This window comes from Castor canadensis, chromosome 18, assembly GCF_047511655.1.
Source record: "Castor canadensis chromosome 18, mCasCan1.hap1v2, whole genome shotgun sequence".
Classification (NCBI taxonomy): Eukaryota; Metazoa; Chordata; class Mammalia; order Rodentia; family Castoridae; genus Castor; species Castor canadensis.
This window is the reverse complement of record NC_133403.1, coordinates 3,797,122-4,007,902: the sequence shown is the minus strand read 5'-3', so window position 1 is coordinate 4,007,902 and position 210,781 is coordinate 3,797,122. Positions and strand designations below refer to the sequence as shown.

The following is a 210,781-nucleotide window of genomic DNA, read 5'->3' as shown; positions in this document are numbered from 1 at the left end:
GCTTCTAACTGTCTCACTAGGGCAGACCCTAGACACTAGAATTTCTCTTCCCTGTGGTAGGTCATAGAAGCTAATCTCCCCTGCTTTTGTTTTTATTTGGGGTTTTTTTGCTTTTGCTTTTGTATTTTGTTTGTTTTAGGTTTTGGTTGGTTTTTTTTTGGAAGGGGGAGGTTGTTGGTTTTTTATTTGTAGTACTGGAGATGAGCCCAAGGCTTTGTATCTTGCATATGCTAGGCAAGTGTTCTACCACTGAGCTATGGTAGAACCCTACCATAGCTGAACTCAGCCGTCTCCTTGCCTTTCCCACCTTTCTGCCTTGGAGTTGACTATAAAGAAATTCTCCAGTCAGGTGCTGTTGCCTATAATTCCACCTGTTTGGGAGGATTGCAGTTAGAGGTAGCCTGGGCAAAAACTTAAGACCCCATCTCAACAAAACAAGTCTGTTGTGATCTCTTCTATAATCTCAGTTATTCAGAAGGCATAGGAGGATTGCTGACTGAGCCTGGCCTGGGGCAAAAAGCATGACTCGATCTGAAAAATAACCTAAAAGCAAATAAAGGGTTGGGGTGTGGCTAAAGTGATAAGTGGTTGTGGCTAGAGTCTATCTAGCAAGTGTGAGGCCCTGTATTCAAACTCTAGTACCACTAAATAAATTAATTTCTCTTACTACCTGTGTCATAATAAATGATAACTCCATTTAAGAAGGTCCTGCCCTGTATTTGTAGGAAAGAATGTCGAAGAATCTGAATAGGACTTCTGGGCTTCCCCACTTGTGTTAGCATTATTTTATATCCTGATGAGCCGATCTCTTTGGACACATTTGACCCATGGCAGTGAAGTCTCCATAAAAACCCAAAAGGAGGGGCTGGGGGTGTAACTTGGTGCTAGAGCAAGTATTGAGTGTGCACGAGGCCCTGGGTTCGATCCCTAGCACCCGCACACACACACACACACAACCACCAAAAGCACAGGTTTGGAGAGTATCTGCGTGGCCAAGTAGGTAGAGGCTCGCAGAAATTGTTCCAGGAGGCTGGTGTACCCCGACTCCCCAGGGACAGAAGCTCCACACCTCACCCCGTGTCTGTTCATCTAGTTTATTTGTATCATTTTAAATCTCCTTTCTGATAAATCATAAACGTAAGGATATTTTCCTGTGTTCTATGAGGTGGTCTAAAATCAAACCTGGAGAGGGAAGGTCATAGGAGCCCCAGTTTGTTCTTTTGAGATGGATGGGGTCTCACTATTGTCTGGGCTGGCTCCAAACCCCTGGGGTCACGTGGTCCTCCTGCCTTAGCGTCCTGCGTAGCTGGGACTACAGATGCGCACCACCATGCCCAGCTGGGACCTCCAATTTGGAGCCAGACAATCAGAAGTTCCACTTACAGATATGTTTGAAGTGGGGGGCAGACTTAGGGCCTGAGCCCTCCAGCCTGAAGGGTCCGATGCCACCTCCAGGTAAATAGTGTTAGAACTGAATTAGAGGACACTCAGCTGGTGTCTGCTGCAACAGAATTGATTGCTTGGTGGTGAGAAAAAAACTAGACACAGAGTCTGGTGTCAGAAGTGATCTTTGCTAGCCGTGCGCCAGTGGCTCACATCTGTGATCCCGGCTACTCAAGAAGGCAGAGATCAGGAGAATCGTGGTTCGAAGCCAGCTCAGGCAAGTAGTTTGCAAGATCCTATCTTGAAAAACCCTTCACAAAAATAGGGCTGGTGGAGTGGCTCAAGGTGAAGGCCCTGAGTTCAAACCCCAGTACCACACACACACACACACAAATGATCTTTGCTGTGAGCTTAGAGTAGGAAAAACTGAGTGTGAGTTTGTTCTTTCTATGCAGGTATACACTCGATACTCACATTGCCCCCATATTCTTTGAAAGGCACAGGAGTTACGAAGTAAGCCAGCAAACATTGGACGACTTGGGTGTAACAGAGCAGCCTGGAATTCAAATTGCACCTTCCAGAGTGGCCATTTCATTTGCTGGTTCTGTGAACTTCAGACAGGCATGCAAACTTGCCTCATCTTTAAAATGAAAGGCTTGGGCTGTGGCTCAAGTGGTGGTGCATTTGCCTATGAAGGGCAAGGTTCAATCCCCAATACTGCCAAAAAAGACAAAGGGACGGGAAGCAAGGGAACAGGAGAGGAAGGGAAGGGAAAGGAGCTTCAGCCAGGCATGGTGACTCATTGATTCATAAACTCAGCACTTGGGAGGCTGAGGTAGGAAGATCACAAATTTGAGACCAGCCTGGGCTACGTAATGAGCTCAAGGCCAGTCTGGGCTAGATAGTAAAACCTTATCTCAAAAAATAAATAAAAGGAAAAGCTTGGGCAAGAGGGAACCACCTTCCCCCAGTCAAACTCCACACAGGAGTCAGAAGATTTTTTTTTTCCCCTTGCAGTGCCAGAGATCCAACCCAGAAGAACCCCCAGAATATTTTTTTAATTGAACTTTTAAAAATCTTGATATAATTGCAAACTCATATACAGTTGTAAGAAATAGTACAAGGAATTCTTGATTTACCCCAGTGGTAACATCCTGCAAAACTACACAGCATCACAACCTCAGTATTGATACTGTAAGAGAAGGTACTGTATCAAGTACAGTTCTACCTCCAGGATCTGCAAGGGTTCCTCAAGTAGTCCTTTTGCAGCTTCTCTCACCCCTGCCCTTGGTCAATAATTTTGTCACTGAAAGAATGTTACACAGTTGGAATCATGTGTTATGTAACCTTTGGGGACTGGCTCTTTTGCTCAGCTTAATTCTCTAGAAATTCTTCCAGCTTGTACATTGCCTCATTTGTTATTGAAAATAGGTTACTGTTGGGTGCCGTGGCTCATGTCTGTAATCCTTGCGTCTTGGGAGGCTGATAGGCTGGTAGGTTCTCTAGACCTCCATCTCCAAGAATATCCATAGCAAAATGGACTGGGGGCGTGGCTCAAACAGTAGAGTGCCTAGCGAGCACAAAACCCTGAGTTCAAACCCAAGTTCTGCCAAAATTAAAACCACAAACTGGGCTGAGGGATGTGGTTCAAGTGGTAAGCACCTGTCTAGCACGCTGAAGGCCTGAGACCAGCCCCCAGCACTGCCAAAACGATAGTAATAATCACAAGAATTAATCGGGCCTAGATCTGTAAATAAATTAATTCATAGACATAAAGACAATCCTTATTTACCAACTGTTGTAAAGTATACTTTTTTAATAATTTTTTTTACAAAGGAAGGAACCCATCCACTAAGGAAAAAGTGCCTCGGGCCGGCAAAAGCCATAACACAGCTTTGTCACCACCGCCCACACACTGCAAAAATGCTTTGGAAATTTTGAATTGTGTCACCATTGAGCTCAAGCTTTTTCTTAAATCCTAGGCCAATGCTGTCCCCTAGTGGCAACAGAACAATCTCAGAAGAAATTAAAGCCCATTAATGATTCTGTATGGTTTCACAAGGTAAGTGAAGTCCAGACACACAGGTAAGCCACTGAGGATCAGAATAGTTAAGACATTGAGGGGAGAGTTACTTTCAAGCCCTGGGCTGGGAACGCAGGCTGGTATAGATTGGGTCTGAAAAGCCTCCCAAAGGCTGTGTGTTAAAGGTTTGGTCTCCAGCCCGTGGTGCTTGTGTTAAAAATAAAGTCAGTGGTGGCCCATTTTCAGGGCAAGGCATTTAACCCTAATGGGGAGGGGAGAAACTGATAAGAGAACTTAAACTGGGAGGGGTAAATCATGATAGGGAATGGGTAAAAACTGTGTACGTGTCAGAAAGCACCCATCACAGAGAGACCCTCCCGCCACAAGCAAGGTGGATACCGCTTCTAAAATTTGACAATCCCAAGAGAGACATATTTTAAAATAACCCAATATGAGGCTATAGCCAATTAGGTACATAGCCAATTAGGCTATGTACGAGGACTGTGCAGTACATAAATCCCATAGTACTCAGCCAATGAGGAATGGGGGAGAGATCTGCACACTAGCAATAAAATGCCTGTTGTAACTGCTCTCAGTGTGCCTGGCTTACTAGATACCTGATCTTGCAAGACCCCATTAAAGACTCTGCCATTTTCCATGTGTCTGTGAATCCATTTTTGAGTTTGGACAGGTGAGCGCATTTCTCACACTTGGAAAGTGGTGGAGCCTTCATGAGGTAGGAGCTAGAGGAAGAAAGTTAGGTCATTGGGGACCGTGACCTTGTTGAGATTATTTGGGATCTCATCCCTCTTTCTTTTCTTGTTTCCTGGCTGCCATGAGGTGAACAGGCTTCTACCACACACTCCTGCCTTGTCCCAGGCCCCAGAGCAACCAGCAAACCTACCATGGAGTGAAATCTCCAAAACTGTAAGCTTAAAGCTTTCTTGCTTGTAAGTTGATCATCTCAGGTATTTTGTCACAGCGATGCAAAGCTAACTAATGCACAGGGAATCCTGTTTATCTGGATTTCCCATCCTTAAGATTGGACGCTCGCATGTTTTGTTTTGGTTTGGTGGTTTGGTTTGGTTTTTGGTGGGACTGGGTTTTGAACTCAGGGTTTCATACTTGCAAATCAGGCACTCCACTGCTTCAGCCACACTCCAGTCCATTTTGCTCTGTGCCTTTTGAACTATTTGCCTGGGCTGGTCTCCAACCTCAAACCTCTCAATCTTAGCCTCCCTAGCAGCGAGGATTACAGGCGTGAGCCACTGATGCCCAGCTCAGGAAGCATGTTTTAAGGTTTGGGACTATCTTTCTAAAACCATTCACATACTCATTTCTTCTTTTTTTTTTACCCCCTATGCTCAAAAAAATAAGGCTGTCTCCCTCCCGACCACATGTTGGCAATGAGCACAGCTGACAATGTTTGAGAGGTTATCACTGGCAAGGCCCAGACTTGGTCCTTGTTGTCCAGCAGTCCTCTGGGAGCTGCCTGTGGGGGGATTTCACTTCAGCTGACACACACCTGCTTCTGACAATAAAGCATTCTATCAGCAGCTCCTCTGCTCCTGTGGGGTGAAGACAGCTTTTCCTGGCCAGTGAAGATCCTGGAATTGGTGTGTACATGCAGAATAGTATTCAGCCATGAAAAAGAACAAAATAGGGCAGGGGGTACAGCTCAGTGGTACAGCATGTGCTTAGCAAGCACAAGACCTTGGGTTTGGTCCATAGTATCCCTCCCTCACCAAAAAAAAAAAAAAAAAAAAAAGAGAGAGATTCTGTCTTTCAGAAAAACATGAATAGAACTGAAAGTCATTATGTTAAGTGAAATAAGCCAGGCCTAGGAAGACAAAGTACTGATCATCTCCTTTGTGGAATATAAAACAGTTGATTTCATAGAAGTCGAGAGCAGAATGGAGGCTGGGACAAGCAGAGGGGAGGGAAGGGGGAGAGGGGATCAATGGGAACTGAGTTATAGATAGGAGCCAGAAGTTCTGGTATGCTATTGCTTAGTAGAGTGACATTTCAAAAAGCTAGAAGAAAGGCATTTGAATGTTCTCATCATAAATAATACCAGATGCGGAGTACACACCTAAAATCCCAGCATTTAGGAGGCTGAGGCAGGAGGATCGAGAGTTCAAGGCTAGTCTGGGCTACACAATGAGACCCTGTCTAAAAAATAAATAAGTAAATGACAAATGTTGGGAGGATATAAATATATTTAACCTGATTGAAACATGTTATATGTGTGTGTACATATATGTGTGTGTGAAAATCCACATCATGTTGATTTTCCTTATGACTGCAAGCTCTGTCAACATGGCCTTCCACTGGCCTGTGAGGGACACCGAGTGTGAGACAAGTAACTTTCTTGAGTTAGGTTACCTAGATGCTGAAGGTGATTTTTTTTCCTTTCTCCTTTCATCATTTTTACATTTACTTACATGTGTATACATTGTTGGTGCCACCTGTCCCCCGTCCTCCCACTCCCCCCTTTCCAGGCAGAACCTGTTCCGCCCTCTTGTTCTCCAATTTTGCTGAAGAGAAAACATAAGAGGTAATAAGAAAGACATGGAATTTTTGCTAGCTTGAGATGAAGACAGCTATACAGAGAGATTCCTAGCGTTGCTTCCATGCACTTGCGAATTGCAACTCACATTGGTTCATCTCTACCAGACCTCCTCACTACTTCCCAGTCACCTTCCCATAGTGACCTCTGTCATTTTAAGGTTACTATATTAGCTCCTCTAGAGAGGGCACATCAAACATTTTCAAGTTTTGGGTTTCCTTCCCTTTTCCTATTCCTCCCATGCACGTTCTCCCTTAGTGTGTGACCCATGTCCAATAATATTACTGCATTTGTTTTGGGTTTATAATCCACATATGAGGGAGAACATGTGATTTTTGGTCTTCTGAGCCTGGCTAACCTCACTCAGAATGATGTTCTCCAGTTCCATCCATTTACTTGAGAATGATAACATTTCGTTCTTCATGGCTGCATAAAATTCCATTGTGTATAGATACCACATTTTCTTAATCCATTCGTCAGTGGTGGGGCATCTTGGCTGTTTCCATAACTTGGCTATTGTGAATAGTGCCGCAATAAACATGGGTGTGCAGGTGCCTCTGGAGTCACCTGTGTCGAATTCCTTTGGGTATATCCCCCGGAGTGGTATTGCTGGATCATATGGCAGGTCTATGTTTAGGCTTTTAAGAAGCCTCCATATTGTTTTCCAGAGTGGTTGCACTAGTTTACATTCCCACCAGCAGTGGACTAAGGTTCCTTTTTCCCCACAGCCTCGCCAATACATGTTGTTAGTGATGTTTTTGTGATGGCTGTTCTAACGGGTGATGTGGAATCTTAGTGTGGTTTTGATTTGCATTTCCTTTATGGCCAGGGATGGTGAACGTTTTGTCATGTGTTTTTTGGCTGTCTGGATTGCTGATGAAGCTGATTTGTTACCACAGCAGAACTTGCTTAACCTGACTGATCCACCTTCACGAACTGAGCCCTCCCCCATGAAGCTCTTCTTATCACATATGACTCATCCATGACACAAAGCCACCAAGCTGTTTTATGGTACCCTACCTTTGCACCTGCTGTTCCTTTAATCCTAGAAAGCTGGTCCCCATACACTCCGTCCTCCTGCTCCATCCCAGCCATGGTAGCTCATCTTTCAAAACCCAGTTCAGGTAGAATTGCCTCCAGGAAGTGTTCCTGCCCTTCCCAACACTCCTTTATTCTTATTAGCATATGTTAATTGTGGAAAATGCACACACACACATATATAATATTTTTTATTATATTCAACCCTATTACCCTCTCTTGTCCTCCAGCCCCCTCCTCCTGATCCCCTTCGTCATCCAAATATAAAATATTTTTATATTTTATTTTTAATTTTCATTAGCATAAATTAATTGCATAAGGGTTTTCATTGTGATATTTACAATACATATACAATATACTTTGATAATATTTTTAAAAATATTACAGTGGCTCTCACCTGTAATCCTAGTTGCTTGGGAGGCTGAGATAGGGAGGACTGAGATTTTGAGGCCAGCCCAGGCAAATAGCTTGAGAAAATCTCCCAGATAACCAGAGCAAAATGAACTGCAGGCGTGGCTCGAGTGGTAGAGCACCTGCTTTGCAAGTGTGAAGCTCTCAGTTCAAATCCCAGTCAAAACAAATCTACAGGGGTACAATTCTGAAGAGAAATTTTCCTCAGGGCAGGGGCAGATTAACTTAGAAGGTACATGGGAACTTTCTGGAAATAGCTGAATATTTACATTTATCCAAATTTTTTACATGATCAATTTTAAGTTCTGTGCATTCTTTAGTGAGTAAGTTATACATCAATAAAAAGAAAAAATCTGGGAAAAATGAAAAAACTACTGATTCAAAGCTTGGCGAGGAAATTTGTTTCATGCACATGTCTTCAGTTTTTCTCCAACTTGTATACATTTTGAAAAGTTTTTTACCTTTTTTTTTTGTTTTTTTCAGTGCTAGGGATGTTTATTGTATGTCTTGAGACTTTTTTTTTGTTGGACAGTACTGGGGTTTGAACTCAGGACCTCACACTTGCTAGGCAGGAGTTCTACCACTTGTCGTCCTGCCTCTGTCCTTTTCGCTTTAGTTATTTTTCAAATACGGTCTCCTGTTTTTTTTGTCTAGGTGACCTTTTCAGCTGAGCTATGACTGTCCCACCTGTATCTCCTGTATAACTGGGATGACAGAAGCCCACCACCACATTTATACTGATGCCCCCCCACTACTATAATTGTCATTTTTGGTCTAGTGTGCATGCACCTTTAAGACTTGCAGCTATAAAATTCTGAGAAATTAAGGAAACATGGGCCTGACAGGGAATCTTGTTTCATAAAATTATGAAGTCACAAAAACATCTAGAGTTGGAGCATGACTCAAGTGGCAGGATGCCTGCCTTGGCCTGAGTTCAAATCCCATTACCACACAAAAAACATTCTGGGTTGCATCCTGTTAGACATAAAAGCACAGCGAGATAGACAAAGCAATGGCTCAATGCCAGCACAGGTTTATTCAGGAGAAGAAACCTATGGAGGGTGTCTCCAGCACATGCTAGAGTCCACTGACACTTACTGACTTGGGGTTTTAAAGGAGAGAAAAGACCTGGTAAGGGGTGGGGGAATTTTTTCATTGTGACTTGCCCATTGTCCATTGCTAGGGGTAGTCAAGGAACCAAGTCTTGTATTCTGGTATCTGTGCTGAGAAATAAGACGTTGCCTCTGGGGGGAGGGGGAACCTTCTCTATTAGAGCCAAACAACTCTAGGGTCAATCAGGGTTTAAGATGGCATAAGTGATGTCAAACACATCCTCTTAATGCAGAGGAGGGAGAGGGACTACAGAAAAAACAGAGGGAAGGAGAGAAATAGGGTGAAAAAGTACTACCATGCTAGGAACAAATGACCCTAGGGAGCTGCATATAGGAAAAGGAAACTAGGAGGGCAGACAGGTTCACAGGCCTCACCTCCACCTCCTGGCTCATAAAGAAGGTTCTACAGGTTCTTTTAAAGTTGTGTTGCAGACCTAAACACAGGGCGTGACCCATCAGCAGATATACCTACAATCAGTTCATCCTAGCATCTGCAACTTTCAAATTCTTTTTAAATTTAAATGTAGCTTTAAGTTGATATCTAAAAAACATAAAAATCATTTATGGGTTACTAAGTGGTAACATCCCTTTTTTTTGTGGGATTGGGATTTGAACTCATGGCTTTGCATTTGCAAAGCAGCCACTCTTAACACTTGAGACACACCTCTAGTCCATTTTGTTCTGGTTATTTTGGAGATGGGGATCTCTCAAACTATTTGCCCAGGCTGGCCTCGACCCTCAATCCTCACAATTTTAGCCTCCCACGTAGCCAGAAAAGAAGTAAGCAAGTCTGTGTTCTGACAATGTAGCAGGGGAGGGGACGGCATAGCAGGGAGATAAAACTTAAAGAACCCGAACGTGAAGAAGGTCACGTAGCACTGGGGGTGAAGGAGCCAACAGAGTTATAGACAACCATATGTGGGTTAAACCTTGCTTTTTGCTTCTGTAAACACCTGCAAGGGAATATAAGGTGAGACCCCTTTGTTCTCAGGGCTCAGCCTTTGGATGTGAATCTGCTGCGCTACTGGCGGCATGCTAATAAATACTGCTTCCTGAAAAGCTTGGTATCCCATTTCCCTGCTTAGAACATCCCGTGTCACCAAGTAGCGAGAATTACAGGTGTGGTTACCAGTGCCTGGCCCATAGTTCTTTCTTAATCCCTTCCCCTCAACCCCCAGTGCTTTTTTTTTTTTTTTTTTTTTTGTGGTACTGGGGTTTGAACTCAGGGTCTCACACTTGCTAGGCAGGTACTCTATCATTTAAGCCACTCCTCCAGCCCCACAAATGCTTTTTGTTGTTGTTGTTGTTGTTATTTAGTTTTTAGTCATAATCATAAACTTAACTCTGCAATCCAGAGTTAAGGGGAAAGAGGAACTAAGGAACCCAAAGAACTGCAGTGATAGCACAAAGATGATAGGCTATTGTGAGCAGGTTGGGTACAGGATGCTCTCCTGGGCTGCAGAAGGTGTTAGGATAAATGAAGTCAAATGTATTAGCGTTTTCCACAGTTGGCATTGGTGAACTTTATGCTGGTCTTGCTGTCCCTGGACCCAAGCCCTCCATGTTTTCCACGATGTTCATGCCCTCTGTCACTTTTCCAAAGACCACGTGCTTACCATCTAACCACTTAGTCTTCCCAATAGATGAAAACCTGGGACCCACTTGTGTTGGATCTGGTGTTTGCCATGGACGAGTTGCTATGGCATCTTGCTTTAGGATGAAGTTCTCATCAACAAACTTCTCCCTGTAAGATGGACTTGCCACCAGTGCCATGATGGCGTGTGAATTCACCACCCTGGCACATGAATCCTGGAATGATTCTGTGAAAGCAGGAACCCTTATAACCAAATCCTTTCTCTCCAGTGCTCAGAGCACCAAAGTTTTCTGCTTTCTTTCGAACTTTGTCTGTAAACAGGTCCAAGGAGATGTGACCCAAGGGTTCGCCACCAACAGTGATGTTAAAGAACATAGTGAGGTTGACCCTGGTTGGCATCAGGTAGCTACAGGGGACAGCAGCGTCTGCAAAGTGGCCCACAAATGTTTTCTGAAGTAAAGACGACACTATTAACCTAGTGATCAAAGAAGAAATCACATCATACCTAAGTATTTTGAACTGAGTGATATTGAAAATATAGCAGCTCAAAATATATGATCCGACTAAATATATGTTTAGAAATAAACTTATAGTCTTAAATACTAATATATTAATATATTAGAAAATAAGGTTGAAATACAAATGATCCAAGTATTTGAAGAATATAGAAGAGAACAGTATATTGAAACCCAAAGAAAGGAGGAAGAAATAATACAGCTAACCAGGCATTAATGGATTATGCAACAAATGTGCACACAAGAGAAAAGTTAAAAATGTATCCTTTAGTCTACCATCACACCACCCAAATCGTAGATCTTGGACCTGGGAAGCCAAGCGGGGTCTGGTCTGGTTAGTATTTGGATGGAAGATCGCCTGAGAATACCGGGTGCTGTAAGCTTAAAATAAATAAATTAATTAATTAAAAAAAGGTATCCTTTTAAAAACAAATTAGGGCTGGAGGCCTGGCTAAAGTGGTGGAGCTCTTACTTAGCAAGCACAAAGTTCTGATTTCAAACCCCATTGCTGTCAAAAAAAAAAAAAAAAATTCAATGAATAAACGTCTAGAAAGGCTGACCAAAGGGGGAAAGACTTCACAAATTCACCAATGTCAAGAAAGAGTAAGAGGGACTGGGAGTGTAGGTCGATAGGTAGAGAGAGCCTTGGATAGCATGCGCTAGGCCCTGGGTTTGATCCCCAGGATGGCCTCTGAGCACGTGCCCTTCATGTGCCCTCGAGCAAGTAGCTTAACCTCCCTTAGCCTCAGGTGCCTCATCTTAAAAATGGGGATATAACTGCAAGGTCTGTAAGCGAGCGCTTAGTAAAAAGTGGCGGGTACTCATTGAAAACTCGTTTTCCCTTTAAAACGGAGAGAGTGGGAGCAAGCATCTAGTTGGATGACCAGTTGCATTTCCAGCTGGTCTTAGGTCCCTTAAGACATCATGACTGCACACACGCAAAGTGCTCCAGCAGAACCTGGCTGAGACGTGGATGCTGTCAGTTTCCCGACGTATAAATGAGCGAGTTTCTAGTATCTCGAGTGACTCATTTTCCGGGCACAGGAGAAGAGGCACGCCAGAGAGAAGCAGGAGGACTAGCAGCAAACGTCTAGTCCCGGGTTTAGCACATCCGGTGTCCGGTTTTCCAAGGTGCGGTGCTGCGGGGGGGGGGGCGTAGCCACAGGGCGGGGTTTGTTTCTGCTCCCTCCCACCCCCAGCCATTCGCGTTCCTTATTGGTCCGGTGAGCTCGAGGCTCGTGACGTCACACGCGTCCGGCGTGTGAAAGGGGGCGTAGCCCGGTGGGAGAAGACAAGATGGCGGCGTCCGTGGGTCAACCGTGTCTGCGGTTACTGCGCGGAGTCGCCCCGTGGCGAAGCAGGTACAATAACGCGGCGAGGTTGCTTTTGAGCCGGGTCCGGCCTGGACCACACGGGCTTCAGGACAAAGGTGTCACTTCTCTATCACGAGCTTGTCCTGAGGAGGGCTCGAGAGGAGGCGGAGCCACCTTCACCTTGAGTTCGGGAGCAGGTGTTACTTGCAGCCGTGTAGGGCTGTCTAGATTTAGTTAGGGTGTGGCCTAAACGCTCTCGCTTTGTCCTTTCTAGCTAGGTGGTGGTACAGAAGGGACAACACGGATGGAATAGGGTGCCTGCCGGTCCCTAAGAGTCGAGGCGGAGCCAAGCGCCTTCCCCACCCCCCACCCCAGGTGTTTTCGTTTCTGGCAAGGGCGGTGTGATGTGGGCAGAGCACTGGGCTGGGAATCGACTTTCTCTTCGGGTTCTTGGTCTTTGAAGCGAGAGGGTTAGATTTGGTGATCTCAAAATAGTCTAGTATGGGTTAGGGTCTTGATTGTCCTGGTGATCCATAGCTCCTGGGTTTTTAGAGATAGAAGAAATCAAAGATCTTCTAAACGTCCCTCTTCGACTTGGCGAGATTGATGTCCTGAGAGGGAGGGGTTTGCTTAAGTTCACCCAGCCAGATAGTAGCAGAGTCAGGACTCGATCCAGGTACCTGTTTCTCGCGCTCGCAAGGACCTTTCCCTCAGAAGTGCCAACGGAGAGAGCACTTATTGCACTCTCCCTGGGAGCCTCTGAAGTCTCAGGAAATAGATTAAAATGTTGGTAGCTGTGATTTAGAGTCGGTTACAAGGTGTCATTTCAGTGAGCTCAGTTTTGAGAGACGTACCATACTTTTGTATTTTGGGCAGGCTTCAGTTAATCAGTGTGGACCACAGGTGGCGCTGTGACAGGAGGTGACTTGTCATTGTAGTTTGCGAGTAAATGGATTTTGAATTTGGACTGAGGGAACAGGAACCATCCCCCAGGCTTGCTGTGAAAGCTCCTGTCTCCCATCCTAACTGTTGAGAGGTGATGTGGTAACTTAGGATTTGGAGAGGAAGTTCATGTTTTCAGAGCTGTGTTTATTTATTTTTAAACCAGGTGTGCTTTTATGAGCCAGCCACAAATTCATTTAAAGCATGTCCTGAATTGAGCTGACTTGAGCAGTGGCTTATGTCTATAATCCCAGCATTCAGAAGGAAGAGGCAGGATAATTGAGAGGTGGAGACTATTGTGGGCTACCTAGTGAGTTCAAGGCCAGCCTGGGTTACATAGCAAGACCCTATCTCTAAATGAATAAAGGTTGCCATGAATTGGGAAATCTAAAAAATGACACTACTAATTTATTTTTAAATCATGGGAAGGAGGATGTGCTTCACTTACCATCATTGAAAAAGAGAAAGGAAAAAAGAGCCATACTTTAGTACTCGTGTAGGAAGAAAAGACTGACTTTAGGTGCAGTGAGTGGGAGGGATGAAGATTTGCTACAATGAGAACAATCTTTAATTTCCAAAGGTATTAAATGTCAAGATAGAAATTATATTGACACACAGAAAATCAAAAGGATAACATTTCCATGTGTTTCACGTGAAGCAGTATTTGTGAGACATGGAGGTCTCATCTTGCAGAGAAGTGTTTTTTTCAGTACTGGAGTTTGGACTCAAGACCTCACACTTGTTAGGAAGATGTTGTACCACTTGAGCCATTCCGTCAGCCCTTTTTAGCAGGCTTTTTTTTTTTTGATAGGCTCTCATGAGCTGTTTGCCCAGGCTGGCTTTGAACCTTGATCTTCCTTATCTCTGACTCCTGAGTAGCTAGGATTACAAGCATGAGCCACCCAGCACCTCGCTGCAGAGAATTTTTTTACTATGAGTGGGAGATATATGATAGAATAGGAAAGCAACATCTTGGATGATAGATACCATGTTTCCCAAACTCATTTGATAAAAGAAAAGGCTGAAATGTTTATTACAAATGAAGATTTCCAGCTGGACACCAGTGACTCACGTCTGTTATCCTAGTAGTTGGGAGACTGAGATTGGAAGGATCATGGCTTGAGGCCAGCCCGTGCAAATAGTTCAAGAGAAGAACCCCATCTCCAAATAATCAAAGCAAAATGGACTGGAGGTGTGGCTCAAGAGACAGAGTGCCTGCTTTGCAAGCATGAAGTCCTGAGTTCAATCTCCAGTCCCACCCTCCAAAAAAAAAAGGGAAGATTTCCAGTTATGCCCTCATGTTACGGCCAGTTTCAGGTTCAGTAGGTGCAGGGTGGGGCCTTGGCAACTGTAGTTTTTGCAAGTAACCAGGTAATTCTTCAGGTCAGGCAAGTCTGGACAGTAGTAACTAGGAGCAGTTGATTATGCAAGGCTTCTATTCAGAAATATTTATGTCATCTCTACCATTGTAAACAACAGTTCCAAGGACCATAGGACAGGGGAGGAAGGGCAAGGAAATGAAGAATTAAAAGATGTATTTGAAATAGGCCTTATGTTCAAGGAACTTTACGATTTAGTAGAAGAGAGGAGCACTACTAAATGTTCTAATACACAGTAGAATATGAGATAAAACCTTCAAGAGGTCTGCCTGTGCAGTTTTAGGACTCACAGCTTTTAAAAGCAGGACAGACGTAAGGACTAAAGGTAAAATGTTACCACTGAAGTGATGTAAAAACATTTTACAGCCATGACACTGTGGAGACAACCAGTCGGGGTGGACAGTGGTCATAGAAAACTATGGGGTTGGGGACATGGCTCGAGCAGTTGAGTGCTGTTGGCAATAATGGTGCCGATAAGTTTCGGTTCTTACTGCACCCTTAAGTTTCTGTTTCTCAGGGGCACGGTCCTGCCTTAAGTCTAGCTTGAGTTCCCCTTCTGCCCCAACCTCCAATCAGCATGAACCATAAGATCCTAACCAATCAGATCATGCCGAGTCTCACTGAGGGGTGTTTAAGCCCTTGCCCCCCCCCCCCCTCGGCTCTCTCCCTCTCCCACCCAGCAATAAAAAATCTCTTGGCCAGATCACTCCTCTCTGTGTGGTCACTTTGGGGCCTACAAGTGCCCTGAGTTCAAACCCCAGTGCTGCCAACAAAGAAAGTTACAGCCATCCCAGTGTGTGCCAGCTGAATAGCAACTTTATTACTTTTAATAATAAGAAAAAAGTAGGTGCCAAGCCCTGGGTGAAGGATTTTTATTTATTTAGCCTGTTTTTAAATTTATTTTAAAAGCCCAAATTTAGAGGTATGGCTCAAGTAATAGAGCCTAGCCAGTGTTAAGCCCTGAGTTCAAATTCCAGTACCATCATCACACACACACACTATATATATACATATAGTGTGTGTGTGTATACATATATGTACACACACACATAAAATAAATTTAAAAGGTCAAAAGAAATTACAAAAACAAGTAATTGCTGGATGCAATTGCTGGCCCACACTTGTAATCCTAGCTACTCAGGAGGCAGAAGTTAATTGGATTGAGCTTCAAAGCCAGCCCGGGCAAATAGTTTTCGAGATCCTATCTTGAAAAACCCTTCACAAAAACAGGGGTGGTGGAGTGGCTCAAGGTGTAGGCCCTGAGTTTAAGCCCCAGTACTGCAAGAATAAATAAATGTTAAAATTCCCATGCAGCTATTACTCAGCGCAGCTGATGCAGAGAAGCTCTCAGACATCACCATTTGTGTTTAAATCGATGTGTGACCTGATCTGCTGAGTGTTTTCTTTAACTCCTCCTCTCCCCCCACCATAGTGGGGATTAAACCGATGGGTTTGTATTCTACCACTGAGCTACATCACCAGCTTTTCTCTGTCCTTAATTTTGCAGAAATACATTATGCCTGTCAACAAGCAAATGGTGCCCAAAAAAGCAGTAAAAGTAATGTGCTTAAGTGGCAAAGACAATTTTAAGCTTGTTGAAAGGCAGCTCGTTGGGCGATATTGTGCTGAACTTGGCATCCTGAGTATTCATAGTTTCTCCTCCACAGCCCTCTCCTTGGAAATGCATACCCACAGATACCAAGGTTACTGTGTTACAAAAGAATGTCAGCCCTACAAAGCATTAAAAAACAGTACATAGAAATTCCAAATACCTGTAACTCAGATTTCCCAGTCATCAGCCATATTGTCTTACTGCTTTCTCCCTCTTTCCCTATATGTATGTGTGTTTATTTATTTTTTTTGAGACTCTTGAGAGCACCTTGCAGATTTGATGATCTTTAAATATTTCAGCCTTTTTCCTAGGATATTGTCTTACATAACCATAGTGCAATTGTCAAACCAAGAAGTTAACATTGATACAGTACTGTTATCGCATCTACAAACTACATTCAAATGTTGCCAGTTGATCCACTCATTTTTTTTAATTTTAAGAAAAATATGTAATGGTTCATTTTTACTTGATTGTAGCCTCTGTCGCTGTGAAGACCCTACCATGAGCCATTTCCTGCAGTCCTTACAGAAATTGCCTCTTCGAGCCTTTAACACAGGTAAGGAGCAATGGAAGGTGGTACTGGCTCTCTCTGTCTGTTTGCTCAACAGCTAATTGGGACAAACAGAATTTTTTTTGTTTTTGTTGAGACCAGAGTTTGAACTCAGGGCTTAGAGCTTACAAAGCAGGCGCTCTACCACTTGAGACACACTTCCCATCTGGTTTTGGTCTGCTTATTTTGAAGAAGGGTTCTCAAGAACTATTTGCTTAGGCTGGCCTCCAGCCACAATCCTCCCAATCTCAGCCTCCCGAGTAGCTAGGATTATAAGGCATGAGCCACCAGCTGCTGGCCAACATAGGGTGGTTGTTAGAATTAAATAAAATAGTCTGTATGAAGTATGTAGAGTGCCTGACACATAGTCATGGCTGAAACCTTGGCTACTATTACTTTGTGATTTTTTTTTTGGCTACATAGTACCCTTTTGTATCACTCGTTGTTGGACTTTTTTTTTTTTTTTTTCGTTGTTGGACTTTTAAATTGTTTTTAGTCTATTCAACCACAGACAGTCCTAAAGTAACCTCCCTTTGTGCAACTTCAGGATAAATTTCTAGAGGCAGAAGTGCTGAGTCAAAAGTGTATTTTATATTTGGAAATTTAGGCCAGCTTGCTCTTCAGGTCTCACTCCTGACAATAGGAAGCTTGGTGTGGCACTCCACACCCCATAAACACTGTGGACTATAAACTCTGGTCTGGTAGGAAGGTATTTGAACCCCTATAAAATTTCATATTGTCTTTATTATCTAAATATCCTTTTGATTTTATCATACACAAAGCTGTTTTTACCTGCCTATTAAGATTTTTTTGAGAATAAAATGCAATGGTTAATGAGAACAACAGAAAGTTTGTTAGTTAATAGGAGCGCATCTGGATGTTGCTGATTTAATTAGGAGTTGCGTGCTGGGGCGTGTAGGAGTAATGTTACGAGCAGAGGGAGAGCCTCAGAAATTAAGCTGTTGTCTTGGATCTGTAGAAAAACAGGCACAGTGCTTTTATGAAAGGCTAAATGCCAAGGATTAAGGGTCTGGAGTAGGGCCATCTCTACTTACAACCTACTCTGAAGGGACAGCAGAAAGACCTATAAATGAGGAAAAGACCACGTAGTAGAAAGCATTCAGTAGAGTGACCTGTCAGTCTGGCTGGTTCAGTGTGGAGGGTACAGCAGTTCTCTCATCACACAGTTCAGGAGATAAAAAGGCACTTCTTGCTTTCTGGCAAGTCTTTTTTTGTGATGCTGGGGACTGAACCCAAAGCCTCCTGCATGCTGGGAAAGCATTCCCTGAGCCACATCCCCATCCCAGTCAGACTTTCTTGGTCAGAGGTACAGCATCTGGTCGTTAAGTTAGTAAAAGTTCAGTAGGCTTGATTAGACAACTGAAACGATTAAGGCATCCGTACATGCTGCTCATTTGAAAAAGAAACCACCAACCTGAAAGGGGATCTGGGAGCAAGACTCCTGCCATATGGAAGTTAAAGGATCAAAGAGTGTGCTTTTTGATGTTACATAGGCTGGACTGAAGGTGTGGCTTAAGCAGCAGAGCACCCGCTTTGCAAGTGCAAAGCCCTGAGTTCAAACCCCAGTCCCACCCAAAGCAAACAAAAAAGATATGCAGTTTTACATAGACTGTTGATGAGTCACCTCTTGAGGATTTTTTCAATCGTGAATATTTAAGGTGTACAACACTCTGTTTTGAAATTCTTATGTTGATATACCCAGTGATTTTTACAGTTAAGCAAATTAATATACCCATCATCTCATATATTCCTTTCTTCCTTCCTTCCTTCTTTTTTGGTGGTAAGAGTACCTAAAATCTACTCTGTTTTGGCAAATAACCCTTGTGCAGTCCAGTATTATTAACTATAGTTCTCATGTTGTGCAGCTGGAGCTCTTGAGTTTGATCTAGTTAACTGCAACTAGACTGCAGTTGTAACTTTCTAACTGCAACTTCCTGTCCTTTGAAGCATATCTTTGTACTCCTCCCTTCAACTGCCTTCTGCCCTTTTTTTTCAGTGCTGAGGTTTGACCTAAGGGCCTACACCTTGACCCACTCCATCCAGTCCTTTTTTTTTTGTGATGGATTTTTTTTTTTGAGACAGGGTCTCCCAGGGCTGGCTTCAAACCACAATCCTTCTGATCCCTGCCTCTTGAGTAGCTGGGATTACAGGCGTCAGTCACTGGTGCCCAGCTGCTTTTTTATCTTTTAGTTATTTTATTGTTTGTGATGTTAGGGACCAAACCCAGAGCCTTGTGCCTGCTAGGCAAACATTTTCCCACCGAGCTACACCCCCTGCTCCCCAGCTTCCTAGCTTCCTTTCTAGATTGCATGTATGGAATCTCACTCACCTACACGAGTGAGATCATGTAGTATTTTCTATGTCTCACTTAAGTCACTTACCATAATGTTCTCTAGATTTGTCTGTCTTGTCACAAATAGCAGATTTTCCTTCTTGTTTTAAGACTGAATAATATTCATTGCGTATATGTGAGATTTATACAAAGCTCTATTGAGATATAGTTCACAAACTATGAAATTCACCCTCTTAAGTGTACAATTCAGCAGCTCTCAGTATCTTCACAGTTACGCAAACATCTCCACTTCCCACATCCCCATAACAACACTTTACACATTAAGTTCCCATGCCTCACGCCTTCCTATCTCCAGACCCTGACAACCATTAATCTCCTCTGCCTCTGCAGATTTGCCTGTTCTGCACACTGCATATAAAAAGAATCAATAATATTGCAGCCTTTTATGGCTGGCCTCTTTCACATAATGTTTTTAAGGTTCATACTGTAGCATGTGTCAAGACTTTCATTCCTTTTTATTTGTACATGTTGTGTTTTTGCTTTTTTTTCTTTTGTGGGCCTGTGGTTTGAACTCAGGGCCTCACACTTGCAAAGCAGGCACCTGCTTACAAAGTAGGTGCTCTGCCACTTGAGCCACACCTTTATTTCTAAATAGTATTCCATTATATCATATACTACATTTTATTTACCTATTTTCTGTTTTGGAGACAAGGTCTTGCTGTGTAGTCTAAGCTGGCCATGAACTCAAGATTCTCTTGCCTGAGGCTCCCAAGTGCTTGGATTATAGGTGTATCTACTGTGCTCAGCTTATTTTTGAGATAATTTGGCTAACTTTTGTCTGGACTGGCCTCGAACTTCAAGCCTCTCCTACCTCTGCCTTTTGAGTAACTGAAATTACAGGCCTGAGCCACCATGCCTGTCTATGATTATTTTTGTTTTGATGCTCTCCTGTGGATGCTGTGTTTATTTGACTCTTTCTTATTCTTGTCTCCCAAGCTCAAAAAATTTCCTGCTTTTTTTGTTACAGATGCCAGAAAACTTCACACTGCCCCTGCCCGAGCCTTGTTCCTGCTGCGTCCCCTGCCCATTCTGTTGGTGTCAGGTGGCGGGTACATAGGGTATCGACAGTATGAGAAGTACAGGGAGCGAGAGCTGGAGAAGCTGGGACTGGAGATTCCACCCAAACTTGCTGGTCACTGGGAGGTAGGAATAGGGTGGAAGCTCCTCAGGCTCTTATCCTGCACAGCTGTCTGTTGCTGTTTAAATTGCTCAAAGTTGAAATGTCTGAACAAGTCAATTTGCCTTCTTGGAGCTCATGTCTACAGTGGGTTTTGGCCAGATACAGGAGTCATACGTTTGGCATCATGTCAAACTTCTTCTCTGTCCCAGACCTGGTCTTGATCTCCCTGAAGGCTCTTGAGTAGAAATCCTCAGAGCTCACACTTTACATTGGTGTCAACATTTGGTTGTCGTGCTGTTCTTGCCCATTTGGTTTGAGAGGGTGAAACTGTTGGTTTTTGTGATGTGGATTAGTTCCCACCAGGAACCAGACTGCAATAATCAAATTTATTTATCATCCCTGCTCAGAATAATGCTCCCCATTGATTATACTCCCAAGATAGGGACAGGATACACTGTTGCTGAGCCATGTGTCATCTGTAATGAAGTATCTTACTCATCTGCAGTTGATAAATGTTGAAATGTAACATAAAGGTGCAAGTTTTAAAATTACCTTCTCAACCAGTCCTTGGTGGCTTACACTTACAATCTTGGCTACTTGGGAGGCTGAAATTGAGAGGAACCTGGTTCAGTGCCAGCCTAGACAATAGTTCAAGAGACCCTCCCCCCAATCTCCAAAATAACCAGAGCAAAGTGGAGAGGAGGCATGGCTCAAGCTAGAGCGTCTGCTTTGCAAGTGTGGAGCCCTGAGTTCAAACCCCAGTCCCATCAAAAAAAAACTGCCTTCTCCATCCACAGTTTAACAAATGAAGAATTTGAAATAGAAAAGCAGCAGTGCTGGAGCCCAACAGCCGAGGCAAAAGAGGGTGCATATCAAGGCTTTCTTGTCTAATGAAATAATGCACTGGATTTTCTCATGACCTGTCTGAGAGGACCGACAGTAACAGGGTGTCAGGTCCTGGTGGCAAGTCCCAACCAGGCCCCTTCATAGCTATGTGAATTGGAATGTCACTGTTTACTGGTCCTTGGCATTGATTCTTTTTTATTTCATTTTTTTTTAAAGACAGGGTCTCTACCCCAGGCTGACCTAGAACTCGAGGTCCTTCTGTTCTGCCTCCACCTTGCAAATTCTGAGATTACAGGCATGTACCACCACATCCAGCAAATTTCATTTGATTTCTAAGAGTCCTGTGAAACTGTAACTCAGTCAACTGGCCATACAGATTTGGATGTGGCAACAACCCTAAGAGATAGCTCTCTATACTTCACTCTATTCTTACAGTCTTTTCTTTTCTTTTTTCTTTTTTTTTTTTTTTTGCAGTACTGGGGCTTGAACTCAGGGCCTTCATCTTGAGCCACTCCACCAGCCCTATTTTTGTGATAGGTTTGTTTGAGATAGGGTCTCTCAAACTGTTTGCCTGTACTGGCTTCAAATCATGATCCTCTTGATCTCTTCCTCCTGAGTAGCTGGGATTATAGACATGAGCCATGGTGCCCGGCTTCCCATGGTCTTTATAATAATCTACCTTTGACAGATAAAAAGAAAAACATGACAAAACAAAGTTTTCTGTAGTACATCACAAAATCCTTTTGTGAAGACAGACTGCGAGTCACACTTTCAAAAGGTGCTGTGCTGTCTCCCATGACCTTGGTGGTAAGGACATCACCTCTCTGTTAAGCTAGTGAAGTCCTGAACGTGGGTAGCATGGGGTTCTAATTATCTGAGCCCTGAAGTGTAGACCCAAGCTGGTGTTGTGCTCACTCATCCTGTGGTGAACTTGTGTGCATTTAGGAATTGGCATTTGTTTCAGAGGCATACAAGAAAATCTAAATTTGGAAGAAATCCGCTTCTTCTAAAGTCAAAAAGGACCAATGCCAGTGGCTTTAGGCAGCTACCATTTGTGTAATTGGGATTGCTGCAATGTCTACTTTGATATGGAAACATGCTTACTCCTAAAGAGGATGGGGTGAGTGACTCGTAAGGTCCAAGGCCTGGACGTGACAGAGCACTGAAGTGGTGTAGCCTGTGCAGTATGAGGGCTCAGTGCACCCATCACTAGGGAACTGGACCCAAACTAAACGCTGTTCCTTTGGTTGAGAAAAATCATCACAGGACCATTTCTGGATTTTCAAGTAAGACTGTAGTGTTTCATTTCATAGAGGAAAAGGTCTGGACTCAGGGTTGACAGTGTAGGATTTTGTGAGAGGCAGCAGGTTGAAAAGGAGAGTCCGAATTGGCATTTGGGGGCTGGGTACTAGTCTTCCCTTCTAGCTCTTCCTCCCTGCCCCACTGTCCTTGCAAGTGGAAAACAAGATATCATCCAAATCTGACTGACCGTCAGTTATTGTACAGCTTTAAAAATGATAAATTCTTTGGTCTCACCTCTGAGATTCAGAGTTTGGGTAGGTCTCCCAAAATGTGTTTCAAAACACCCCTAGGTGATTGTGACAACAAGCCAGAGTTAGGAACCATATGGGTATGGTTGGGTTCCTTTAGGGCCCCATTTTAAGTGGCAGTGGCAATTTCTGGTGGTGGATTTGCTGGAGTATAATCCCTAACTTCCTTGAGACCAGGTGTGCCATCACTAGAGCTGCAGCCAGTGGCAGAGCTGATGGGGTGGCATGATAGCATTTTACCACAAATAGTGGTTTGGGTTTCTAGGAGATGGACATGAGTGGAAGTTCAGTGTAGCTGTCCCAATACAGAAAACATTCCTATTAATGCAGTCAGTGTACCAGCAGGAAAACTTTGTTCCCTGTCATTATCTTGTAAATTCCTCTCGTCCCAGAAAAACATTGGCTTATCTGTCTGTATAAGACATCCTTGTTTGTTTTTGTTCTTTTGAGGCAGGGTCTCAAATGTAGCCCAAGCTGACCTGGAACTGGAGATCCTCCTACCTTAGCCTCCTGAGTGCAGGGGTGTGCACCACTGGCCCTGGCTTCTTCTTATCTCTTAAGTGGAGATGTTTTACTCACTTCATAATTTGGATACTTTTAGAGACATTTAAAAAATTTTTTTGAGACAGGGTCTTGCTATGTAACTCAGGCTGGCTTGGAACTCTCCATTTTCCTGCCTCAGCTGCCTGAGTGCTAGGATTACAGGCATGTGCCAGTACGCCTGGCTCTTGTATCAGACATCTTAAGAGTATGCTTATACACCTTACATTTGAATAATACCTAACAGGTTTTCTGAACCTTTTCAGTCTATTACTTTGTTAAGATTTTACGACAGCTCACTGAGGTGAGCAGGACAGATGATGTAATCATGTTATGAGCACAAGACCTGGTGACAGCAAATCCCATACTCTTTCAACAGTACCATGTTGCTAGTCAAAGATGTTCTTAGTAAAGAGGTTTGACAGTGAAAGCGAGAAATGGAGGGAAGCTATCTATACACCAGCACTTGCTGTGTTATTGGTGTTCCTCCTTGAGGGCTCTCTGAATTGTGAGGTGAGTTTGAGTGTGCTGATGTGAAAAGTTGTCTGTGATAATGCAGATAGGCGTTCACACTAGGCCATCCAACCCCTCCTGCTCCCCCCTCAGTGATCTCGAAGTTTATACTTGGGTCTGTAAGTAGGATTTCTTTTCTTTTCCTCTCTGCCTGCCTGCCTCCCTCCCAGGGAATGATTGCTTATAGAAGCATCTGCTCCTTTGTTCTGCAATTATAAGACACCGGGTTGCTTCTTGGCCCCATGGCTTTTGTATTGAAAAGACATGTATATTTAGAATTACCCAGCCGGATTCCTTGAGATGATTCTGGTTTTGTCAGCAACATCCAAAGCATCACGATCAGGAGGCAGTGGAACAGATGCCTTCTCTCCATGAGACTGATCAGGATATTAACCTCAGTCAGCCCAGTTGGTGTCACCAAGCTTCTTCACAGCCTGTTTGATCTGGTACTCGTTGGTCTTGACATCCACAGTGAACACAAGTGTGTTGTTGTCTTCTGACTTCTTCATGGCTGACTCTGTGATGATGGCATAGTGGTCAAGTGTGTCCCCCTGAACTCTCTTCCAAGAGTATTTGGGCTGCATGAAAGTGGGAGATGTGCAGATCTTTTTTTTTTTTTTTGTGGCTGTGGACACCTTTCAGCATGCCTTTGCTTTGGCTTTGGCTTTGGGAGGGGCAGGAGCTTCTTTGCTTTTGGCACCATCTAGGTGAAAAGCTTGCCCTATATTTTGAACTTAGGTAGGCCAAGGTTGAATTATGCATGCTGCAGGCGTCCAGGAAGTCGTTTGTAATGTGACCTTGATTTGGTGCTAGTAGAATCTCTTTCCTCATGGACAAGAGGCAAGAAGATGCAGGAGGAAGGGGAAACACAGAGGTTTGTGACCAGAAGACACATTATAACATGAGCTGGGTGCCAGTGACACTGGTGACCCATACTTCATGGAGAGCAGAGCGAAAGGAGAAAGACCTGGAGTCGACCCTCCCTCAATTCACTTCTGTTTTGTTTCATTAGGGTATATTCATTATACAGGGGGATTCATTGTGACAGTTCCAAATAGGCTTATATTGTACATTGGTTAGATCACCCCAACCCTCTCTCCCCTTGGCCCCCTCCTTGCCCCACTTAAAGCCATTGCAAGAGATTTCATTGTTCTATTTCATACAAGTATATTAAGTCCATCAACCCTATTCCCTCACCTTCATCTCATCCATTCCCCCTCCCCCTCCCCCACTGTGCCTCTTTTACAGAACTGTCTTTCATTATTAATTCCTAAGTCGATGTTCACAGGAGTTTCTCAGTGTGTCCCCACTGTGGTATAGTTCACTTTGGTCCATACAACCCTTCCATTGCTCTTCCTTACCGATTTACCTGCCACCCCCCATTTTTCACCACCTTTCAATACACGCACATTCTTGTATCCTCCACCTTCACAGATACATTACCATATTGTTGATGCTCTATCATTCTCTTTTCTTTTCTCTCCTTCTCTGAGTTCCATAGTGGAGTTCCACTCTTACTTGTTTTGTTTTTAAGTGTTGGGGATTAAATCCAGAATCTTATGCATGCTAGACAAGTGCTCTACCATTTTAGCTACATTCCCAGTCCTCTAACCACACTTCTGTTGCCCACCTTCAGTCTTCATGACCTCTGTTCCATGTGTGTGTGTCTGTCTGTCTGTCCATTTGTCTTTCTGTCTCTTCTCATTACTGTCTGTTTACACTTGCTATCTCTTCTGACTAATGGCATTCCCTCTTCTCCTTCATGGAAGCCATTCCATATTTTGGCGAAATATACCTACCAGAGTCTCAGGGATATTCTTTCTCTTTGCAGATGCCCTTCCTCCCACCCCCACTGCATTGAGAAAGTACACTGTCTTAGGTCAGGCTGCCATAACACAATGCCACAGACTGGGTGTCTTAAACAACAGAGATTTATTTTCTTACACTCTGGAGGCTGGCGCTCTAAGCTCAGGGTGCTTAGCTTTTAGATAGCTTCCTTCTGCCTGTGTCCTCACATGGCTGAGAAAGAAGGGCAAACTTTGTGGTGTGTCTCTTCTTATAAAGGCAGAATCCCCTCATAAAGACCCCCCATGACTTCTTCTAACCTTAATTATGTCCCAAAGGCCCCAGCTTTAGGTGACAGGGCGGTGGCATTCAGCACTTTTACAGTGTTTTGCAGCCATCACCACTGCTCCCTTCTAGAACGTCTCATTCCAGTCGGAAATTCTACCCATTCTCCCCTGGCCCTTGGTAACTATTGTTCTTTCAGTCACTGTGTTCCTGTTGTCAGCGCCTCATGTAAATCGCTCAGTGTTCTTTGCTGTCTGGCTTCTTTCACTTAGCATAATGTTTTCAGGATTCATCTGTGTTCCACTCTGGACAAGTTCATGTCTGAATTTCATTCCTTTTTATAGCTGAACAATATTCTGTGGTGTGTACATGGCACGTTTTTCGTCCATTCATCTGTTGTGGCTGTTGATTGAGTTGGCCACTGTGAGTACGCTGCTGTAGACATGGCAGTGGTGTATGTGGATCTGCTTAAGCCCTGCTTTCTAGTCTCTTTTATACCTAGGAGTGGAATTAGCATATGATAATTCTGTGTTTGCATTTTTAAGGAACTGCTAAACTTCCACAGCAGCTGGACCATTTTACATTCCTACCAGCAGTGCACAAGGTTCTGATTTTTCTATTCTCAGCATTTGTTGGATAGCAGTCATCCTAATTGGTGTGAAATGGCATCCAGTTGTGGTTTTGTTTGCATTTCCCTTCTGATTAATGACATGGGACACCTTTTGCATACTTCTCTTGGCTATTTGTATACAACAGCCGCCCTCAACCAGTTTCACTACTGAAGTTCTACTCATGGTCTGTCCGAAATTGTTAAATGGAAAATTCCAGAAATAATTCTTTTTGAAATAATTCATTACAGTGTATTGTTATAGTTGTCCTGTTTTATCATTAGTTATTGTTGGCAGTCTCTCACCATTGCTCATTTATAAATTAAACTTTGTTTGGTATGTGTATATAGGAAAAAGCATGCATAGAGGCTGACACTCTCAATGGGGCCTTGGAATGCTCCCTGTGAGTAAGGAAGGGCTGTTGCATCTTTGCAGAAATGTCTGTTCAATCCTTTGCCTATCTTTTAACTCTTTGTTGTTGTTGAGTTAGTAGTTCTTTATCTGTTCTAAATATTAATTGCTTTTGCAAGTATTTTCTCCTGTTCTGTGGGTTGTCTTCTCGCAGTCTGGATAATGGCCTTGGATGCATGAACATTTTAAATTTTGTTGGAGCCTAGTTTATTTTTTCCTTTGCTGTCTGAGCATTGGGTCTCCTATTCTTGAAGTCCTTGCCAGATCCAGTGTTGTGAAGATTTCTGTTTTCTTCTAAGAGTTTTATACTTTAGATCTTTGATTTATTTTAAGTTAATTTTTGAATATGGTGTAAGAAAAGAATCCATCTTCATTCTTTTTTTTTCAGTATTGGGATTTAAACTCAGAGCCTACGCTTTGGGCCACTCCCCCAGCCCTTTCTTGTGAAGGTTTTTTCGAGATAGGGTCTCTCGAACTATTTGCCTGGGTTGGCTTTGAATCACAACCCTCCGGATCTCTGCCTCCTGAGTTGCTAGGATTACAGAAGTGAGACACCAGTGCTCACCTCCAACTTCCTTCTTTTGCATGTGGATATCCAGTTTTCCTAGTACCATTTGTTTTAAGATTATCCTTTCCCCATTGAGTAGTCTTGGCACCCTTTTGGAAATTAACCTTGCTTTCTTTTAAATGATAAAGATGATGTGACACTTTGACAAAATGTTGGAAAACAGGGAGGGCGGTTGTGATTCCCACCCCTTCTCACCATGTGACTGTTTCATCACAAGCTTTATTTCCATGCATTCACTTCCTGGCTTTGTAATTTTAATTGGATACAGCTGTTTCATACCTTGTCCTTTTTACCTCACACATGATTTTGCAATATTGCTTGGAAGTACTTTAAGTAGCTCTTAACACCACAGTGGACTCTGATGTCCTACTGGTGAGTTTTGCCTCTGTAAGTAATACTGCTGAGCTCTTCTTTTCACGAGTCCTTTTCCTCATGGTAGATGCCTAGGTGTAGAATTGCTGTCTGAAAAGGTATGGACACCTTTATGGTTCGTGATATGTATTTGGCTTATAAAATAATTATTCCCAATAATTATTGGCCTTGTTGTACACTACATGAACCATACCAGATATTTGCAAATCACAGGTTCAGGGATGTCACGATCCCTCTCTTGAACTCACTCATTGCCTTACCAAATCTTTTGAGAGCCAGTCCCTGTTGAGATGCTGGGATCCACTTGTGAACAGAAGCAGGACTTATCTTAGATGAGAGACAGTTGGACACACAGACATGTCAAGTGCTTGAGATGCCTTGAGGAAAACTTGAGCAGGTAAAGGGCACAGGTGCCCTCTTGGGGTGAAGCCGTGCTGTTGTTTTACTGAAACAGTCAGGACAGGAACTTCTCATTCTGTGCATGTGAGCAGAGGCTGGAGGAGTACAAGGGTGACCTAGAGGGCACCTGAAGGACGAGTGGTTTGGACTAAGGCTTGAGATGGACAGGGTATGGCTGCCACTGTTGGGGAAGGACAAAGAGCCTGCATGGCTGGAGGTGCCAAAGGAAGAACTGGAGGAGCTGATCGTGTGGGGCCTGGCCTGGAAATGAGGGCTGAGGTCTGGTTCTGATGGGGTCACTCTGGCTGCTGGGTCCAGGGGACCACGAGGGCTCTGACAGTTTCCCAGCTTGAGGCGACAATGGCAGCATGGATCAGGAGGGAACCTCTGGAGATGGGGAGAAGGACCCAACTCTGGGTGTGTTTTGAGGACTAGCTGACAGATTGCATGGATCAATTGGATGGGGAGGGGTACAGGTGGAAAATGATCTGCTGGGGCTTGAGCAGGTGGAGTGCATCGTTACCGAGAGCTGTGGAGGAAAGGGAGAACATTAACACTGTGGTAACTTAATACAATTTTTATTTTGCTCTTCTTTAAATGCAGACTTTATGTAACATAAACATTTTTCACATGTTCTCTGTTTATATTGTCTCATTTATGAAGTGTTTGTGGAATTTTTTCCTTGTATATTGTAAATTGTGCAAATTTATTTTGTATATTGTAATTATACAATTGTATATTTTATCCTTTTGTTGGTGGTACTGGGACTTGAACTCAGGGCTTCACACTTGTTAAGGCCGGTGCTCTACTGCTTGAGCCACTCCTCCAGCCCAGTTTTATCCTTATGCGGTTTTGCATAATCACAGATAATCATTTTGAGCTTTGTTCTAATAAACAGCTTCAAGCCATAATTTGTAGTTTTTGGAGTGTTGAACAACTTTAAATTGGATAAAATTTGTGCCCACACAAATTTTGGCTTACAATTTTAGGGGCTCAAATCACTCAGGACCATGTGTAGATCCCAGGTTAGGTGAAACTTAAAACAGATGTTTTTCAGGTTCAAGACAAGCTCTTAAAATTTGAAGGGCAATCATGATTTGTACCCATGTTTCAAGTTTTTATTTTGCAGAATCATGGGCAAGGAAAAGTAGCTTGAAACACGCTCTCAGAAGCTGCTCCCTGAACAGCTTGCTAGTCAGTCCTCTGTCACTGGTAGGTACCTGAGTTACTCAGCTTACTTTGGCTCCTGGTTTCAGATGTTCCAGTCCGTGATCAGCTGGACCCACTGCTTTAATGAGGTTTTTGTTTTGTTTTTGACAGTAATAAGGTTTGAGTTCAGACCCTTGTGCTTACTAGGCAGATGCTCTGCCACTTGGGCCATACCTCCCTCTGGACCCCTTGCTTTTAGGAAGCCTGTAGGTCTCCCTTGGTGCTCATTTTGCATCTTTTGGAGAATTTCCCATTCACGGTCCTTGTAGCCAAGAAATATTTCTCCACTGTCAGTGTTCTTCCTGTCCCTATGGCATTTGGCAACTTCTTTCCCCACTTCTTGCATCCTGATAGTCCAATGGAGGTGAGTTTTCCAAAGGCAGGAGCTTGGCAGCAGGGCTTACCATCCAGACTCTCCAGCAAGGGCTGCTGCTGTTACTAGCATGCAAAAGTTTCTTTGAACCTCCCCAATTCCTTGAACCTGAGCTGCACCTTAGAGGCTGCCAAACACTTGGCTGGCAGCTCCAGAGCAAAGGGTAGCACATCCAGAACACATCTTCATGGGTAGCATAGAGCAGCCCCCCTGAACTGCCAGTTTGGAGGAGAGAGGGGTCAAGCCCCTGAGGCAGCCTATGCTGACCCCGTCTCTAGCTCTAAAGGTAGGAGGTCCTCTTGGCTGGACTGGGGCTGAGAACCTTGTTTCTGGAAGAGCGTGAATTCCTCCTGTGACGTTCAGTCTACAAGTTTAATTTACAAATACTGTGAGTCAGAAGTTTGAGTCAGCTGGTTACTGGTGGCTCACGCCTATAATCCTAGCTACTCAGGAGGCAGAGATCAGGAGGATTGTGGTTTAAGGCCAGCCCAGGCAAATAGTTTGTGTGACCCTATCTTGAATATACCCACACAAAAAAGGGCTGGCAGAGTGGCTCAAGTGGTAAAGCACCTGCCTAGCAAATGTGAGGTCCTGGGTTCAAACCCCAGTACCACTCAAGAAAAGTTTGAGTCAGAACTTATTATAACTTGTAGGGAATAAAGACTTCATCTTCACTGGATTCAAGATGGCAAGTGTTAGAAGAGTAGATTGCAAACTTTAGGTCTCCTTACACTGAGGCATAATCAGCACGGGGAAAGGACGTGCTTTCACAGTATTGATGCCTTTTAGTAGCTCTCACCGTTTCTTCTTTGCTCTGTAAAATGAAGGGCAAAGGAGTTCTCAGGGCCTTGTCATCCACTGGACCATGGGCATTGCACGACAAAGTAGCAAAGCTTTGAGCCTGAATGTAAGTGCTTGAATGAGGGAGCCTCTCAGGCTACTGATGCTGGAGGAGCCTGTCACTCCCGTCACAAGTCCATAAAGATAAAGTGCAGAGGAAGTTCTCATTCAGAGTGGCCCCAGCCCGGGGTTATATTAAGACTTGACCATTAATAGTTTAGAGTACTTTGCAGCACCCCTGTAGTCCCAGCTACTCAAAAGGCTAAGGCAGGAGAATCACCTGAGTCCAGCCTGGGAAACACAGCAAGGCCTTGGGTCAAAAACAAAAGGAAAACAACAAAAGAGCAGTTTGGCATCTGTGAGAATAAATATATAATATGTGATCCCTTAAACAGGGAACACTTGTGATACTTCTGTAACATCTGTAACCCTCAAGTGTGTTGGGAGAGCTTGCAGCTGTGCAGTGTGGTAACCCCTGGGGTTTCCTATTGATATCCAGCTAATCTGAGCACCCCACAGGATGAAATCTGGTGTCAAAATCCTCCCACCACCCACCCTCCCAGTCTCTAGTGTCTGGGAGGAGGTCTTTCTTCCTCGACCACTGGTTCAGAGCACAGAAGTACGGTGATGGGAAGCTGGCCATCCAGAGCACCAGGTCGGGCTTTGGAGAAGCAGCCAGAGGAAGTGCTCATGGGTCCCTTTTCCTCCCCCAAGCTCCACCAGCCCTTAGAGGTGACTCCATGGGAATGGGAGGGATTTCATTTGCAAAGCCAGCCTTGGTTGGCAACTGTCAGCCACAAAGGTCTCTCCCATGAGCCCCAGCACTCAGCCAGATCCCAGCATGTGGGGACTTAGTAGTCCTGGGCCCTTCCGTGGCAGCAGCTGCTGGAGTGCTGTGGGCACACTTCCCATAGCAGGATTCAGTATATAGGATGTGACCTTCGGTTTTCCTCCTGATACAGTTTAGACATTTTCCTGTGGTTTAAAATGAAATCTTGGGTTGGGGGGGCCTGGTTCAAGTGGTAGTCTGCCTGCCTAGCAAGCACATGGCCCTGAGTTCAATCCCCAGTGCTACCAAAAACCAACAACAAAAACAAAAATAAAAATATAAAGTGAAATCTTTTAGGCTTGTGAACTTTTCTGTAGACAGGGTCTCACTCTGTAGCCCAGGCTGTTTTGAACTTGTTATCTTTCTGTCTCAGCCTCCCAAGGACTGGGATTGCAGGTGTATACCACCATACCTGGCTAAAACTGAGCACTTTTGCAATAGGGAAGTTGAGAAAATAAGTTACCTGTAGGCCCTGCCTTGATCAAACAGCTGTTAATGTTTTGTAATATATGCTTTATCTTTATGTGAAATATTTTATCTTTTTCTAAACCTTTTGAAAGCACATTGCAGACCTTATAAAACCTCATCCCTGAATACTTTAACACAGATCTGAGTATAAAAACAAGGCAGGGGCTGGTGGAGTGGCTCAAGTGGCAGAGTGACTGCCTAGCAAGCATGAGGCCCTGACTTCAAACCCCAGTACCGCCAAAAAAAAAACCCAACAAGGCAGTAAGTTTGGTTGACTGTTCTTGACCACATCGTAGTTGCTTGTGTCGAGGGGCAGGGAAGCAGCCATGCAGAGTAAAAGAACTCCCAGGCGTAGCTGGGCTGGCCGTTCCTTTGTTAGTACTGCTTCCTTATTACTAGCTTCAGTTTAGAATTAAAAAAAAAAATGGAAGAAGAAAGAAAAGTGTGGTGCAAGGTTCCAGTTCATGGAAAGGAACAAGGACAGATCACTGTCCGCTCTTGCACCAACCAGCTTGAGTGTTGAACCAGGACCCTGGGAAGCACCATATCCTCCTTCCTGCCCCCACCTGGAGCCCGTCGGCACCTTCTATACATCCTTAAACTTGGTATGAATATGGTAGCTTCATTATTCTCATCCGTAAGCAGGGCTGCTATTAATTCCCTCACGTGCTTGTTAAATGGGAATGACGTGGTGTAAGTGCCTGGTCCTGTGCAAGCAGAGGGTAGAGATTTAGTAAGTACTGTTTTACTTTGTGCCTAATAGGTGTTGAGAAAACAAACACTGATGTTTAAATGGCAAATGGTCAAGTGCAGGGAAGCAGAGTCTGCCTGCTTAGGTGCCTCTGAGTTCCTGGAGCAATTTTCTTACGCTGATGGCACTGTCCAGTAGGGGACAGCTCTGTCCTCAGAGACTCAGGGGCTCCAGGGCAAGAAGGAATCACAGAGGGCCCTCTTTTCTGCATCTGTGAGGGACTGTGGCTCAGAGATGAGCAGTCGTTCTCAGGTGGCTCAGGCTGTGCTGCGACATGGCTAGACCCCCAAGCCCCCGCTCCAGTCTGCCTCTGCCCCTGCCTCCCCAGCCCGGTTACAGCTCTGTGCCTGCACCATTCAGGAACCGCCACCTATGACTTTGAGCCTCCAGTGTGTGGAAGGGCGGAGGACTGTGCCTGAAGACAGGGGACTTGAAAACATTGCCGGAATCCAGGGGTGGACACTTTCTGCTGCGTTGGCTCCACCCAAAGGCCTTTCTTCATTACCCTGCTTTAGGCTGCCTCTCCTCGGTGCCTGGACAAGGTCCTGGAGTTGCTACTGGAGGGCTCTGCATGGGCCAGGGCCTTCCTAGAAGTTGTGCAGTCCATTGAGGCTGCCAAGAAACATTCTCAAACAGGAGAGGGAAATCCAGCAGGGTTGGGAGACTATGGTGTGTGGAGAAAGTGTCTGAGGGCATTTCATGCTTGTCTGGGCTCCCTTCCTGGACATTTGGGAGGCTGGTGGACCTGCCTGTGGCTCCTTGTGCTACCCTGAGACAGCAGCCGTCTCCAGTGTTCCTCCAGGGCCTCTACCAACCTCCAGGTAGTGAGAATTAGCTGCCAGCACCTGCCACCCCACCTCATCCCTTAGCTACCTTCCCTCACCCCACATAGGGCATGAGTCCAGCGCAGTTAGTGCATGAAACTTACCCAGTGTGGGCCCAGCAGAGAGCACCTGTGGTCTACTGAGGAAACCCAGCCTCCATCTGCAGGTGCTGGCAGCCAAGTGGACCTGGGTCCTGCCATCTCCCAGTGACACTAGGTGACAGTTCCACTCAGGAGTCCCAGGTAGATGGCAGGAGTGGAAATTAAGGACTAAGGCTTTTCCTACCTCCTTGGAGGTTTGTGCGTTTTCTAAACACCATAGAGGTTTAGAGTGGTTGAAAAGGAACCCTGGTGGGCACCATGCAGCCCAGGTGGCCGTTGTCCAGGCTAGTGTGTGCGCATTAACAGAGATCACTCAGCCAGTGAAAGGCAGTGTGCGCCGAACCGGGAGGCTCCTTATGTACTCGGGACCCCAAACACCTGGTCCACGAGTCCTGGAGGCTTTGGGAAGTCTTCTGGGATCTTTCCAAGTCTAGAGTTTGGTGTGCCAGGATTCCATGTTGGCATCTTTCTGGGCTTAATTCCTTTTTTTTTTTTTTTTGTATGTGTGGTACTGGTACTGGGGTTTGAACTCTGGGCCTCATGCTTGCTAGGCACTCCACCACTTGAGCCACTCCACCAGCTTGCTTAATTCCTTTCTGTCCCATCTCATGGAGGGGTTTGCCTGGAGCTCTGAGGTGACATGTCTGAAGTCTCACTGGGGCTCAGAGAAATCTGGGATCAACTGGTGGTGTCTGCTGTGGCCTCAGGCCAGGAGAGTGTGAGGAGCAGCCTGTGCATAAGGGGTCCCAGCCCTACCAGAAGTTGAGGCCCCTTTGGTCTGGGGCTGTACCTTGAACCTTGCCCCCCCCATTCCCACGGGTGCATTGTAGGGTGCAGAGTATCTTGGAAGTCCCTGAGGGTGGCCCCCTGCATCTCTTCCCCTCCCGCAGCCATGTGAGCTGTCTGCACTGTGTCTGTGTGTCCAGGCTGCTTTGGCCCCACCCTTTGTGTCTCTCTAGAGCCCCGTTCACGAGGGTAGTTGGTTTAGAAGTGGTTTAGAAGTTGTACCCTAGTATCAGTAGGTCAGTGTGAAGAGCCTAGCCTTCTGACCACTTAACCTCCTGCTGGCTGCGCACCCATGCTCTCACCCCCAGCAGTGCTAGCTGCTTCCGCCACCCACCTTGGCTGAGTGCTGTGGGCCTGGGGTGGTCTGCTGACCCCACAGGCTGGAACCCTCCCATCCTGTCAGGTAGGACATGTCGCACAGACTCTTCAGCCCAGCAGAGAGCAAGGCTGCCAGTGGGTGGGCTGCCTCCCTTCTTGGGTCTGGGCGTTTGTGCTGGGGGGGGGGGGAGTGCCAGCAGCCATTGTCTTCATGACTGGGAAGAAGTAAGGACTTCGCCTCTGCCAGGTTTCCAGGGTGAGAAAGGGTTGCTCTCTAAAGCTTAGTCCACTTGGAAGCCAGTCCTCCATGAGGTCAGCAGCACATGGGGCCCCTACCGGGTGGCTTGGGGTGGCCGTGAGGGAGGCAGCCGGCCAGGAGCTAAGGGATAGGTCTTCCAGTCCCTGGAGGCATCCTGGGGCAGTTGGCCCCACCTAGCTCTAGGTGTGGGAGCAGCTCTGTGACCAGGACCTGAGACTGGGCCACTCCTCTTAAAGGGGCCCTCGGGACTCCCTGGCCTGGCTGCAGCTCAGAGGGAGCGGCCCCTTTAACGTGGCTGGTGTTGCTCCTCCTGCCCCCACCGCCGGCGGCCCCAGTGGCTGGAACCCGAGCCCCGCCCTCCCTGAGGCCTCCCAGCTTGAGCAGAAGACATTGGAGGCCACAACCCTAGTGGCACCCACCTGCTGGTGAGTGAGCCCACAGGAGCCACAGGTGATCTGCAGCAGCCAGCGGCTTCTCAGAGGGCTGCCTGTTCTCCTGGAAAGCAAGGCAAGTCAGAGGACTGCTTTCTATAGGGTGGGAGTGCCCTTCTAGCACTTTCGGGCTGTGGGTTGGCTCTTTGGCTGCTGGAAACATGGAACCCTGGGACCCTGAGGAACACTCCCCGCCCCCCCGCGGGCCTGAGGAGCCCATCTGAACTGGCTTGACGGAGTTGTGGCCTTCTCCTTTCCCCAGACAGTCACGGGCCGGTGCCTGAGCTCACTTCCTCCACGTCCTGTAGCATCTCTGCTCTGGGGTGGGCGGTGGCAGTGGCTGGCGGGAAGTGAGGAAGTGCAGTGCGTATTTCCTCTGTGCTGCAGGCCAGAGGGGAAGCACCCCAGGCAGCAGGTAACACAGCCTCGTTGCTGTGGGACACAGGCACCAGAGTTTGTCCAAAGTTTCCTTTTCTTTGGGACACTGAGGAATACCTGGTCTATGTCTTTGTCCCTCCTCCCCTTCTCTGAGCTCCCTGGGCCACTGACTGGGATGACCACTGGCCCTTATCTTTCTCCCTGTTCCCTTGTCCATCACTTCTCAGATGACTCACCCATTTTCCCCGGGGAGAGTCCATTTTCCTGTCCCCTGCTAGCCCTGCAGCGTGGGGCATGAGGGTTTGGTCACCCCACTGGACAGGTGGCCCTGCCTCAGGTGAGTGGGAAGGAAGCACCGCAGTCCTGTGAGTGGTGAAGTGAGCCACAGTGGGCGGTGGGCTGGTGATCTGGGCAGAGCCAATTCTCGGGGTTTCTCGTTGGACCCCCACACACAGTGCCAGGCCCTGTGTGGCCAGGGAGTGCTTGTTGGGGAGGTGGCCTGGCAGGCCTGTCCCCCTCACTGCCTGCCCTTCCATATCCTTAAGCTCAGACTGGAATGCACAGGTCCAAGCTTACCAGGCAAGCAGCTGGAAGCGCTGCAGCCCACGCCCTCCACCTGCCCTACCCAATTCACAGTGCACACCGCATGCCCACCTCTACCCCATGCCCACCTGACACTCCCACACCTGCCCACGCCCACAGTGACTGCTGACTGGCCACTTCTGTTCATGAGCTACAGTTGGAATGTTCCATTCCATGGGGGGCAGTGTGGGGCAGATGAGGACCTGTGTGCGAGCCCCAGAAAAGCATGCCCTAATGGAGCTGCCCCCATGTGGTCCATCAGCCCTTGCTTCCAGTGCCCTTCAGAGCTGCTGCCTGAACTTCTGTTTTCCCTTCTCTGCCCTCTCAGTGTATGGGCTGCTTGTAGGAAAAGGAGTGGGGTCTCTGAGGTGGAAGTGAGGGTTTCTGAGCAGGGCTTTGGTTGCAGCTATGCTCTGAGCCTCAAGGGAAGTGAGCAGGAGAAATCTCCCTTCCAATTTCCCAGGTGAAGAAACTTGAGGTCCAGAGAGCACCTGTGACTTGTCCAGCTCTCAGGGTGGGGGTGGGCAGCCAAGTTACCCAGACCAGATTGTCACCCACCACAAAGCCCTCTGAGTTCTCATGTTCCAGGTGACTGACCCTTAGGCCACATAATAGCTTTAAAGTCCTGCTGGTCACAGTCCAGAACTCACCTACACTTCATGTGCTTGCCTCTTAGAAGGGGGAGGTGTTAGCACCTCGGGCCTTGGTGCCTCAGTGGAGGCAGGGGTGGGAGGCAGCTCTGGAATGGGGAGGCTGGAAGCACTGCTGGCCAAGAAGTCACTCTGCCTTGGGAGGTGAGACAATAGTGACTTCCAGGGTTCTCTTCCCTCCATCCTGCAGTTCTGGGCTGGTTCCTGGGGCACAGATAAGTTTGTTCTGCTCCCTGAGCACCTTTTGGTACCAAACTATGCTGTTTGCTGGGGAAGTCTGACACCCTTGTCTCGTGTCCCATTTTAGGAGAGAACAGTGATCAAAGACAATGACCTCCTGCCATCCCTGCTCTCACTGCTGGCAAGCACATGTTGAGTGCCCCCACAGGGCAGTATGTAGCGTAGCGTCTCTGCAGGGAGGAGCAGCCGGGTCTGGGTAGGCCTGTCTGGCTGTGGCAAGGAGGCCTGATGGGGCCCTCAAGGTGTTGTGGGAGGATGAAATGGATTGTTCCCGCAGGTTTGGGCCAAGCTGGGTTTGTGGGCTGACACCTTTTTGACATGTTCCAGGCTGCTGTAGTTAGTGTCCCACTAGGTAGGACAGTACGAAAAACTTGGCAGGAGGCCGGGACGCTTGCATTCCCCCCACCCCCATCCCACAAGGCCATGCTTGCCTCCCTAGGAGTCTTGGGGGTGAGCCAGCAATGAACTCCTCGCCTGCGCTTGACAGAGCAGAGAAAGAGCCCTGTAGAGCTCGATAACAGCTTGCCACTGCCCATCGTCCCCCTGGGCCTGTTCCCCTGGCCATTGCAGAGGGTGGGTGTGAGCGCTGCGTGGAATGATCGGAGTCTAGATGGATGGAAGTGTTAGTGGGAGGCTCGCATGAGCCTGAGGCAGAAGCCGCAGCCATGGAGCCCTGGGCCTGGCCCAGGCAGGGCTCCCTGTCTGCTGATCTCCTGGTGCTGAGGGAGGAGGTTCTCACACATCTGTTGCTGGGTGAGGCTCAGTGGGTGGGTTTGCTCCCACTGGGCCCACTCCACAGTGAGCTGTCCCTGCCACTCAGAAGAGGGTCCTGGGGACACAAGCTTGCTGGAAGGGTCTCGAGTGAGCCAAGCCTCACCATTTCCTCGGTCAGGGAAAAGTCTGTGCTTACTCAGGTCCAGGCCTTGGTTGCCTTGTCCTGGCTCTCAGAGGCCACTAGTGTACCTGAGAGTCAATGGCTCTTGCAGCAGGTGCTGAGGTGGGTTTTCATCTCCATAACTGAGGTGGGTTTGCACACATTCATCCTTATATGGAGAGTGATATCTGACTTGGGGCTTCTTGCTCTGTGTGTTGACCATACCCTGTGGTCCTTGCCTGGATCTGTTCTCTGCCTTAGGCAGCAGCTCTCGGGTGCTGCCCCCTTCTAAGGGCTGTGGTTGAGACTGGAGGCCAAGTGGAGCAGGCTCCCTCAGCCCAGGTCAGGCCGCCTCCTCCCAGGGACCTTGAAGGCCTTGACTGCTCTGCTTTCCCTGGGTTGAGATGGCAACAGTGTGGAATGTTTGCTCTTCTCTCCCTGTTGTCTGTGCAATGGGAAGGCTTTGTCAGGGTGAGAGGGTGAGCGAGCAGGTGAGCCAGGCAGGGCCTGCAGATAGCCTGAGTGGGGCCAAGCCAAAGTACCTTTCTTTTTTTTTTTTTTTTTTTTTGCCATAATGAGGTTTGAACTCAGGGCATTAGGCTTGCTAGATAGTCACTCTACCCTTTGACCCATATCCTCAGGCGCCAAAGTGCCTTTCTGAAGGAAAGATGGACAGAACAGGGTGGAATGGTTTGGGCTTCAGTCCTGGCCACATCCCAGCTGCAGGCACACAGCTTTTGAAGAGGCCTGGAGGGGTCAGAGCCAGGTACTGGGGACCCCAGGACCAGGGGGAAGAAGGAGGGAGCTGTAGACTTGACACCCTGGTTCATGCTGCTGGGCCTCACTTGCCTGACTGCCCACCCCTCTCATTCCTCAAATGCTACTTTGTAACCTGAATTGAAAATGGGTCAGGGCCCTGTGAGGGAGGGGCCCCGGCCTGGAGCACAAGGCTCAGATTCCCACCTCGTGCTCTTGGAACCCAGTGGTGCCTGGAAGCCCCAGCAGGGTCTGGACCCATCCCTAACACGGCTGGCTGGGGTGCACACCCCAGGACCTCCCCCACCTGCTGCATGCCCAGCCGGGCGAAAGGGAGTGGGTGATCCAGACAGGTACTCAAGCCAGGGGGACAGAGCAAGCCAAGTGCAGGGGCTTCTGCCCGACTTCAAGCCTGATTGGTGACCTGAGCAAGAGAACTGAGCAGGTGTGACGAGTACCTGTCTGTCTGCAATAGCCCTGACCCTCTAACCCGTGTCCTGTGAGCGGAGGCTGGAAGCGCCAGCAGCGCCCCTGGAGCAGTGACGGCGCAGGAGATCCTCTGGCGCTGGCGCGGGGGAAGGGGAGGAAGGAGAAAAAACAAAGGCAAGCAAGCGTGCAGAGCCTTGCGCCGCCCTCCCTGTGCCTGCCCACGATGTGTCAGTCAGAGGCACGGCGAGGACCAGAGCTGCAAGCAGCAGCGAAATGGTGAGATGCTGCCCGCTGCGTCCTAACCCTAACCCTGCTGTGCCCCGCCACAACCTCAGGAAGGTCAGAGTTCATGTCTGGTGGCCCTCCAGTGGAGGTGGCAGCCAGAGGACACGGGGTGAGCCCCCGCGGCTGGAGGGCCACCGGGCGGGGGGGGGGGGGACCTGAGTAGGAGAGCCCGCTTCAGGTACCTGCGGATCCCAGTGGGAAGGGGGGAGGCCGCCCTTGGCCTCCGCCCTACGGCCTTGGTCCTCAGGATGGGCAACTAGGTACCCTCCCCCTACTCCTGCCCCTGGCACCTGGGAGAGGGGCTTCCCTGCCGCTCCTCCGATTGGTCTCTGCTCTTCTGCAGTGAGCAGGGCGGGGAATCCTGCAGGACAGCAGTGATTTGTCTTTGCTTCCCCCTGCCACCTCCCCGGGCCTTTTAAAGACAGAATGGCAGGGTGAGAGGGAAGGAAGCACGCAGTGGGGAGGCAGCCGCCTGGAGCTGAGAGTGCTGCTACCTGTCACTAAGGGGTCGTGGGCTGCCGCTGGCCCCTCTCGCCTCTGGTCGGGTGCCCTTTGTTCCTTGGTTTGCTCGGCACCTGGGAGACTGAGGACTCACTTCTCTTGAGAGCACACAGCCCCATGTGGTCATTCTGCGGATGAGGAAACTTGGCCTGGGGACAGTCTCAGTAGGTGCAGTGTGGCCTTCTGAGGCTGCGTGGATGTCTGGGCATGTGACAGGGACTTCATTGTGGTCAGGAGCCCACAGTGCTGTAGATTCGTGAAGCTGCTGGAGCGGGGAGGGGCCTGAGAGCTGGGGGAGGTTCTCCCCACACCCGCGGATGGGTTTTGGGGGGCCTGGCCTGCTGTAGAGGACGGACTGTGCAGGTGGCAGAGCTGCAGCATTACAGGTGCGTGCACGCATGTGTGGACACGCACATGTACGCAGTTCCTTCTCCATGGATTCTGTGTCGTCCAGTCCTTTACTTGAGTAGATAAGGCAGCAAGAGGCATGACAGTGAAAGACTCAGCAGGGTTCCCTAGCCGACCAGGTCATAGTGCTGATGACTCAGTCTCCCTGATGCCTGGGCAGGCAGAGCTGTCCCTGGCCCCCACCCTCTCTGATTGTGGGAAGCTGGGGGTGCAAGACAGGCCCTCCAGCCCACTTGTCCCATTCTTCACCCTCACTGGGGCCACTGCCATGCTCAGAAGCCACTCCCTCTGAGAGGTGCCTAGAAATGGGCCTGACCCTCCTCCGTCCTGCTGCCCCATTCCCAGACCCCCTCAGCCTCAGCAGGTGGGCGAGACTGGGAAGCGTCTGTCAGGCAGCCTAGCCTCTGACTTAGAACCAGTGTGGGGAGGGAGCACGGCAGTGCTGTGGACTTCTGCGCTGCCCTGGAGAGGCAGCTTGCTGAGGGTGGGACAGGAATGGCAGTGGCCAAGAGAGGGTGCTCCTGGGTCCTTTGGAGACCCGGGTACTGACCTTGGCCTTGCGGACATGTGTCCTGCAGGTTGCACTTCCCCCAGCTGGCCCTACGGCGGAGGCTGGGCCAGCTGAGCTGCATGTCCAGGCCAGCACTGAAACTGCGCTCCTGGCCCCTGACCTTTCTCTACTACCTCTTGCCCTTCGGCGCCCTCAGGCCACTCAGCCGGGTGGGATGGAGGCCTGTGAGCAGGGTAAGTGCTTGAAGGCTGGGCAGCCCGGGTGCTATGGGCTGTCAGAGGTGGTGGCTGCACCTGCCGGTGGCTCAATATGGGAAGGTCATTGGTTGGGCAGGCCAGGGCATTGGCTGAGAAGAGAAGGCCAGGTTAGTTGGTGGTGGTGTGGGCTGCAGAAAAGTGACTGTGCACTGCCTCACTAGGGCCACTGGGGGCTCTGGTTGTGGAAAGAAGTGAGCAGTCAGAAAATGGTGTCTCTCTTTGACTTTCTGTGTTCAGAAGAGAGCTTAGAGGCAATTTTAAGAACTCAGATAAATTCCTGGACGGCAGAGGGTAGTTGGAAGACAAAGACCAGTCTGAGGACACGCTTGTGGACCTGGGGGCTGTCCAGATGGCTGTCCAGGCAGGACCTGGCTAGTGAGTCCCTCTCTGGACGGTTCTCTTGCTCTCAGCTTTTAGCAGGCCAGCTGCAGGGAGGAAGCCGAGCGGGCACCGCGAGCACAAGGGCACTAAGATGCCAGGTCCAGCCTGTGCCTGAGCACTTGGCAGCCCTGGGCCACTCCAGTGGCTGGGCCTCAGCCAGAAACAGAGCCACTCACTCAGTACCTTGAAGAGGTGTTACAAGCTGTGAAGTGACACAGCAACACAAGTCAGAGGCGCTTCCTAGCAGGGCAGTGGCACCTGCTATTTAAGGGCTGTTGACCTTGGGTACTCCAGGCTGGAGGGACAGCAGGGGCTCCATAGGACAGCCAGCTCTGAGGACAGCCTCGGGTGCAGGCACATTCACGGGTCAGCTGAGGCACAGAAGGCTTCTGAACACAAGGCCTGAGTGGGGCAGGTGCAGCCCAGCAGGCCGGGCTCTGAATGCTGCTAGACCCGCCAGGGCCTAAGATGCCCTAAGAGGAAGCGGCTCCCTGTGTGGAAGTGCTTCCTGTTCAGACGACAGGGCACTTCCGTGCTTTCTCGAGCGGTCTGGGATGTGGACGGCATACCCACACCTGCCGCAGTCTCGGGCTCACACTAGGTCCATTTCTGCCCCCACCTCCCGTTTTCAACAAGTGAGGCCGTGGCTGCTTACTCCCTTGGGCCAGGGCAGTTTTCTTTGCTTTTTGCCTGAAATGGTAAACCTGAGCTGTGCGCATCCAGGCCTGAGAGCGTATTTGGGAAGTGCAGTCTGCTTCCTCGTGAGACACAGCCACATCACAAAACCAGCCTGGGCCAGCGAGGCCTCCCTGGGGTCAGGGTCCCTCCTGTGGTGGGGTGGGCTGACGGCCGTGCTTGGGCTCTAGCAGCTGGGGCAGCGGGGCCAACTCAGTCCTGTGCCTTGCAGGTGGCACTGTATAAGTCGGTGCCGACGCGTTTGCTGTCACGGGCCTGGGGCCGTCTCAACCAGGTGGAGCTGCCGCACTGGCTGCGCAGGCCTGTCTACAGCCTGTACATCTGGACTTTCGGGGTGAACATGAAGGAGGCCGCGGTGGAGGACCTGCACCACTACCGGAACCTCAGCGAGTTCTTCCGGCGCAAGCTGAAGCCACAGGCCCGGCCCGTCTGCGGCCTGCACAGCGTGGTGAGGCCCGCCGCCCTTAGCGCGTTCCTTCTTCAGGAAACGGTTCCTGTTGGGTGTCGGGAGTCAGCCCCTGGCCCCTGTGGACAGTTCTCCCGGCGGTGCCCCATCTGCTCCAACAGCGACCCCAGGGGCGGGGCTCTGGCTGCTTGGTGATGGGGGCACCGCCCCTCCCTGGCAGCAAGCCCTCCTGTTCCCTCAGATCAGCCCATCAGATGGGAAGATCCTCAACTTTGGGCAGGTGAAGAACTGTGAGGTGGAGCAGGTAAAGGGGGTCACCTACTCCCTGGAGTCCTTCCTGGGCCCTCGAACCAACGCAGAGGACCTGCCCTTCCCCCCAGGTGGGTCACTGCCTCACCCTGGGTGGGCAGGGGAGATGCCAGAGGCTGAGGAAGAGGGCGTGGGGCAGGTGGCAGCGTCAGGCCTTGCCCAGAGCTGTGTCCAGGCTGCCTGTAGGGCACTCAGGCTGAGTGGCTCCTGGAGCTTGTGTGAGCCTGGCCGTCTTCTCTGCTCCACCCCACAGCCTCCTCTTGTGAGTCCTTCAGAAACCAGCTGGTCACCCGGGAAGGGAATGAGCTCTACCACTGTGTCATCTACCTGGCCCCTGGGGACTACCACTGCTTCCACTCCCCCACAGACTGGACCGTCTCCCGCCGGCGCCACTTCCCCGGTAGGCCCAGGCCTGTCCTGTGCTGGGAGTTACCTCCTTCGTGTTGTGACTGAGCCCCAAGCTGGGATCCCCAAGGCCAGGAGTTGACCGCCTTGGACTGGTTGAGGGTAGGGCGGGGGAGCTCGAAAACCTGTTCTGCACCTGGAATGGAACTGGGCTGTGAGTCCCTCTGGGTCATGGGCTGTCCTGGAGTGGACAGACCAGGTCTCAGGCAGGGAGTAGCACGTTTCTTGTCCCCACAGGCTCCCTGATGTCAGTGAACCCTGGCATGGCCCGCTGGATCAAAGAACTCTTCTGCCACAACGAGCGAGTGGTCCTGACAGGGGACTGGAAACATGGCTTCTTCTCACTGACGGCTGTGGGGGCCACCAACGTGGGCTCCATTCGGATCTACTTTGACCAGGTGAGCAGAGCCCACCCTGTCGGAGCCCTCAAGTCGGACTCTTGGGTCCACCGCCCTCTCTGCTATGCAGCCAGCCATTGGGCCTGTGCCCAGCAGCCGTCCTGAGGGACGCCCCTGCCTGCTTGGCCCCTCCCCCTCCCGCCTGCTTTGCTGCCACTCAGCTCTGCAGGTGGCTGGGACGGATGAGGGGATTAGCCTTCCAGCCTGGCACTTGCCTTCTGCCAGGAGTCATAGTTAAAGGTGAGTGAGGAGGGGACAGGAATTGAATCTGGGGCCAGCTGTGCTGGCTGGCTTTTTGAGTGTCAGTCTGTGACAGCTGCCAGTGCTGGGCCTTGCACCATTCACGCTGGGAAGACAGTGGGGACTGAGTTCCCCACGTCCCTCCTGGGCCCAGGTCACACAGGAATTGGGACTGTTGCTGTGATCTCAGAGAAGCTGCCCCCACCCCTACACTGTCCCTGCGTTGGACTGGGTGGTGCTGGGGGACGGGCAACACTGCAAACCCAGGTGGGGGTGAAACTGCAGTCCTCTTGATGTGTGCCTCCCCCCCCCCCCCAGGACCTGCATACGAACAGCCCGAGGTACAGCAAGGGCTCCTACAACGACTTCAGCTTTGTGACACTTGCCAACAAAGAGGGTGTCCCCATGCGCAAGGGCGAGCACCTGGGCGAGTTCAACCTGGGCTCCACCATCGTGCTCATCTTCGAGGCACCCCAGGACTTCAAGTTCAGGCTGAAGCCGGGGCAGAAGATCCGCTTCGGGGAGGCACTGGGCTCCCTCTAGGCCTCCGGGCTGCGGCCGAAGTCTCCATGCAGGAGGCAGGATCGCGGGGGCTAGAGGAGCCCGGGGCTGCCCGGGGGAGGCCGTGACCGCTCCCGCCTGCAGCGGTGCAGATGGGCGTTCTGGCTCCATCTCACCCTTTGAGAAAGAGCCCAGGGACAGGCAGGGTGGCCTCAGAATCGCTTTTGGATATTTTTATAAACTGGAGACCCCCCAAGCCCTGTAGATTGGTCTGGTATTCTTTGAAGGTGGCAAGTGCTGATGCGACATGACGCGACACGGCCTCTGGCCACCCCGTTGCTGGACCATTCGCTGTCGCCCTTTCTAATTTTTCTGGCCTCGCGCCCCTGCCTCCCCGCACGACACACAGGGTGAGGTGTCTCTTGGCACGGACTGTAGAGCAGGCCACACAACCATGACAGCCACTTTCTGTTCCCAAATTCACCTCCCCGTCGGTTGGAAAAGCGAAAACTTAACATTTGTGGCTGAACGTATGGCCCTGGGCTTCGCTAGCGTCTTCTGGGGATGGTGACTAATGACAGGGACCACTGCAGGGCCTGAAGAGTGGCCTTCCAGAGCTGGCAGTCCTCATGGCAGGCGAGAGCACTAGCTGACCCACGTGCTGAGGGCGAGTGAAGCGGGAGGCCGGCCCAGGGGAAGTAGGGGCGCAGGACCAGGTTTCATGCTGTGAATTTCTCCTGCGGGAGAAGTCATTGAACTTCCTCAACTGTATCAGTAGCACAGTATTTCGTATGAAAAGTGGGAGACTGCAGAACTATAATTCGTTTACTTGCAAGACATTTTGAAATAAAAAATACAACTCATGGTAGTTTTGTGTTCTGATCTCGGCGGCGGCCCGAAGGCTGCCTGTCCGCCTTGGCGCCCCGGTCAGCACAGAGCCGCCGCAGGGCCTGGACGCGGGTGATGCAGGCCCGAACGGGCTGGCGCTGGGCCTGGAGGTCCTGTGCGAGCCGCTGGATCTGCAGTTCCACCTGGGGTAGGGGAGGGGCAGGCCAAGTGAGAGGAAGCGGGTGGGGGTGGGGAGGCTTGATCCCTGGGTCTGGCCTGGGCCTCACCTCGTCCAGTTCTTTCTGCACCTGCTGCTCGGCATCCTGGTCCTCAGGCCTGGGCTCCTCCTGGCTCAGCTCCAGCCATCTACGCAGGCTGCTGGCTTGTCGCTGGCAGGACCTGGAGATGATGGGGACACCTGCTGCCTGCCAGGTTGGGCTCTTGGCAGAGCCTCAGGGAGCCCTAGCCACTCTGGCTTGGAGAAGCATATAAGCCAGTTGGATGCAGGGTCGGGGTGGAGAGAACGGACTGGAAGGGCCTCCTGGAGCTGCCCCGGCTTGGTAGCTCCACAGTGTTCCTCTCCCTGCCGCCCCCACCCTCCCCGGCACACAGCAACTCAGGTGGCCCTGGGGGAAAAGCCTCCAGACAAGCCTCTTCCCCTGCGCAGAGCTGCCAATCGGGACAGCTGTCCCTCCATCATCTCTGGGGCTGCTGTGTTGGTGATGCTCCCCAGGTGAGGCTAACATGGGCCTCCTAAGCAGGAGTGAGGGCTGCTGTGACCACACAGGGCGGAAGTGGAAGCGGAACCTCCTGCGCACAGGTCCCAGGCCCCCGCCAGGCCTCACCACAGGTTGTACTTGGTGCTCTGGTAGCGCTGTAACTGCTGCTGAATCCCCTCCAGCTCAGCCTCAAGCTCCGCTTGTCCTGGGGCAGCAGAATGAACTGGAATGTCACCATCTTCTCCCTGAGGGTGCAGGAGCCACCACACCACACTGCAAGCCCAGCTACTCACCTGCAGCTGCAGAGCCATGCTCAGGCCTGGTGCCCGTGAAGTCTCCAGGGAGGAGCAGATGGGGGTCAGAACCACCGGCTAGGGATGGGGGCGCCCGGAGCTTCGGCCCAGTGGCTGTGGGCTGCGCTGACACCTGCAAGGAGTGGGCGTGCCAGCCCCAGCAGCGGAGGGCTTTCTGAACCCGCCCTGGCCAGCTGGCGGAGGACGGTCACAGGGGAAAGCCCCACCAGCAGCCTTTCCCCCACTGTGCTCTGTGCTCTGAGTCAGTCACAGGCAACTCCTGTCCCGCCCACACCTGCAGGCCCTCTTCCTGTCTGTCCCCTTCTCTTCTGGGGCAGTGGACTTGCCCCTTCTGTCACTGCCCATGGCAGGGAGCAACGCCCTGCCACTAGACTCCAGCCACAGCACAGGGCCCAGCTCCTTCTCGACCACCCCCTCCCCGCCCACCCCTGCCTTGGGTGGCCTGGCCAGTGCCAATGCTGCTCCACTACTGAGCGCCTGGCCAGCTCTGCCTAGGCTCCTCTACACTAGCCTCCTCTGCTCTTCTAGGTGACCTCAGTGGGTCCCAGTGCCTTGACCTTCCCAATCTGGACCTCCAGCCCTGACTTCCAGGAAGGCCGGACTCTGCTGCGCTCTCAAACCCGCGTGTCAGAAGGAAGCAGCGCTTCCCAAGAGCAGACTGCACCCTGGATTCTTTCAAAGGAGTCATTCCTCCCCCGGTTACTCGGGCCAGAAACCCAAGGCCACTCTGGGGTCCGTCCTTCCCTCCCGTCTCCACACCCACCACGCCAAGTCCTGCCCTGTGTGCCTCCGAGAGAAGCCGTCTTGCCACAGTGAGTTTAGCCTGGACCACGTGGCTTGGCTGCCCAGCCGCCCAGCACCCTGGAGCCCACGTACGAGCAGACACAGTGGTGCCCCTGCCCTAGCCCCTCACCAACTTTCACACGGCCAGCCAACCCACGGGATCTGCGCCACTCCGTGGGTCTGTACACGTGGTGTCCTGCCGAGGAAAGAAGCTTCTCGAGGACGGGCCTCGGCAAGCTGTTCGCAGCCGAGCCCTGGGTCCTGCGAGCGAACGCACCTGCCATGTCCTCCCAGGCCAGGGTGCGGCAGACACAGTGTGGACAGTCATGGTGACAGTGCAAGGGCACGAGGACGAGCACTGAAAGCCAATGCAAAGCAGCAGAGCGGCGACAGGCGGTGTGGAGGACTCACCCTGGCCAGGCCTCCTGCCCCACGGGCCGTGAAGGAGGAGGGGGGCAGCAGCAGCTCCGGGCCAGGGGCGCTCGGGGCCCCAGACAGGAGGGGCCTCGGCAGGGAAGGGCCTGCTGGCCGGATGCCTCGGCCCCATTCCTGACACTTCTCCAGCCTGAGCGAGGGAAGGCAGGGGGCTGGTCAGGCCGTGCACCTTTTCTCCGTGTTTCTCTGGACTGAAGAACAGGGAAGAAGGGGGCCACCGAAACCCCCGGGACCACCGAAACCCCCGGGGCCACCGAAACCCCCGGGGCCACCAAAACAGGTCCACAAGCACACAACTCACCCCTGTCCTGGGAGGGGGCTATACCCCGGGGACCTCTGGCTCTGCGTGGACTCCAGCAGGAAGTGAGGGCGTCGTGGCTGCTTCCTTGCTGAGCGGGCAGCATTGCTGAGAAGAAACGGGGGCTGCAGGGGGCCCAAGACCTGTGCAGCGTCCCTCCCTTCAGATCTGACAGGGAGACGGCAGGCAAGGCTGTGGCCCAAGGTCAGCAAGCGTGTGGGCTTGGGCTGCAGACGCAGGAACCTGCGTGACACCTTCCTACTTCCCTTTCTCCCCACTGCTCAGAGGCCCATTTCCTCAGGAAAAGGGCTTTGGAAACCCTACTCCATTTCCCTGTGCCCTGGGAGGTCCTGGATCCTGCTGGAGAAGGGGGTCTGGGGCAGCTCAGCAGTGACAAGGCAGTGGCCGTCCAGTCCCGCCCCTCCCAGCGCTCAGCCTCCTCCCTCCTGAGGTGGTCCCGGCTTTTTTGCCCAGGTGGCTTTTTGCCCAGGTGGGGTGAGGACGAAGAGGGGGCAGCACAGGCCACTCACAGCTCCAGGAGGTAGGGCTCCCCGGCCGGCAGCACCAGGCTCCCCGGGGCTCCCTGAGGACGAGCTCGCCGCCTCTTGGTCTCCAGGGTGGCATCCCCAGCCCCAGCAGCATCGTGGTTGGGAAGGGGCCCCTCAAAGGTCACTCTCCTGGTAGGGGTGATGGGTGCTGGGGGCCGAGACTCCCTGCCCTGGCCCAGCGCCTTCTGCTTCCAGTGCTCAGCGCAGCGGCGGACTACATGGTGAAGACTGTGCACCGCCTGTAACACAGCTTCTCGTCAGCTCACGCCCTGCCCGCCCATGTCCCACAAGAAGGGACCCCGGCCCCGGCCTACCTGCATCTGCTGCTGGGCCTGCAGCTGCTGCCGGAAGGCCTTCAAGCTGGCCGCAAAGCGCAGGAGCCGCGTGGCGCCCTCCTGCAGGAGCTGCCGGTGGTAGAACTGCACAGCCCACTCCAGCCTCGCCTTCTTCCTCCTCCTCTCAAGCACGAAGCCCAGCCATGCCGTCCACGCCTCCAGGAAGGGTGGCAGGTGAGGCCTCACCTCTGCCATGACCCCCACGCCCTGGGGCAGGGGCTTCCCTCCCCGCACACAGGAGCGGCCAGATGAGGCACACTTACCCTTGCCTGTAGCGAGAACGCCCAGAACCACAGGGCCCGTGCTGTGCTCTGCTGCTCCTGCCTCCTGGCCGCCAGCTGTGGGCCAGAAAGAACAAGTCGGGAGCCCACCATGGCCACAGGTGCCCGGCTCATCACGCCCTAGCCAGGCTCCCCACCTCCCTCTGCTAGGAAGGACTGGGTGGCCCTGGTGGTGAGGTGCTCAGGGCACCCCTGGTCTGTGAATCAAAGGATGGGGAAGGGAACGAGTGGGGGTGGGAGAGCACAGGGAGCTGGGAGGGACCCGAGGACTTGTGGCTTCAGCTATCCAGAGGCCTGACCCCTCTGGCTTTTTATCAAGGCCTCACGGTTCACATTCATTTCTGGAATGTGACTGTCTAACATGACACTCGTTCTTGAAGAGACCAGGCTTCTCTGATGGTACATGCAAGGAAGATGATTTTGCCAAGAAATGACTGGAAGGTCACAGGGAGGCAGCCATGGGCCAGGGGTGACACCGAAGACTGAGCTAAAAGTGCGGCTCACGTCACCCACAGCCCGGGCCTCTGAGCCAGCGGGGTGGGGTGGGGAAGCGGGAAAGGTGGTGTGTCGGCTCCCACCTGTTGTCTCCACTGGCAGAAGCAGGTCCGGGTGAGTCTCTGCGCCAGGAGTTGGGTGCCCTGCCTCTGCAGGAGCTGGGGAGAGAGCAGGTGCACAGTCAGGGCCCATGCCTGCCCTGCCTCCCAGCCCAGGCAACGGACACATGGTGAACGAGGCTCCAGGCCCAAGTGAATGTCCTCCTGTCTCCAGGAGCTGTTCTGGGTAACACCAAAAACTCCTGCACAGGTGATAGGGGAAGGGGGTAATTCGCGGCTCTGCAGGTCCCCAGGTTTCTCTCCAGAGCCATCCTCCCCTGGGGGACCCAATTCGATGGTTGGCTACCCCAGACTTCACTAACATCCAGAGGCTCCTGCAGCAGGACCCCAAACCACCAGTACCCATGCAGCTGCCTTGAGTTCTGTGTGGAGATGCCTCCCCAAGAAGTGGTCTCCCGGCCCAGACACCCTGCCATGAGGAGGGAGCTTGGAGAGCTGCCACCTCTTGCCTCACCCTTTTCCTGACGCAGCCCAGATGGTGTGTCTTCCACCGCGTCACACCCTCCAGCAGCAGCCGCCGGCGGCGACACTGGGCTGCCCGCTCCAGCTGGGCCCTCTGCTGGGCGACCCTCTGGCTGCAATCCCGCCAGTGCCGAAACCAGGTCCGGAGACGACCTGAGGCAGGTACAAGCCAGGGTTTGCCTTTCTGTGGGAGCTGCAAAAGCAACTATGTCACAGAAGGCTCACAGAGTAGAGAAGGTTCTGTAGGGGAGTCGGGGTGTCTGTTCTGTGAGTAAAACCCCACACGTGGACCATGACCACTCTGCAGGGACAGGAAGCAGGCCTGCTAGGGCTTCCACTTGCTGCTATGTCCCCAAGGGCCCTCGCAGAGTCGCAGGCCTTGCCACAACTACCCCAGGAGTGACACAACCGTAGAGCCACAGAAGGTGCTACCAGGCATGTGGAAGGAAACCCTTGGTCTGGACTCAAAGCGTGAACAGAAGACAGCCTCTTCCTACCAAGGAGGAAGTCGAGGCTCGGTCAGGGAGGGCAAGTCAGCTAAGGCATGATTCACACTTCCCCTCTGCGGGGCGCTGAGCTGCTGGGACACGGGTCCCCGCTGGCCTCCCACGTCTGTGCATCGTACACGGACTGTATTTCCAAGGATGAGAAATGGAAGGGCCTTCCCGAGGCCAGCGGAGCAAGGCTCTGGTGTCTGCACACCCCAGGGCCCAGGCATGCAAGGAGGCAGGGCCCTGACCCACCAGTGCTGACCCAGAGGGCCCTTCGCTCACATCAACCCCTCCCCATGCTCGGAGCCCCTCGGTCTCAGGCTGTGCTGTGCATTTTCATGCGAGCCGCGTGGGACTCGGCGGGGAACAGGACGTTATGCTCTGCCTGTGTGTCCCCTTCCCTGCCACTCACGTCCTTCCCAGCACCTGAGAACTCAGTGTGTTTGGCAGGAGGGTCGGCGCAGAAACAATGGGTTAAGATGATGTCGTTCTAGAGCAGGGTGAGGTCTGGTGTCCATGTGGGAAGAGGCCCAGAGACACAGGCAGCGGGCAGCCCGTGAGGATGGAGGCTGAGGTGGGGGCCGTGCGTGTGCACGAGGACGGCAAGCAGCCAGAAGCTGCAAGAGGCAGGCAGGCTTCCCGCCAGCGCCGGGAGAGTGCGCTTGTTTGAAGCCTCCCAGTCACGGGAGCCAGGGAACTGACACACAGGAGGAGACAGGCACCGTGAGGAGCGCAGAGAACCCCGGGCACTCAACACTGCTTGCTTCCAGGGCTCCCACTTACCCCTATCCAGAACCTTCCGGGCTTCCCTGAGGGCACCCGCTTCCCGCTGTCGGCAATGTATCTGCACCAACGCCACCTCCCGCCACCGGACCAGGACCTACAGGCAAGTGAGGAACAGAAGTGATCATTTCACGTCCTGATGCCCAGTGACACTCTGGGTGATTCCTCATGAGGTGGGGCTGCGTGCTTGACGTCTGGCTCTCACACACAACACCCCAGAACGTGCCTGCCATCCACAGGCCTGGGATGGAGCCTCAGGTACTGGGACTTTTCTGTCAGGGGGACTTAACTGTCACGCTGTGCTGTAGAGAAGTTACTGTTTGTAAACACTGTACGTGTGCTCTCATCAGAGATACACCGGAAGCACAGTAACAAAACACTCTAAGGAACTAAGGCAGCCGGGAAGCCTGGTGCCACCCCACAGTCACAAACTCCAAGGGCTCCTTCTTCCCCACTCTCCCCCCTCCCAGGGCAGGGGCCACACAGGTGGCCCCGAGGTTCCGGAGAACAGGCTGGCCTTCGCCCCTCCGTGGAAGCTCTGTGCTGTCAGGACTGGCCGCCGGCATTCCAGCAGATGACTCGTGCCACAGGGCTCCAGGCAGTCTGTTCTCTTCTAAACACCTGGTGTCCAGGGACCATCCTGGCCACTCCATTCCTGCTTGAATCCCTTCCCACACCGATGTCCTGCCACACTCCCCATGCCCAGAACACGGGACCAACCCTGTCCCTACCCCCACCCCAGTCAAGGGGTCAGTTCCCATTGAAGACCAAGGTCCACGCATTCTCAGGTGCTCTTCTTTTTTTTTCCTCCATGGCCACAACCCTGACTTCTGTGGTTCCTCCCAGTGGAAAGTTCCGTGTGTAAAACATTGGGCTGACAAGAACTAATTTCCTTACTATGGGCCACATTTTTATCTTAAACGGACCCTGTTCCTAATTCAGCGAAAACACAAACACCAGTAGACACAGGTGTGTGTGTACGTGATGGTGGACAGTCACCCATGTTTTGGGCTCCTTGTTCTAGTCTCTGGTACCAGCTCCCACTCCACACCCTGGCTGGAACATGGTCCCCAAAGCCCCTGGGTGACCAGCTTGCCTCCCTGCCCCTCACCTTGGAGCACAGAGTTCTTCTGTAGTGGACACTTGCTTCAGAGCACTTTCTGGCCTCATCCACACGGGCCACAGTGTTCTGTCTCCAGCGACGTAACACCCACCTGTTGATGCAAGGGCCCGGTAAGTATGGAGGGTGACAGGAAGCTTCTGCCCATCACACCTCACTCTTCCCCTGCTGAGTGGGCACTGAGTGCCTGAGAGCATCTGTTTCACTGACACCCAAGTCCATGGTCGTGTCTACCTACATCCAACAAATGGTCAGCACCGGGAGAGTACTGGGAACCTGGCAGCGTGCAGGACTGAGGACCACAGCCTCAGGCGTTTACCTGACACGGGGGACAGAGTCAGAACTGCTACCCAGCGACAATACTGATTCAGCATGATAAGAGAATTGCAGAACCACGTGCAGTGGCTCAAGCCTGTCATCTCAGCTACTTGGGAGGATCATGGTTTGAAGCCAGCCTGGGCAAATAGTTCAAGAGATTCCTGTCTCTGAAATAACCAGAGCAAACTGGACTGAAGGTGTGAGAAGCCCTGAGTTCGAACCCCAGTCCCACTAAATGAGAAGCACAGAGATAGGGAAGCCAGAGGGAGGAGAGCTCAACCCCAGCAGTGTCTGGTCCCTTCTCTTATTCTGCCATCTGGAGGCCTGGATGGCAGTTTGTGACCCCCGAGGAGGGATGCAGGGGTTCAAGATGCACAAGGTGCATGGCCCATAGGCTGCCTAGAACAGCAAGGGCTGAACACACAGGGGAAGGGAAAGAAAGGGAAGGAGGAAGGCCTGCTGGGAAGCAGCAAGTTCAGAACTAGGCCTTGAAGGACTGCAGGGTGGGCCGAGAGGGATCTTTGAAGGTGAGAGATGCAGACAGTCCTACAGGGCTGGGAGGGGACTTCCTGGGAAATGGCAGGAGAGGAGATGAAACGGGGCCTGGAGAGTCTGAATCCTGCAGGCATGAAGCAGGGGGAAGAGCATAGGGGAGCAGGGCAAATGGGATGCCCACAGGTATCTGGCTGAGAGATGCTTTCCAAGGGCACCCTGCACATCGCTCAAGTTCAAGCTGTGCTAAGATGAACCGGTGAATTTAGGGCGAGCTGTGGGGAAGCCAGCACCACAGCACATGAGGTGTGGCATGCAGCCCCACGCTCTGCTAGGTCCAGGCAGGACCCCACAACACCTAGCTCTGGCTGTTGCTTCTCCTTCAGCCTGGGCCTCACCAGACCCTCGGGAGACTCACCGCAGCAGCTGCCTGTTGTGCTGGCTCTCCCTGGCTGCCACCTCCTGCAGCACACTCCGCACCCTGCTCTGGTATGCCTGTGGGGGACAGGAGCACTAGAGGCAGTCCCCGGCCCCCACTTCTCCCACTGCAGGCAGGCCTCAGGTGTGTTTACATCCCCAGAGCATCCACAAGAGCAGGGAGAGGCTGAGACCCTTATCCCAAGGCTAGTAGCCCCTGGGCCTTCCTGGGCCCTCACCTAACATGTCAACCTCTGTGCTTCCTGTAAGGCTGTGACTCCCTGTGGCTGTGAGACCCCCTGTATGGACACCTGTTGTTACAGGCTTGTGGAATTGCTTTGGGGAGGGACAGGACAGAAAACAGTTTGCAGAAGCCTCCCCACCCCTAAAGCAAGGAGGTCTGGAGACGGGGGCACCCACCAGCCACTTCCGCAGCGCCCTGCGCAGCGCGATCCTCTGGCCACGCAGGTCCGCTTGCATCAGCTGCTGTTGCTCAGCAGCCCGCAGGGCCAGGCACTGCGAACACAGGAGAGAGCGGCCACCCAGGGCTGAGGGACCAGGGGAAGGGGCGATTCCAGCCGTGCCTCAGTTTACACTGTGTGAGCTCACATGTGCTACATAACCTTCCTAAGCCTTGGTTTTCTCATCTGTAACTAGCACTTCTGGGGGTTTTGTGAGGATCACATAAGCAAGTGCCTGACTTACAGGAACTGTTTGGTGTCAGCTGAACATTTTGTGCCCTTGGTAGGGTACATGGTTAGATCGGGAATTTTAGATTCAGTAGGTTCAAATAAGAACAGCCTGCTACTAAAAGAACAAGGAGTCCCTAGCCAATTATCTCCCGGCAGTGAGCTAATACTTCCTTGTCTGCTGCCCACCCTCCTCCCTGGCTCCGAGGCACTGCACTGCCGAGGAGCCCATCTGTCTGCTCTGAGTCACACAGACACACTGCTCTACCCAGCCAAAAGCCATTCTCGAGTGGCACCCTCACCAAAGCCTTACCTCCCTCCACCTGCTCCAGGCCCAACGCAGGAGCCGCACTGAGTGGAAGCACACAGCCCGTGCCCTGCCTGTCCTCCTGCAGAGAGACGGGAGTGGCTCAGCGCAGAGCCCAGACAGCACGGGCTCCTGACAAGCTCCACTTCGCTGTCCCTGGCCTGTAGCTGGTGGCGAAGTTTCTATGGGAGTCAAGACCCTCTCTGAAGAGCTACCAAAGGACTTGGGTTCTCTCAACAGAAAAGGGCACACAGATTCAAAACTTTGCATGTAAGTTCACAGGGATTCAAGCAGCAGCAATGCTCACGCGAGCACAGGCCTGCCGAAGCCCACTGAGGAGGAGGCTAGAGTGGCCAGGGCTGGATCGGTAGGCTCTCGGGACCCACAGTGGATACAGACAGCCCTGAAGTGGGAAGATCTCTGCAGTGGACACACAGGCTGCCGGCCCTGCTCCCTGTAGCCATGTGGCTGGTAAACTGTAATGACCTGCCCGCTGGCCAGGTGGTCAGTCATCCCCAAGGTCACTTCAAATGGGCCAGGATGGACAGAACTTCCCTGATTCACAGAGCACTTTGTCCCAGCTGATATCCTGAGGGCCCGCCCTGGTTTCCACTTCAGGTTGAATTTCTGAAACTGACACGCAATCAAGGTTGACTCAACCCTTTACACGGGACGCGGGGTTGACATTGCTTCCGTGGTCAAAGTGGCAGAATGTGACTTACTCTGTCCTAAGCCCTCGGGCGCTCTCCCTCCAGACCCAGAAGGCCTTCCTAAGCTGCCCCTGCTGGTGGTGGGCACAGGCCACCGCTTGCCACTCCTGCTCCTGGCGACGTGCTGCTGCCTGCTGGTGCCACATGGACCAGGACCTCTGCAGAAGGTGCCGCTCTGCCTGAAGGATGGCCTGAGGCAGGGCAGGAGGGAGAACAGAACGGGTTAAGGAGAGGGCCGTGTGGAAGCCAGGGAACAATGTAAAGACCACAGCAAAAGAAACAGACATTCAGGAAGGGCCTTGGTCCCGAAGCTGCTGGTAAACTGCACTGACAAGGACATGACATCCAGACCCTGCTCCTGAGTGAGAGGCAGGTGACCTGCAGTGCAGGCAAAGGCTCAAAACAGGACCTCCCCCTGTAGGTGCCTCCTCAGGTCAGCCATATACCATTCTCTCTGCCAGGCGGTTTTCTCGATGCTGAAACATCTTCTGCCACCAGATAGCAAAGACCTGCTTTTCTACTGTCCCCCTGGAAGCCAGAAAAAATGGATCAGAGAGAAACACTAAATTAAAACCAAAAAGTCCAACAGAACTATAAGCTGCAAAGAACTGGATTTTTCCTTAATGAGCGCTGATGAAGAAGGCAGGAAAGGAAAGAAAGGGAAGAGTCACAGATGAAAGCCAAAAAAAACCCCAACCCAACACTTTCCCAATTATCTCAGCACCAGCTCCGCCTTTGCAGGCAGTAAGGAGGACTCGGGGCCGAGGCCCTGGCTCTTCATCCACGCCACACTCGATTCCCAACACCAACGCTGAGAGCCTTGCCAGTGCTGTGCATACGGACAGGCTGCTCTAACCAACTCATGGGGGGAAATGGGCAGGACCCCTGACCCAAGCCACACTCTCAAAACCCCAGGTGAATCGGACACACGGGTGGGAACCATTGCTTTGTCACCTCTACCAAAGCCTACCTTGGCTTACCATTAACTATGGTAAACTGTTGCACCAGGACAACTGACTCAGTGCCTCATGAGTTCCACACTGGCAGGACCACAAGGGTCAAGGCTGGGTGCTGAGGAGAGATTAATCCCCTGGCATTTAACATGGGAAGGATGTCACTCAAAACGAGGAGCTCCACCTCCAGCCATGACGACACCTGTGGTCCTGGACTTGCCCTCCAGTCATGAACTACAAAGCTAGATACATGAAGTCACAGGTTTTAGGCATCAGACAGTAGAAATGCAAACTGTGATGCTCAAAAGTTGAGAGACCCGTGCAGTAAGCTCCCAGACACCCACGCATTGTGCCCACTGTGCTTTTTAGACCGTGGGGGGAAGGAAGCCATGCTCTGACTGGCTCACTGAACAGGAGGTCAATGTTGGCTCCAAGACCGCTAAAGAGGTTGGAATTTGGGGACAGGGTAGTGAGACAGAGGAAGCTGAGCAGAGGGGAATACCCAGAAGTTCACTGAGGTTGCCCCTGGACTTGAGAGGGCTGCACGTGCAACCTGGGGGTCTAGTAAAGAGTGGGCCTGCAGGAGGCAGAGATCGGAGGAGTTGTGGTTTGAAGCCAGTGAGACTTCATCTCAATTAGTAATCTGGGTGTGGTGACATGTGTCTATGATCCCAACTATGTGGGAGGTATAAACAGGGAGGATCAAAGTCTGAGGCTGGCCCCAGGCAAAAACTCAAGACCCTACCTGAAAAATAACTAAAGCAAAAACAGTAACAACAACAAAAACAGGCTTGGGGGCGTGGTTATGCCTAACAAGTGCGAGGGCCTGAGTTCAAACGCCAGTACCAATAAAACAAAATGATAAAAGGGGGTTGAGTACAGTAGAGCATAACTATAATCCCAACTATTTGAGAGGACAGTGGTTTGGGGCTGGCCCAAGCAAAAGCTGGCAAGACCCTATCTCAAACAAAAGCTGGGTGTAATGTGCACCTGTAAACCCAGCTATTCAGGAAGCAGAGATCAGGAGGATTGCAGTTCAAAGCCAGCCTTGGCAAGTAGTTTGTGAGACCCTATCTCGAAAAAACCTATCACAAAAAAGGGCTGGTGGCTGGTGGAGTGACTAAAGGTGTAGCCCTGAGTTCAAGCCCAGTACGCCAAAAAACACCAACTCTTTATAATACAAGCCAGTCTATGCAAAACTCAGAGCTGACGTGCTCAATGGTGACGCAGTCGATGCTTTTTGCTTCCCCAGAAGATGGGGAAGGACAGCTGTGTGACCTCTCACCACTTCTACTTAAAGAGCACTGGAGTTCCCAGCAGTACAGTAAGAACAGCAGGGGAAAAGCAAACAGACTGGAGAGGGAAAAGCTGTCTTTATTTGCATAAAACATGCATTTATATATAGAACATGTTTGTAACAGTGGAACCACGCTATGGAACTTGGCAGCAGGGAAAGGGAGTGACAGTCAACAATACAGCAAAACATGGCACCTGTGCGGGTAGGTGACACAGGACATGTAATGAAAACTGAATAGGGTGTGGGAAGGAAGTAAAGAATATTCACAGCTCGGATACATGGGAAACCCCAGTGAACACTGACTGTGGAATTAAAAATGGAGGTCAGGATGGTAAAATAGGTCCTGGGGGTTGGGAGGGGGAGGGAGGATGGAGGGGTAAAGGAGGGTGAATGTGGACGATGCACTTTATATACTTACACGAACTAGCAGAGGGAGGTGATGAGGGAGAACTTAACCCATGGACAATGTGAGAACATTCAAAATGTCACAGCGAATCCCCCGTTACAACTGGTGTATGCGAGCAAAAATGCTTTGGGATGAAAAAAAAAAAAAAGATTGTTTTACGCAAATTTTTTTTGTCTTTTTTTTTTTTTTTTTTGGTGGTATTGGGATTTGAACTTAGGGCCTCATACATACTAGGCAAGTGCTCTACCATTTGAGCCCTTTTTTGTGTTGGGTATTTTAAGACAAGGTCTTGTGTTTTGCCCATGCTAGCCACGAACCTTGATCTTCCTGATCTCTGCCCTCCAAGCAGCTAGCATTTCAGTGAGAGCCATCACTGCCGGCCTGTGTCACACAATGTTTAGAAAAGAAAGAAACTACTAAAACTAGTAATTTAGAGAGGTCGTGGAATACAAAGCATCGATTGTATTTCTATATACTAGGAACAAACAATTCGAAAAAATTTTTAAATAACTCCATTTTTTGTGTTGTTTTGTGTTTTTTGTTTTTTTTTTTTGTGGTACTGGGTTCAAACTCAGGCCCTCATGCTTGCTAGGCAGGTGTATCACCACTTGAGCCACTCCGCCAGCCCCCAAATAATTCCATCTAAAGTAGCATCAAAAACTGTAAAGATGTTTAGAAATAAACTTTAAAACTACATATAAAAACACTATCCAAAATTACAAATACTGCTGAGAAAAATGAACGAAAACTTAAATAAAAGGAAGAAATGTACCAGATTCGGTAAAACCCCAAAGAAAATCCCAGGAGAACTTTTTGAAGGAACTGGCAAACTGATTCAAAAATTCACAGGGGAGTGCACACAGGACAAACAGACAATCTTGAACAAGAATAAGGTTAAAGAACTTACTGTGATTTCAACACTTACAATGAAGATAAGCAATCAGGACAGAGGGGTAGTAAAGATAGACAGACAGATAAAAGCTCAGAGACAGAAGCGGACTTACGTGGCCATCTGATTTTCAAAAAACTGCCAATTCCGTGGCGAGAGAAATACAGACGTACCTTGACTACAGTGCTGCTCACTCGGGCATAATTTGTGAGAGTGCATCAAATTGTTTAACAACATGCAAATTTTATGTCAGCTTTTTGTCTGTCAGTATAGTTTACTGAAAGTTAATAAATGATCACTTTCGCCATAATTCATGAGATTTCACCAGAAGTTCTGCCTGTATTTCTAAGACATTTAGCAAACACCTGAGAGTACAGGATAGCAGCTATTCCTTGGAACTTTAACTTACTTAACACCAACCAATGCTGCATGAATATTTTCTTACAGAGACAGTCACGAATCCAGCCGGTTCTGGGGGCAGGATCATCAATATCTTGTGCTGGGTGCTTTGACTGTATTTGACATGTACTATGTCACCTAGCTCTCAGGACAACCTATGACAGGACTCTTCAAGTCATCTCCACTTTACACTAGAGAAGACTGAGGCTCAGAGACGCTGACTGGCCCAGCAGCTGGCAGGTGGAGAAACAAAGTCTGAACACAGGCCTTGACTAGCTTCCAAGCCAGACTCAAGCCCTCTGCTCCCCAACGAACCAGGATGGTGGGAACCTGTGAGACTAAGTCTCCTAGAAAGATCCAACCAGCAAAACAGGACAACGTCTAGGTTAGCCTCCACCATCTTTCTAGCCTGCCAGCCACTGGGTCTCCAATTCCCCCTTCTAGCCTTTTATCTCCAGTGATAGCTCTAGAACACCCAAGTCTGCTCCCCGCAGGTTTCTCTTGTATATAAAGGAAACAGAGGTCTGTGTGTGTTTTAAGTACTGAAGCCATTTCTGGAATGGATCTTCTATCAGATCACATACAGGAAGCGGGAAAAGACAAAGCCGCTGTGTCTACAGGAGGTGGTGGAGGCAGCCTGTGTTCCCTGAGACCACCCACTGGAAACACCTCCTTGGGCTTTGTGCTCAGGAGTCCTGGATTTCCAGGTGACCCTCTCCAACCAGCACTTAGACTCCTCCAAACTTAAGAGAGCTGCACCTTCTCCAACACATGCCCTTCCTCTGGTCCTCTGCCACGAGTTGATACACGCTGCACACAGGGCCATCTCCAAAACTGTCACTTTACTGCTTCTGTGTGCCTGCCCACACATTGGCCCCTCATCTGTCTACTGGACCCGTCCACTCCTCAGGCTGGCCATCCACATCTTATGACTCTGACCCTTCACCCCCAATCCTTGGTTTCCCCCAAACACTTCCAGGCTCCAGCCACTCTCAGCACCAGACTGAGCTCTAGAGGAACTTGATGCCTGACGTAATTGTGGATGCGTGGATTATTCCTCAATGGTCTCTTGTGTACGGTTTGTCTCCTTACAAGAAGTTAAACTCCTGCAAAGTCAGCAGAAAGATCTTCCTCATCACTGAGTAGAAAGTCTGGACTTTGGAATAGAGATTTGAATTTAAACTCTGGCTCTGACATACACTGACTGTTACCACGATGGTCACTTATCATTTTGCCCGTTTCCTCAGGACTGCTGCAATAAGGAAATTATTAATGGAGATAATGATGTCACAGCACACAGCGACCAGCACAGCAGTTGATGCACAGTTAGCAGTTAACAATTTCCTCAGTGCGTTCCACCAACGTGTACCGAGGACCTGCTTTGAGCAAGTGTGGCCCTGTAGGAGCTAAAACAATGTCACTCTGCTCCATGACCTTTTTAATTCTGTTGATGACTATAACTTCAGGACTTCAAAAGGCCAGGTCTTGCAGAACAAGAACTAAGCGTTTCAAGGAGGTCACACTCCAGAATTCCTGCCAAGGTACCACATGGCCCCACCAGTGCTCTGATCCAGAAAGCTAGCGGGCGGTGTCAGTGGAGCTCTTAGCAGCATGAAATGAGGGCAGAGACATAAAACAGGCAATTGTGAAAGTGCTTTAAGAACGAGGAAAAATGTGCCCAGAGGAAATACTATCTCTTTTCCCACTAGATAAGATCAACAAGCCCAAATTATTGAAAACCCTGGGAGAATCAGGGACGGGGGGGCTTGGGACTGAGAAGCAAAGCCAATGGGCTGTGTAAAAGGTTGGCAGAGGTGGACCAGAGATGTCGGCCCCTGTACAGACGGGAGCTACGTAGCATACCTGTGAAAACGCACTGCTTGTGCACTAAGGACATGTTCCTGCTGGTGCTGTCGCCAGAGTCGGCTCCATGTGTGGAAGGCAGCGGACAGGGCTCTCTGCTGGAAGTGGCTATCTGCTGTGGCCTGCAGTAGCTAAAGTAAAATAATGAATGGCCTTTTCTGCAATGCTTTTTTTCTTTCAGAGTCACACTCTTGAGGGAGAACTGTTTCTTACCCAATAAAATTAGAGATAAAATCCAAAAATATTGTATTTGATCTTTGCTAATGTTAAGTGAAAAATGAAATTTGGCAAGTGATAATTATTCACTTCTTTAATGACATGTGGCTTCAGGACCTCTTCCTGTAAGAATATACACACGTATGTGTATGCTTGTCTAAATTTCTTCCCTATCGCTCAGAGACATTCACACCCACTGCCTGTTTTATTGTCTGACTGTCGGCAGCCCAGTGAGATGTATGGGTTTTTGAATCCAAAAAACCTTGTCCTATGCATTAGAAATACACAGATCTTTCCTATCCTATGGTATTTCCTGATTTTGTTTTGGTGGCTATGTTACATAGATTCTATAACTCTGTTGTCATTATGAACGGCTCTCGGAGCCCTGATGTATCAGGAGGAAGACAGACACTGACTTAGGAACGCCTCAAGAACCACTGCTTCCAGGGAGGGAAGTGCACGGGCACGTGGGGCGGAAGCTGTAAACACACACTGCCAGCCATCCTCCCGCACTGAGAAGCAGCATATGTCCCCTCCTTTCTAATCTGGGTGGGACACTGCTTTGACCAAGAGAGCATGGTAAAAGTGACACTAGGTGACTGCTGAGGCTACACGAAAGGCTATACAACTCCTGCCTTGTTCAATAGAACACTCACTTTCCAAGTCCTGATGTCAACTACCCTGAGGCTCCCATGCTATGAAGAAGCCATGACTCACGGCAAGGCCACACACAGGCTCACTGGCTAATACTTCCAGGTCAGCCCAGTCTTTGATTCATTCCACTTCAGGAACCAGAAACTTCTAGAGGATTCTAACCCCTGCGTTACAATCTTCCCAGCTGAGGGCCCTGTTCTCGTGGAGCAGAGACCAGCCTCCCCACTGTGGGGTCTCAATGTGAGCAACAGAAACCTTAAGTGGTGGTTTTATGCTGCTGAGTTTGGGGTAATTCTTTACATAGCAATGGAACACTGGAACAGGACACGTGTACAACGATGGGATGCATACACTTCCCCTAGAGGAAAGAGAGTACCAGATTTACTCACCAAATGTCCTCTTCAGAGGCAAGCTCATGAGTGCTTTTGTTTTTTCTTCTTTATGTCTTTCTACACTTCCAAAGTTTTCTAGAATGCCTACATATTGCATTGCTTTTGATTGTTTTCTTATGGTCATTTTTCAAATATAAAAAGTTTAATGAATGCCCATGAACCTGTCCTCCAACTGCAACAATTAGCAAACATTTTGCAATTCTGTACACATTCTTTTTAAAAAGAAAGAAATTCCAAGGCCAGGTGCAGTGCTCAAGACTGTAATCCTAGCCATATAGAAGACAGAAATCAGGAGGACTGTGGTTCAAGACCAGCTGGGGCAAAAAGTTCCCAAGACCCCATTTCAATCAGTAAAAAATAGTGTGGTGGCATGCACTTATTATCCCAGCCATGCAGTCAGTGTAAATAAGAGGATCATGGTCCAGCCCACATGCCATAAATAAATGCAAGACCCTGCACAAAAAGAAAAAAGGGCTGGATGAGTGGCTCAAGTGGTACAGCATCTGCCTAGCAACTGTGGGGCCCTGAGTTCAAACCCCAGTACCATTAAAAAAAAAAGAACCCCAGACATAGATTTGTTTTGCTCTGTAGTGCTGTGATGGAATCCAGGATCTCGCAAGTGCTCTACCAAGAGCTACATCCCCAGCCCTTAGAAACCCACAATAAATTATATTTTTTATGTTTTCCTAAAATAGAACTGATGTGCTCCTGGGATAACTACACCTAGAGTTTACATTCAAATTGCTGGATCAAGGTTTTCAAAAAGTAACAACCTGCTCCACCTTTGAAAGCAGGCCATGCAAAAGAGAGATTGCTGACCCTGGACTTTCCACCTATGCTGGTCTTGGGCTGCAGAGAATCTAGATTCTCTTTTCCTAGGAAGGAAATAAGAGACCCTCTGGGCTTGGCACAGTGGCTCATGCCTGTAATCCTGGCTACTTGGGAGGCTGATATTTGGAAGATCATAGTTCAAAGCCAATCTGAGCAAGTAGTTCACAAGACGCCATCTCCAAAATAACCAGAGCAAAATGGACTGGAGGTGTGGCTCAAAGGGTAGAGTGCCTGCTTAGCAAGCACCTGAGTTCAAACCCTAGTACAGCCCAAAAGATTTTTTTTTTTTAATTAAAAAAAGAGACCATCTCCTTTCCACCTGCAATAAACACAACTTTTCTACCCTGGCACTCAGACTTTTTCTAAAAGGTCTCTCAAAATCCTGTTGAACTTGCACTGAATGACCTCAAGGGACCAAATAGCAATGTCCTTTCAGAAAAAGTCACATAATCAAAGGGATGTCACAGAATGCAGACTACAGCGTTTTCAAGTATTGAATGTAGAAACAACACAAAACCATCTGTGCCTTGGGTTGATACTATCCAAACTCCCAGGCCCAGATGCTTCTTTGGGAACTTTGTGATGTGTTAATGGTAGTTTGTTTTCTCATTTGTGCCTTCATCTGTCCACGTGGATCAGCACGAACCCTATGCCGAGCACTGTGCTGGCTCAGAAGAGGCAGGCTGTACCTGCAAGGACCTCAAAGGCCAGCAGACAACCGTATGGGGGTGCTGGGCAAGAGGGAGGAAGCAGCGCCTCCGTTCTGCAGGTACAGTGAGGAGCAGGAGCACACACAGAACACTCAGGAGTGACCGGGAGCCCACCTGCCAGAGTGCAACTGTGAGCCACAGGGGTAGCAGGTCAGAGGGTGCAGAAAAAGAATGACCAGCTCCTGGAGGAATCCTTTGCTAAAAATCTGCATTTTATCACAAAACTGGGGAGCCAGCCAAAATCTAAATTCACATGTGAGACTCTCAACAGCAGATGGCAGGGAATGGGGATGGGGAAGGCAGCTCAAAAGTAACTGAAGTGTTTGGTTGGTTTCTTCCTCTGGTTCACTGCCAGGGATGGCTGAAGAGCAGCACTTTCCTTGCATACATCATCAATTAAATAAACATTACCGACCAGACTGAACCCAGACTCAGAATCCTCAGTTCAGCACCCCAGACAGCTCCTCCTAGTCATCAGAACTGGCCTGAGAGCACACTCATCTGCCCCTCGGAGGGGACTCACAAGGCTTGTGAGAGCAGGAATTCTGCTCAGTGACCACAGTTCCTTCAGCAGAATTCAATCTATACTACCTTGCCATCCTGACCCCACCTCCTCTGCCTCCCGGGGCACCTGTGTCTCACAGTTTAGCACTGGGCTACAGCACCTCTGGACACATCTCCCAATGATCTCACTGGGTGCTGGGCTGGTGAGGTCGTGTAGAAAGTGAACGGGAACTGAGAGCAGCACAGACACTCTGGCACCCATGGTGTCTGTTGGCATGGGCCTTCCCAAAGTCAACAGATGCAAGATTGGTGCTATCTGCTGTGATGCACTCTGTACCTGCTTGTGTCGCCTCTTCTGAGTGTACTGCAACCACAATCTGACACACTTGCGTAGCAATGTCACCCTGGAATAAAACACATACCACAGTGCTGCCGTCTGCACCTTCAGGTTCCAGGTTTTTTAAATTTTGCTTTGTTTTAAGGAAGGCGAATCTGGTACTTCTTTGAGAGTCAAAAGCAGCCCGTGGGCTTACTGGTTTCATTCTAGAAAGAGAAATGGATTCTGATACCTAACATAAACCTTATGAACCCCTGGTTTTGGACTGTGGCTTGCTTTAAAATGTTACTTTCTTATTTTTATTTATTATCTATTTATTATTTATATTGTGCTGGAATAAAAGCCAGGACTTTGCACATGCTAAGAGCCTGCACTACTGCAGAGCTAATCCCCAGCCCCTGGCAAATTTCTTATTGAAATTTCTAGAACTTAGGAAATATGTATGAAATTCTCCAGATACCTGAAATTTTTGTTATTCATTTTATTTGTATTTATTTATTTAGGCAGTACTGGGGTTTGAACTCAGGGCCTCAGGCTTTCTAGGCAGGTGCTCTACCACCTAAGCCACCCCCCATCACCTGTGGTCCTAACTTTCTGGTTTTATGGGCAAACTCTGGAGCTTATTTCAAGCTACCTAGGCTGTGACAAGCTCCCTTTCATGAGAGATGAGAGCGAGAACGATACAGTTGGTTTTGTAAACCAGGATAGAATCATGACATACCTTGGCAATTCTCAATCGAGTCAGTTGAATACTGGGATTCTCACTGATTCACTATAAAATGTTCTAAGGCCGGGGATGTAGCTAAGTGGTAGAGCACCTGCCTAGCATGTGTGACGCCCTGGGTTTGATCTCTAGCACAAAAATAAATAAATAGTAAAAGCCTCCAAGTGGGAACTATAACTATGCAGGTTAAACTGGTTACACGGTGAGGACAGAAGAGAAAGCAGAGGAAGAGAAGACCATTTCTGGCAGCAAGAAATTTAATATTGGCTATCTCTGATGAGTTACATTAAAGAAGTTACAGGAAGGGGATCAGGAAACATTTATTTTCATTTTGTATTTCCTCCTGTACATTCTGAATTTTCCTCACAGATTTGTAGTACTTATTTTTTAATAAATAAAATTTATGACTTTTTAAGGCAGGGTCTCACTATATAGCCCAGGCTATCTTTGAACCTTTGATCCTCCTTCCTCAGCTTCCCTAGTGCTGGGATTACAGGCATGCACCACCACAGCTGGCCCCCCAAATTTATTTTAATCGAATGACTGGCTCTAAAAGCTTGAGGATAAGCCAGGCGCTGGTGGCCCACACCTGTAATCCTCGGTACATGAGAGGTTTAGGTCAGGACTGTGGTTTGAAGCCAGCTTGGGTAAAAAGCTCAGGAGACTCCATTTCAGCCAACAGCTGAGCATGGTGGCATGTGCAGATGATCACAATTCCAGTCCAGCCCAGGCAAAAAAGTTTGTGAGACCCTATCTTATACAAAAGAGGTGGGCATAGTGGCATGCACCTGTTATCCCAGCCATGGAAAGAAGTATAAAATAGGATCCTGGTCAGGGCCAGCCTGGGCAAAAAGTGAGACCCCCCCCCACCACCCGCCATCTCCAAAATAATCACAGCAAAAAGGGCTGGAGGTTTCACTCAAGCAATAGAACACTTGCTTAGCAAGTGCAAACCACTGAGTTCAAACCCCACCCCACCCCCCAAAAAAATCCAACTAGGGCCACTCCCTGCTCCCTTCCAGACTGGATAACACTTGCAACGCACAATTTCCGAGACATGAGCGTCATGAGGCCTGAAGAACTGAGGCAGTGTCAACCAGCTACCTACTTTACACCATGTTGGCCTCCCACCCAGTCCTCATTAGACCTCCCAACTGATCAGCCAAAAGCAAATGCAGGAACCACTGGTTTATAGGTGGCCTCTGCCCTTACAGGGCCTTTCTGAATCTGTGGCACTAGTAGAGAGTAACTGCTCTCCTGGAAGACCCGAGTCAGCATCACAAGGGGTATCCAGAGAGGCTGAGGCTAGAGTCCTACCTGTAGTGGACCCAGGCTGCATGCAGCAAAGGAAGCTTCTCTCGCTCTTCCCTCTGCTCGATCCGGTAATGCCAGAGGCTCCAGAACCTGCGCAGCAGCTGAAGCAAGAGAGGAAGAACGTGGAAGTGACCAAAATGGAAAGTAAAATGACCACTCTTCCTCTCAACCTGTTAGCTAATTAATCCTTACTCCAACAGACTGTGAGCTCTCCTAAGCACATATCACCTCAGACTGGAGCACATGAGGGCTTGCAAAATAATTATGGCTAACTTATGGAGCTATGTTCTGGGCCAATGTAAAAAGCAAAGAGATTGTTCTTATAGTTTCTGTAACTCTAAATGAAGAAACTATTCCTAATCTGGGCCTCAGGTGAAGACAAAGCCATTTTAGAAGTTAAAAATGATCTTATCACTGTTACCACCCACAAAGTCATTTTGCCAAAATATTTAATTCCAATCTCTAATCAAGCCCTTGAACCTAATGTCTACTTTATCGGAAATAGATAAAGGAAAGCTAAAAGGCATAAAAGGAAACAATAAGATAAACTGAGAATAAGGAACACTGTACAAAAAAGCCAGTGTGATTTTTAAGAAAAAGCATAATCATGCTAAGTGAAATCAGCCAGTCATGAGAGGACAAACCCTGGATGTTCTGCTTCTGAGGTCTCTAGAGTAGTTGATGCATAGACAAACTCGAATGGTGGCTGCCAGTGACTGGGAGAAGGGTGCTGGGGAGCGAGTGTTTAATGGGCGTAGGTGCAGTTTTGCCAGCTGAAAACATTTCTGGAGATGGATAGGGTATGGCCACATGAAAGTGACTGTGCTCAATGCCACTTCACAATGGCTAAAATGACAGATTGGTGCTGTGTGTGCTTTGCCACAATTTAAAAAGTAAGTAGCTGCTCGCTTCGGCAGCACATATACTAAAATTGGAACGATACAGAGAAGACTAGCGCGGCCCCTGCGCAAAGAATGACACGCAAATTGGTGAAGCGTTCCATATTAAAAAAAGAAAGTAAGTAATTAACGTACGTGAAAGAGAAACAGGGTGGGGAAGAAGCTGATTTACTTCAAAAGTTTTAAGAGACACAGTTACCCGCCAGGTGTGGGGGCACGCATCTGTGATCTCAGCACTCAGGAGGCTGAGGAAGAAGGATTACAAGTTCGAGGCCAGCCTGAGCTACTTCGAGAGATTCTGTCTCAAATAATAATAAAAAAGGAGGGATGTTATAACCAAATGGAGCGAACGATACTTAATTCAATCCTGGTTTTGAAAAACAGCTAACAGACATTTTGGGACAACTGTGGCAATGTGAATATGGACTGGACGTTGGATAATGTAAAGAAATTGCTGTTAATTTTGTTAAGAGACAGTAACGACATGGTGGCTATGTAACAGACCATCCTCATTTTGGGGTGATGCACACTGAAATGTTTAGGTGCAGTGTCATGTTGTTTATAATTTACTTTGATGCAATTTGGGGAAAAATAACTGAGGCAGAGGTTGGGCTTCAGGATTCCAAAGTTGGAGGATCACATGTAAGGCTGGTCCAGGCAAAAGTGGAGACCCTACCTGAAAAACAACTCAAGCAGAAAGGGTTGGGGGCATGGTTCAAGTGGTAGAGTGCTTGCCTAGCAAGCTTGAGGCCCTGAGTTCAAATCCCACTAACACACACACATACAAGTCCCTGAAATAAATAGTAATACATGTTGAGGTTAAAGAATATATAGATGTTTGTCACACTACTCTATTTTTCTATATGTTTGAACATTTTCACAACATAACAACACTACCACTGCAACCTATCCCCCTCCTATACCCAGAAACAAAATCTATGAAGAGAGACAGTTGTTGCTCTCAGATAAAGAAAAGAGACTTGTAACAGAAACACAAGCACAGCCTCCTGTAGTGAAGACCTAAGATGTGTTTGCATTACCATATTCCCTACAGCAGGGTTAAAATTTATGGTCTCTGACTCTGAGCCAACTATTAATTTTCTCAGCAAATGGATAAAAATGGGGATTGCACAAAGCTAAAATAAGAGTTTCTCTATTAGCAAATACATATTCCTTCTTTTTTTTTTTTTAGTGGTACTGGGGTTTGAACTCCGGGTCTCATACTTGGTAGGTAGGTGCTCTACCACTTGAGCCACTCCACCAGCCCTAATAGCAGGTACAGATTCCCAAAGTAAAGCCATTAAAGTTTTGGAGTCTTAAAATTTAAATCTCTGAGCACAAAGGTTACAAAGAGAGAATGACTATTAGAAGACAGCCCTCACCGTGGTGTCATGCTGCAGGTGAGCCAGATTCTTTCTGATCCGCTGGAAGTGGGCTCGGGTCACATTGTCTTTTAGGGCTCTAAAGCAAAAATGCTATGCAAAGAAAAGATACAGTAATTACAAAGAAGCAAAATCTGTAAACTTGGGTTGGGGGCATGGCTCAAGTGACTTGTACAGCATCTGCCTGGCAAGCGGGGACTCTGAGTGTGGACAACAGAAGGCAGTGCCTGCAGGCACTTGGGAAGGTCAAAAGTTCAGTGAGGGCCACTCAGGGCCACTCTGTTCCCTTAGAGATTTTCTTTGCTCTGAAAATAAATTGGGGAGCCTAATACAAGTCAGCCCGCACAGCAAGCCCTTAATACTGATTGAGCAACTTCCTACTATCCACCGATACCACACAACAAACGCTCTCACCTGTGACAAGGAGGCTCCCTATGATCCAGACAAACCAACTTTTTTTTTTGGGCAGTACTGGGGTTTGAATTCAGGGCCTCATGCTTGCTAGCTAGGCGCTCTACCACTTGAACCATGCTCCTATGACTCAGATAAAAAAGAGTTGTACAAAGACCAAACAGCCTTTGTCTCTCAAAAAATATATAGACAGACAGACAGACAGAGATAGAGATGTAGAGATGGGAGGGCCCTGGGGTGCATCTGGTAGAGCACTTGCCTCACATGCACAAGGCCCTGCATTCGATCCCAAGCAACACACACACACACACACACACACACACCAGACTTTTTGCCTACGGTGGTGTTTTTTGTCTGTTGTTTTTTACCATGCAAGGGCAGTGCATAAATTAATATAAATGCAGCTTTGCTAGAGTGGACTAGAAGGAACCCTTGGGCAAGTAGGGGGCTTGGGATCGGGGCAGGACAGTCAGGCCTGGCTCCAGCTCCATCACAAATGCCTCACATCTGACTTACGCAAAGCCTGTTTGCCCCACTGCCCTAAAGTGAAGGGAAGAGAATAGGTTAGGGAGTTTTCATATTGTGTTGTATGGAGTCCCAGAGGCTTCTAAGAGTCTTTGGTGATCACCTCATGTGGTGACGGTAGAACAGGAACCAACTGTCCTGACCTTGCTTCAAGCTCAACACCCTGACCTGATCAATGATACAGATTAGGTTTCTGCCACTCAAAAGGGCCCCATCCTGTACAAAACCCCAGGATCTGACTACCTCTCTGGCTCCTTCATGGCTTCAAATCCCTCTGACCCCACATCATTACCTTCACTGATTCAAAATGCAAACAGGGACACAGACAACTAATGGAGGCTTTGTGACTGAAGCTAAGCCAGGACTGGCAGCACTCAGAAGCCAAGGTGATAGAGGTCAGGGTCCCCAAGTGGAGCCGAGCTAGGACACGGAGCTCTTACCAGCAGGCTGAGTCGGTGGTGCTCTTCCGCTGCCTGGCACTGGGCAGCTTCCTCTGCACACAGCAGCACAACTTCAGGAGTTAAGGCCTCCAGTTGCAACCAGGCTCCCTCCCCCGTGCAGCGCATTTGTTCCCCATGACCCACCCGAAGGGTTGTGACTGTTAGGGTAACAGGCCTGCCAAGTGGGCGATGTCCACCTCTGTCTCCTGGTGATGCAGGGAAGTAAAGGGGAGCCATGGGAGTTATCAAACAGCTGGCCTTGCCTCCTTCTTCACAGACGCTCATTAGATAAAGACAAAAAGTACCTGAGATAAGTTGCCACCAATTTTGGTAAGCATTTCAAATCACTGTATCACAAGCACAATTTGCTCCTTCTCCACATTCTGTTCTGGGATCACCATCCAGTCAGATGCTGGTACTAAAACCCTCAAAATTATTTTTACTCTATTCCCTCCCGCATCCCCACGTACTCAGCCACTAAGCCATCTGCTCTCCTCCTGAACCTCTGTTCTCTCCATCCCCTGCAGTTCACCTGAACTCAAGAATGGTACTCATGACTCCCCAACAGCAAGTCTCACTGGGCAAACCACTCTCCTCTGCTCTAACCTAGCACTTCCTTTCTAAAGCATGGATCTGGCCTGGCAGAGTGGCTCAAGTGGTAGAGCGCCTGCCTAGCAAGCACAAGGCCCTGAGTTCAAATCCCAGTACCACACACACGCATGCATGCACACACACATATACACCCACACATACATACACATATGTAACAGTCTACCTGAACTGCTCTCTTCATGTAAACCCCAGAAGCTCCCCAGTGCCAGCCTTCAGGAAAACAGTAAGTTCCTGAGTGCTGCACACAAGGGCTCTCTGGGCTGGTCCCCAGTCTGCATCAATCCTCCCACCAGTAACTCACCACTTGAATGTTTTTCCTCACTTGTGAACCTATGAATGTCATCCCTTCCACGTGAAATGCCCTCAGCCTCCCTGCTGGAAGAACTCGCCATCCTAAGATTTACATTCTGCTCAAGCATTACTTCCTTGCCTCAATCTCCAGTGGCTCTGATAAATTTTTTTTAACTCCCCTTTGGTGGTACTGAGGTTTGAACTCAGGGCCTCATGCTTGCTAGGCAGGCGTTCTCTCACTTGAGTCACTCCACCAGCTGCTTTGGAACTGCTTTGTTTTCTGGGGTTTTTTTTTTTGGCAGTACTGGGATTTGATCTCAGGGTCTCATGCTTGCTAGGCAGGCGCTCTTACCATTTGAGCCACTCCACCAGCCCTTTTTTATGATGGTTTTTTTCCAGATAGGGTCTTGTGAACTATTTGCCTGAGATGGCTTGGAACAGCGATCCTCCTGATCTCTGCCTCCTGAATAGCTGGGATTATAGGAATGAGCCACCAGAGTCTGGCAAAATTGGATATTTTTGAGATAGGGTCTTGCTTTATGACCAGGGCAGCCTGAACTGAGATCCTCCTATTTACACTTCCCATGTAGCTGGGGAGGACAGGCATGCACCACTGTGCCCAGCTGTTTTTTGAGATGGGGGTCTCATGAACTTTTTGCCTTGGCTGGCCTCAAACCAAGATCCTCCCTATCTCCACTTCCTGAGTAGCCAGTGTGGCTGGCCTTTTTTTTGTTTTTGGTGGTACTGAAGTTTGAACTTAGGGCCTCACAAGCACTCTACCATTTGGGCCCCCCTCACACACACTTTTTTTTTTTTTTGAGACAAGATAGCCTCAAACTCAAAATCCTCCTGCCTCAGCCTCTGAGTGCTGGGATTACAGACCTATGCCACCACAGCTAGCTTTGATACAAATCTTTATGACAGCACCTATTAAACCACAGTCAAAACCTGCTTTCATGTCTACTTTCCCACCTGACAACGAATACTGTGAGTCTTTGTGTTTCCCCACATACAGGAACTTAAGCAGGAGTTTAAGATGAATTGAGACTGTGCTGAACAAATGAATGCATGGATGAACATGAGAGGCAATCCAAACCCTCACACTGGGCACAGATGAGGGCAATGATTAAAAGCGTGGGCACAGGAACAAAGGCCTACGTTCTGCCCGTGCCGTGCCATGATTCGGGCCAATGAACCTGTTTCCTCACCCATGATGGACACAGGGTCGCCTGTTTCACAGGACTACAAAAAGGATGGGGCATAATGTGCACAGAGAGAAAGCTCAGTAGATGGAAGCTATGATTATAGTGATGGTGTCACTGAGGGACAGACACTTGTCACTATTTCCATCATCTAGTGAGTACAGAAAAGCAATTAAACAATAATAGAAATGGGGCAGAAAGGGGTTTGTACGGGGAGGTGCAGACGGGGACGCTAGCAACCTTCTATTTTTTTAAGTTGGGTGGTAGGCACACAGGTGTTTATTTTACTGTTTTTCATTAAACTCTATGTTGTAAGTACTACTTGTATGCACATTCTAAATTAAACAACAAAAACAAAAAATGAAGTCAACAAAGCAAGGCTGTCTTGAATTGCTTGGATTGCTCTGGCTGAGGGGTGGACAGGCCCGGGTGGCTGACAAGGATACAGTGTTTCCAGTGTGTCAAGGCCCTGCGCAGCACCATCTTCCTGGCCAGCTCCTCCACCAGAGCCTGCTGGGCAGCCAAGCTCTGCCTCCGCTCCCAGGCCCACTGCCAGTCACAGAAGTGTATCTGGAGCACGGTGACACGGTGGAATCGCGCCGCCATCTCTGCAACAGAGAAACTGCTTAGGTGCTGCCCCCCCAACACACACCCACCAAGGGGAGATGAGCTGGAAGCCTCTGTAAGATGAGCTGGACCTCATTAATAAGGCTTGAAGTATAGCTCACTGATAGAGCATGTGCCTAGCATATTCAAGGCCCTGGGTTTGATTCTCAGCCCAAAAAAAAAAAAAAAAAAGTTTGACACTAGAGATCATTAGGAATCCCTGAGCCACCAATCTGCCTTCTCTCCAAGAGAAGGAAAAAGGCCTGTGACTTTAGGGAGGAGGGTACAATAAAATCAGTTCTATCCAAGGGCCAGGCTTCTGGTCACCAACTGATGCATTCAGAGAGGACCCTCTTTTACTCCTGCCTCTACAGAGCTGCCTCCTGGACAAGACTTGGGGACTGAGACAATGACACGTAATCTTGGTCGCCACACTGGCAAGGCTCTCTTGAGTGTCTGGCTGATCCCAGCTGACAGCTGCATCTCCTTTCAACCCTACTCAGCTGATGGCCTGGTGAGCTGAAGCCAGGAACTAGCAGGCAGCCAGGCCTGGAATTCAAATGCTACAGCTGAAGGTGGGTGCTAGTCTGTGGTTCATCACGCCAGACAGCCACTACCTGCTCACTGTAACTGTTCTCAGACAGACGCAGTAAAAGTCTCAGAAGAGACAGCGGTGGCAGCATAGGAGAGTTCTACAGAGAGAAAGCCAACGATCTAACCCAGGGACAGCACAGTGCTTGACTCACTTCTGTGAAAGCTCAAGTACAGTGCACTGATGATCACGCTCCTATGTGCTATTACTTCTGATTTAGGAAGCTAAATCATAAAAATAGCATCCCAAAAAACCTGACATCATGAATCTCATCTATTTGCATAACTGAGGCCAGTAAGAAACAATCCAAGTATCTATCAATACGAGAATGGCTAAGTCAATTCAGGGAAGTCATCCTATAAGACAAAATAAAAAAATAGCTAGGCACTGGTGGCTCACACCTATAATCCTAGCTACTCAGGAGGCAGAGGTCAGGAGGATCACGGTTCAAAGCCAGCCTTGGGCAAATTCGAGACCCTATTTCAAAAAACCCCATCACAAAAAAGGGCTGGTGGAATGGCTCAAGTGGTAAGAGCGCCTGCCTAGCAAGCATGAGGCTCCGAGTTCAAACCCCAGTACTGCCAAATAGAAAATATAAAATAATTAAAAAATAACATTTATGGGTTGGACGATGGGGCTCAAGAAGTACAGTGCCTGTCTTGCAAGCATGAAGCTCTTAAGTTCAAATCCCAATCCTGCCAAAACAATAAAAAAAACTACCATCCAAGAGTTGCTCCTAAAGAAAAAAAAACATTAGGAAAAAGTAACATTTATGATGCATGAAGACACAGAACAGTGTTTAAAAAAAGCGCAACACAGAACTGTAGTTGTCACATTAATTACAATATGGACAGCCCTACTTGAAATAAAATATGTGCATTAATCACCATAATTAAACCTACATTTGAATAAAGTACATGCATAGAAGTAAAGGCCAGGAGGAGGTAAGTGTGAATCAAGAATGAAGTGTTTTTCTCCTCAATCTCCTTTCTCCAAAGTTTATAGCATGACATGGCTGCATTTCTTCCTCACGCAGTACCACTGGCAGCAGGGAGGACAGAAGTTGGACCCAGCCTGTCTCCTACTCACCGTTCTGCTGAGTCTTCGCTCTGCGGGCATGCAGGTATTCAAGCCAAGCCTTCAGGGACCTATGTTTTTGCCACTGCTGATGGTGTCGCACGGCAGAGACCACCTTCTCCCTCTCCCTCTGCCTGTGCAAGAGCTGTTCCTGCCACCGTGACCAAGCCTAAAAACCAGAGGAAAAGTCAGTGATCAATGGAGAGGCAGAAAGAGAGGGGAAATACAGCTGAGGGAGGAAATGAAGCAGAATCACACTGGAAAGAATAAAATCAGAAACAAGGCAGTGGTGATCCCCTGCAAGACATCAGCTATGGGAACCTGTGGTTGCAAGAAGTGTATTCTGTGTCCAGAAAGTAATTGTTTCATGGGTTTTTTATTATTATTTTAAGAAGGAAGCCGGAGCTGGGCACCAGTGGCTCATACCTGTAATCCCAGCTTCTCAGGAGGATGGTGGTTTGAAGTCAGCCCAAGCAAATAGTTTGCAAGACCCTACCTTGAAAAAACTTTTCACAAAAAAAGGCTGGAAGAGTGCCTCAGGATAAAGGCCCTGGTTCAAACCCCAGTACCACTCCCCTCCCCCCAAAAAAAGGAATAGTTAAATCAGTGCTCAGACAAGAAGCAGGGACAGGCTGAGGGTGATATCATTCATTCCAATTTGGGGTGTGTGAGGGTCTGTCTTGTTTTTTGAGGTGGAAGCCCAGGGAAGGGCATGTACTCAAGCTGAGGGTCTATAAGAGGCTCCCCTGAGACTATCCACAAATGTGCACCCCTGAGAAAGTCTCTGTGTATGTAGTATGCTAACACACGCCTGAGAGTAAAGATGATTCAGACATCATGTCCTCTTTTCTTACACCTGTAACACCTCCTCTTTCCTTCCTCTCAGTTGATCACCCTTGTGCCTATTTCACCAATAAACACAATAAAGAGAATTTCCTCCATGATGATGCTCCAGGATTACCCTTGCCTGCTCAAGAGGCTCTGTCTTCTCTACTGCTTGGGACAAACCATCCACACTGGCAGCAAAGGTCACCCCCACTATGGCTATATTCATCCTTACCCAATGTCTCAAGTTTATCCCTGGAAAGCCCTTCCCCCAACCTCTTCTGCATCCTCAGTTTCACACTGGTTTTTAAAATCAACAGACAGGGCACAGAGGTCAGAGGTCAGTGGCTGAGTGTTTGCCTAGCATGTACCAGGTCCTGGGTTTGACCCCAGTACCACAAAAAAAAAAAAAAAAAATCAGACAAATATGCTGCTTTTCTCCCATTCTACAAAAACATCTCCCAAAAACTGACAACCAAAAGTAATAGGTGACCTTTGATTGGATGCTGGACCTCGTTTCTTGGCTTTAAATGTCACTTCCTGAGCTGGTGGAGTGGCTCAGGCAGTAAGAACACTTGCCTAGCAAGTATGAGGTCCTGAGTTCAAACCCCAGTGCCGCCAAAAAAAATAAATATCTCTTCCCTGCAAGGACTCCCAAGTGTACACCTACCTTCCTCTTAACACTCCAGACATACATCTCACTGCCTCTTTGATATCTACAAAAATGGCAATATCCAGTTTTAATATGAGCTATTTGATACATATATCAATATTAATTGCACCGAATATGATAATAGTACTGTATTTATATGGAAGAACGTCTGTATTTGTAGAATACGGTAAACTTTATGTCTAGGATTTTCAAGAAAAAACAGAAATATATTCACACTTAAAGGCAGATGTACCACATGTCTGTAATGCCAGCACGTGGGAGGCTGAGGTAGGAAGATCTGAGTTTGAGGCCAGTCTAGGCTACATACTAAGATCCTATCTCAAATAAACAAATAAAAATAAAAAATGTATCATTTTAAGCAAAGTTAGGCTCAGAAGGCCAAAAATCACATATTCTCCCCCATTTGCGGATTATAGACCTAAAACAAATGCAGTAATATTATTGGGCATGGGTCACACGCTAAGGGAAACTGCACACGGGAGGAATAGGGACAGGGAAGGAAACCTAAAACTTGAATGTGGTTGATGTGCTCACTGTAGAGGAGTGAATATAGTAATATTAACCTAGCAGAGGCCACTATGGGAAGGTGACCAGGAAATACTGAAGAGGTCAGGTACAGATGAACCAATGTGGGTTGCAATACACGTGTGCATGGAAGCAACGCTAGGAATCTCTCTGTGTACCTATCTTTATCTCAAGCTAGCAAAAACACTGTCTTTCTTATTACCTCTTATGTCTTCAACAAAATCAGAGAACAAGAGGGCAGAACAGGTTCTGCCCAGAAGGAGGATTGGGGGAAGGTGCCCCAAACAATGTAATATACATGTGAGTAAATGTAAAAATGATAAAATAAAATAAAAATATGATAATTATATATTTGTTTATTTATACTGATGAAGGAGAAACATACGTGTCAAAATGTTACCCATGGATTACACCAGGTGACGTACAGATAGTATCCATCTTTCTGAGATTTGGCATTTGCCCAAAATAAAAAGTTGGGGGCAAAAACTTGTCAAAAATACTTTCTGAAAGGCAGAACTGATTCTCACACAAAGCTATACTCCACTCCCAAGGGCACCGGCCACCAGCAGCTCTCGAGCTCTCCTTCCATTCCGAGCTCCTGAGCGCTATCCATCTGGTAACTTCTTTCCTACTCCCGTCAGCTCCTGGGAGCTGTGCTTATCAAGTGGACCAGTGATCTCCACATCACAAAATCCGAAGGTCAAGTGTGCCCTGCCTTTTCTTGACCTGCCGGGAGCGTCTGACAATGCAGATCCTTCTCCTTCTCCTGGCTTCCAGGAGACCTACAGGCCCCCTTGCTCCAGCTGCTGACTCTCACCCACTCCCTTTATTCTTTTACCCAAGTGTGCGCTTCCTGTCTTCCCCTCAATACTGCAGACACACGTCTCACTGCCCCCCTGTGCTGGACACTCAAAGGGCCCATCAGGATGAGCACAGAGTGCAGAACAGAGCTCCTCCCAATCCTCCACAAGTCTGCTCCTCCCTCAGTCTTCCAGGTTTCTGTAAATGGCAACCCCATTGTTCCAGCTCCTTTGACCCAAAGCTGGTAGTCATCCTGGACTTTTTTCTCTGAAACCACATCTTAGCTACCCATTAGAAAATCCCATCTACTAGTTACTTTCAAAATATATCCAGAAACTAATCACCATTTTGCTATCATCCTAATCCAAAATTTCACCTGGAATTTTGTAACAGCTGTGTGTGCGTGTGCGTGTGTGCCTGTGTGTGTGTGTGCGTGTGTGTGCGTGTGCCTGTGTGTGCGCGATGCTGTAATTGAATCCAGGGCCTCATGTTCTGCACAAGCACTATACCAATAACTACATCCCAGCCTTTCTCCCTGCCTTTTAAAAAAATTATCATTATTCATTTATTCACATGTGCATACACTGTTGGGTCATTTCTCCCCCTACCCCGCTCCCATACTCTCCCTCTCACCCCACCTCAATTCCAGGCAGAACCTGTTCTGCCCTTATCTTTAATTTTGTTGATCTCCCTGCCTTTTATCTTTGGCCTTCTCTGTCTATTCCTAACACAGCAGCCAGTGTGGTCCTTTTTAGTTTAGTCTGCTTTGGTTGTCATGTCACTTAAATCTCTCCTTTTTATATGACAATTTCCTTCCTTGGCCTTTTTCAAGTCATTAATCTTTTAAAGAAACCAACTTAGCTACCCTATGAAAGTTACACTGGACTTGACTATCTCCTCAAGGTGTCTTTATCTTGTTCCTCTGACACCTGGATTTCCCATAAACTGAGGGTTTACTTGGTTAGCTGGCAAGAACTGAGTGCAGCTGTGCACCTCGTGAGACCATGTCATGAGGTGTGGTGTTTGGCTGCCCAGACTGTTTGTTGGTGATTAGTTACTCTGAGGGTCCCTAATGTTTCCCATCATGCTTTGATTGCTGCCTAGAGCCATGTCCTCACCAGGGATGGCAAAGTAGCAATTTTATAATTCCACTATTCCTGTTGCATTTATTTATCTAGTCAGTACTAGGATTTGAACTCAGGACCTTCTGCTTGCTAGGCAGATGCATTACCTCTTTAGCCAAGCCACCAGCTCCTGCTTCTAGTTTGTAAACTTTTTTTTTTTTTTTTTGGTGGTTACAGGCATTTGAACTCAGGGTCTCACACTTGCCAGGCAGGTGCTGCTCTAATACTTTAATCACAATCCCACCCCCCAGCTGTATTTATTAACTGGAATTCTTCTATAAAGAAGCCTTCTTAGCTAGGCACGGATGGCTCACACTATAATCTTAGCTACTTGGGAGACCAAGATCAGGAGGGCAATGAGGATTGTGGCTCAAGGCCAATCCAGGCAAATAGTTCACAAGACCCCATCTCCAAAATAACCAGAGCAAAACGGACTGGAGGAGTGGCTCAAACAGTAGAGCGCTTGCTTTCCAAGTGTGAAGCCCTGAGTTCAAATCCCATTCCCACTAAAAAAAAAAAAAGCCACCTTCTTTTTTAATTATCTGCTTTCTTAAAGGTATAGTCTGTACCAGAGGTGGGATATATGCATAATTTTGTTGCCCTCACTAATTTTCAAAGAACTGAGTTAATGCCCTAATGCCCCAAAATAATGATCACTGAGTTCCTTGTTCATTTTTGTTTATTTACTGTTTTTTTGAGAAAGGATCTTACTATGTGGTCCCAGCTGACCTTGAACCCATCATCCCTCAGTGCTGAGATTGTGGTCATATACAACACACTGGCTTTTTTTTTCTTTTGAGGTACTGGAGTTTGAACTCAGGGCCTACACCTTGAGCCACTCCATCAGCTCTGTTTTTCTATGTTGGGTATTTTTCAGATAGTGTCTCACAAGCCTCTGGCTGGCTTCAAACAGTGATTTTCCTGATCTCAAATTTTTAGATATTTGATTTTTCAATCCATTGTAGGCTTTTTTTTTTTTTTTTTTTTTAGCTCAGTACTGGGGATTGAACTCAGGGTCTCTTGCTTGCTAGGCAAGTGCTTTACCACTTGAGCCACACCCCCAGCCCTTTTGTTTTTATTTTGTTTTTTAGATAGAGTCTCCCTAACTTTGCCTGAGCTGGCCTTGAACTTGCAATCCTCCTGCCTCTGCCTCTCAGAGTACCTGGGATTATAGACCTGCACCACCATCATCAACATTTTTGATGCCCCCAAGTTTTCTATCTTAGCCATGAGTGTCCTTCAAAGTGGCTCCTGAGTCCTTCTATACAACCCCACTAGCTTTTGTGAGTTTCCTCACTACGTCCTAGACTTAGTCTGACTATTTCCTGCCCCTGGTTCCTTCCAGTGTGAAATGTTACAGACCAACACTTGGGTACTAAGAACATGATAAGCTCTACCATTGCTACCATTTTTTAGATTTTCAGTAAAAAGATTTAGAAATACTGTTTTTTGGTGGGACTGGGGTTTGAACTCAGGGCTTCACACTTGCAAAACAGGCTCTCTGCCACCCTAGCCACACCTCCAGTCCATTCTGCTCTGGTTATTTTGAAGATGGGGTCTCTCTCTCTTTTTTTTTTTTTGGCTTTGTTTCTTTAAAAATGACATTTGTATTAAAAGTCTTAATTTGAAGAGACAATGATTAAATGAGTGGAATTAAAAATTACAATTTGTTAGAATTTTCTTGGTACATCACAACAGCAAAACTTTGCTCTTTGCTTCTGGAGGAACACCATGTAACAGATAATCGAAATATTTTTTTAAAATAATATGAAAAGGGAGCTAAATACCTGAAGGTGGAACAAAATGAAGCAAAAAAAAAAAAACCATTGCAAGACATGGACATTGCATTTTAAAGGCTGAAAATAATAAAGAATTTCATTAAACAGCAGGCCCTATTGTCCTGACTCTTTCAGGAAGAAAACTGGGAAGTGGTTCAGTTGGGGGAACAGCAGATTCTGATTTGGTGGGAAGTTCACAGGTTGGCACCGGCTGGAACAGCTGAGTTTTGAAGGCACTCTGCAGACACAGGGGTACTGGGGGCCCTGAATCACATTTGCGAAGTCTTTGTACTGTATTTTTAAAAGCTAGTCAGTAAAATGTTACTGCTAACCAAAAAAAAAAAAAAAAGCTAAACTTAAAAAACACACACAACAGTACACACAACAATGTGCAGGTCTGTAACATTTTTTCACAGCTGATTAAGAGAAAAGTACTACCATTCTCCCCCAGACTCCCCTTTGATAGAGTAGGTAAACAAAATAGATTTTTTTTTCCACAAATATCAACAGACACTTCCTGGCAACCCACACTGTACTGGCATCAGTGTTAACAGTCCCAGTTCAGATGTGCAATACTTCAGATTGGATATACTGGAACAAGAATCCAACTTTGCATAGACATCCTCGAATCGCAATCAGTCACGCACGGGGTTGCCCTTCTAAGCTGGCAGAAAAGGAACCCGATCTTAATTTCCAGCTACTCCTGGAAAACAAGGGAAAAAACAAAAGTTTCTTCCCCTCCTCCTGCTCCTTCATATGGTTTTCCCGACCTTCCTTCCATGTATTTAAAACTTCGAACTAGAAAATGAGTGAGTGAGAGTGAGACTGAGAGAGAGAGAGAACATCCAACCTTCTTCCTCTCCACTTCTCCCCTTCCCCATCATTTTTTCCAGGCTTGAAACTTTTGATCGCCGGTGTCAAGCTGCCAATACAGCGCCTTCACGGCTACTTGCATGGGAAAATATGCGTCGACCGAAATCAACGAGAAACGTACATGCTGCAAAGACCCACATTTCCACCAGGGTTTCGGATGGTCAGGACGGGACAGCCCCTCGGACACAGGGTGAAGGCAGGGGATCCTGGCCACGGAAGCCAACCGGGTTCCCGGGCACCCCGGCCAATGCACAGTCGTCTCCAATCTCCAAACAAGAAAAGAAATCACATGAAGACGGTTGGGTGCGTTTGGCTTTTGTGCGCAGGATCACACAGACCGAGCCGCGGCCCTCGTCGCCGTTGGGCTGCGCCGCGTAGTTCATCTGCCGCACCATCTCGGCAAACAGCTCATCCACCGAGGCTTTGTTTTTGGCCGAGGGCTCCATGAAGGGGCAGCTCCACTCCTCGGCTAGAGCCTTGCCCTCGCCTTACGACACCTCGTGCTCGCCCTCCAGGTCCACCTTGTTGCCCACCAGGATCATGGGGACGCGCTTGTACCGCTTCACGCGGATGATCTGATCCCGCATGGGCTTGATGTCCTGGAAGCTCTGCTGGTTGACCAGGCTGTAGACGAGGATGGAAGATGGGGTCTCTTGAACTATTTGCCCACGCTAACCTCAAACTTTAATCCTCCTGATCTCAGGCTTCCAAGAAGCTGGGATTACAGGCTGAGACACCGGCACCCAGCTAGAAATACTTTGGTTTTTTTTTTTTTTTTTTTTGTGATATTAGGGCTTGAGGTCAGGGCTTCACGCATACTGGGCAGGCACTTAAGCCACTCCACCAGCCCTTTCTTGTGTTGGGTATTTTTGAGATAGGGTCTTGAGAACTATCTGCCTGGGCTGGCTCCAGACATTTACATTTCCAACTGTAGAGTACAGTTGTTATTTAATTTTCTTGACTTTGTATTTGTAATCTTTTCTTTTATACCGAAAATCCTGACTCCTAACAGCAGTGTCATAATTATTTGCCTTATCTTACGATGTAACAATGATAGTGTTAACATAGTTCCAAACCTGCCAGTAACAGTAAGACCAATGGAGTGCACTTTGTGTGTCCTGAGAACACTTTCCACTAGGATTTCTGAGGTCCTGTGTTTGATCCCCAGTACCACAAAAAAAAAAGAACATTCAAAATACATATTTTAAAGTTCCATGAAGCAATTCTTTTTTGTGTAGTCATTACCAGAAACCTGATATGTTGTTTCAGCTTGCTTTAAAATTCCATGGTTTGCTTTATTTTTTTGGTTCTTGAGGGTAGGGGAATTGAACCCAGGGCCTCCCACATGCTAGGCAAGTGCTCTACCACTTGAGCAATGCTCCCAGCCCTTTTGTTTTGTATTTTGTTTTTATGATAGGGTAACCATGATTGCCTGGGCTGGCCTCAAACTCTCGAACCTCCTGCCTCCACTTTCCAAGTAGCTAGGATTATAGGCATGCACAACCACACCAAGCTAAAATTCTATGAATTGCCTTTTGATTTGTTTTTGGTTTTTTAATTATGTAAAATATTTACATAGCTCCAAAATTAAAACCATGCAATAAAATTAACTCACAGAAGTACACTGTTTCTGCAGTTCTCTCCCTCCTCATGTAAGTTTCTGCTTTATTTTTCCATTATTTCATTTTAGAAATATAAGCAAAAACACACAAACATATTCACAAGTTTATGTCCCTTCCTTATCCCAAAGGCACCAAATTATGAGGCAGAGGGACCCTGCTAAAAGGTACATGCAATCACGTCACTTCCTCTGCTCACAGCCAGCAGCTCCCACCTCTCCTGGAACAAAAAAAAAAGCCAAAGCTTTATGGGGTGCAGCTTGCAAGCCCATCCGGTCTGGCTCCGTGAGCTCATGGCTGTCCTTCCTACTTTCCTCTCATACTTGTCAATATTCATGGATGGGATGGCCTTTTATTGTAAACATGACAATTCTCCCAACCTCATGTCAAAAGTCAGTATCTGCAATAAAAATCCTAATAGGTTTTGCTGTGGAGCTTGACCCTAAAATAAGAGGAAAGAATAATAATCAAGACAATATTTTAAAAAGAACAAGAATAAAGAAGACCCTCTCCCATATGTAGACTCTTTAAGAGCTATGTAGATATAGCTGGGCGTGGTAGCTCATACCTATAATCCCAGTTACTCAGAACATGGAGATCAGAACAATCCAGGTCAAGACAAGCCTGGGCCAAAAGTTAGCAAAACCTCATCTCAATCATAAGCTGAGCATGCAGGTGTGATATATACAGGACTGCAGTCCAGGCCAGTACTGGGCAAAAACACAAGATGCTAGCTATTTGAAAAATAACTAAAGCAGAGCGAGGCTCTAGTGGCTCAGCCTGTAATCCTTGCCACTCAAGGAGGCAGAGATCAGGAGGATCGAAGTTCAAGGTAACCAGGGCAAATACGTGAAACCCTATCTCAGAAATACCCAACACAAAAAAGGGCTGGCAGAGTGGCTCAAGTGGTAGATCGTCTGCCTAGCAAACATGAGCCGTGAGTTCAAATTCCAGTACCACCCCAAATAAATAAATAAATAAATAAACTAAAGCAGAAAGGGCTGGGGGTGTGGCTCAGTTGGCACAGCATCTGCCTAGTGAGTTCAAACCCTAGCAACACAGAAAGAATACTAATAAACAGCTGGCACCTGTTGAGCACTTCCATACTCCAGGGACTGCTCACAGCAATTACATGTATCATCACACTAACTACTTGACAATTTCATGAGGCAGCTACTGCTGCCATCTGTATCAACATAATGAGGAACAGGCAGCAACCCATTCACAGGCACAGAGCTAGCAGGTGACAGACGTTGAGATGCCTCCTGGGGAAGAGCCTGTGCTCGCTCTTACCTGCTTCACTAAATGGTAACTAAAATGGTGAGATGCTGGCTTAGAGACAATTAAAGCAAGGGAATAGAGAGTCTAGAAACAGATGCATGAGTAGATGTGAGACTGTCTATCATGGGGGCATCATTAATCATTGTCAAAAAATGACAGAGCCAAGCACTGGTGGCTTATGCCTGTAACCCTAGCTACTCAGGAGGATTGTAGTTCGAAGCTAGCCCAAGCGAATAGTTTGCAAAAACCTATCTCAAAAAACCCATCACAAAAAAGGGCTGGTTATGCAGATGGGAAACGATCAGCTTTCCTGCTTCGCACAATTAAACCCAAGATGTATTAAAGGCCAAACCACAAGGTAAAGGAATAAATGAGGCCACACTGGAATTAATGAAAATAGTACCATTCACACAGACCGCAAGCTACAGCAAAGCATTAGGAAGCAGAACCAACAACTGTGTCTACTAATCAGAAGGAAAAGAGCAAACACCCAAAAGAAGAGCAGGGGTAAGGGAAGTAAACGTGATCACAAGCAGAAACCCAACAGCAAATGAACTCATGGAAAGGAGCAGGGCCTCACCATGATCCATGAAAGAGCAAACATGAGTTGCCATTAGGCATCAAGTTGGTAAAAATGAGCAGCTGTGCCACTGCAATGGCTGATGAGCCTGAAAGAGTTCAAACTCAAACATTAGCACTTGAATTGGGACAGCCTGGGAGAGCAGCTGGGTAAAAACCAGACTGGACAAACATTTGCACACCGAGGAGGACAGGTTTCATAGTGTTCTCTGCAGCACTGTTTGTAACTGCACAGGCACAGACACAGAGGAACCGACAGTCCATCTGGAGTTGAGCAGATAAGCTGTGCCTTATTCACACGAAGGGCATAACATACAATTAACAGATCTCTGTAAGGGCTGGGGTGTCGCTCACTCGCCTAATATGCAGGAGGCTCTGGGTTTGATCTCCAGCACAGCAACAAAAAAAGGAGAGATCTCTGTGTACCCACACGGACAAATGTCCAAAACAGCACTGCATTTAAAAAAAAAAAAAGGCAACCTAAGAATAAAAAGAAGCAACCTACATAGTAAATATTAGGACATCATTCATAAATATTTTAGCTATGCAAATAAATAACATTTACTCTTTATGAATATGTATGCACACCTTTTTCCAAGAAAACAAAATAAAGGCAAGTGATCATATCAGGATTAAAAGAACGTCTGTCTCTGAGAAGGGAGGCAGCAGATGAGAGGGCAGTGCATTGACAAAGCCCTCTCTTTAAAACTTGTAGAGCAAGTATAGAACGAGATAACACCTTTTAAATCTGGATGGGGATACTTGCATGTGTGTCACTGTTCTTATAAATGTTTTGCTGTATGTTTCTACATTTGAAACATCTGAATGCAATTTTTGTAAGGCTCACCTATCTCATGAGGTCTACCCTGGCCCACGCTTCATAGCGATACTGTGAGGATTAAGAGAAATGACTTAAGTGTAAATACTTGGTAAGCCATGTGGTACTTATCAGACAGACACAAAGCATTATAACTTAATATTCACACAACAAAGCCCAGTCGCCAAGCCTCATCTGGTTTGGGGTCAGTATAAATAATATCTTGATGACTTTTTTTTTTTGGTAGAACTGGAATTTGAACTCAGGGCTTCAGTGCTTGCAAAGCAGCAGCTCTAATGATAATGACTCACATTTTTGACTGGATCTGAGTCTGAGTGGCTCTGGCTGTTTTCATAAGTGAAATCCATCCTCAAAGCCTGAAAACCTCTATAACCAAAAACAATCTGTTGTTGCAAACCTTGAAGCCAACTGCAAAAAAAGGAACTCTGCAAATGCTCTGAGCAATAATAACGTCAGTGGAGTTTACAGCCTCTCAAAGTGGCTGTGTGAAGGGAGGAACACGTGCACATCCCATGACAGAACGTCTCGTTATGCTCCTGTTGACATCGACCCACATCAGTTCCACCTGCCTTCAGAGTTACAAGTCTACAGTAAGGACCACACAGCATGGTGGTTAAGAGAAAGGCTCTGCAGTGCTCAGGCTACATGGGTTAAATCCTGACCATTGCTGGTTTAAGTTATTTAACTTTCCTAGTTTTCTCAACAGAGAAAAAGAAACAGAGCCAGGTGTGGGGCCACAGGTGTGTAATCCCAGCACTCAGGAAGCTGAGGTAGGAGGATCACAAGTTCCAGGGCAAGCTCGGCTACATAATGAGAACCTATCTCAAAAAATAACCAGAATTATGAAAAGCCAATGAGATAATGTGCGTAAAGCTGTTAGACCACAGCCTAGTGTAAGAAGGACCACAATTTTTCTCCTGTTGCCAGGCTGGGAGTACAGCTCGGCAGCGAAGCACTTCCCTAACCTGTGTGGGGGCCGGAGTGTGATCCTCAGCATCAGAAAAAGAACAGAAAGAAAAAAATACTGCTGCTGCTGCTGCTGCTGCTGTTATTCTCAGCAGATACTGTTTGCCTTTGTAGCCTAAAAGCAGCCATAGAGGCTACATAAACAAATGGGTGTGGAGTGTCCTAACAAACAAAAACAGAAACCAGGCCAAATTTGGGCCACAGTTTACTGACCTCTAATTTAGATGATTGCACATGCAATTTTTGGGATACTGGGTTAAACCTAGGTCCTCTAACCCCGAGCTACAACTCTAGCCCCTGTATGTGCTATCTACATGGGGTCTGCATATATTGGGATAGACTACATAATATGTTGTCAAATTAAAAAGATACTCAGTCCTAACTTAGTAATAAGTGTGTTCTATTTTCAACAATTTGGCAGCACTATTGAGAACCCCACAGACACACACACACACACACACACACACACACACACACACACAAAATGACAGAAATTCAGAGAGATGTCAAAGGCTGTAAAAAGTTTTAGCACACTTTTAGTACCAGTTTTAATACTGGCTTTAGGCCTTTATCACTGACCAAAAGCTAGTGGCTTCCCTAAAAGAGACCTGTAAGAGAAATGAAGCTGTAAGAAAATGGCAGGGATTTCTTTTGAGTCTTAGTTTCTTTTCTGCACCCATTGTTTTCTATTTTGCTATAGAAAAACAGGTAATGAGGAAACAGAATACACTGCTGCTTCTTTGACCAGTTTGTAAGGAAGTGACAAATCTTTCAGCTCCATAGTTACCAGAAGCTGCCTCTGCGGCATGGGCATCACATCACATGGAGTGCAAGCCTCTGCCTACTCTAACAAGAGCACTTGGCCTTCCAAGTGCTCAGCCCTCCATACTGCTTCTGCTCCCACCCCTCCTCAGCGCTGGGGCTGCCCTCCCAACAAAAACCAGGACAAGATGGCTTCCCACCAACAACACAGGACGCACCTGCAGCTGAAGGATCAGGGTCCTGTGCTTTACGGCTATAGCCTCGAGTGCGCGGCTCACGCGGACCTCGCCTAGTTGCTGCCTCCACTTGCCCCACCACACCCTGAAAAAGCAAATCAAAGATGGTGCTCATCAGACAAAAAAAAAAAAAGCTGTGCCGGAAGGAGAAGGGGAGGACGGTGAGGGCTCCTCAGCTGACAGCCTGGTCCCTCACAGTGTTACCTCTAGAATGCTATCTGCTGGATTCACCGCTGAAGAGAAAACCTATAACCAAGAGCCAGTCTTCCTGCTGCCAGCGAAGCTCTGGAAGCTGAGGATTCCCAGTGTCAGACCCAGACTTCAGCTGGCACAGTGGCTCACCACTGCCTACCAAGTGTGAGGCCCCAAGTTCAAACCCCAGTACTGCCAAAAAAAAAAAAAAAAAAAAATCCAACCTTAGGCACCATAGACATGCTCTGGCCCACACAGCTTATTTTTCTAAAACTATGAGTCTTGCCCACATTTAAACATCAGGAGATTTCACAGAACAATCTGCCCAAAAATCAAAAAGTGGCTTTTGGATTTCCAGTCTTGTTGGAACCCTTCCCTTCCTACTGGTTCCAGCCAGGTTTTCATTTCAGTCTTGGTTTCTTTTCTACTTTTTTTGTTTTCTTTTGGTGGTGGTACTGAGGTTCAAACTCAGGACCTCATGCTCGATAGGTAGGTATTCTACCACTTGAGTCATGCCTCCAACCCTTTTTTGATTTTAGTTATTTTTTAGGCAGGGTCTCACGTTTTTGCTTGGGGCCAGCCTTACACTACAATCCTCCTACCTATGCCTCTCACATAGCTGGAACCACAGATATGCACCACCACAACAAGCTTGTTGCTTGAGATGGGGTCTTGTTCACTTTTTTCCCCACGTTGGCGTCAAACCACAATCCTCTTGATCCTCGCCTCCCAAGAAGCCAGGATACACAGATGAGAAAAGGGGAGCTGGGAGAGGAGAGAAGACCCAGAAACACACGCTGGGGCAGGGGTTCAAACCCAAGTCCCTGCAGCCACAAAGCTGCCCAGGCTTTACTCTGTGCCTCGCTCCTGAGCGTTTAGCACAGTGCCATTCAGGATCCGGAGAGCCCCAGAGATGAAGAACAGGGGATCCAGCCCCATTACAAAGCGGCTCACTGTTACACTTTATGTTTTATTTTTCTTGGTGGTACTGGGGAGTGAACTCAGGGCTCCAGCTTGCTAGACAAGCTTTCTACCACTTTGAGCCACACCTCTAGCCATTTCTTTTTTCTTTTAGTTTTCTTTAGATAGGCTCTCACGCTCTGCCTGTCCTCAGATGGTGACCCTCAGACCCCAGCCTCCCTAGTAGCCAAGATTATAGGGCATGGGCCACGATGCCTGGCCACATGTCTGCTTTGAAAGTAAACTGACTTTGTCCCTCTGATGTGCCTACGATGCTGGTCAGATGCAGTGCAGAGTAGCAGTTAAGAGAAAGGGGTGGCGAGCCCTAGTTTTGACAATTACAGCTCACATGAGCTCAGACAAGTTACTCAACATTTTCTGAGCCTTACTGTATATCTCATATAATAGTGTGCTTATAATTTACGACAAAGGTTAAATGACACACTTCACATTAAACAATTAACACACAGACCTTAACATGAGGTTGAGAACACAGCAAGCACTCAATTGGTAGCAAACAAGTGATCAGTAAATGCTGTGTGTGACACACTGTTTTCAGGTGGGTTGAAGAGGCTGAGGTGAGCGGACGGTCTGGTCTGTGGGGCTCTCAGCACTCACCATAGCATGCTCCGCTGCCTCAACTCCTGAGCAGTCATCTGCATCTCGAGTTTGGTCCTCCGAACCACCACGTGGATCAACCAGGATTTCCAGGCCCATCGCATCTTTCGCTTTGCATCTAAAGATGACAAACAGATGGGTTGGTTTTTTTTTAAGGGGTGGAGAGAGATGCATTACTCTGGGTTAAGATAAAACTCCGGGAGGCTCTCGGTACTCATTCCACTTTTAAACACCTAAATCCTTCCAGTCTTCAAGTGCCCCCTGCTGAAAGCATTGTGAAGGGTTGCAAAACTTATCAGGATTCAAGTATACACATGAAGACTATGTAAGTGAGGACATTTAAAAAGCACTTAGAAGGAAAATCAATGTGTTGGACTTTTCAGAGATACTTCATAGTAAAATCCTTTATTTTTGGCCAGGCATGGTGGTTCATGCCTGTATTCTCAGCTACTCAGGAGGTGGAGTTAGGAGGATCATGCTTTGAGGCCATCCTGGGCAGAGTTAACACAAGACCCTATCTGAAAAAGTAAAAGCAAAAAGGACTTGGGGTGTGGCTTAAGTGGTAGAGCATTGGCCTAGAAGCACAGGTCCTGAATGCAATCACCAGCACTGTAAGAAATAAAATCCCTTATTTTTAAGGGATCTGCGCTACAGTATTTTCAGAAATGATGGTGAACGAATAGGCAGCAGAAAAACAAGTGAGGACAGGGATGTGATGAGATGGGTGGGGTTGAAGTCGGCTGAAAATGGTGATGGATGCAGGAAAGTTCATACTTCTCTCATTCGGTTTTGTAGATATTTACATTTTCCCATAATATGAAGTTAAGTAAGGAGAAATCATGCATAAGCTCAATGTTTGAAATAATAATTGAGAAGTATAACAAACAAGATAAAAAGAAAGACTGAGTTGGGAGGGTGGCTCACACCTATAATCCTAGCTACTCGGGAAGTTGAAGTGAGGGGATCATGATTTCAGGCCAGCCCAGACCAAGAAAAGTAAAGTTCCCAAGACCTCATCTCAACAGAAAAAAAGCTGGGCATAGTGCATCTATGCTGTAATCATAGCAGTCAAGAGGCTGCGGTGAAAGGATAATGAGTTCAAGTGAGCATGGGCTACATAAAAAGATCCTGTCTCAAAAAAAAAAATCAAAACTACAACTACATGTATGTGTGTGTCTTATAAACAATCCATAAAATAAAAAAATGGATAAACTGAACTCACAAAAATTATAAATTTTTTTTGGAGGTACTGGGGACTGAACTCAGGGCCTCACACTTGCTAGGCAAACACTCGACCACTTCAACCACACCCCCAGTCCTTTTGCTTTTAGCTTGTTTTTCAGATAGGGTTTCTCACTAACTTTACCCAGGCTGGCCTCGAACCACAATTCTCCTAACTCCACTTTCAGAGTAACTGGTACCACAGGTGTGCGCCCCACACCCAGCTTAGAGTGAAAAACTTCTGCTCTGTTAAGAGAAGCCAAGCCATAGACTGGGAGAAAACATTTGCAAATCATGCTGCTCCCAGAAGACTTGGAAGCAGAGTACGCATGCATACATATATTGCATACAGAACATTCCATACCTCCCAGATGTACACACATGTCCACATGCATATGTACAGATTGTTTGAATGGGGTCTTGAAATGTTTTTTTTAGGCTCCTATGGTTTGTTCATGTTTAATCCATAGTTCACCTGCCCATTTTAAGATATGAATTGCAACCTTCTTTTTTTCTAATTTTTGTTTTTTTGGTTGACACTGGGATTTGAACTCAGGGCTTTGCGCCTGCAAAGCAGCTGATATACCACTTGAGCCACTCTTACAGTCCATTTTGCTGTACTTATTTTCAAGATTGGGGGGAGGGTCTCACAATTTGCCCAGGCTGGCTTCAAACTGAGATCCTCCTGATCTCACCCTCCCAAGTAGCTGGAATTGCAGGTGTGAGCCACTGGTGCCCAACTAAGCTAGTTTTTATTAGTATATGATAATTATACAGAGGAGATCGTTGTGACATTTCCATAAATACATACATTGTGCCCTGGTTTGGTTCATCCTGTCCATTATTCTCTCTGTTCCCCTTCTCCCCTTCTTAAAATGACTTCAACAGGTTTCAGTGTGACACATTCACGTGCATATAGACAGTACCTCAAACATACTCACCCTCCTTTACCCTCTTCATTTACCCTCCCCCTTCCTGCCACTACCCTTCTATTAGTATGACCTCCATGTCTTAAAATGTTGCCCAGGCTAAACTCAAGTGTTCTCTTGCCTTAACTTCTCAAGTAGTTGGAGACTAAAAGTGTGTGTCATTTCACCTGGCTTAGTATATTTAAAAAAAAAAAAAAAAAAAAAAGGCCAGACACAGTAGCTCCAACCTGTAATCCAGTTACGTGGTAGGTACAGGCAGGAGGACTGTAGTCCAAGGATGGTCCCAGGCAAAAATCACGATTCCAGCTGAAAAAAATCTAAAGCAAAAATGGCTGCAAGTACGGCTTAAGTGGTGGAACACTTGCCTAGCAAACCTGAGCTCTAAGCTCAAACCCCAGTACTCCACCAAAAAAACTCCCCAAAGTCAATAAGAACATAAACAACCTAATTTAAAAGATTTTGAGCCAGGTGTCAGTGGCTCACATCTGCAATCCTAGCTACTTTGGAGGCTGAAATCAGGAGGATCTCAGTTTGAGGCCAGCCCAGGCAGTTTGTGAGATCCCTATCTCCAAAATAATAACAGTAAAATGGACTAGAGGTGTGGCTCAAGCAGTAAAGCACCTGCTTTGCAAACATGGAGTCCTGAGTTTAAATCCCAGTCCCACTGAAAGATAAGTAAATACAAAGATTCTCAACAGACACTTCACCAAAAATCAAATAAGCACAGGAAAAGATACTCGGCATCATATACCATTAGGGAAATGCAAATTAAAACTACAATGAGCACCCGTCCAGCATTCAGGTAACTATTAGTATAGTTAAAAAATGTTTAAACAATAATGGTAAGAGTTAATAAGATTTGGAGCACCAGGCACCAGTGGCTCATGCCTGTAATCCTAGTTACTCAGGAGGCAGAAATCAGCAGGCTGTCAGTTTGAAGCCAGCCTGGGCAAATAGTTCGCGAGACCCTATCTCGAAAAACACCCTTCACAAAAAAGGGCTGATGGAATGGGTTAAGGTGTAGGCCCTGAGTTCAAACCCCAGTACCTCAAAAAAAAAAAAAAAAAGATTTAGAGCGAGTAGAATCCTCATAAATTGCTGACGGGAATGCAAAATGGTACCGTAACTGTAGCGGACAGCTTGACAATTTCTTGTAAAATTAAACTAAGATTTACCAGTATACAATCCAGCAGTCCTACTTTTAGATCATTTACATATGGAAAATAGTCACACAGAAACGTACACATGAATGTTCCTACATTAATCATAATTATTGAAGATTATTTCCTTCAACTGGTGAATGGAAATGAGTATATCCTTGAAATGGAATATTACTCAGCAATAAAAAAGAATGCAAACTACTGACACAGGAAACAAGTTGAAGGAATCTCAAATGCGCTGTGCTAAGTGAAAGAAGAGTCAAAAAGCTATGCATTATATGAGTCGATAGAGAACTTTTCCGTAACTGCCAGGGGTTGTATGTGGAGGGAAGGTGCGAAAAGGGTTCGCACAGGAAAATCCCAATGGGAATGAGGGAACAGCTCCAACTCCTGACTGAGGCAGTGGTTAAAGGGCTCTGTGCCTGTCAAAACTCATAGGGCTGTACACTAGTAAGAATAGTCTTACTGTATGTAAAATAAAAAATAAAACAACCTGAGTCACTTACCAGCTAACTACTGTAACAATGTGTCTGGTGTAACTCAGTCGGGAGGCCTGTAAAGAGTTACCTAAACTGAAGGACTGCCTGTGTCAGTAACTGTGGGGAGCGGATTAAAGCCTATGAGAACTGGACACAACCAAGGTGAGATGCAGTTAATTGCTTTTACCTGGAGCCCTCACCACGAAACAGGGAAAGGCAGAACAGCTATGTCTCCTGAGCTGTGTTCAGAGAAGCAGGAAGGCAGGTTTCTCCTGTTGCAATGTCACAACATGGCCCTCCCCGTGGCGCCACCCTCATTGCTGCTATAAAAGACCCCTGAAAGACGAAGAGGGGCTTTTGCTTTCTGCTTTTGGGGCTTTACTTTGGGCTTTTTGGTGTAGGACACTTTTGGAAGGGAACAGAATTGTTGAAGGGAAACTGCTAAGGGAAAAAGGAACAATTGCTTAAAGGGAAAATGCTAAAGAGGGGTTGAAAGAAAGTCTACACTGAGAACTTTAACATAGGCTTCAGAAAGCAAAGCTGAGAAAGAACTTCAAACATAGGCCTTAGGAAAGCTAAAGCCAAAAGAGGACACGGGACAGTGCACAGCGCAAGTCTGGGGACCACGGAGGCTTTAAGAGAGCTAAAAGAGTGACAAGATGGTGCGAGCCTGGGGGCAAAAGACTTTAAGAGCAGTTAAGCTAAAGATAAGCTGACAGCAAACATAGGACAGAGCGAGCCTAAGGAAAGGAGGTTTCAAGCAAGGTTTTAAAGAACTGCAAGGAGCAAGGCCTTAAAGAATCAAGATAGAGAAAAGAAGCAATGAGGGTTGTGCATCTCCAGCCGAGCATACAACACACCTGACCCCAACTTTCTGTCTATCCTGTGTCTTTTCTAAAATCTCCAGTCGCTCCTCCCCCCACAAGCCCAGTTAGATCCAGTAATAACCAAGAAGAGAGAGAGAGAAAACCTCGCTGCAGCAAGGGAGGGAGTGAGAGCACGAGAAACAGCACCCCCATTTGATCATCAGAGCAATGGACGAGCTGTCCCTAATGAGGCTTGTAACTTAGGACAAGCAGGAGGAAGATCAGGTCTCACTGGTAGAGGGTCGACAACCTGTATGGTGATGTGCTGAGCTTGACATGCCTACGGGACAATGGTATGGTGCAGGCCATGTGAGCATTCTGAAACTCCATGACACTTCCCTTGAACTCCCCAGTGGGTTTCTGGGCTCCACTCATGGAAAAACCAGACGTGACCAGAGCTAAACCGGCCACAGGACCACCAACGGGCAACTCAGGCAAAGCAGATCAGAAGTGAGCATGCAGCTCTGCTCGCATTTCCCTGCAGCTAGACACACGGCAGCCTGGTGTCATGGAGAGTCACAGCCAGCAGACAGCGCAGCAGGCCAGGAGCAGCCAGTCACACAGATGACCAAATGAGCTGTAAGTGCCCAAACCACAGCATGTGGAGAAAATCACGAGGATCTGGTTAGACAGGAGTCCACGCAGAGACCCCACACGCTGAAAAACAACTTTGGCTTACAACTACTCCTTCACAGCAACGTGCCATCCTTCCCAGGGCTTCTGGGAAAGTGCACGTGGCACCTCTTTAGGCACAAGCTTCCTTTTCTCACCGTGGTCCTCAGCTCTGATGTGTTTTCTCCTCATCTCCTGCCGCTGACGCACGTAGGCCTTCCAGGTGTGGAACATCAGGCTGTACAGGTAGTACCTGAGTAGTCAAAGAGCAAACAGCCTTTAAGACAACTCAACAACACAACTTCAAGTTGGCCCAACAGACCCAGACTGCTACACTTAGAAGAAATAAATCTGAAAACTTCTGACACAAAAAAGCCCTATGAGCACCTAAGTTAAATATTATTTCCCATCATTGTAGTGAAGCCTCCTCTCCTGAAAGGACAATCCCTCTCTACACCTTCAGTGTCACTGAGGAAGACAGGCTGGACTTCCTCAAAAGTAACTCACTCCCAGCACTGCAGACCTGAGACGTTTGCAGGGACATTTATAACTTGATCATCTTCATTGTCCACACTGGGTAACATTTTCTCCTTTTTCAAGGTGCAATAGCACCTTTCCTAGTTGTCCTTGTTACGGACGCCATATGCCTTAAACCTCACCCTTCCATGTCTTCACTAACCCTCATTCGAAGACTTTCACACTCTATCAGCTTCTTAGGACCAATTAATGTCTTATTTTTATCTGAAATATCCACAAATCAGAACTCCTGTCCCAAAGAACCTAGACAAAGAAGTGATTATTATCTTAAAAACATGAGGTATACACTTTTTTAAAAAGTTCTACAAATGTGTATTTGATATCTTTCCCACTTTTCATTTTTTCCTCCACTTATTCCGGGGAATGGGAATTGTTAAGGACTGAGAAATTTACTTTCTGTCTGGAGGAGTGGTTCAAGCGGTAGGGTGCACAGCTAGCAAGCGCAAAGCCCTGAGCTCAAACACAACCACTATCAAAAAACAACAAAAAAGAAAGAAGAATTTGAATAAACACAGAAGGCAATGAAAACTCTTTTCCTTTTGACCAGAAACACGTCAGCAAGTAATTATTTGATATGTAAAATCTATATTGAGCCAGGTTCACGCCTATAATCTTAGCTACTTAGGAAGCAGGGATCAGGAGGATAGTGGTTTGAAGGCAGTCCAGGCAAACAGTTCGCAAGACCCTATCTCAATTATAAAATACCCCAACACAAGAAAGGGCTGGGGAGGGGCTCAAGGTGTAGGCCCTGAGCTCAAACCCCAGTACTGTACACACACACACACACACACACACACACTCTATACTTGAAAAGCATAAAATTGAAATTATGGGACATCATATCTGACCTGTAGTGACAGTCTGCTCGAACACAGAGTTTCCACTCTCGATGGGAAACCCACCACTCTTCCTTCCATTCTCCAAAGACCTTACGTAGTATTTTCTGCTCATAGTAGAACCTAGGGCAACAGAAACATCAGAGAGCTGTGAGTGAGGGAGTCAGAAGTGACGTCTACTCCCAGATCAGTTTCATATGTCACTGTCTTTTCCATGAAATGTAAACACCAAAACAGATTTAGACATGTGTAACTTTTCAGCTCAAAAACTTAGAACTAAAGTAAAAATGAGGCTAAAATTTTATAGTACCTCTTCCAATTAAAGATATCAGATTAAAATCTCACCTTTCGTTTTAGTGGTACTGGGATTTGAACTCAGGGCTTCACACTCAGGTGCTCTACCACCTGGTCATATGGTATGTAAGTGAATTGAGAATTACCATTTTCAACTTTTTTTTAATTCATCGAATTAGAAAAAAAAATTTGTTTGAGACAGTATCCCATTATGTAGCCCAAGCTGGCCTTGAACTTTTGATCTTCCAGCCTCCACTTCCCAAACACTGGAATAACAGATGTGTGCCACCATGCCCAGCCCTAAAAAATTTTTTGTGGTTGGGACTGAGGTTTGAACTCAAGGCCTTGTGCTTGCTAGGCAAGTGCTGAAGACTTGAGCCATGCCCCCAGCTCTTTTTGCTTTAGTTATTTTGGGGAAAGGGTCTCCTGTTTTGCCCAGGCCAGCCGTGGACTGGCAATCCTCCTACCTATAGCCTCCTGAGTAACTAGGATTTGCAGACTTGAGCCACTGTGCCCTATCACTGATGATAAAAGTTGAAACATTTTCCAAGCACATAAAGGCATTATTCTGCAGTTCCTAAGATGATGTCATTCTCTTCTAATATTTCTAAAAGTGAGATAAACAAAACTCAGTATGAAAAAAAGACCAAAAGCTGGGCACTGGTGGCTCATGCCTGATTTTAGCTACTTGGGAGACTGAGATCAGGAGGATTGGGGTTTGAGGCCAGCCCTGGGCAAATAGTTCAAGAGACCCCCTCCCATCTCCAAAATAAACAGAGCAAAATGGACTGGAGGTGTGATCCAAGCAGTAGAGCGCCTGCTTTGCAAATGTGAATCCCTGAGTTCAAACCCCAGTCCCAGCAAAAAAAAAAAAAAAAAAAAAAAGTCAAAAACACAGAGCAATATGCAAAATATTCCCCAAAGTAAAAAATAATCAACTTGATTTTAAAAGAGATTGCAATAGGAAAGCAATCATCCCATCAGAAATTTCTAAGTGTATGGAAACGATCAGAATTCTGATTCTGGCAGCTGCTTAGACAACAAATCTTCTCACTCTTTTATTTTACACTTGGAGAAACTGAACTCAGATCAAACAATTAGCTAGGGCCAGAGGTAGAACCAAGGCTCAAGTCTCCTGACTGCTAGTCCAACATTCTAGTCCTCTGTACCCTGCCACCGTCCAAGAACAAGGAAACAAAGGACAGCGCAATGCTCATGTTGTAGAGTAGAGCAGCACTGTGACAGCAGCCTCCCTGGCCAGCCCTACACCTTACACTGCCAAGCCTGCTGCCATACCAGCATCCACTACTGCAGCCAGGAAGATTCCTTCCCAATTTCCCCTGTAGCTAAAGGGGGCCAGTGACTAAGCTCTGGCCAATGAGGAAGAACTAGAATGCAACTGGGGAATTTTAAGAAAGTTTTCTTTACAGATAAAGAGACAGGTCAAATGGACACCACCTTTTTCCCTTCCTCCTATGCACCTTACAATTATGTAGCGTCCACCTATGAGGGCAAAGGGCCAATGTGCTAGGGATGGTCAACTACAGAGGGACTAACACTGAGACACTGATGGCATCCCTGAACAGCTAAATCAACCCCAGACTGCTTGTCAGAAACAGCAAATCCCAACCTGTTCAAGTCGATGTCAGACTTTCTCTTCGAGTCAAAATTGTATTTCTAACTAATCAGCACTTCCTAAGAACTTGGAATATAAATAGATATTATTTGAAAAGAGGTTCCCAGTCATATATGGATCAGATATAGGATAAATAAAATTAGGTAAGAAAATGATTTGGGGAAACAGAGAGAGGGACAACACAGTTTTCATTCTTTGAATCTGCCATAGGATACACAGAACACCAACGTAGCAAAACCAAACACTCAGGAGCTAACTACAACAAAATTAGATGGCAAGGTGTCCCATGAATCCAAAATGCAACCAGGTGAGGACAAAACACACCCAGTCACAAGACCTGTATAACAGTATCACTTGTACAGGAAGGAGGAGTAACGAATGTGGCATTTGAGGACCCCAGATGGCCAGTAAGTAATCACCAAACAATGCAGCGGCCCACCTTGGGCCCAGCTGAAACTGAGTGGAACAGGGTGGTGAGTTCCTATCCCCTCCAGTACTGGGGCTCACATAAGAAGTGAGCCAGCTGAGCAGTCCCTCGCCTGTGGAGGCTCACAAACAACCTGCAGGATGATCTTCTTGGCCAGGGCTTCCTGCAGTGGACAAACTGCTAGAAGGGGAAGAGAAAGACCAGAAATAGCGAAAGAGAAGATCTGGACCAAGTGTGATAGGGAACAAAACCTGCCCTCTGTGTGGGATAGCCCACACAGCAAGCTACCATATTTCTGAATCCTAAACAGAAGTAGCAGAAGAGGAAGCTCTGTGAAATTAGGAAAGTTGAACTGAACCTCCTTTTTACCCCAAAAGTTTGAGAAAACTAGTTTTGCATAAAAAGGAAAAGCATTTGAGGACAAATCCTATACAAAGTCATTGTATGAGAAAAGAAGATAAGGATAGCATGCCTCTGGACAAAGAAAGTATGCCAGAAAAATGGGGCCACAAAACAGAAAAAACATAATTTACAAACTCCAAATGAGCTCAAAGATTTTAAGATAAATCTACACCTGGGCATAATCATATTAAAACTTCTGAAAACTCAGGCAAAGAATGACTCTCCAAAAGAGCAAAGAGTAAACAAACAGCTTAGAGATGGCAGCTATAAGTCAACAGAATGTCTTCAAAGTGTTGGGAGGATGGGAAGACACAGGCACCTAACTTCTAAACCCAGTGAAAATATCCTTCAAAAAATGAAACCAAAATAAGAATTTCATTATTTTTATTTAAAAAAATTCTGACAGTCTTGGAGTTTGAACTCAGGAACTTCACCTTAAGCCACTCCACCAGCCCTTTTTTGTAATGGGTATTTTCAAGATAAGGTCTAGCTTCAAACCTCGATCCTCCTGATCTCTGCCTCCTGAGTAGCTGGGATTATAGGCATGAGCCACCAGCATCCAGCTTGCCCAACTTTTTATTGGTTTAAATGGGATCTCACTAACTTTTTGTCCCATTTGAACCATTATCCTCCCAGTCTCTGCCCCTCCAGTAGCTAAGTGTGAGCCATTGTGCCCAGCAAAACTGTTTTAGACAGACAAAATCTGAGTGAATTCGGCACCAGCAGTCCTTCCCTAGAGGAAATACTTAGGTATGCTCTAATGATAGAGGAAGAAAAAAACATCACAAATAGAAATGTGGACATGCAAGAAGATAAAAAGAGTAACAAAGGGCTGGGTGTGTTGGTACATGCCTATAATCCCAGCACTGGGGAAACTGAAGCAGGAAGATGAAGTATGAGATCAGCCTGGGTTACACCATCTCAAAAACAAACAAAAACAGCAAAACAGGCAAATAAGTGAATAAATCTAAATGAATATGGGCTGTATAAAATGAGAATAATGTTATGTAGTTCTTAAAATATACACAAAATTAAAATATGCCATTATAAGAGCATTTAAGTGGAGAGGGGTGTAGGAAGAATTAAAACATTCTACAGACCTTGCCTTTTGGGGAAGAGTTGGTTTAAAAAAAAAGTGAATGAAAGAAAAAAAAACAAAACAACTAAGGCCAGGCACGGCTCACACTGTAATCGAAGCTATTCAGGAGCTGTAGATTGGGAGGATCAAGGTTCAAGGCCAGCCAGGACAAAAGCTAGTAAGACCCATGTAATCTCAGCAGCTCAGGAGGCCTTAGTTAAGAGAAATCCAGTCTGAGGCCAGCTCTGGGCAAAAATGTGAGGCCTTATCCAGAAAAATAACTAAATAAAAAAAGGGGTGGGGGTATGGCTCAAGTGTTAGAACAACAGCCGATTTAAGTACAAAGCTATTAGTTCAAATCCCAGTATCATCAAAAAAAGAAAGAAAAAAAGCCAGGCACAATTGCTCTTGACTGCAATCCTAGTTACTTGGGAGAAGACTTAGACTCCAGGCCAAAATTATACTGAGTGTGGTGGTTTGGGTCTGTCATCCCAGCTAAGGGGGAAGCATAAACAGGAGGATCACAGTCCTGACCAGCCTAGGCATAAACATGAGACCTTATTAAAAAAATAAATGAATAACAGAAGTAAAAATGACTGGGAGTGAGGCTGAAGTGATAAAGCGTCAAGTTCAAGGCCCTGAGTTCAAACCCAGGACCACCAAGAACTGCCCAATTAAAATGAGATCAATAAGTTACAGATAAATGTTACATTCTTTAAGGCACTCGGTAAAAGAAGAGTAAAAGAGTATATTATTTCTAAGCTAACAGAGAAGAAAGTCACACTATCAGAGTTTTAAGAAAAAGAGAGGAATGGAAGGGAAGAAGGAAGAAAAGAAAGAAAGAGACTTCCAATAGTGGTAAACTAGGCAACTTGGATCAACTCTCCCAGCAAACAGTAAGAAAAGTAGGACAATAAAAGAATTCTGGAGGGAGAAGCTAGGGTTGAACCTAGGTCCTTGTAAGTGTTAAGCACATGCTCTGTTTCTGAGCTATATCCCTTAATCCCCTCAAAATCATTTTTCGGAACTGAAGAGCTAGCAAGGCAGAGAAACACAGGGCCACAGGAAAAGGAGAGCAGAGAGCCAAAAGATGCCTCATTCCTGCACCTGGGACCGCTGCTATCATTGCAGCAGCATCACTGCAGAGACTCATAAAGGAGATGAGACAGCAGGGTCCCTCAGGTGTACAGAGAAAAGACCTCAGAAGACACGCACAGGCCAAGTTTGCCTGGAAGACCTTGACCTAAGGAAAGTCACACTTGTTAAAACAACGAAACAGGAAAGGTTGTAGTAAGAGAAGTGAAAGAGAAGGAGAGAAACCATGACATTTCAGTTTCTAGAAATGCTTACAAATCAATTCTTCCCAAACACATCTAGCATGGGCCCCTTTGTCCATCCATACTGCCCCTGGATTGGTCTTCCTCTCTCCTCTGACTCCCTCTTGCACTCGCTCTTGGCACTGCAGTTAAAGCGATTGTAAACAAGCACGGCAGCAATGACTGGTGGTGGTCCATACAAACTACAGCATATAAATACAACACACAGCATCTGTATACTATGCATACACGCACATGTCCACAAAGTACAGGGTCTGTGACAGAGAGATCTGCTCCTCACTAAAATCCCACTTCCCTTGCCAATGCCACCATTTCCCCGGGTTCTGCCCAGACCAGCCAATCTGTCAGTCTCAACACCGCCCTGAGTGAACGCATGTACTTTTTTCTTGGCTGTCTTGGCTTATTATTATAATTTTTTTGGTGGTGGGGGTTGGGGAGGCTGGCCTCAAACCATGATCCTCCTGATCTCTGCCTCCTGAGTAGCTGGGATTGCAGGCATAAACCACCACACACAGCAGACTTGATTTACCTAAGTGTGATTCCTTCATACATTCATCCAGTCACTAATCAGCATGAAGTCACATTGTATCACAGGGCTATGGAGGTGCTGCTCCTGCCTGCTGGAGGCTGAGGGAATGCAGGAGAGGAATGTAACACTTGCCACAACAGACATTATAGCAAGGCCCAGTCAGTATTAAACAAAAATCTGGAATAAGCTCAGAAATTTGCTGTCCTAAACTACTACTACCTGGCTCTAGAGGGAAATACTCTTCCAAAAGTCATTCGAATCCACAAATACAAGAACTTTCTGGCCACGCATCTGAAAAAAAGAGAAAGGATATACATATTTAAAAACTTGATTTGGCTTATGCAAGTTTTTTGGAAAGGAGAGGGAACTTTTTAAAGTCCCAAAGGGAGACTCCAGTATGAGTCAAAAGGTGACATCATACCTAATCATCCTTCAAAGAGAGAACAGGAAGGGATAGATTTATAATATTTATAAAACTAAAGTCAGACAGGTGTTTTTTTTGTTTTGGTTTTTTATTTGGGGGAGGGGAACACTGAGGTTTGAATTCAGGGATTCGCACTTGCAAAGCAGGCACTTTACCACCTGAGCCACACTTCGAGTCCATTTTGCTCTGGTTATTTTGGAGATGGAGTCTCAGGAACTATTTGCCCAGGCTGGCCTCAAACCAAGATCCTCCTAGCCTCAGCCTTCCAAATAACTGGGATTACAAGCATGAGCACCAATGCCCAACCAGATGATTTGTTTACCAACACTTTCAATATAAAGTACTTTGTCAATGAGGAGACAGACATCAGATCTGAGGAAAAGGAAGTACATAATTATTTTGTTCATATTATTCTTCCTGCCTAAAGTGCCTAACAAATGTGCACTTATCTTGACCTTCCCCAACCCAAACACGACAGAGAGCGGTGTACTCCAAGCAGTCTATCCAAATCCTTTGTGTGACACTGAAACAATAGCATCGGCTCATAGCATGTCTGTCATTCCCTCTGCACTGTAAGCCCAATACCTGGCACACTGCCTGGAACACACACACAGCTGAATTGTCTTGCCGGGTGCCAGTGGCTCACACCTGTAATCTTAGTTACTTGGGAGGCTGAGATCAGGAGGATGGAGGTTCGAGGCCAGTCCGGGCAAACAGGCCACAAAACCCCCAGCTCCAAGATAACCAGAATAAAATGGACTGGAAGTGTGGCTCAAGTGGTAGAGTGCCTGCATGTCAAATCAATTGTTTGAAACACTCTTCTTCCTAACCTTTGTGTGGCTTTTTTTTTTTTGGTGGTACGAGGGTTTATACTCCAGGCCTCACACTTGCTGTGTGGCAGGACTCAGCTAATTATGCAGGCACAACCGAACAACATGAATGACAACACTCAATGACAGATTTGATGTTGGCACATTCCTAAATATCCTTTCTTTTTGTGTTTTGTGGGACTGGGGTTTGAACTCAGGGCCTCGTGCTTGCCTAGCAATCACTGAGCCATGTCCCCGGCCCTCCATGAAGAGTGGACATCCCGTTCTCCAACTAACATGGGACAAATCAGAATAATTCCCTTGTTTTAGCCAAGAATGAAGAACAAGGACAGTCACCACAGGCAGGTGACCACTCACAAGCTCACCTGAGTCGCAATGCTCTTAGCCGGCCCTGCCGGGTCCAAGTACGTGAGGTGACATACTGTACTGGATGAGTGGTTCTAGGTAATACCCTCCGGATCCCAGAGGTGTTGGAAGACTTCTTGGTGGGCAGTGCCTTTTGAGAGTAAGGTTTTTTAACCATACTATCCCTCAATGACCTTCAATTCAAGGAGTAGGAAGGAAAAGCAAGAAAAAAGTTATCTGTGTGTGTGTGATGCATACACCGTTTAATACACAAGAAAAACAACACAAGTAAGTTCATTGAGATTGGTAATGACCGCACTGGTCATTTACAAATTGGAAGCAAATTCCTTTATATTAAAAAACAAACAAACAATTAGGGGCTGGAGGCATGACTCAAGTGGTAGAATGCTTGTCTAGCAAGTATGAGGCACAGACTTTAAACCCCAACATAGCAAAAAAAAAATAGAAAAAGTTTTCAGATAATGTGAGCCTGATATCAATATAAAACCTCATACTTTTACTAAACATTAAATTCAATCCTATCTCAGAAACATTAAATTTACACCAAATTTAATGTAAACTTAAATAAAATTTAATCTAAATTAAACATCAAATTTGATCCCCTAAGCAGTATTTAGTCTCTAGGACAGCATTGCTTCTGGGTATTTCCTGCAGGTAGAGCTCTGATATACTTTTTTTTTAAATCACAAGTTCATACCAATACCTCTACTGCCACAGGCTCTGCCCCTGCTTTTTGCTTCTAAAACCCCACTCCCTACTTTCAAAAAAGGGAGGTAGGGTTCCTTGGAGAAATGACTGCCTTACAGTCATTTTGGGATAAAGGAAATGCAAGACCACTCTGGAATCTCTTATTTGATCAAATAAAAAAAAAAAAATCAGGAAGTAAGTGGGTGGAGTGGCTCAAGTGATAGCACCCCTGCCTAGCCAGCATGAAGCCCTGAGTTCAAACCCAGTACTAAACAAACAAAAAGAACATGAGTGTTCAAAAGACAGAGGAACTAAAAGAATTCCCACTGGCCATATGTGAGCAGAACCTCACACTGGGGAGTGCGGAATAGGACAAAGCTACTCACCTCACAGCAGCCAAAACGCAAAGAGAGAGGGGCCAGGGTCCTAATATACCCACAAGGGCACACACCCAGAGACCTACTTTCCAGCTAGGCCCCCTCCGTCACCTGGGGACCAAGCTGAGTAACAGATTAAAATCCAGTGAATAAAATGGAAATCCAAGGCCCTCAGTTCAATCCCCAGTATGGAAGGGAAGGAGGGCGGGAGGACTCATAGTGATAAAAGCAAATAAATGAATAAATAATCATGTAGGAGAGACTGAAAGCTCTAGTTTGCAGTAGAATGTCCACTAATAAATGTAGAAGGAAGAACAGAAGTAGAGAATCATCACTCAGGAGTGACTCAGACAAGAATCACCAATGGACGCATAAACCAGTAAGTACTAGCTTGACAAGTAATAGGATGACCACACAGTCAAGAGCAGTATCTCCCCACACCAAGAGTGGACACATGACTCAAGCTGGATTTGCTCAGAAATTTGAACAAGCTGAAAGAAATCCACAAGCAGTGACTAACTGGAAAGGCAGGGAATGCCACAAATGGAGGAGGCAAGAACCAAGAGGGTGTGGTGGGGCCAGTGCTGCCCAGGAAACATGTGGCTTCTCAGTTCTCCTTTTAGTCACCTGGGAAATTCCTGTGCTGGGTGTCTTCGAGAAATTTACCTGTATCTTGTTTGGTTTGTTGAACTAGCTTAAATTGGATTTGGTTTTTGTTACCGACAATCAAAACTGTCACAGGGGTGAACACTGTGGTTACTGACTGAAGTGTTTTAGGTTGTCTGGGAATTTTATTCATCACACTCTCTCCTTTTCCTCCCATGGATGGGGGGCTGACCAGACCCAGTGCTGTAAGTTTCATTCAGGTACTCTAACACAAACTTGAGAAAGTTACCATTTTCCTTAGTCAAACTGCCAAATCACCAAGGTTAAAAATACACACAAAAAAGCCTAAATATTTACCTACTATACAACACTTTATAACAGAGAAATAGAAGGCACTGAGAAAGAACACAGGATCACTTCTGTGGTTAGTCCTTCAAAAAACAAAAAAAGAACTGGCAGAGTGGCTCAAGCGGTGAGGCAACCTGCCTAGCAAATGTGAGGCCTTGAGTTCAAACCCCAGTACTGCCAAAAAAAAAAAAGGATGGGGTCGCCCAGGCTGGTCTCAAACAGTCTTCCTACCTCAGCCATCCAAGTACTTGAGATTACAGGCATGCACCATCATGCCAGCCCTTCTGTGGTTATTTCTGCTTGAACGCATCATGCGAATAGTGTAAGTAATAATGAAAAAAACACCAAAGAGCCTAGCATGGTGATGCATGCCTTTAAACACAGCAACTCAGGAAATAAAAGCAGAAGGCTCAAACCCAATCAGGGCAAAGTTAGTAAGACCCAATCTCAAAAAACAAAATGCAATACAAAAGGGCTGAGGGAATGGCTCAAGTGTGAGAGCAAGCTCAAGGTCCTGGGTTCAACGACCAGCACCTTACCCTACCCCTCAATTAAAGAAACCCCATTTGGAAAAAGCTCAATTTGAGAAAAAATATTCTCAAAATATCTAGAACTGAACAGAAATAGATCAAAAGCCAATGGAGCTGGGTGTGGTGTGGCACATGCTTACAATCCCAGCACTCAAGAGGCAGAGGCAGGAGGATTTCAAGCTCAAGGCCAGCCTGGGCTACACAGCAAGCCCCTGTCTCAAAAAACAGAAACAAAACAAGGAGAAATGCCTACATCATTAAAAAGTGAAGATGGCAGAGTGTCTGCCTAGCAAGTTTGAAGCCTGAGTTCAAACCCCAGGACCACTAAAAAAAACAGTCAACAAAAAGTAAAGACCAGACTAAGGGTGTAGCTCAAGTGGTAGAGCACCTGCCTAGCAAACATAAGGTTGAGTTCAAACCCTAGGACTATTTAAAAAAAAAAAAAAAAAAGGAAAGAACTCCAAGTTGAAGGCGATTGCTATGGTTTGGGTCTTGAATGTCTCCCAAAGGTCATGTGTTACAGGTTTGGTCCCCAGTTGGTGGAGGGGCCTAGTTGGAAGTTAGTCATATTAGGACCCTACCCCTCCCCTCTCTTTGCTTTCTGGCTGCTACGAGGTGAGCAGCTTTGCCCTACTATATGCTCCCCACCGTGGGGTTCTGCTCCCCATGGGCTCAAATACAATGGAGTCAACGACCACGGACCAAATCTGCGAGCTACAATAAACCTTTCCTCCTTTATGTCGAGCCTCTCAAGTATTTTGTCGTGGCAATAGTCAGGTAACTGACACAGAGACTAAGACAACAAAATGCAATGTGTGGCCCTGGAATGGATTCCGAACCAGAAAGAAATAAAAAAAGAAGTCTTTCTCAAATTTGGTTGGGTTTTTTGTTGGTGATGCTTGTTGGTTTTGGTTTTCTAAGACAAAATCATGCTCTGTAGCCCAGGCCAACCTCAAACTTGCAATCTTTCTGCTTTAGCATCCTGAGTGCTGGGATTACAATCAAGCATTATATTTGGTTGTTTTAACTTTTCCATCAATAGTATTTTGGGGACAACTGACTACAAATTATTCTCAAATGGTCCAGGGGAAAATGCATATATGCATCTATGTATACACACACACACACACACACACACACACATATACTGAATTCTTATTATTTGCAGCAGTTATATTATGTAAAGTCACCATAAACACTCAATTAGCAAATAAACAGTCATTGCTATTAGGAGAAAATCAGAGTAACGTGTACTCTCCCCCACAGAGTGATGTAGACTTTAAAACAACTAAGTTAACTATATTTAAAGAAATAAAAGTAACACCTGAACACATTTGCAAAGCAGAGGCAACTCTACAGAAGGAATAGGTGACGTGGAGCATGCTCATGGTCCCAGTTACTCAGGAGGCTGAGGCAGGGGAATCACCTGAGCGCAAGAGTTCCAAACCAGCCCGGGCAACATCGAACAAAAGAAAAGTGAGGTAGGAGCATTATTTACAACAGCCAAAATGTGCAAACAACTTACTGTCCATCAACAGGTGAATGAATAATCAAAAGTGGCACAGCCACAAACTAGAGTGTAATTCAGCCCTAAAAAGAATGAGGGGCTGGAAATGTGACTTGGTGGTATGGCACTTGACTAGCATGCAGGAGGCCCTGGGTTTGCTCCTCAGCACTGCAAAAAAAGAAGAAAAAAAGTAGGAAGAAGAGAAGAGGAAAAAGAAAATGGATGAGCCCCTGAAATATGCTAAGTGAAATAAGCCAGGCATAAAAGGACAAACATTCTGTGATTCCAGCTGTAGGAGGTACCTAGAGCAAGCATATTCACAGAAACAGAAAGAAGAACAGTTTGCCAGGGGCTGGAGGAAGAGAGGAGCTCTTGTTTAAAGGACACAGAGTTTGTAGTTAGAATGATGAAAAGGTTCAGGAAATGGATGGTGATGTCGGTTATACAATACGATTAACACCACTGAATTGTGTGCATAAAAATGGTTAAAATGAGGAAATTTGGGCTCTATCAAGTGATAGAGCACCTACCTAGCAAGCTCAAGGTCCTGTATTCAAACCCCAGTACCACTAGCAAAGGGGGAGAGGAACTCATGTTATGTGTATTTTATCATGATTAAAAAAAAAAAAAAAAACAAGATCTGACCATTTGATCCAGCAATACCACTCTTGGGGATATACCCAAAAGACTGTTACTCCAGAGGCACCTGCACATCCATGTTTATTGCGGCACTATTCACAATAGCCAAGTTATGGAAACAGCCAAGATGCCCCACTACTGACGAATGGATTAAGAAAATGTGGTATCTATACACAATGGAATTTTATACAGCCATGAAGAACGAAATGTTATCATTCGCTGGTAAATGGATGGAATTGGAGAACATCATTCTGAGTGAGGTTAGCCTGGCTCAAAAAACCAAAAATCGTATGTTCTCCCTCATATGCGGACATTAGATCAAGGGCAAACACAACAAGGGGATTGGACTATGAGCACATGATAAAAGCAAGAGCACACAAGGAAGGGGTGAGGATAGGTAAGAAACCTAAAAAATTAGCTAGCATTTGTTGCCCTTAACACAGAGAAACTAAAGCAGATACCTTAAAAGCAACTGAGGCCAATAGGAAAAGGGGAACAGGTACTAGAGAAAAGGTTAGATCAAAAAGAATTAACCTAGAAGGTAACACCCACGCACAGGAAATCAACGTGAGTCAATGCCCTGTATAGCTATCCTTATCTCAACCAGCAAAACCCCTTGTTCCTTCCTGTTATTGCTTATACTCTCTCTACAACAAAATTAGAGATAAGGGCAAAATAGTTTCTGCTGGGTATTGAGGGGGGGGAGCGGGAGGGGGCGGAGTGGGTGGTAAGGGAGGGGGTGGGGGCAGGGGGAGAAATGAACCAAGCCTTGTATGCACATATGAATAATAAAAGAAAAATGAAAAAAAAAAAAGAAATAAAAAGGGAAAAGATAAAAAAACTTATGAAATAATACAAATGTATTTCTTAAAAAAAATAATAAAATAAAACCCCTGGGCAACCTCAAAAAAAAAACAAGATCTGGAAAAAATGAAGTAGATAGGAGATCTGAAAAGAAACAGAACAGCTGGCAGCAATGTAGACCAGGAGGGATAAAGCTCAAGAGTGGCATAAGAAGCACTGGGAGTAAAACCAACCTTGAAATGTAATATGTTATGTTTCCTACGAGAGAATAGAGAAAAGTGTATTACACCCTCCAATGAGGAAGACAATGCAATGATAACTGTTTAACCCAGAACTGGGAATGTGCTCAAGTGTAGAGCACTTGCCTAGTGTGAGAGGAGATCCTGGCCACAGTACCACAAATAAAAAAGAAAGAAAAGAAAAAGAGAAAGAAAAAAATTTAACGCAAAAGTAGGTAAAGAAAGGAAAGAAAAGAAACAAGAAGCTGAACTTGGTAGCACAGGCCTCTAATTCTAGCACTTGGGTGGCAGAGGGAGGAAGATTATGAGTTCGAGGCTAGCTTGGGCTACTCAGTGAGACCCTGATTCAAAAAAACAGAACAAAACAAAAAAATAAAAGCAAGAACAGATAAAACAAATACAAAGCACAAAATCAGAATATAAATTCAAACCTATAATACAGATCAGTAATTACTTTTACTGTAACTGACCCAAAAATGCTAACTAAAGACAAAGATTGCCAGAGTAGATTACAACACAGAATCCAGGCCAGGCGTGATGGTGCACACCTGTAATCCTAGCTACTTGGGAGGCAAAGATGGGAGCATCACGGTTTGAAGACAGCCTGAGCAAAAAAAGTTAGCAAGGCTCTATTTGAAAAAAAAAAAAAAAAAAAAAAGCAAGCAAGTCAGGCACGGTGGTATACACCTGTAATCCCAGTTTTTCAAGAGGCATAGGTAGGAGGATCATGGTCTGAGGCTGGGGGGGCAAAAATCCAAAAAATAACTAAAAGCAAAAAGCGTTGGAGGAATGGCTCACACGGCAGAGCACCTGCCTAGCAAGAATGAGGCCCTGAGTTCAAAACCCAGTGACCACCCCACAAAAAAATTTTTTTTTTTTTTTTTTTTGCAGTACTGGGGCTTGAACTCAGGGCCTACACTGATCACTCCGACAGTCCCTTTCTTTTTGTGAAGGTTTTTTTTGAGAGAGGGTCTTGCGAACTATTTGCCTGGGCTGGCTTCAAACCTCAATCCTTCTGATCTCTACCTCCTGAGTAGCTAGGATTACAGGCATGAGCCACGGGTGCCTGGGTAAAAAGAAAAATTTTTTTTTCTTTTATTATTCATATGTGCATACAAGGCTTGGGTCATTTCTCCCCCCTGCCCCCACCCCCTCCCTTACCACCCACTCTACCCCCTCCCTCTCCCCCCCCACCCCCTCAATACCCAGCAGAAACTATTTTGCCCTTATTTCTAATTTTGTTGTAGAGAGAGTATAAGCAATAATAGGAAGGAACAAGGGGTTTTGCTGGTTGAGATAAGGATAGCTATACAGGGCATTGACTCACATTGATTTCCTTCTAGGTTAATTCTTTTTGATCTAACCTTTTCTCTAGTTTCTGGTCCCCTTTTTCTATTGGCCTCAGTTGCTTTTAAGGTATCTGCTTTAGTTTCTCTGCGTTAAGGGCAACAAATGCTAGCTAATTTTTTAGGTTTCTTACCTATCCTCACCCCTCCCTTGTGTGCTCTCGCGTTTATCATGTGCTCATAGTCCAATCCCCTTGTTGTGTTTGCCCTTGATCTAATGTCCGCATATGAGGGAGAACATACGATTTTTGGTCTTTTGGGCCAGGCTAACCTCACTCAGAATGATGTTCTCCAATTCCATCCATTTACCAGTGAATGATAACATTTCGTTCTTCTTCATGGCTGCATAAAATTCCATTGTGTATAGATACCACATTTTCTTAATCCATTCGTCAGTAGTGGGGCATCTTGGCTGTTTCCATAACTTGGCTATTGTGAATAGCACTGCAATAAACATGGGTGTGCAGGTGCCTCTGGAGTAACCTGTGTCACAGTCTTTTGGGTATATCCCCAAGAGTGGTATTGCTGGATCAAATGGTAGATCGATGTCTAGCTTTTTAAGTAGCCTCCAAATTTTTTTCCAGAGCGGTTGTACTAGTTTACATTCCCACCAACAGTGTAAGAGGGTTCCTTTTTCCCCGAATCCTCGCCAACACCTGTTGTTGTTGGTGTTGCTGATGATGGCTATTCTAACAGGGGTGAGGTGGAATCTTAGTGTGGTTTTAATTTGCATTTCCTTTACTGCTAGAGATGGTGAGCATTTTTTCATGTGTTTTTTGGCCATTTGAGTTTCTTCTTTTGAGAAAGTTCTGTTTAGTTCACTTGCCCATTTCTTTATTGGCTCATTAGTTTTGGGAGAATTTAGTTTTAAAAAGAAAATCTTATGTGAAGAAAATAAAAATAGTTTACAACCCTGCTTCAAAAAATCCACAAGCAAATCTAAACTACAGCATCTATGAATGCACAGCTGGGTTACACAGAAAAGTGAGAGGTGCCAGGCACCTGTGGCTCACGCCTGTAATCCTAGTTACTCGAGAGGCAGAGACCTGGAGGATCACGGTTTGAAGTCAGCCCTGGGCAAAAGTTTGAGAAACCCTATTTTGAGAATACCCAACACATTCACACACAAAGGCTGGAGGAGTAGACTAAATAACACACTTTTGCATTTCTTTGGTGGGTCACTAAAGAAATTAGGAAAGAAATTTAAAAATTTCTACATTCAAATGAAAATGAAGAGCTGGTGGAGTGGCTCAAGTGGTAGAGCACCCACCTAGCAAATGAGGCCCTGAGTTCAAACCCTAGTGTCACAAAAAAAACAATGCAAATTAAAACACAACCCACCAGAACCTGTGAGACAGAGCAAAGCCAGTGCCAAGAGGAAAGTTTATAGCCATGAGGCCTATATCAGAAAGTCAGAGAGACCTCAAACAATCAACCTAATGATGCACCCTAAGCCATTAGAAAAGCAAGAATGAGCCAATCCAAAGACCAGTAGAAGGCAAAAAATAAAAAAAATTTGAGCAGAAATCAATGAGCACCAAAAGAACAATGCAACAAATCAATGAAACAAAGAGATGGTTCTTTGAAAAGATAAACAAAAGCTGGGTGGCAGTGGCTCATGCCTGCATTCCTAGCTACTTGGGAGGCTGAGATTGGGAGGACCACAGCTTGAAGCAAGACAAAAAAGTTAGTGAGACCCCATCTCAAAAGAAAAAAGTTGTGCATGGTGATGCATACCTGTCATTCCGGCTATAGTGGGAAGCCTAAAACTGGAGGATAAAAGTCCAGGCCAGTGTGGGCAAAAAGTTAGACACTATCTCCAAAATAACCAGAGCAAAAGGGACTGGAAATGTAGCTCAAGCAGTAGAGTACCTGCCTAAAGTATGAAGCCCTGAGTTCAAACCCTACACTACCAAAATAAAAAAAGAAAAAAGATGAACAAACCTTCAGCCAAACTAACCAAAAAAAGGAGAAGATATAAATTAATAAAATCAGAGATGAAAAGAGGGATATTACAAGATACCAAAGAAATTCAGAATATCACTAAGGGAAAATTTGAAAACTTTACACTCCAACAAACTGGAAAATCAAGAGATGGATAAATTTCTTGATATATGTGAACTAACAAAACCAAACCAATTCAAACAGATCTATAACATGCAATGACACTGAAACAATAATAAAGAATGAAATTCAAACAGTAATAAAGAATATTCCAACAAAGAACATCCCAGGACCTGAATCCTACCAGACCTTTAAAGAGGAACTAACACCAATGCTCCTTAAACTTTTTAAAAAAATAGAAAGTGAAGGAATGCTACCTGTTATCCTATGACATCAGTATTCCAAAACTGGGTAAAAGATACAACAAAACAGAAAGTTATAAGTCAATATCCCTGATGAATGCAAATGCAAAATTCTCAATAACCCAATAACAGAATCCAACAACACATTAAAAAGATCACACACCATCAAGTTGGTTACATTCCAGAGATGCAAACATGGTTCAATATACACAAAATAACAGATATAATACATAAGCAGAATTAAGAACAAAAACCATATGATCGTCTCAATAGATGCAGAAAAAACCTTTGATAAAATTCATTCTTTCATGATAAAAGCTCTTAATAGGAAGGAAGAAATATACTAAGCATAATGAAGATTATATATGATAAACCCAGAGCCAACATCATACTAAATGGAGAAAAACTGAAGCCATTTCCCCTAAAGACAGGAACAAGACAAGGGTGTTCCTTTTCCCCACTGTTATTTAATATGGTACTCAAATTCCTAGCCAGAAAGCCAGGAGCAGGTGACTCACATCTGTAATCCTAATGACTCAGGAAGCAGAGATTGGGAGGATCTTGGTTCGAAGCTAGCCTAGGCAAATAGTTTGCGAGACCCTATCTTGAAAAAACCCAACACAAAAAAGGGCTGGTAGAGTGGCTCAGGTTTAGGCCCTGACTTCAAACCTCAGCACTGAAGAAAAAAAAAAAAAAAAATTCCTAGCCAGAAAAATAAGGCAAGAGAAAGAAATTAAAGGGATTCAAATCAGGAAGGAAGAAATCAAAATTGTCCCTATTTTCAGGTGACATGATCCTATACTTAAAGATTCTAAAAATACCACCAAAAAAACTCTTAAATCTCATAAACACTTTCAGCAAAGTAGGATACAAACTCAATACACAAATATCAGCATTTTTTCTGCACACCACCAATGAAGAGAAGAGAAAGATATCAGGAAAACAATGTCATTTACAAACGCTCCTAAAAAAAAAAAAGCCTAGCAATGAATTTAACTAAGGAGGTAAAACACCTCTACAAAAAAGAACCTGTAAAACATTAAAGAAAGAAATGAGAAGATATCAGAAGATGGAAAACCTACCTTGTTCATGTGTCAGTAGAATCAACATTGTGAAAACAGCTGTATCCTGAGAGTAATTTACATGTTCAATGCAATCCTCATCAAAATTCCAATGACACTCTTCACAGAGGTAGAAAAGTCAACCCCCACAGTTCATACAGAAGCCCAAATGACCTTGAATAGCCAAAGCAATCCTCAGCAAAAAGAGCAGTGCTGGAGGTATCACAATACCTGACTTCAAACTGTACCACAGAGCCACAGGGACAAAACTATCATGGTACTGGCACAAAAGCAGACATGCAGACCAACGGAAGACCGAGAAATAAGCCCACAAAGAATGGAAGAAACTCTTTGCCAGTTATATAGCTGACAAGGTGCTACTAACTAGAATATACAAGGAGCTCAAAAAGCTAAACTTCAAAAAACCAACAACCCAATTAATAGAAGGCAAATGAACTGAACAGACAATTCACAGAAGTATAAAAGGCTAACAAATACATGACGCAATGTTTCACATCCCTGACCCTTAAGGAAATGCAAATCAAAAGGACGTTGAGATTTTATCTCAACCCATTCTAAATGGCTATCATCAAGAATTCAAACAGGGTCCCTTGCGCAGGGTCTTCTCACTCATTTCTCATGCTATGTACACAGCAACAGATCCCCCTACCCCCATCACAGGCTTGGAGCTGGTTCACTGCCCTGGCCTCTGGGCTCCCCCAGACTTGGTCCCTACTGAGGACCTTCAGGACACTAAGAGACACCTGGAGCTACTGGAAGAGCTGGAGAAAGTGTTTGCAAAACAGCACAATCTGGTGGGGAAGAAGAGAGCCCAACTGGCAGCCAGGATCCACCTTACAGACAACCAGGTGAGGATCTGTTTCCAAAACCACAGGGTCACGTATCAGAAACAGCAAGAGCCAAAACTGCCAGCCATACCTGCCATCGCTGCCTCTCTGGATGAGCCTGTCAACAGCATTGACAGCAACAGTGCCGGTCGGGGCGACAACTGAAGACTGGGACAGAGGCCCTACCCACGCCATCTGGGGCCTGGGAGTACCCACAGTACCTGCCTACCCCACATCTTACGAAGAGCCTCCTCAAGTTCAAAGGGCACCAGATGGATCTGAACTGTCAGGCAGGGACACCCTTTTATATATGGACCCCTGGGAGCAAGAATAATGAATGTAAGGACAGAGGCACAGGCAGGCATTCAGCTATGTCCTTGGCTGAGTCACAGAACACAGAAACCTTTCATCTGAATAACGGGCTTATTAACAATGCACACTCCCAGGGGTGACATGATGTTGGTGAAAAACCTGCAACATGGTAAGGATGTGTTAACTGTGAGGCCCTCACCTGAGGCAGTGGTACCAGCACCAGCCCTGCCTCCCTGGCTGGCTATGGAGAAGAGCCTCCTTGAAGCAGGATCTGGGCGCAGAAGACTCTTCCACACCACAGAAGGTGGAGCTAAAAGCCAAGAGGAGGGAAAGGTAGACTGCTTAGCCCGCTCCTCAAAGAATGCCCCCAAAGTTCTGGGTTTTTTTGAACGGTTACCACCTTCAGAAGGAGCAACATGCCACCCTGACCACCATCTTTTGCCCTCCAGTTACCTGTCTTTTCCCTCCCCATCTTTATATAGAGAAGAGAAATGTCCAAAAAAAACCTAAAAACAACAAGTGCTGGCGATGCTGGGAAGGAGGGGAGGTACCCTTGTACGATGATGGTGAGAATGTAAACTAGTGCAGTGGCTATGGAAAGCAGTATGGAGGCGCCTCAAAAAAAAAAAAAAAAAGAAGGACCATATGCTCCAGCAATACCAGTCTTGGGGATATAGCCAAAGGAATCTAAGTCAGGATACAAGAGACACCTGCACACCCATGTTTACTGCAGCACAAGAGCCACACTTTGGAATAAGCCTAGACACCCTTCAACCAACAAATGGATCAAGAAAATATGTGTGTGTGTGTGCGTGTGTGTGTGTGTGTGTGTGTACACACAATGAAATATTATTCAGCCATAAAAAATTAAATTATGGTGTTTGCAGGAAAATGGAAGAAACTGAAGATCATGTTAAGTAAGCAAGGTTCAGAAAGACAAAGGTCACATTTCCTCTTGTGCATAATTTAGGCTACATATGTATACAAATCTATTGACTACATATGCATGTACACATCTATATACACATACGTTATGCAAAAGCAGGACTGTAACTGATGAACTCTCTTGAGGGGACTTGGAGATGGGGAGAGAGAAAGAATGATGGGGGAACAATGTAGAAATACACTTTATCTATGTATGAAGGTAGCACAAGACAACTCACTGAAAGCTGATGAAATGGGGGTAGACAGGGAACAGAGTGGGTTAAATCTGATCAATGTACAATATATGCACGTGTGAAATGTCACAGGGTAACTCCTTTATAGAATCAATATATACTAATTTTTAAAAAGTAGGGCAAAGATACCAGAGAAGCCAACCTTTTTTTGTTTTGTTGTTTTGGGCAGTACTGGGGCTTGAACTCAGGGCCTCACACTTGCTAGGCAGATGCTCTACCACTTGAGCCACTCCATCAACCCAGAACAGCCAATACCTCAGGAAAATCATCCTCACTTCTGCTTAAAAATAAAAAATGTAATGATGGATATTTCCACATGCTTAAAATGGTCTTTGTAACATAAAGTATGAAATATGTGTATTACAGATGAGAAATATTAAAGAAAAAAAATCTTTGCCCATAGTTCTAATCTCATTATTCAGGACTTAAGAAATTTCTTTTATTCATTATTGTTATGTCCAAGTATTTACAGACCTTTACATGGACCATAATCTTGGTCTTTTTTTTTTTTTTTTTTTTGCCATCTCTGGTCACTCACCTAGAGTCAACAGCCTTCTTTTCCATTCTTGCCTTCACCCATTTGATGGAAATTCAACCAGTGGCTTGATATATACTTCTCACTGAGCAGATTAATGATGAATCAAAGGCTTTTGTTTTTTTAATCTTTCTCTTCTAGCTATAAGAAAATGGAGGATAAGAGAGAGGATTATCTGCCAATGCATGGGAGTCACTTTTTTTTTTTCCGGTACTGGGGCTTGAACTCAGGGCCTACACCTTGACCACAGCCCTTTTTTGTGATGCCTTTTTTTTTTTTTAAGACAGGGTCTCACAAAGTATTTGCCCAGGCTGGCTTCAAACCACGATCCTCCTGATCTCTGTTTCCTGAGTCGCTAGGATTATACGTGTGAGCACCTGACTGAGAATCACCCCCTTTTCCTCCTCAAACTAGCTGGGCATGGAGGCCTCTGACTTAAAACAGTCTTTTCAAACTGCATGATCAAAAAGTTACTTTGGTATTCGTGTGTGAATAAATGAATTTAAAAAAAAAAAAAAGTTATTTTGGGGCTGGTAGAGCGGCTCAGGTGGTACAGCCCCGGCCTAGCAATCATGAGGCCCTGAATTCAAGTCCCATACTACCACAAAAATAAAAATTAAAAGTTATTAAAACTGAGAGGAGAGAAAGTTACACTCAAAAGGTGTGACAGGTTCATTCTTTCAGGCCAGGTATTATTCCAACACTTTGAATTCCCCTTCCCAAGAACACTACAAAGTCCATGATTTCTTCATTTTTTTTTTAATTGATCATTTTTATAGCTGTGTTATCTATAAGAATCTTCAGGCAGTTTTTGATCAGTAGTAGAAATTACTGTGCGGAATTTTCATTTTCAGTCAGCAATCACTTCTACCAAAAGAACATTTTGAGCTAAATAAATAACAGTTTTTTACTTATTTCTTAGTAAAAAGAATGGAGTTGTGGGTTGAACTGGGTTCCCCAAAAAAAAGGTATGCTGATGTCCTAACTCCCCATACCTGTGAATGTGACCTCATTTGGAAATAGGGTCTTTACAGATGTAAGATATAAATTGAGGCCATACAGGAGTAGGGTGGGCCCTCAATAAACTATGACTGGTGTCCTTATAAAACGAGAAGAGAGCCAGGTGCACTGGCTCACACCTGTAATCCCAGCTAATCAGGGAGTGGCGAATGGGAGAATCAAAGTTCAAGGCCAGCCCAGGCAAAACAGTATCAAGACCCCAATCCCTCCCATCTTAACAAATAAGCCAGGAGCTGTGGAACACAACTGTGATCCCAGTTACAAGGGAGGAGAATGGAGGTCTGAGGCTGACCCCAGACAAATCTTCAAGATCTTAACTGAAAAATAAAGTACAGAAGGGCTGGTGAGCATGGTTCAAGGGAGAGAATGCCTGCCTAGCAAGTGCAAGGGTGAGTTCAAACCCCAGTACTGCCAAAAAAAAAAAAAAAAAAATTACAAGCATGCTGAAGATGTAGCTTAGTGGTAAAACACTTGCCTAGCATATGGAAGACCCTGGGTTCACTCAAAGGAAAGGAAGAGAAAAGGAAGAGGAAGAGAATGGGAACTGTGAATACAGGAAAATAGTAAAAAGAGACAAATTCCAAAACAGATCTGAAGTCTCTGAATTAGAAGTGGGTACAGTGGGCAAAGAATTATCAGATTAGGTTGGGGGTAGGGATTTCTAGGGAAAAGACGGAACTGATGCTTTTGTGAATATCCCAAGAAAGTTACTGGTGTATATGAGAAATGTTGAAGCATTTAGAAAAATTATTTGTGATCTGTGCATGGCATACCAGGCAAATAGGAAAATAAGACAATGGTAAAATTTGGAGGGAAATGATGGAATGCAATACTCAGTTCAACAGTTAATATTTGTTACATAATAGAAATAGTGATTATTACTTTAACACAAATTACTGCAAAACCTTACCTTGAAAAGATGAGCTAAGTACTTATAGCCCACGAATAAGTCAATACAAAGTGTAAAACTAATGGGGAAATAATACCATTAGAAAATTTACTTCCCGTTTATAAATAACATGAGGAGAAACATCTAGAAGAAGTGCATGGCACTTTCTTCCCTCCCCCAACCCTCTCTGGCGCTGGAATTGAACTCAGGACACCCTCCCCCCCAAGTCAGGCCAGCATTCTACTACTGAGCTACATCCCCTCAGTACAGGGCTATTTTCTATTATAAAATTTTAATATGAATTTGGAAAAAAAATCCTGACGTTCCTACAGTATTTTGCAATTTCTAATAACGACTGAAAAATGAATGACCCTACTATAACCAATAACGGGGAAATTTATACTGTAAGATCCAAAATTAAGTTTCAGTTATTACTTCTCATAGTTCATAAACTAAACTACATTGCATAAACTAAAATATATTATGGAGTAGGTACTCTGTGCCAGACCTACTATTAAAACACTTTTTGTTGTTGTTGGCGGTGCTGGGGAAGGAACTCACGGATTCACCCATGTCAGGCTAGTGCTCTATCACTGAGCTACAGCCCCAATGCAAATTACCTACATCATCGTCATCATTATAATTATTACTTTATTATTATTATTGGGGGATTGGAGTTGACTCAGGACTTCGCACTTGCAAAGCAGGCGTTCTGCCTTTTGAACCACCTCCAGTTCATTTTTCTCTGGTTATTTTGGAGTGGGAGCGGGGGAGTCTTGAGAACTAGTTGCCCAGACTGGCCTGGAACTGTGATCCTCCCGATCTCAGCCTCCCAAATAGAGAGTATTAGCTCAGCAGGTGACTGATGGGGTGAACGAAAAGAAACCCTGTTAGGATTGGACCCAGCCCCCACCCTTGCAGGCAGCTTACTGACACCCCACCCCACCCACTGGAAGGACCACATCTGGCCTCACGGAAATGACAAGCCACCAACTCGCCAGAAGGTCCGGAGCTGAGCAACTTATCTCCGTAATTACCAGGCATCACCTCTAGCTTCCCCTAGCGATGGCTGACTCCACTCAGCATTCTCCCACCCCGCGGGGTCTCCCCTCCAGACGGCTCTCTGTATCTACTGCAGGTCGGCTGGGGAACCCCCCCCCCTCCGCAGGGCTCCTTCCCCAACAATAAACCCTGAGCTGGCGTTTGAGCTGTCTCTCTGCCGCTTTCATGTCTAACAGCGATCGCCACCTTCAATTCATAGCTGGGATGCTCAAGGCCACCAGCTATCAAGTGATAGGGCCGGGACTGGTGCTCGAGTCTCCAACACCGCTCGGTCACCAATTATTTACTACGCGCGCGGCCGTGGGGAAGGCGCAAGGTCGGAATGTCACGTGACACACACCCACACCCCCGATCCTACGTGGGGGGCCCTGAGGCCGGTGCGCCCCAGCCCGCCGGAACACCGGCTCTAAACCTCCGATTCCGTCCCTGCAAGCGCTGCAGCCCATCCTGGATGTCCCAGAGCGCGGGAAAAATGCAACGTTGCAAACAAGCAGCAGAAACCACCCAAGCGTGCTGGTGGACCTGAGTTCAAACCCCAGTACCACAAAAAAGAAAAAAAAAAAAAAAAAAAACTACGCAAGCGCCGCGCTTCCACAGGAGGAAGCCCAGACTCCATCAGCAGAGTCCCAGGGCCCGACTCCGAGGCGCTTGCGCTCGCCGCCGGGCTCACCGTCCAAGTGGCCGGGCCACTCAATGGTTGGGGACGATAAGCCGAGCCTCGTACCTCAGGACGCCGAGTCACCAGGGAGAAGTCCCCGAGAGCGCCGGCGAACCCTTTGGACCTCCACAGGCCCGCGCGGCGAGAGCCCGCCTTTGCGCTTCGCGCGCTTCCGGACGCGGGCCCCGCCCCCGTCTCCACGGCAACGCGGCGCTCGCCAGACGCCCCGCCCCGGATGCTGGAGTTCGCGCAGCCTCAGTCGGGCAGGTGATGCGCCTCCCTCTGGCTGCAGGGGAGCGGGCGGCGGCGCGAGCTGCCCGGAGGGGCGCGGACTGACAGACGTGCCACTCAGTGGGCAGCCACTCCGCTGGCTCTCGGCTGGCTTGGCGGCTCGCTGCCCTCTGAGCCCGGGTTACACCTGAGGAGCAGGACCTGTTTGGAGGCGGATCTGCGCATCGCGCCTCCTGCAGCCCAGCGCTAGGGATGAGGTTGTGCCGCCTCCAGGCCCTGGGTTCTCCAAGGTTCCCCGCGAGTGCGAGTCAGAACCTGTGCAGCAGGCCAGGGAGGTTATATGTAGCAACCGGCCTGGAGGGGAGGGGACCCGCACCCCAAAATGAGAATATCTCAGGCTGATCTCTTCTTACAGCCCTTCCTTTAAAAATGCGATGAAAAAAGCTTCTGGGTTTTTTTGTTGTTGTTGTTGTTTGTTTTTTGCTTTAACTAGGGTCAGCCTTGTAATCTTTTAAAAAATGGACGGGTCAGTGTAAGTGAACTCTATATATGTATGTATACATATATATGCATTTTTTTTTTTTTGCAGTACTGGGATTTAAACTCGGGGCCTCATGCTTCATATGCAGGTGCTCTACCACTTGAGCCACACCCCCAGCCCTAAGAGAAATATTTTGATACACTTTTCCCCTGTGCTTTGTAAAACATTTTGTAAGCAGGTGAGACTTCTGGACAGCAAAAACTAGCACCATTTATTTAAATGCTTGAAAGGTTTTATATTAACATGAAGGGAAAAAAATAACTGTTGGGTGTCTGGGAGTTAGAAGCACAAGTAATTTGCATTTTTACTATTTTTATTCTCATTTTTTTTATCGTGTTGGGGGAATTGTGGCATTTACAAAAGTTCTTACAATGTATCAAATATAACATACTTGAATTCAACCCCTCCCCCATCATTCTCCTTTATCTCTCTCTCCATACTATTTTTACATACACTAAATATTTGTAATTAAAGTGTTTAAGAGAGTTCTACTTTAGCAGAAAATTAACCTTCGGGGGATGACTTATCTGAAGCTATGGCCAAGTAATTTTTAAATAATTTGGTGTTTGTAGTCAGGACTGTGACCAGTTCTTACTTACTGTAAAGATAGTCTTACTGTAAGTTCTTTATATAGATATGTAAGTTCAATATTCAGGATGACCAACCAGTAAGCATACTTTCTGGATAGATCTGATTTGCTGATTAGTTCTGTCATACATTTACCACCCTTAACTCTGACCCCCCCCCCCCCTCAGGAAGTAGGTTCATGGAGTGCCTCAAGTGGTAGAGCGCCTGCCTAGTAAGCATGAAGCCCTGAGTTCAAACCCCACTACTGCCATAAAGAGAAAGGAACTAAAGACACTTCATGTAAGTTATAATGAAAATAATTAGTTCTGTGATGAAACAGAAGTTAACAGTATATAATAATAATATAGGAAGTGTGAGGCCCTGAGTTCAAACCCCAGTGCTGCTGAAAAAGAAAAAAATTACAGCCATGATGTGTCAGAAGAGATCTTGGGCTCTGCAAATAATTTGCTGTATGGTTCTCAGTCTTTCTTGCCTTAACCTAAAGGATATGATGTGACAACCGCGAAACTTTTAAAATCCTGGTTTCTTGGAACTAAATATTATCCTTGAGATGAGAAAAACTAAGTTGGAACAAGCCCTTTTAGAGATGCAATCCCAACTTTGAGATTAGCCTGTTGAAGGTAACAACCTGGTAGGAAACTTTCACATGGGTTCATTTCTAGGTTTATAGTATTTTCATTTTCGTCTCTACTGTTCTTTGACTGCCCAACTTCCTGGAGTGAACCTGTGAGTTCCCTTATGCTAGACTTTGAACCAACACTCTGACCCTATGCCAAGTTCCTGCAAATATTCAAGACTAGAATAAATCACTTCTCTTATTCTCCCAAAGGGGTTTCCTGTATGACATTCCAAAATTATTAGTTGAATAAAAAAGAAAGCAACTTACTTATTTGGCAGTACTGGAGTTTGAACTCTGGGCTTTGCACTTGCTATGCAGGCGCTCTACCAAGCCTCCAGTTCAAAAGAACACTTTATAGTTACAAATTGCCATTCTGGCCAAGTAACATGCAATTGTTACAAAGAAACAAGAATTAGCAAGCATCTAACTTGTGCATAGCACAGGTGAAAGAACTTTGAGTGCCTTTCCTTAGTAAATTGTTACCTTTATTCCTAGGTAGTAATTGTGTTCTCCTTTTGCAAGGTCAAGCAAGAACTGAGAGTAAAAAGAGTGAAGGCCAAGATTCTTCAAGTCATGAAAGAGTAACTAGACGTTACTTAAGAAATTAGTTCCAGACCACAATTGTGATAGCTACAAGACCTTGAGCACTGATTCTATGTATGGTTTGCAGTGATTTTAAGATGTATTCTCAAATTCTTTGACATTTTGCTCACATAAAGGAGGTGTCTAAGTCTCTTTCCTTTGAATAGTCCAGCTTTTGTGAGTCCTTTCTAAAGAACATAATGTGACAAATGGCAGAACACTGAGTGACTTCAAGGCTAGGTTAGAAAAAGCCAATGCAAGGCTGAGTGTGTAGCTCAGTTGAGGCAACCCAGCCCTCTTTTTCTCTCTCTGGACACTGACCCTTGGAATCTGAAGCTCAGGCCATGTGTAAGTGTTCCAGCCAAAGTTCCAGTTGTCCCAGCTGACAGCCACCTTCCGCTACCAAACATGTAAGTGAGCCTGTAGGTGATCCTCGCTCCCAGCCTTTAAGCTGCCTAGGATGATGCTGAATGCAGCAGAGACCAGCTATCTTACAAATTTGGTAGCAAAATATGTACTGGTTTAAGTCTGAGTTTCGGGATGCCTTGTTAAACAGCAAGAGATAACCAGATCAGAATTGTTTATTTGTGTGTGTGTGTGTGTGTGGCAAGGATCCCTTTCTGACAAATGAGGCTGATGTCTACAGTGGTGAAATGCTGGAGTTCATATTTCACACGAAGTGACAGAGCCAGGACTTAATAGCTCCAAAAAGAGCCCTCCTCAGGCTGGGCCCTCAGTTCAATCCCAAGCACCACAAATAAAACAAAAACTCCATAATAGCAAGGGATTAGTCCTGTTTCTCCCAGTTTTAGGAAGAACTCAGATTCCAAAGAAAGCTTGCTTATTTTTGGTGTTTTGTTTTGTTTTTTTCCTGGTACTAGAGTTTGAACTCAGGGCCTATACCTTAAGCCACTCCACCAGCCTTTTTTGATAGGTTTTTCAAGATAGGGTCTCTCAGAAGCCAGCGAAGGCTGACTTCAAACCACAATCCTCCTGATCTCTGCCTCCTGAGTAGCCAGGATTACAGGCATGAGCCTCCATTGCCCGGCTGTTTTTGTTACTGCTGTTTCACCATGCTGGGGATCAAACTCAGGACCTCCAGCATCCTAGGCAAGTTGCTCTACCACCGAACTAAATATCCAGTCCAGGAAACTTGGTTTTTAAAATAATAAAAATGACCATGTGGGGCTGAGGGTGTGGATCAAGTGATAGGGCAAAGCACTGCCAGAAACAAACACACAAAAACCCTGGGATGGAGGGGGTCGGGTAGAGCTCAGTGGTACAGCCAATGCCTAATATTGGAGAGGCCCTGGGTTCCATCCCTAGCACTGAAACATTTTTTAAATTATTTTTCAAAAAAAGACCTGCAATCTTTGTGATAGTTGTAAAAGGCTTTTTATCCACCTTGTCATAATCTTGACAACTGCTCTGCGAGTGGATTATCACATTCCAGTTTTTCAGATAAGAAAACCAAGATAAGGAGTAATAAAATGCCTAACTCCTGTAGCCTTCTCTGCCTCTTGCCTGCACAAAGAAATTTACTCAGTATTACAGACAAAAAGAAAAAGATAGGGTCATGCCAGTTGCCCAGACAGGCCTTAAACTCCGAACCCTCACGTCACGAACTGGGATTACAGGCACAAACCAGCACGCCGGGTTTCGCGGCTCTTCAACAAAAGAATTACGTCTCAATCCCCCTACCCAACAAGTCATTTCACATCAACTCTGGGCTCACAGGTCACCTCCTCAGTGCAGTTCATTTGCGTTTGTGCTAAACGATTTACGGTCGCCATCTCATTCTCCCCCAGGGTAAGTTTGCACTTCCCCTTCCCGTGCAGGCTAAGGGAAGATTCAAGATGATGGACGAGAGAAAAACATTTCAATGAATTTGCCGGTCGCCTTTGTCAATGGCAACTGTGATAAGTTTGCTTGTTAATGCACCAACTCGTGCTCCTTCCAAATCCGTCTCATAGATTTAGAACCCATTTTAGAAAGAAGAGCTAAGTCAGAGCTTTACCCAAGATCACGCCACTAAGTAAAAACCAGAACTGAGCCGGGAGCCGATGGCTCACAACTGTAATTGTAGCTACTTGGGAGGCTGAGATCGGGTGGATTAAGGTTCAAGAACAGCCCAGAAGAAATAGTTCTGAACACCCCAGCTCCAAAATAACCAGAGCAAAATAGACAGGAGGTGTGGCCCAAGCAGTAGAGCATCTGCTTTGCAAGCGTGAAGCCATGAAGCTCAAACTCCAGTCCCACTCCACCCCACCCCACCCCACCCAAAAAAAAAAAAAAAAAAACAGCTGAGTTGCCTTAACTCAGTTCCCCACTGCGGAAGCCACATCAGTGGCCGCGCCTGCCCGACAGGCCAGGATGCAGAAGCAGACACACCTCGCCGCCGCCTTCCCGGCCCAGCAGCGTGGCGCCGGTCTCGGGCCCCAGACGCTCCGCCCCCTCATTGCGCGTGAGAACGCTACGCCCTCCCTGGGGCTGCCCACGGCGAACGCCTGAGCGCAGGGGCGCAACCTTCCACTCCCCTCACCGCGGCCTCCACCCTGACGCCGCCTCTGCTTCCAACCGCCGCCTCTCCGCCACCGAGTTCTCGCAGAGGCCAGCGCCTGAAGAGAGCGCGGCGCAATGTTTCTCTTTTTCACCCGGCACCGTCGCAGCCACCTCACATCCGGGCGCGCGGACGCGAAGGCGGTGCTGGGGCCCCGGTGCGTGGAGGGAGTTATTAAGGGGGAGGGGGCGGGAGAGGAGGGTGGAGGGCTGGGCCGCAGTTACGGCGGCTGGAGAGAGACAGCTCAAGTGGGTGGGGGGGTGGGGTGAGAGCGAAGGCCGCCGGGAGTTGCGCTGGGACCGGCGCGGACAGCGGGGAGGGAAACGGCGGCGGCCGTGGTGAAGGGCCGCCGAAGGGCGGCGGCGGCGGCACCGGCACCCAGTAAGGGTTCAGCGGCGGGGAGACAGAGAGAGAGAGAGAGAGAGGGGGAAAGAGAGAGCGCGAGAACGCGAGCGCGCCTCTCCGGGGTCGCGTGCGTAGCTCGGTGTGCCGGGACGTGCGCGTGCGCGCGCGCGGGGTGTGGGGGCGGGCTGGGGCTCGAGGCCCACGGGGCGGCCGGCGGTCAGCGGGCTGGCTGGCTGGCTGGCGGGCCGGCTGGCGGGGCCCGAGCCGCCGAGGCGGACGGCGGCGGGCCTGCGCCGGGGCTGGGGGATTTGGCCTCTCTGCTTGCTGGGGCCCGCCTCCCCTGTGTGAGTACCGTCCCCGCCCTTCCTCCAAAAAAGGCCGCTCGTCCTAGGGCCTGCGCGAGGGGCCGGGGGTTGGCCTGGGGAAGCTGAGTTTGGGAGGTGCAGCCAGCGTTCGCCCTGCTCTTGCCACGGACGCCCCTGACATGGCCACAGGTGCGGCCGCCTGGGCGAGGGGCGTTCGGGCCCGGTCCCCCCTCCCCCCGACCCTCAGGTAACAAGGGGCAGCTGACGCCGTCCATTGACAAGTGACAGGCTTCGTGGATTCGCAGCCCCAGCCAGTCTCCTACCCGCCCCGACTCCGGGAAACTTCCCACCACTGTTTGATCGGTCCCCGTGGGTGGCGATCACTCTTCTGATTTCTTTGAAGTCAATCTGCTTTAAAGGTTGTACCCTGAGTCTGGTCCCTTCCACTTCTGCTTTCCTTACCTTATGGATGCTTGAAATACTTTTCTAGGCGAGATAACAAAGTCCCGGTGATTCTGTTTCCAATTTGACAGTGTATTTTTGTTGTTAATATATATAAAGAAAACAGTTTCAGTTTTTTGAAGCAGTCAAGATTTCTGAAAATTTCCTGTTCTCTGTGATAGTTTTGTACTGCTTTATCTTCCAGGTGCAAAAAATTGTAGACCAAGAAGCCATGGATAGGAGAAGTGTGAATGAAACCGAAAATGGAGATGCATTCCTTGACCTGAAGAAGCTACCGACCTCCAAATCCCCCCATCGCTATACAAAAGTAGGTTTCGTTACTAATGAGGTAGTTTCTTTATGGGTAGGGAATTAGTAACATTGTGTTGGTATTTCTTTGGGATTATTTAAAGTGATAGTCTTGTTCTGACTCACTGTATGAACTAAGTAATAACTAAATTTCCTAAAGGTTTGCTTTGAACATTTTTCTGGAAGTGTGAATACGGAGTGTAAACTTGAGTTTGCTTCTAAGTAGCTTTTGGGTGAAGGGAATACTGTCTCAAACCTCTTATGAATTTGCGGATCAGTATATATTAGCGCCCCCCTTCTGGAATAGCCTTGTGATTTGTGTGCTGCTGACTTAGGTGCTGTAGGGTGAGGATTCCAGCTCTGGAATGTGTCAAAAATCTGTGCCTCTGGATTAATGTTTCCTTGAGGCCAGCCCCCTGTAGGAATGGTCTGGCCAGGATAACTGGACTTTTCTCTTTTTTTGATTTATCATGCATTATTAACACGAGATGATTTCATTGTGATAAATCCGTGTAACAGTACGTTGGTAGCTGGACTTTCTAGTTAAGTTTTTGTGCTTCCTGTTACAAACTGGACAAAGACTCACAAAAGTAATACTTCAGTCATATTTCTTTTTCCCAAAAACTAGTGATTTCAAACTGCTCACCTTGACATCCGCTCTAGGTGGGAGTGGCTCAGGTACCACCTCCTGGTCATGTGTGTGTTAAAGATCCTGCACCAGTGTCCGGTTGGCTACTGAATGTTTCTGAAGAGGCAGACAGGACTGCTGAGCTGTAAATTCTTTTCTGTCTTGCTGAAGGTTCTGGGCTTGAGTACACAAACCTATGCTGAGAGAAAGCAATTTGGAGTGTCTCTCACCGTGTTGTAGTTAGGCCCACAGCTACATTTCCTCAGTGTGCACCTTGACGTGGACTCTAGCATGGCTTACTGTTCCTGGCTTCCCTGGATGGGGACTAAAGCTGAGCCTTGTCTGTGTACTGCCCTTACTTTTGCCACTTGATAGTCATTGCCAGCATTTAAAAGAAAAAAACTGAAGCCCTGGAGGGGGAGGTTTTCAGGTATTAAAGGGTCCTTGGTTGATTGCTGTCTTAGCACAAGGTTTTGGCATGACAGAGTTGGAAAGCTTTTGGGTTCTGCATTCAGATTGTCTTCCTAAATGGAGATGCTCTCAAACCTGAGTGTGTGTGTAGTGCTTCACAATTTAACTTCATTGTCTAAAATGTTGACAGGTGAATTCTGAGTGGGGAAAAGCTTATCAAATGAAGGGAAATTGATTTCCGCCCCCAGTACTGGGGGTTTGAATTCGGGTCTGTGCTTACTAGTCAGGCGCACTACTGCTTGAGTCACGCCCCCACCCCTTTCTTCTTTATTCTTTGAATAGACTTTTATGCCCAGGCAGGCCAGGTGGCAATTCTGTTTATGCTTTCCCAGGTAGCTGGGATGACAGGCATACACTACCCCACCCAGCGTTTTACTGGTTCAGATTGGGATCTCCTGAACTTTTTGCCCAGGCTATCTTTGAACCTTGAACGTCCTGATCTCCGCCTCCAAAGTAGCTATAATTCCAGGTGTGAGCCACTGTGCCAAGCCTTATTTTTATTTTTTAACAGCCTATATTAATTGTACAAGTAAGGGTTTCATTATATTTTCATATATGCATAGTACTGTGGAAAACTGACCAGACTGCTTGTGATTCCAAATAGCCTACCACTTTTTCTTTTTTTTTTTTTTTTTTTTGCATTACTGGGTTTGAACTCAAGGCCTACACCTTCGGCCACTCCACCAGTCCTTTTTTTTCTGGTGGGTTTTTTTGAGATAGGTTCTCTTGAATTATTTGACCAGGCTGGCTTCAAACCATGATTCTCCTGATCTCTTGCCTCCTGAGTAGCTAAGATTTCAGGCATGAGCCATCAGCGCTCTGCCTCCTAGCACTTTTTGAATTACAGTTCTAACTTGTAGTCTGTTTGGAGAGTCCCAACAGAAAGGCTTTTGAATCACTTTCACACACGATCAAATGCTGGCATGTCTGTTTCATCTTCATATGTTTCCATTTTTATGCTTAAGTCATTCTTAGGGAGCTATTGTTGGCCTCTCTTATAATAGGACTAGTATTTGTGTATAGGAAAGATTAAGAGGAGGCTGAGGCAGGAGGATCCTGAGTTCAAGGCCAGCCTGGGCTGCATAGCTTTAGTATTGTCCTTTTCTGTTGTTTTGTTTTTTTGTGTTTGTTTTTTTGACTCAGGGTGTGGGTATGTAGCCTAGGCTGGCCTTAAACTAGCAATCCTCCTGCCTCAGCCTCTCCAGTGCTGGGATGACAGACGTACTCCACCATGCCTGGCTAGTATTATCCATTTTTGTCAATCCAGTCTCAATTCTATCACACTTAAACCTGCTTTAAAGAACTCATTAAGAGACTAGACATGGCGGGGCACATGTAATTCCAGGTACTTGAAAGGATAACAGTTCTAGGCCAGCCCAAGCAAAAAAGTTAGCAAGATTCCCTATCATAACCAATAAGCCAAGCATGGTAGTACACATCTGTAATTCGAACTACAGGGGAGGCATAGGTAGGAGGATTGCAGTCTGAGAACAGCCCTGGGCAAAAATGGAAGACTCTATCCAGAATATAAAGGAAAAAGGAGCTTGGGGTGTGGCTCAAGCCTGCCTAGCAAGCAGGTGGCCCTGAGTTCAAGCTATAGTACAACAAAAAAAATACTGGTTAAGAAAACTATAGTTTTTGTTTTTGGTGTTACTAGGGTTTGAACTCAGGGCTTCCCACTTGCTAGGTGGGTGCTCTTCCACGAGCCACACCTCCAGCCCAGTGGAGCTTAGATGTAACAGTCTTCCCAGCCTAATTTAGCTGGCAATAGGCTTAACTTTCTACTCCATTCAAGAGGCTTTTGCTCATGGCAATTTTAGGATAATGTTTAGACAGTGTTAGGGTAGTACTTTCTTGTTTCTCAGCACTCCACTAATTTTAGATGGATTTTGAGCTCTAAACCCATCTGTGTTTGAAGAGTTTGAAATGCTCCTACATTCTGAGCCCTACAATAAATGTTCTGTTCTACAACTAGAAAAATACTTGAGCCATCCTACTGCCTCATGGATGTACTGAGGTCAAATTATTGGAACAAATAAAGCATTTACTAATGTTTCTGCCACTTCAAGTTCATGTGTTAGAAGTTCAGAAACAGTACAGGGAATCTATTCTCGTCAGGGATTTTTATAGTTGGTATGTTCTTTGGAAACTCTTGTAAGTGTGGGATGTTTACTTACAAGGTCAGAAAGACACCTTGGCCAGACGAGAGGCCACTTACCCTTTGACCCTTCCTAGTTCAGGGACAATGTTAAAAGTTGATTGCTGAGAATTCAGAGGTGATTTTTGTTTCCATGAAGGTGGAAGGGTGCAGTTGTTTGGTCAGGTGCTTTCTAGGGTAAGCATTACAGCACTTTCCCATGTTAGGACATCCTCAGTCTAGCTTGTTTACCATGTTAATGTGCCTGGGACTCGCACAGGCCTTGCTTAAAGAATGAATTTTTAGGTCAGGGGTAGGCCTGAAGACAGGGCTTTTTAAGCAGCTCCCAGCCCGTGCTGCTAGTCCACTGCCCATACTTTGAGTCCCTTGAGAGTTTAATCAGTGGTACTGGTGTGATCAGGCAACTGAGATCTGTAGTTACTCCCTGGGGTTCAGATGGTGTCTGTTGTGCTTCTAAGAGTACCTCAGGAACTCAAGTTAGACTCACACCCACATCAACTCTTCAGTGACAGTTCAAATGAAAGTTATTAAGTGGGTTCATCACCATTAATTTATGAACTCAGGTCTGTTTTGGTAGGCCAGGTTCTGAAGACCAAGAGCCAAGTCTTGGAGATTTTTAAAATGTGACTGGATAATGCTAAACATCTTTTGGAGGTTGTAGAGTGAGTCTCACCTGAAAGCCATACATGAAAAGTGGTTTGCCCAGAGTCTCTCAAAACGTGACTCCTAAACAGCATTAGTATCACCTGCTAGCTTGTTAGGACTACAGAGCTCAGGTTCCTTCTCAGTGGTATTGAGTCGGAAGCTCTGGAGGCCAGAGCCCAGCTATGGTGTGTTAAACAATCCTTCAGGGGATTCTGACTCTGGTTCCAGCTTGACATTAATTTGGGAACTAGAGGAGGCAGTGGTGCTTATAAATGGAAAGTTCTGGGGAACTTGTTCACCTTTTTCTTACCTTCACCAGAGGCCCTTACTTTCTGTTGTGTTAGTCATGTCATCTTTTGCCTGAAATGCTTCAGACTGTCCCATAATTCAGAACCATGTTTTATTTCCTTTAAGTGAACAAACTAATCTTAGATAACTACACATACTTTGTGATGTTCCTCTCTTGCCCCTGTTTTTTGCGACCTTATTAAATGCTGTCCCCTGCCAGTTGGGCAGGGAATAAAAGCAGAGAGCACTCAGAGAACATTATCTGCTGACCACTGTTGAGCATGTATGTTAAATCACCTAGCTGAAAAGCAATTGTTGGGTTATCAGAGTTTAACTTCATGTGGGCTCGGCTTAACCTTGACAACTTATGAATTGGCCCCCTTAGTCCTCATCGTATGAAAGGCTCTTTTAAGGAGTCACCCTAATTTGTGACTGCCATGCCAGTTGGTCATAGTAGTAGTTACAGCCATATTTTGTCTGTGCTTCAAAGTTGTTAAAAAATATATATATAACCAAGCCGGGAACAGGTGGCTCACGCCTATAAACCTAGCTACTTTGGGAGGATCATGGTTCAAGACTGGCCCAGGAGACCACTGTCTCCAAAATAACCAGAGCAAAATGAACTGGAGGTGTGGCTCAAGTGGTAGAGCACCTGTTTCGTAAATGTGAAGTCCCAAGATCAAACCCCAGTACCACAAAAATAAAAAAAAAAAAAGACTTGAAGTTAAACCTCTGAGAAAAGAGTAAGATTAAATTCCAGGTAGAAATCAGAAACCAGATGGTCCATTTTTCCTATGCAAACATCTTGTTTGGTAACTTTGTATCTTCCATAAACTGAGTTGAGTAGTAACTCCTAACAGGTGGCATTTTAGTGACATACTTAGACATCTTTAGCTAGTATAAAAATAAGGATGCCTATTTATTTTGGGGAAGAAAGAATTATGGTATGAAAAAATCATTGTATAATCTTAACTATGTCAGCTGTCCAGAAAACCAAGCTGACTGAAAGTGCTTACGCTGGCTGGCAAATACATAGATGCTGTCTTCTGACTGCTCTTTTCCTGCCTGTTTCAATTCTAGCTCATTTTGAAAAACTGGGGCTCAGGACCCTCACCCCCATGGGTATCCTCTCACATGCTCACCATGGTGGGACTTTTGACTAGGTCAGGACCTAGTCATTGCACAGTTGGATCTTTTAGCATAGAAACTTGTGGGAGGGACCTTTCATTAAGGAAAGGACGCTTTGAGAGGTTTGGGGGCAACCTGCCCAAGGAGGTGGGAGCTTGGCTCAGGGTTCCCACTGGTTCAGGTGGACAGGGCAAGCCCAGTGCTAAGTGGCAGAGCTGTGGGAATGGATGGTGCCCCTTCCCTTATTGTCGTAAGGAACCTTACAGAAGAGAAGATAGAGGGCTCCTGAACCCCACTTCTGGATTAAGACCTCTGTTTTGCCTCTTACCTGTGCAGTGTTCAGATATATACTTAGCTTCTCTCAATCTCATCCTTTCCCTGTAAAGTGGAGGTGGAATATTCCTATCTTTTAAGATTTTTATGGGGCGTAAATGAGAAAGTGCAAGTCAAGTGGTTAGAAAAGTCTGCACACAGCAAATGCTGAGATGTATTAGAAGTGGTGGGGGCACAAAAAGATAAACTTTAATACCAACTCTAGGTCAACATGCTTACTTTTGTAGTGTCATGACTGACAGTCTCTTTTTTGTGTGTGTGTGTGTGTGTTTGGGTAGGCGGGGGTTGGGATAGAACCCAGAACCTCATGTGTGCTAGGAAACACTCTCCACTGATTTACACCCCCACCTCCAGCTCCATTTTGTTTTATTATTTAACTTTGAAATTTTTAGCAAGGATTTATTTTAGTATAACAGGATAAAGTATAGACAAAGGGTGGGAGAGAAACACTTATTTCCCAGGAAATGGGAAGAAAGACTTTTTTGGGTGGTACTGGGGTTTGAACTCAGGGCCTCAAGCTTGCTGGGCAGGCACTCTGTTACTTGAGCCACTCCTCCTGCCCCTAATCTCCATTTTGGGATTAGGAGGTGTGGCTCAAGTAATAGAGCCACTAAAAATTGTGGCTCAATTTTAGTGAGAGCCCTAAAAGTGATTTTCATGGCTTCCCTGTTACTTGATTACTTTCTGGTTTACATTGCTTTTATCAGTTGTATGAACACATTTAAAAGCCAAGGTTTATTTTTATTACATTGGCCAGACAAATAGAAAAAATACAAGCAAAAAAGCCAGGTTTTGTTTTGTTCCATTCCCATTTCCTTAGTTCCACATAAATTCTTTCACTAGAAGAACATGTTTGCATCAAACCAGCCACTGTTAGATGCTTGGGTAAATATAGGCATTAAGAGCAGTTATCAACACTGCAAGATCCAGTTTGAATCCTGACCTCCTACAGGAACTGTTCTAAATGGTGCCCTTTTAGCAACTGGCTTCATGAATGAAGCATGACAGAGTGTATCCTACACACTGCCATGTGGTCAGCTCCTCAGTTCCTGGCGACCAGCTAAGGGTGCTGTCACCCATTGCGATCTATTTTTAAAGCTTTCTTACCTTTTGAGAACTGTGTAGAGTGAACCGTCTGAGAGCCTGATGGGCCAGGCTCAATACTAGTGGCACCAGAAGAGGAGGTCAGAGACAGACCCTGGCCTCATTGCTGCTGTCAGGTCAGTTGCCACCTTTAGGAAAAGTCTAGGCCACTTCCAGAATGCTTTGATCACTGACAATGAAATAAAATTTGGGGGTTTTATTTTTGTTTTTGTTTTCTTTTTAGAAAATACCTGCCTTAATTGTAAGACACTGGATTTTTTTTACTGTTGTGAATTGAATTCAACTCCTAAAAGTAGAGTTCCTCTTCTCTCTCCTACAAATGTGACATGTGTGAAATTCTGTGTCCTCAGAATACAGAGCTACTCGTGCATAGTATTCCTGCAGAAAGAAACTAGCTGAGTATTTTAGCCATCGTTTTGGACTTACATTCATTTGCTTTCTGTTTTCACGCTAATCACCAAAACTGGGTGCACATATGAATAGTTTCCAAATCAGTTGTTTTGGGAAGCTTGGTAAGTTTTCTTTAAGGAAGGCTGCTACAGCTAGGAAAACATGTTCATACTTCCTTGGTGTGTGGCTCTTGGGCCATCAGCGGCTTGTTCTTGCCTGGCCAGGTTTAGTAACCCATGCAAAATGAGAGTCTCAGTGTTAACTCTGTTGTCCACATGATAATTTGAGTGAATTTACCCAGTCAGAAAATTTCTGTGGCTTCTTACTGTACAGAAGGGTATCGCACTTTTTTTCTGAAGTACGCATGAGGAGAGACTCCCACGTACACTGGGCGCTTGCCAAGGGCTTTACCTTCAGCCGAAGCTGAGGTTTTCTTTGGAAATGGAGATTCCTTTCCAGGAATAACTAATGTTCAAGGGCTCTTGATGAGATGGCAAGTTGAAGAACACTGCTCTTGAGAGGCTGGACAAGCAGAGGGGCAAGGACAAGAGTCATTAGCTGATGTGGGCACTGAACCTGCATCAGGAAGTGCGTGTTCTGGACACAGTTAAGAAAAGAGCAGCTACGTTGACTTAGCTCGTGGTTTCTCTCCTCCCCACGTAACTGGGGCTTCTCTTGCTAGAAAAGCATCTGTGCATCTGTGTCCTTTGCTACCTGCACCCAGCAAGGAGGCCCAAATGTGGAATGCTTGCTCAGCTTCAAGCATCAAGTTTTCTTCTTGGTGCTGGCGGTCAAACCTAGGACCTCACTTAGGGTAGCAAGCACTCTCCTGCTAAGTTCACCCCCAGCCCCGAAGCTGACTTCATTCCTAACCTCTGGTGTCTTTTGGAGTTGTTCGGAAAGTATTACTGCCACAGAGATTGCGTAATGCATGCTCTTGTACGTGGCTTTGGGTAAGGGAATTTCTTCCCTGGCCCCAACCCTACCACCACCACCACCACCACCAGGGTTTGACCCAGGGCTAAGTTTGGGAAGCAGGTGCTCTACCAGTTGGGCCATGCCTCCTGCCCAGAGTGTTCTGTGTAGCATTTTTAGAATACCTGTACTCCTTACTTTTCCTGGTGCTGGGGTTTGAACTCAGGGCCTTGTGGTTCCTAGGTAGGCGTTCTGCCACTTGACGACATGCCCTTCTGCAAGAGGGGATCTTCTATTCCTTGAGACCATGGAACTGGTGTAAGAACCCTGCTGTCAAGACAGGAAATACAGTTTTGCCTAAATAGTCACTGTTACACCTCCAATAGTTTTTGTTGCCAGGTGCCAGTGGTCATGCCTATAATCCTGGCTACTCAAGAGGCAGAGATCAGGAGGATCACAATTTGAAGCCAATCCAGGCAAACAGTTCCTTAGGCTATCTCAAAAAAAAAAAAAAAAAAAACCAAAAAGAGTGGCTCAAGTTGTAGGTCCTGAGTTCAAACTCCAGTACTGAAGAAAAAAAATGTAAAAAGTTTTTTCTTGTTGTTTTACCCATTTCTCCACCTATTATTGAAGAGTGGGTCATCACCCTCCACACACAGATGAACCGTGTTCTTGCCATTCACCTGGTCAGAGGTGCACTCTGGCACAGATGGTGCTGCTGGGTTAAAGCCAGTGTGCACCTGTCTTATCCTCTGCCCTGCTCTCACAGTGGACGCCTGAGCATCATTCACACCTAGCATGCACCAAGCTTGTAAAGTCAGCAGGAAAACTAGAATAGCGCAGGGGTGAACTTTAAACATTTCTATTAATCTGGGCGACACCTTACTTTGAGTAGTTGTGTTTAGCAGTTGGTGGTTAGAGCGTAAGTCTGTAAGAAGAGAAATTAAGCAGAACAAAGTATTAACCTTTGGTAGCTGAATTTCTCATCTCACTTCCTGTGTGGTAAATGAACTCCTTGATTTTATTTGTTTGGGGCAGGGTATTGCTGTGTAGCCCAGACTGGGCTCTTAACTCACAATCCTCCTGCCTCAGCCTCCTGAGTTCCAGGGTGCAGGAATTACCTGTGTGTGCCCCTATGCCAGCTTTTTAAAATAAACTTTTATAATTGACTTACATAAAATTCATCCTTTGTAGAGTATAAAATCTGTTCAGTGTTTTTAGTAAAATTACAGTTTGTGTAGTTACTATCAACGTATTCCAGAATATTTTCATCCCCAAACAGAAACTCTGTACTAGTTATTTGCAGTTACTCCTTCCCCAGCAACCGTTGATCTCCTTTATGTCTGTGTAGATTTACCTGCTTGGAACATTACATACAGATAGAATCGTGCAGTATGTTTTGCCTTTCTGGTCTTGCCTCTCTCACTCAGCACAATGTTTTCAAGGCTCATCCGTGTTGTAACTTTATCAGTACTTTATTCCTTTTTACTACCAAATAATAGTCTGCTGTTTTGTGTACTCATTCATCAGTTAATAGACCGCGGGATTGTTTGCGCTTTTTGGTCATTGTGAATTCACTGCTGTGAGCATTTGTGTTCCATTCTTTCTGGTGTACAGTGAGGAGTAGAATTGCTGGATCCCGTTGTAGCTGTTTACCTATCTGAGGAGTTGCCATTGTTTCCCACGCCAGCTACACCATTTGCAGCCCCATTGGCATTGCTTAAAAAGGCTCTCATTTCATCACATCCTTACCAACATTTCATAATTCTTTCTTCTCACCCACTCCGCCTGTGCTATAATCTAACTCAGGGCCTGGTGCCTGCCAGGCAAGGGTGCTGTACCGCTGAGCTACATCCCAACTGTTGGGTATGCTTCCAGTTACTTTTGTATAGTTGGAGGGTTCCTGTACACCCCTCAGCCAGTTTCAGTAGCATTTTCATTATGTGGTAGAGTGACACATGAGCCACAGTTACTGAGCCAATATTGATAGCGTTACTAACTAAAGTCCTTCCTTGACATTTTCTTAATCTAGTGAGCTGTTTCTGTTTCAGGATTCTATCCAGGATACCATATTGCTGTTTAGTGTAATCTCTCCTTCCCTCATTATTTCCCTTTTTGTAAAGTTCTTATTACCTTTGTTAATTTTTATTTTGTTTTCACTTTGTTTTTTTTTTTAAACTGGTCTTGAACTCAGGGCCTACACCTTGAGCCATTCCACCAGCACTTTTTTGTGATGGGTTTTTTCAAGGTAATGTCTCTCAAACTGTTTGCCCAGTCTGGCTTCCAGTTGTAGTCCTCCTGAGTAGCTAGGATTGCAGGCATGAGCCACTGGTGCCCTGCTTATTTTTTCTTTTTTGAGACAGGCCTATAGCCCAGTCTGGCCTTGAACTCACAGTCCTCCTGCCTCAGCCACCCCCCCCCCCATATGCTGGGATTGCAGGCATTTACCGCAGTGCCAGGCTAGAAACTTTCTTTGGGATTTTTTGTTTGTTTTGGTGAGATTGGGGTTTGAACTCAGGACTTTGCACTTACAAAGCAGGTTCTCTACTGCTTGAATCACACTTTCCAGTCCATTTTGCTTTGGTTATTTTAAGATTGGGTTTCTTGAACTGTTTTCCTGGGTTGGCTTCAAACTACAATCCTTCTCTTTTCAGACTCCCAAGTAGCTAGAGATACGGGCATGAGCTCCTGGCCAGAAACATTTGTGTATTGAGAATATTCGTATTTAAGTGTAAAGCGTATTGGCCTTGGCTTAATACTAAGTACTACGGTTTAAAATTTGAATTTGTAGACTGGCAGAGTGGTTCAAGTGGTAGGGCACCTGCCTAGCAAGCATGAGGACTTGAGTTCAATTCCCAGTACTGCCAAAAAAAATCTAAACAAATACTTGAATTTGTGAGGAAGTGGTAGAGGAATTTGTAATAATCTGAATTACTCTGGTAGCAAAAAATTGCTTCGCAGTGTCTTTTTCCTGTAGAGTTACATAGAAGTATTTCCTATATTTCGAGACCCTTCCTGTTTCTAATGGACCTTTTTTGTTGTTGTTTTTGGGTTTTTTTTTTTCTTTTGGGTACTAGGGATTGAGCCTAGGACCTCATGAATACTAGGCAAGCTCTCTCCACTGAGCTATATCACCAGTCCCTTACTGGAGGGAAAGAATCAAGTCCTCTTCACCTTAGTATTTCTGTACCATAAGTCAGCTGTTGGTGTAACTACTGCTGGTTCAGTTGTCCCCCGTCTCTCCCCCAGTTTGTGTCACTTCTGAAGCTCTGACAGTGTGCTTGCCCTGCACATTTCTCTGGACATTCATTGTTGACTCACAGGTAATGTGACACTGCTTTTACAGTTTTTTCAGAATTTTGGACCACCGCTAGACATTGTCGTATATTTGAAATTCTGTTTCTCTTATTCTTCTAAATGTTTCTAGTTGTTTCTACTCAATAAAACATAGTAAGTAAATCCTAAATAAAACTTCCTTTGGTCATAGATTATTTTGCTATCCTGAAAACTTTAGCGGCTTCAGTTCTCTAAAGAAACAGTGTAAACTGATAGTGTGCTATGTGCAATGATTCCTGTAGGCTAAAAGAGCAAATCTGTCCCTCCATCCTCCCCTAAGATGTGGAAGCAGAATTGTAAGGAGCAACATGCATGCTCCTCACTAGGCCTGCTGGGAGAGGGGCAGAGGTCACAGCACGTGGTACTGAACTTGTGTGTGTTGTCTTTTTGCTTTATTGTGAAAATGTTTAAATGCGCACTGAGAGATGATAGTTTGTGCTGAGGCATGCATATGAGCAGGTACATGCATCACTAGTGTGTGTACATGTGTATGTGCACATGTGTACTTCCTGACTGTGGGGAAAGGGCCTACAGCAAACGAGGATGCCCAGCTCCCAGGTGTTGGCTTGTTTATACCATTCCCCACTTACAGGACTAGAATTTTTCAGAGCAGAGGCTGGCTCCGTGGCTGGGACAGGATGGGTGTGAGAAAACCACAAAGTGAGGCAGGGAGTGTTTTTTGGTTTTTTTTTTTTTTTTTTTTTGAGATAGGGTCTCACTATGTAGGTCAAGCTGACCTTGGATTTCAGATCCTTTTGCCTTAGCCTCCTAAACATCAGGATTTTAGGCATACACCATCACACCTAGCTTAAGGTTGCACTTTAAAAAAAAGATGGGGGCATGTTGAAAGGATGTTTGAGCCAGCTTGAAGAGGTTCCCACTAGCAAAGTGTAGGTCAGTTTGGGCACCAAAATAATTAAGGGCATTAATGAATTATGAACCAGTGGAAAAAATCTGTGAGTCCATGTCAATGTATAGAGTAAATGGAGGAGAAGGAAATGCCAAGTTGTGACAGGTAGATTTGGAGAGAGGGCCAGAATTGGAACCCAAAAGTGGCATAGGCATGAATCATGAGGAGACACCAAGTTAGGGAGACTTCATTAAACTCAGATACTTGAATGATTTTTGAGGTGACCCTGTAGATTGCTTACTAATTGCAAATGGGAAACCAGATCACACCTCTTCCACGTGATCAGAATTAACATCACTGCTTAGGAGCTGCGATGATGCTCTGAGAAAAACATTTCTTAGGTTCTCTTAGGTGAATATGCTATTCCAGGGATACTTAACCTCAGTCAGGGGCAAACATCAGACAAACCCAAAATGAATAATGTTCTCTTTAAAAAAGGCTATAACCTGGCATAGTAACTCATGCCTGTCATCCTAGCACTCAGGAGGCTCTGGCAGGAGAATTGAGAGTTAGAGGCTAGCCTAGGTAGGCTGTATAACAAGTTCCAGCCCATCTTGGGCTACATAGCAAGATCCTGTCTCAAAAAAAGAAAGCCTTTTAAAATGTCAGTGTTGTAATAGACAAAAGTTGTAGAAGTGTTTCAGATTAAAGGAGCCCAAAGAAGACAGGCAGAAAATCTAATTCTAGACCTAGGCCTGTGTTGGGGAGTGGTGGAGTAAAAATAAAGGAAAGGACATTACTGGGTCAGTGGATAAAATTGGAATTGGGAGGGTAGATTAAAGTATTACAGCTGCAGTTATGTAGAACCAACAGGCCTCTGACCCAGGGCCTGCAGAAGTCAGGCTCTGTCTTCCAAGGCATCCAGTGTGTGATGGGTTGGCTTCTGTCCTCCTTGTCTAAAATGATACTGGCCTCCTACCATCATTGTCCTTGAGAGAATGGAAAAACAGTCACTCAGATCATTTTCTGTAGAACCAAGTTTACTCCTGGAATTGGGTAAGACATTGTGAATGAACACTTCCTTTTATGAAATAGTACCCAAGTGCATAGTGGAAAAGGACCTGACTTAGCAACTTACTCTGAAATGCTTAAAAAGTTAGAAGTGGAAATGGTAACAGCATATGAATCCACATAAATAGTATATGAGTGTTTTCTGTGCTTTTTTTTATTCTTGCAACTTTATTTTACACTAAAAAAAAAATTATCCCTTTGTAAGATTTATCTGCCATTTAATGAGGTGGGTTTAGCTGGAGGTCTTATGTAAGGTGAAGCTTCTGTGCCTTACTGAGCATTCACTGTCATGGACCTTGTGGGGCAGTGATGTATGAGATTCCTGCTCTGGCTGGGCATGGTAGCAAACACCTGTAATCCCAGCTATGTGGGAGCATACATAGGAGGGTCACTGTCTGAGGCCAGCCCCATGCAAAAGCTGAGAGACCCCTTATCTGAAAATAAACTAAAGCAAAAAGGCCTTGGGGACATGGCTCAAGTGGTAGAGCACCTGCCTAGCAAGCACAGGCCCTGAGTTCATACTCCAGTACACCAAAAAGGGAAAAGAAGAGAAAAAGATGCTTGATCTTCTAAGTCCAGTCCCTTCTAGAATAAACTGAAGTATAAATATGAATCGTGTGAAATACTGAAGGTAGGCACTCAGTTACCAAGAGCAGAAGCAAGCTGAGAGTGTATGGCCTGAGGAATGTGATTGAAAACCCCCATTTGATTTCTCTTTTTAGGAGGAGCTCTTGGATATAAAGGAACGACCACATTCGAGACAGAGGCCTTCATGCCTCTCCGAAAAATACGACAGGTATGGCTGTCATTCTAAGTCATTAACTTCTCGTGTTAATTTTTTTGTTATACCACACCTGGTATATTAAGATACATTGTTTTGAGGTTCTTTTGGTAGAATTATAAATGAGGGAGGGATGTAAAGAGGGGACACATGAGCTTCATCTAACCAGTTATGAAACTAAAACTAGAAAGTAACTTGGCAAAGTCAGAGAGCAGAACAAAGACTTGAACCTAAGAGTCCTCACCCAGGGTCTTTTCTCCAGACCTGTGGTTCATTTTTTTTTTCTTTCTTTCATTTATTTTACTATTTTTACATTTACTTACATGTGTATACATTGTTTGGGCCACTTCTTTTCCCCCTTTCCCCCACCACCCTGACCTGTGTTTCTTGCACTGTGCTTTGAGGTCCTTTTTCAAGGGCCTGCTCCAGGGATGCTGATCAGGACAGCTCTGAACCCTTTACTGGTGCCCCCTCAAGAACAAAGGACTGTTCTGTCATTCAGACTTCTTACTGCATTTTAGGGTCCTTTAGAAAAGGTAAGGCTTTGATTTGAAGAGACTGCAGCTAGACTTGTCTAAAGCCTTCTGCAGCGATCCTCTTTGTACTTACGGTCACCTTAGTCGTTTCTGAAATATCAAGGGAGGTGGTTCGTATTGGCATGCATTTTTAACAAAATGTCTGTCATATTATGTTTAGTTATTTAGTTGAACAGCCACACTTGTTTTTTTCTCCCCAGTGCTGGGGATGGAACCCAGGGTCTCCCTCTTGCTAAGCAAGTGTTCTACCACTGAGCTCCATCCCCAGTTCAGGTACCTAGGTACCTCACTACATTTCCATGATGAAGGTGATATTAGAATAATGACTGCTCTGATTGGCTAGGATATTTTTCACGAGTCTCAGCTGTAGAGTTTTGTCTTTGTTTTTCATTAAAACTGTAAAGCCTTTTTATACCTAAGGTTGTTACAACTCTACTTCTTCTTAGTATAAAATAAAGTTATCCTGTGCAGACATATTAGCTAAAAATAAGAGATGGCTAGGTGTGATGGTGCATGCCTGTAATCTGGCACGCTAGAGGATCCCAAGTTTCAGTCCAGCCTGAGTGGGGAGAAGGAGTAGAGAAGAGTACCGTGTTCTTTTGTTTCTCCTCTTTTCAAGAATGCAGGTTCATTGACCTCTTAAACTCTAAGTGATCTTCACAAACCCCCTACTAGATAGATAAAAGCTCTTTTGTCATGAAAGGTGTGTGACTGAAAGATCAGCTTACTTCTCCCAAGAATTGGCTGAGGGTTTTGGTCAGCACAGCACTTAACTATATACACAAGATCCTGGGTTCGACTTCCAGCGCCACCAAAGAAAGAGAAAAGAGAAATGTTGAGCTGGTACCTGCTCCATAGTAAATACTGTGCCTCTGTGGAATGTTGGCCCGTGGAGGGAGATGATCAATTTCTCCTGAGAGTTTATCGTTAAATCCACTGCAGCTGAGAAGGACAAATGCGGAGAATGGTGCCCATATGTAGAGACCCCACAGGACCTGTGGTCTGGTCTGGGGAAGACAAGGCCTAGTAGCTTGTCCAGCATGTCCGTGGTGGTGAGGACAGAGCTAGAATGTGACCAGATTGCTGGGCTTCAAATCTTCTCTGTGCACCTCGTTGGAAAAGGAATCACATCAAAAGCTTACACTGCAGTCCTGCTTGTGGACAGTGAGATTCTGCATGGACATTCTGGTTCCCAGAGATGCTTCACGTGAAATGGTTGAGCGTTGTTCTCTCTCTCCCAGCCATTCTTAGTCAACTGAGCCATCGATGTTTATGGAACAGCTTTGTGTGGAATAGGCACAGTCCCTGTAATCCACATGGACTCCAAGGTTTGCGGAGTGAATGCTGCAGACAATTGGTTTTCAAGGGCCTATTGGCGTTACCCTATCAACAGAGTATTACGAAATTAATAGTTTGGGGTTTTTGTTTTATTGTTTGTTTTGTTTTGCTTAAGACAAGGTCTCACTGTGTAGCCCAGACTGGCCTCAAATTTGCAGTCCTTCTGCCTTAGCCTCCTAAGGGCTGGGATTACAGGTCTGACCTAGAGTGCACAGCCTTAATGGTTTTGTTTTCATCTTAAAAGAGGTGACTGTTCCACAGAGGCGTGGCAGTAAAGTGCTGCACTCAGGCCCCAGTCACACTTATAGCTATTCTGAGGCCACTGTGAAGTTTTACATTGGAAAGGGGTTTACCATAACTTACTGCCTGGAGAGGCCTAGTGGTTGAACCACCTTGTCACGACTGCAGATGCTAACGGTTAATACCTTCTGGTCTGCAGCGATGGCGTCTGGGACCCTGAGAAGTGGCACGCCTCCCTGTACCCCACGTCTGGACGGAGCTCCCCAGTAGAAAGCCAGAAGAAAGAGCTGGATGCTGACCGACCATCCCTGGTGCGCAGGGTAGCAGGTGAGTGACGCTTCCGGGTGGCACAGTGATTTGAGTTTCATCCATAGCTGTGGGAAGGAATCAGCGGGAAACTGATTTACCTGTTCCTAATGACAAGGTAAGACCATAACCTTCCTTGTCCTCCATAGCCCTTCGTTGACATGCTCACCTGAGTTAGGAGTTGTAGGTAACACAAAGCTGTTCAGAAAATCCCCTCCTGCTTCAGCTCCTGGGACTCATCCTCAGGTATAAATCAGTTCTTTCAGCTATGAATTCGTAGTGGGCTGTGATGAGGCATGGGACGTGGAGAGCTGGTGAGACTAAAGTCTGGTTTTTCTGTCCCTTTTCCCTTTACACTGGAAAAGGTATCCAGGGGTGAAATGGAGGCCTGGCAATAGGAAGGAGGTCAAGGAACTTGTTGCAAGAAGTCCTTCTGACGGGAGGGTAAAGCAGGTCTTTTCCAGGGATGGGTGCCAGCAGGAGGGGGCGGGCATAAGGGAAGGGTGAGTGAGGGTGAAAATGGTGGATGTAATTCCTGTTCATATAGGAAAGTAAAAGAATGAAACCTGTTGAAATGGTTCTAAGAAGGGGGGAGGGAGAGTAAGGGGTGAATCTAAGATACTGAAAGCACGTATGTAAAGATCACGATGTGCCTCCTGTACCTTTCTGTATACCCCATTCTGTGCTAATAATTTTTTTTAAAGTCCTTTTGTGATAAGACTCATAAAAATTTAGAACTGAGTAGGAAGGTATAGTTGACTCTGGGTGGAGATGAGAGATTATTCTATAAAGTCTTACCAGTTCACTTGGTGTGGCAGTGTCCTCAAAATTTATTCTAACAGAATCATGAAAGAATATGCACAGAGATTTTATTAAGATGATGAAAACGTAGAAGGAACCTAAGTGTACAATAGTGGACATGAGTTGAGCAAACGTTGGCATATCCACATGTCGGGATAAATTCCTGGTCTGCTTATCAGAACACGCTGCACATGACGGTGCTAATAAATCACACCATAACCTAGTCATAAGAGCTTCCACCTTCATCTTGTATGCCAAAGAGCTGAGACGACAGTGCACAGAAATCTGCAAAAGTATATACCAAAACATTCCAGGACCTATTTCTGGTGACAGGATTACTTCAGTTTTCTGCGAAGAGATTTTTTTTTTTTTTTTTGGTAACACTGAGGTTTGAGCTCAGGACTTTGCATTTGCAAAGCAGGAGCTCTATCGCTTGAGCCACACCTCCAGTCCATTTTGTTCTTGTTAGTTTGGAGATGGGGTCTCTCAAACTATTTTCCCTGACTGGCCACAAACCTCCATCCTCTCAATCTCAGCCTCCCAAGTAGCTAGGATTACATGCATGAGCCAGCAGCACTGGCTGAGATATTTTGTAATGTTTGACAATGTTTGACACGTTTTTTTCTTACACCTTTATCAAGATACAATTCACACGCAGTGGCCTGCACGTACAGTATGTCATCCAATGTCTTTTTTAATTTGTAGTACTGGAGTTTGAACTTAGGCCCTTAGACTTGGTAGGCAGGTACTCTAGCACTTGAGCCACATCCACAGTCCCCATTGATGCCTTGACATGTATATACACTTGTGAACCCATTACCACAGTCAAAATAACAAATGTCCATTACCACCCCCCACCAAAAAAAAAGTTTCCTAGTATCTCTTAGTCCTTCCTTTCACTCTTCCTCATACTTTCCTCCTCAGGCAAGCAGTGAACTGCTTTCTGTCACAACAGATCAGTTTTGATTTCATAGGACTGTGTGTAAATGGAATTTGTTATGATACATAATTTTCATGTGTACCTTCTTTCCCTCACCAGTAATTCTTTTGAGACTTGTCCGTGGACTGTATAAACAGTTTGTTCCTTTTTGTCTGTTAGTGTCCCGTTGTGTGCATTCATCAGTCTATTCATTTATCAGCTGATGAGTGAGTTTAGGTTGTTTCTGGTTTTTAGCTGCTGTTCATGTGCTGTTCGTGTACAAGTCTGTATGGACATAGCTTTCTGATCTCTTGGGTAATTATCAAGTAGAATGACTTTTGTACACAGATGTATCTATGATGTCCTGGGTGTTTTGTTTTGGTTTTTTTCCTCCTACTACTTGGAGTTGAACTCAGGGCCTTGTGCTTACTAGGCAGGTATTCTGCCACTTGAGCCATGACCCCAGGCTGTATTTAATGTTTTGGGAACCTGCCAAACCTTTTCAAAGTAATTGTACCATGTTTCATTTCCACAGCAGCATGGGAGAGCTCTGCTTGCTCCCCATCCTCACCTGCTGGTATAGCCAGTTCCTTTCAGCTTTCCTGACAGGTGTGGGGTGGCATCATGTGGTGTCGTTTGCTCTTTCCTAGTGACTGTTGAGTATCTTCTCAGATGCTCTCTCTCTTTGTTGAAGTGTCTCTTCAAACCATTTGTCCTTTTTTCCCTACCTTTTTGAGACGTCATGCTACATAGCCAGGAACTTACGTGTAGACCATGGTGACCTCAGCCCTGGGCTCCTCCTGCCTCGACCTCCCAAGTGCTGGGATCACAAAGCTCACTTGTCTAATTTTTACTTGAGTTGTGTTGTATTATAGAATTTCTAAAAGTTCCTACATACTCTGGAAAAAGGTCCTTTATGAGAAATGCTGTGAAATATTTCCTCCCAGTCTGTGGCTTGTCTTTGCAGTCTCTAAACAGTGTCTTTCAAAGAACAGAAGTCATTAAGTTTCGATCAAGTGCTGTTTATCAGTTTTTGTTAAATGGATCATATTTTTGTCATGCCTGGGGTGGGGGAAACAAAACTTGAACCTTCTTCTATAAGTTTTCAGTTTAGATCTGTGATACATTTTGAATTGATTGTTGTATAATAAACCAGGTGTGACGTTCATTAAAATGTTTATGACAAATGCTAAATGACTAAAAATGCTTTTTAAGCATTTTTTTCAAATACTGACATCCATTGTAGTTTATTAGTGGACAGACTGTTCGCTAATAATTACATAGTTAAGGTCTTAGCCAAAATATAGGCATTGCTGGGACTAATCACAGATGATCGTTTATTGTAAAGTACTTACTGCTCCAGAGAGAGAAAGCAGAATCCTCAGTCTTAATTCAATTTGTAATATACATGTGATTTTGCAACGTGTGCTACACATGTCTCCCGAATCTGTAAAGCCCAGTTTTGGTGATGACTCTTTTCTAACCCTTCCCCTCCCCATGCCAGTCATGGACGTACCACCTCAGGGACAGAGACACCTTTGTGCTTTGCTTACCTTTCTCTTTCCGGCATCTTTCCAGATCCAAGAGAACGTGTGAAAGAAGATGACCTGGATGTTGTTCTCAGCCCACAGAGACGAAGCTTTGGAGGGGGTTGCCACGTGACAGCTGCCTCTAGCTCCCGACGCTCAGGAAGTCCTTTGGAGAAGGATGGTGATGGGCTTCGCCTGCTTGGTGGACGAAGGATCGGCAGTGGGAGGATAATCTCTGCTCGGACCTTCGAGAAGGACCACCGTCTCAGTGATAAGGACCTGCGGGACCTGAGAGACCGGGACAGGGACTATAAGGACAAACGTTTCAGGGTTCGTCCCCTAGACTCTGGGGCTACTTGCGGGGGCTTGATGCTCAACTTCATCTGTACTGGGGGGCGGGGTGTTGCTGGGGGGTGGTGTTTGCTCTTTTTGCAATGTTGGATTTCAAAGCAAGGTCTCCTATATGCTAGGCAAGTTCTCTACCACTGAGCTACATCCCAAGCCCTATGGCATTACTTTGAGAACCCAGATGAACACAGCCTACTGTTAAACTAGACAAGGAGAAGTAGAGCTGGGTGGGCAGAGGGAATGGGGATGGCCTTGAGGCCACAGCACAGTGACTTCAATGTACTCTTCAGCGCTGCTTCATTCACTAAAACCTGATTAAGGTACAAATGCTTCAACTAGAACTTTTTTAATCTTGCTTTTTGTACTTTTCCAGAGGGAGTTTGGGGATAGCAAGCGTGTCTTTGGAGAGCGTAGAAGAAATGACTCATACACGGAAGAAGAACCAGAGTGGTTCTCAGCTGGACCCACAAGTCAGTCTGAAACCATTGAGCTGACGGGCTTTGATGATAAGCTCCTAGAAGATGATCACAAAGGCAGAAAGAGAGCAAGGCGACGCACAGCCTCTGTGAAGGAAGGTGAGCACAAACCTTAGGGGGAGGCCACTGTTGTAGGTGAGGCACAATTACCGTTGGCTGAGTTGAACACTTAGGACTCACCTGTCACTCAGGAGGTAGTGAACTTGGAAGGTACGCACCATGCTTTTAGACTTCAGAGCCCCCCTTCTTCTCCATGGTGGTAGATTTGCCTTTCTTCAAACTTGGTTTTCACAGCTATAAGATAAATTCCTTGCTGAACTGAAGGAGCCAGAGCTAATATATGTGCAGAGGCTGTTACGGAATAGGTACCCATATCTACCAGAAATTGTTTTCAGGGCAGTGACCTGGCTGTGCGGTGACCAGCTGCACTGATTACTGTTCTGTGCGCACCATGGTGAAGAGCCAAGAGAGCAAGCCTGTATTTCAGTACTGGGACTGCTGCTAAGGAAAAGCACAAGTCTTTCACAAAACCTTAGTGCACAGCTTGTTTGTTTGTAAGGTGACACATTCCCTGCAGCATCTCTAAGCATTCCTTAGCACTGAGGGTGAAATGTGTGCATCGGCGCTCAGCCCCGCTGGCAGTTGCTCAGGAGTGTCTGCTCCCGTCAGCATTCACATTTGGTTGGAGAACACTTTTGACAGACACTAGGCAACAAGAGCAGAAAGCTGTGTTAATACGTAAGTGCAGAATCAGTGCCAACTTGAATTTATGAGCTAATGGAATTTATTTAGACAGAGGCTAAAAGAAGGGAGAAATCACATCACTTGTCCTTTTTTGTAAATTCTTGAAAATATAGTACTAAGCTGGGTGCCAGTGGCTCACACCTCTGATCCTAGTTACTTGCGAGGAGGAGAATTTCGATTCAGGGTCAGCCCAGGCAAATAATTATCAAGACCCCATCTTGAAAAAACCGAACACAAAACAGGGCTGTTAGAGTGGCCTAAATGCTAGAGCATTTGCCTAGCAAGTGTGGCCCCAAGTTCAAACACCAGTACCACCAGGAGAAGAAGAAGAAAAAAAAAATTAGTAGACATTGCTGTTATCTGTGTGCTGTCACACTTTCCTGTAGTGATGCAGGAACTTGATAGGTAACTTGGACTTTGTAAATTAATTGCCTTTGAAATATGTCTGTTTCTTTTGGTACTGGGGCTTGAACTCAGGGCCTTGTACTTGCTAGGCAGGTGCTCTGCCACTTGAGCCATGCCCTCCAGCCCCTTCATCTTATCTTCAGTGAGACTAAAGCAGCACCAGCCAGTGTGGCTTTTTACCTAATGATGAAGACCAGGCTTCTGGAAGAAAAAAGCATTTTTCATAACTGAAATGAAATTAGATTTTAGCTGTTCCTTTTGACAACAAGTGGAGGAGCCAGAAAGCATGCAACAGATGGAGAGTGATCCCTCCTCTCCTTACGGATTTAGGGAGATTGAGGCCTGGAGGGAATATTGCCCAAGACATCATCCTATCCTGGGATCATGGGAGAACTCGAGTCCAGGAGACTTGGCTTACCATTAGATAACTGCCAAAGATTCCTAGGCTGTTGAAGGTACTGCATAAAATGAACAAGTGCTTGTACATTTATCTGGCCGAAAAAGCCAAAGAGTTGGTATTTATACCTAGGGAGAAGGTAGGATGAGGGCCTTCTAGTTCATTTTTGTGTCCGTACTCTAGTGTTTTCGTGACCTTCCTGTATAGCTGTTCTGTGTGGGCACACGCTAGTGTTGGGAAAACAGCAGTGAGCAAGGCAAACATGGGCCACAATTGCATGAGTTCAGAACAGGAAATGTATTACACATCCACTTTACAGGGCTTGGTGCTATGTAATGTGTGTATATGGTGATGAATAAAACAGATCAAATAGGTATTAATTATAAAGACTTTCATTGGTAGAAAAGAAAATTTTGGTTATCACCCTCTCTGAAGTATAAATTTATTCTGAAATATAGTAAAACTTACACCTGTAATTCCAGCATTCCAGAGGCTAACTGGAGAATTGATTGTGTGAGGCAAGCCTGGTTGTCATAGCAAGACCCTGTCTCAACAACAACAATAACAAAAGTAAAAGTTGCCTTTAGTTATTCTTACCTGCTCCCCTGGCATTGAGTTTGTCCTAATAAATGGCCAGTTGTCTGTGTGCCATGCCCACTCTCAGGTGCAGACAGTCTGCTCTCCAGAGAACTTGAAGTAGGCATGAAATTGCTTATGGCGACATGCTTTGCAAAAGACAGTCACTTGGTAAAACTGTGTCCAATCTCAACACAAAGTTGAAAGAACAAAATACAGATTCTTCTGACTCTTTAGAGTGGGAAGCGGCACTACAGCAGAATGCCTATTGCTTGTCCTGGAGGGCAGGTAGGTTGGAGGGGTAAAGTCGGCAAAGAGAAACGTGACACCAATTAGGTGAGGACTAAGTTTCTTCGTAAATCGGGGTGAGTCCTCCTCTAGAGCAGTAATTTTGGTGTGACCATTTTTATAGCATTTGCCTCTGGGGCTGGGGGCAGGTGTGCGCTGACCCACTGGAGACTGCATAGTGCCTTGTCCCTGGCTCACACACATCTCCCTGGTGGCTTCCAGGTCCTGAAGCTCAAGCATCGCCATTGAGAAGCAGTGCAGCCTTATGCTCACAGCGTGACTGGGAAGAACTTTGGGGCTCCCCCTAGTGTTGAGACCTGGCTAAGCAGGCCACATACCCTGTTGGCTGTTACATGCCCTGCTTTGCTGTCCAGCTTTTTGAAGCATTGTCAGATGGAAAGTAAAAGCTAGCATTGGTTCTTCTCCATCCTAGAGTATCCTGACTGATGAATACCACGACTGCTGTACTTGGGAAGTTTTAAAAAGGGGGGGCTTGGTGGGTTTTTTGTTGTCGTTATTTTTTTTCATTTCTATCCCCCACACACCCCACCAGGAGGATTTGTGTCAGCCACGATCTTGACGCTACAGGCACCTCCTTTATAGACTTTTGCAGGTGCAGATTTAGGGGTTCGACTCTCAAAAACATTGAATGCCTAGTATTTCCCAGTGACGGTGATGGGGTGTGTGTGTGTGTGTGTGTGTGTGTGTGTGTGTGTGTGTGTGTGTGTGTGGTTTTTTGGACCTTGGGAAGAGGTTTTTGTTTGTTTGTTTGTTTGGCTTGCTTTGGGATTGGTTGGTTAGTTTGGATGAATTTTGTTTTTGGTTTCTTTGCTGGGTTTTTTTTTGCTGGGGAGCTTGAGGTCTTCTTGTCTCAGTCTCCCAAGTGCTGGAATTACAGGTGTATATCACCACACCCTGTGTATTGTTGACTTTTTTTTAAGAGACTTCCAAATGACAGGGTTTTTTGGTTTTGTTTTGCTTTTTAAATACTAAGGATTTTGCTTTTTGCCACACTTTGGCTAAAACTAAGATGTTAGAGCATTAAATGTTAGCACTGGTGCCTGTGCTTTGTCCTGTCTTCCCATCATAAAGCAACTGGACATTACTGAGCCTTAAACATACCTGATGCTACAGAGCAAGACAAAGCTGGCCTCAGCTCTGTCCCAGCAGACAGTCACTATAAGTCTGTGATAAGTACTCAGAAATAACACAAGGAAGGCTTCGGTTAATGTGGTGGGAAGGGAAAGGGGGTAGGCAAGGCATGGGCGAAGAAGAGGAAAGTTCATTCAGCTCTGTTTGTAAGCAGTAAGAGACTGGCAAAGGTTCCCTTTTCAAAAACTTTTCCTGTTAGAAAAAGAACCCACTAAGGCCTGGTGAAGTGTCTCTAGGCCGTAATCCTAGCTACTTGGGAGGTAGAGCTCTGGAGGATCATTGTTTGAGGCCAGCCTGGGCAAAAAGTTCTCGAGAACCCATCTCAACCAATGGCTGGGCGCAGTGGTGTGCCCCTGTCACTCCAGCTCTGCAGAAAAGCATAAATAGGATCACAGTCCAGGCCAGCCTGGGCGTAAAGTAAGGCCCTATCTCAAAAATAACCCAAGCAAAAAGGACTGGCAGAGTGGCTCAAGTGCTAGAGCTCCTACCCAGCAAACACCAGGCCCTGAGTTCAACCCCCAGTACTGCCAAAAAAACAAACAAAAAACCCAAACAGAAAAGGAACCCACTATATTATAGGAAACCTGAAATGCTTAGGAGGGGGACCAAAGGCTTCCCTACAGTAATAGTGTTCTGACTAGTTACTAAGGCCTGCCTTCTCCCAGCTCCCAGAGAAGAGGCACTGAATGTTCACTGTTGGAAGTGCAGAACCTGCACAAGAAGTCTGTTTTGAAGTCGCCTGTGGCTTCTCTGCATTTGTACCGATGCCCAAAGCCACAGAATGAGATGGGAGTGCTTCTCTTCATCAGACAATTTGTCCTGGTTTTGCTTTCAGGCATAGTGGAATGCAATGGAGGAGTGGCTGAAGAGGACGAGGTGGAGGTCATCCTGGCCCAGGAACCCACTGCAGATCAGGAAGTGCCAAGGGATGCTGTCCTGCCTGAGCAGTCCCCAGGAGAATTTGACTTCAATGAGTTCTTTAACCTTGATAAGGTGCCGTGTTTGGCGTCGGTGAGTGCAATAGCACGCTTATAAGTGTGATGGAAGCCAGGTATGGTGCACACGCCTGTAATCACGATACTTGGGAACTGAGGCCGGAGGTTCAAGAATTCAGGCCACCCTATCTCAAAAAAAAATGTTTTTTTATTTTTGGGTGGGGTTTTTTTGTTTTGTTTTGTTTTCTTGTGGGATTGGAGTTTGACTCAGACTCAGGACTCTGTGCTTGCAAAGCAGGTGCTCTACCGCTTGAGCCACACCTCCAGTCCATTTTGCTCTGGTTATTTTGGAGATGGGGTCTCAGGAACTATTTGCCTGGGCTGGTCTCAAACCTCCCAAGTAACCATTGGCCCCTGCTGTTGTATGTATTTTTGATATGGGGTTCTTACTGCATTGCCCAGGTAAGCCTTGAACTCCTGGATTTGAGCAATCCTCTTTCCAAAGTGTGCTAGATGCTGTTGTTTTTGTTTCTGTGGGAGTGGGGCACAGAGGGAAGGGTTGGCAGCACTTCGGATTGAACCAGGATGCCAGGCTTGAGCTCAGACACAGTGTCCTACAGTCTGAATCACGGTTTTTGCTTTTGTTTGTTTCTCAGGTAGGCTCTGGAGCTTTTGCCTGGGCAGGCCTCAGCACAAGATCCTCCTGTCTCTGCCTCCCAAGTAGCGAGGCTGAATCACCACGCCCTGCCTGGGCCTTTGGCTTTTATTCTCAAATATTTGAATTTTTGTACCTTTGTTTTGAAATGACTAAATGAGAATTTATTACAAGTTAACTCTTTCTGGGCTGTTTGCACTGAGCTAAGAAACTTTCAGGTATTAAACAACATTGTCTTCTTACATGTTTTTTTGAGACACAGGGTCTTGCTATGCCACCGATCCAGCTGTCTCCTTTTATTTTTGATTATTGTAGTAAAGATGTACTATGTAGTTGACTTTTTTAGGTGACTGGTGATTGGTGTCACGGACCAGCATTGATGGGGGTGTCTTACCTGGTTAGGTGGAACTTTTGGTGGACGTGATGGTTCCAGAACCTTTAGTGAAAAGGTTCTGTGTTGCTCTTGAGCTCTGGTCTGCTTTTCTGGACTTAGCAACTTTAAAGCATCCCTGGATCTTTACATCGTATCTGCTGTTGCTCCTGCACCTTCAGCAGTATGGGTTAGGATTAGGAGAAGGGACAGAACTATGCCTGTGCACACAGAAATGAGGTTTCTCTATATTTGCTAAAAAACTGCGTAGAACCATGATAAGAGTTCTTATTTAATTACAAAAAAAAAAATCTGTGCTCTGGATGTCCCATTTACAACCCTAAATGCGTGAGTTGACTATTCCTTTAAGCTTGGTGGTTTGTGGACTTTAACTTAAATGACTATTTCTTACCCACAGCTGCTCTTTGTTTGCTTACTACATATGCAGACACAATTGCACACAACAGAGCAGGTAGATCTGATCTGTCTGCTTTGCAAAGATGGCCACCCCGAATGAGTGAGCCCACACACAGCATAGTGGTGCTAGGTGCAGGGCCACTTCTGCAGTTCTGTGACAAAGAGTCAGGTTCTATTTCCACTGAAATGGCTAGTATAAAGTACAGATGTCACAGCAACACCAAATAGCTGTGTAAGTTTTGTTCCTAACGTTCTGTCAGCAGTGTTAACTAGAAGTCTCCTAGTTAGGTAACTCACTTACAGTCTAACCATGTCGTTTTGTTTACTCCAAACTCAGGAATCACATCTGGATGTAAGCTTAATTCACTTGATGTAAAACTGAATTGTCCTCTTAAATTCTTAACTTCTGAGGATATAATGGTTTTTATTTTTATAACAACTGTTTAGTGACAGTTTGGGGTTTTTTGCATTTTCTTAGAAAACAGGTGGAAATTGTGGTGTTGAAAGTTTTCCACAGCAGGAGGTCAAGTTTTCGCATCGATACTTGGTTCCACGTATGGGCACCTGCAGAAGTCATCTGCGTGTACAGGCAGGGGAAGAATTTATTCTGTAACCCAAAGAAAGTGCTAAGTAAACATAACAGCAGGTACCACGCACATGCTGCGTGATATCATCATTCATTGTTCAGCAAGCCCTTTAAGCAGTTTACTGCCGTCCATTTTACAGCTGAGGAGGTAGACCCAAGGCTGAGATGGTAGGCCCAGCTGTGATCAGTGTTGTTCAAGTTCCCAGTCTGTATTCTGACCTCCCGCCACTGTGCTGCCTCTGAAGCATGAGGGGACAGAGACTGACACCTCCTCATCCTTTGGGTCAGCTTCCCCACAAAACCTGGTGAATGCTGAAGAAGTTGGTCCTAGGCAAGAAGACTGTCTCCATGTCATTCTTAGAGGTGCTGCTCATTGAGGTCTATATTCTGTACTGCTACAGATAGTGTAAGGCGTTAAACAGACCTGACACTCACACAGTAAGCGCCACAGATACTGGGTGTTAACAGATATAAACAGAACTTTAAAAAAAAAAAAAAAAAAAAAAGCACCTAGGGGCTGGCAGAGTGGCTCCAGTGGTAGAGCACCTGCCTAGCAAGCATGAGGCCCTGAGTTCAAACCCCAGTACCACAAGAAAACGCCAAAAATCCATTCTCTTTCATGTAACCACCACGTACCAGGCCACAAGGCAATATCAAATAACGCGTTCATTCGTTTCATTCAGAAATCTTTATCTGGCAAGTCTAAGTTTTGGAAATTTCCTGGGAATTAAGGTTATAATTAAGAGAACAAAGAGCAGGCCTGTCCTCGTACAGCTCGCTTTCTCATGGAGGAAGTGACTGAGTGACAATAGTTACGCTAGAGTGTGCGTGCATTGGCTGTGTTCCTTGGTATGAGAATACCTTAAAAGTTGATGAGTCATCAGCCACAAAATTCTATCCAAGCCGAAAATGTGGGTCTCACGTGAAAATAACTCATTTAACTGAGTCACTGGAAATAAGTTTAGGTAGGATGTGACTCCTGGTTACTAATCCCTAACAGGTGCTTGAACAGATGGACTGAAGAAGAAAACAAATCAAGATGTGGGGGCGTGGTTCAAGTGCCAGAGCACCTGCCTAGCAAGTGCAAGGCCCTGAGTTCACTCCCAGCACCACAAAAAAAAATCAAAATAGAAATCCTGAGCAGCTTACTGATTAACAGGCCAAGGTGGTGGGACCAAAGTATGCTTAAAGGAAAAGTCATTGAAAATCCAGAGTAAAATCAACAGAGTAAAGCAGATTAAAAAATACATTAATTCCCATAAAAGAAAGCAAGCATTTCTAAAAACCCAGTAATTTTCAAAGAGCAAACAATATTTCACGAGATCCGCTCGCTCATCAGAATCATTTTATGAATCCAGGGATATGGCTTGTCTAAATGACCTTTGTTTGAAGGACCAAACTAATATTATCATTTTAGGTTCTCTTAAAACTGAAATTAAAGGGCCAGGCTACCCGGGAGGCATAGGTAGGGGGATCTTGGTCTGATGCCACCTAAGGGCAGAAAGCCAGAAACTGTATCCAAGGAAGGACAAAAGCAAAAAAGGACTGGGGTGTGACTGAGGTGGCAGAGTGCCTGAGGCCCTGAGTTCACTTGTCAGTACTGCAAAAAGAGATTTTTTTTTTTAATGTCTACTAAGGACAGCTGATCAGAATGCGGTTCCCTGCTCCTCTGTCAGCTGGTGGCTGAGGAGGACCTAGCAGAGGATGCCCTGACAGGTCAGTGGCGGGTCTAGGTCTCTCCTGCAGTGGTGCACACAAAGCCCTGCTGTTAGTCAGCCTGCTCTGTAGTCAGTCACAGGATTATTCTTCTGAGGTTTAAAATGCTTCTGTGCTAGCTGTGACGGACACGCTTATAGTCCCAGTGCTCAGGAGCAAGAGGTGGGAGGATCAAGTGTTACAGGTTAACTTGGGCCTACAGAGTGAAGCCCTGACTCAAACAAACAAAAAACATTTGATAGGTAGGTAAATTGCTTTAGTTTCTTGAAATTATTTCCACAAAGTGAATATAAAAGCAAGTTTGTTTCTACTCTTGAACTATGCTTTAGCTATAAAACATTGCTTATCCACCAGAAGGAAAGTTGGTGACTGATCAAAGTATGGAAATGAAGCCTGGCTCGGTGGCATGTCTGTAATCCTAGCTAGTAGGGAGGTGGAGACAGGAGGATCTTAGTCTGAGGCCAGCCCAGACAAAAACAGGTTACCCTATTTTGAAAACAAGCTAAAATCAAAAGGGCTGGGTGCATGGCTCCAGTGCTGAGCGCTTAATCCCCTGCTCAGCTCCCAGGACCACAATGTACTGGTGAAGGTTCTTTGTCGGTATGCGCTTTAAATCTCCAGAACACCCAGCTTTAAAATAATGAAGTTAAAATGCAGAGCCATCATTTTTATATTTATAAAATTTCAATTTTTTTGAATATTGAAACATTTGTTTTTCTCCTAAGGAAGAAGCATCTGAGTGAAGAACATGGAAGCATTTTGAAACTGTAGCTTCTAACTGTTTCCTTATAACTCCCAGTCAGCACAAGGTGGTTGTAGTTTGGTTACAACCCTAAATTCTTCCACTGTGAGACACTTGTGATGCTTTTATACTTCAATAAAGTATAACTAAATTAGTGCACTTCAATCGGGCGCCAGTGGTTCACGCCTGTAATCCCAGCTACTCAGGAGGCAGAGATCAAGAGGTTGGCGGTTTGAAGCCAGCTTGGGCAAATAGTTCACTGGACCCTATCTCAACAAACCTTTCACAAAAAAGGGCTGGTGGAGTGGCTCAAAGGGTAGGCCCTGAGTTCAAGCCCCAGTACCACCAAAAAAAAAAAATTTAGTGCACTTGAAAGTCAGAATTCTTTAGGGTTAACGTATGAGAGTCAACAAGTAGAGTATGACTAAAACTGAGTAATTCTTCCAAATGTATGAATTGCAAAAGCAATCAAATCAAGGATCTCGAATTAAAATCCTTTCAAGCGGAATACTTTGACTTAATTGGGTATATATTATAAAAAAAAAAAAAAAATCTTCCAAAGAAGAACAAAACGTCAATCTGACCTTCCCTCCTGACCATTGACTAGAAACTGGATTCCAGACTTCCACACTGGATCTTTCTGTTGTGCAGAATGATCAGTTTGGATATTTAACTGGATTTGTAATAGGTCAGAATTCTTTTCAGTACTGAGGTTTAAACTCAGAGTTTTGCACTTGCTAGTGGTCTACTAGCTTGTGATCTACTGCTTGGGCTACATCTCTGGTTATTTTTGGAATATGGTTTTGCTTTTTGTCCCCAGGGTGGCCTGGACTGCTGTCCTCTTGTTTTATATTTCCAAAAGTAGTTGAGATGACAAGCATGCACCATCACACTATAGGTTGAGATGGGGTTGCATGAACTTTTTGCCTGGGCTGCCTCAGATCACAATCTCAGCCAGCTTCTCACGTCGCTCGGGATGACAGGCACACCCAGCAGTTGGTTGAACTTTTTGCGTGGGCTGGCCTTAAATCATGATCCTTCTGATCTCAGCCTCCCAAGTATCTGGGATTCACAGGCATAAGTCTCCATAAATCGAGTTTTGAAAAAGGACTGAAAATAGACATAACTGTTGTGAAGAAGTTACTTTATAGTATTAAGCCAAAACTATGGAGGTGGGATTTGAAAGAAAACAAACACCTATAAATTCTCCCATTAAATTCAAACAGAACTAACTTAACATACCATACTTCTAAGCCTTCACGTGGAATTACAATTTTTTGGTTACTGTTTTTGTCTTTGTTTAATTGGTTTTTTGGGGGATTTTGGCTTTTTTATTTTTTTGGCGGTACTAGGGTTTGCACTAGGGCGTTACACTTGCTGGGCAGTTGCTCTGCCACTGAGTCAACCCACCCACTCTTTTTTTCTGAGTGTTGGCTATTTTTGAGATAGGATCTTGCTTTTTGCGGGGGCTGGCCTTGAACTGCGATCTTCCTGATATCTTTCCTAAGTAGGTAGGATTATAGGCATGAGCCGCTGGTACCCAGCTCACTTGTTTCCTGATGCAGGGTTTCCCTGTGTAGCCTGGGAAGCCCTTAAACTCTTGACTCCCAGGTGCTGGGGCGACAGGCATGTGCCACTGATTCCCCCCCCACCCCCGGGGTGGAATTGGGGTCTTCACGAGCGCTGGTGTTTCTCCTTTTGGCTTTTGATGTCATCCCGACTGAGTTTCATGACGTTCCTTACAACCTGGAGACCGCCAAGTTTGAACCAAGGGTTTTCTAGAACAGTCCCACGGCTGACGTCTTGTTAAGTCTGCTTGTCATCCTGCGGCCGGATGCATTATTGCTCCAATGCTGATTTGGATTTGGAAACTAAGTTCCCTGAAAACACTTGGTTCTAAATGGGTTTTCTAATGAGGCAAAGGCTGGAAAACCAGGACACTTATAGCATAGAGGCTTTGCTGTGCATGCTTAGGAAGCACGTTGTCGGTTATGCCCAACTCGAGTTACTCGGAAATGATCCAGGAAGGGGAAGGAAAATTAGTGTCAGAATCCCGGGTTCTGAGGCTGTTTACCTTCAGTCCAGCAGCTTCAAAGCAAATGACCTTTTTCCAACATTTGAACCACTTCACCCATTTTTGCCTGGAAACCATTGTCTTAGTTCTTTTTCCATCTTTCTCTCTAGATAATAGAAGATGTCCTGGGAGAAGGGTCAGCCTCTGCTAGTCGGTTCAGCAGGTGGTTCTCTAACCCGAGCCAGTCAGGAAGCCGGTCAAGCAGCCTCGGGTCCACGCCACATGAGGAACTGGAGCGACTGGCAGGTAAGATGCCTTCAGATTCCGGCCCTGGGTGTGATTGAGCTTTCAAGTGTGCATTAGTGCCTGAGGGTGTTTGAATTTGTGTCCTCGTGGTACTGGTGAAGATAAGTTTCTGTGCATTACTGGGACCAATTATGACTATGTCAATTTGCAACCTCAGGTCTGGAGCAAGCCATTCTCTCTCCCGGACAGAACTCGGGGAATTATTTTGCTCCTATACCATTGGAAGACCATGCTGAAAATAAAGTGGACATTTTAGAAATGCTACAGAAAGCCAAAGTGGATTTAAAACCTCTTCTTTCCAGCCTGTCTGCAAACAAAGAAAAGCTTAAAGAGAGCTGTAAGTGTTTATTAATTCTGCTTTCAGAATCTGAAGTAGTTGGAATAGTTAGTCTTAAGGCAATTGGTTCTTTCTTACTATTTCATCTGGTCAGTTATATGGTAGATTTTGTTTCATGTTCTTCAAAAAGACTCATTTTATCAAATAGCTTCCTTTTGAGAAACTAACATGGATCATGCCCATGATGACAGCATCTCTGTCATGTCCTTGTTACCTGCAGCCTGACTGCAACAACCCCACAAGTGTTCTATTTGTCCCAGGTTTTAACTTGCCAGCAGCTTGCAACCTTGCCCCCAATCTGCCATGTTCCGAGAGTTAACAGCCTACTCCTATTAAGCAACTGTGATTTTAAGTGTTTTCAGTTTTGTCTGTTTTCAGTGTCAGCCCTTTCTGACAGCCTCACTTCAATTATGAAATAAATTATCTTTTACCTTAACCATGACAACAAAAGAGAATTGCTGCCACAATTCCTGCGCTTGGCTTAACCAGCAGTTTTCAACTCTGCAGCACACTCAGGGGTGGTGCTTTCCGTGGAGGAGGTGGAAGCAGGGCTCAAAGGCTTGAAGGTGGACCAGCAAGTGAAGACTGCTACTCCCTTCATGGCAGAGCATTTGGAGGAGCCCCTAAGCGCTGTCAGCAGCACTCGGCTCAGGAAGGATGGAGACATGACTGCCTTCAACAAGCTCGTGAGCACCATGCAAGCCAGCGGGACGCTGCCTGCCCAGCCAAAAGCCACCGTAAGTGTCAGTGTGTGGCACGGCTCGCCCGCTCCTCTCCTCCTCCTCTCTTCTGCAAATCCTTCAGCACTTGTTTGGCCCTTTATGCTTCAGTGTGTTTCGTAATTAGTGATATGCTATTAAGTAACTGCTTTCTAAAAAGGAAAAGGTATAAAACTGGGCTGGGAGTGGAGGCCATTTCCAGTGTTGTCCTGAATGCGTGAGGCCCTGGGTCCATCCCCACCACTATGCAAAAAAACAAAAAAAACAAAGAAGATAAAGCCATCTTTTGATGAGCTCCAGAGAAAATTTTCTGGTTCTCCAGCTACTAAAGTTCATATAACTTAATACAGTTTTATAGTAAAATCTTTCTTTCATACTCTAACTACGTCCAGCTTCCTAGGATTATTGATGAGGCAGTTGGCTGCCACACAATTATTAAAGTGTCAAAGGTGGATTTTTTTCCAGACTGTTGCATTCTGTTAATGTGCTGATGAAAAAGCTGTAGGTTGTTTTTGTGTTTTTTTTTAAACTTGAAAGCATACAGTTAGGTTACAAGGTGACTGCATGTACTGGTTTTTGTCATAACTGTTTAGAGAGTAGTTTGGCCCTTGATGATACAAAGTAATGGGGAAGCAGGATAGATACATACAATGAAAGCAGACCTATTCTACTTGCTAAATTACTTATAAAGTTGCTAAGAAAATTTATCAGATTGATGGCTGGCAAGTGGTAGAGCACCTGCCTAGCAAGCTTGAGCCCAAGTTCAAATCCCAGTGCCACAAAAAAAAAAAAAAAAATTTACCAAACTGAGTTGTGCCTCTTTTTTCTTCCTTGTCTGGGAACTACAAGTAGCTAAGGTATGAAGAGCAGTCAATTTGAGTAACTGTGCCTTACCAAAATTAGCCTTTAATGGACCAGCAATTATTAGAGAGACTTCACCTTGCTCAGCTACACAGAGGTACCGTTATTCTGAATGTCCTTAGTGCCAGGACTCATCTGCCTCTGAAAAGTAAAATTATTGGAGTTTTTGGCTTTATTTTGTTTGTATCAGACTGCACCACACAAATTATAGGCGAATGTTCGTAGAAAGTATTTGAGTTCTTTTCTTTTTTTTTTTTTTTTTAATCTTTTACTCATATGTGCATACAGTGTTTATTTTCATATGAGGAATTACAAAATGCTTTCAGATGTCACCAGGTATGGTGGCACAAGCAGGAGGATCATATGTAGGGGTTCAAGACTATCCTGAAAGACTAGACTACTTTCCTACTAAGTCCAAAGTCCTGAATTCAAATTCGAGTACCACCAAAAAAAGAAAAAAAAAAGCAGAGCTACACAGAGACTCTCATCTCAAATAAACTAAGAGCTGCAAATGTATCTCAGTGGTAGAGCACTTTCCTACTCTGAGCAAGGCCCTGGGTTCAGTCTCCTGCACTGCAAACAAAGGAAACTCCTCCTTTCTTGTTGCATTTGGGTCTTGGTGACTGGGTGTTAACTGTGGTGGTGTCAGTCAAATCATGTAATTGGATTTTTTTTCTTTTAGTGTGAGTGTCAAGAATGGAGGCAAGGCAGTTTCAAGCCCAGGATATTGATGCAGCTGACCCTGAGTTTGATATTAGGGTTTCAGTGCTCTGAAGTTTCACTGAAGGAATGAGCACCTGCTAACAGGAAGCTTGTCACAATTTAAGTGCCAACCAAAGGCTAACACAAACTCAAGCCAGGAAAGAAAGGAACTAAGTACACCAGGCATTCCCCATGTTGCTTCATCTGCCCTGCTTCTAAAATCAGTGTCTATAATTATGGCTGCCGTGTGTTACATTTACTGTTTTCCATCTGCCTCTAATCATTTAGGTTCAGTTACACTGTTCATCCCACAATAACATGTGGTGGTTCCATCTAAACTATCTTAAATGGAATTTAGACTGTAGCCTTGAAACACAGTAAGCCATGTAGTATGAAGCTGTCTGTTTGTTTTAGTTAGATGTAATTAAAGGGCTCTATCTGAAGAGACTGCTTGTTAAAATCTCCTGCATTTAGTGCCGGTTCCAAAAGCAACACTAGAACAGTTGGGTATCTTTGGGCAGCCAAGGGCTCTGCTGTGGACTTTGACAGCTCTGTCTAGCAGAAAGGAAATTATACTAGGAAAAGCACTGCAGAGTGAGAGAGATGGATACAGGGAGGGATTGCAAAGGCAGATTACAAAACAACTGCTGCTACATTGAGAGCAAAGGGGAACACTCGAACGTTGCCCTGCATGTGAGACTTATTCTGAAAAGCTTATTTAAAAGTAATGAAGCTTCAATTTCCTGAAATATGACAACTCTGGAATATAACAATTCTGGGAAATTTTCTTGTTTACTGGGGGGAGTGGGGCAGTGTTGCTGGGGATCAGACTCAGAGACTAGTAAATGCTAGGTAAGTGCTCCGAGCCTTTGGTGGTTTCCTTGGGGTTTTTGAGACAGAATCCTGCTATGTAGCTCAGGCTGGAGCTCAAACAACAAATCCTCCTGACTCAGTCTCCCAAGTGCTGGGATTACAGTTATGCACCACCGTACCTGCCCTTTTTGTGTGTGTGTCGGGGAGGGGCTGGTGCTGGGATTTCAACTCGGGGCTTCATACTTACAAAGCAGGCATTCTACCACTTGAGCCACAATTCCAGGCCATTTTGGAGATAGGTCTCAAGAACTATTTGCCTGGGCTGGCCTTGAACTGCAGTTTTCCTGATCTCTGCCTCCTAAGTAGCTAGGATTACCAGTGTGAGCCACTGGTGCAAGTTTTTATTAGATTTTTAATACCATCTTTGGTCAGAAATCTTTGTTAAAATGTGCAGCAAGGGTTGTTTTAAAATTAAAATCTTTAAGTTCTCAAAACTTGTTACTATGGCTTTTTACCAAGTAAGTGCTCCTCAATTTCACCGTGTTCTTAGTCCCTTCTTTTGGTCACAGTGTTAGAAACAGTGCCGAAAGGACTAGAGTTAGCACTGTGAGGATCTCAAAGCAGAGTAAAGAGTTTTCCATGCCTGTGTTTTGGGGCCTGTGTGATGAGAGAGGAACAGTTGGCCTGAGTTAGTTTTCTGTAACTTGGATATCATTCCTTTGATATGGAATGAAATGGGCAGGCCTGACATTTTCTTGTGGTACTCAATCTGTAAATTATGTTAACAGAGTTAAAACCACTTGGACTTTTTTTTTTCTTTCTTTTTTAGCGAAACCTTGAAAGCCATTTGATATCACCTGCTGAGATTCCAGGCCAACCCGTCTCTAAGAACATCCTGCAGGTACGTCACAGTCTTCCTCCAGTGCATGTGGTGTGTTTGGGCCTTCGAGAATGAGCCATGTTGCCTGTCAGTGAAGGATGCACTGCTGCTATCTGACATAGTTCAGTAGTGCTGTCAATCTCAAGAGAGGTGGTGGAGCCAGGCCTGTAGCCCTAGGTCTGAGGAGTTAGAGATCAGAAGGATTGTGGCTCAAAGCCAGCCCAGGCAAACAGGTTGTGAGACCCTGTCCCCCACCCCAAAAAAGAAAAACCCTTCACAACAAAGGGCTGGTGGAGTGGCTCAAGGTGTAAGCCCTGAGTTCAAACCCGAGTATCGCCAAAAAAAAATAGGGTGGGTGAGAAAGTGGTAGGATGGTTTTAAGAGGTGACACAGTAGTAGTTTGCAGTCTCTGTGGGACTTAGCACCTAACCCGTTTTTACAGCACTGACTGCAGGCAAGTGGACATCCGGGAAAGTGTGTTGCGTGTGCACATACCAAGCCCTCAGTGAGGCATGAAATTAATCCACAATCCCAAGATTCCGACTAGAAGGAAAAACTAGTTTGTTGACAGCGATTTGGCTTTTCTGCCTGTAGGAACTTCTGGGTCAGCCAGCTCCGAGACCTGCTTCTTCCAATCTTCTGAGTGGCCTTATGGGGAGCTTGGAGCCTGCTGCATCTTTACTGGGCCAAAGAGCACCCTCTCCTCCCATCTCACAGGTGTTTCAAGCTCGAGCAGCCTCAGCGGACTACCTTCGCCCAAGAATACCATCACCAATTGGTAACTACTTTTTGCAGTGCCGGCTCTCGAACCATGATCATTCATACTAGACAGGTGCTGTCCTGAGTTACACCCCTAGTCCAGTAATGCTGTCACACGTAGCTGTCTGTCTCTCGAGACCCTGTTGGAGAATAATGGCTCTTTACCAAACAGTTGGAGTTGATAGGCAATCAGTTGTGCAGTCTTGTGGCCAATTCTTAATGTGACTGAAAGAAGCACCTCCAGAAAGCTGTTGTAACAGTGTCCTATGTCTCTGCCATCCTGGAACCACCGTAGACTGCTGGCTGCTCGCCTTTACCAGGCCTCCCTAGAGAGGCAGCTTTGGAAATCACCTGTTCACAGTCAGGGATAGAATAGAATTGTGCGCTGGATTCCGCTTTCACAGTAGATGACGTAGTGAACCTGGCCAAATTCCTGCCTAGGAAAGTTGTCTCCCAGAGAGGTCTTAGCTCTGAGAAGGACAAAGGTGACAGCTTAGGAGGGAAGATGGATACACCAACAAGAATTCTGAGGTCCACATGAGCACTGTGGGAGGACAGAGGAAGAGGGCTGGCTGTCAGCCAGGGAGGCAGTGCCTCCCACAGGAACAGGATTGTGGTGACAATGCTGCCTGCTACACAGTACTGTCTGTGCATGCACTGATCTGTAACTTTCCTGGCAGGTTTCACACCAGGACCCCAGCAGCTACTTGGAGACCCATTCCAAGGCACGCGCAAGCCCATGAGCCCCGTCACAGCCCAGGTCAGGCTGAGCTTCTTCTCAAAGCCCATCTGTTGCTCCCTTGTTCACCCTTGTTGCTTGTGTGATGGAGAATTACACTGCTACCATACGTGGAAGTGGTTTTGCAGCAGTGGAACAGTGCGGTTTGCTTCGCAGTGTACTGTAGTCCAGGTCAGTGAGGGCAGCAGACTTCAGTCAAGTATGCAGGATCTACTTTTTCTCAGCTGCTGCTTAAGATGTCCCCTTCTAGGAGGGACAAGGAGACCTTTGTAGAAAATGCATTCACTGCCCTAGCTCTCTCGCTGACCTCTCCTGCCACTTCTGTCCAGCAGATGAGCCAGCTAGAGTTACAGCAAGCAGCTTTGGAGGGGCTGGCCCTGCCACACGACCTCGAAGTACAGGCAGCAAGCTTCTACCAGCCTGGTTTTGGCAAGCCACAGGTGGACAGAACCAGAGATGGCTTCAGAAACAGGTAAATTCCTAGCCCTCCCTGCGTGGATGCGTGCTCATTTACTGAGGGCGGTACGCCATCCACGCGATCACCTATGGGAGCGCATGGTGGGAATTCCAGCCACTGTGGATGCCATTGGTGCAGGAAGCAACGCGATTGAATTCTGCAGCCTCCTGGCAAGCGTCAGGCCCCGAGTTCAAACCCCAGAACCACCAAAAAAAGTAAACTTCTACAGAGACTTCAGAATTTTATCCTATATGGTTTTATTCAGATTCTTAATGTAATTTTTTTTCAGATTGCTAATTAGTCATACAGAAGACATTCTACTTACTGATTTACCTTACAGTTTGTTATGAGTAAATAGATTTGAAAATCTGTTTCGCTTTTACAACTATAAGTAGCGCAGCTCCTTCTCTGCAGTCATGCTTTTAGGGTGATGGAAACTCATGTGGGATTGTCACACTGAGGATGAGTAATGACTGACCTCACAAGTGCTAGAATGAAATGAGCCATAAGTTTGGGAGAAATAGGGTTGCAGTATCATTACTGTTCATTATCAAATGAAATGAAATTTTCCTAAAGCACACGTAGCTGTGACACAACTGCTTGTTACTCAGTAGCCCTCCACGTGCCCCGTGCCCATTACACACCCTTCTTCCCTCAGAAGTGTCCGCTGTCCAGCCTTTCAATGTAATCACTACCTTAAGTTCTTGTTTCATGCACACGTGTGCTTCGCTGAACACTGCACTGCGGTCCTGCCGTGTGATACTTGTTAACTCAGAAGTACTTGTTCTGATACTCTTAGGGTTACTGTGTCGGTGCCTCAGCGTCTCCCTTCAGCTGGTGTAACTGTTAACTGTTGGAAGACACTGACCAGGAAGAGCCCGGCACGAGTGCATGCTGCCTATAGCACCTCAGCATGCGGAGCGGAGGGCCAGTCTGCTGCGCTCTTACACTCGCTCTGCAGCCCGGCCCTGCTGCCTGCTCCTCACTGAGGGCGGTTATCTTTGCGTCAGCCCTGCGAGGTAGATGGGGATAAATGACTGCTGTACAGACTCACAAGCTGTGAGTCACTCACAGCTGGCCAGCAGAGCCACCCCGCACACTGTACAGTTGTGTCCCCCAGCAAGCGTGCCTTCCCTAGCCGTTTTTTTTTCTTACCTGTCTCCCTCCCCTTCCCACCCTGCAGTACAAATGCGACCTCCATGAGGCCAGAGACTCTTGTTCACTGCTGTTACCCAGCACCTACACCAGTGTCCAGCACAGGGCAGGTGCTCAAATCTGTCTACACAAGGGATAAAGTGGCAGGTCGTGTGGACCCCCCTTGTCACTTAGGTCACCACTGTTCTCTGACTGGGAAGAAAGTGTGAGTTTAGGCTTCTGCTGTGACTCAGACAATCCCCAGAACCAGTGACTGTGCTTAGACTTTCACGTTTGGAACACAAGGTTTGACGTGGCTGAAACACAGTGAAGCTTTCGTTAGCCAGCAAGCTCAATAGTTCTTTCTCTTCTCAACCTGTTTATGTCTGTCAGTGCTGTTTCCTGGTTTTGTAGGTTAAGGGAGAATGAATTGGATGGTGGGCATTAGGAAAGAAGTCAGTTCCTATTTGGGAGGCCTGAGAGCGGTGGGGTGTGCGTGTGCAGCTGCACTTCATTGCAGCCAGTGTCTTATGGAGCAGCAGTTGCGTGCCAGACACTGCTCACCAATGTTGCTACCTCGCCACCTCAACTGGCATAGTCCACAGATAAACTCTGTTCCAACCCTAGATAAACTGCCTTCCCAAACGCCTGACCCACCGCTCATCTTTAACTTCTCACCAGTCACACCCAGTTCAATCCAGCTTCTGCCCCAAGAAGCTTCCTCAGTATCCTAGAGTTTCCCGTCGTTCCTTCTACCGCCCGTGTTCTCACTGTGCCTCCTTGGTATCTCTGGCTGGTCCCACGGTTTGCCCTCAGGTTATTGAGAGCGTTTGTCTTTCCTCAGGACTTGGTGCTTGTGCTTTTGTACACTAAATGCTTGGGAAATTGAGTCTCAAATTCCTTGACTATTACAATTTTAGGACTGGGAGTTCTCCCTGTGGGCTCCCACAGTGGCTTGGGGCTGTCACTGATACTCAGTTTGTTCACAGGCAGCAGCGAGTAACGAAGTCACCAGCACCCGTGCACCAAGGGAACTCTTCTTCCCCAGCCCCTGCCGCCTCTATCACAAGCATGGTCAGTGACCTTTAGAGACTACAAAAGACTTAATTTGGTTGTGCCTTGTACCTGCGTGTGCCCTGAGTGTCCGGGAATGCCTGCCACAGGAATGCTGGCCTCAGTCCTTCATACCTACTTGTTAGGTCTTCCCATGGTGAGGCAATCTTAACTTGGGGTTCTGGTGAAGCCCTCATTGGGAAACTCCAGTAGGTAGGTGAGCTTGGGCAGGGCACACGGTGGCATAGGGTGTCAAAATGAGCGAACGGCTGGTGTGGGGAGGTGGGAGGACCAGAGTGAGCGACAGGAGGTAAGCTGGACATAGGTCATATGGGGCGTCCACAAATTGTTGAGACCTCAGTGACAAGGGTCAGGTGTTTGCTCATTGGTGGTGATGAGTCTAGTTTTACAGCTGACTGGCATTACTTGTTTTAGTATTTCATTCATCACAGACATATATGATTTAGTCAAAACTGACACATAAGGGGGAAAACTACTGCGTGCTTCAGGGTTCCATGTGTGTCTGCACCAAACACCTTAAGATGATCTGGAAGGAGCTTTTCTACTCCCAAGTTACACTTTGTCTCTGCCATCGAGGATTTGGGGTTGATGAGAAAAAGCACGTGTATAATAAAATCATCGAAGTCGAAATAACAAATAGATGGAAACAAATGGTAAATCCTAGTGGCTGAGGAGACTGGAGATAATTTCTTTTCTGGTGGCCAAGTTAAGAAGAGAGACATTAGCGCGTAAAGTGATTGGGTTCTCAGGTTGTCTCTGAACCGTCCTTTCCCAGATGAAAGGTGCAGCTGTGCTCCGGGCATATTTCTGGCCACGCTCTTCCCTCTTCACAGCCTAGTCCCGGGCTGTGGGAGTGTGTGAAGCAAGTCCCCATGCCCCTAGGGATGAGGCTCTTGGGACATTGCCTTTCTGTTTCTTTGCCCCCAGCAGCTGTGGAGCAGGGTGTTGGAGGCCTCTGCTACCACATAGGTAACCCGGACGCTCGGCCTGGTGACAGGAGCCTGGTTTGCCATTGGAGGAGGCACTTAGAGCGTGCTGACGCTGACACTCTCTCTCTGCAGCTTTCTCCTTCCTTCACCCCTACCTCCGTAATCCGCAAGATGTACGAGAGCAAAGAGAAAAGCAAGGAAGAGCCAGCACCTGGAAAGGTGGCTTCTGGTGACAGTAAAGACGATACTCAGAAGGCCAGTGAAGGTATGGTAGGGTGTGCTGCTCAAGAAAGTGTGTGACAGCCCGGTGCTGACGGCTCTAACCCGACTTCCCTGCAGAGCCCTGGGCCAGCCCCTGGCTGCCTTTCCATGGTTCTGTTGATGGGAAGGGCTGGACTGGGTTATAATCGCTTAGTTGCTCAAAAGTCTGACCAACCCACGAGTGGTGTGAGTTCTGGTTCAGAACAGTGAGCTGCAGTTTAGGACTTCTGTTTCTGAGATAGGGCCTTGCATTTAATGCCTAGGCCAGCCTGGACCACAGTTTTGGTATTTACACCTCCCCCATAACTGCGAGGACAGGCGTGAGCAGTGCTTCACACCCATGCTTTTATTGGTTGAGATGGGTTCCACCTCAGTCTTCCTAATCTCCTCCTCCCAAGCAGCTAGGGTGACGAGGGTGAGCCACCACACCAGGCACGATTCTTACTCAGCCTTCAGAGTTGAAATAATTTGTGTGCAGCATATTAATGTCGCTCAACTAGTTAGTTTTGCCTCTGAGACAAAGTCTCACTGTATATCCCAGGATGGGCTTGAACTCAGAATCGTCCTGCCTCAGCTCCCAAGTGCTGGCATTACAGCTGTGAACCACCATACCTGACTTTCGTTCAACAGTTTTACTTCTGAAAGGTTCTCCGGCGTGCGGAGACTTACGGGGCTAATGAAATCGGTGTGTGCGTTGGGTATAAGAAGTCCACAGAAATCCTGCCGCAGTCTTTGTGAGTTACACACGTGTGTAAGACGCACGTGTGACGGGCACGACACACACCCTCGTAAGCTAGGGTCTGTGCAGGAGAGTTGGTCTTGGTCAGGTGCTTTGCCTGTGTTTAGGAAACAAATCCCGTTGGTCCTGCTGGGGCGGTGCAGTTGCTTGGGTCGGACTAGCTGCTGTTTAAGTTTTCTGCCATGGGTGCACAGAATTTGCACCTTGATTTCACTATCCTGTGGGAGGAACATAGGAACACGGACGTGGGCTTCCTCACGTGTGTTGCTTATGGACTCCAGAGCCTTTGATTTTTTTTTTTTTGGAGGGGAGGTTGTGTCAAGATTCGCTGTGGACTAGGCGTGCAGTTTAGTGGTAGAGCACTTGCTTAGCACACGGGGGCCTGGGTTCAATCTCCAGCACCGTGCAAACGCCCTCCCCTCCCCACCCAAAGTAAAAATCACTGTTCTGGGAAAGGGTGCAAAGACCATTAAAACAGGTCTAGGCGCTGGGCCCCAGTGGCTCACGCCTGTAATCCCAGCTACTCAGGAGGCAGAGAGGAATGGTCAAGATTCGAAGCCAGCCCAGGCAAATAGTTTGCAAGAGGCTGTCTTGAAAACCCTTCACAAAAATAGGGCTGGTGGAGTGGCTCAAGGTGAAGGCCCCGAGGTCAAGCCCCAAGAGCACAGGGGTCTAGTTCAAGCTCAGACCCTGCTAGTCACATGACCTCGGCTCACCGTTCATCTTCTGGCGAGGACCACTGGGAAACCAGATTATTGGGAGCTCGCAAATAACAGTATCCTCTGACTGGATCCTTACAGAGAACCTGCTGTCATCCAGCTCCATACCCAGTGCTGATCAAGCGTTGTCTCCTCCGACGAATCCCAAACTGGCGGCCCTACAGCGGTCTTCGTGTTCCACCCCACTGTCCCAGACCAACCGTTACACCAAAGAACAAGATTACCGACCTAAAGCAGCTGGGAGAAAAACGCCTACCTTGGCATCCCCGGTTCCAGGAACACCTTTTCTCCGCCCCACCCACCAAGTTCCCCTCGTCCCCCATGTCCCTATCGTTCGGCCTGCTCACCAGCTTCACCCAGGGTTGGTCCAGAGGATGCTGGCCCAGGGTGTACCTCCACAGCACCTTCCGAGCTTGCTCCAGGCCGGTGAGTGTCTGACCTCGCGTGAATGACATTGGTCAGTGGACCTGACGAGTGCTGTGCTGCACTGTGGGAGGTGTTCGTCCCTAGAGATTACTCGAGTTGGCCACCTACCCGGTGGGCAGTGAACCCAAGCCGATCCATGATCCATTCAAAGACTAGGGATCTAGTTTGAGCATTCTTTGTTCCGAATAAACTTCCAAGTCAGCGAAGGTATAGAAACCTGGAGTTTCCAAGTAACCCGAGTTAAGACTGCTACTCAGCACTCCTTCTCTCCAACAGGGGTGCTGCCTCCTGGGATGGACCTGGCTCATTTGCAAGGAATATCTGGGCCAATCCTGGGCCAGCCCTTTTATCCTTTACCTCCTGCTAGTCACCCTCTCCTGAACCCTCGTCCCGGGACACCTCTGCATCTGGCAATGATGCAGCAGCTCCAGCGCTCAGGTAGGCTCGGGAACGGGCGGGGTGAGCTTGAGATGGCTCGAGGAAGCTGGAAGCTTTTAGGACCAGTTTCCTGCAGGAGATGAGTTGACACACTTTCTCCCCACCTTGTCCTAGTAAGACTGCTGGGGGAGGTTGTAACTGGAAAAAAGTTGAAGTGACCTCTGTAGGACATCGGATTACTGTTCCTGCAGAGACAGAGAGCCAGGTGTGCCTTGGCTTTCTTTGGCCTTTGCCTCTAAGAAGACTAGGACTGTTTCCATCAGAAGTTCGGCACGGGGCCCGCCCTGTGGGCAGCTAACGTCAGCGCTTCTGTAATGTGGCTGCTTGCTGTGGGAAGTGCTCAGCCGTGCAGGGTGAACTCCCAGTAGGGATGGCTTTCTGATAGTGTAGCTTTTCAAGGTACTGTCCTCTAGTGTTAACTGGCATTTTGCAAGGGAGTTTTCTCAAGGAGCCCTAGAGGCTCACAAGGCCCCAAATTCAAAACCCAGTACCACCAAGAAAATCTTAAAAAGGAAAACCGTAGCATAGTCCTCTGAAAAGACATCTGCTTGGAGCTCATGGAGAGGGCTTGGGTGAGGCAGGGGCAGTAAAGAGCTGCGCCCCTCACGCTCTGAGTGATAACCTTCTTTTCTCTGCAGTTCTGCATCCTCCAGGCTCTGGTTCCCAGCCAGCCGCTGTCAGCGTGCAGACAACCCCTCAGAACGTGCCCAGCCGCTCGGGCCTGCCCCACGTGCACTCCCAGCTGGAGCACCGCCCCAGCCAAAGGAGCAGCTCCCCCGTGGGCCTCGCCAAATGGTTTGGCTCCGACGTCCTCCAGCAGCCCCTGCCCTCCATGCCCGCCAAGGTCATCAGTGTGGATGAGCTGGAATACCGCCAGTGAGCAGGGCAGGCAGGCAGGCTCACCTACACCTGGACCTGTGGTGGCATCCCGGCCAGGGCTCTGCCTCCTCGTCTCGGGTTGGTTTCCGGGCTTTTACTTTGGAACACGCTGGGCGAAGCTGTTTAGGGGACTCATGCCCCTGGCGTGGTCTGCGTCCCAGAAGGATCTTCACCAATCGAGCGGAGCCTGCGTGGTCTTTATTCAGGACGCACAGTGCTGTTGATCCTGGGGACGGCCTTTCTTTTTGTAAGATATGTGAATGAAGTGTTGGTGTCTTCACCAAGAGGTGGCACCGCAGGGTTTGAGGAAATAAAATGTACAGGCCTGTGTATAAACTTTTGTACATACGTAGATGGTAGCTTTTTTGAACTTCTACAGCTGTACATAAAGTAGCTCGTGTTAGATAAGCTGTGTCAGTCGTTTGGATTTTTTTCACTTGTACATTTGGGACTTTTGTTTGATTAAAGTTGCATATGCTAAGTGTGTGAATGAAGTGAATGGCGCTGTTGTTTATTTCCTCCCAGAATCCCTTGTGTCTGGAAGCTGAGTGCAGAGGCTCAGGAGGCCCTTGATTCGATTCAGGCGGAAGCAGTTTTGGCCTCTTTCCCTGAGCCTGGACGCCGCAGGGCTCAGGCCGATGAGTAGCCTTGTGGCTGGGTATTTACTAAGTGTTCAGTTTTCAAAATTCAACTAACCTAGTAAGTCAGCTTGTTTATTGGGAAATCATGTATGTGAGTTTCTCCAGAACTACATACGTTTGCTGGCCTTGTTTCTCCAGCTCAGCTTTCACTCGATCCATTAAAGTCTAATTTCTCCACGTACGAGTTCCCTCGATCGCTGGGGGGGGGGGGGGGGTGGCTCCAGTGGTGAAGCCCCAAGTTCCGATCCCAGTAACACACACACAAAAAGAAAAAAACCTTTGCTCAAGGCTCTGCCCGTGTTAAGTCTCCTCTGTGCTGCATCATCTCTCCGCTCACTGTCAGCTACAAACAGCATGGGAAGGCAGGAGCCCGCCAGGCTGTGAGCCGAAGCGATACTTACCTCTCACGCTTCGGTTTCTCTGCGTGAGTTCTAGACACTCGTTTCGAGCCGTAAGAGCTCTCTGGTTCCACGTAGCAGAGGAATGAGGCCGTTCTCCACTTCGGTTTAACCATGAGGTCAACCTCTTCGTGGTGCTTTCAGACTCGTCACCGAAGCCCATGCCCCGAAACAGCCCTGAAATCGCCGCAGTTCCTCGGCCTCAGAAACGCCGTGTTTGCACTCCTCAGCAAACACCTCGTGTCCACAAGACAAGGTTGGAAAGCAGTCCCGAGTGTCAGCGGCAGAACACTGTTGCTTTCACCTCTCCTCTGTGTCCTCTCCACTCATCTCTCCTTCGGTAGTAGGTGTAGGGTGAGGAAGATTGGGCCGAAACTGCAATTCGAGGCTTCCTTGTCAGGCTAGAAGCTGGGGGACAAACGTGACCAACGACTGGCGAGCTGGAGCGTTACTAAGACTGGCAGACCTAGGTTTTAACACTAGTGTAGAGAAGACTGGAGGAAGGCAGAGGCTAAAGAAAAAGAAGTGAGGCCACTTTAGTGAGTTAGGCTGATACAGGGTGGAGGCAGGGAGGACAGGAGGTCCCCGCACACAAGGACATGTTTGGAACAACTGTGGGATGTCTTGCAGGCATGAGGTGAGTTGAGAAGTCATCCGGGTTGGAAAGGGGTGTAAACTGAAGGTTAAGAAAAGCTGAGGAGTGGCTCAGGTGGTAGAGCGCCTACCTAGCAAGCGTGAGGCCCTGAGTTCAAACTCCAGTGCCACCAAAAAAGGAAAAATGTCACTTAGGAATCAAGTGGGATTAGCATAAATGGAGTGCGTGAGTGTGGCTAAGCCTTCCGGGAGAACAGTTCTGAAGGTCCTGTAAGGCAGGCTGTACTAAGAAGGAGCCTGGATCCTCACCATCCTCGCCACCATCCTCACCACCACTCCTTTTCAGTTATTTTTTGGGGCTGTGTGGTACTGGGGTTTGAACTCAGGGCTTTGAGCTTGCTAGGTAGGTGTTCTACCCGTTGAGCCTCACCTCTGGCCAGCGGCGGCCCTCTCCTTATGAAAGATAGACAGGCACAACCCGGATCGAAGATGCTACTTACAGGGTAAACTCCGATCCTTCAGTAACTCTTCCCTTTTCCGATAATTGACTCAAAAACGTAAGGGAAAGAAAAAAACCAAATGGGCTGGGCACCTGTGGCTCACGCCTGTAATCCCAGCTACTCGGGCGGCAGAGATCAGGAGGATCATGGTTCAAAGCCAACCTGGGCAAACAGTTGATGAGATCCTATCGTGAAAGTACTCGACACACCTGTAATGATCCCAGCAGAGACCAGGAGGTCAAAGCCAGCCCCTGGCTAATTGTTTGGGAAACCCCATCTCGAAAAACCCCATCACAAAAAAGGGCTGGTGGAGTGGCTCAAGCAGGAAGAGCGCCTGCCTAGCAAGTGGGAGGCCCTGAGTTCAAACCCCAGTGCCACCAAAAAAAAAAAACAAAACCCATGAGACATGTTACACCGTGACACTAAGACAAACTGGCTGGGCAGCTTCGAGGAAACGGCTTCCAGAGGACAATGTCCAACCCCGTACCGACCTCTCCATGCCGACGTTCAGGCTGTGACTTGGGAGCAGAGCCAACAACCTAGAGGCCGGCGTAGGTGACAGAGCGTGGGTCCTCGGTGACCTCACCGCTGCATGAAGCCAGTGCAAGGCCGAGGAAGAGGGTGGGACGCGTAAGAGCAGCGCGGCGTCAGGCCACCGCCTTGTCTGTAAGGAAGCGCCGCCTCTGAGGCCCAATCCCGGCAGGCAGGCTGAGCAAACCCGTTCCAGAACTTTCCCGAGGGGGACTGGTGGGGCAGCGCCGCACGGGCCGAGGGCTGAAGGGGCGCAGGAAGGCGCCGGTGCACACCGCCAAGCCGCGGATGAAATCCCGGCATCCTGGGCGGGCTGGACGCTGAAGCGGGTTAGGGACGGCCCCGACTGGAAGCGAGCCTCAGAACCAGCGTCCCCGCAGCCTCGGGGCGGGCTCTAGGCCATGGCCTCTGCGGTGACTGCCCGGGTGACACGGCCAGGTCTGGTTCTGGAAAGCGTGGAGGCCCATGAGGGCTCATCTCCTGGTGCGGGGCCAGCGGGAAACAGCTGTCCTGGGGGCACGCCCTCCGCAGCCCTGCAAGCTCGTCCCCCTCCGGTTGTCTCGAGCGCCACTCCGCCATCTCGTAGGCCACCGTGCCATCAGGCGGCCGAGTCGCTGCGTTAGAGCTCGCCGGAGCTAAGTGCCCGCCACTGCCACGCTCTAACGCGCTCGCTGTCACCAACCAACCGCTCGCACCCAAACCTCCCGCCGCCTCGCAGCGGTGGCCTGGCCTGCCCCGGTCCCCAGCTTTGACGTGTGAGGCCAGGCCTGCGGCATGGCTCAGCTCGCCTTTCAGCCAGCACTGGCCGCCGGCCTGCTGCCGCGAGGGCAGACGGGAGATCCGGAAAGGAAAGGCCGGGGGGAAGGGGCTGGAAACCGTGCTGAGCAATCCCCAAGTGCCATCCCCCTTAATGCTCCCTCACCACCCTAGGTCAGGGCTGTCGTCATCCCTGTCACGTGGTAAGACTGAGGTTCCTAAAGTAACTGGAGGGAGCCCTGATCACAGGGCTTTTCCCAGTGTCACACGGGTTATCTCCCCAGCCAGCCTCAGGAAGCAGCCAGCCAGCCAGCCCGTCCTCTCCACTCTCATGCGAAGAAACTACTTGAAAGGACCAAAGGCCACACCCAGGTGGAAGGGCCAAGTAGGATGTCCCATGTCACAGTGTTACCCACCCCGATTCAAGACCAAGCACTCCTTCTGCAGCTGCTTCCCTGTACACACCTGCCTCACTCATCCCATCCCAAACCAAATGTGACAATGACACCGGAAGTGCACAGACCCTCAGGCCTACCGGGTCTTTTATGCAGTTCAACATGGAAAGTGACACCAAGGGAAGACAGGGGTGTCCCCGTTTGGGTACCTCCACCTCCCACCCTGTACCCTGATCCAATGGCTGCCACAGACAGAAAGGGCCGAGTGGGGTTTGGTCCAGGAAAAGCTGCTGCGGCCGGCCCGGCAGATCGGGAAGAGGAGGCTTCACTTCTTCACAATCTGGATGACGTCCTCATCCTCCAGCGTGTGGTCTTTACCGACTTTCTGAGGATTGTGTTTCACGGAGAGACCCCAGACCAGAGCGCTGTATGGAAGGGAAAAACGGAAGTCAGTGTAAATGACAACCCAGCTCTGCAACAGCTGCCAGGGTGCCAACCTTGTCAGCTTCCGCATCTGAGCTCTTAAAAGCCAAAGGCCCCTCTCCCAGAACACACTCAGAGCGAGAGGCTTTAAGATCCTCCAGCACTGGGACACACCGCTGCAGGCTTCACACATATGGCGGCAAAGATTTACAGAAGTACCCGTCTGGTCAGGTGCCAGTGGCTCACGCCTGTAATCCTAGCTACTCAGGAGGCTGAGATCAGGAGGATCAGGGTTCGAAGCTAGCCCAGACAAATAATTTGTGAGATTCCATCTCCAAAAAATATCCAGAAGTTGAATGCCAGTGGCTCACGCCTGTAACCCTAGCTACTCAGGGGGCAGAGATATCAGTAGGATCCAAGTTCGAAGCCAGCCCAGGCAAACAGTTCGAAAGACCCTATCTTGAACCCTTCACAAAAAAAAGGGCAGATGGAGTGGCTCAAGGTGTAGGCCCTGAGATCAAACTCTAGTGCCGCAAAAAAAAAAAATCTAGAACACCAGCTCTGCAAACTCAAAAGCCCTGAGTTCAAAATCCAGTTCCACAAAAAAACCCAAAAACACCAAATAATAAATAAAATGAATAGATATAAAATCAAATCCTTGTCAAAGAAAAAGTACAATGCCAGTTACACACTATTAGAGAACACCTCTTTCCTGGGTCTACTCTGCTAAGAAAATCCTCCCGCCCCATCAAGAAACCGGAGTTATGTCCTCCTAATTTCTTGGAATATACAAAGGTCATTTGTACCCCTCGGCCTCCAAAATTACCAAGATCTTGTGCTAGTGATGGAAGTTGGTAAAGAAAAAACACTGCAAGCACCTCACAGAAACTTACATGCAAAGAGGTGGGGAAAAGTGGCCACAGTGACACAACACAGTGATTGACTGCACGAAAACGTCTTTGAAACCTGTACTCCCGGCACAGAGACGCTAACTCGTGGTAGAGCCCTTGTCTAACACATACGTACAGGGCTCCAGGTTCGATCCCCAGCACCACAAAAGGAGAAAAAAAGCAAGTGTCAGGAACAGACAGAAGAGAATTAGTAAAAATACAAATATAAAGTTTTTCAGCTGTACTAACAAGCAAACTCAGATGAAGGCAACGTGGCTGTTTTAACAGCCCACTCCTGTCTTCAGTAAAAGCAGTGCCTTTTCCTTTGTTGATAGCAATGTAAAAAGTTCACCCCCGGGGCTGGGGACGTGGGTCAACTGGTAAAGCACCTGGGAGCAGAGGTGCCTGAGCGAGAGGCCCTGAGTTCAAGGCCCAGTACTGCCAAAAACAACACCAGAATAAATAAAGACAAAATGATTCAACCTACTGGAAAATAATGTAGCAAAACATTGGAACATATGAGAAGTCATAAAATTGCCGGGAGCAGGGCTCACACCTGTGACCCCACTTAGCAGGTCGACTGGGAGGGTCACGGTTTGAGCCGGGGGAGACGGGAGCAAGACACTCGTCTCAACAAAATAGCTGGGACAGGCACGTGCAGGTGCCTGTCATCCCAGCTACTGGCAACACAAGTAGGCGAACTGCGATCCAATCCAGCTAAAAGCGGGAGGTCCTGTCACAAAAAGGGCTGGGGGCGTGGCTCAAGTGGCAGAGCGCCCGCTTAACAAGAGGAAGGCCCTGAGTTCAAACCCCAGTACTGCAAAAACAAACAAAGAAAAAATACCTATTAGTGAAGGGGGAAAGGAAGTAGCTCAGCAGGAGCACTCCTTGGAAAAAGAGTGCACTCCATGGAAAAAGAGCGCCATATGCCCACGACACTTACTATTTAAATTCTTTGATGAGATTCTTGTGAATCTTCATGCAGAAGTCCTCCACTGTGGTCCTAGAGTAAGGAAGCACCACTGGCGATGTGTAATCTGGTAACTGGCCTTTGGGTTTTGTGTAACTGCAGTAGAAAGGACACAAAGGTTGCCACTTTCTTAGAAAGGTAGGTGTGCTAAATGCAAACCAACCTCCATCACCCCAAGCTCAAACCAGGACAACCTCCACCCCGAGGAGGAAAATGTCCTCAAGAGAAGCTGGGAGGACAGGCTCGGTGGCGCACGCCTGTAATATCAACATTCAGGAGGCTGGAGGCCTGCCTGGGCTATATAGTGAGACCCTGTATTTAAAAAAAGAAGACCGAATAGGTAACAGGAACAAATTCACTTCTGTCCCCAGAAAAGAGCCAGTGTTTGTTAATGAGCCCAAGCAGGCACCATTTTGGGAGAGTCCGATGGAAGCCCTACAGCAAGGCCAGCCACGCATGAAGACTCACATTCTCACGAGTTTCAGATAGTCCCAGATCTTCTCCAGCAGGTCATCAAAATTCCAGCGGTGATGGGCCGAGATGGGCACACAGTGAGGCACCTTATAGATGATGTCCAGCTCCTCGATGGAAATCTGATCGATCTTATTCAACACGTAGATACAGGGGATGTAAACTCTACAGAAGAGGAAACACAAGGCATTTGTTTGGAGTTGCTGACAAAGCTACGGACGTGATGAGCACTACATCCTCACCCGGCCCCAATCAGCTTTGTGCTAAAATAATGACAAAGTCCAAAGATGGAAGTATACATTGAAAAGTAACAAAACTCAGGCCCTAGTTGCAGTATGAAGCCAGTTGTTCCTGGGAGAGTGGTTTGCCAGCAGGCTATGTAAGAATTTGCATATAATAAGGAGAGAGTACCACTATACACCTATGAGCACAGCACTCAGGAGGCTCAAATAAGAGGACCACAAATTCGAAGCCAGCTTTCTAGCCAGGAGCTCTGCCACCTGAACCATAGCTCTACCCCTTTCGGCTTTAGTTATTTTTTAGTTAGGGTCTTGCATTTTTGCCCAGACTGGCCTCAAATCACAATCCTCCTGATTTCTGCCTCCTTAATAGCTGGGATTACAGGCCTAAGCTACAACACCCCATTTCTGATAATTAGTGACAATTTTTAAAGACTAAAAAAAAGGAGCCAGGTGCCAATGGCTCATGCCTATAATCCTAGCTACTTGGGAAGCTGAGATTGTGAGGATCATGGTTCCAGACAAGTCCAGGCAAAAAGTTGGCTAGACTCCCATCTCAACCAGTAGCTGGACACAGTGGAGCACAGCTCTCATCCCAGCTACACAGAAGGCTGAGATCAGGAGGATTGCAATTCAGGTCAAGGCCAGTCCATGCAAAACAAATTCAAGAGACCTCATCTCAAAGGAAAAAAACTGGGCTTGGTGGCACGAGTCTGCATCCCAGCCAAGGAGGGAAGCATAAAATAGGGGGACCAGGCGAAAAGTGAGACCCCATCTCCAAAATAGCCAAAGTGAAGCTGCAGGTAGAGTTCAAGTGGTAGATACCTGCCTAGCAAGCACAAAGCCCTGAGTTCAAAAAGCAATGTTTTAAACACAGCCTGTACGAGTGTGGTATTCTCATGTCTAACATCACAGCTTCCCAGACGTCAGTTGCCTCGCATGTAAATATCTAACTCAAAAGCCTTGGTTGTTACTTATTTTCAAATGGGTGTCAAATAAATTCATCAAACAAATAAACAAAAAAGCAATTTAAAAACATAATATTAGGGCTGCCTAGCACGTGCAAAGCCCTGAGTTCAAAAGCCAGTACTGCCAAAAAAATACCAAAAATTGTCCAAAAGCTAATATCCAAATGCTAGGGGTAACCGTTCACAAAGTGATTTAATACTAAAGTGTTAATAGTAGTAGTGTTTCATGGAATAGTTTTGGCTACACACTTGGGTTGGACAGAATAGATGTGGCCTGGCCTTCTCTGACTTCTAGAAGGCAGCCTATGAGCTCTCACACGTATGAACTCTGTGACAGCAGAGTGGCCTACTCCCTCCAACCATCACCTGACAGAGCTGGCAGACAAAGTAATTCACAGAAGAAACTGGAATGAGGAACCTGATCGCCACAATCAAACCCCAGAGCAAGGAAGGAGGTTAGCAACTAGACTCCTCATCGTGAAAATAAAGAGATCAAGGCACTCCATGAAGACGCCAGCTCGACTGGCGTCAGAACCCATGACTTCCAGATTCCTGATCCAATACTATTTGCATCACAAAGCCTCAGATTCAAACCAGGCACCGACTACACGCTCAGTACCTGTTTCCCTCCACCACGTCGATGAGATCATCAGCCGTGGCGTCACTCCGCAAAGTCACGTCAGCATTGTGAATTTTGTATTCGGCCAGAATGCTCTTCACGGTTTCAGCGTCCAGCTCACTCTGAGGGCACTGGATGGACACAGCAAACAGTGACTGTCAGTAAGGGGCTTAGGCCAAGAACTACTGCACAGACCTGGATGATTTTGGCTAAGACAAAAACTCGTTTCTAAAGACATTGTCCTGAGTCAGACACCAGTGGCTCACACCTGTAATCCTAGCTACTAGGGAGGCAAAGGGCAGGAGGCTCACAGTTTGAAGCCAGCCCAGCAAACTGACCCTATCTGCAAAAAAAGCAATCACAAAAAAGGGCCGGTGGGGTGGCTCAAGGTAAAGGCCCTCAGTTCAAACCCCAGTAGAAAGAAAGAAAGAGAGGGAGGGAGGGAGGGAGGGAGGGAGGGAGGGAGGAAGGAAGGACATAACTAAAACCTCCAAGGGAGTATCAACGGGCTGCATTGTGTGTTCTTGTGTCCTGTCCTGTGCCCCACCTCCCATAATTCATTGAACTCCAACCCTAAATATCTCAGAATGTGACTCTATTTGAAGATAGGGACTTTAAAGACAGAATCAAATTAGAATGACATCATTAAGTGGACCCTAATTCACTACCAACCTTGCCATCACCCTGAACTCAGACTTTTCACCTCCAGAATTACAAAAAGTAGGTTTCTGTTGCTCAAGCTACACAGAGTGAATACTTGACCTCAGCAGCCATAGCAAACTGGTGCAGAGAGAAGCTTGAATGTGGAAATTCAGACATAATGACATAATAATGGGAAAGAGCTTCTGAACAAGACAGCTTAACCCTATGTCCATCTGAATTCTAGAAGGTTTCATTTAGTCAGAAGCTCTCAGTCCTCAATTCTGTAAGAGACAGCATTTCATACAGCTAACCACTCCTGGCTTTAAAGCTGACCAAGCTTCAACCTAGATCACTGCCCGGGTGCCTTCTTGACCAAAGCACCTTGATATGTAATGCCTAACGCCTGATCGTCCCTCCTCTCCAAACCTACTCCAACCAAAGAGCGACCATTTTAGTAATGAGTGTTTTTTTTTGGTTCAGGACAGAGAAAAAGTCATAGTCATCTCTGATTCTCTTTCTCTCACAACCCAGAATCTAATCAATAATTCCTATCAGCTACTTTCAGAATTTTTCCAGAATCGCTTCTTTTCTCTCTACTGTCACAACCCTGGCTTAATAAGTCATCATCAGCTCTTCACTGAATTACTGTGCTAAAGTCTTATATGGTTCCTCTGCTTTGCCTTCAATCTACTCTCAACCAATAGCATTATGGCTCCATTAATTCTGAAGTCAGATCATGGCTGCCTCGGATCAGAAGCCAAGCATTAGCTGCCTAGCTCCTGCAAAGTAAAAAGCTGACCGCCAGTAGCCCACGTCTATAATCCCAGCTACTTGGGAGGCTGAGATTAGGAGGATCATAGGACAAGGCCAAACCAGGCAAATAGTCCTCGAGACCCCATCTCCAAAATAACCAGAGCAAAATGGACTGGAGGAGTGGCTCAAGCGGTAGAGCACCTGCTTTGCAAGCGTGAAGTCCTGAGTTCAAACCTCTATGGCCCCATGCTATGACTTCATCTCTAGCTACTCTTCTGCTTATTCACTCTGATGTTCTACAGCCACCAAAGACATGCACTAGGGACTTGGGACTAGCACTTGGAATGTTCTCTACATGAAATATTCTTTCCCCTTGCTGGGCGCCAGTGGCTCACGCCTGTAATCCTAGCTGCTCAGGAGGCAGAGATCAGGAGGATCAAGGTTCGAAGCCAGCCCTGGCAAATAGTACAAGAGACTCTATCTCAAAAAAATCCAACACAAAACCGGGCTTCAAAGTGGCTCAAGTGGAAGAGTGCCTGCCTAGCAAGTGTGAGGCACTGAATTCAACCCCAGTACCACAAAAAAAATTCACATCAGATAGACTAAAACACAGGATATTGTTTGCCAACTACTCATATAGACAGAAAATTGCTCCATACGCCCACACTACCACCGACAGAAACCCCAAAAGAGAAAAGGAAATTGCAAAAGTGGGTCTCAAGAGTGACTCCTCCAAACCTTAGTCCTTCCTGTCAGTCATTACAAGGTCACTGTTAATTTCCACATATGGGTGCACGTGCGCCTTGGTCACGACTCACTCTATCCCTTCAGTGGCCTGTCCCGGGTCACTGCCCCACTTACAGTGGCTGTGAGATTGATGCCCCCCTTGTCTTTCTTCTTAAAGCCAATGTTTGGGGGTTTGCTGTTCAAGCGAATCCCAAAGCCTTCCAGCTCATTCTCAATTATCTTCTTATGTCCCAAGGGCTTCAGGACATCCAGGACAATCAAGATCAAATTACACGTTCGGGCCACTGAAGAATCAAAAAAAAAAACTGTACCACAACAAAGTTCAATAAAGCCTTTAATACTCAAATACTCAAACAGAGGCGTTTTCCTCCTGACACTTGGGAGATAATGTTGTTTGCTTTTTTTTTAATACACACATGAAATTCTTAGATGTGATCAAAGATTTACACCACTACATACCCGGAAGTCATCACACATTCACCCAGAAGTGAACCCAACTTTGACACACCCCAGTAGAAAAGCAGTCGAAATGAAGTTACCAACTCAAATGCCAAGAGCTCAGACAAATTTAAAACAGATCTCTAAGGCTGTCTGGTTAATGTACTTCTGATCAACTCTGCTGAGAAACAATTTATAAAACATAACTGGTGCCCAGGATAAGCATATGGTTTGATGCTTTAATCACCACAGCAATCAAGATACAGAACATTCTCGTCACCTCCAAAAGTTCCTTGCCCCCTTTCCATCAGTCTTCTCCCTCCATTACTGGCCAATCACTGACCTGCTGTCTGTCACAATGGGCAATTTGTATTTTTTAGAATTTCACATAAATGGAATTACACAAAATGTAGTCTTCTGTGTTCGAATCGCTTACTCTAGCAATTTTTTTTATATTCAATGAGCCAAATTAAAGCTGGAAAAGAAAGCTGAGTAAGGAGAGTGATGGAGGAAGTTAGCCAGTAAAGAAAATCCTTGAGGTAGCATTTGGTGGAGACCTGAAGAAGGCCAGGAAGGGCACCTTCTGATCCTGTAGGAAAGTGTTCTGAATGTAAAGATTATTCACACAAGTCCAAAGACCCTGAAGCGGGAGAATCTTTACTATAGTCAATGAGCAGCCAAGAGGCCAGTGACTCCTGAAATCCAGTGAGAGAGGAGATGAACAGAAAAAGAGGTCAGAGACCAGCCACAGGCTAGTTATTTATGGCCTGTGCTGTGGCAGACTTTGGATCTCACTCCAAATAATAAAAGAAGACATGAGAAGTCAGGCCAAGAAGTGACATGATCTGACTTGCTTCCTCGATGCCACCCTTCCAGCTACAGTAAGAGGACTAGAAAGCAGCAGGATGAAAAACGAGACCAGATAGAGAGCACAATGGCACCCTGGACCAGGAATGGCAGCACAGGTGACAAGAAGAGTTCAGAGTTGTTAAAACTCAACAGGGAAAACTGGTGCTGTTGAGAGTGGCTCATTATGGCAAGAAAAATAAAACTGGATCCCCTTCTAACACCACTCAAAAAGTAGGTAGCTTCATTTATAAAGAAAGGGCAGTATCTCATGTGTACAATCCAGCTACCTGAGAGGCAGAGATCGGGAGGATGGTGGTTGGAGGCCAGCCCAGGCAAAAGCTTCACGAGACCCCATCTCAACCAATGACTGCACACTGTCACCCTATCTATTCAGGGAAGCACAAACAGGAAGATTACCATCGAGGCCGGGCCCAGACATAAGGAAAGACCCCCCTCAAAAATAACCAGCGCAAAAAGGGCTGGTGACAGTGGCTCAAGTGACAGGCAACTTGCCTGGAAGTGCAAGGCCCTAAGTTCAACCCCCTAGTACCACCCAAAAAAAAAAGAACAGGAGGCTTACCTAGGGACCCCACCAAAGACAAAACTTAAATAAACTTCAAAAGCACAAAGCACACACAAAAAAAAGGAAAACTGGAATCAATCAAAATATCAAATTTACAAAAGTCTACATTGACTTAAGCTTACAATCTGAGCACGCAGAGACTGAGGCAGGAGGATCTTGGGTTTCAGTTCAATCTGGACTACCCAAAAAGACCCTGTCTCAAAAACAACCAAACAAACAGAAAGAAACAATTAAGGGTTTCTGTTGAACAATGATCACACTGAATAAAATGAATTGAGAGGATATTTGCAACATCCAAAGCTGACAAGGATTGAATAACTGGCAGTGCTGCCCAACAAGTTTCTGTAAAGATGAAAATACTCTGTGCTGTTCAACATGGCAGTCACTCATGACACGTGGCTACGAAGCACCCAAAGTGTGGCCTGTATGTACCTGAGGGACTGGACTGTAAATTTTATCTTAATAAAATAAAATTTTGGTTGTGTGGCTAGTGACTACTGCAATAGACAGCACAGATGTAGGATTTAAGAAAACTTTTTATTGTGATGGGTTTTTTCGAGACAGTCTCTCCAGAACCACTTGCAAGGGGCTGCCTTCCAATCACCATTTTCCTTTATCTCTCTCCTGAGTAGCTAGGATTATAGGCATAAGCCACCTGCGCCAAAATTCTTTTTTGTTGCTGTGAGAGGTTTTTGGGTTTTGTTTGGTTGGCTGCTGAAACAGAGTCTTGCTATGTAGCCCAGGCTGGCCTCACACCTGTAATCCTCTTGCTTCCAGCTCCACAGTGCTGAGATTATATGCATGCACCACCACACCCAGCATTGAGAATTCAAGAAAAAAATTTTAAAAATAATAAGAAAAAGACAGCAATTCAAAAAAGAAAATGGACAGAGGATATGAGAGTTTCCAGAAAACTCCAAACTAACATATGGATATACTAAAGTCATTGGTAATAGAGACATGCAAATAAAAACAACGGGCTATGACCACACACCTGTCATGGCAGCTAAGGTTGGACAGTGTTGGCAGAGATGAGAAGCAGCAGGAACCTTCATGCACAGCTAGTGGGGTGCAGACTGGAACAGCCATTCTGGAGCACCCCAACACCACGTCATCTACCTACAATTGAATGTACCTGAACGACCTGCTCACGGGTCCCGATGCTAAGGAAATTTCCAGTGTGTCCCTCAAGGGGACAAATATGGAATATGTACAGTAGTTTGTGGCTATGCTGGCAGACTGGATAACCACAACGAGAAAAATGACAGGTAAACTGTGGTGCGTTCCTACCACGGAGTGTCAGGAAGACTTTGAGAGGAAAGGATTGCATGTTTGTACAAAAGAGAAAAACCTGATCATGAATCATAATGACATTAGATAAATTAAAATACGTGCAAACAGAACAGTAGGTTTTGTTAAATATCTACAAAGAACAGATGTTAAACACAATAGTATGTCTGCCTACTGGAGAGGAAAAGTGGGGTACTGGGATAAAAGAAACTACAGGACTGGGGCGTGGCTTAAGGAGCAAAGTGCTTAAGGCCTCAGTTCCATCCCCAGCACTGCAAATAAACAATGTAACAAAATGAAATATAGAAATAATGCTGGGTGTTACTTAATACAAATAATGGCACACACCTGTACTCGCAACATTTGGACAGCAGAAGGCTCCTGAGTTCTAGGCCAGACTAGGCTTCAATGGCAAGACCCCTTCTCAAAACAACAACTGATCCACATTTAGACACCTTGGAGATGGACAGATCGAGCAAAGGAGACCAGAAAGGAACATGTGTGTTCATTGACCAAGTGACACAGGTAGCTCAAAGATCCAGTGATCACCTGATGTGACCCTCTCAAGGAAATGTGTACAATAATTAGCCATTAGGTGATTAGATGTGATACAACAAAACTCACAGATGTGCTTTTTTGCTTTATTTTTATTTTTTTGGTGGTACTGGTGTCTGAACTCAGAGCCTCACACTTGCTAACCAGGCACTCTACCACTTGAGCCACTCACCCAGCCCCATAGATGTACTTGATAAAAGCAGGTAAGAGAGTTAGGAGAAGGCAGGGCATCCACTAAATAAAAACAAGATGATCAGAAAGGACAGTCTGTAGACTCAAAGTCTTAGAAATTAAAATCATAACACAGTAGAAATAAATTCAATAGCAGGATTGAAAGATAAAAGTTGAGAAAGTCTCATTAAAAAAAGAAAAAGGAAAGCTGGGCCTGTAATCCTAGCTATTCAGGAGGCAGAGATCAGGAGGCTCATGGTTCGAAGCCAGCTTGGACAGACAGTTCTACAAGATCCTATCTCAAAAAATATCCATCACCAAAAAAAGGACTGGTGGAGTGGTTGAAGGTGCAGGCCTGGAGTTCAAGCCCCAGTACCCAAAAAAAATGGAAAAAGTTGAGGGCTGGGTCCTGAGTTCAATCAAAGAAAAAACTGAGATAAAAAAGATGATTTTTAAAAAACCCGAAAAATACAAAGCCAATCCACAAGTCCATCATCTATCACAGACCTACCATAGAGAAGGTGCACAAGCTGGGCATGGTGGCACATGCCTGCAATCCCAGAACTTTGAAGGTTGAGGAAGGAAGATCATGAGTCCAAGGGCAGCTTGGACTACAAAACAAAACCCTGTCAGAAAGAAAGAAAAGGAGAAAGAGAGAGAAAAGAGCTGAAATTCAACTACACTAGGCACATTTCAAGTGCTGAATAACCACGTATCAGAACACTTCCCTAATTGCAGAAAGCTGTACTGAAAGTCCAGGAAATGTCCCAATTGGTAGAGCGCCTACCTAGCAAGCATAGGCATGGAGTTCAAACCCCAGTGCTGCCAAGGGAAAAAAAAAAAAGCATTTGAAGATTATTCACCAACAGAAAAGAATCAAAAGTGGGGGAAAAGAAAAATATTACCTGCACAAAAAAAACCAAAGATTTCACGACAAAAGAAACTGAGTCATAGTTCACTACTTATCTCAGCGGTGAATGAAAGTCATCACTGCATAACAAACCATGATTTTCGAGTTACCTAAAAATCGTAATATAATTTATTGGAAAAGAATGGAAGAAGAGGTATGGAATATAACAGAGCTAATTCCCTACCATAACATTAAGTCAATCGATAACACCCAAATGAATTAACCAAGAAACAGCAATATAAGCATACTATTTTAAGAAATGAAGGAAGCAGAAGGAACAACTGAAGAGTTGACAGTAGTTGTCAATGTGACAGTGAAGGTAAGGAGAGAGGGGACAGAATGGGTAGCCTTTTTAACATTTTTTTAAAAAAGAAAAGGAAAGGCAAAGGTTGTCAGAAAAGCTGAATTCTAGCTCTGAATCTGCTACCAACAGTGCCTCTAGACTGTTCTCTTCCCGTCCTTAGTGTCTGCACTTAAAAGGGCATGTGGACCATGGCTGTCCGAGGTCCCTTCAAGTTTTGACATTCTACTCTGGTGAGAAGTCAGGTGAACCCACGCCCTTCACCGTGGTACAGTCCCTGGCTACAGGAGCAGCAGACACTAGGGAAGGAGTGACAGCCCAAGACGGTGGCCCTGGACCCCTCACCTGCGATGACTTGCCGGCCTCTGCCTTTCCCATCCTTGGCACCTTCAATAATACCTGGGAGGTCCAGGAGCTGTAAGATCAAAGACAGGGTGGGGGAAGAAAAAAGGAACAACCAGTTATAAATCCGAACAGACCAAACGGGATGACTTATTTTTCCTCAAGTATCCAAAATATACGAGAACCAAATCGAGGTTGGCCGTGGTGGCTCATGCTTGTGTGGTTCGAGGCCAGCCAGGCAGAAAAGTGAGTGAGACCCCCGTTCTAAATGAATAAAGTCTGGTGCCGTGGCTCCCCTCCCATTCCAGCTATGCAGGAGGCCTCAGACAGGAGGACCACGGCCTAAGGCTGGCCAGGAGCAAACAGTCAAGACCCCACATATAGGGGCAGAGGGTAGGGGGGAGCCCATGTGGCTCAAGTGGTAGAGTTCCTGCCTAGCAAGTGCAAAGCCTGGAGTTTAAATCCCAGTACCAGGGACTGATGGAGTGGCTGAAGTGGTAGCAAACTAAAAGCCCTGAGTTTAACCCCAGAATCAATCAATCAATCACTAAATCAATCACCTGGCTCAAAAAGTAGAGCACGAAGCCCTGAATTCAAACCACAGTACCACCCAAAAAAAAAAAAAAAAAAAAAACCCAGTACATCAAAACAAAAAAAGAGCTTGCACTGGTAGCTCACACCTGTAATCCTAGCTCCTTGGGAGACTAAGATTGGGAGAACCAGGGTGACAGGCCAGCCTGGGAAAACAGTTCATGAGACTCCGTTTGCAAAATAACCAGAGCAAAATGGGCTGGAGGTGGGGCTCAAGTGATAGAGCTCCTTCTTTGCAAGTGCAAAGCCCTGAGTTCAAACCCCAGTCCTACTAAAAAAAAAAAAAAAAAAGGAGAGATAAAGAACTAAATCCAATGTTCCTTACAAATAAAAAAGCATGTCACTATAGGCTTTTATATTCTATTCCTAGATGAAAGTATCTAACAACCCTAGCTCAAAGCTACGAGCTAAATTCACAGAGGTTAAGAGAGTAGCCCAAAGCACCTCATGTATTTGGGTTCAAAATCTATTATTCTACATTACTATTTTTCAAAGTTCCCCCACTTTTCAAAAGATTGAAACTCCACACAGTTTTCTTTTTGTGGGTAAAAGCTGAATCTTGACATTTCTATCACAAAAGCTTCTGTGGCCATTCTTAATCAGGCAAGAGCAACAGAGTTACAAGGAAACCCATTAAAAATGTAGACAGCTGAGACCCATGGCAGAAGGGCCATGCCAGCATTCTGATACCAACTCATAAGTCAAAACGATCCACAGGTGGCCTGGCAGAGTGGCTCAAGTGGCTCATGCTTGCCTAGCAATCGTGAGGCCCTGAGTTCAAACCCCAGTACCACCAAAAGAAAAAAACAAAACAAAACTCATTTAAATCAGATCTGCTTTACTTTAAGCAGATCTCCTATCATAGAAATATACTTCACATACCTAGTACTTGGCAAGAGGATTGTGAGTTCGGGGCCAGCCTGGACTGTACAAGAAGAAAAACAAACAAACAAAAACAACACTGAAGACATATATTTCACACTAAATAAACCACAATGAAAGGTAAGGTGATGCAAGTGATGGTCTTAGCTACTCAGAAGGCAGGAGGATCACTTGAGCCCAGGAGTCTGGGGCCAGGCTGCACAACTAGAGAGACTCTATCTCTTAAAAAAAAAAAAAAAAAACGCTAAGGGCTCCACATGGCTCAAGGGATTGAGGATCACTGTTCAAAGCCAAGCCTAGGCAAAAAAGCTCACAAGACCCCATCTCAACCAAAAAAACCACCATCTTCTATCTAACAATGTCTTAGGAGACCAACTTCATTAGGTCTCCAGACAAGAAAGGGTCTGATCACGTTGTTTATTTTATTAAGCCTTTCTGATGATTCCTAGCTACCTATAAGAAAAAAGCCAACCTCCCTATCCCTTAATAATTCCATCCTGACCTAACTTTCCAGATTCAGCTCTACCACTCTTACTCCACATAGAATCTCACAACACAGCTAGATGTTCCCCACTACTTCTACCTGAAATATTTCTTCCTTCTCTGCTGGTGACATTCTAGTTGAACTTCAAGACTCACCTCTGAGCCGGGGGTAGTGATGCACACCTAAAATCTCAGTACTAGGAAAGCTGAGGCAGGAAGAGGAAGCCTCAAGTTTGAGGCCAGCCTAGGCTACTTCACACATAACGAGACCCTGTCTCAAAAAAAAAAAAAAACTCACCTTCAATATCACTTTCTGCACAAAGTGTCATTTGACCCACCAGATCCTCCTCCCCTATTCCACTGGACTACTACAAAGTATTCCACCTGTCAGGCTAGACGTAAGGGCCCAGTAGATCAAAGATCAGACCTGACAGTGAGCTCCTAATGCAGTGCTTCTTAAATACACAACAACAAAAGAAGGTCTTTCCCTTCCTTGGTCTGCAGACCTTACTCACCTGGATCTTGGCACCTTTATATCTGATGACACCAGGCACAGTGGTCAGAGTAGTGAACTCATAAGCTGCCACCTCAGAATATACGCCTGCCAGGTTACTTAGCAGTGTTGACTTCCCCACAGATGGAAAACCCACAAACCCAATTCGAGCATCACCTGTCTTGGCTACATCGAAACCTAAAACACCAGTATCAAAAAGAAATGAGTTACCCTTGGTGTGTTAAGAGTCACGTAAAGTCTTCCATATTTCTGATGTAGAACTCAAGCACACAAAGTTCCCCCTATGTAAGTTCACAACAATCAATGCAGTGTTTGCTATAAAACTTATTCCTCTCCCACTTACACATGTTTTTTTAATATAATGCTTAAGGCTCAAGGATTACACAATAATTGATCAACAAAATAGGGATGGTGGGTGGGGCTTTATGTTGTACATCTTTGAGAATGGTGTGACTGACTGAGTTTTCTTTTCTTTTTTACAAAGGCTGCAAACAGGGATGGCAGAGTGGATCAAGTGGTAGAGCGCCTACGTAGCAAGCATGAGGCCCTGAGTTCAAACCCCAGTGCTGCAAAAAAAAACAAACAAATTCAGAGCCACATTTGTGGCTCTTTGAGTCCTAATCTCACCTCTCTTGGATTCAATCTATTATCTGGACTTTCTTTTTCCCTCTATGTCAATTTCTTTACCAATTTTAATCTTATTAATGGCGTAGCTTTACATACTTCTATAAGCCAATGGAAATCTATTTTGGGTCAGTGCCAGATATAAATAAATAAATTCATAGTTCATTTAGATATTTATTTGCCTCTGAAACCAGCAGACTAAAACAAAATAAATACAGTTTAAGAAACTAGATTTAGGGGATAGGGTATAACTCAGTGGTAGAGCATTTGCCTACCATATATGAGGCCCTGGGTTTGATGTTTCCCCAACACCATTAAAAATAATAATAATAATTTAGGTTAACATAAATAATATAGCTAATAATTATAAATCTATTTTGATAGAAAAACTTTAATTCCCTTGAAACCTCATACATATATTATCTTGATAGAAATTACACCCAAAAAATATATTGAAGTAAAACACAAACCTTCTCCTGGCCCACCGCCACCACCTCCTTTTGGAGTAATGAGTTCTCTCCGAAGCTTGGCCAGGCGAGCCTTAAGCAGCCCTAGGTGATGTGCTGTGGCCTTGTTCTTCTGAGTCCGAGCCATCTGTAAGGGAGAAGACACAGTCATCAGTCAGAAGCGGTTCCCAAGGGTTATAAAACACCCAGAATGCTCCCCAGCTCTGAGAGACAGATGGTGGGGGTATTTTTTTGTGTGTTTTTTTTTTTCTTTTTTCTAGGTCCTACTAATGTCAGTATACTCATATTAAAAACTTTACAAAAGCAAAAGAACCGGCCGGGCGCTGGTGGCCTAAGCCTGTAATCCAAGCTATTCAGGAGGCAGAGATCAGGAGGATCACGGTTCAAAGCCAGCCTGGAGCAATAGTTCATGAGATCCTGTCTCAAAAACTTTATCGCAAAAAAAACCGGGCTGGTGGAGTGGCTCAAGATGTAGGCTCTGAATTCAAACCCCAAGTACCGAAAAAAAATAAATAAATAAGTACTGAGGAGCCCAGCGCCCGGTGGGCTCACGCCTGTAATCCTAGCCCAGGAAGACCCCCATCTCCAAAATAAGCAGAGCAAAATGGACAGGAGGCGTGGCTCAAGTGGTAGAGCGCCTGCTTTGCAAGCACGAAGCCCCGAGTTCAAATCCCAGTGCCATTAAAATAAAAAGTTCTCAGACAACAAGAGACACACGACATTCAGGTGGCATGAACTAGTGCCAAACAGATGTCATTACTTCCAGATCCTACTGCCGGAAGCAACAGTGTGCAAATCGGGGATCACCAGGGTACCCACAGACTGGGGGGAAGGATAAGGAATGGTGAGAACGGATCTTTAAATACGTGACCAGGTCAGCGCTGGAGCATGGGACAGAGGCGGGGGCCGGTCGCGGGCGGCACAAGGGAGCCCGGGGCACTGGAAGGGTGCAGAGGGAAGAGGACGCCGGCTAGGGGTAGTCAGACAGAAACGGGGCCGGGTCCCGACGCGGCTGCAGGGCGACCCGGGAGGAGCGACACTTCCGAAGCAAGGATGCTGGCGCTGGGAGCTGAAGCGCTCAGCTGTGTGCCCATTACCTCGGCTTCGATCTCCGCGATCTTTGCCAAAGTGCCGCTCATGGTGGCGAGGATGCGAAGGACGCAGCGGCCTGCAGTAGCGGGCTGTCTCGATTCTCACGCCAAAACCCGGTGACCACGCCACTAGCAGGCGCTCGCCTCAGCGCGCAGGCGCGGGACTTTTCCTAATTCTCGCGAGATAGTCCCGCGAGATTTCCAATCTCCTCCCTTCTCTTCCACAGACCCCGCCCCGTCCCGCGAGCCAGTGCGGTGTCATAGAGCCCGCGGGAGCTGGGGGCCAGAGAGGCCGCCCCCGGCTGACCTCCCAGAGCGCGCCGAGGGTCGCGCGCAGCTCGGCCCCGCCCCGCCCCGCCCCTCCTCGCGGACCTGCGCCCCGTGCACGGCCGCCCAGGTCCCCGGCGGTCCTAAACTCCTGCTTCTCCTTTTTACAGCTGGAAGACCCCCACACCAATGGCCTCTAGAAAAAAAATAAGTGTAAGAATTGGCTCACTTAGTGATCGAAGGGGAAGCGCCTGTAACACTCAAAAAAAACCAAAAAAAAAAAATGGAAACCAGGTGAGCAGTCATTAGTAGGGACATTGAATTTTTGCAGCGCAGAAAGTGCATTGGGCTTTCCTATTGGTTTTGGGGTGCTGGGGATGGACGGACCCCCCACCCCGGGTCTTGCACATGCTAAGCCACCCTCCCAGACCAGAAAATGCATTGTTGGGAGGTCTGTAATCCTAGCCACTCAGGAGGCAGAGATCAGAAGGATCAGGGTTCAAAGCCAGCCCAGGGCAAATAGTTTGAGAGACCCTATCTCAGTGGCTCAAGGTGTAGGCCCTGAGTTCAAACCCCAGTACTGCAAAAAAAAAAAAAAAAGTCACATCCCAAGCTCTCCCTCTCTTAACAATAGGATGAGACAGAAAGAAATGAAAAGAAGCCTTTCATCAATGTTTATATGTTCATTCATGTTTCTGCATTGGAATTTTTTATCACTTGTCGAATAAGAAAATTTTAAATTTCCAAAGACACCTTTTCCCCCCAAATGCCTTATGACAAGGAAAGGCAGCACACCCAGGAGCTGTGTGCTTGCTAGATTTGAAAGCAGCTAGCTGGTTTCTGCATCAGTGAGCTCTTGATGATAGACTGATTGATCCATAGGGGGTGGGGATGGCCAGGCTTAATCCGTCCAGCTGGTCTCCACCTAGCCCTAGGAGGGAAGTTTATTTATTTAAATTTGTAAATAAGAACTATTCCAATTTGCCAAAGACAGAAAATGGAGGTTTTATCAAGCATAAGTTGGGGGGGCGGGGAGGAAAGCTTTTACTGAAGGTCCCCTAAGAGCCCAGGACTTTCCTTCTTTTCTTTAACCTCCCCTTTCATAAATAAATTAAGGAGTAATGAGGTAATTAGATCCTGCACCATTGGTAATGGAAGAGAAAAAGAAGAGGGGAAGAAGCCAAGCTGGAACAGAGCATGATCAAAGATCAGTCTTAAAAGACAGATAAAATCAAATCAGCAGCACTTTTTCTAACTTGGAGTGCTTAAGGAATTAATTGACAATATTGTACCAAAGGATGATATTCATCTCCCCAGGCTTCTGGCTGGCCAGCCTAGTCGTTCAACAATCACTTACTGAGCTGGAGGACACAAAGCAGAAAGTAAATCAGATGCTGTCCCTGTGGTTAAGAAGAATCCATATTGGGAGGTCAAGGCCAGGCCTCCAAGCTTAGCTCAGGAGCCAAGGGCCGCTCACTACCAGCGACAGCAGGGAAAGCCGGTTCTTCCATGTGGTTAAACCCCTCGTGCCTTAGCCCTGGCTTCCTAGAAAGTCAATACATGAAATAAGGGAAGCCAGGTGAGCTTCATCTCTTGGCAGAGGAAGCTAGCTACTGTGAAATAACAACTGCACTTCTGCAAATGTGCAGGGCTGATTTGTTTTCTTGTTTGGTTTTGTTTTCTGGCTGTACTGGGATTTGAACTTAGGGCCTTACTGCACTTGTAGGAAGGTGCTCTACCACTTCAGCCATTCCTCCAGCCCTTTTTTGTATTGGGTATTTTTGAGATAGGGTACCATAAACTATTTGCCCAGGCTGGCCTTGAACTGCCATCCTCCTGATCTCTGCCTCTTGAGTAGCTAGGATTATAAGTGTGAGCCATGGGCACCGGCCTGTTGTTTTGTTTTGCTTGTTTGTTTGAGGTGGGGTCTCACTATATAGCCCAGGCTAGCCTCAAACTAGCTGTGTAGCACAAGTCTGACCTGCAATTCACATTGCTCCTGCCTCAGCCTCCGGAGTCCTGGGATTATAGACATGCCCTACCACATCTGGCTTGTGCAGACTTTCTCTCAAACTTGTCCTCAACTTACTTTTCTGCTGTGCTGATGATCTTCTCCTACTTCTATCTAGCTAACTCTTCCTCACTCTTAGAGATTTCTGATCCTTACAGTCTCTGAGAAGGGTTCCTTGTACTCAAGTCTAGCCTGCCCCTGGCTTCCCCAGTCTCAGGTTCTTGCCCAAGCTGAACATAGTCAACCATTAAGAAAGGAGCAGTATATATCTCCAGCCTCAGCACAGGGGTGCTGCAGCAAGCTCATAAAGGTATTTATTAACAAATGGAAATTTTAAAAAGGAATGAGGAAAAAGAATTTATTTATTTAGGCAATACTGGGTCGTGAACTCTGAGTCTCACCCTTGCTAGTCAGGTGCTCTCCCACTTAAGCCACTCCACCTGCCCTGTTTGTAGTTTTCTGAGAAAGGGTCTAACTGTGTAGCCCAAGCTAACTTTGATCTCTTCATCCTCCTGCCTTCACCTCCTGAGTGCTGAATTACAGGCATATGTGACCATGTATCAGTTTAAAAAAATTTTAAGATGCAAAAAAGGGGTTGGGGGCCAGTGGCTCATGCCTGTAATCCCAGCTATTCAGGAGGCAGAGATCAGGAGGATTGTGGTTCAAAGGCAGCCCTATCTCAAAAAGACCTATCACAAAAAAGGGCTGGTGGAGTGGCTCAAGTGGTAGAGCGTAGCAAGCGTGGAGCTCCAAGTTCAAATCCCAGTACCTCCAAAAAATAAAAATAATATACAATAATTTAAAGGTGAGACCTGGGGCTAGTTGATAGAAGCAGAAATAACAAGGTGCTTCATGGGTAACCTGTGTAGCCATTTTTTTCCCTGCATGCTGGGGATGGAACGACAGTGCCGTGCACCTAGCAAGAAAGTACTCAACCACTGAGCTAGATCCCCAGCCTAGCTTATAAACGGTCAAATCCCCAGGATACCGTAGCAGCAAGGAGTAGGAAGCCCTCAGGAAGGAGAGAAAGGATAGTTAATTCGTTTTGTTTGTGGATTGCTTTTAGAAAGTTGGCTTTCCAACCGGGTACCAGTGGCTCACGCCTGTCATCCTAGCTACACGGGAGGCTGAGATCTGGAGGATCGCAGTTTGAGGCCAGTATAGGCAAATAGTTTGTGAGACCCCATCTTCAAAGTAACCAGAGCAAAATGGACTGGAGGTGTGGCTCAAGCAGGAGGAAGCCAGGTTGAAAACAATTCCTCCACACAAGCCTGTCTTCTGTTAGGTGGACAAACTAAAAGTCCTCGAAGCTCTTCACTGAATCAAGGTTGGTTTTTCTTTTTCCCTGAAGCTGGAGATGGAACCCAAAGTTTCTACATCCTGGGCAAGTTCTCTGGCACTGAGCTACACCCCTAACCCTAAAGTTGGGTTCTTCTGTCACTCAAGTAGGTAACTCCTTGACCCACCTCTAGTCACTTCAGAGCAGTGTGGACAGTGTACCAGGGACGGTGGAGGATAATAACAAGACAAGGACGACGTGCAGAGGATGGAGGTGTGGAAATACCCAGATGCAGCAATTGAGGCCCAGTGATGGAGGCTTTGCTTCCATTTCCTGCATGGGGAGCAGGAAATGTTTCTCCCTTTTTTCCCCATTGCTCCCCACTCTTATTCTGATAGTCTAAATTTCTTTCGTAATAAACTTTGCTGTTGTGTTTGCTATTAAAAAAAAAAAGGCCCAGCTAGGCACCAGTGACTCATGCCCTACCTACTTCAGAGGCTGAGATCAGGAGGATCATGGATTGAGGGTAGCCAGGGTAAAAAGTTTCTGAAACTCCATCTCAACCCATGTCTGGGTGTGGTGGTGCATGCCTTTAATCCCAGCTACACAAGGAAGCACAAATAGGAAGATCAAAGTCCAGGCATCAACTAAGACCCTATCTGAAAATTAACAAAATCCAAAATGTCTGGGGAGTCATTCAAGCAGTAGACCTGCCTGGCAAGTGCAAGGCCCTGGATTCAAATCCCAGCCCTCCCCCGCCAAAAAAAGAACAAGTTCTGAAACAGATTTTTTTTTCTTTTTTTCGGTACTGAGCCTTGAACTCAGAGCTACACCTTGAACAACTCCGCCAGCCCTTTCTTGTAGTAGGTTTTGTCAAGATAGGGTCTGGCAAACTATTTGCCTGGGCTGGCTTTGAACTGTGATCCTCCTGATCTCTGCCTCCTGAGTAGCTGGCACCTGGCAGAATTTTTTTTTTCTGAGACAGGATCTTGCTATGTAGCCCAGGCTGGTCTTGAACTCTCAATCCTCCTCCTTCTGCTTCCTGAGTGGTGGGATTACAGGCATGCACTACCAAGCCTGCCAGAAAGTCATTCCTGAATATCAGCACACATCCTGCTCCCCTCGTACCATGAATATGGTTGACATCAGCAGTCATTTTTGGGGGAAGGGATCACTAAAGGCAAAAGAATTCTCTGCTGAGGGAAATAATTCACTTTCCCTTCTTAGGCTGGTAGCAACAGAAGAAGTGAAAAAAGAGAAAAACCCTACACTGGAATTGCCAATCTATTTTGTCAAAACAGAGGTGTCAGGGGAAATAGAAAACGTGTGATCTGTAGGCTTCGTTGTCGCCTTGTTGAGACCTGAAAACACACATTGCTGGAGTTATGGTGACAGTGACAGGAAGGAAGCCACAGTGGAATCGAGAAGCCCCGCCAAGCTTATAAAGTGGCAAGGAGGATAGGGACGTCTAATGAAGAGAGCAAAAGTAAAGAAGGAGACAAGGAGGAAATGATGAAGCAGAATCAAGAGTAACACCCAAGATCGCTGTCATCACATAACCAGCTGAATTCCCCTTCTGCAAATAGAAATCATCAAACTGGACTTTTTAAAAAATTCTACCTGGACCTTAAATATGAAAAAGAACCCTAAACGAGGTGGAAAAGTCGAGATAAAAATTAAAGAATACAGTTAAGTCTGGGGTTTTAGTTCAGTGCTTTCCCAGCATGCCTGATCCCTGGGTTCCTTCCCAGCTCCACAAAAAAAAAAAAAAAAAAAAAAAAACACCAAGCGAGAATAATTCAAATGTCTCTGAAGGGATGAACAGATAAATAAAGTGTGGTACACCTGCGAATGGAATATTACTCAGCAATAAAAAAGGAACAAAGTGCCTGGCACCAGTGACTCATGCCCGTAATCCCAGCTGCTCAGGAGGCAGAGATTCAGGAGGATCCATGGTTCGAAGCCAGCCTGGGCAAATAGTTCCCAAGACCCTATCTCAAAATAACCCATCACAAAATGGGCTGGTGGAGTGGCCCAAGGTAAAGGCCCTGAGTTCAAGCCCCAGTACTGCAAAAAGAAAAAAAAAGGAAAAAAGTACTGACTGATGTTCGGCCTAAGTTAGTCACAAAAGGCTAATATTTATGTAAAATGGCAAGATAGGCAAATCCGTAGAAGCAGAAAGAAAATTCGTACTTGCCTAAGAGTAGTGGGGAAGAAAATGAGGGTATGTGGAGTGACTGCTAAGGAACATGGACTTTCTTTTTGAGGTGATGAAAATGTCACACAATTGTGGTGATAGCTACAAAACCTTCTGAGTATTCTAAAAGACACAGAACTGTAGGGTTTTTTAGCGGGTGGTACTGGGGTTTGAACTCAGGGCATCCTGCTTGCTAAGTAATCAGTAGGTTTTTATGCAGTATTATTAGAGGGTGTGTGAGTGCAGAAGTGGGATTTGAACACAGAGCCTTGTGCTTGCTAGGCAGATGCTCCACTCCTTGAGCCAGGCTGCCAGTCCTTCCAAGATGATTTTTAAAATTTTTTAAAGTAGTCTAAATAGAGATTACAAGTGCATTTTCTGAACATAATCCATTAAAATTAAATATCAGCAACAAAGATATTTGGGTCAGGGCGGGAGGATGCAGCTAAAATAATCCTGAAGGATGAATAAAAAATCCTCCAAATTGAAAAAGAAAGGAAAAAATTGGGGTCACATGGATGATGTCAAAGTATAACACACCTGTACGAGGCCTCTGGAAGATAATGGGGCAGAAAAACTATGAAGAAATAAGGACCAGCCTGGGGGCTGGCGGCTCACGCCTGTAATCCCAGCTACTCAGGAGGCAGAGATCAGAAGGATTGCAGTTCAAAGTCAGCCCAGGAAAGTAATTTGAAAGACCCTATCTCAAAAACAAATGAATAAATAAATAAACGTCACCAAAAAAGGGGAGGGGGGGCCGGCAGTGACTCAAGGTGTAGGTCCTGAGTTCAAATCCCAGTACTGCAAAAAAAGAAAGAATGTCTCATAGAGAGACATAACTGGCACATGTAACATTGTAACTTGGATGGGATGCAGGTTAAGTAAAAAGTAACATATACCTCTCCCGGGTCACCAATAAGATCCTAACTTTTTTGTTTTCTTTTGGTTTTTTTTTTTGTTTTGTTTTTTCTTGTTTGTTTTTTCTCTTTTTCTTTTTCGTGGATTTTAACTTTTTTTTCTCTTTAAATTTTAACTTTTAATTGTGGGTACTAGGTAATAAAATTACCCACTCACTGTAGCAAACGTATCTTCCCAATGCAAGATGTCAGCAGGTGAACTAGGTTCAGAGTACCGGCTTCTCCTCAAGCAGCTCTGAAAATTAAAATCTAATTAGCAAAACTCCTACATAAGCAGCGTTGTTTTTATGCACAAATATTTATGTATTCAGGAATGTTTGCGTGAGTGTGGAAAGACATGCAGACGTCTACACCCCAAGCTGCAAACCCTGGCCACACCAGGGAAGCAGGAAAGGAGACGGTGACAAGACCTTATTCCATTGCATTTGTTAAAACAAGCCGCTTGTGAAATCGAGGATGGAACAGCTTTTAATAATCACCAGCCAGGCACGGTGGCTCACGCCTGTAATCCCAGCTACTCAGGAGGCAGAAACCAGGAGGATTGTGGTTTGAGGCCAGACAGGGCAAATAATTCAGGAGACCCTATCTCGAAAAAACCCTTCACAAAATGAGCTGGTGGAGTGGCTCGAGGTGTAGGTCCTCAGTTCAAATCCCAGTACCAAAAAAAAAAAAAATTCCAGGCAGGGGGCATGCTTTAAGTGGTAGAGCAAGTCCCTGAGTTCAAAGCCCAGGACTGCCAAAAAGAAAAAGGACAGGAAGGGGAGGGAAAAGAAAATTTCCTGATCAGTGAAATCCCCCGCCGTTCCCAGAAGCAACAGGATGCGCTCTGGTTCTGTCACCTTTTCCAGGTTAGTAGTGGCTGAGGCTCAGAGACGGCAGTGAGGTGTCCTCAGCAGCCCAGCAAGCAGGGGGACAGAGACTGGCACCTGGGTGGAGCAGGTCCTCTGCCCTTCTGCCCACGCCGCCAGCTCTCACGGGTACACTCAATAATGCCAGGCTCATGGAAGTCCCAACCGGATTGCATGTCACCATGGCCGATGGCACTGTAACACCTTGTTATAAAAAAGACTGAATATGGGACAACCAAACTCAGCGCCTCCCGCCACACTCCCAGTTCTTCGCGGTGGCTCTTGGATTTGAACTCAGGGCCTCACACTTGCCAGGCAAGCGCTCTGACTGCTTGAGCCACTCCACCATACTTAAATAACTCACTTCTGACACTAGGTAGGTAGGGGCGGAGGTGGTTTTCCTATACATCAAACAGTCAATCAATTATCCTTTTCTAGAACCTGTGCCAGCTGGGGGGCTCTAATTCAATTATTTTGGGGGACACTGCATATTGAACCCCGAGAGCCTTACACCTGAAGTTGTCTATCACTTGAACCACACCCTCAGACCTTGGGTTTATAGTTTTGGTTTTGACCCAGGACTTGCTTCCAACTCAAGATTCTCCTGCGTCCATGACTATGGCAGAAATATTAGGTGCTCGTGTGTAAATGACGCCTGCGGAAACTGTTCCAGGAACTGGAGGAGGGGATAAAGTAAAATGTGGGGGGGGTGAATTCAATATGATGTAAGAAACTTGAGCCGGGCATTGGTGCTCACGCCTGTAATCCCAGCTACTCGGGAGGCTGAGATCAGGAGGATTGAGGTTGGAGGCCAGCTCAGGAAGATAGTTCTCGAGACCCCCCCCCATCTCCAGCATAAGCAGAGCAAAATGGACTGAGGTGGGGCTCAAGCAGTAGAGCGCCTGCTTTGCAGAGGAAAGCCCTGAGTTCAAATCCCAGTCCCACCAAAAGTGAGAGAGAGAGAGAGAGAGAGAGAGAGAGAGAGAGAAAGCAAGGGAGGGAGGGAGGAAAGAGAGAGAGAAGAAGCAAAGAAAGGAAAGGAAAGGCAAGATGGCCCCATCTCTCCAGGACAAGAGAGCGAAGCTGGCCCTCCACGTTTGAGGACGCTGTCACGGGCCACCATGGCAGAACGTGACTGTGTCAGGAGTCGCCTCGTCTTGCTAGAGTCTGCAGTGCGTTCCAGTCCGTGGGTTCCGAGCCTCCTCTCTGCCAAAGGGGAGGCCAGGGCAGCCATTTTGTAGGGCAGGAGCCCTTCATCCTGCCGGGGATGGCACCCAGGAGGACGGGGCTGAGTTGGCCTCATGGAGCCCTCTGTCCTGGGGATTCCACCCTGGGCTCAAGGCCATCCGTTTCTAGGCTGGCTGGGGTGAGGGACAGGACAGAATTTGGGGTCCATGGTGAAGCCATGACCCATGAGCCCGGATAAGAAAAAGCCGGCCCCGAAGCCGTGTTGGCAACGTGTGATTCTCTTTCTTTTTCTTTGGTCAGCACTGGGGATTGAACTCATGGCCTTCCTGAGAGGGGCTGCACCACTTAAGCCATACCCCCAACTCTTTGCACCTTTACTTACTCTTCAGATGGGGTCTTGCGCTTTTGCCTGGGCTGATCGGCACTGAAATCCTCCTCCCTACGCCGCTTGTATACCCGGGATTACAGATGTGCTCTACCATGCTCAGCTAATTGGTTGAAATTGGGTCTTGCGAACTCTTTGTTGGGTTAGCCTTAAACGATAATCCTCCGGATGTCCACCTAGGAGCAGCTGGGATTATAGACATGAAGCACCACTCCTGACCCTGTGGTTCTGCCTTTGACCACAGCTGACTGGACCTGGCATGGCAGTGGACACAAGTCCAGCCACTTAGTCCTTCCAGGAATTCGCACTGGGGCGGAACTTTCTGTGTGGCCAATAAAACGGAGGGACTGGGGTGGAGAGCATGCTCAGCTCCCGACACGAGAACCATCACCTCCTCCACCTCCTCCTCCATCTCGTCCTCCATCTCCTCCTCCATCTCCATCTCCTCCTCCATCTCCTCCTCCATCTCCTCCTCCTCCATCTCCTCCTCCTCCTCCTCCATCTCCTCCTCCTCCATCTCCTCCTCCTCCATCTCCTCCTCCTCCATCTCCTCCTCCATCTCCTCCATCTCCTCCTCCTCCATCTCCTCCTCCTCCTCCTCCATCTCCTCCTCCTCCTCCATCTCCTCCTCCTCCATCTCCTCCTCCTCCATCTCCATCTCCTCCTCCATCTCTTCCTCCTCCATCTCCTCCTCCTCCTCCTCCATCTCCTCCATCTCCTCCTCCTCCTCCTCCTCCATCTCCTCCTCTATCTCCTCCTCCTCCTCCATCTCCTCCTCCTCCTCCATCTCCTCCTCCATCTCCTCCTCCTCCTCCATCTCCTCCTCCTCCATCTCCTCCTCCTCCTCCTCCTACTCCTCCTCCATCTCCTCCTCCTCCATCTCCTCCTCCATCTCCTCCTCCTCCATCTCCTCCTCCTCCTCCATCTCCTCCTCCTCCTCCATCTCCTCCTCCTCCTCCATCTCCTCCTCCTCCATCTCCTCCTCCTCCTCCATCGCCTCCTCCTCCTCCTCCTCCTCCTCCTCCATCTCCATATCCTCCTCCATCTCCTCCTCCTCAATCCTCCTGATCTCTGCCTCCTAAGTAGCTGGGATTACAGGCGTGACCACCAGAGTCCAGCTACCACAATTTTTTTAACGGGGGAGGGACGGTTGAGATGGGGTCTCGCATCGTAGCTCAGGCTGGCTGAGACAAGTCCACTTGTCTCAGCTCTCCGAGTGCTGGAATTACAGGCGGGTGTCACTACACCCAGCTAAACACCTCTTACTACTGTTACTTAAGATGGATGGAACAACAGTGAAATTTCAACAGGAGTTTAGAAGGACCATTCAACCAGATCCTGTGCCCCCGCGCCCATCCTCTGCATCCATTTTCTCTTCACTTAAGCCACATGATCCCAAAATCTGCCTTCCTCTATTCCTACTCTAAGGCATGAAATCAAATGATCATTTAGAAACTTCTCTATCCTCTGAGGGGTGGTCAACCTCGGACCCCAACAGGGTCAGGCTGACATTTCCATGCTTTTTTTTCCCCTCATTCAAAAATCAAGTTTATTTTCAAAATTGAGGTTTGGGGTAAGTCATCTAAATAAAATTGAAATAATTTATATATATATATATATATATATATATATGAAACTTCTCTATCAACTGGGCACAGTTGCTCACTCCTGTAATCCCAGCTACTCACGAGGCAGAAATCAGGAGGCTCGTGGTTCAAAGCCAGCCCGGGGAAATAATCCTGAGACCCTATCTTGAAAAAACCATCACAAAGAAGGGATGGTGGAGTGGCTCAAGGTGTAGGCCCTGAGTTCAAGCCCCAGTACTGCAAAAAAAAAAGTATAAATAAAAATAAAAAAGATAGTGAGGGTCCCTGAAAACCAGGAGTGAAGACACACACCTGTAGTCCCAGCTACTCAGGAGGCTGAGGCAGGAGAATCACAACTTGGGAACAGCAGGGCCCTGCCTCAAAAAACAAACAAACAAACAAAGAGCCGTGGCTCATGCCTGTAATCCCAGCTACTCAGGAGACTGAGATCAGGAGGATCGCGGTTCGAGGCCAGCCCAGGGAGATAGTGCTTCAGACCCCCATCTCCAAACTAACCAGAGCAAAAATAAGCTGGCGGAATGGCTCAAGTGGTAGAGTGCCAGCCTAGCAAGTGTGAGGCCCTGAGTTCAAATCCCAGTGCTGGGGGAGAAAAAGTATATTAATAAAAGACCAAAAATCCCAAAGTAATGGTTCCTGCTGTTGGAGCCCCTGGCTGAGAGGAAGGATAGGGTCTCATGAACTATTTGCCCAGGCTGGCTTCAAACTGCGATCCTCCTGATCTCTGCCTCCTGAGTAGCTGGGATTACAGGTGTGACCACCAGAGCCCAGCTAAATGGTAAGTTCTGAGGTTTTTTGTTTTGATACTAGGATTTGAACTCAGGGCCTTGGACTCACCAGATGGGTGCTCTACCACTTGCGCCACACCCCCCCAGCCCTTCTTCTTTTAAATTGTGGTAAAAACTCACAAAACATGAAAGTCACCATTGTAACCATTTTAAAGCACAGTGAGACCGTCTATTCACAAGGTTTTGCTGTGCGCATTCTTTTTTAATGAATTAATTTTGGAAAATGTCAAGTTCACAAACTGCTTAATATGCAGTCAAATGAATCTCCTAAGTGTTGTTTTTCATATTTTTTTCCGGTGGGAATCGAACCCAGGGCTTTACACACGCTGGGCAAATGCCCTACAGCTGAGCCATAGCCCCAGCCCTTGGTTTTTGAAGCAAGGTCTCCCTTGCGTAGCTTGGGCTGGACTTGAACTTGGGCTGACCTGGAACTGCTGATCCTCCTGCTGGGATTACAGAAGTGTGCCACTGCCCTGGCTAAAACATCCCAACCCTCTTTACTTATTTATTTTTTGCAGTGCTGGGAGGTGGGGATCGAACCCAGGGCCTTGCACATGCTAGCAGGTGTTTTGCCACTGAGCTATATCCACCGATCTTGGGGCATTTATATTTTTTTAAATTTTTTAAATTTTTTAAAATTGATTTTTAATAACTTTTGTGTGTGTGTGTGTGTGGTACTGGGGTTTGAACTCAGGGCCTTCACCTTGAGCCACTCCACCAGCCATGTTTTTTTTGATGAGTTTTTTCCAGATAGGGTCTTGTGAACTATTTGCCCGGGGGTGGCTTCGGAACTCGAGCCTCCTGATCTCTGCCTCTTGAGTAGCTGGGATTACAGGCGTGAGGACCAGCGCCCAGCCTAATAACTCTTTCTTATATTAAGATATTCATTACTTCTCTGTCATAGGTGGGCAATTTTCTTCAGCTGGCCTTTTGCCTTTTGTGTATATATGTGTGCGAGAGAGAGAGAGAGAGAGGGAGAGAGGGAGAGAGGGAGAGAACGTGTATGCCATGGTTTATCATTTACCCTGTTTCCTGTCCCTACTGGAGCTTTGCCTCTCGATCCTTCAGTTAATGAGGAACAAAAAAGAAAACCCAGGGTTCAGCGTGCGACAGGCCCTCGGCTCAACCCCCAGGGCCAAAAGGAAAAAGGAAAAACCTCATAGATTGAATTACAGAAAATATGAACGTGGCGTTGAAGGCTTTTTCTTTTTTCTTCTTCGTTCGCTGAAAGAGTTAAGGTCCCTACTGGTGACAGAGGCAGGAAACCTGGGCCGTGATAAACGACAGCCCACAGGGTCCCTGTCGGGTTCTGAAGGCCACAGCACAGGGGCTGAGATAAGAAGGAGGAAGTCCTGAGCCTCTGCCATCTGCAGGGTCCTTGACAGGACGCCGGCCTTCGGGGTACGTGGTGACTTGTGCTCTTCCCAGTCACAGCCGAAACCCAACCGTCAAGAAATAAAAGAGCCCTGCAAGGTGGCTCACGCCTGTAATCCCAGCTACTCGGGTGGCAGAGATCAGGAGGATCGAGGTTCGAAGCCAGCCCAGGCAAACAGTTCCTGAGACCCTATCTTGAAAAAACCCTTCACAAAAAACATGGCTGGTGGAGTGGCTCAAGGGAGGTGGAGATGGAGAGGATCCTGGTTCAAGGCCAGCCAGGGAAAAAGTTAGTGAGACTCAATCTCAACCAACAAGTCAGAGGTGGTGGTGCTCACCTGTCACCCCAGCGATGGCTGGAGACCCAAATGAGAGGACCCTGGGCCAAGAAAAAAGAAAGGGAGAGAAAATCTCCAGAGCCCATCCAAAAATAAGCAAGCCAAAAGGGCTGGCAGGGTGGCTCAAGAGACAGCGCCTGTCTAGCAAGTGTGAGGCCCTGAGTTCAAATCCCAGTGCCAGAGAGAGAGAGAGAGAGAGAGAGAGAGAGAGAGAGAGAGAGAGGAGGCTGAGGGGACTCAATGAACCCTAAGGCCACACTGTCTCAGCAAGAGGCAAAGCTGACCTGGAACCGCCAAATCCTGACTTCTCCTCCCACTTGAGTTGTTTCTTCTTTTTTTTATTAATATTCATTTTTTTTGTGATACTGGGATTTGAACTCAGGGCCTCGTGCTTGCTAGGCAGGCGCCCTACCACTTGAGCCACTCCACCAGTCCATTTTTCTCTGGTTATTTTGGAGATGGGGGAGTCGTGAGCTATTTGCCCCAGGTGGCCTCAAACCAGGATCCTCTTAATCTCAGCCTCCTGAGTAGCTGGGATTACAGGTGTTCAATGCCAGGTGAGGCCCCTCATTCCTCCCCCTGTCAGATTGTCAGCAAAGCCTGGCAGGTGGGTATTTGGGGACAGGCTCAGGCACTGGCAAAGCCCCCCAGGCCACCTGCCCTGCTGCTTGGTCTGGGCTTCCCTTTCTATCTGTCCACTCCTCAGCTCCCTCATCTGTAAAACAGAAGTTGTTACAGAGGGTAAACTGAGTCCCAGCTCACCACTGTGGGTGGCATGTGTTCACATTTTTTACCAATGCCTTGTTCTTGCCCTGGGGGAACTTTGAAATGCATTGGGAACAAAATATGTTTGCTTTTCATGAGACAAGATTGTAAAGTAGTACATAAAATAGGACCCGGTAGGGCTGGGGACAAAAAGCCAGGCACTGTGACTATAATCCCACCCATCTGGAAGGCTGAGGCAGGAGGATGGTGAGTTTGACCCACCTGGACAGGATCCTGTCTCTTATTAAAATAAAATGACACTAGTCAAGCACGGGTGGTGCACACCTGTAATCCCAGCTACTCAGGAGGCAGAGATCAGGAGGATAGAGGTTCGACGCCAGCCCAGGCAAATAGTTCACAAGACCCCATCTCGAAAAACCCAACACAAAGAAGGGCTGGGGGAGTGGCTCAGGTGTTAAGCATCTGCCTAGCAAGTGTGAGGCCCTGAGTTCAAATCCCATGCTGCCACCAAAAATAAATAAAAAGGAAATGTACAGAAAATACAAAGCAGGGCGGGTGGAGTGGCTCCAGTGGTAGAGTTGTCTGCCTGGCAAGCGTGAGGCCCTGAGTTCAAAACCCCAGTACCACCAAAAATTAAAAATAAAATTAAAATGATACAAGAAAAATATTACACAGATTTAGAAAGAGGGAAAAAAAAAAAAAAACCCAAATGGAAACTGACAGCGCGTAACTCTTGGCAGCGAAACTACAAGTCTTTATTTTTCTTCTTCTTGCTTTCATTCTACATTCTCCGCAAAGCATGTCACACTTTTTAGACCGAAAAAAAGAAATAGCAAAAAAAGCAAGTGTCAGAGCTCGGAGGAGCTGTCACTTAAGCTGTGACAGAGAAGGGCTGGGAAGGATGGGAGAAGGGAGCCAGGAGAATCTTTCCTTTTTTGGGGTGGTGGATGGGGGGGGGATCCTTTTTGATTTTTTATTTTCGTCTTTCTCCTCCTGTAGTTTGGGGTCCTTGAGGCCAGAGCCCTCTTGATCTCGCTTGTCCCCTGCTGTATACAGAAAGCACCCGGTGCCTAATAGGTGCTCAGTCTCCCGAATGAATGCATGACCTTGACAGCTCTGTAGCCTGGGAGACGGAGATGCTCCATCCAGCTGGGGCGCGGCCAAAACCGAGGTGCGTGGTTTCCATGGCAACAGAAGAAGGTTCCCACGGGCCACAGCCACAGGAGGGGACTCGGGGACCGGGAGCGACGCGTCTTCTCAAGGTGGGGCCCAGACATTGGTGCCATGGCGGAAGGCTCTTTTGGCAGTGGGGGAGGGGAAAGGCGCGTCCTCAATATGGTTGTCTGGTTCCAGTCACCTGATGGGCTTGCAAGTCGGCAGGCAGCCAGATGGTCAAGCAGTGTGGTTGAAGCCGGACCTTGCTTTGTGACTTCGCGTAAGTTACTTGACTTCTCTGAGCTTCGGCACGGCCTTTTGTAGAAGCGACGGCTGAGCAGCTTTTAAAATTATTTAGAAAAATAGGTGTGTGCTGGGAATGGGAACAGTGCAGCCACTGTGGAACTCAGATTGTGCTTCCAACAAAAAGTCAAACGGCTCACGTGTGTAATCCCAGCTACTCAGGAGGCAGAGATCAGGATCGTGGTTCGAAGTCAGCCCAGGCACATAGTTCCCTAGATCCTATCTTGAAAAACCCATCACAAAAGAGGGCTGGTGGAGTGGCTCAAGGTGTAGGCCCTGAGTTCAAGCCCCAGTACCGCAAAAAAAAAAGTCAAACATGGGAGCTGAGTGTGGTGGTGCACACCTGTAATCCCAGCACTCAGGAAGCTGAGGCAGGGAGATAGTAAACTGCAGTCCAACCTGGGCTACGTGTAAGTCCCCATCTGAAGAAAAGGACACACAAGCCGGTGCCCATGGCTCACAACTGTAATCTTAGCTACTTGGGAGGCTGAGATGGGGAGGATTGAAATTCAAGGCCCACCCAGGCAAATAGTTCTTGAAACCCCATCTCCAAAATGAAACCGGGCAAAATGGACTGGAGGTGTGGCTCAGGTGGCAGAGCGCCTGCTTTGCAAGTGTGAAGCCCTGAGTTCAAATCCCAGTATCACAAAATAGATGACCCAACAATTCCACCCCAGGGAAATGAAAAATCAAATAAATACTTGTGCATCGCTGTTAATAGCAGCACTTTTCACAAAAGGCAAAAGACTAAGGGTAGCCCGTCCATACACTGGAATATTATTTGGCCATGAAAAAGAACAAAGTACGGCTGATATGCTGCAAGCGTGGATGCACCCGGCATGCCTTGAAGCCTGAGTTACAGAATGGGTCACAGGGGCCTTGGGAGCATTTTGCACACATGACGCCCTGCTTTCTAAGCACAGCCCAGGAGGCCCAACCAATGCCTGGTTCACAGGTGCCATTGATGGGGTCCAGAAGCCACAGGGGGGAAGCCACTAGAGGTAGAGTTGGGTTAATCCACCACTCTGTGTGGCCTTGGACAGTCACTTGCTTCCTCAGTTTCCCCAGCGGTAAGTGGGGCTGTCAATTCCTATCTGCACGCCCTAATCAGGCCCCGCCCGCTTTCTCTGTGGCTGCACCCAGCACACTTTCTTTTTTATTTTTTGGTGGTGGTACTGGGGATTGAACTCACACTTGTTCTGTTTTTGTGTTAGACATTTTCAAAATAGGGTCTCAGGAACTACTTGCCTGGGCTGGCTTCGAACCATGATCCTCCTGATCTCTGCTTTCTGAGTAGCTGGGATTACAGGGGTGAGCCACCCGGCCCAGTACACAAAAACGGAACGCAAAAATTATCATCTGCTCCTAAATTCTGTGGCTGGCTGAGCGGTTAAGGCGCCAGCCTGAGGTGACAAAGAGCAGAGATCGGGGCCGGGTGTGGAGGCTCGCGGCTGCACTCTCAGGAACTCTGGAACTGGAGGCTGGAGGAATGCGGTTGGAGGCCAGTGGCTGGGGCAAAAATCGGAGACTCTTCTCTGCAGAGTAACTGCAGCAAAAAGGGCTTTCGGTGTGTGGCTCAAGAGACAGAGCGCCTGCCTGACAAGTACAAGGTCTCGAGTTCAAAACCCAGTACCGCCAAAAAAGAAAAAATAGCACAGTTCTTAGTAGTCATTCACCGTCTTCGTAGGTGTTTTTGTTTGCTTGCAGTAGTGGAGCTTGAACCCAGAGCCTTCACCTGGAGCCACTCCACGTGCCTTTGTTTGTGATGGGTTTTTTGAGATAGGGTGTCGCGCACTACCTGCCCCGAGTGGCTCTGAACCGCGATCCTCCTGATCTCTGCCTGCTGTGTAGCTGGGATTACAGGAGTGAGCCACGGCACCTGCTTTCCGCAGGAGTTTGGCACATCCTACACCCTAGGGTAGCGCCAGGAGACTGCGCCCGGCATTGGCTGGGTGCCGACATGCTCCGTGAATCGTCCTCACCTCCTGAGACAGGTGTGCAGCTAAGGAAACTGAGGCTCGGGGTGATCCAGTGAGTGGGCGCGGGTTCGGGACTTGAACTCGGCTCCCCGCCGCCGGCGCGCGCGGGCCGGGAACGCCGCGGGCTGGCGCAATACCCACAAAGCTCCTCCCCGCACACCGCCTCCCTCTGTGGAAGCGCTCGGTCGGGAGCGGGGAAAGTTTGGACCGCACTTCGCTCCGCTTCGCGAGTGTGGGAACTTCCCGCCCGCGCTTCCCGGGGCCCGCGCTTCCGGGCGGCCGATCGTCGCCGGCCCTGGCGTGGCAGCATCCCCGGGGCGCGCGGGGGACAAAGCGCCCCAGGCCTTGGCGGCGGGGCCGTGGCCATCGCCCGGGACGTGGGGCGACCCGGGGTCGCGCGTCGATCCCTCCGGGGACCCCAACTTCGGGGACGAGCCGGGGAGAGGTCCCTGCTCCTTGCCGATCGCGCGTGTAGGGTCGCCTCTCCGAGCTGGTGACTTCCCACTGCCCCGGCGAGCGCTGGTTCCGGGGAGATGCTGGCCGCTAGCTGGCCTCGTGTCCCCTGTCCCCCCACCCCGCCCCAGCTCTCCGGGGCGCGCAGCCCCTTCTCCGGCCGGCGTGCGGGGTGCAGACGCCCCCGGCCAGGCCCCCGGGCCCGGTGTGGGGCTGGAAGCTGGGAGGCGATCGCAGGCGACTCCCGGGGATCTCACGCAGCGAAGCGGGGCCGCGAAGGGTGCGGATGCCGCCGGCCTGGCGGGTGCGCAAAGCAGGCTGGGGGTGGGGGCGGCGGGGCTCTGCACCCTGCGCCCCCCGCCCCCGCCCTCGCAGCCCTCCCGGCGGGCAGTGGGAGCCGCTGGCTGGCGCTGCGTTTGCATTGGTCCGGGGCGGGGGCGGGGGCGGGGTGGGGGTGGGTGGGGGCGGGGGGCTGGAGCTGCAGCCCCCGGCCCCGCGGGCGGGGTGGGGAGGCGGGGGCCGGCCGGGGGCTCAGGCTGCGCTTGCATTGGCGGAGCTGGGGAATGGGGGGGGCAGGAAGCGGGGGGAGCGGAGCTGTGGGGGGGGGCTGTATAAATAGGGAAGGGGGGGACGTGCATCCTCGACTGGGCGAGGGGGGGGCGCTCGGCACAAAGAAAGTGGAAAGTTTGCAGCGCGGGGCGGCCCAGGCGAGGGATCCGGGTGCGCACGTGCAGAGCCGGGGACACCGGGGCCCCCCACGCCGAGCTCGCCGCTTCTTTTTTTTTTTCAATCTGCAAGCGAGGGGGGGGTGTTGTTG

The 210,781-nt window shown here is 46.9% G+C and overlaps 4 protein-coding genes, 1 non-coding gene and 2 pseudogenes across 29 annotated transcripts; 3 read left to right on the top strand and 4 right to left on the bottom strand.

The window, feature by feature from the left end:
- Positions 1–8,555: 8,555 nt before the first annotated feature.
- LOC141418834 (peptidyl-prolyl cis-trans isomerase A pseudogene) lies at positions 8,556–10,738 on the bottom strand (annotated as a pseudogene).
- A 1,134-nt stretch (positions 10,739–11,872) lies between these two features.
- Positions 11,873–45,071, top strand: Pisd (phosphatidylserine decarboxylase). Of its 7 annotated transcripts, none has more exons than XM_074061417.1 (8): positions 11,873–12,006; positions 16,368–16,447; positions 19,783–19,958; positions 42,161–42,397; positions 42,597–42,735; positions 42,918–43,064; positions 43,307–43,467; positions 44,026–45,071. In XM_074061417.1, the coding sequence occupies exons 1-8, from the start codon at positions 11,942–11,944 to the stop codon at positions 44,248–44,250; spliced, it is 1,230 nt and encodes a 409-aa protein (XP_073917518.1). In that variant the 5' UTR covers positions 11,873–11,941; the 3' UTR covers positions 44,251–45,071. The 7 variants fall into 7 exon arrangements, with proteins under 7 accessions (XP_073917518.1, XP_073917519.1, XP_020035785.1 ...); XM_074061418.1 differs by lacking the exon at positions 11,873–12,006 and adding an exon at positions 40,683–40,848; XM_020180196.2 differs by lacking the exons at positions 11,873–12,006; positions 16,368–16,447; positions 19,783–19,958 and adding exons at positions 34,785–35,077; positions 38,957–39,186; positions 40,683–40,848.
- Sfi1 (SFI1 centrin binding protein) lies at positions 45,069–120,463 on the bottom strand. 14 transcript variants are annotated; one of them, XM_074061403.1, is made up of 33 exons: positions 120,310–120,463; positions 116,618–116,755; positions 103,291–103,464; positions 101,891–101,962; positions 95,981–96,091; positions 94,754–94,848; positions 89,329–89,446; positions 87,541–87,643; positions 74,691–74,847; positions 72,850–73,011; positions 70,299–70,369; positions 68,923–69,015; positions 66,645–66,742; positions 64,689–64,809; positions 60,960–61,090; positions 55,599–55,680; positions 55,165–55,343; positions 54,449–54,524; positions 53,867–53,962; positions 53,448–53,524; positions 52,211–52,313; positions 51,100–51,196; positions 49,818–49,978; positions 49,328–49,402; positions 48,732–48,806; positions 48,448–48,624; positions 48,116–48,372; positions 47,589–47,693; positions 47,264–47,417; positions 46,049–46,181; positions 45,882–45,960; positions 45,324–45,435; positions 45,069–45,239 (listed from the first exon to the last, which is right to left on the bottom strand). In XM_074061403.1, exons 2-33 carry the CDS (start codon positions 116,641–116,643, stop codon positions 45,069–45,071), a joined length of 3,741 nt encoding a protein of 1,246 aa, XP_073917504.1. In that variant the 5' UTR covers positions 116,644–116,755; positions 120,310–120,463. The 14 variants fall into 14 exon arrangements, 12 of the variants coding, with proteins under 12 accessions (XP_073917504.1, XP_073917506.1, XP_073917500.1 ...); XM_074061405.1 differs by lacking the exon at positions 64,689–64,809 and adding an exon at positions 64,604–64,670; XM_074061399.1 differs by having other exon boundaries at positions 48,448–48,806; positions 49,818–50,018.
- On the top strand, positions 67,543–67,650 carry LOC141419066 (U6 spliceosomal RNA). Its single transcript, XR_012443738.1, has one exon. It is a non-coding gene; the product is annotated as a U6 spliceosomal RNA (small nuclear RNA).
- On the bottom strand, positions 81,439–87,368 carry LOC109696912 (ras-related protein Rap-2b-like; annotated as a pseudogene).
- A 5,039-nt stretch (positions 120,464–125,502) lies between the features above and the next one.
- Positions 125,503–172,018, top strand: Eif4enif1 (eukaryotic translation initiation factor 4E nuclear import factor 1). Of its 6 annotated transcripts, none has more exons than XM_074061415.1 (19): positions 125,503–125,521; positions 126,661–126,783; positions 140,804–140,877; positions 143,176–143,303; positions 146,581–146,861; positions 147,253–147,454; positions 151,753–151,928; positions 158,523–158,658; positions 158,816–158,995; positions 159,503–159,732; positions 162,920–162,991; positions 163,565–163,748; positions 164,410–164,489; positions 164,798–164,940; positions 167,049–167,133; positions 168,195–168,327; positions 169,863–170,207; positions 170,484–170,645; positions 171,284–172,018. In XM_074061415.1, the coding sequence occupies exons 2-19, from the start codon at positions 126,688–126,690 to the stop codon at positions 171,523–171,525; spliced, it is 2,949 nt and encodes a 982-aa protein (XP_073917516.1). In that variant the 5' UTR covers positions 125,503–125,521; positions 126,661–126,687; the 3' UTR covers positions 171,526–172,018. The 6 variants fall into 6 exon arrangements, with proteins under 6 accessions (XP_073917516.1, XP_073917513.1, XP_073917517.1 ...); XM_074061412.1 differs by lacking the exon at positions 125,503–125,521 and adding an exon at positions 125,623–125,745; XM_074061416.1 differs by lacking the exon at positions 125,503–125,521 and adding an exon at positions 125,926–126,053 and having other exon boundaries at positions 164,801–164,940.
- Positions 172,019–175,458: 3,440 nt separating this feature from the next.
- Drg1 (developmentally regulated GTP binding protein 1) lies at positions 175,459–192,320 on the bottom strand. Its single transcript, XM_020180200.2, has 9 exons — positions 192,159–192,320; positions 191,065–191,188; positions 189,972–190,147; positions 187,504–187,573; positions 182,176–182,345; positions 179,920–180,050; positions 178,091–178,258; positions 177,596–177,718; positions 175,459–175,764 (listed from the first exon to the last, which is right to left on the bottom strand). The coding sequence occupies exons 1-9, from the start codon at positions 192,198–192,200 to the stop codon at positions 175,665–175,667; spliced, it is 1,104 nt and encodes a 367-aa protein (XP_020035789.1). The 5' UTR covers positions 192,201–192,320; the 3' UTR covers positions 175,459–175,664.
- Between the last annotated feature and the right edge of the window lie 18,461 nt (positions 192,321–210,781).

Excerpts from the sequence above, each read along its gene's own strand:
- Pisd (XM_074061417.1), top strand. The coding sequence starts at position 11,942 with ATGGCGGCGTCCGTGGGTCAACCGTGTCTGCGGTTACTGCGCGGAGTC. Across the intron at positions 12,007-16,367 it reads GTCGCCCCGTGGCGAAGCAG|CCTCTGTCGCTGTGAAGACC; the intron begins GTACAATAACGC and ends ACTTGATTGTAG. Across the intron at positions 42,736-42,917 it reads GGACCTGCCCTTCCCCCCAG|CCTCCTCTTGTGAGTCCTTC; the intron begins GTGGGTCACTGC and ends TCCACCCCACAG.
- Sfi1 (XM_074061399.1), bottom strand. The coding sequence starts at position 116,643 with ATGGAAAAGAAGGCTGTTGACTCTAG. Across the intron at positions 45,436-45,881 it reads AGCACCAAGTACAACCTGTG|GTCCTGCCAGCGACAAGCCA; the intron begins GTGAGGCCTGGC and ends CATCATCTCCAG. Across the intron at positions 45,240-45,323 it reads TGCAGAAAGAACTGGACGAG|GTGGAACTGCAGATCCAGCG; the intron begins GTGAGGCCCAGG and ends CCCCTACCCCAG.
- Eif4enif1 (XM_074061415.1), top strand. The coding sequence starts at position 126,688 with ATGGATAGGAGAAGTGTGAATGAAACCGAAAATGGAGATGCATTCCTT. Across the intron at positions 164,490-164,797 it reads TGAGCCCCGTCACAGCCCAG|CAGATGAGCCAGCTAGAGTT; the intron begins GTCAGGCTGAGC and ends ACTTCTGTCCAG. Across the intron at positions 168,328-169,862 it reads TACTCAGAAGGCCAGTGAAG|AGAACCTGCTGTCATCCAGC; the intron begins GTATGGTAGGGT and ends GGATCCTTACAG.
- Drg1 (XM_020180200.2), bottom strand. The coding sequence starts at position 192,200 with ATGAGCGGCACTTTGGCAAAGATCGCGGAGATCGAAGCCGAG. Across the intron at positions 178,259-179,919 it reads GACGTGGTGGAGGGAAACAG|AGTTTACATCCCCTGTATCT; the intron begins GTACTGAGCGTG and ends CCTCTTCTGTAG. Across the intron at positions 175,765-177,595 it reads CTCATCAAAGAATTTAAATA|CGCTCTGGTCTGGGGTCTCT; the intron begins GTAAGTGTCGTG and ends CCTTCCATACAG.